Here is a 288358-nt window from a genome sequence, read left to right as displayed (position 1 = left end):
ACCTGTTGACTTTACGGACTTAGTGGAGGAAAGATCCGTAATAATAAGATCATGTCAACGTCGCTTCCAACTTCATTCCGATCACGCTGTCTTGCACCGCATACTTATATCCTTTTTGACACAACATCCTGTACCAAATTCGTTAGTTATGGTCAGACGAACGACATATTAAGATTGCAAACAATTCTTTAAAATCAATTTCCTCTGGCAAATTCACATTTAACTAATAATGTTTCGCACCGAATTTTAAAGTGCCATAATTGATTCGCTGGAATTTTTATAGCCACTTCCACTAGTAATTCTCTTTATTTCTTTTACGGAGCATTAAGTTTCACATATAAATTTTGGTGAGCACAGCGTTTTCGAAGGTAAGTGATGATGAAAGTGTCCAAAAAGCTGGTTAAAACTCTATGATGACAACAATTAAAGTGGAAAATTAAACTTCTGGTTTTGTAAATTTATCACAAAAGAAAGAAGTATATTTGTTTAAAGAAGTATGTTTTATTTACGTTTTCACTGAAATAAAATTATTAATAAACTTTTATTCCAAAATTCTTTGTAGGAATTTCTAAAGCAACAGAATTTCCAATATTCAGTAGGGAGACTCCAACATCCGGGCGATAGATGTTTGGAAATGGAAGGCATATAAATTTTACAGTCGAATAAATTTTTCAAAACAATAAAATATAGTTTTAAACAGAGAAGAAAGAGAAATAAATTGGGAATTTTAATATAAAAGTAATATTTTTTATTATTTATTTATTTATTGTATTATTTTTTATTTCTTCTTACTTCAGATGTTACATCTCTAACAATTACACAGGTGACGATATAATACACATAATATAAAAGATATTTAGAATAAACTTTTTAATTAAATTTTACAAATATTTTTTTAATAATGATTACTTCATAGTAATACTACTTCATCTAATTTTGCACATTTTTTTCAATCCAAAACAATTAATCCAAAATCGAGACTGCTGATTTAATTCAGGACGCTGTCGCTTAAATATTGGAGAAATGTTCTTGATTCTAAAAGATTTATCAACGAAATATTTGTCACTTTAGTTTTATATATTTAGCATGATGTTTTTTAATTTTATTTATTTAGCATGATGTACTCTTAGTTAAAATCGCACTTCATATTTAATTACCTGTAACTTTAACTAATTATTTAATGGCAGAACTATATCAAATACGCACTTTTTGAGATGTTTTTGCCATTTGAAAAATATTATAAAGAAAAATGCCACACAGTTCAACATTTTTGTACTTTGTTATGTACTGCACTGAAATTCAATTTTTCATAGCCAATTACATACGCCTGTAGTACAATTTGCTACAGCGGAAATGAAATTCGCAACTTGATATTTAAATCCCTTATGCATAAACTCCACCCAATTTTAACCTTGTTTATACCTTGGAGTATTTTATGTGCAATAAATAAATCAGTTCTGCAACAATTGTCTGCCTTACTGTTGTTCTGAAGCACCCTAATTTATTTCTTTGTCAGTTTTGAAAATGCAATATTTCGTTGTCATCCTTTAGCTGCGATGAGGCAGTTAAAATGTGTCTACGGAGGTTAATTGAACCATACAATGTAACGAATGAATTATTATAAAGGTTGTCTTATTTCTATTTTTCATTTTAGACCGAACTGTGTATTTGTATTGAATACTAGTATTTTTCAAAAAAGTAATGCAATTTGATAGGGACGCCAGTATTAAAGAATTGTTTTCGAATGATTGTTAGATAAAGCTGTGTTCGAAAAACAAAGCTTTAAAAAACGGACAATTTTTATGAACTCCTCGTTTGACCTCTTACTTGTTTTTCAAATTTTGACCCGTAATCAGACTAAGAGTAAAACGGATTAAAGCAATACATAAACGACACTTATCGCGCTATCAACTTAAAGAATCAATAAAATCTCTGGTTTTAACGTTATCTAAGACTTCGCAATCTTATTTTTCAACGAAAGCATTACAGATGTTGCTAAGTCATTTCACCCAGCCAGTCAGCGCAGTTGAAAAAATAATAAATTTAAAAAAAACTTTCGAGTTGTGGCCAATAAAAATTTAGGGAAAAAGTGAGGGAAATTTTTCGTTCTCGTTTTTCTTTTTAACATTTCTTCATTCGCACTGACGCTCGCTTGAGAAAACAAGGGTCAAGGAAATTTCTTTGTCGTGATACTCTTTTTATATGTTTGACGATAATGCATAATCTTTTTGAAAAAAACTTGAAACATAATTATCAGTTCACAGCAGCGTGAGATACGCTTTTAACACCTAACGGTTTTAAAATTAAAAGAGGCCTTAACAAAATTCGGATTATCATAGAAAACTAGAATTTTGTTGTCCCCTAAATTTTTGCTGTGAAACTTGAAGGCCCAGTCGTAAGTATTCATCGGATAATTCTAAAAGAAATCTAGAAAATAATATAATTGTCATTTTTCTGTTGAAGTTAACACGTATCAGTCAGTTTCACAATACTAATTTTGTTGCTAGGTTACATTAGAATATAAATTAAGACGACCAGTTAACGCAGATAGATTCCTGATAAGTGGAAGTAACAAGAGCTGGACAGGTAGGACGAAGTCCTTGGGCATCATAGTTAGGGAACGCAAAAATGAGAAGTAATTTGGTTGTATTTAAGGGAAAAGTAAGATTTTCTTTAAATCTATTAATCCTGCCATTCTTAAAAATAACATTATTCCCATCATATATCGTCGGGGGGGGGGATATGCTGTTTAGGTATTTATCCTGATTGTAACTTTAAGTAGATATCCCTCAAAATTCTTGGGCATCCTAGTTAGATAACGCAAAATTGATAAGTCAGTCAGTTGCATTTAAGGGAAATATAAGATTTTCTTTAAATCGTAACATTCTTAATCGCAATTTTTTTTTCTTTAATCGTAATTTTTTTATTACCTTTAGCAAAGTACTGCTTATTGGCTGTAAACTATATTTGATGCGGCATAATAATGTAAAAACACTGCACAAGGCAGAACGTTGTTACCTGGAGTCAAGAAATTTGAAGCTTATTTATATTTTGGGTAGTAGAGCGAAAAAAAAAATGATTTCCCATTTTTTAAATTTGATTTTAATTAATTAAAAATTCGAAGTATTGACATTTTCCTCGATCATTTCAAAGCATATAATCGCATAGAACCAATTTTTACACCAGTTTGAGAGTAAAGAAATGAGTTTTTGAGTGTTACTAATTTTATTCAAGTGCTATCATTTTCACTAATTTTAATTAATTTTTCTAACATATTTTACAACAAATGTTTCACAATTTTAGTAACTGCATGTATAAATCGGCCATTTGCGATATTAAATGCGGGTATTTTGAGTGTGTGCATGTTATCATTGATATAAAGCTAAGTAAATTTTTAATAATTATATAAAGATAAATGAAGCAAACATAAAACTGTTTACGCTGGGCAATAAAAGTTCGATTCTCCTTTAAATTATTTTTTCATATTTTATTTGAATACGTTCACACACATTACTTCTACTATTAAATTAATAATATTTTGATTATTATTAAATATTATTAATACTGTTACTAATACTATCAAAAAGAGTAAATTAGATAAATAATAAATAAAAGTGGATCACCAGTTATCCAATTCGTTCACAAAACGGAACAGTATTTTTTTAGCCGTCTAAACATCATTTGGAATACTCTGCTCCAGATCGATCTTCAAAAACCAAATATTATTTTAATTTTTAATGGTTGAAATATTAATTCCTGTTAGACAAAGTGAAAAAAAGCATTATAATTAGCAAAAAAAAAAAAATCGATTTCTAGATTTTTATGAGCTTTTACGTTTTAAATGATTCAGTAAGAAAAAATATTTGCGGAATTTTGTCCTCCTGCTCCAACTGGTGAGTGTACAGAAACACACCAAGCACAATGGAGAAATTCAGCGTATGGCTTTATCACTAGAATTGTAAGGATGTTAAAAATTTTGGATCAAATCCATCTGTCTATTGGTATATTCACGTGCGTCTGTAAACGTGAATGTTGAAGACCCACAAAAATTTAAATGAATAAAATTTGATAAATGGTCTTGCCATGAAAATCTTCGAACTACACCAAATTTTAGGCACAATATATCTAAAATAACTCGTCTAAAAATGCATACTTGGTTTTCGTCTGTAAAGCAGAAGAAAAATAACTAAACCGTGCTATACATGCATAGTACCCGAGTGTTGTTTAGTTACATTAACATCCCTCTTTTAAAGCAACACTAGGGCTATTTTGGGATAGACTTCGTAATTTTGAACCACGGTCAGCTGACGAGGAGACACGTGAGCTGGCACTCCCTTCTCCAAACTTCCACACCACGCCAGCAGGTAGATGTTTGATCCCGACGGATTTGGCGTACACCAAGCCCACTTACATGACGGTTCTTAGTTGTAATCAGGTTTGGAAACCCTCCTGTTCTAAAGCCGTGACCTTACCACCAGGGCACCGCGGCCCTGCATCGTGCCCAATAGAGTTGAAGAGACGTTAGTTATAGTGTTTGATTACTATATTCAAACAGCCAGACAAACACACAAGTACATCTTCAGAACGAATTTTACTGAAAAATTGTATAGATATCTACAAATTTCGTTCAAAAACTGTATAAGAGTTCTATTTTTTTTTATTTTTTTTTTATGATTATAATACCTTCTAGGATTCGACAAATAAAAATTGACAGCAAGGATTATAACAGATGGTATGTATTAAAAATATTAAAAGAAGATTCTGCTTTATATGCTTCTAACCAAGCGACTGTCCTAAAATATCCTTCACATAGCTTTAACGCTGCTTATGCCTCATTGATACTAATTCAACTCCATGTGCGATCAACTTACAAAATGTACGTCAATCAGTCCAATCTGTTGGCTCGGTCATCTTACAGACCCATTCACGACATTCGATATTTGGAATGTGGGGGCGGATACAGTGCTTTCATTTTTTTTTTTTTTTTTTTTTTTTTTTCTTCGCCGCAATTGCATTATCAACCTCTAGCTGAAGAGATAAGTATCGCCTTCTTTCTCGGCGGGATGAAAGCTCCGAGTGAAGTTTCTGTATTTAAAGTGCCCTTGAGCGCGGTTTGGCACGACGCCAAAAGCATGCCGCTTCTTTTTGTTTTTGTTGGCGAGGTGGCGGTAAAAAAAAATATTCGATAGTTTGAAGTCATCTTTTATAATAGGAGTCGTTACCCCACGCAAGTGGTAAATACTTAGGTCACGTGTCTTTTTTTTTTTGTCCATACCGTTGATTGCAGATCTTTTATATTTCATACGCTTACGGCAAAAAAAAAAAAAGAAAGAAAGAAATGTTGATGAAAATTAACGTAATGCGCTAAAAAAGGAATTGCAGCAAATAAGGTGGGTAGTAAAACTGTCTGCGCCTGACAGAGAAATAAATGAAATTTTTTTAAAAAAAAACTGAGTTTTACACAGTTGTTTGTTGAACTAAATCTTTTAAAAATTAAAAACTGAAACTCGGAAATAGTTTATTCGCTATAGAAATACAAACAATTGAATAAATGTCCTGCAAATTTCACCCATAAACATTATGAAACATAAAGAAAGTTTTAATGAAGGTTTTGTGACAGTTGATTTAATATTTCTTTAATTAAAAATTATATTTCTCTACATGGAAAATAGTGATTTGAGTGTTCGAATTCCTACTGAATTAGAATACTTATAGATCGTTTTTGAAAAAAAAAAAAAAAAAAAAATCATTTTATTTCTTTGTCTCCGAACTGCCACTCCTAAATTGGAATTAAATTTTCAACGTTATTTAACAATCCTTAATTACGTATGTAAAAATTAGTTTTCAGTCATTTTTTAATAAAGTCTATTCGTTTGGTACGATCTCTATGTTTTTAAGCGATTATGGGTTTTAAAAATTATTTGGTGCAAACGATATTATTAGCTTAAATAAAAATAAAAAAAATTGCAAATAATAAGAATTTCTAAAATAAATTTAATTTATACAAAAATTATTATTCTATTATTATTGTATTGTAACTTCCATAATTTTCACTCATATTTATTTATGTGTTAGCATTTCATCCAGAGCTGTTATTATATTTTTACTATCTCGCATATTAATTTATTTCCCACAACGCACAGCAACTAATTTGAACAGATAACAGTAACTTGTTATGTTATAAATAATTCAAATTTTATTCTGAAGCAGAAGAAAATCTTTAACCCTTTTGCGACTGGCTTGTCCTATATGCATCACCAGTGAACGTCTCTCACAGCCGTCGTACCACCCATGCATTTCTGGAAATCAAACTCATGGAACGGTGGTGCGCATGTACATTTTATATAGCAGTCCAAACAATTGAATAAATGTCCTGCAAATTTATGTGCATATGTACATTTTAAACTGGAATAATTTTTAATCGCCACTAGATGGCTCCCTGTGTCCATTACTTTTCAAATAAATATAGTTTTCTATTTATAATGCCTATTTATAATTTTTAAACTTTAATCTAGTAAGATATGGGGAAAGGGGGAATTGGGACTTCTGTCTTCTGTTCCATTCAGATTAAGGGGATGTATATTGAATTTAATATAATACAAATGAAATGGAATATAGATCTTCGCTAAAGCAAGCTAAGATTCCATCCATGCATATAGAAAACTGAAAAGCAGCATTCATCAGATATTAACTTTTAGAAATGAAATAAATGCAACCTCTTTTTAAAAAAAAATTCTTTATAATTATAAAGAGAGAGAAAAAAAAACAGAAAATATATCTATTAAAAATTGATGAAAAGAATCTATGCTTTTTGAAATCCGGGGCAAAGTCTAAAATCGGGATATTCCCGGCAAACCTAAAACGTCTTTTTGAATATCAAATGTGTTTCTCTCTTTCCTTGGCATTCAACATATACTAAAAAATAAGCGTAGGAAGAAAACGGTTCCTTTACCAGAAGTATTTACAATAACTGAGTTAATAACCCAAAATTAAGTACATAACTGCTTCTTTGCTCTGCCCATTACTTCCTATTCGGCGAATCTTATTTGTTTATATTCTTCTCTTCGTGATTCATCTATGGGGAGATGACCCGTTGTACTGGGTAAATAAAATTTTCTCATCAAATCTTATTTGCTGTTTCTCTCTATATCATCACTTCCAGTAATCGGCTTTTAGAGACGAATTCTCTCTTTTGGGGACTACGTCTTTTGGAGACTTGTTCTTCTTGAGGAAGAACTTATTTATCTTCCGAACATCATGATTATTAAATTAAGAAGACAGTCTTCCGAACATCAAAGCCAGAAAGAATCTAATTGAAATTAATTTGTAATCTACGAAAAAAAGTGCGCTAAAGTTAAGGAATGGATTTGGTCATTCATTTCGTTGTCTTATATTACTGAAAGACTATTAAGAGGGCTTCCATTCCAATTAACATTGTGAGGTTCGCGGTGGTCTAGTGGTAAGATCTCGGCTTTGGGGCCCGAAGGTTCCAGAATAAAGACCCGATTCTACGGAAGATCTGTCGTGTATGCAAGTCTAGCGTAAGTTAAATCGCCATTGTTGTACGAAAACACGAAGAGGGTGCACTAGCTCAGGCGTCACCCCCGTTATCTTGCAGATGTTCGAAATTGTGAGAGCTGCACCCAAATAGTCTTCATATTCATTCCAAACGGGACGATAATATAACTAAACTAAATCCATTAATATAGCTTTTTTTTTTTCAGGCAAAATTTCCCAATAGATTTACCGAACCTTCTTTAACATTTTGCCGAACCTATCATTCTCTCTCACTTGCCTTCCCATCCAGCCATTCGTAGAGCTATAAATTTTCAAGAGATGCACTGCTTAACATAAAGTCATTAGACCTCTGAGTGATAGAAGTTTCCAAATCTCAGTGAGCTATCCATTGCTTGCTTGAAACATCATTACATATTCTGATTATGTAACATTATCAGAATATATTACAAATGGTAATCATCTGCTTTTGACAAGCTTCTGACGTAAAAAATTTTTCCGTAGAGGGATCTGAAATAGCTCCAATGTAACGCTCTTGTAATTTCTCAAGTGAAATGGGGCGGAGTAAGCTTTCCCTTTTGTTTGATATTTGTGAAGGTAGTGGGTCTGCAAATTCTATTCTACGTGCTTCAAACTGCTTTTTACTTTCTCGTATACACAGTATAAAGAAAGTATTGTTATCGTCAAAAGATTCAAACTCTTGTTTGAAAAACACATTTTTGGAAAATATCCGTCAGTCTGTCTGTGACAGATAATTTAAAAACGCTTCGAGCTAGACGGGTGCAATTTGATGTATGGTCTTTTACACTAAATGTGCAGATTTCTACTAAATTTTGAACAAAATCCGTCCAGAGGAAGTCTGTCTGTCCGGATATTCGAATATAAGTTAATACGGTAACTATCAAAGGAAGAGACTAAATGGATAAAATTTAATATACATATTTAACTTCTATAGTACAGACACCAGTCAAATTTTGAGCCAAATCCTCTGAGTCGGTCTGTACTTTCAAAAATATGTAAACATGATAGTTCGAAAACGCAATGACTAAAATATATTAAATTTGATGTAGGATTTTGTGACCACAAGTGTAGTTTTATGTCAAGTTTTTATTTTAATCGGTTGGAGAAAACGCGTCTTAAACACAGGTTCGGATTTTGTATATCACATGCCAGGGATTCATCGCCAAAAAACTTGCCAAGTATAAGACGCTATTCTGTAAAAATGCTAAATTCACATCAAAGGTTAATATTTCATAATTATTGTACACTAATTCCGCTCAAGAATACGCAAGAAGATTTTGGAGTAACGACTCCCACTGGTTTCTTTCGCGTACAAATTTTGCTATGCACGCATTCATTTATAACTTTCCTGATTACTTGACTTTTCGTGCAATCCAAAATTTCATTTGGAGATCTACAAGTATGATGCGTACTCCTAATGATGTCAGTTCATGAAGTGCATAAAATTCTTCATAAATTTTACATATTTATCCAATAGCAAAGAAGACTTCTCATGTAACAACCAGTTGTGAAAATCGCGACTTTCTACCAAAGTATAAAATCACTTTTGATTTGGTTTAGTTTTATTAACGTCCCGATTTAAATCAACTATAGAGCTATTTTGGGACGGACCTTGTCATTTTGAACTAGGGTCAGACGACGAGGACAACATCCGAGCTGGCACCTCCCTCTCCACATCACACCAGCGGGAGGATGTTTGGCCTAACGGATTTAACGTGCAACAGACCCCCGTACACGACGGTTCTTCGGTGGAATCGAGTCTCGAACCCAAAACCCTACGGCTCACGAGCCGAGACCTTACCACCAGGTCACTGCGTCCCTTTTCATTTTTTTTCACCAAATCATGAAGAAAGGGATTGAATCGAATTCATTTTGATTTCGCTGGAAAGGGTAAGTATTTTCTAAAGCTTGAATCTGAAAAAATTATTTATGAAATTTTTTTATCAAGTATGTTCTGGTATTTACTAATTCTAAAGAAGTAAACTTTTGATTATTCCTTATGCGCGATTGTATGTTTGCAATGAAGCGAAAAAATCAAGAATTAACTCGTAACAGTTTCCTATAGGAGCCAAATCGCAAGAAGACGATAACGTTTATGAGTTTAGAAGTATGGATAATCTCTGTTTCTTGTCTTCGTATATCTGACAGTACTTTCTTTGCATTAGCCAAGCACGTCGATATGGTTTTATCACAGAATCTCCAACGACGTGCTACACACGTCATCCGGCAATTGTTACAGAAATAAAACTAAGGTTCGCAAACTATTCGACTGAAATTGAGCAGGAGCACAGCCTTAGGTCGAAAGCAAGATATAAATCTAGATATATAGAAGATATAAATCTTTTTCCCTTTTCAATAAGGTACGAGATATTTTGTGTCAGTTCCATGCCAAATACAGTGAACTGTTTTGGCACGTACAATTGTATTCTTACCACCGCAGATGGTTCAGATCGTCTATAATCCAATTTCTGAGAATTTAAGCAAAAACGCCTGCTTTTTCTACAACATTCTTCGAGAAAGAACAAGATTGAGTTTCCTGAACAACGCTTCCGTTCTGTAGTATTCGTATACTTTTGAATTTTGGTAACTCGATCTCAAATCAATGCTTTCTATTCATTCGGATACTTCTATTCCGCACAGGAGAAACAATGCATACGTTTATAGTATCGCAGTCGATGTGTCTATAGAGATCTCCTTTCCAAAGTAATAAAGAGTCTGAGTAATAATAATCCCCCAGTGATATAAGTCTTAGAACTCTTCTCAAAGGAGCAACTCTATTGCGGCAATAGATTAAACGTACAGGCTCCTTTCGATTACTTTTCATTTATAATTCACATAAAATTCTACTCCATAAGCTCAGTTGGATGCATTACAGAAAAAGTAAATGATGTAACTCCTTTCAGATATTCCAACACACCAAAGGATATTCAACTTTGCCGACTGTGGTAATTCTTGCAGACGGCTTTAAAACTGTAGGTTATAACTATGTTTTGGTGGTAAAATTTCTTCCCAATATATTCCAGGAGATAAAGTTTTTTGGAAAAGTAATTTTCTCGCAATAATTGCTGGTGATAAGATTTCAATGGATGATAGAAAGTTAAGATAATTTGCAACAACAATCTTTTCAATAATCATTCAACATTAATGTTGCGAGTTCACGCTGTCAAATTTAAAACACACATCCTTAACATCAAATTGCAATATACCTTCATCCATTTTTGAAGTAACCTCTAAGACTTGATTATATTTTTTATTCACGTGACATTTGCTTAATCCTACCTTTTTTGAAAAACAGAAGAATTAGTTAACCATTTTGGTAATGGCATGGAAATTACAGAAGTTACATCTTTAATTTTATGTTAAAGAATAGGGGCTCTTTCTTCAGTTTTTTCGCTCATCTTCAAATCACTCATATAAGTACTTTCTATGAAATGTTTGGTTGCAATGGGATATTATTTGGTATGACTACGAGCTAATTGCTTCGTTGTGCACAAAGCAAAATAGAAGATGAAGAAGCTCAAAGTGTTGTTTTGTAAAACGATTCTTGAGAATTTTACCTGTTAAATTTACATTTCCTTGGAGATTTAATGTGATTTGAAGCCATAAGAGCTTGTCTTTCCTCTCTTTTTCACAAATACCAAATGATGAAATGCGTAAGCTTTCTAGAATTTAAAGCGTAGGCTTTTAATATAATATGGCGAGAATCTTTAAAAATAAATTAGGTCCCATTTCAAGGACACCATTTGAGGATAGAAAGTAAACGCTGTCTGAAAATGCGTCAAAAACTTTATGCCATTTCACTTTATCATTTCTTATCTTTATTTTTTTACAATGTGATGTAGTAAACAGTAATTTTCAAACATTTTATGCTATTTCACATTATAACTTGTAGTCTTTTTTTCCCAATGTGATACGGTAATCAGTAATGCAGAGTTTTCCTTTTATTATTGCTGGTAATAATCCCTTTTCCAAAGTAAATTGACTACAAATCTTTTATTTCATCTTACATGAGTCTAAAAATCTCTCAAAAATTTCAGTATCATTCAATGACACTTTTGAGCTCCCCTTTCTGATTTATCTTAATTACCTTTTGATACAAATTCCCAAAGTTGCTTGTTTGATTATTCAGTTTAGCATTCGAAATTTTGATATTAACATGACATTAAATGTACACAATCCCGACGATCTTCTCATTTTAACATTAGCATCGGAACAGTTAACATTAATACTGGAAGAACCCCTGATCTATTCATTTTAACATTAATATTGGAGCGATTGACATAAGCACTGGAGGAGCCCTTGATGTACTTATTTTAACGTAAAAATTGGAGCGGTTGATATTAATATTGGAGATCTGCTGAATTTAACATTAATATTCAATTAACAGCAGTTAGCGTTAATATTCAGTTAACGTTATTATAACCCTGATCAACTCCTCTTAACATTGGCATTGCTGCGGTTGTCGCTAATGATCGAATCTGTTCAGTCGGTTGATAGCAATCATCCTCATGATCTGCTAACTTGGCATTTTTATGTCTCACAAAAGTGTTGATGTCATAGGTTAAAATTGGTATTTTAGACATTCAAATTAATTTGAAAATAAAACTCAATTTATCTGCGGAATTTTAGAAGAAAAATAGAATTGTAACAGAAGAAAAATGAAAGTATAAATTTTGAAAAAGAGAGTGAAAGAATGAACGCTGAAATAAGAAGTTGCAACCGTTTCCTACATTTCATTAATATCAAAATTGTGACAAAGATAAAATGTAAATGTAAATCATGTATTTATGAATCGAAAATTTCATAAAATAAAATTTATGAAATTTTAAGACATTTTAATTCATTTTCCCTAAAATATATATAAAATATGAAATCGTTCGAAAAAAAATCTTTACAGAACCTTTGAAATATAATATAACCAGTTAATGAAGTTTTTTTTTCAGGGTTGAGGAAGATTTTTTTTTTTTTTTTTTTGTAACAGCATTGAAAATTATCTAAAAATCAGTTATATATATATATATATATATATATATATAATAACACCTCATAATAAACAAATAAAAGTATTTAATTATTATGATATTTTATTAAGAAATGATAAACTTAAGACAAATATAATTTAAATATAATTATTTTACAGGACTTGCCAATTGACATATAATATAACTAATTAAATGAATTACTAATATTCCAAAATATTAGAAAATAATTAATTATGTTTTCATTTATTCAATAATGATTTTAACAATTCATATTAACATACATAAGTGATGCTATAATTTTACAATTCATAGGATTGGTACTTTTTAAAAAATTTATTTATTGAGCAATTGGGCTAATAATATTTCTAAATCTTCCTCTTATATCGATCATGCGCCTTTGGATAATACGAAACTAATCATTGAAATAAGTAAGTTTCTAAAATGAATTATGTTCATGTAGCAAAAGTCTCTATTGACAGCAAATAGATGGCGCTACTGGCTGAGAATAGCATCAGGAATAGGGATGCATTTTTAAAACGTGAATCTTGGAAAAATAGGCAGCCGAGAGGCGGATTTAGATATTTTGCAACCCTAGGGACTGCAAATAATGAGGCCTTCTCTTTTAGTTAAATAATCATATAGTTAATGATTTATTTTTTATTTGATTTTTTTTTATTTCAATAACTTTGTGAATAGGTATGAGTTTTTATTAATTTATTATGATTCCGGATTGACTGGCATTTCTATTTGTACATAACACTATTGAAGCAGATATTCATGTTTATCACTATTCTAATAACTAAGGGATAAAACAAGCAGGAATTTGATTAATTATACTTGATAAAGTTTTAAAATTTTATCATTCACAGAATTTGTATACTAGCATACAAGGGGTGTTCAAATGAAAAGGTACGAAATGTTGTAACGACTTAACCGTTAACATATTTGCCTATGCCGCTATGGGAGAATGTCGCGAGACATCTAAGGATGCGATTGTTGTCTCCGGCGTAGATCGGAGCATGCGCGGGTGCCCGCATGAGCAGGAGAGAGCAGAGGCTAATGTAAAGAGCGCCGTTCAATTGACATGGAAGTCCATGTCGAGACAGGATGGCGTTCACGTTGTAAAATTCGACGATTGAGGAGCAGCGCGGAGTTATCCGATTTCTGATAGCGGAAGGTGTTACACTGGATGGTCACCGTATACGGAGAAGACTGTGTGCCAGACAAGTCAGTGAGAAAATGGAGTGCCCGTTTTCGTGCAGGCTGTGAGAGTTTGGTTAATGATCCGAGATCAGGCCAAACACAGCCATCACGGCCGATCTCATCGACAAGGTGGCCGACCTAGTGAGAAGTGATCGGCGTGTCACATTGCGAATGTTGGCGGTGAAGGTGGATGTCAGCGTTGGAAAACTGTGGACAAATGTTCACGACAGGTTACGTTAGCGGAATGTGTGCGTGCAGTGAGTTCCGAAGCAAATGACCGACCAGCACAGGGAACTGCGTATGGGGCTAGCACTTCAACAACTGTTTCGGTATCATAAAGACCCGGTTTCCTTGAGAGGATATCACAGGTGATGAGAACTGGTGACATCACTACGAGCCAGAGACAAAGCAGGACAGCATGCAGTGGAAGCAAACGTCATCACCTCCGCCTAAAAAGTTCAAAACCGTGGCGTCAGCAGGCAAGGTGTTGCTCACCGTCTTTTTCAACGTCCAAGGTCAGCTACTTGTTGAATTCCTCGAGCACAGAACAACCATTAACTCCGATGTGTACTCCGACACTCCGAAGACTACGCAGATCCATCAAGAACAAAAGACTGGGCTACTCACGGAGGGTGAGGTTCTGTTCCATGATAACGCGCGTCCACTCGTCTCCAGGGTTACACATACGGAACTGGCCAAGTTCAAGTGGGAGCAGCTCGTCCATCCGCCCTACAGCCCGGACATGTCGCCCTGCAATTTTCATGTGTTTGGTCCCCTGAAAAAACATCTGAAAGGGAAGCGATTCAACTCGGACGGCGAACTCAAGGACGCTGTGAAGGACTGGGTCTCGTTGCGGTCATACGAATTCTGGGAACAAGGAATCCTTCGGCTCGTTAATTAATGGAATTGTTGTATTCAGGCCTATGGTGTATACTTTGAATAAAATCTTTATTTATTCTCACAAAGTCGTTTCGTACCTTTCCATTCGAACACCCTTTGTACAAGAATTAAATAAGTCTGGCAACCAATTAGTTCGCTAAAATTAATCATTGCTAAAATTTTAATTAAATATCTTCTTTAGAAAAGTATTTTTAAACTTCACATTTTGATAGACTTATTACTCATACTATTTTAAGAGCCTTATACTGTTCTTTTGAATGTGCTGTATATTTTCTTTAATTTCTTGTATCTGTCTTTATACATTCAATTATATCACAGGAAAGTCCAACAGCATTTAAAATTGAACACAATTTAAAATCTTTTCATTATTGATTGACTCTGAAGTTCAACCTTCATTGTAAATACAATAAATTTCAAAAAGTATTAAATTTAATTTTAATTGTGAGTACAACAAAAATTCAAAAGCTTTAACAAAATCTTACTCAACGTGGAAAATTAAGCAGTATCTTCACTACTTCATCAATAAAATGGATGAAAATGACGAGATGAAATATTTGTAGAAACAATGTGAACGATTTGAGTTTCACTACAAGGAATATAACAAAAACACATTCTGCTAAAATAAACTTAAAATATTTTTAAAAATTAATCAAAATATATAAAACAATTGTAAGACAACTAAATTTGTATCAATGAAAATATATACAGGGTGTGCCTAATTCGACCGACAAATTCAGAGAGGAGATAGAAGGCATCAGGAGGATAAAGAATCACCATACAACATGAGGTCCCAAACGACGTTTAGGGGGTAAAAATCGCAAAAATATAGAGTCGGAGAACTGTTGGAAACTGTAAAAAATTAATTAAAAAAATAACAAATGATGTTTAAATTATGATTTTTTTTAGTAAAAGTACATTTTTAAAAGTTTTTTTTTCCCATGCTGGTAACATGCGAATTGGATGATCTAGGGGGCGTAAATTAATGAAAACGAAAAAGTAGTTTAGAACTCATATTTACAAAAATATTAAAACTTGAAGAAAGATAAAAACTTGAAAATGTAAGGAATTTTATTGTCTATAATTTTATATGAACTGAGGAGTTTTAAAAATATTTAAAAAAAAAAAAAAAAAAAAAAAAACCTAAAATGGGAACCAAAAAACATCGCTGCAACATCAGTACCGATGTTCGCAGACAGCGTTGTCAAATTCGAGACAAATTCAGAGCAAGGATAGTGGGCATTAAGCAGATGAAAAATTACTATAAAACATAGGGTCGCAGGTAACGTTTATTCAGTGAAAATTGCAGGAACAGACGTCGAAAGGGCAATGAGTCTGGCCTAGAGAATGACCCTATGAATGCGAGTATTAGGAACAAGATAAACGCGAAGCCTTCTCCTATGTAAATTTTTCAAGCGTTCGAGAAAAATAAAAGCAGCGAGCAAGTATTCATTAAGGAGCATTATACAATTGATGGTCTTTATACTTCATTCGCAAACATGTCAGATATCACGAATGTAACTAAAATGTGCTGGGGCTCCATCATGCATCAACCAAATGTTCTGGCGTGCAGTTGTCGGTGTTCCCTGCAGTAAATCCGGAGGAAATGCGTTCGGGCAGAATATACGGTCCCCATAAATGACTCTGCCCAGATGTTAATATCAAATTGTGCTGTACGTTCGACGAGATAGTGATGTGGGGATTTTCGAATGACCAAGTATTCGCATTGTGCGCGTTGAAGATACCTTATTTCGTAAAGCAGGCTTCATCTGAGAATAAAACTCTAGTAGAAAAGTGTGCATCTTCCCGTGTGGCATCAAGCATCCAGCATGCGAACTCCACCCGATTTTTGACCCCTTATCTGCGATCCTATGTTTTCTGGTGATTTTTTCATCTGCTCAATGCCTACTATCCTTGCTCTGAATTTGTCTTTCGAATTTCGAAACTCTCTCTGCGAACATCGATACTGATGTTGCAGCGATATTTCTTGGTTCCCATTTTAGTTTTTCTTGAATATCTTTAAAACTTCTTAGTTCTCACAATACATACTTATATCAAATTATAGAACATAAAATTCCTTACATTTACAAGATTTTATTTTTATTCAAGTTTCAATATTTTTGTATATATAGGTTCTAAATTACTTTTTTGTTTTCAGTAATTTACGACCCCCTAGATCGTCCAATCCGCATGTTACCAGCATGAAAAAAAAAAAAAAAAACTTATAAGAATGTGCTTTCACTGAAAAAAATTCACAGTTGAACACCATTTGTTATTTTTTTATTAATTTTTTAGTTTCCAACAGTTCGACTCTCAATATTTTTGCGATTTTCACCAATTAAACGTCGTTTGGGACCCCATGTTGTATGGCGATTCTTTATCCTCATGATGCCTACTATCACCACTCTGAATCTGTCGATCAAATTCGGCAACACCCTGTATATTTTTTTAAATTTTCAGGTGATATAAAAATCTTTTTTTGTTGTTGTTTTGACAACTTTGGAAGTTATGGTGAACACATACGAAAGGAATTTATTTAATTTTTAGTTAATTAAAATTCTATTCGAAATTCCGAGAAACGTTTCCTCCTTCCAAGAAATATCTGCGCCAAATTTTGCTTTAGGCTGGTGCGTTTTTTGGAGCACAAACCCAAGCACAAGTTCTTTTTTTTATTTATAGTAACGGTAGAAACACATAATGCAAATTTTAATATCAATTTTTGTCGCTAATATCTCACAAAAAAATAAGCTTGATCAGTTCCGTGGCGGAAAAGGGAGAAGACACTTTGAAATTTTAAAATTTCCGACTTATTCCATCCCAAGAAGTATAATTTATGTACAAGTAAGTAGTGATGAGATAAGTCAGTCCTAGAAAAAAGCAAAAAAGTGAAAAAGAGCGTGAAATATTTTCCCCAATAATTTTATATTATGGGATTCTGATAAAAGAAAAAAGCAAAAAAGTGAAAAAGAGCGCGAAATATTTTCCCCAATAATTTTATATTGTGAGATTCTGATAAGGATTCTGCAACACGTGTAGACTTAGGAAAGGGAAATCACCGTCTTGCGTTTAAAGAGGGAGTATCGTCCTCGTCATCTGCCGCCGATTCAAAATTACGAGATCTGTCTCAAATTAGCCAGAGTGTTTCTCTAAAACGGGACGTTAATATAATAAACTAGGAAAGGGAAATATAGGTATCTTGTAAAAGAATTTGCTTGGATTTATTAATTTTTATCCCTTCACTTGGAACGTGTGAAAGTGCTGATTAAAGCAGTTTTACAGAGCTTGTGTAGCATATTAATTAAATAAAAGAGGTGGAATTGGATTAGGAAATAAGAGAACATTTTAGTAAAAATTAGGAAATTAATTAATATATATTTATATATATATATATATATATATATATATATATATATATATATATATATATATATATATATATATATATATATATATATATATATATATATATATATATATATATATATATATATATATATATATATATATATATATATATATATATATATATATATATATATATATATATATATATATATATATATATATATATATATATATATATATATATATATATATATATATATATATATATATATATATATATATATATATATATATATATATATATATATATATATATATATATATATATATATATATATATATAATCAATTACGCTATTTACAGTTGAAGCGGGTTACATTATAATAAGAAGTAACAATGAATAAAGTATGGAAACACCCCAAAGACGTGCAGTGATTTGTTAGTAGACTTCAAGGATGGTTTGATAAACGTTTCTAGAAATCAAAGGCTGTGATTTAGAAATAAATTCGATCAGAATTAATTTTGTAGAAATAGATATCAAACAATAATAGCCATAAAAGGAACACACGGAGGAGGAGCCGATATTGAGCGACAACATTCAACACAAATTAAATATCCAAAATTGCTACACAGAATTCTTTAAAATTTTCAAGAATGTTAGGAGAATTTCTGACCTTTTTGTGTCCCTTCATTCTCATCTTTGTGTTATAATATTTAACTACCAGAAGTGGAGCAATTATTAACGAGATTTTCTAAAAGTGTTGGCCTACTCCTCGTATAGAATGATAGATGCACGTGGAGACTAGGAGGAAGGTCACAGATTACGTGACCACTTTATGGCCGAGAACAAATCGCCTCGAAGAGGATGCCAGTTCGATGAGTCGGCCGGTTTTATGGATGGGTTTTGATAAAGACAGCTGACAGTCCCATTTTACCGATACTACTTCGTTCAGTGGCGGCAACTGGTCGGCTGTACACAAGAAGAAGAAATGGAGCAACTATACAACCACAAATACAATAGATGCTAATCACAATTTTCAATCATTTCCATCTGGGGATTGAATTCAGTGTCTTAAATATACTGGAAATCCTTTTTAGCAATGATTTTATGCAATGAAGAGATCGAAAAACAGAAGCATGAGCTGAAATTTGAATGAAGACAAAGACTAGGAATATAATTTCTCTTCTTGTGCTGCACATTAATACTCCATAAAATTCGGAGCATAACACTGATGATCAACATAAAATAATAAACATACTTAGGATATTTCCAATACCAATTATAAATATTTCGTTTTCTGTAAGAATGAGGGCATAGTAGTATTTCTATTCCTATGAGGTGAAAAAGAATTAAAAATGGCCAAAACGTCTTCTTCAGGAGAGTGATAGGCATTCTTAAAATATATTGAGACTTCCAATTTTAAACTTCAAAGCAGCGTAGGAAAATGAAATATATATATATCTTTCCGACTAAGTATTTTTTTTTTCGCAACTTCTTCGGCTTCTTAATAAAAATAAATTGATAGCAGCAGTCTTTCTCTGCATAAACATAAAAATGATTGAAATTTTCTTCTATAATTTAGGAAATGTCAACAACACATCAATGAATTGCTTGCAGTGAAACGTTTGAATTGATTTGTTGGATACACATCCGATTTTGAAGCTAAATCATGACTACTAGGGAGCATCTTAAATTAGAACTGCAGTTAGGTGATGAAAACGATGAATAAATGGCATTGGATTATATTATTAAAAAAAGTTAGTTTCAACTTGTGCTTTTGAAAGATTATGGACATCATTCGACATTTAATTATGTCACGCTACTTGTTTTGAAAAATATGTTGCAAAATTTCTTCTATGTCTAGAAACTGAGAATTTCTTTTTTTATTTTAAAAAATGTGTGTTACTCGGATTTCATTTTAGGTTTTTAAATTATCTTCGTTGATGATTAAAAAAATGCGTATGATTTAATTTCATCATACCGTTGCAAACAGTTTATTTGTTCCTATTTTGTAAGTTAATCACGTCATTCTTAAAACAGTGCATGGTTGTTTCTTAAAGCAGTGTATATTTAAACGCAGAGTAAATTTGCGAATTCTTGTAAACGATTAAAATAAGCATGCTTGTTTATTTTATTAAACTATGAATATTAACTATTAAACTATGAGCTTATCAAACTACGAATAACATCACCATTATAACTTATTGGTATTTTGCTGTTGGAATATTATGTAGACTTTTCTGCTTGGGCCATTTTGACCTCTCCACTTATTCCTGTTATGTCTGCTTTTTTTTTTTTTTTTTTTTTTTTTTTTTTTTTTTGGCTGTTTTTAGTTTCTAGTACACAAGATTATGAAAAAAAGAATTTGAATAGCTAGTCCTTTGAAAGTTATTTAAATTCTATTTTTTTTTTAAATTTTATTTATGAGCTTTTACCGGTGTAACGCCACTTTTGGCACACACCTGATCATCATCAGAATGTTGTAAATTTGTATTCCATCAAATGACATGAGAAAATATCCGCCATTTTGAACAATATTATCTGGTAATTTTTTTTTTTTTTTACAACTTAATTCATGCCTAACAGTCTCCTATGGCCGTAGACTTTTGTATTTGTTATCCAATGCTTTATTGTAAAAATTATTTGTTTCTCTATGTCCGATTTGCACGACTTTTTGGGATGCCCTATATGTTTATATTAACAAGGTTATGTTTCCATTGTGTTGGATTAATTACAATGTATTTAAAAGGGAAATAGTTTCCACTTTTTACTTGTTACAAAGAAAATATTGTAATCATCAAAAAATTCCAATTCGGATATTTTAACAAATCTCCACGTTTTAGACCATTCTGAGCACGAAAAATACATTTTTGGAAAATGTCTATTTGTGGCAAGATAACTTTAAAACGCTTTGAGTTAGATCCATGAAATTGGGTATACCAGCTTAAAACCAAATTTGTAGATTTCTGTCAAATTTTGGGCAAACTCCGTTCAGAAGAGCCTGTCTTTCCGGCTTTTCAAGTATAAGTTAGCACGATAACTACTTTGCAAAGAGATCTAGATGAATAAAATTTGGTACACAGATTTAATATTTATATTATAGACACCTATCAAATGTTGAGCAAAATCCATCAAAAAGTTGAACATCTGTCTGTCCGTATTTTCAGAAGCATGTAAACGCGACAATTCAAAAACGCAGTGACTTAAATATATAAAATTTGGTGCGTGTTTTTGTGACTACAGTTGTAACTTTGTGTCAAATTTCGGTTTCAATCCATTTCCCCATCTAAAATATAAATTCACCTTTATTAGAGAGTATGCGGGAAAGTCTTGCGAAGACCAATCTTGCCGGGTCTTTTACAAAAAGGCGTTATAGACCAATCTTGCCGGGTCTTTTACAAAAAGGCGTTATAGACCAATCTTACCGGGTTTTTTTTAACAAAAAGGCGTTATAGACCAATCTTGCCGGGTTTTTTTTTTACAAAAAGGCGTTATAGACCAATCTTGCCGGGTCTTTTATAAAAAGCCGTGATATAGAAGTTGGTAGTTCTCGTTAGTACCATCAGACATTTTTTTTCAGGGCCTCTAGATTCTGTCGCATGACCTCCAAAGGTTGTGGGTCATGGTCGCATGGTCCAAAGGTTTGATTTCTTCATGATCGAAAGAAAATGCTGTTTTTCCCTGGGGCATACTTGCCCTCTTCTCTAGCTACTTCCAAATAAATAAAAAATAAAACTAGTTGGGGGAACACCGGGAAGTAGGAACCAGAATATTTTATTTTCAAAATTGCTTCTGAAAGCCTTACGTTAGTCGTGTTTTTTAGTCTTTCCGTACTGGAGCATTTCTTAACCGGTATATATGCTGGGAATTTGTTTTAATTGACATACATAGATATATTTGAAGATTCCTCGACAGTAACAAGTAAATTTCAAATAATTATTCTATTTATTGTAAATAATTTATTTTTACTATAAAATTTTAATGAGCACTTAACTTTATACCACGAAATAAAACAATTCTAAAATTGAAATCATGGAGTTTTTATCTAGATTCATTTACTGATAGACGAGCATCAATCGTTGCAATATTCTTCAAGTTTCAGTACAAATTAAAATACGACGAAAACTCATTTTCTTATTTCCAGTATTTAATTAAATGAATAAATCTAAAGATTCTAATCATAACAATTGCTTGTTTTATGATAACTTCTCAATTTTAAAAAAGATGTGCTCCTCTTCTACAATAATAAATTCCTTGTTCTCAGAGGTTTTATTTTGGAGTTCTTAGAAAATAGAAATCCCGGGCCCCTTCTTCCAAAGCTAAATGTATTTGTATTGATTTTAATTTAATCTCTATATAAGCAGTTTTAAGTAGGAAATTTTGACAAACTGAAAGAGCAAAACATTAAATTGCTGATCACTTTCGAGAGATTTGGGTCCAGCATATCGCGAAAAATATCAGCGGGAGTAATCTTTCCAAAACTTTCTCGCGTACTCTCTAACAAATGTGTTATCCTAGAGAGCGCCTTGCATGCTATTGATGTACAAAAGTTACCAAATATGGGAATTCATTATTATTGAACTTAGCGTGTGATCTTTGGCGAGGGTTTTTTTTTTTAATTAATTCCTGGCACGCGGCTAGTAGTGTCTAAAAATCGAATTTGTGTTTTTCGCAACCTGTTGAAATAAAAATTGGCATGCAACTAAACTTGTACACACAAATCCAGATGTGAAATTTCATATATTTAAGCCATTGCATTTTTATTATCGCGTTTACATGTTTCTGAAAGTACAGACTGATGGACGGATTTGGCTCAAAATTTCATTGGTGTCTACACTAATGTGTAAATCTGTGCACCGAATTTTATGCATTTAGCTTTCTTTGTTTTGAAATTACCGCGTTCACTTATATTCGAACATCCGGACAGACAGATTTTCTCTGAACGGATTTCGAGCAAAATTCTAATAGAAATCTGTAAATTTGATGTAAAGATCGTATACCAAATTTCACCTGTCTGGTTCAATACATTTTTGAGTTACTTTAGTCAGACATATAGATAAACAGACATAATCCCAGAAATGTGTTACAAAAGGTTAAAATGTATACTGTTAACATGCATACTATAACTGATGTAACTACTATAATTAAGCATCCATTTAATTATAGGTTCGGACATTTTTTTTAGAATTATAAAGCAACGTAATAAAAAATTTACAAAAGATATTATAAGGATAATGCTCCAAAATGTAAATGATGAAATACTTTTGAAATCTTCTGACAATGCTGCAGGAATGTTTTGAGGCCCTTTGGCAGTTGCCAACTTTGCCTATTTAATAACTCGGCTATGTTTACTTTACTTTTAGTGCTTCATTTTCTAAAAGCATTTTATGCTAACAGACGTCCTAAGAAAAGTTGCCATTTAATGATACTTTTTAATGGTTCTTTGTATTTAATTGTTATAGTATTAAAAAAGTTTGGATTCCAAATTATTTTTATAAAGTTAAACTCGCTTCCTTTTCATCATTTGGGTACATGGTAATTATGCTCGATTGAACTATGAAACGGGCTTGAAAAAATAATAACAAAATTAACAGATCGAGAAATGCTTAAAATGGGATCAGGTGAGCATGCCACACCGTGTTTGTGCAAAGCTGTGCGGCGGACGATGGTGGCGAATCAAAAGAATCCCGAAGTCTACCCGTCTAATAAACTGCAAATGGAAGAAAATTATTTCTTTTCAAAAAAATCCAAATTTAATTTTTTATTATATTTATGAGGATGGAGAAAAAATGAATGTTTATTAAAAGAACCAGTTCAGAGAGGCGGATTTCATTACCTTTCTAAACAGAAAATTTTTTGTCTTGTCCAAAAATTTTTAATTTTGAAAGTACGTGATGCCGATATGTACATGAGAGTAGACACGATCGACAAATTGCTTGTCTTTGGCGCGATTTCTTAGAACGATTATGAAAGGATAAAACTGTTGGTTCGGAATTTCAAAATTTATTAAAAAGAAAAACTAGGCATTGGCGCGATGCTATTGGAAGAATTATTTTAGCCATTCGGGGTTTCAGCTGAACAAAATTTAGCCTTTCGTGGTTCCAAGAGCAAATTATTTCGAAGAAATAATGATTGTTTTTAAAAGTGTACAGAAATTATTGAAAATTTGGCCTTCTCATATTCGCATATGATAGGATCAAATCTTACAATTGAAAAAGTATTAATGACATAAATGGGATAATTAATCAGATCAAAGCAATAATGCAAAAAAAAAAAAAAAACAATCAGAGCAACAATCAAATCAACTCAAAAATTCATCTCAAGTCTGCAACTCTTGGTCTTCCTATCATCTTTTTATTTATTTGAGTGCCACAAGATCTCTCTCTCTCTCTATCTATCTATTTATCTATCGATATATATATATATATATATATATATATATAGAGAGAGAGAGAGTGAGTGAGAGAGAGAAGAAACATCAAGATAATACGAATATTTATTAAAAAATTTATAAAGAATAAGCACCTGAAAATTTTTCAGATTTAGCAAATATATTCCGAAATCATCTTATGCCTCTCCAAGTTTTACCCGGAATAGAAAAGCGAAAACAGCTTTGCATTTCAGGACAATCAAACGGGTCATTTAAAATTTTGCAGAAAATTAGTATACAATGAATATCTCTTGCACTCGATAAATATTTTATATAGAACAACTTTATAAAGTGATTTTTGTTATTTTATGCCACAACAAATCATATTAACATTCTATCATAAATTAATAATTAATTTTTTAAAAAATCTGACTTTTAAGTACGACAGGTTACAGCGGATTCATATAGAGGCAAATGGGATCTCGAAATGAATTACTCGGCGGGTGTCACGCAGCAACAAAAATTGATTCCATTTAGAAAAAGTAATCGGTGGCTTCTGCAAATAACATGCAGCGACAAATTATATCTTCACTTTTAAAGTGATACTATGCTACTCGCACGTTTACTATGTTATACGAAAATATGAAAAAAAAAAAAAATGTTTGCAACTGACTAATCTCATATAACAGGTAATTCCAATTAGTCGGTATTCTGTTAGAGACAGATAAGCACTGAATATAAATTACAAAACACTTCAGTATCAAAATACACCAAATGAATAACTATGGAAGATATTGAACAGGATTCATGCTGAGTTCAACTCTTCATGCTCATCATGAACAGCATAACATTCGCACGTCTATCACGTTATTCGAAAATACGAAAAAAAAAATGTAACTGACTAATCTCAAATAACAAGTGAGTTGTAGTGAGTGAGTCCCATTAGCTGGTAGTCTAGTAGAGACAGAAAAAACACTGAATATAACAAAACACTTCAGCAGCAAAACACATCAAATGAATAGTCACGGAGAATACTGAACAGCATTCATGTTGAATTCTACACTTCATGTTCATCATGCATAGTATTCACCAAACCATTCACGCAAGAGGAGTAGTTTGAAGTAGATGTGTTGAATACATCATTGTAACGTTTCCATCTGTAGTGAAATTTCCAGAATCAGGACTGAAGCCACCAGAAGATTCCATATAGATCAAGAAGACTGTCGTGGTAAATCCCAGAACGAAAAGCATGAAGTTGATGCAGCACGGGAAGCCGGAAGCTCCTACACTTTGGCACATGGCGAAACAACTTCCCCTCTCAACGTCGCCAATACTGCTGTGTGAAAACGAAGCAGCAGAATGTTTCCTGACGCCGCAGCATGTGAAGCCGATGCAGCACAAGATGCACTTGGGCAGTATGATGGCTGCAATTCCACCAAGCACGCCGTATCCAATCAGCACTGAAGAACAAGAAAAGCGGTTTTTAGAATAACAGTTTGAAAGAAATTTTTTGAATGAAGTAGAAGTAATAATAGTTTTCAATTATAGCTATTCCCTGAATATGACCGAAAGAATGGGTGTTTTGACTTTAAGAAGATGATTTCTATTACAAACCACAGAACTGTAGAAATTATTAAGCGTTAGAATTTCCTACTTAAGCTAGTAAGAATTTTAAACTAAATGATTTTAAAAATAATCATTTTGAAGAAAGTGTAATGATAGTGGCGAACTCAATGAAACAAGAAAAGTTTAGTAAAGAATGTTATTACTTCTACGTTAAAAGAAGCAATAATTTTCTTTAATTTTTTTCCGAACAGAAGCCATGGAATGGCTATTCTGACTATAAAGAATAATAATTCTAGATTTAAGAACAATTCTAAAATTCGCAATTTCAGAAAATGCAGAACGTTAGAATTTGCAATCTTGACGATTATTTTTCCTGAATGTAAACTTAAATGGAAATACTATATATATATATATATATGATATATATATATATGTGTGTGTGTGTGTGTGTGTGTGTGTGTGTGTGTGTGTGTGTGTGTGTGTGTGTGTGTGTGTGTGTGTGTGTGTGTGTGTGTGTGTGTGTGTGTGTGTGTGTGTGTGTGTAAGCAATTTTTATGTGAAGCAGGTTTGAAGACATTGAAGATATATTTTATCTTTTAAAATTAATTTTAATATCCAACGGGAAAGCATAATTATTTACAAAAAGGCACGGACAAGGCAATGTCCGCCACAGCGCAGCACAAAGCAGAAGTTGGGAAGAAGAGAGAGAGATAAATTATCCCTCGTCTTATATAACCTGAGATTTTGATAGGGAAAATATTTCTTCATAGTGCTAATATATTATTAAAATTCTGATAGGGATTTCTGACGCATGTCAATCACATGTAAGAGAAACACAGGGATCTTTTAAAAAAGAATGTGCTTACTGGACATTTAATTTTTTTCCGGACAGAAGCCATGGAATGGCATTTTTTACCCCTTCACACCGAGCGTGTGAAAGTGTCGGCGTTTAGCCGATTCAGCAATTTTATAAAGCTTCTGAATTAATTAAGTAGAGAAAGTGGAATTGGATCACGAAATAAGGGAATGAACTTACTATGGGCTAAATTAAGATAAAAGCTTGGAAATGAATTAAATTGAAATTAAGAGTTTAAAATATCATTACACACACACACACACATACATACATACGTATGTATGTATGTACATACGTACGTACGTAATGAATTTCGAATCCTGTCGGCTAAATAATATGTAACATTTTTTGATTGAAGTAGAATGCAGGTTCGAAACAGTGAAGAGACTTGGTATTTTTAATTATCTTTTTATTCTATTCCGAGTGGCAGGCACGATTATATACAAGAAAACGCAGCGTGGAAGAAAGCAGCAGTAAGAAGAACGAAAAAGGAACGAACAGATGATGACGCCTTATATAACAGGATTTCCGGCCACGCGCGGTTGGAATACATACGATGAAATTTGGCAAGGGCAAAAGTATCAAATGAAGTATCACTTTCTCTTGATACGTAGTACTGATGGCGCATTATTTTTACAAAGGGGTTAATTAAACCGAAAGTGGAATTGGATCACGAAATAAGAGAATATTTTAGAATGAAGTTAGGAAAGGCTAAATTAAGGTAAAGTTTTGGAAATTAATTTGGATTAAATTAAGAGTTTAAAAGATCATTATATATATATATATATATATATATATATATATAAATTACGTGTCACGTTGTTTGTCCGCGATGGACTCCTAAACTACTTAACCGATTTTAATCAAATTTGCACACCGTGTGCAGTTTGATCTAACTTAAAAGATGGGATAGCCCTTTTTTTCAATTTTTAATTAGAATTTTAATTATTAATTAAAAACTAACTTTACCGCCAAAAAATCTTCATTTTCCCACCGCCAAATGAGTACGGCTACAGTTTTTTCTCCCAACAGTCATGAGGCTAGGCTTAAGATTTTTCGGCTGATTATTTGAAACGATTCTATTTATTTTCTTAATGTTTGATGCATTTAAAATTAAATATTGTTAATTAATCGATCTTTCAGATTCATTCTTAAGTACTCTTGAATTAAAATAAAACAGAATAAAGCAAATTAAAAATTTCTAATCTGCATACCGTTACCCCAACTGGCGTAGAAAAACTCACGCATTTGCGTTACCGTAAAGCGTTGAAAATTCAAGCATGCGCATTGTGTTCTGATTGTTGACATGACAACCATTATAACTGATGATTTAAATTATTTTTGGTTAGTTGCATGTTTTTGTAATTAAATTGTATTTATGTTAGTTATATATTTTTTGTATACGCTTATAGTTTTAAGTACATCGTTTTTTTAGTTTTTTTTAACCTGTTTTCAACCGATTATTTTAAACGATTCGTTTTATTTTCTTAGTGTTTGATGCATTTAAAATTAAACATTGTTAATGAATCGTTCTGGTCATAATGAATCTGAGAATATTTTGTTGACAAATTCTTGAAATATTACATAAATTTGGAAAGATATTCTTTACTGCCCATAAAGTTTAAACGCTCAGTGACTGTTTTCAGTAATCATATTACAAAAAAATACATTGTTTCAGTAAAAAATATTATTATATTAATTGCATATTAATCCTTTCCACTTTAATTTATAATATAAATTCTACGGGGACTAACAGAAAATTAGAGAGATACATATTACGTTATGACTGAAGGCGTTTATAATATTATGAGAGAATTATATGACAATCAAAATTTGAAGTTTTAAAATATTTTGATAAAGAAGCTATTAAAGTAGGAATTGCATAAAATATTTAATTATTAAAATTTTAACGAACATTAAGATTGGCGAACCGGCTGGTCGCCAAAGGCGGCTAGTATATATATATATATATATATATATATATATATATATATATATATATATATATATATATATATATATATATATATATATATATATATATATATATATATATATAAATTGTCAATTTATAATTCAAATAATTTTAAGTTTGGGAAAACACCTGTCAAAGTCAATACAAAAAGAGTAGAATGATAATTAAAAAATGTTTATTCATTTCTCCAACAAGACTCCAAACAGAGCTTTAGGCCGGGATATCCTGGTTGGTAGAGCGTTGAATTCGCGTCCCTTAGGTCGCGAGTTCGAACCCCGCCGCCGAAGATTCCCCGCGTGCATGGTGGCTGATGCGTGTATAAATCTGTCGTGGTCACAAAGTCCTCCATGTCGAGAGTAATACCACTGGAGGTACTGGAGCAGGGGTGATCGTTTTCTGATTCAGGTCTAAATTACGATCTGTGGATGAGTGAATGAAGTCCGCCCCGTAAAAAGGGTTGTGACGTGTGTGTAGCTAAGTCGTTCTCTTGGCCCTAGATATCGCTACTATAGAAACAAGAGGCGCTACCCCTCAGGCTTAAATCGGCTGTCTTCGAACAGCGGGCTTGTCCATGGCAAGTGCCATAAGAAATAACAACAAACAGAATTTTTTGGAAATGCATTTTGTTGATGATGATGCCAGAAAATCAACACATATGACAAGGATAAAGAATGAGTCATATAAGAAAGCCTAGGGTTAATTAACATCTTCCGCTTTATCTGATACTTAATATTTTAAAAAATAAGTTTCCATTTATATACATTAAGACCAGAATCAGGTTAACAGAAATATATATGGTATACATTTTGTATTTAAGTTAACGCAAATGCTTTTTAAAAGTGCATTTATTACTCGCAAAGTTTTTATCCACAGTTTTATCGGTTCCTTCTCACCATTACATAATGATATGCAAGATTAAAGCAAACTATTTAAAGCATTTTCTTTGCAAAGAATAATCTTTAATAAAATATTGACATCCAATTAAATATTTAAAAGATACTTACACCAATCAATCATCATGTTGCCCAAATATTAATTCTTGTTATATATCTGTTAAACAAGGAAAAAAAATGTATGATTTTAGTACATGCTATTCATTTGATATTTTGGTATCATGTATTTTTACATTTACATCTTTATCATGTATTTTTATTATATCTATTATAGTATCATATTATATCATGTATTTTTACATTATGCACTTATTTTCATCTTATATTAAAAATGGAGAGTCTAAATGATTTAAATGTAGTATAATTAATGAATTTAAAAATTGCAAAAAGTAATACCATTTAAAAAAATATGATGAATGTATAGGTTATTAACATATTTCCTTAAAGAAAAAAGAGCAAATCTTCCTGATTGCTTAGCTAATAAAATCAGATTCATTTCGTTTTGAAATTATTTTAAAACAGACAAGAAGTTTTTTTTCTTTCTTTCTTTCTTTCTTTCTTTTTTTTTTTTTTTTGGACGAAATTATGCTTAACTATAATAAAGTTTCTGGAAATTAATGTATAACATATTTTTTACATCAAATAAATATAAAAATTAATTGAAATGCAGATTAATTTATTCTTTAATTGTATTGGAAATTTTATTTCCAATTACTAATTTATTGTAAGACATATTTTTAAAAATTGCGTTTGGCGCTTAAAATGGCAAAATTTGATTTCTAACATTTTAAGTGAAAGAAATAAAATAATTTCTTTTATACAAAACCTTGGTATGTACGCTTTTCTTAAATTAGGGAATAGAAATTTTAACAATCATGTATTCTAAATATATAAGCGACTGGACATTACACAAACATCGAAAAAGTTCAAACTTGTTGCACATTGAAAGGAAAATTATAATAATTATAGAAATAAAAGCAAATTTAGAATTCATACTATAAGCTTTTCTGTTAAATACACTTTTGAAATAATGCTGTGAAAAAAAAAAAATGCAAAAAAAAAAAAAAAAGTAAGCAACTGCAACAGAATACATACATTCCTAAAAAGAAATATCATAGCAGGTAGTTTTTATTCAAATAATAATGAGAAGATTTTCAACTAGAATTCGTAATAATGTCGGGGTTACACTCGGCCATACGACGGCAGCGCATGCGCAGAAAGGACTTTTCCACAATCTCATAAGATAGATTCAGGCATTCCATTCTTGACTGTAAATTGCTGTTTTGGCGTCCCTGAAATTTTTCTTTTTCACTGCATATCGTGTTAAAATAATGGATATTTACACAAAAAAACATGATAAAATAAAATAAAAAAAGGTCAGCATACCTAAATTGGGAAAACTACAGAAAAAAAAATGGCAAATAAAATTTTTTTTAAAAAATTCGCATCAGAAAGAACAAAGTGCAAAAAATGTCGAAATTAATCTATAGTAAGTGATCAACTTATTCGCGCCAAACTCTGCGCCAGCACATGCGCAGAAAGGGACTGATTTATGTTTGCCACAATTTCATAAGATAGATTCAAGTATTCTATGCTTGGCTATAAATAACCGTTTTGGTGTTCCTGGATTTTTCTTATTCACTGTGGGTCGTATTAAAATAATGGACATTTACACAAAAAAAACATGGTAAAATAAAATGTCAACCTACCTAAATTTGGAAAATTATAGAAAAGAAATGGAAAATAAAATGAAAAAAAAATCACAACCTCGCATCAGAAAAAACAAAAAGCAAAAAATCTCGGGATTAATCCATGATAAGTGATACAATACAGCGGCATTATGTTGTCCTGTCGAGACAATAATTTGTCATGGACCGAACAGCATTTTTCAGCCTTTCTACGCATGCGCTGCCTAATGGCCGTCTTATAACTGGTCTAGTGTAAAACTGGCATAATGAGCAATAAAACAAGAAAAATTAAATGTGTCTTATTTTCCGAAAAAGATGCATCTTAAAATTATCCCCGGAATATACCAAAATTACGAAACCGAAATGGAAAATCGTAGCTCATCTTGTATATTCATAGATTTAATTTGTTTCGAATTTAATTTTCAGTAAAACGCAATTATTTCAAGGAGTGACAGTAACATTTTGGATTCTTTTTTATATTATACAATTAAAAATTAATTTTTTTTGAAATTATAGATATCTTGATTTATGTAACATTCTTTTAACTTTAGTTCTCAATTTATAAAGAGTGAGAAAAGGAAATTTAATTAAAAATAATTATTATTACAAATAAAGTGATTCATGATACAAATGGCCCTGTATCTTAGATCACACCTTCTGGCGCTTTTTAAAATACTGTTGTTTGTGCGGCCCCGTTCTGTTCTGATTCCACACGCGATGAGGAAGGAAAGCATCTTATCTCAACTCTGAGTCTAAAATGTTGAAAGATAAATTCCACATTTTTAAAATGAAATTTGTTATCTTTGATAAATTCTTTAAGGTTAATTTTGAAAATGTCTTGCCATAAATAGTTTTAATCATTCTTCGTTTTTTTATCATAAATCGGGCAGGTCGATTTCCGTTTTTTCTGATATCTGACATTCTTTTTTTCCTTCTATTAATTCATGCGATCATCTTTACTACCTTATTGTTTTTACTATGCAGGACTGTCTTTCAGAAAATACTTTTGCTTATATAGTATTGGACATCATAGTAGAATTTCATCATAGTACTTCTAAAAAACCACCAAATATCGAATGAATGGTGCAAATTTAACAATAAACATTTTACATGACTATTAAATTTTTCTTACCTTCAGTCAGTCTTATAATCTCAGCTTTTATTCTTATAGCGTCAAAATCAATATTTTCAGGCTTTTTTTTCGATTACTCCATGGCTTGATATTATAATCTGAAACAAAAAACGATAAATAGCAATTAGATGCCTCGTATCAGTCATCTACTTTACAAGATGTGATTGTGATTCAGGATTTGCACAGTTCTAAAAAGCCATAATTTCTTCAGATTGCGTTTGATCTTACAAACAACCTTTACGTTTACTTATCAAATTAGAGATTATCGTGAATCGTAGATCTATCGTGAATATCAATCACGATAGAGTAGAAATTATCTATTCTATCCATTTTTAAAGTTTATAAAGAAATACAATTTTTCAAAAATTTTACTTTTTACATAAGCAAGAATAATTTCACATTCATCAACAAACCTAAAAGAGAGAGAGAGAGAAAAAAATATTTTCTAATGAATATTTCTTAAATTAGTTCAACTATTTTTTACAGGATAGAAGTGTATACTTGTAAGAGCAATGCATGAAAACGGGCTCTAACAATTTTAAAGAATTTAATAGACAACCAATTATACAATACATTACACTTACAATTATACAACAACAATAATTCTAGATTTAGCCAGTGTTTAAATTTACAGCTTAACATAATTAATTCTCGAGGTCGGTAGGTTTACATGCTCAGTCTTGCAGCTAGCATTGTACTGCCGTACTTTGGATTGACGAGGAGGTTGGCGCACTGGCATTATTAGAAAGTATTACACTTTGAAGGGTTTGGCGCTTGGTTGGTGCGTTGGCATTATTAGAGAGCGTTACATACTGAAATGTGGGTGAGTGATCCAAGAGAGTGGCGCAACTAGGACAGGCAGGTATGGCAGGTGCCATGGGCGCTATTACCAGGGGGCACAAAATTGTGAAATAAATTTGTTGCATTTAAGAAGAAAAAAAAAATAGTTTCTTAATCAATTGAATTACAATAAAACTTCTTGGTAATAAAAATGAAGATTCTTTTCTTTCAGTTTAATATCTTGATATATTCAATTATGTCGAAAGTTCCAATATATATCTCCATATTTTAACTATATTTTTGTAAATAATTACTATATTACATAATTTTTATAAAAGATTTCATTAATTTATTTGAATGATTAAGATGTATTGCTAGGCCATATTAGTTCAAAGATATTTCAAAAATAATTATTTAGATTTCACTTCAACTCTTCCTCCCCTGAAGTAACTTTTGTTAGAGGGAAAATATTAAAAAAAAAAAAAAAAAAAAAAAGCGGAGGGGGCACTGTTTTGGTATTTGACCTGGGCACCAATTACCACAAATACGCCTCTAAATCCAATTGCTAGGGATCCAGATTCTTTTCATATGTTTTTTTTTAATTTTATTTTGTCTCACTAACTTTCTCCAACAAACACAAGTCTGCTTTGAATACTATAACGTTTTCCCTTCTTCCTCACATGGTAATAGGCATTACGAACTGTAGTAACGCCACCCTTTTTCCCACACCTTGTTAAGAGCATACGGACCCCCAGAAGTCATTTGTTGCAATTCATGTATGGGAATACAGATGTGTGCCCCTTCGTTTCAAATAGATCCATCGCGTCTTCAAAGGAGAAGAACATCAAAACAACCAGGCGCTAAACTGTTTCCCCTTATGAAGAGGTTCCGCATTTCATCAAGAAACGAGAAATCACCAGCAACCCTTGTCATTAAGTGTCAAAACCAGATGCACTTCAGCCGGTGTTAGCTGTGAATTGATTATAATTAACATGTGTTCGAGAGGGGTCAGCTACAAAGATAGATCCTTAACAGACATTCCCACGATGGAGTGGAGACCATTGCTGAGCAGTTATTGGGTGATAGGGAACTCAAGTTCACCAATGAAAAACCAGATGCATATATCTGATGGAAATAAAATGTGTTTTTTTCCAAGAGGAGAGGAGAGGAAAGAAAGGCATCGGATTGGAATTCGGAGGGATATCGGTATCCGGAGAAGTCGTTCCCGGTTTTTTGAGAAGCTGCGCGTGATTCGAGCTTCTGTGTCAGCTTCGAGATTTTTGTCAGCGTTTTTTTTTTTTTTTTGTTGTTGTTGTTGTTGTTATGACTTATTCTCCGATTTAATCGAGGAACTATTTTCTGATTGAACTAATATTCGATTTTTGTAAATGATATTAACCTAGATGAGAACAAGTTGTTTTTTGCCCATATATAAGGCTGTAAATAAAAGAATTGTTTGTTTACGCTACTCTCTTATCAAGACCTGATCAAGAAATTACAATATCCAGGGCTTGAAATATGATGACCCGGTATTTTATCTGGAGCACCGAAATTCGAGGGCGGCATTTTGGCTGTAAGTGTAGAAACAATATTCATAAAATGGCCAATTAATCAAAATTCATATATATATATATATATATATATATATATATATATATATATATATATATATATATATATATATATATTGTTATGAAATTTCCGGGTTCGTTTGGATAGTGGGAGTTATATGGTGTGGAGAACACTCAATCAGCAGGCGGCAGTAGAAAATAAAACAACGATGTTTATTTACACGAAGACACACAGGACAGCACAAAGACCACAACTATATATACAGCACAGAAGACGATTATCTTCAGCCGAGACGTGCAGCATACAAAACAGTAGCATACAACAGACTCTACTGCAGACAGTAGCACACAGCTTAATTCAGCACTAGTTTCACTCCGTCGCTGCTCCGCTTATCTCTGGAAGGCCAGTTCTTAACCGTCGGTTCCGACTACGACGACCCTGGCAGCCGCGGTCGCCACCTTTTATAGGTCTCAGGGGGCGGGGCTAGAAGCCTCTCAACCAATCAGGAACGTTCGAGGCGTATCTCGGTTCCTACAGGTCGGTTCGAGAAAATTCTCGATGTTTCGGGTATAATCTATTTTGGCACCAAAGTCCGGGACCCCCGACGCGACACACGGACTCCGTCCAATACAGATGACTGTAAAACATTCTTTCCGATGGTGGAACCAACTATGATGGGAAGCAGCATTACAGATTCGTAACAATATATATATATATATATATATATATATATATATATATATATATATATATATATATATATATATATATATATATATATATATATAGAAGCATTATTTTATGTGAAGCAGAATTCAATTTCGAAGACAGTGATGAGACTTTCTATTTCATGATGTTTTATTTCATCTTGGAAAAGCACGCATTATTTACAAGCAGGGGCGATGAGCAACACACACAACACAGAAAGATATGAGGAAAAAGCTCTTGAACATTTTATCCCTTGTCTTATATTACCTGCGATTTTGATAGGGAAAATATTTCTTTACAGTGCTAATATATTATTAAGATTTCGATAGGGATTTTTGCTACACGCGTCGACGAGGAAGGGGAAACACGTTGATCTTTTAAAAAAGAATGTGCTTATTGGACATTCTTCTAGCCCTACACGCGGAGTGTGGGAAAGTTAGGCTTTTAGCCGATTCAGCAATTTTACAAAGCTCTCTTGAATTAATTAAGTAGAGAAAGTAGAATTGGATCACGAAATAAGATAATATTTTAGAATGAAGTTACTATGGGCTAAATTAAGATAAAACTTTGGAAATTAATTAAATTGAAATTAGAGTTTAAAATATCATTATATATTTATCGATTTTTTTTTCTTTCACTAAAAATTTACAATTCGTATTTATACTGCTGTTGTCTCAGAACTAAAAACGTCTACTTCCTTCATTCTAACGAAAACAACCGTAAAAGAGTGGTATGTTTAATAAATAAATAAAAAATATAGTACCTAAAGTTTTACGGGAGAACAGAAAATCTGAGCAACATTTTGTGTGAATACAATTTTTTGTCGGTCCGCGACTATCTGGCTTCCGTATTATCCGGCCTAATTTTCTTTTATCGTAAATTAAATGTGTAAAGCAAGGCGTTGCAGAGGCAGTCATCTATTAAGGACTTTTTCAAAAACTAAAAACTAAGTTCTGACTTATGTAAATATTTGTAAATTGTTCGTATTTTGACGTATGTTTCATCTTATGTAAAAATTTGTAAATAATGTAAATCTGTACCTGTGTCCAAATAAAAATGATGACAAAAAAAGGGAATGTTTGGATTAATGATTTCGATGTTTATGTGAATTAATTCATATTGGAATACTTCGGTTCTTCTGATTTAAAAGTTCCCGGAAAGGCAGGTAAGAGTGAATTTTCTTTTACATTACGATATTTTTGATTTTGGGGCCTAGAAACCTCAGAAAATGATTTCACCATATTAGCGATTGGGCCTAAAATTGCTGATCAAATGAACTTTTTAAAAAAAATGTAAATGTTTGCCGAACTAAACGTAAGAAAAGAAGTTATAGAAGTGAGGGATTTTACTGTAGTTGCTGGTATTCTTGTCTGATTGTGCAATCATACACTTCTATTTAACAGCATTAAAAATTAAAAAAAATGCTGTAGTTAACAGTTTATGGTTAGGTACAGGCATTTCTTAATTTTTACAACTTTGCCTTTCTTGATTATCTACTTTATGTTACGTTACACGCCCCTTACTACATATATTTATTTATTTAGATCTATCTTACTTTTATTTAAAATAGAAAAATATTAATATTTATTTAAAATAGAAAATTATATATTAAGAAATATATGTTTAAGGGACAGCAGTTTGTGTTTTTATCGTGGGAGATGGAAATGTGAAAGCGGGTGCTGGAATATTTTATTGTTGAATTCAGGTTTCCAGGGAATTATGGAAATAGAAGCCGTTTTCTTCCTCGTTATTCAATAAAAGCTAGGTGATGCTCTAGACCATTTTTTCTGCACTGAAGATTAAACAAATATTAAGCATCGGTTCTTTATCCATAATACTTTCAGATTTTTAAGCACAATTAAAAGTGTTCATGCTCCACTGCATAATATTAAAAAAAAAAGATTTTCTCTATTGCTCTTCGATTGCCATCTTTCCCATTTAGTATTCACCTCAAGTTGCCGTTCTCGTCCTTCTGCAGTTTATCGCCGTTTTACTACTAAGCTCCTCTTAGCATTAATTTGCAGTTTGACTTGTCTCTTTTGGTCAGTTTCTTGAAGCCTTTGGTCTGCCTTATTAAAAAAACAAATATCCAATAGCATTGATACAATATCTTTATAATACTGTTCGGTATTCAAAATATCGAACGACATCATGCAGATATCATACAATATTTCGCGCTAATACGGTGCCTTTTTTTTTCAGTATCTTTACAATTTATTCTATTTTCTTCATCCATTTAAGATATTTTAGTTCTTTCTTTGCAATCTATTCAGGTCTAAAAATAACCACTTGAAGATATAATTCTAATTCTAAATTCCATTTTACCTAATATTAGGAGGTATGGGAAAAGATGGTAAGAGATCAATAAATACAGTGATTATTTGTTTTGATTAAAAATATTGGCCTAAAAATATTCAGAAATAAACAGAAAATGTTGCCAGAAATATAGTCTTCAACACAAAATATAAAAAAATTCCAATTTATGCAAAAACTAATGCATTAAAATACTGAATACAAACATATCATATTGTGCTTCAATAATATCTATGAAAATTAAATTATGACTTTCGGGATATGAATAACAAATGAGATTAAAATCTTGCAGATGTTTGGTGAAAAAAATATATTTTTCCCAGTTTTAAAAATTAGTAAAAATTAAGTAATTATACGAGGACACTTAATAGAAAGAGAAATTCCAGGTCATAAGAGTAAGTTTATTTTCATTTTAGAGTTTGCGTTGCATCTTATTCCAGCTTGGAATCCGGCAATCCAGTTTTCTGATTTAAGTAGAATATATTGTGTTTGCTTTAAGGAAAGAATTTTTACGTTACGTTATTTCATCTCTTTGATGTACGGATCATTTTATTATTTTCAGACTACTTCATCTGTAAACACTCTGATAAGTTTCTATCATCATCATGTAAATAACCTCATGAAATTCTCTGTCTTGTGTTGTGCAAAAATAAACTTATTCCAAAACAAAAGTAGAGTTCCAAATCATAACAGCTATCGTTCTGCAATGAAAGCATATGTGAAAAATGTGTAAAAAATAATTAAAAAATGCTTTATTTATTTATTTAACATTGAATAATGAAAAAATAATTCGATTTTTAAAATAATTTTTTATAATGTCATCGGCCACTTGTTCTCATACATCACTATTTCATATTTGACCACGATATTTTAAATTGTCTGGGCGTTCGACGATAAAAAAGGGAGGAGGGACATACCTCAAATCAGCTTTTTTATGTAGAAAAATAAGTCTTGAAATCAGAGGCGGCGGTAGCAGGGAGGCAATTGCCCCCCTGTCGGCAGCCTCTTGCCCCCCCCCCTCCCCCGTCGGCGAGAGATTGAGAGTTTCGTCGGCAAAAGTGTTCATCATTTCAGGATGGTTGTAGGGAGTTGCACATTATCGAATATGATTATTTAAAATTCACTTTAGTTAATATACTGTAAACCAGAGGTTCCCAAACTTTTTTTTTCGTGGACCACTTTCAAAGTTTTACTATTTTTGGTAGACTCCCTGCTGCTACATTTCTACTGTATTCCCAAAACTCCTAAAAAATATCACCCTAAATTGGGGGTGTTAAGAAGGAAAAAAAAAGTAGCACATTTTCTTGTGTCCTATTCATTAAAATAATACTTGTGGTTATACAAAATTATAAACATTTATTATTACAAACAATCAACAATTGAAAAAATTCAACAATGAACTCTGGAATGTAAATCAACAATAAAAAATAGTCATACTTTTAATGAGACGGATGTACTTGATGAATTTACAGCAAATTATCAATATTTGGCTTCAGTTTTGTAAGAAGTAATCTCAAATCTCCCCGTTCTGTGATGTTCTTGGCATTCGTATTTATACTAATGTAGATTGCAAGCACAGCGCAAGTCGCATTTCATCCCTTTCCAGGTCTAAACAAACATCCCGGACGAGCGGGCGCACGGGCGACACTTTGCAAGTCTCGACATGTGGTGTACAGTTGTACTATTATCTATTGTTCTATTCAATTTTGTGCTTGAACTGAGTCTCGAATATTTTTGAGTACCTACCTAGTGAATGATGCTACCTGCCTACGTTGATAGGTAAATCCAAGCCAGCATTTTTTTTTTTTTTTATTATTATTAAAACCAGAAAATTTTTCGTGGACCCCCACTTACAACTTGTGAACCCTTGTTTTCTTTTCAGGTCTACATGGACCCCCGTGTGGTCACTTATGGACCCCTGGGGGTCCACCTGGACCACTTTGGGAACCTATGCTGTAAACAGTCGAAGTATCCCAAGTAACGGTTAAAGTATTTTGACTCTATTCTGTAAAATAATCAATAGGGCGGTAGGCCAATAATATACCGTATTTTGCAGATAATTTTTGATAGACCGAATTAAGAACTGAATGCAATGGATGTCGAAGATGTTAAATTCGCAGATTTTCAGACATCTGATTCAAATGTCGTTCATTCAGCTTATAATTTGTACTACTTTTGGCAATATAACCGACAAGGTAACAAGTGAATAAGATATCAACAAGGTGATATTCTCATTTTGCTGGCAATTTTTGGTCGGCCGACTATGAACTCAATGCGGTGAATGCCGAAGCCGTTAAATCTGCAGATTTTCAGACATTTGATTAAAATGTCGTTTATTTAGCTTATATTTTACATTAGATTTGGAATATATCTGACAAGTGAATAAGATATCGCATTGTGCCGACAATTTTTGGGCGATCGACTATGAACTGCATGTGATGAATGTCGAAAATTCTATCCACTGATTTTCAGACATTTGATTCAAATGTCGTTCATGAAGCTTTTAATTTGCACTACTTTTGGCAATATAACCGACAAGACGACATGTGAATAAGACATATGATATATCCCATTTTGTCAAAAAAATTTGATTGGTCGACTAAGAATTTAATGCGAATTTTTGTCGACGAGTCCAAATTCGCAGTCATTTTATTTAAATGTCATAATGTTCAGTCAGCATTTAATTTATACTAAATTTAGTAGAATAATCATTGAGCTGGCAAATGAAGACGTCCCATTTTTTCTGACTAATATTTGTCCTACGAATAAGATTTTATCATAGATTATTGAAAAAAAAAAATTTCATCACTTCGATTACCTTTAGTGGAATTATTTAGAGAAATTGATGCCTTTATATTATTCATGAATAAGACGATAGTTTTCTATAATTCATCATTCAAATTCAAGTTCTAAAATTAATCGTCATCTTATTTATATCATTGTTACTTCCGCAGTAACGAACTGGTAAATTTATTTTATTCATTTCACTATGAGAATGGTCTGACTAAAAGCTGCTTGGTTAAACTAAATTGAATAAAACGCTCTTTTCTTTTGACACTCTTGTGAAAATGCATGCTAAAAAGAATTATTTTGCTGAATCCATATTATGTGAATTCATTATAAATCACCGAATAAAGTAAGTAAATTGTATAATTGTAAATTAAATTTATTTAACAGCAAAACATCTGTTTTCTTTTGCAATCTAATTTATCAGCCTACAATTATTACACTAAAGAAATATTACCTACTACAGTTGACGACAAAAATAAATAAATATTTGTGGTATGACAGCTTTTTAGCTACACTAAAAGAGTTTACCCAAGTATGCATTCAATTTGTTAAATAAATAAATTACTACCTATCTTCAAACTCTCCATTCAATATTATGACTATGTAATCGGGGAACGTATCGTTTATATATATATATATATATATATATATATATATATATATATATATATATATATATATATATATATATATATTTCTTTCAATTACTATTCGCGACAAAAACTATATAATTTCAGATGCTTCTAAATTTTTAATAGACTTTGAATAAAGATGCCTTGGTGAAAAGATGATTAAAATAGTTTGTAATTCTCCTCAGATAATTACTCATTTCTTTCTGGTGAACACCATTTTATTTTCGGACACATTTTTTGTGCCACTTCATGTAGACTATTACAGATTAGGACACCTTTCACCATTGGTGCCACGTCTAGTTCACAGAATCCTTCTAACACACACTCTACGTTCTCATACAAAAAAAGAATTAACAGGAACTTTGTACTCGACAGATACGCCATCTATCGGCGTGAGCTGTAACATAGTTATTTTTAGAATATTCATAAATAACACATTAACCGCTTGACATACGGATTTACTTAACTTCCTAATTAGACGACAGATCTTATTTGGGACAATTATTGTTATTTTAATCCTTAGAATAATATAAGGGCATTTGAGGTAATGGCGCATTTTCAAGTGATTTTTGCATTTCAAATTGCTTAATGCTTTCACTTAATTTCAGATTTAAAATTTAAAATTCAATAATTCCATAAGCGAGTCAGATTCGCCATTGTATACAAAGGGGTTAATAAAAACCAATGCATGCAACTGAGGGGATAAAACTCACGTTTTTGGGTGGAATGTTAGTTTGCAATAACTTCGAATTGAAAAAGTACTTAATCAAAAGAACGCGTGCCTAAAAATGAAGATAGAGGAGTTAATATTCAAGATCTAATTGTTTTTTAATAAAATGCGTTTGTTTTTTAAGCCTAAATATATATTGAAAAATAAATACACGTTTAAACGTTTAACGTCTAAACAGTCATAAAAATTTCATAAGAATGTTTTTCATATCTTACATGAAATAGTAAGTTTATACATAAATTTAGAAAATATTTTCTTCAGGCTTCTTAAGAAACAACATCACTATATCTTTTCCGCATTCTATATTGTTCGTGTCCGAACTATAGTCAATTTTTGTTGAGTACGCACACTTATTCTCCTCAGATTCGAAACGCCTCTGCTTGTTGTCGCAATCCTTATTTAACAAACATTTTAAGTAGGGAACTGCGCTGAAAAATCCATGTTTTGGGTAAAACAGCGAACATTTATTAATTATTATTTTGGATTTCTGAAAAAGTTTCTTTTACAAAACAACATGCATTTTATATAGATTCCAAGATAAGAACATACATTTGTTTATTTAGAATGAAAAAATGCATGTTCTTATGTATGTGTTTGCAGGAACATAGAATGCTATTCTTTCGCAATCTTTGTTCCTATCTATATACTACAACCTAGAATAAAATATAACCATATTTTTTTTCTAAAATTAGATCTTAATGCAATTAAATCTCAAGAGTCTCATAAAAAATATGCTCAAATATTAGCGATATTTTGACAGTCAGTAAAAGAAACTGAGAACAACATTTTTTTTTACAAATATCTTTGCAAATTTTTAACAATGAAAGAATGGGTCAGTATCTGGATAAAAAAAGAAGCTAAATAATTCTTTATTTTCTTTAATTAAATATAAAATTAATTATTATGAGTTATTTTGAAGCCAAATTAGAGATATTGTGCTTGACCCCCTGCCGGATTTGTCCTGCCTCTCCGTCAGCAAATCTCTGCCGCCGCCTTTGCTTGAAATCGTCGTTTTCAATTGGATATATTCTCCAAAAAAACAAAAACAAATTTTCCCCTGTTGTTACTGCCATGTATATTCATTTGTTTTATTTATTTACTTGTTATCATGATTATTGTAATTATAACTCTGCTAACTGGGATTCAGATTTATCTGATTTGCAATATCTACTAAAAATAAAATTGAAGCTTTTAAAAGTTTCACAAGTTTTTAAAAGTGACATTTAAAATATTTGTCTGTTGAAAGAAAAAAAAAAGAAAAAAGAAAAAAAAAAAAGAATACAAGCGCCCATTAAAGCATAGAAACATATACATAGATGATTAAAAATTAAAATAAGTAAAACATCAATTGAAAGAGACCTAGTCAAAGAATAACATTGAGAATAACAATAACAAAAATAATCCTTCAGACGGATTTTCTATCACATCTGTGTGGTGAAAGTAATAAATAAAATAGCGAAGAGCTGAATGAGCACAAAATAGCCAGCCGAATTATAAACAAACCATTAATTTAAAAAAAAATTTAAAAAAAAATATTTTAAAGATTCGGTTAAGGCAACAGCATTAAAAATTTTCTGTTCGAAAAATAATATTAATAATATTTGTTACGGCTAAAACAAAATGATTAAAAAATATTAAAGCTGCATGTAATTACATGCGAAATATTTTGCAAATGAATTGTAACAAATAAAATGAATGAATAATGGAATGAAATGAAGCATGAAATATTTCAAATAAACACAATCTAAAATAAATAAACAGTATACTGTGAATGTTTATAAGAGATAAAAAACAAAAATTACAATTTCTTCACAATTTATGAACTGATACATCCTTAAGATCTTTTTAATTATATTTGAAAAAGGATCGATTAGTTTTGTTGTTTTTTTAGGATGTTTCTTTAATATTTTAAAAAAACAAAATATTAACATAAAAAATTTTTCTCTTCAAAGTAATGTGAATCAAGCCAATCTTTCCGATGAAATCTCATTTGCCGAGAATTTGTCTGTATAATTATAAAGACAGTAAACAAAACAGTTTTGACACATATATGTTTGCCATGGATTAGAATTTTTGAAATTTTAGGAAAAGTAAGCTTTTACTAAATATTTTTTTATTAATTTTTTCTTTATTTATCACATTCTAACTTTACAAACATCGTATACAATGTTATTAAACCAAAAAAGTAAGCAACCATAACAATCAGGAACACACTTGTCATAACAGTCATGGACACAAAAAGTAAGTCACAATAACAATCATGAACTCGCCACTTTTTAATTAAAATCCGTACAATTTTTAATATGAAACATCCAGAAGTTGAGTAAAACTCAATAAAATTTCCAAATCACATACATATGGCTCCTTTCTTTTCATTTTGTTGTTATTAATATGGAGGAAAAAATATAAATAGTTACAAATTACAAACATGCCTTTAAATATTTCGTTGTTATTGCATCATAACATAAGTAATCTCATGATAAATTTGTGCAAAATTATATTCCTTATTCTTAATACAAACTACAAGAAAACATTATGAGAAAACTAAAAAGACACTACAAACCTCGAGCATAAGATGATATGCCAGCGTGAAACAAAACAACAATATCAACAGCAGAAAAACCACGAAGCTTTTGGAACACGGCGTCTCATGCCGACTGAAACATCAGAAGCGCCACCTATCATTGCAAAACTTCACTTTCGAGATAGTTGAAATGTTCAGTCAGCGCAAAAACAGGTTCCTGAATTGGCGCGATGCTTACTAAGCAGTTTTTACGGAGGTGTTGGAAGGGGAGAGATAATGAATCAGAACAGAATTTGGACATTGATATCCGTATTGAATTTGGACAAAACTGCATGGTGTTGCAATACTGTTTTTATCAAGGAATACGTGTAATTTTTAGAGAAAAACTAATCTGTCACTGTTTAGACAACAGAAATGGGAAAAGGTGATAGAAAATATGTGTTTTGCTGTTGTTTATATATTTAATAGTTCTTTCAAAAATTTCTCACCGACTTTGATTTTTACGATTTCAAAAAGTAATTCTATTTCGATTATTCACTTCAATCGTCTAGTTTAATTTACATTTGATCTTGCTTCCATTCACATATTTTATTACTAATCTTTTTATTAAATTATTTCAAAATACAAGCGATTTTTCTTCTCCCATTTTTTGGTATAAAATCGTGAAGAGAATCCATATTAACTCAATGCTATCATATTATTATCCGAAATTGTATGGAAAAACAAATGAAATCCAATTTCGAAGTAGCCTTGAGTAATCAAGAAATAGTCTAAATTAACATTTGATACATTTATATGCATTTTAGGCTTAAAATACATATAATTTAAATAATACAAATAATATATTTTCAAAAAGTTTATAACAAATTTCCAAAACTCCTTTTATGATTTTTAAAATTTGGTTTCAAATATCATTTTTAAAAGAAATTTCCTTTCTTGGGAATGTTGCTTGTGTTATTTTCAATTAAATCTCTTACGCATAACTAAATGTTCATGGATTCCTCAAGAAATTATTATTAAACATCACATTGTGACTGATGTCAATTCATACTATTTTAATAGCCTTACATCTATTTTGTTTATTGTATACTAACACCTTTGTTAACTACCTGGTTTGCCATTATGAATGGTTGTTGAAATTTTCTATTAAATTATTTTTCTTAATCACTTACTCGGAAAAATATTTTTAAACTTTAAATTTTGATAGACATGTGATATACATTATTTTAGAAGCATTGCACTATTTTATTCGCTGTGCAATGTATCTCCCTAATCATCTCACTTAACTTTCATTTACAAATCAGAATTGATTAAACATGAAGTAATAAAAAAACTTTCCCTTTTTCGTAGTATGACAGGAAGTAGAATCGTTCATCATTGAATTTTATACGTATGAAAAATATATTTCATAATTTGTGTAATATCCTAGAGGATTGTTCAATGTAAAATTTCAAAAAAAAAAAAATCAAGTTATACAGGGGGAAAAAAAAATTCATGTATAACCTGATACAATTTTTAAGCGATAGCAACAATACTATATTTTTATACATCTATTTTTTTTATATTTAACAGCAGTAATGTTTAAAAATAAATGCACTTTATAAAACTTTCAGCATTAATTATTTGTGAAATTAAATCTTATTTACAAATTCAACAAATTTCGAGAAGTACATAAAAAATATACCTTAAATAGATATTTAATTATTATGAAAAAATAAACCTTATCTTTATATCTTTATCAGCAACAATTTAAAAAAAAAATCCAGGATGACATATTAGTGGCAATAATGAAAACGATTTAAATCTCATTTCAACAGAAAAATATATTAATCTATATCTATACTTATAATAAAGCTCAATGTGTGTGTGTGTGTGTGTGTGTGTGTGTGTTTGCGCTCTACAGGTTAGGTCATTTGACATACAGCTATCAAATTTGGTACATGTATACCTTAGAGGTCGGGAATGTGCACCTGGGGTCCCTTTTTTTGAAATTTTAATTATTAGTTAAAAACTAACTTTCCCGCCAAAAAAATCTTCCATTTTCCCCACCGCCAACTTTTCCGCCAAAAAAATCTTTCAGTTTCCCCACCGCCGACTTTCAGTTATTTTTTTCTCCCAACGGATTATTTCAAACGATTCTGTTTATTTTCTTAATGTTTTATGCATTTAAAATTAAACATTGTTAATTAATCCATGTTTCACATTCATTCTGAAGTACTTTTGAATTAAAATAACACAGAATAAAGGAAATTAAAAATGTATAATCTGCATAGCGTTACCCCAACTGGCGTAGAAAAATTCACGCACTTGCGTTAACGTAACTGGCGAAGAAAATTCACGCATGCGCATTGTTTTCTGACTGTTGACATGGCAACCAATGGATGATTTAAATTATTTTTAGGTTAGTTGCAGGCTTTTTTAAGTAAATTGTATTTATGTTAGTTATATATTTTTTGTATATGCTTATAGTTTTAAGTACATCGTTTTTTAAGTAGTTTTTTTTAACCTATTTTCAATGATTTAAATTATTTTTAGGTTAATTGGATGCTTTTGTAATTAAATTGTATTTATGTTAGTTATATACTTTTTTGTATATGCTTATAGTTTTAAGTACATCGTTTTTTAAGTATTTTTTTTAAACCTGTTTTCGACCGATTATTTTAAACGATTCATTTTATTTTTTTAGTGTTTGATGCATTTAAAATTAAACATTGTTAATGAATCGATCTGTTCATGATGAATCTGAGAAATTTTTGTTGACAAATTCTTGAGATATTACATAAATTAAGAAAGATATTCTTTAGTGCCCATAAAGTGTAAATGCTCAGTGACTCTATTATCAGTAATCATAGTATTAAAAAAATGCTTTGTTTCAGTAAAAAATATTATTATATTAATTGCAGATTAATCATTTACACTTTAATTTAAAGCATAATTTCTACGAGGGGTAACAGAAAATTAGAGAGATACATATCAGGCTATGACTGAAGGCCCTTATAATATTATGAGTGAATTATATGACTATCAAAATTTGAAGTTTTAAAATATTTTGCAGAAGAATCTATTAAAGTTGGAATTGCGTAAAATATTTAATGGTACGACCGGAGTTTAACCTCCTGCTTGGAGCAATTTTTAAAAATCGCCAACGACGACCTTGCGAAATGTTCAAAAGCAAAGGAGCAGATGTTCAATTATAGTGCATAATAAAGATTGCCAGCTTTGGAGCGTTATCGCAACTTGGCGAAGAAGGGGGTTAAACTCCGGTCCAACCTATTTAATTATTAAAATTTAAACGAACATTAAGATTGGCGAACCGGCTGGTCGCCAAAGGCGGCTAGTGTAAAATAAGCTTAACATTTTTTAAAAAATTAAATAGAAATAAGTGAAAATTGTGCCACAACAAAATTTGATGCCGTTGAAAAAATTATTTTTTTTAATTTCAAGACAGTATAAAAGTTCTTTTTATTTTGCAGTAATTTAGAAATTTATGGTGAAAAAAAATCAAACTTTCATTTAAATTTTAATTAATAAAAACTATGTTAAGAACACAGTAATAAAAAAGATACCGTTATAATTACAACCCAAGTGTGAGTAAATTTTGTTAACCGCATAATAACGATGAATCGCCAAAAACAATAACCAAATATAATATGTTAGTCTATTGACTATGTTGGCCATGACATGCAGTTGACAAGTGCCACATTTAAAAAAAAACAACTAATGATAAATTTCCTTTCACTTTAATTATTTGTTACTAGCCGCCTTTGGCGACCAGCCGGTTCGCCAATCTTAATGTTAGTTTAAATTTTAATAATTAAATAGCTTGAACCGGAGTTTAACCCCCTTCTTCGCCAAGTTGCGATAACGCGCCAAAGCTGGCAATCTTTATTATGCACTATGATTGAACATCTGCTCCTTTGCTTTTGAACATTTCGCAAGACCGTTGTTGGCGATTTTTAAAAATTGCGCCAAGCAGGGGGTTAAACTCCGGTCGTACCATTAAATATTTTATGCAATTCCAACTTTAATAGATTCTTCAGCAAAATATTTTAAAACTTCAAATTTGATAGTCATATAATTCACTCATAATATTATAAAGGCCTTCAATCATAACGTGATATGTATCTCTCTCATTTTCTGTTACCCCTCGTAGAATTTATGCTTTAAATTAAAGTGAAAATGATTAATCTGCAATTAATATAATAATATTTTTTACTGAAACAAAGCATTTTTTTTAATAATATGATTACTGATTATAGAGTCACTGAGCGTTTAAACTTTATGGGCACTAAAGAATATCTTTCTTAATTTATGTAATATCACAAGAATTTGTCAACAAAATTTTCTCAGATTCATCATGAACAGATCTATTAATTAACAATGTTTAATTTTAAATGCATCAAACACTAAGAAAATAAAATGAATCGTTTAAAATAATCGGTCGAAAACAGGTTTAAAAAACTATTTAAGAAACGATGTACTTAAAACTATAAGCATATACAAAAAAATATATAACTAACATAAATAGCATTTACATACAAAAGCATGCAACTAACCTAAAAATAATTTGAATCATTGAAAACAGGTTAAAAAAAAACTACTTAAGAAACGATGTACTTAAAACTATAAGCATATACAAAAAATATATAACTAACATAAATACAATTTACTTACAAAAGCCAACAACTAACCTAAAAATAATTTAAATCGTCCGTTGATAATAGTTGTCATGGCAACAATCAGAATGCGCATGCGTGAATTTTCTTCGCCACTTACGGTAACGCAAATGCGTGAATTTTTCTACGCCAGTTGGGGTAACGCTATGTAGATTAGACATTTTTAATTTCCTTTATTCTGTGTTATTTTAATTCAAAAGTACTTCAGAATGAATCTTAAACATGGATTAATTAACAATGTTTAATTTTAAATGCATAAAACATTAAGAAAATAAACAGAATCGTTTGAAATAATCCGCCGAAAAATGTTAACCCAAGCCTCATTACTGTTGGGAGAAAAAAACAACTAAAGCCTTACTCATTTGGCGGTGGGGAAAATGGAAGATTTTTTTGGCGGGAAAGTTAGTTTTTAGTTAATAATTAAAATTCTAATTAAAATTTCAAAAAAAGGGACCCCAGGTGCACATTTCCGACCTCTAAGGTATACATGTACCAAATTTGATAGTTGTATGTCAAATGACCTGGCCTGTAGAGCGCCAACACACACACACACACACACACACACATTGAGCTTTATTATAAGTATAGATAATTGAAATATTTAAATGCACAACAGTTAAGATCTTAATTCCAAAATTAATTTAAAAAAGCAAACGATTTTTTTCCTCCAATATAAATGAAAAATCAAACGATAGATTCTTACTTTCTATCATAAAATGTTATTGTTTGCATTTAATAGAAAATATCAAACGGTAGTTAATTTTGTCAAATATGTTTAAAATGCAGAGAAGAGCTTTAATTCTTGCCAACCGATACAAACTTTTGGCACTTGCTTAAAAATTTCAAAGCTTTTCAATGATATAAACTTTCAATAATTTAAATTTATATATTATTTTTTTAATATTTGTACCTTGATATTATTTATTTTACAATAAATAGTGAATTTGAGATAGCAATAATACATTACTTATTGTTGTATTATTGCTATCTCAATATGTAATATATGTAATATGTAATATTTCACTTTTACTTAATCGAATACGAAGTATAGAAAAACTAATGAAATCGTCAAAAAAAAATTCAAACTCAAGATTTTGAAGAATGCCTTGGTTTCAGACTTCTCTGAATCCAAAAGATATATGCTTTCCTGTAAATTAATTTGTTTATCTGTCTGTGAACACGGTAACTTAAAACCTCTTTGAGATAGACGAAGGAAAATTGATAAACGGATTGACGATTGAATTTGTAGATTGCTATCAATTTTTTTCTATCAAACTTTAAACAAAATCCATTCGCAGGAAGTCTGTCCATCTAGCTGTTTGAGTACAAATGAACTCTATAATTGCAAAACGCATACAGCTTTCTAAATAAAATTTTCACGCTGGTTTAGCAACTAAAATATAGATTTTTATCATATTTTGAACCAAATCTGTAAAGCGGTTGACCATCTGTCTTTCCATACTTTCTAATGCTTATAAATGCGATAATTCATAAACGCGATGACTTAAATCAATGAAATTCAGTATGTCACCTTATGACTATAATTGTAATTCCGTGTCCAATTCTGGTGAGTATCGGTCAGTAAAAAGACCTCCAAAACACATATTCTCAAGATAAATTCAGTGAAAATGCTAGATTCATCCAAAGATCTATATCTCGTAACTGTCGTTACCAATACCATGCAAAGTATTCGTAGACTTGTTCAAGATCTACAATTTTATGCCGGGGTTGGGAGGAGTTAGTTGGAGAGTATGCAAGAATATTTCGGAGAAACCATTTCTGCTGGCTTTTATATAAGGATTGGAAGAAATTTAAAAACATTAATTTAGATAATAAATAATTTTGGAAGGAAAGGCAAAGCTTGTGGTGCTTCTGAAATCGACGCGGCTGTCCATCGGATAGCTATTCTGACAATGAAAAAAAATTTTATTGCCTTTGCAAATCAATCAAATGTAGTTTTTGGTATTCTGAAATCTATGTCTATCCAGGAAGAAGTTAGCTTATTCATCAGATGGCTTTTCACTCCACCCTATTCATCTCATTTCGAGAGAATCTGTGAGGCAGCAATGAAGCAGACAAAAAATTATTTGCTGTCCCTAATTCCAAGGAGTTGCCAACTTTGCTTTAGCAATTGGAGGCATATAGGAACTTGAGACCTTTAGTTCCATTATCGGTTGATCCTAGTAATGCTAGAACCCTGAGGCTGGGATACTTCTTAATAGGTCCTCTCTTGCTGGAAATTCCAGATTCAATTAATGATTTTGTGTTGACAGTGAAGTGGCAATTGACCCAAAACGTTAAAACAAAATTCTGGAAAAGATAGCAGAGAGAATATATTCATCACTTCCAGATGAAACCTAGAAGGACTCGACTAAATTCAAAACTGCAGGAAGATAGTCTAGCCCTTAAGGAATCGAATATCATCCATGAAAGCACAAACCCATTTTTGGCATGGTAGTTGGGACGCATTAAAGAGACTTAACCGAGACAAAATGAAAGCATTCTAGTGGTTCGCATTCACACCCAGGATTCTCTTAATATCTCGAGACCAAGTGTCAAGTTTTCGAAACTGAACAATGAGTGTTAACTTATGCAGCAGCATTTCTTGTGAAAGGAGTTCGAAATTCAGTTCAACAATGAAATATATTATTAAAAACTATGCAAAAAATATTTCTACAAAATTGTAAAAATACAGAAAAAAAATGTACAATGATTAAATTGATTTAATTAAAAAAACAATTCTTTAAATTTTAAGTGGTGGAAAAATCGGTTTTGTTCAATTATATATTCAAAAGCTATTTCGGATAAATTTAAAATCACCCACTTGATTTTCAATTAATTAAAATTCTTATAAATATTTTTAAAAAATACCTCAGAAAAATTAATATCCTTCAAAGTATATCTATGCCAAATTTGGTAGTTCTAGGATCAAAAACGGTCCGAGTAGGACCGTGTACGAGATAGAGGGGTATAAACACAAATTCTCCTTTTTTTATTAGTAGAGATAAAATATTCAGAATTTATTTCTGATATTTAATTTTTTTAATTAATGGATGATTTTGAACTGTTTTTTGAAAGTATCAATGCCACTTCGTTTCATTCATGATAATGCTTTCATTTTTTTAAAAGTGTAATGCGATTAAATTTAAAAAAAATGTTTATCTGAAAGATATTAAGAAAATAAGGAATCTCATATTATATAAAACAATTTGTGTGAATTAAAAATGCGAAATTAGTTTACTTATCTTTAAAAGGCACAAGTTAAAGAAAAAAAAAGTAAATCGGAAAATTGTACAACATTAACGCTGAGAGTAATAACACAAAAATTCATGATTAAGTAACACGTCTTAGTTCACGATTTCCAACACTACTATGTGACGATACATGTCAAAAAAATCACTTTTATTATACTATTATACTTTTATTTTCATTTGCAATGTACATTAATAATAGGTTTACGGAAACGCGTCATTTTGACACATTTCAAATATTATAAGGAAAATTACAAACAAAGTTCGCATTTTTATTTTATCTCTTGCACTGACTTTTATCCATTGAATGAAGTAAATATATATTGATGTCTACTTTCTTCAAACGTGTTGAAGTATTGGATTTCTGTATGTAGTATACCGATCTTTAGGAATGTGTGTCAATTTGACGCGATCGTAAATCTAGTGTTAAAAGACAATAGCAAATATACCCCGGAAGCAATAGCATATTACAATGAGACAAAGTTTGGAGTCTACATAGTACACCAAATGGAGCTCAAATATACCATCAAGGCAGCATCTTTTCGATGGAGATTTAGTGGAAATAAACGCATAGATCTTTTACAGGAATATACTATATGAAAACTATCCTAAAGGATTTTCTATTTCAGTTGTCCAATAAACTTGCAGAAGGAAATAAGAAAAAATACAAAAGCATAGATTATAATCTCCCTTCACCTAGGACTTCACAAGAACGCAAGGGTTACCAAATTGGCTTTTGTAAAAGAAATAGAAGCAATAAAACTGAAGAAATGTGAAACAGAAACAGAAACAGTGTGAAAAAGAAGAAATGTGAAAAGATTGTTTGTGGAAAGTGTACAAACACAATTGAGTGTTTGTGTAAAAGATGCTCGAAATGGATGGGAAATATTGAAACAATGCATACTAAAATTTTTGAATAATAAAAACTATCTATAAATAGATATCTCATATTTTTACTTTTTATTTATAGAGTAAAATTATATTGCCTTCTAACTGGTTGTTTTTTCTTTAAATATATGTAGTCGTTCACGCTTCCATTTGACGCGTGTCATAGAGATAGGTATATAAGAAATGTCCGTAAACCTAGTGTTAAAGGACAAATGTAAAGAATTTTAGTAGGCACTTTGTACAATATTTCAATATACAGGTTTGCTAAACAATTTGGGATTTTACTTATTTTTAATAAAGATTGCGACCATTTGCTTTGCAATATTTTATTAAGATTCTAAACAAAAGGAATGAAAAAGAATTGCAAAAGACTTTATTAAAGTTTGCATATTTATCATAAAAAGACTACAATTGTATAATTTTTCGTAGGAAAGGGGAGAAATTGTATCCTCAGAGTAAGCAATCTATTGACATATTTGTCTTCAAGATATCTTAGAATAATGGATCAACTGAGCCATCTTGTACATTTAATTTATATTGCCAGAATGCAATTCCAAAGGTTAAAATGTATAGTCCAGCAGCTAGTAGACAATTGTAGGCCATTTCTGTGTATCGAGCATTCATTTCAGAGACAAAGTTACTATGAGCCTCTTCAAATCCAAGATCTTCAACAAATGCAAAGCTTCTGCAGCGAAGAAGTGCGCCCAGTACGCTCAACATAATTGTACCAAAAAAACTCAGTACAAGGGTACATACTGAACATTTTGCACCACATACTTTTGACGAAACCATTATAAAAAGTTCAAGTTAGTACAACAATATGTATATGTCGAGAGATCATTTTTTTTTCAAAGTACAAACAAGTCCTATTGTTTCCAAAATAAGTCAACATAAAAACTATTGATTCAGCTAATAATAAAATTTGAGCATGCTTTCACCAAGTTTGATTAATTTATGTGCTCATGTTTATTTACACCTTGCTTACCAATTCGTGTACGCGATTTATGCCAGGTTTACACTCGGCCAGTTATAAGACGGTCAGTAGGCTAGAAAGGCTAAAAAATGCTGTTCGATCGATAGTAGTAATTGTCCCGATGGAACAACAGCATACCACTGTATTGTATTATTTTTTTTATTACTCATGCGTTTGTAGAATTTAGCTTTTTTTTTTTTTTTTTGCTTGAAAAAATTGATTACTTGTAGATTTATTCCGACATTTTTTTATCTTTGTTCTTCCTGATGCGAGGTTGTGTGTGTGTGTTTTTTTTTTAATTTTATTTGCCATTTCTTTTCTATAGTTTTCCGAATTTAGGTATGCTGTCTTTTTCTTATTTTATCATGTTTCTTTATGTAAATATCCGTCATTTTAATACGATGCGCAATGAAAAAAAAAGGCAAGGACGCCAAAACGGTAATTTCTAGCCTAGCATGGAGCGCCTGAATATGTTTTATGAAATTGTTGCAAACATAAATCAGTCTCTTTCTGCGTTTGCGCTGCCTATTTGCCGTCTTATAACTGGTCGAGTGTAAACCCGCCATTAATTTAAATCACTTAATAATTTCTGTAATTATCTAACGGTAATTTTAAAAAAATGAATACTAATTCTTAAAAATATTAAATTAATTAAGATTTCCGTCTAGGTTTGACTGAAAATTCGCATTTTTATTTCTTTTGCAGTTTCAAAAAATAGGTACGTTTCTGTTTCCGGTGATATCTTTATTTTATCTTATGTATGAGTTCAGCTCAGCGCAGCTCGTATTATCACTGGGCTCCGCAGAAGCACGCCATCCAACATCGTACTCTACGAGGCTGACTTACAGCCATTGAGAGATAGATGTATTCCTAATCTTATAAAGTACTTTAGCAAACTTTATAGCTACCGTTCTCAACATCTAACCGCTAATTTCCTGTGTGGTTGGAAGAACACTCAGAGGTTGAAGAGGTATAGTCCTCTTGGACATGCTGAAAAGTTAGATGTTTTGCAACCCACTGTTTCTTCTAACTCTCTAAAGCCTATTGCTTCCCCTCTTGACAAATTATCTGGTGTGTACTTCCATACAGAACTATTGACTTACACTAATAAATCTTCTCAACATCCTGAATTTCTAAGACAAGCTGCTCTTGAAGTAATCAATAATATCCCATCTGAAGCTGTACTGATTTATACTGACGGTAGTAAAGATGAAAATGGTCACACTGGTAGCTGGGTTGTAATTAAATCCGGCAATGAAGAGACTTTCCTTAGTCAGCGCAACCCTGACTTTAGTTCCGTCTTTGGCTCAGAATTGATAGCCATTGACATGGCTCTGGGCTTTTCTTTAGATCACCAATTAATCGGTGAGATTTGGCTTCTAGTTGATAGTCGTAGCGTCATACAGTACTTAGAAAACTGGAGGAATATTGTAGACCAGAGAGGCATTCGTGTTTTTGAAAAATTAAAATTCATGTCCAAGTCCTCCGCTATACATTTTCAATGGATACCATCTCATGTAAACCTTAAATATAATGACATTGCCGATAGTCTGGCTAAGAAGGGTTCATCCCTGACTCTGAATTCTGCTGAGCCCTTAACTTTCCAGGAAATGCATTCCAGAAGTAAGGCCCTTGTCAACTCATCTTGGAAACTACCACCTTCCCATCCTTGGTACCTTGGCTCTGGCCCTGGTGGTGCTCTGAGCTTTGGCGGTGCTAGACAAGACCAGACGGCTCTGTCTAGATTTAAATCTGGCCACCTCAAGACTATTCGGTTCTCCGGTGGGAACAAGATCTTCCCCATCTGCACAAAGTGCAATTCAAGCGGGGCCACTGCTGAACATTTGCTTCGCTGTATTGGCTTTTCCCGGGAGAACCTGCTTCATAGCCCCAATAATGTCCTTGATGGTTTGAAGGCGAATGGTCTCATGGACCTGATCTGATTCCGATCAGGGGATTAGAAAGAAGAAGAAGAAGATCTTATGTCAATTAGAAGCCAAGTTATAGAAAATTATTGACATGTAAGTGAGGCTTATTTATAAGCATTTAAAAACTTGAAATGCGTTTTCTGAAGAACGATTTTTTATATATATAATTTTACTGTACAAGTATCTTTATATCTCAAAAATATAATCAAGATAACTCAATGAAATTTAAAATTAGTGCACCTTATGTTATATGGAATATAATGTACTATGGATTTGATATTGAAGGCTCTAAAAGTAGATTTATGACTGTTTAATGCAAATATTATTAAAAAGAATTCCAAAATCTCATAGGAAATTTTATATATTGCACACAAAATGTTTATTTTTGAATATAATTCGTAGATAATAGTTAGTTACACTCTAAGATATGTTATAAAGAAAAATAAGAAACTGTAATAATATTTTCCTCTTGAACAATCCTATTTTTTGCAAACAAATGTTAGAATTTACATCAAAATATGCTTTTTTTTTCAAAAGTTACATGTATATTTAAATAATTTCACTTTTAATTCACCATTTTGTCCTTATATAATAAAGAAACTTCATATAATTATTAAAATATTTGTTTGTTTGTTTTTTAAAAATCTCCTCCTAACCTAGTTGGGTACCTAAAAATTCTTTCAAAGGACACATAAATATTAGGGTAATCTAGAAAGTAAGTTCCATTTAGAAACACACACACACAAACACAAAAGAAACAATAATTTAGAACTAATATTTATTAAATAACGAAATACAAAGGTCAGGCTATTTTTTGACAGCTGTACCACCATTGCTTAGGCGTTTGTCGTACAGAAGAAAGAGTGTTAAGAAAGTAAATAAATACTGTTCAACCATCTATATAACATTCACAGCTTTTCCATATACTATCTTTACCACATCTAATGAGGTATAATATCTTTACCACATCTACTAGAAAAGTAAAAAGAAAAATTAACTGAAAAAATGCACAGTAACCATTTCAGGTAAAGTGGTTTTATCAGTTGACCTCGCTCTTTCCAAGTGTTATCTTGCTGAAAATTTTAACACTTAAATGACGAAACAAATCTTTTCACACTGTTTATTAAAGATTTTCCAGTAGCTATGCTTTGCATATACTACGTAGACAGTATTATTATAATACTGCTATATTTATTGTTAAACATTAACTGTATGGAGTCAAATGTATGTGTACAAATGATGCAAGTTTTCACACATATTGCAGATCACTCACTTTCAACAAAATTGAAGCAATATGTTGGTTTTGACGCTGAGAAGACGAGTTTGTCACCAACGTTGTGTTTTGAAGTAGGGATGATGAATATTTTAAGAGCGGTTATTACGTAACCAATATCATAAAATCACAAATATCAGTGATCAATATTTTTCAAAGAGGAGTGTGATTCAAATCCTTGATACGATCTTACTGGTGATATTTCGATTACAAATTTTGGATCACGATAGAAAGTAACAATCGATACCATATCACTGAAATTTACCGAAGCCGTGACTTCACTGGAAAGTAACAATCGATACGATCTGTCCAATGGAAGTTCTAGAACAAACCAGAAAAGGAGAAATCTGTGAATGGATTGAAAAGTGAACGGAGCGGTTATTGGAATTATCGTATTATTGAATTGCATATCACTGAAATTTATCGGAGCGGTGACTTTACTGGAAAGTGTGAAGTCGCCGCTCCACTTCATGAGAGTAACCTTGACTTCCCGATAGTCGCATTTGATGATGCACTATTCCATACAAATCCTTTTTAATTCCTTGTGACTTTGCATATATTCCGTTTATTGCTGGCGCCATCTATTGGTAGAATATAGAACTAAAGTAAACTATTTAAAGAAATAACATATATAATTCAAATTTTTCAGAAAAGGGTTTACTCCAATAAAGAAATTAAATAAATACTTTTGAAAAAATCAAATTTAAAATCGATTAATCAAATTAATCAATCACACGTTACTTAAATTAGTGCATTTAGTATTAAGTACAATTAATAAATTTTATATTTAATATTAAGTAATAATTTTTAATTAATAATGTGATTGAAATAACAGATATTTGGAACAAATATTTAAAAATAACAATAGCAAAATTATTTGTTATTCAAAAAATCGTGGATTATGCATATCTATTCTGAAGTCTGCATTTTATATTTTCAACATTTTCTCAGAAATGTGATACTATATTCTATAATATTATTTTTTTAAAAAAAAGTCTTTCCTGTTACTTATTTACTAGATTCATTGTGCCTGAATGATTAAACTTATTTCATTTCGTTGAAACTGAAAAATGTTCACATTTTTAAATTGTTTATTTTTATTTTCAGAACAGCCAAATAAACTGAGGTGAAGTGAAATCTCTTTCTTGTTTCGTTTTCGGCTGGTGTTTTTAAAATTCGCGGGGTTTGCTTGTGTAGTTGTAAGTTAGTTAAAAGCTTTTTGTTATTATACCCATCTAAAATGTTATTTAACTTTCGATTGTTTGTCGAAATCTTTTTTTAACATTATAGCTGAAATAAAATGTTTACATTTATAGTCTTTACTTAAATTTTTACTTTGTAATTATATCATTTATGTATATTAGTCTTAACTTAATTCACTACAAATTTTCAGAGCCAATACGCAATATAAGAAACGTAGGCCGTCATTTATTTAATTTTAATACTACTTGGTCTACTGTTAATACACTTCAGCTGCATTAGTTTTTACAGCGCAATAATGATATTTTGACCTGATATATCTAGTATTTTGTCAAATATTCCATCTTCGAAAATTTTTGTAAATGTGTTGGAAAAAGCTTTTTTTATATAAAAAAAAATTAATATTTCAAATATGCTTTTTTCTAGGTTGAACTTTCCTTGCTGAATATTACAACTGTGTTTAGGCTTTCAATATCATTTGGAATTTTTCAAAGTTGTTTTTTGAATAGAGGGCTACCATGAGTGAAGTGAGTATGATGCATTCAGAAAATTGATTATGATGCTATAATGATTGCAAGAAAACTTTCATATTATTAGCATTAATGAGTACGAATTTTTAAATGTGTAAAATAATGATGACTATGTGTGAAATAATAAATTTTATTGGTTTATTTACTTTGAATTAAATATTATTATTAATTATTCTCAATTTTCTTTTTCACTCTGAAATGCCTATTATTTCACCTTGGTATGAGAAGTTATAAGTCAATAGTAAATAGTGTTGTGGTGAAAACACTAAGGATTCAAAATGTGCAATTGAATTCTTTGTTTAAATATTTTCTAAAAAATTTACTTTATTGTACATGTTATCCAAGACTGAAAGTATACAATTATATTATTCATAATTTTTACATGTCCTTTTAATACCAAGTCAGTTATGTAAGGCTAAGTATATTTTTTGTTTCAATTTGACACATTTTAGAATTATCACTAAAAAGAGAAGGGATTGTCATATTTAAAATCTACAAAGATTAATATAGGAGTTACGCTTTATTCTAAGATTATTTGGTCATTTTAACCTAACTTTCTCATAAACTATTACATAATATTCTTTTAACATCAAAGCAGGGTTTGAAATGAAAATTGCTTGATTCCTAAGCTGTGAAGACACGGGAAAGAAGAAAATCCAATTTATACTTGATTTGCTGATTGAAAAGTTTTTATGAATTTGGGGAGCTATTTATGTCTATTCAGTGATGTAATGATATTAATGCAAGTCTGAATGAATTTGGATATCAGGCCTTCATCACAGGTGGGGGAAAAATTAATGAAGAAAACTGTATTAAGGTATGCCAATTGAGCACTATTTATTCAAATACTATTTCACTGGGCTTAAACTTAGCAACATCCTTTTTTATGAATACAATCTCTACTGAAATATATTTTGCATGTACTTTACTTTTTCAAGATTAAAACCCCCCATGAAATTTCATATTTAAGTACAGAGAAGGATTCAGCTTTGAATCGTTTTCCTTGTACCTAAATATACACACTTGGTTTTGTTGGATAGATAGACTTTGTAAATCAAATGTTTTTACAAAAGTATGGTCTGTTTCAAGGTGTTAAAATTTTTAAGTGCCCTTACACAAAATTTTTTTCTGTAAATTTGAGTAAATTTACTGTATATGAATTTGAATATGTTTTTCATATATTTTTCTCTTTTTTCGTTTTGTAGGGGGATTTTATGCATGTAATTAAAGTTACAACACATGATATGCATACCGGAGGTGAACCTTTGCGCATTATAACTTCAGGCCTTCCAGATTTAAAAGGATCTACTATTTTGGAAAAGAGAGTGTATGCAAAACAACACTTAGATCATTATCGAAGACTTCTTATGAATGAGCCAAGAGGTCACAAAGATATGTATGGTGCAATATTGTTCCAGGAGAAGCCAAATGAATTTGGTGTTCTATTCTTGAATAACGAAGGCTATAGTCCTATGTGTGGACATGGTGTCATTGCACTTGGTCGTTATGTAGTTGATTATGGCTTAGTAAAACCTGTATCTCCAGAAACAGAAATAACTTTTAACTGCCCTTGTGGTCCTGTCCAGACATATGTAGAATATAACAATAATTCAAGTGGTTCAGTTCATTTTGAAAGTGTTCCAGCTTTTGTCTATAAACTTGGTAATTTAAAGTTTTCAAGACTGAAATATTTTTTAAATTCATGTTTATTAATAAAATGTCTATATTGATCAGTTGGAAAATTGCTACAATATAAAAAAATAATGAGAATTTTATATTAGGTATAATTAAGCTGTCTCTTCTATCTTGCATTAGATAACAAGACATTGGATACACTGCAAGATTACCATGATTGTTTTCTAGTCAGTGATTATTGAAATTGTGACATTCTGTCTTGATTATATATATAATATAATATTAGCACTATGAAGAAATATTTTCATATCAAAATCTCAGGTTATATAAGACGAGATATAATTTATTTTGCGCTTCTTCCAGACTTCTGCTTTTGCAACATGCTGTGGTGGACGTGCCTTGTCCGCACCTTTTTGTAAATAATCATGTCTCCTGAGAGAGAATAAAACGAACTTAAAAATACAAAGTCACTTTACTGCTTATCACACCTGCATTCTGCTTCACATAAAATAATGCTTACATATTAAAGTCATAGTGCTAAGATATTATTAAGATTTCGATGGGGATTTTTGCTACATGCGTTGACAAGGCAGGGGAAACACAGGCAGCTTTTAAAAAAAGAATGGGCTTATTGGACATTTTTCTAGCCCTTCACACAGAGTGTGGGAAAGTTAGGCTTTTAGCCGATTCAGCAATTTTACAAAGCTTCTCTTGAATTAATTAAGTAGAGAAAGTGGAATTGGATCACAAAATATACTATGGGCTAAATTGAGATAAAACCTTGGATATTAATTAAATTGAAATTAGAATTTAAAATATCATTACACACACACACACACATATATATATATAATATATACTACTGCAAAAAAAGGAAGGAAAATTTTGTATTGTGGCCTATTATTTCCAAGTGAATGATATGCATACATAATGTGTCAAAATGTAACATCCAGTAAAATGATCTAGTGAAATCTTGTCTTTTATTAATGTTTTTTTTTGTATGTTTGTCTTTTGATTTTAAATCTTTTAGAATCAATAGTTGGGCATTTTGAAATGTTTTATTTTTTATTAAATAATCAATTAAAAGTATAGCAAGTAATTTTCAAATTGTTTACCATTGCTAACAAATTTTTATTGTAGCTAATCTATTAATTATGTCATATGATTAATAGATATTATATGTCATTAATTAATTTTATCTATTTTGTATGTAATATGATTGATGCAAATATAAACTATTGAATGTATGAAATTCATTCATATAAATATGTAATAAATTTTCTAGAGCAAGAGAGAAGTTAATTTGAATACATATTCCTATTTATCTTTGGTGTTAGGTAGAATATTAAATTTTTAACAACTAAAATCCTTTGTTAAATAAAAGGCCAGGATTAAAGCAACATGCATACATATCTAAGTAAAAAAAAAAAAAAAAAGAATTTTTTACTTATTTTTGAATTTATTATTTATGTATATATATTTCTACACAAATAATTTCTATAGATACATTAATACTTGAGTTTGTGAAAGGAATTCAGATTCAAGTTATCACCATCTTATCGATCAATTTGGAAGAAACTCCAGTGGACGGAATTGAAAAATGTGATTCTTCACATTCAATTATTTGCATTTTTAACAACATTATTTAATAAATTATAATATGGATGTTGCTTTGCTGTGATTGGGAAGTATGAAAGTAATTATTTGTGCTTTCCTTCCTTTTATTTCTCTACCTAAAAACTGGATCCTTTTATTTGTACAAAGATTTCTGTATTAAGAAGAATGCTAAATTATTTTAATTGATTTCTGTTTTTTCTATACTACTTTAATGATTTCCTTCCTTTTCCTCAATATAATTAAGTTATTGCATATTATTTGTTCGTTTAAATGTAAATTTTTGTAATTTTACTGAAGTTTTAAATATTCCCTTAAATAGTGTGATATTTTGACTTTGCTTCCAAAGATTTGCATTTAACATTTTCTAATTATGTATTTTAGTATGCATTTGGCAGTAAGCTAAAGTAATAGCTTCCTAAATAGTTTATATAAAAACATTATTATCAAAAATGTTTTGTATTTAAGAAATAAAAATTTGTTCATTTTTAATGTAATAATTAAGGTATTAATTGAATATATTCCAAAAGGTTTTTTTTAGTTCATTAACAAATTTTCTGACTATACAACTTTTTTTCTTTTTTTAAGATTAAAATTGATCTTTTTTCTAGGAGCTGAAATTGTTGTGCCAAAAATTGGAAAAGTGTTGATTGATGTGGCGTATGGTGGTGCCTTTTATGCCATTATAAGTGATAAGGATGTATCACTGGATTTAAAGTCTACGCCTCTAACTGAAATCATTGATGTAGCTGGAAGAATTACTGGTCAGTATATGAAAATTTTTTATTTCATGAAACATGCAATCAAATCAAAACCGAGTGTTAATTGAAGAAAGCTTCTTAAAATAATCATTGAATAATCTGGTACAGTGACCCATTAGTATGACCAAATGTGGTCAAATTATTATTTTTCAATTAGATTTTTCTGATTTGGACATGTTTTTTCTGGCACTTTTATTCAGGTTTCTCTCCCTTGGACAGTTATTATAAGCATGCTTTCTTTTATTGGGCACTGTCAAACTAAAGTGAAAAATGAAATTTTATTACAATGATAATCATTTAAGTACAGGCCAGTAGTGGTACACATCATCTGATGGTACTTTTAAGTGGTGAATACCACTGGTGGTATTCACCAATATGAATGTGTAGTGTAATGTAAAAAAGAGGCTATGCAAATGTAAATACTATTGTAGATTTTAGCATAAAATGAAGGTGAACTATTCTAGATAGCAAATAAATATAAAACAATATCAAATCAAAGTTTCTTTCTTTTCAATCACCATTAATTGTCAGTTTAAAATAAGCTTTAAATGGCGGTTTTTTCAATTTTTGTTTTGGCCTTTTTTTTTTTTTTTTTTGTAAAGTATTGCTTTGGAGTTGTTAATTTCATTGTTAGAATTAAATTAAACATTATAAACTGTACTTATTAAGTGAAGCACATATATTTAAATTGAAAATTTTTCTGTCTTTTTACAGAACACTATAAAATATTTGAATTGTATTATTACAATTCAGACGAGTAGTTGTTGGAATTTTAAATATGTAATGAAATTATTAAAATATATTTTAAATGTTTTCATATAAAGATATTAAAAAAAATTTTCTAAGATATTAATCATATTACTTATTGTCTATTATGTTTCTTAACTTTCAAATTATAATATTATAGAAGCTGTGAAGAAGCAATTACTTATACTGCATCCAGAAAGAGAAGAATTATCATTTTTATATGGAACAATTATCACTGATGGAAAAGATAAATTTACTGATGGTACTACAACTAATATTTGTATTTTTGCTGATAAGGAAGTAAGTTAACTTTTTCCTTTATACAATGCATATGTACAAAATAATGTTTAGAAAAGCATATTTAGTATCATAAAATTACAATTCAATCTTTCATGTAATTTTTATCACTCTGTATACTTGTTATACAGAGTTGTTCACATATATTGAGTTACAATCACATATAGAACAAAAGATTTGAAAAAAAAATTATCTTATAAGCTATCATGCTTGATATAAGAAAAGTTGCAAAGATATTAATAATGTTTTAATATCCTCAAAGAACAAGGATTTCATACTTTTGAGTTTGAAGAGAACACCAGATACTGATTAAAAAAAAATAAATTAAAGTTTGCCTTTCAAACCAGAATAAGTTAGAAAAATGTTTTTATCACTGAAATAAGCATGACTATGAAAGAGGTTGCTCTGCTATATTAACTCTATTTGCAATTTAAAAAAATATACTGATAACGTAAATTAAATTCAATAGAAAAACATAAATGAGTACATTATACTAATAGAAAAAATATATTCTTATTTGTATCCATGCACATATTATAAACAACTTTTGAATGAAATATTACATTCACATTAAATTCGGAATTCATGTTGCTTTATTCTGAAAGCAGTTCTAATGTAGATTTTTTAACCATTCATTCAGTTGTATCTATTGTAATAGTTGGCTACATAAATTGTGACACTTCAGTGTAAAATTCTATATGTATCTGCTATTTTTCAAATATTTGGAACTGTAGGTAAGTGTTAAAATTTATTTTCTATTTTTTTTAATAAATCATGAATTTTATGTATCTTTCCTGTATAATTCATATTTTGCTTCTCTTAATTTTATTTTCATATCATTGTATATGAAATTAATTGTATGACTTTTGTATTCTTATATTGTGTGAAACTATTAGTCATCACTTATTTGTTCCATTAAATTCAGTTCTTTTACTCACAGAACTAATATATTAGAAGCTTGCCGGTGTGTTGCTTTTCCTATTTCTCAGCAAATTAAATTTATCTGTGTTGTAAAATGTTTAATCAAATGGAAAACAGTTTGTAAGAATAGTAACTATTGATAATTCAGTAAAATCTTTTATTAAAATCTGATTCTTATAATTTTCTATTTCTTTCTATTTTACACTTTTTAAATATCATTGTGGGTTATCAAATATACTTTATAGCATATGCTTAATTACTTTAGAAATACAATCAAATTAAATTTAATCGTCTATCTGTAATAAACTCTTTATTAGTGATTTTTGATAGATAAGAAAATTTTGCATCTATTTTGATAGAAATTTCAAATACTATATTTTTCAATGAATTTATTATGCAATCAATTTATTTGATCAAAAACTCAATTCTATTTTGAAATCCGACTTTTTTCTGAACTTAGAATATTGGAATATTTCTTATGAAAACAAACAATTTGCTGGTTGTTATCAAATTTTAGATATTTTTTAGTGTTAAATAGCTTGCTACTTTTACTGTAAATATGCTACTTATGATTTATCTGTTTCTGTTTGTTGCTTTTGTCTTATTGCTTGTTGCTTTTGTTTGACTCATCTCTACTGTTTTGATACTTATGTTGGCTAGTGCAATATTTTTGAGAAATTTCTTGAAGTCTAAAAACCAATTTAAAATTATTTTTTAATAAGAATTGCAAATAAGTCACTTTAACATTCTCTTGTATTAAGTATACAAGGAGAAAACTGAATCCTCATTTTGGATACACCCGATTCTGAAAAAATAAAGCAATTTTTTTTTTTTTTTATCAGTGAGCAAAGGGGGAATGCTTTTTTTATCTGTCTTTTTGAGAACAAAATAATTCAAAATCTCAATAAGTTGTATTAAAGAAATTTAATATTTGATCTTGATATTAAAATCTCAAATTTTTGTCAAATTTTGAACAAAATCTAATACAGGAGTTTATCTGTGTATCTGCCCCCTATGTATGTGAATATGTGATAACTCAAAAGCACAGAATATTGGTTTGTGAAATTTGGCTTAGAATTTTATCACCAGAATTGTACATGTGGATCAAATGCAGAATCATATTTCTGTAAAAGTAAGTCTTTTGAACTATCCGCCAATGGGAATGAGAGTATGAAGACTGAAAATCTTCTTAGCTCAGGCTTGGTGAATCACTGATTTAAGGTGATGAAAAATATATTTTCTTGAAGATTATTTTTATGTATAACGAATGGGACCTAGCATGAGTTAAACTTATTTTTACATTTTTTTATTTTGAATATAAATTTTGCATGTTCTCAGTAATAATTCAAATTTAATTGGATTGATTTTTTTTTTTTTTTTGCTGCAATGTGTAATATGACAGGGCCATTGTAAAAACCATCTACTAGTAACATTCATGGAGGTTCAGGGGTGTGTGCATAATAATATATCTATATAGAGAGAATGTAACTGAATTCTTGGCAGAACTGTCTGATGGCCTGTCTATTCTAGTGCTGTTCTGTAGTAACACAACAGTACAGTGAGTTAAATAATTGAAGTTTGGTATATAGTAGATTTTTATTCAGTTTTGGATCCAATTGGTGAAGAAATACTTGTCTGAAATACATGCTAGTTCTTTTTCACTATATTTAAAAGCAGGAAACATGCTACATTCTTTAAATTTCTACAGTAAAAATGAATGTGCTAGTGTTTCTGTGTATGTTTTGTACTCTACAAGGCAGATTGTTTGACCTGAAGTTACCAAACTTCGTATATATATATATATATATATATATATATATATATATATATATATCTTGAAGAGTGAGAATGTCCAACTCAATGATTTTTTTTAAAATTTAATTAAAACCTAAATGAGATTTTGAATTTTTTCTGCGATAACTGCTGAAAATATTACAGTGGAAAATTGATTTTTGCATCATTTTAAAATTTACCAAATTACTTTGTTATTTTTTTAATAACCGTATAATTTATTTTTATTTTTACATTTTTTTTAAAATTTAATTTATTTTTTAACATTAATTATTATTATTATTTATTTATTTTTTGAAGAAAAGGAACTTAAATTGTTTTCATTGTTGCTACAAATATTTCGTCCTGCTTTTTTTTATATTGTTGATGAGCAAAACTAAAAATTCTTCCTATCTTTCTATGTTGAATAGGATTTAATACTTATAATAAAAAAATATGAAATTTTGTTGTATTAAAAATAATAACTTGACTTCAGAACAGAGTAATGATGAAATTTTTTAAAAAAGATATCCATTTTTAAATACTGCTGTTCTTTCCTGTTATATAACTTGTCATAGGAAGATATATTTTCCTATTTTTTTATTATTATTTATATGTCACAATGAAGAAAATGATATAAAGCTTCTAAAATAGTACGAGTTTTAGGTCTATCAAAATATGAATATTTACTGATTATTTAAATATTTTATTGAGGAAGCTGTTAAGACCAATTTACACAAAATATTTTGTTGAAATTTTTAACAGCCATTAATCCGATAAATTTGCTGGTCATCAAAAGCAGTTAATATAAAATATACATCATATTATGCAAGTGTTATAGCTGTATGTTAATTGAAATGCTAAACAATTGAATTTTGTTTTGCCTGACACAGCAGTAAAATTTATTAATTATTAAAATATTTTATAATTAAGAAAGATAGTGAGAAATGTGATCATATCATGGCATCTTGATTGCTTTTATACATTTTCTGTGATAGATTATATATATTTTAAAACAGTCTGTTTGAAGGAAATACTTTTGATTCTTTCAAAGATTTACTATTTTGTTTTATGCAAATAAAATTTTGATAAAGATTTTTAGATTCTTGATTATCAATTTAAATTTTCTAAATGTTCAGCAGTACTAAATATAAATATTTATTTTACGCATTTCAATTTTCAGAAATTTTTATGAGGGGAGAAATTGTTTTGTACGTTTTTCTCACCATCTGACTGTGAATCATGATTATGGAATACTTCCCCAAATAAATCTTTGACCTTTAAATGGAGCCGCAATCAAAATTGGGAAAAATACCCATAAATATTGAAATGTTTCTTGCATTTTCTTTTAAAAAAACCCTGCTAATTGTTACTGTAAAAATTAATTATACTTAAAATTTTATTTTTTAAAGTTTTACTGAATAATTTGATTATTGATCTTATATATATATTAAAATATACAAAATTTTCTTTATTAAAATTATTTCTTAGAGTCAGTTTTATTAAAATTTTATTACAATAATTTATTTTAGAAATTCTCAAGAAATTTCTCTGTTGCTTTATGTGTTCTATTGAGTTTTGCAGTTTCATTTCATTTCCTTAAGTATTTATGTACTCTTCTAAAAAGGTAAGAAATCGTGTGCTTATTCTATTTTTTTATTAACTATTTCATCTATATATAAATTTGATAGATTGTTTGGTAAGTTTTTTTTTATTTTTATTGCTAAAGTATTTTATTGATTTTTGTAACATATGCTGTATTTCGCTGTGTATTTCATGAGTGATACAACAAGCTTTTTGGATGTTGGAACTTAAATGCATTTTGCCATGCTTCAAATTAAGTACATGGCTATATTCATATTTCATTCCTCAATTTGGATGTTTGAAGCTTTTACTTTGTTTCATTTATAAAGATAGTTTTTATTTTATATTTTAAAAAAAATTCTACAACTTTGATTATCTATTCATAGAGTTTTTAGTTTAATCATATCATAAAGTTTTTCAGTTACTTTGTTGAATAAAAAAACAGGTAGAAAAAACTATTGAAATATATAGCATTTAAGTGTCTTCATATTCTATTTAATTTTCTATAAAAAGGTTTAAAGTAGGCTGCATTTATCAGAATACTTTACAGAATAACTTTTATAATACTTTATAAACTGGCTATTGCTCAACCTTTAGTTTGCAGGATAAATGAAGATTTAACATCTCTCCAAAGTTTTTGATAAATGCAGTACACTCCTGAATATCTGGCCTAATGCAGCAGAAAGACAAGAACAGATAATAAAAAAGCTGGTTAAACCGGAGTTCTATGAACTCATTTCTTTGCTCACCAATACCAGTAGACTAAATTTTTATACCAAAATTCACCGTTATAATATGTATTTTCTCATTTCTTATTGAGTACTAAACCTTCCATTAATCTCAAAACACTTAGAGTGTGAACTCGGCAGCGGCCCGGTGAAACATCGAAGCAGTTTCTGGTACTGTATTAAGTTAAAATAGAAGGATCTGTACTGATAGTTAATATATATTTATATACTGCACTGTAAGAATTTATTAGAGAAAAAGTAAATTAATGGATATAGATTATTCATATTTTAACATGAATTCTGTAAACTTCAAATTAATACACTTTAAAAAAACATTAAGTACATCCCAAGAACAATTTACGAATCTTGGATGTACTGTGCAGTTATAATCAGAAACAGCAACAACAATTGAGGTCTGTTGCATATTGCCGAAACAATTGACAAGCAGAACGCTGCTCTTTTCCTGTTACCATTTGCATTGTGCGAATGACACATAGGAGGATAGTAGCAGACGCCCTCTTCCAACACCTTGGCAATGTTGCCAATGCAATGCCTTGCCTTCCTCATTTAATTATGATAAAAGTAAAGTAGCCCTGATAGTACATAAGCTGGGTATTCGTGAACTGGATATTTGGGAGTGTATATATAGTTTCTTTCCTCATTTCAGAGGCTTAGGAGAAAAAAAAATATGGTTTCCTCATTTGCTTATGGAGTTCCTTTCCTCCTTTTTCTTATTTCCCAATAATTTTGTTATGAATGAGAACTGAATAGGAATGGATAGTAAAATGATCCATTAAATGATTAGAACAGAGACAAGTTTAACTTGGGACAGTGAAAGCCCGGTTGTATGTTGATATAGTAGGTATACCAGCAACCAAAGAAGCAGCTTGACATATTTCTGTGGACATAAAGATTTCAATGTTTTAGGAACAGAATTTTATCTTTCTGGAAATCAATTTTCCTTTTATCTAATAATTTAATAATATTTTTTTTTAATCTCAAGCAGTTTTTGCATAAATATAGTCATTGTATTATTCAATTAATCATACTTATTTTACTTCTAATATTTATTTGGCATTCATTATTTTAAGAATTTCAGTTTTTTCTGTTCCAAACCTGTGTCATATCTGAAAGGATGATGATTAGATTTTTTTCTAAAATGTATTCTTTTTTGCCTCATTATTATATCTTTTCCATTTAGGTTGACCGCAGTCCTACAGGATCTGGTGTAACTGCTCGCATGGCACTTCAGTGGAAAAAAGGTTTCATTTCAAAAAACGAAATAAAAGAATTCAAAAGTGTAATTGGCACTACATTTACTGGGAGGATCATTGATGAAACTACTGTTGGAGATTTTCCTGCAGTAATAGTTGAAGTTTCAGGTATGGCTTACCATACTGGTGATCATACTTTTTATTTGGAATATCGTGATGAATTGAAAGAAGGTTTTCAACTGCCACGATGAAAAAAATATTGCATTGATAAAAAAAAGATTATATCTAAATTCCCCAATGAAACAAATCAGAATAAAATTGTTACACTAACATACAATTTTTATATTTACCCCTTTTTTAATCATTTTGAAAATCAGCTTCATTTTATTTCTTTTAATATTCCAAGTAGATACTTAAAATCTCAAAATTTTTTCTATGCCAAATGCAATACTTGACTACTTAGAGGTTTCCTCCTCTACAAAAAAATCCTGGACATTGAAAATAAAATCTTTTCTAAATTTATGATAGCTCGAAAGAACCATTAATATTATTTAGTTGTATTGAAATATACAGTAATAATATAAATATTTTCGTTAGCATGTTATTTAAAATCAAATTATAAAGAAAGTAATTTCATTTAATTTTCTCTCAATTCTATGATTATTTAGAAGAAAAATGTATCAATAATTTCTGTTGGATCAGGAAAATATATTAATTTAATTACAAGATTTTTTTTTTTTTTTTTTTTTTTTTTTTTGCAGAATTATATTTTATTAATTTTATTATTTTTTGCAGAATTTATTTATCTGATTCATTATTTACTAGTCTTTGGTGAATACTAGAACATCTTTTTTTAAAAAATTTTTTGATTAATACATTTTTTTAATGTTTTCTGTAATATATATAATATAAAAGGGAAACTATCGGTTTCTTTTACTGGAGGCATTCTTGAGTCAACATGAAAAACTGATTTATTTTTCTTTCCTTAGATATTTCTTAAAGCCAAGAAGATTTTTTTTTCACTGAGTATAGTAAAATCATAATCTAGAATTGTATAGGGAAAAAATTTAATTCATTCATAATATATGGGAATTAATTTGTTACAGACAAATAAAATTCTTTTCAACAATTTTGTTGAAAAACTAAGTACCATTTCAGCAACTTAAAAATGCTTTTCAAGGTTCTACTCTTATTATTATACTACATGGCATCTTCTGTATAAGGATAGAGAAATAAATTATTTCAATTAGGAATTGTACATAATTTTATAAAACAAAGATTTATAAAAATATAAAGCAAAGATTTTATTATTTTTCAAATTTTAATGTTTTAATCCTATTATGAATATGTATAAAAGCATTGTTTCCAATGCTTTTAATCAATATTTTAAGTACAGTACACTTCCGAATATCCGGTTCGTAGTTATCCGGCCTAGTTTTCTTTTATCATAATTAAATGAGGAAGGCTCCATTGACAATATTGCCAAGGCATTGGAAACATGCATCTGTTACAATCCTCCTACATGCCTTGTGCAAAATACAAACTGTGACAAAAAAAGTGTAGCATTCTGCTCGTTGTTTCGTCAGTGCATAACTGATCTCAATTGTTTATGCTGTCTCTGATTATAACTGCACAGTATGTACAGGAATTCGTAAATTGTCCTTAGGGTGTGTTTAATGCTTTTTTTTTTTTTTAAGTGTACCACAGTGAAGATTTTGAAATGTGTAATAAACGAAAAGAAGGTGTAATGACTGTGCAAGAGAAATTATGCTCTATATAGTGTCTAATCTGGTGTAACAGCCAAAAATATAACTTCGGAGTTTGGAAAAGTACAGAGGGGAACTGGTAAAAAATCGTGCAGAAATAAAGTGGCATGTTGCACAACATGGCTCGAGATAATTAGATGGCTTAGCACTCAATAAGAAGTGATAAAATATGTATCATAATAGCGTGTTTTGGTATAAAAACTTCTGGTATCAGTGAATAAAGAAATGAGTTCATAGAAATCCGGCCCATCCAGCTTTTTTGCTATCTGACCTACCCTTCCGCCACATTAAGCTGGATACTCGGAAGTGTACTGTAATAGCATTTTTAAAAATCAAATTTGTGAAGCTATGTATGTAAAGTGATATACATTGTATCTTCCTTAGCATAACTGTGCCAAATATTTTGAACCAGGTGTTCTTTTCCAACCTAGTATATATAAATAATATATTAGTTATATATAAGTATTTTCGTACAGTATTTGATAAATCAATATTAAAAGTGCAGACAAAATGTGAAACTTGGCAAATAATACATTAATCATGCCTCGTTTCATATGTTTTAAGCACTTTTCAACTTTATTCTGGTTTACCTTTGGTTTCTATTTGATTATTTCTGTTCCTATATCATTTGTTTTATATCTTTTGATTGCATACTATTTTTCCTCTTTCTTTCTTATATATATAAACTGTTTAGAGTTTTGATGTTTTTATCAATTTCAAATTTTGTCATGCAGTATATATGTATAAAGTAATTGATTTTTTTTTTTTTTTTTTTTTTTTTTTTTGTAAATATAAAGTGCGAGACATGTGAATTTAACAATCTAAATACACTTATCTGCTTTTTTATTCATAAATAACATGAAGCATTTTAAAAATATTTTTTTATAAAGTAAGGCTGAATGTCTTAAATGTTTTATATGGTTTGTACTAGTTAAAATTAAGAGTAGTTCAGTAGAGTAAGAAAGTATATTTTAAAAAATAAACATTAATTATCAAACAATCATCTGAATTGAACCATTAATAAAGTAAATTTTGCAAATTATATGCAAAATAATTGGTGCTTATGTGCATATCCAAAGAATTGACTATGATATTTTTTTTAAGTATATAAAGTTATAAGATTAAAATAGATAGCAGTCCTAAGTGTTATTCTTATGTAACAAACAATATGTACTATTATTATTATAATCTTTAATATCTTTGCTTTTCTCCTTCATATAATTATCAATCCTAGTAGCACGCAAATATTGTACAACATTGATCAATATTTGCAATATTATTTAATGTTTTGGAATATTGTTTAACCTGTTAACTGGGGAATAAATTTCTGTACAACTCGTTTCACTATGTGAACAATGGAGCATTCAAAATATTAGGGCGAATTTCATGGCGAAAAATGTCGTCAAGCCCATTGCAGTAATTGTTTGTGTATGAGGAAATATTTCGTCATATCCAGTTAACAGGTTAATATCATATAATATCACACAATATTTTGCAACAGGCTGTGTTACCGGAGAATACTGTAATATTATTAAAAAAAATCAGTTCATGCTTTTATGTTATTAAATATGGTGGTATCTTTTTATGTGTAAAAAATATCATTTTTATGTTTTCACATTATGCCTGTTTGCCAAATAAATTAAATTCTTTTATTTATGCAGTTTCTTTGGGAATGATACATAAATTAAATGAAACATTTTCAATTTGGGATATTTTTGAATATATAGTATCTGAAGAACATTGTGCACATTTTCTTTTGTGCTGTTATGTAATGGCAGTGAATATTTTATAACCAAACTGTTAAAAATTAAATTTATTCTCTAAATGAAAGAAACATGTAAAGATTTACAAACATTTAAAGACACAAAAAGTATGTAATAAGATGGACAAAAAAAATCACATTTAAAATAAACATACAACATTATAGATTACAAATTCTTGCAAGACAGTGGCAAAGTTAATATTGTACAATTTCTGTAGGTATTACATTGTTTTTAAGTAGAAATAGAAAACATGCTCTCCATGCATTTTGGCAGTAACGAGAGGATAAAATAGCTCTGCAAAACAGAAATCTTGGCAAGGCACTATCATAATTACATATATCTTATCCATTAATAGGTATATATATATTCTAAAAAATAATAGTACAGTCTTATTCTTGGAAAAAATATTACTGAATTTGCTAATTTTATATTTTTTCTGTGTAATCTTCCTATTTACTAATAATGAAAAAAAATTTTGTATATTAAAATATTTTTTTTTATTTCAAAATTTTATTTATCAGTAAGGCATCATTTGGGTTAAGAATCACTTAATAGAGCTTTTAAACTGGACTAATTTTAAATATAAGCACTAATGATTGTATTCAGTAGGTAATATTATTTTAAAACTGCATTTAATTTTCTGTTAAAAAATTATTCTATATTTATCTTAAAGAAATTTTAACAAATCTGTATAATTAAAAATAATTTAAGCATAGATATACATTTGAAATCACAGAAAGCATGCATTTTCGGGATGGAAATATTGGGAAATTGAATGAACAACATGTAATAAATCCAAAGATTCTATTGTAAAATGAGTTGACATTTCATATACTTTCAAATGACTGCACACTATTGAAGAAAAGACGTACTTTGGTGGATTTCTAATACTGCATCGTTGAGGGAAGCACCAGTAATTAGGTCAAACTAAGGAGTGTCAGAATTTCTTTTTCAGATCTTAAGTTTGTTCAGCTGTACATAGTCTTTTCAACCCACTAGAATGGAAGAAATGCAGTTTTGAGCACTGAATTGATGCACATAAAAAAGAAATTCCTTACTTTCAACAAAAGAAAAAAAAGGGGGGGGAGATTAAATTTTTTTAAAATTGTTTTTTTAATTTGAAATTAATTGTAGTTTTTAATAAAATTTCTGTTTATACTATTTCATTTAATATATAAAAATGAATTTTTGTTTGTTCGTATGTTAAGCGTTGCCATACCGTTCATATGATTGTGATCAAACTTTGCTAACTTATTGTTTGCATTTATTTGCTTGAAGGTTATAGGCATAATACAATTACTATCATTTATTTTGAAAACAATAAAATTTACAAAAAAAAATCATTTCGTACGTTTCTATGATTCCATTTTATTTTAAAATCGGCAAAAGACAAACAGTAAACGGTACATGTCATTCGGAGTTAATCGCAATATATCAAACTGTAGCAGTTGCATTACTCTATCTTCTCTTTTTGATAATAGATGACGAATCTAATTAGGTACACATCCCATGGTGCACTGCAATTGTAATTATAATTAGATGAGATGCTGTCCTGTAAAGGGTGCGCGCGCGTTAATGTCTTGGTTTCGTGTTTGTGTTTGGTTTGTGTGAAATGTGATCATTAAAGTAATGTTCAAGAAAACATACGTCTTCTTTCTTCCACTGCATGGATAATAATGATCTTCATTTCAACACAAAACAAAATAAAATTATCATCATCGATGGCGATCAATGTATGTGAAATAAAATTGAAACTATTTAGTGCAAGCGCTATTTTTTTTCTCTTTTCGTTAATGAACAGTCATACAATATATTGTCATTCAACGGTCGCAATATTTTAGCTTCGGTAAACCGCACATATTATTCAGAGTTTATCTCACACATAGAAAATAGAATTATTATCGTCAATGCCGATCAAGGTAAGTTATATGGAAATTTTCCCGTGAAAACAGTAATTTTTTATTTATTCAGTGAATCGACAGAGGATATTTCGGTTATACAAGCGTATATCGTGTTGATTGCTTCGTTTGCAAAAAATATGCCACCCAAACGTTTGCGACTTTGTAGATCTACTAGCGCAGCACGTAGAAGTAAGCGATTTTCTCGAGCAAAGGAGGAACGACAAACGAGCAATGAAGCAGATCGTTTACAAATTGCAAATTCACGTGCTTCAGAATCTCAAGATCAACATGAAGCAAGAATCGAAAGACAACGTGTATGTGCTAACCAATCACGCGTATCAGAATCAGAAGATCAACATGCGGGAAGAATCGAGGTAGTTGTTCTTAACGGAAGGTCAGATGGAGAAGATTTGCTCATTTCAAGCATTCCCATTATTCCCACAGACATGCCTTTTGATTTCAAACGACTGCAGTTTCCCATTCGACTTGCATTCTCGATGACCATCAACAAGGCACACGGTCAATCATTTCAAGTGTGCAGATTAAATCTAGAAAATCCATGTTTTTCACATGGCCAGTTGTTTGTTGGATGCTCATGAGGCGGGCAGCCAAGAAATTTATTTATTTTCGCTGAATACGGAAGAACAGTACACTTGAATAATAAAGTTTAAAAAAAAAAGAATTTTATTTATATTTCACCTTTATGTATTATTCAATTTTAATGAATGTATTCATTGTCGACAAGAAAATAAATATCATTCTTTCTATTCCTAATAAAACAAGATAGCCGTTTCAAATTTCAATGAATATTTCCAAAAATATATGGCAGCAACGTGCCGGGTACCAGCTGGTTTACTATAAATGTTGCTTATTAAATTTGTGGATTGAGTGATGGTAGAAAAAAAACATTTTTGAAATGATTTAACTATAGGAGTTATACTATATTTCATGAACAATTACTTTTTTTCAGTTCTTTTAAAATTGATCCCAATTCTCTGCTAATTTTCTAATATTTCTTTCATGAGTAAACATAATTACTTGCGTATGATTTTAAGTCTTTTGGAAATCTTCAATATTTAATTGTTTGTCAGAAATTCTAACAAAAAAAATCTAATGTAACTGATTGAAACAAATTTGCATTCCTACATATTATATAAGATGTCCCTAAAGGTAATTTACAAACTTTAAGGACAGGACAGACAGATAGAAGAAAGTCATTTTTAAAACATAACTTGGAAGGGTGACTGCAAAGAGTAACCACTACTGGGAACTCTTTGTCAGTGAATTGCATAAAAGAAAAGAACGCATGAAATAAAGTGTGCTCACTGTTTAATGGAACACAAATTCCGATACTTTAAAAGCGTAAAGGAATATTTCGAGATGTATATCCTGATAAGTACATAAGAAAAGGTGACACAAAATCATTAATGTTTTTAAAACTTACAGATAACTTGTTGGAAACTAGACTCACTTTGCATATCGTTATTCATACAGTTGTGTTTTTGTAAATTTTTATTCTATTAAGCCTGTGTTGCATATATTATTTAGTGTCTTTTTATATAAAGTTCTGACTCGTGTCTTAGTCAAAACTTAACTCTGTAATTGTCACCCTTTGCTTTTTGATCCTAAGTTGAATAATAACAGTGACAGATTTCTGACTATGCAATTGCCTTGGGCTTCTAGGTTGAGAGAGGATTGCGAGCAGGTCAAACTACAAAATTTTATTTTCCAAGTTGCCAAATAAATAATTTTGTAAAAAAGTACAAATTCTATGAATAATGAAATATTAAGATAATATTTAATAAAATCATTTAGAATTGTTAACCTTCATCCGATGACAACCTTGCCGAATACATGTCCTATATAGTGAGGGAAACTTCTTGCCCCATGTCAGTAGATTTTTCAAGTACTGGACAGTGGCCAGGATTATATCCAATAGAATAATAGAATTGACATCGTGTTATCATTTCAAGATGACGTCCCCTAAATCCACTTTCAAGACCGGAGCATGAGGACGAGTCCCCGTAGGAAGATCTTTCACACGATTCATGACAAGCTGCGAATGAATCGCACCAGTATCCTATTTAGAAATTACAAAATTCAAGGAAAAGCTCTACAGTGTGTTGCGTTTTCCAAAGTGTCTTTACATTTCATTTCAGCTGGGGCCTAAACGAGGTTCGCCGAATGGCATTTTATTCATCGTGCTAGGCTGAATCTCATCCCTCTAAACGTCTGTGAACTGGGGGGAACAACAACAAGGTGCTGCAGTGCTAACCTGGCCTCATGTGCTCAACTACTGCTGGCGTAATCCTGGTCCCATGAACAAACGTTGCATTGCCCTTGTTGAACGTGTCAAATAGGCCATCTTTCCACGGTGCCAAATTCTCTGTAATTGCAAAATCTATGGGACTATCCATCGTCCAGACTCGGTGATAGAGAGAGAAAATGATATATACATCTTTGACGCCCACGGTCTTATCAGAAAATGGAAACGAGGTATTTGAAAAAAAAGCAAGAAGCATCAAACAAGGAAAATTTGCTAAATGAGTTGACCATACTCAATGCTGTCTATCAACATGCAAATTCTTCCATTTGCTTTTGGATCGCTCGGGTCGTAGGATCACTGAACTGCCAGTTTATAATGAAGTTTGTATCCAGATCCTACTTTGATCTTTTCCGCAAATTTTGTCTCAGACGCCATTAGAGATGGTAAGGAGAGATTTACAAAGAACATCTCACTGTGCGAAATGAGACAATGTGACCAACTTTATAGAATGTACCCAACAATCGGTTAACGGAACCTGTCGAAGACACTGAATTCTGTGACTTCTGAATTTCTTCGTTGCGCTTCTCCTCTTTCTAATCCACACTGAACCGTTTCCTGAATCGATTCTCTCGTTCTTAGTGATGCCATTTCCTCTGAGCTGCTCTCCTGTTAAATCTTGTAGAGTTTATCAATGTTATCTTTATTTAGTTAATTATTGTTATTGTTATTTGTTAAAATTTTATCATTGTTTCACTCATCATAATTTACTATTGTTGTACTTTTGATAGTTTATTCTTGTTTTGCCCTACTTTCTTTGTTTCAGAGATAAGAAGAGAGGCCTTAGTCACAATCCTAAGCAGTCACATGCTACATGTGATGAAATTTCAAAAAGAAAATTGAACGCTTACTTGAAGTACATAAGTGAAACAGGAATCAGATTTTTATGGATCCGAGTTGTAATTTATAGTCCAATTTTATACAGGCCATGAGACAGGCCATATATATGTTTTAGCGCTTTTTGTTAATTACAGCCTGTCACCCCATTACTACAGAGCTAAGCCGTATAAACAGAGATTGTGATTGGCTGTTATGCTCCTTAACTATCTAAATTTTTGCATAAGAAAACAACGGCCAGCAGAAATTCAAAGAATCTTCAATACAGCTTAATTTTATAACCTAACTATTTCTATAATGTTCAGGTTTTGGGAATTAAGATGTTACAGCAGAAAAAGAACTAGGGAAATTTTTCTGATGTTAAAATGTAATACATTTTCAGAAAATGTAATATATTTTCAAAGACAGTTTTAAGATTTGCAACTAAGACTCTAGCTGTTCATTATTCTTTTAATATTCAAAAGTGCTCGTTTAAAGAGAGAGATATATCAAATTTTAATAAAATACTGTTTTGGCGTTGAAAATTTTAAAAAGAAATCGGATTAAATTGTCACTGTCAGTACCGTTTGAGCAAGTTTACTTGCCAGCAACAGTCCGAAGTAAATTTAAGATTGTTGTTAATATGAGAAATTTCAGGTGGGTTGCATGATTAGACCGGCGAAAAGTTTCGCATTTTATTATTCACTTGTATCTCATTACTCCTTAGAATATTACCAAGGAATATGCTAATTACCTCGTCAAGTGTGAAAGTTGCCATCATCGTCTTGCGGGGATCTCTTTCTTGGAAAGTTTCTAAAGAGAAAAAAGAAATGAAATAACCAGTATTATAGATATATAAAAGCATCTGCAATAATCAAAATATTAAATATTTTTTGTTAACTTTTTTATTGAAAATTGATATCGCAAATTTATACCAGGAACTTCAAAACATTGGTAAACAGAGAAACGGTTTCTATGAGGGAAACTATGTATACAGAAAATGCATGAATTCATTTCCTTGTTATAAGGTAATAAAATATCATGACTTGGGTAAGAAAGAATACTTATTTTCACCGAAGATAAGAAAAAGTAAAATAAATGAAAAGGAATCGTTATTGCTCAATATCAAGATTTGGATACTTATCACTTTATTTCTTACCGATCATTGTTTTTAGCTTAACAGCGCACATGATGAAGTCATCAAAATTGATTTTCCCTTTCTTTCCGTAACGAAGAACTAAAGCTCGGAGAACATGGAAATTCAGACGGTAACCTGAAAAACAAAACATGATTTGCCCTTTTATTGCTTACATCGATGGGACAATAATCAAAATAACAATAATTATTCTTTCTAGGCATAACATAAAACAAATCTAAGCATTTTACTTGTGGGAAAAAATGGTTTCGAGAGAAAAATATTTTTTTAACCCTTTCCACTCGAAAAAAAGTTAACTTTCTTAAATTTTTTTGATAAAAAAATAAACATGATTAAATGTATTTGGCATAAATGTAAATGTAATTAAGTTAATAATGTGGCATTTTAAATAAGTTAATAAATGATTATTATACAAGCACTATCTACCTTGTATTAAAATATTTTCATCAGAATATTCGAATTTTAATTTCTTATACTTTTTGCTTTGTTTCTTCCTAATATTCTTCAGATGCATTTTAATGCATTCACGGTCAAAATCTTCTGTACGAGCGTTCGCATTCCCTAGCATGTTATTGGAAAAATTTCAGGAGCCATTAAAGACGAACTACTTCCGAAAAAATGTCGGTGGAATATTTTTATGCTTCGAAAATATTTTTATTCTGTCGCCTTTTTCAGCGTAACAGCACAGCTTCTGCGTCGTTAATTAAAAAAAAATGATTCGAATAATTTAAGTCAATACTCGTTTTAATATATATAATTATCTGTCATAATTCAGGGCATTTTTTTTAAAAAAATATCTACACATCTTTTCTTAACAAACATTAATTTTTCACTTATAGACTCTGAACTCTTTCCTAGAAAATGTGTAGGGAAAATGATAATTTTTTTTAATCGTTCGAGTAATTCTAAACTTTAATAATAGTTTCTAAAATATTAGATTAAATTAGGCATGATTTCAAACTTTTGTAAATAACACTCATATGGGCAGTTGTGGCGAAGGAAAATTTTTAGAATCATTCCGTGCTAATTCTCAAGATTTATTTATAGAGAGTGAAAAATAGACAGCAAAGAAACATCAAAATTTGGACTTCTTACCAGCCGAATGTAGAGCAGCTCTCAATTCTATGGTATTCAGAGATCCGGAATGGTCGATATCATATCGCTTGAATACGTTCTACAAGACACAAAAATCGTCAGAATCTATAATTCACACTTAAAAAGAACTTAAAGAAATAGTCTCAGCAATGCAGTGGATATCTGACCAGTGGACAGTTCGGTCTTAGTGGAGGCTCATTCAAAGAAACGTTTTTATTATCGAATTAACTTTTATTGAACAAAATTGCACACACAAAAAAAAAACCATTCTACATATTTCTCCTTTTAATAAAGAAGATTGTTGGCGCTCTGCAGAGCATATTATGCGATCTAGAGTATCAAATTTTTACAAATATACATTTGAGGCAGTGAATGCGCAAAGTGATTTTTCCAGCCTTCAAATTTTAATTACGGAGATTTTCCGCTATAACGTTCGAAATTATCGTGCAAAAGTGATTTCTACACTTTTTTATAATTCAAATATTTTTTTCATTGATACCAAATGATGTAATTTTTCCTGAATTAAAAAAAAATGTTACTTTCATTCTTTTTTAAAATATTTAATCGAGTGATTTTTTTTCTTCAATTTTTGAAAGTTAACAAAGATTCTATTTATTATCTGTACAATTTATATGAGGAATTAAAAAAAACAACCTGAAGTTAAAATATTGCGAAAGACAATATACAATTAGAAAGATTTTCCGAAAAATTACATTTTTGATGGCTTCTAAGTTTTCATGGGGCTTGATTCTATTTGGAAAGTTTATATATATAAGGATAAGAAGAGAAAAACTATTAAAATAACGTGGCTTTACACTCTATTACAATTTGATACTTGAACATACTTTGTTAAGAAATCAAGTCATGCATAACACTCATAATTGAAATGAAACACAGCCAATATTCCCGGCGGACTTGTTAGTCTCTAAAGGCGACTAGTAATAAATATTTCAAAACATAAACAACAACCTATCTTTCACGTCTTCCAAAATTCACCTAATGTGACTTGATTTTTCCGTCAATGCTTCCAACTCGTTCTTCCAGAGGCCTCTGCGATCTTCCGTGACGTCACAACGAGACTTGACATTTCATTTCTTTAACGTTAAGTCTGTGCGCGCTAGAAAGTCAGGTGAAATTACTTTTCACTTGTTAATATCATTCCATACACATCCATATCATGCAATTCAACACACATATATTATAGAACTCATTAATAAAATGCAGCCGCTTTCCACATCACCCTGGAGGTACGGCGCTTGGTATGCATTACCTTTTTTGCATTATTTGCAAGGCAGGTTTCCCGGAAGATGTATATCCCTTCGATTTAAAACAATTTATTGAGGAAAAAAATTATTTCATAAAATGCTGTAACGTAGGCAGTATTATTGTCAATAATAATTACAATATTTATCATAATTATGTTTACATGTTTCGTTTACTATTATATAGCCATTCTGTAATTACATTTATATAGTTAAATTTCATTATATAACATAACGATAAATACCTCAGAGTAAACAAAATAAAAACTTTCCATACTTATTATTATATATTGTTTCATGCTGTATATTTGTTACTGTATTTAATTAAACATGAAGGAAGTCAATATTTACGAATAATTCCCTTTACATTAAATTTAGGTCTGTGAATGACATTTTAGAACAAATGATATTAAAAGAGAAACGAGTCTATTTGATTCGAAGTCAGGAAAATTATTAAGTGCCCCTCTTAAATATGCCGTACTAGTCAATGGAGCAATTCCATCTCAGATGCCAAATTGTGCCTCTTACATGTTTTCTTCAACATTTCAGAGGAAAAATCCAGAAATAAAAAAGATGAAATTAGAGCAACAATATGTAAAAAAAGCTCTCCAGAAATGCATAGAAAAAAAAAAAATCCAATAAGACAAAATAATTTAAAAATCTTGAAACCGCGCATTTCGTTAGTAAATTTGAAAAATTTCTGGAATATCATTCATAAAGAAAACAAAATTTTATTCGTGAATATTAAGTTCTGGTCCTGAAATGCATTATGCTATCATAATAAATGATTTATTAGAGATGTCAGCTTTTTTTTTGGAAAAACTAGCCTGTCAAATATTTCTTCTTTACCAATTCAAGTCAATAACATCAACAATTTAAATGGAGTATTAGAGCATCTTCAAGAAATGAAAACAAATAATTCATTGCTGAATTCAGATATTATTTCCCATATTCATGGTTTCATGCCTTGATTATTCAAAATGAACACAGTAAAAGGTACTCCACTGAAATGATGATATTCTGCTCATTATTTTATTCAATGGTTTTGCATGCATATAAATTTGTCAGAAAGTTTGTCTATATTTTATTACCTTAAATTTAGTAGTCATTTCTAACAAAAAAAAAATGATGATAAAATATATACTTAAATGGTAGCCAAAGAAAGCTCTTCTAATGATTCAAAGATTTATTTCATATTTTTTGAAATGTCAATAGAATTGAATATTGTTTTAATTGCTTACTTGGAGTTGACGTCACAGTAAATATTCATAAAACCATTTTTATATGGAATTGTTTTAAAATTCATCAACAATTTTTTTCATTCATTTTTTTTTCCTAAATAAATTGTTTTAAATCGAAGTGATATACATCTTCCGGGAAACCTGCCTTGCAAATAATGCAGAAAAGGTAATGCATACCAAGCGCCGTACCTCCAGGGTGATGTGGAAAGAGGCTGCATTTTATTAATGAATTCTATAATAGATGTGTGTTGAATTGCATGATATGGATGTGTATGGAATGATATTAACAAGTGAAAAATAATTACACCTGACTCTCTTGAGCGCACAGACTTAACGTTAAAGGAATGAAGTGTCACGTCACGGAAGACCGCAGAGACCTTGTCTATCGGTGGTTGTGGCAGAGACCGCGGTGGCCTGGAGGTAAGATCTCGGCTTCGGAATCGAATGGTTTCGGGTTCGAGACCCGACTCCACGAAAAATCGTCGTGTAAGCGGGTCTGGTGCACTATAAATCTGTATTTCTTTCTTCTCCTTTTTCTTTTTTTTTTAAATCTAAATTCGAAAGGCAGCCACCCATTTGTGCAGTTAGAAAAGTTTTGTTGCCGGAGAAGGAAGAAGTTTGAGATATAACTTTACACCGAAAGATCAAATTTGGTGCAAAGTTACATATCAAAGATGTGTCAAATTTGGACCATTTAATAGAGATAAGTATAAATTTGGACCAACTATTCAACAAAAAAAGATACTTTTCTGAAATTCAATCTACTTTATAATAATATATTGCAGAAGAGCTATATTTAGAATCATATTTTTAACATAAGTATTGGATATCACATCCAGAAATAAAAATGCGTATAATTTTAATATTTAAGGCACACATCATCAATCCATCTAGTGACTCTGTCTTCGGATTTATTTGTATACAAATTATCTTAGCTGTAAATAAAAGTGTTATAAAAATTGCCGAATGAATTAGAAATATCACGATAATCAAACTAATGTTATAATTTAAAAAAATTATATATATATAAATATACACATACACACACACATTTTTTCCGAATAAATGTTTTCTGAAATGAATACCGGAAAACACCAAAATTGAAAAATGGGTTGATTCAAAACCGACGTTCTTTAAGATTACGTTTATCAGCGACACATGAAGGCATTTTGTGACTCTAGGTGATGCGTATTATGAGTAAGTTGAATGCACTGTTATGAATTGATTTTTTATGAATTCACTTTTAGTAAGTTGAACTATTTATTTTCATATCTCAAAACATTTTTAATTTAAGATCTTGTTAATAATTTGTTTTAGAATCAATTTTTCATTTTAAGGACTGCGAATGAAAAAGTTTCCTTTCATTTATTATGATTCGAGAATGTGCAGTATGTACGTTTCTACACACCATTATTTAAGCAAACGCTTAGTTTGTATGCGTACATAAAAAAACTAAGTGAAAGTAAATGTCATACATGGGAAACCTTACTAATTATATTTGCGATAATTATATATCATCCTAATATTTTATAATTCATTGAAAATTTACTTATTTTTACACATTTTTTTCTTGGCAGCTGGGTTTATAACCTCTTTTTTAATCAACTTGCCTACGGCCTCTATCAGCGGCCCTAGTCGGAAACCTGTCTTTTCGTAACATAACAAAGGCACAATCAGTTTTGATCACATGTTATAAAGTAACTTTCTTGCGAGAAAATATATGAGAAAGTAGAATGGAGAATTTTCTTTATAAATTTGTGACTTATAGGTCTAGTAATTATTAAAAATAAAAAGTATTTTGAATGAAATTCTTGCTTTATATCTTTCAGTCGAATTGCCAATAAAATTTTTTTTCCAATATCTGATTTTTAAACTGTATTTTAACTATCAATTGTAAATCCAAAATATCACAATGTGTTTATTTTATTTTATTTTTGAACTTCAGACAAAAGTACTATTAAAACATATTTAATCTTCTGTGTGATTTCTATCACACTTTCATTGTTTGAGCACGATTAATCTTGAAAAATTCGAATGATATTTATCATTTAGAGGATAATCTTGAATATCATTTACTGCTTGCAAAAGCCGTTAAGCATATTAGAATCAGAGAATTAATTTTTCTTCCTTGTTTTTAAATTTTTAACCTCTATTCAAAGCTTCAAAAAGAGTTGGGTAAATAGGCATTGAAATCTACTGAAGATACAGTTGAGTGAATACCAAAACATCGAAACTTATTTCCGCTTGCGATTAAAGAAATCAAAACAATGGAGTAATGTTGAAACCTAAAGGCATTAAAATAAATTTAAGCAATGAGAATGAAAGACGAAATTCTTACCTTCCAAGTTCTGATGTCTGCCCACAAATTTTTAAATTCTTCTAAACCTAATTTTCCAGATCTATCGACCTTAGCAGGTATTAAGGAACAAAAAAGCGATTACAAAATGTAATAAAATATACGAAACAATTTTTTTAATGAGAACATCTCATTATTCCGTGATATGTTTAATTTTGCAATATACTTATGTTAAACGTATATTTATCATCTTAAGCAACAACATTTCAAATAAATCATTTTTAAGAGGAAAAAAAATATGAAATCGATTACACATAGTATAAGTTTCTGCTCATTCATTTTCTTTTTCTCCGATACCTTAAGCAGTGCTAAAAATAAACATTCCTAACAAATGCTGAACCGTTAACTAATTATCGAATTTCATACTTTTGTTTTTTATTTCTATTTAATTCAGTTTTTTTTTATTACAGTCATTTTGCGTTGTATTGAACATTATTATTACAATTCATAAATTGAAATTTAAAACTTTATAACTGTCGGTTTTGATTGAGGAATTATTTATAAAAGGTGTATTCTTGATACACATTATTTGTATAATATGTATCAAGAATATTTTATGATGCATGATGATTAGAACTGGCTGATTGCATGGCAATTTAAATTTCATAAATTTTTCATTAATGCATTCATTGACTCAAACGCAAATATATATATATATATATTATTTACTTTTAGAACATTTTTCTAACTAGAAGTATTTGCTTATTTGTAAGGTTTTAGAAATCGGCTATTGGGTAACGATTCGATGGGTCATCTAGTGTTTAGATAAAACAATGGGATAAGTGAACAAACCTTGAAATAATGTCGCTGAATGTTATTGTATTATGCTTCTGTGAATGATGGCATCTAGCTTCTAAGAAGAGAGTCACGAATTTACAGATTGCTTTACTATGAAAATACGTGATAGATGTATCTTCTTCCCAAACACACAAAGATATTATTTAAAAAATAAATGGATAATGAATGTTGGATTATATAATTTGGACACTTTATGTTGGATTAAAATTTCAATGCAAATCTGGATGAGGAATACAAATCTTACTATTATGTTAGCTTGAAAAAATAATCACATATATACATGGGTTCAAGAAAAAAAAAGTCATGTTTTCTGAGGTGACCATGAAAAGATTTTTTTGCATCCATTAAAAAGTTACAAGAGGGTAAAATGTTTAAGAAAATTTGATTTATATAGAACATATTTTTCTTAAGATTCATTCATATTTCTTAAGATTAAGATTAAACATTTCTTATCCGATTCTTTCTGTCATATCCGAGATTATCATGGACTACGGTGAGGTTCTTTTCAATTTATGCAAAGTGAACTTTTGGAAAGCCTAAAGTAAGACTCCTACTAAAAACTTACTTTCATTATTCTTAATTATTCTCGTAACATATAAATTGTGTGTTATACACATATGAATAATACGTGAATGAATGAATTATATGTTGAATACAAATTTTTCTTAGCATTCAATTGATTTGAGTAAATTATGTGACTTTGAAAGAAAACATTCATTAGACTAAATTTTTTTCCATAACATTAAAGGGAAATGATAACATTCAGCTAATCTATACTTATAATAAAGCTCAATGTGTGTGTGTGTGTGTTGGCGCTCTACAGGCCAGGTCATTTGACATAAAGCTACCAAATTTGGTACATGTATACCTTAGAGGTCGGGAATGTGCACCTGGGGTCCCTTTTTTTGAAATTTTAACTAGAATTTTAATTATTAATTAAAAACTAACTTTACCGCCAAAAAAATCTTTCATTTTCCACACCGCCAACTTTTCCGCCAAAATAATCTTCCATTTTCCCCAACGCCAAATGATTTAGGCTTTAGTTCTTTTTTTCTCCCAACAGTAATGAGGCTAGGGTTAAGATTTTTCGGCGGATTATTTCAAACGATTCTGTTTATTTTCTTAATGTTTTATGCATTTAAAATTAAACATTGTTAATTAATCCATGTTTCAGATTCATTCTGAAGTACTTTTGAATTAAAATAACACAGAATAAAGGAAATTAAAAATGTATAATCTGCATAGCGTTACCCCAACTGGCGTAGAAAAATTCACGCATTTTCGTTACCGTAACTGGCGTTGAAAATTCACGCATGCGCACTGTGTTCTGATTGTTGGCATGGCAACCATTATCAACGGACGATTTAAATTACTTTTAGGTTAGTTGTATGCTTTTGTAAGTAAATTGTATTTATGTTCGTTATATATTTTTTGTGTATGCTTATAGTTTTAAGTACATCGTTTTTTAAGTAGTTTTTTTTAACCTGTTTACAATGATTTAAATTATTTTTAGGTTAGTTGCATGCTCTTGTAATTAAATTGTATTTATGTTAGTTATATATATTTTTTATATATGCTTATATTTTTAAGTACGTCGTTTTTTAAGTAGTTTTTTTTAACCTGTTTTCAATGATTTAAATTATTTTTAGGTTAGTTGCATGCTTTTGTAATTAAATTGTATTTATGTTAGTTATATATATATTTTATATATGCTTATAGTTTTAAGTACATCGTTTTTTAAGTAGTTTTTTTAAACCTGTTTTCGACCGATTATTTTAAACGATTCATTTTATTTTCTTAGTGTTTGATGCATTTAAAATGAAACATTGTTAATGAATCGATGCGTTCATGATGAATCTGAGAAAATTTTGTTGACAAATTCTTGAGATATTACATAAATTAAGAAAGATATTCTTTAGTGCCCATAAAGTTTAAACGCTCAGTGACTCTATTATCAGTAATCATATTATTAAAAAAAATGCTTTGTTTCAGTAAAAAAATATTATTATATTAATTGCAGATTAATCCTTTACACTTTAATTTAAAGCATAAATTCTACGAGGGGTAACAGAAAATGAGAGAGATACATATCACGTTATGACTGAAAGCCTTTATAATATTATGAGTGTATTATATGACTATCAAAATTTGAAGTTTTAAAATATTTTGCTGAAGAATCTATTAAAGTTGGAATTGCATAAAATATTTAATTATTAGAATTTTAACGAACATTAAGATTGGCGAACCGGCTGGTCGCCAAAGGCGGCTAGTAAATAATAAAGGATACATCCATCATCGCCACCATACTTCTACAAACATCCAAAGAAAATCCATCGAATGTGAATTCTTTAAAAAAAGAAAATAAGAATCATTAGATATATTATAGGGATGAAGTGAAAAATTTTATAGCTAATTAACAAAATATTCTAGAACTGATTGATATCACCATGTTAGCTCTAAATGCATAACAATATTGAAAATATAATTATCCTCTAAAACAAGGCTTATGAAGTTAATTAAATAATATAAAAGCTAGATGTGTTAGTAAAGGCTAAGAAAGATAATAGAAGATTTCTTCTGTAGATTATATTATCAGTATTTAATAAATCATTAAATATTTACAAAAATAATAGCAAGCTGTCTATATGAAATAAGCTGTAAATGAATGTAAAAATATATATGCAAGTTAAGTATTGATAGCTGTATAGCGAGAATAAATGTTGCATTCATATAGCCTTCTCATATTTTGCTTTAAAAATAACACAGCGTACTCAGTTTTTATCTCCGTGGTGTAAGCATCTACAGCCTTTGTCCACCGGCCGCTATACCATTGAGTATTAACTTGAAAAATATTATAAAGAAGTAGAGATTTCGTATTGAGTTTCGATATTATTTCTCCAAATAAATAAACATAAAAAAAAAATTAAATCAGTAAGAAGAATAAATATTTTTCAAACTGGAAACTTTCTCGGGTTCAACAAACTACTACTTTTTATAAAAATTGCAAAGGACAAATAATATTAAGGTTTATTTTAATAGCAAAAATATGAATCGCGATTGTCCTAGACATAGATATCTTTGTTTATCCATACCAACAGTAATTCAAGATGCAAAGAAGTTCGGGAAGATACCAGAATATTTGGATGTCACCGCAGAGAGAGAGAAAAATATATATTGGTGCGTTTATTTAAACTTTTAAGGCCAAATATGATGAAGGGGTATCCAAAAGTTATAAAAGGCAATGATTTATCATTTGCTTTTTAGTACCAAAAAGATAAAATTGGTCTTTGTCAAAAACTTGTTCTTTACTATAAATGAAACAAATTTTAGCAATTTTTTGTAATAAGTTTTGTTGAATTAAAAATTCCTTTACATTTTTACAAAATTTGCGCGCAACGATTAATAAAAAAATGTAATTTTTACTTTGAAATACATAAGATAAGCTTGCATATTGAGAAAAATGTGAATTTTACGCTTCACAATTCGTTTATTTTCAATAAACAATTTAATAAATCATTATAAATATACAAATTTTGAAAACTACATTAAGGAGGTATCTAAATTTTAATTTGATTTTTCATTTAATTCGAAAGTTTAGCTAAGATTTTTTTACAGAAATATTTTTAGTCAAAATTCTGTTAAGTAAATAACCTATTTTCTTTAGCTAAAATATTCAAAAACAGTTTCAAACATGAATCTCTGCACAATGCAGAATTACTCGGAAATTTACCAAAATCGTATTTTTAGCAAACATTTTTTTAGAAGTATATAATTAATAGTAATAAAGAGGTGGAAAAAAAATAGGACCAGCTATATTTCCGATAACTACTGTATTTTATAATATTAGATGTTAAATCTTTAAGGAGTTAAATATTTAGCAGAAAGAAGTGATAGTAATTTAAAAGAAAAAGTTTAGTAATTTTTCTAATGTTTTATATATTAATTTTTTAAAAAATATTTGTACAGAGTGAAAATTGGAATATATATATATATATACAGAGCCACTTAGTTTTTTTTTTTTTTACATTATTGTGAATTTATTTTGGCTCTGAATCAGTTATTAGATGGTACAAATAGCTTTTCCAAATGATTTAATATGATATAATTCCAAATGATTAGAGTTCAATTTTAAAAGCAAACTATTTTATTAAAAATTTTTAAACTGCACATATTAATTTTATTAACGCAAACGATGTTTATTTTCACTATATGTATTGACAGCAAAATTTGTATTATTCTTTTGATAAGAATGTTCTTGTTCTTCATTATTATATTGCGTTGTTTTACTTCACTTATTTTTACAACAAATATTTATATTTAGTTATATTATTTCGGTTTAAAGCGTTTCTCACGAAATCTTAATATTTCCTCGGTTATGGGAAGACTGAAAAAGTGATGCGAAAAAGAACGAGGTAAGATTGTCTTCATTTCAGAGAGTGTGCTCTGTCTTCCGGAGAAACTGCACAGCGATTCAAGAAATGTTGCGATTCAATTCTTGAAAAATCCCAACCGCTACGCGACATACAAATGATCTGGTAGAAAAACTGTTTCTGTGTAATGAATAATTAATCGAGTCCTTTAATCTTCCACTCAAATTAAAAAAGGAATTGCAACTGTCTTGTTCGTAGTTGAATTGGGCTTAATGCACTTTTAAAATCTCCACATGCGTCCATTAACAAAACTACAAATGATTAATCGCGTAGAATGGGCAAAACAGCATATTGTCCTTGGAAATAAATGGAGTGACGGCATTTTCTCAGATGGAAAGAAATTTAATTTAGACGGCTCTCAGTATTTTTTTGGTATGATTTACGTCTTGAACGAATAGTATTTTTTAAACGCCAATTCGACTGTCCGAGTGTTATAGTTTGAGGAGGATTTGCCCTTAATCGAACAAATCCGTTAGCCTTTTTGAAACCAAAAACGAACTCTGAAGGATATCAAGAAATGCTTGCTGAAAAAAATATAACCAGAAGTTTCTCTCATTACAAGTGGGTATTATATTTTTCAACAACAGAACACCTCTATCTATGTATCATTATCTACAAACAAATGAAGTAGAATTATTGGATTGACCATCAAAAATCCCCGATATCAAAATTTTTGAGGCTTAATGATTTGCGATATTTATACAGATGGGAGCTGTTACGATAGTAAATATGAGTTAACTGGATCGAAAATTCGTGGAAAAAAATATCGAAGCAACTTTGAGAAAGATTTATAGACTATGACGTCTCGATGGGTGGATATCATACAAAAAAAGGGCAAATTTCTAAATAATAAACTGTTTTGTGAGCCAAATTTTTAATTGCCTCTATTTTATTTTCCAATTTTCCTTCTGTGTAAAAGTTAAATATTAATAAGACTGTAATAAATTAAAATGAAATATCATCCAAAATAACTTTCAATATTGCATTTATTTATGTTCTTATTGTTCTTAAAAATTATGATACACTCCAAAAGACAGTTAAAAATTTACAAATGTTTTTTTCCTGGCCCTTCTTTTCTTCCACCTCTGTATCATTTACCTTTTTACACATTTTCAAGATAAAATTTAACACATCAATTTTTCAAAATATGTATAAGATGAATTAGAATTTTCTACAGTTCGGTTGATGCTCTACAGTACCATTCATTAAAAAACAGACAAACAACTACAGCACTGAGGTGTTAAAAATAGGTGCATAAATGCGAATATCATGCATAATAAGAAATGGGCATGCAGGTAGCTCGAGTGTGTTAGTGAAGCGATATTTAAGGTGTGATTATTCTTACCGTCATCTTTTGTAACACCAGCATTCAAAAGGGTTGAAGGAAGGAACAAAACAAAATCAGTGTGTTATTTTTATGAAATATTTTTTTTTAAATATTGCATTAAAAGACACAAAATGAAACAAATCAGAATAAACAACTTAAATAAAAAAAGGCATTCAATAAAGCATAAAACAATTGCAGATTTGTGAAATACTGTGTAAGCATAATTTAAAGAGGTTTTTAGAACTCGGTTACAAAGAAAGTACTGTGCCAAATGCAACAGATATTGAATATGTGGAAAAAACATAAATCAAAGGCAAAATGAATAATCCGTTGCATTTCAGTAAAATGTATAGTCAAAATGCGCCATTGTATTCATAATATTTAGGCCATAGGGAATCGATTTAAAACGCAGAAAAATCGGAGAATTTTGAAACCAAAAGCGAAGGTGGCACATTAGGCTGCACTTAGGTATTGAAAGAGACAATAAATAAAGAAATCAAAACAAAAGAAACATTTTTATGCCATTAAATATTTTAATACAAAATTGCTACTCAATAGCTACGTCCATTATTTTAAAATTTTACTAATTACATTTTACAGTAAAAAATTTTTGATTGTGAAGTATACTAATTTTTGTTGGCCTGTTCGTAACCCCTTGCGATTTTCGGTTGTGAGGTGATTTGCAATTGCTTCTGGATAATTGAGTGGAATGGTAATTGAGCAGTTTGTCATGTGGATAATTTAGTCCAATGAAAGGCCCACACACTTCTACCCATATAATAGATCTAAAGAGACATGTTATATTCTGCAATAGATAATGTCATTTTCCTAATAACCATGGTGCAACATGTTTACAGGAAAAATGCAGTGAATTTAGTTAGACGCTATCAAATTCGGTTCTACTTTAGATATCGGGAATGTGCCTCGGAGCGATTTTTTTTAAAAAAAAGTATATTTTAAAAATTATTATTTAAAAGTATATTTTAAAAATTATTTTACAGTTATGCCAGATTTTGGCATTTTCCAATATTAGTTTCAAAAATATTACAGCATAAAAATTTGACACCATTTTAAAATTTAAACCAGTCAGAATATGATCTGCACATTTCCTAATAAAGGAAAAAAAGCATCGAAAAAAATTGCGGACTTGGGAAAATCGCGAAAGCCAAGAGTGCTCAGATTTTTATTGTCAGAATCCTACGCAAAATCGTTGTATGCTTTGTAGTATAGTGAAGAAAATCGAGTATACATTTTTAGGTGCATTTTTTGATCAAATTAAATTAAAATTTCTCATACAACTATCATTTTTGTAATAAGATCACATACCAAATTCCCTTTTATCTAAGTTACCACATTTTTTTAGCCATCGCATTTACGAGTATGCTAAGTACAGACATACAGACGGTCAATCTCTTTACGGATTTGATTCAAAATTTGATACAGATCTAAACTGAAGATTGGTAGAAATCTACAAATTCAGTGTCAAGACGACTTACCGAATTTCATTCATCTAGCTCAACGCGTTTTTGAATTATCATGTGCGCAAACATATTAAAAAAAAATAATAAAAAAATATTTTTTCTGTCTCAGGGAGGTCTGAATCCGCGTCTCGATTTCGAATTTTTTCACAATTATTACAATGCTTTTTCTTTGAATATATCCCATTGGAAAAAATAAAATTAATTTTTTGATTATATCCATTTAAAGGGCATGCAATTTTTTTTTTTGTTTAGTTTTGTCATTTTTTTAAATATTTTTTTTGTTTAATTTTCAACAATACATCTTATTGTTAAATTCAAATCTTTTCATTATTCCGTCAAAGACGTAAGCACCTGATTAGCTTTCATTGTTGAAAGAAAGAGAAAAAAATTCTGCTTAATATCTGTATTGCTTACATGAGGAATAAGAAGTGAATAGAATGCACCGTGAAAGTTAGACCCGAGCAATTATGTTTTTAATAGCACTGTGATGTCATGGAACTGGTTTCCATTAGAAAGGTTCATGTACACAAGGGAAAATATAGGTTTAAAGTTATTATGAAAGTAACATGACTTTACTACTTGTTAAAATTTGATACTTAAAAACATGTTCTTGAGGGATTCGTGAACATTAAGTTATGCACAAGAAATTTAAATGAAAGTAAACAATCGATCATTTGGGTGAACCCAAATTCACAACAGATGGCTAATTATGAAATAAAAGAAATGAAGGTGTTAAAAGCAAGATCTTATAAAGTCAACAAGTTAATTTCAAGTGTGTAGAAATCCCGATAAATCTTAAAAACGAAATGTAACTGCTCAAAATTTTCACGTTAAAAGTGCCCATTAAATTTTAATCACATAAAACAATGTTTAGTTACTTTTTATGTCTATTTGATTTGCAGCAATACATTTGTCTTTGGTATTGGAAATGAGTGTATTTTTTCTTTATAAATCGATTCCCATTGGTCTCTGCTTGAAATGATGATGTGTTTGGCTCAGTGCTTTCTCTGTAATTGAGTTCTAAGAACTTATAGCATTGCATTTGTGATGTCTATTTTTTAAAATCTAAAATCATTTCTATGTGAGGTGTCGATAATAATAAATTAAAACCTACCTAGCGCCAAGGGAGCTAAGAATAAAAACAACATGTCACATTTTTGAATGCAAAATTTTATAAAATATATAGATTTATACAGCAGTAATATAGATGCTTCCAGTTTTTTTGCTTAGTGAGCAGAAAAAGGAGCCAAATTAAAATGATAAAAAAAGGTTAACAGTTGAGCTGAGAAAAGGGGTGATGCTACATACACAGCAACGGCAATTTACTCTTGAAGAATTTGAAAACATTTTTGAATTAAATATCGAGAATTAGATAGAGGCTTTATCAGGAAATAATCAAATAATAATTTGCTAAGTCTAAAGCTTATGTGCCTTTGACATGCAGGCAGACACGCCTTGTAATGTTAAACCAGAATATATTTATTAAAGGATTTTTTTCTACTTTGAGTGTATTTTGTGTCATATACGTCCATTGATTCAAATAAATATGGATTCAATTCAATTCGTAATAAAACTTGTTAACGGTGAAATATTCACGATGAAGAATACCATTTATATTCAATTTATTTAGTACAAAGGCATAACAAAGATACATTTTTGGTAAATAAGAAATAATTTGGGCTAAAATTTACAGTGGGATAAGAACCATGTGAAAAAGTTTTGATAACTGAACTTCTCGTTTTAATTCAAAATTTCATAACATCTCAAAAAAAGAATTCCTTTTTTTTTTTTTTTTTTTTTGCATTTAAGAAATTGCATTAACTATTTCGTACGAAGGAAAAAATTTGCATACATGTTTTCTTAAAAAAATTGCGAGAAAGTTAGCAATTAAAAAAATACTAAGCATTTTGAAAAATATAGATTAATGAACGTCATTTGAATTTTAAGGATAGATACATATAAAATGCTAACTACATAAATAATACAGTTTAAAAAAAATAAAAACCAAAATAATGATGCTGGCAATGAAATCATAGGCCATCTTTTCCTAGAAATATGATGTTTGAATGCTAATGAAATCCCGCCATTGTCCAAAAACTAAAGATAAACTGGCAATGAAATATGATCAACCTTGAAAATGCCACGGCAAATAGACTTTCGAGAGTGCATGGTTTCTTATCTTTTTGTTTCTTTTTATCATTTGTTATGTTGAAATCTAGTGGAAAGGATCATATTTCATTCGCGAATGAAACGCTAAATCCAAAATCTAACACATTATAAGAAAAGGAGCATTGAAATAAGTAATTTCTTTAAAATCATCTATTCTGATTCAAAATTTTTCAAATCTTACATAATCCATCTCACTGGATAATGCGTCATTAAATAAGTGAACTATTGTAACATTACATATTTTTTTGTTATAAATTAATTGGAAATCATACATAAATCCAGAATTAACGGACAAATTCCCCCTTTTATCGTTTATTCAGTCTTCATTGCAAAGTTATTTCACGTCATTCTCTTTTATTTTTATTAAGTCATGATTTAAGAATGAAGGCAATGGAAAGTGAAAAGACAGACGGAGGAGGATGTAGAACAACATTATAAAATCTCTTATTATTCCTTCTTCTTGAGAAAATAACACTAAACCAATAAAGTCCATGGTTATGAAGTATGAACTAAATTCTTGCATCGAATAACCTTTTTTCATCTACCAACAAAATTAAGTCATTAAAATGTGCTATAAACCGATAACTAAGTAACAAAGATATCCGTAAACATTTTAAGAGTTCCAAGGACTCTTAGTTGAAATAATACCACAGCATGCGTCCAAAAGAAATGCCATCTAATTAGATCACAAAGGAACATACAAGTCAAGAAATTAAATACTGCTGAAGGAAAAGAAAAAGGGGCAGCTTCTTCTATAATTTTAAGTTTTTTAAGTGACCAGACGGAAGACAAAATTTGACGAAAAAACGATACATTAACTAAAGTATGTTTATATCAACTATAATAAAATATGCCAGGATATTTCAAGACTTATACTTAACGCAAATAATCATCAACGCTTATGAGTATTTTTCAAAGCTTTATATGCCTACAAATATTAAAATAATTTCAGAAAAACTTAACTAAGAGAAAAAAATTTCATTATTAATGAAAATAAATAGAAAATGACATTACGATAGTTTGACATTGACGGTAACATCTCTTTGAAATTTCATTTAAAAAGTTTCGAATTTTGTCGCTACTTTTGTCATGATTAGAGCGAATTATATTGATCCTTGACGAAATTTGCAAATCGAAAGACAAAAATTGTTAGAGCGGTTTGACACCTTCGAATGATTGTTTGGCCCTCTCATATCTTTAATAAATATCAACTATTAAACAATATTTAGGTTTCACCAGATGTATTAGTAACTTTCTACATGCCGCAAAAATACCAAAAACATGCGACGGCATGATCAAGAAGAGTAGGGGAAAAAAGATTCTACCTTTTTTAAGGGCGAAATTTAGAATTTCCTGAAGTTCGTAGCAGTCTACTTCGAGATCTTCACCCGCGATAGAGGCGAAGAAGTCTTTCACCTCTTGGTCCTTGCTCTTCTCCTCTTCTGTCTCTTGGACTTGGACCTTCAAATGATAGCGACATATTAGAAAAAAAAAACCAAGTTGAAGATAGATTTATATAAACTCATACCGTAGCAGCAGAGCCGTATTTACTGAACACCAGAATTACGTACAAATTAGAATTTCGATGTTATTGCGTCAAATTATTTCTACTGACAGTGAGAAAATTTGACGTAATTTTAAACTACAATGAAGTAGTGGACCGACACTGTCCGAGATAATTAGTTTATCATTGATACTAATGAAAAGTAATACTAACGAATTAATACCTCATATAATATAGAGTACACTCCCGAGTTCCGGCCTAATGTGGCGGAAGGGCAGGCCGGATAGGCCGGTGTTCTTTGAACTCGTTTCTTTGCCTACCAATACCAGAAAACAAAGTTTTTATACCGAAACTCACTGTTATAATATGCATTATCTCACTTCTTATTGAGTACCAAATCCTCTGTTTATTTCAAGCCACGTAGAATGTGAACGTGGCAGCGGCCTGATGAATCGTAAAAATCATTGCCATAATGTATCTAGTTAAAATAGAAGGCTCTGTACTTGTAGTTTATATATATATTTGTACACTACGCTGCATTTTTCAAGAATTTATTAGAGAAAAAGTTAGTTACAGGATATAAACTGTTCTCATTTTAATATAATGCCTAACTTAAAAGCAGAAAATATAAACAAAACATTAACATAAATCGTAGTCTAATTCGTAAGAAAACTGATTTTATTTTTCTCTGATAAATGATACACAGATATGAAAAGGTAACACTAAGATAAGAGTCAAAATTTACAGTTTTTAGTTTTTGAAAGACTAGGCCGGATACTCGGGAGTTTACTGTATTTACGTATAAATAAAAAAAATGGACATACTCGAGATATCTGGTCATTTTAAATCAAGAAAACTGCATTAAAAATAACTAGCAGTAGTGCTATTTTTGTTTTAGAACTGATTTTATTAAAATATTTCCACTTTTTCCAGATTTGCAATGCATAGTCCTTTACCTATTTAAAAAAAAATTTTTTTTAATGCCTGAATGAACTTTGTATATTTCGTTTTCATGGGAAATAGAAAATCAAATTAGTTTATGTTTTCTACGAATGCATGGTTTCCAATGCTTTAGGAAGTTTAGTAAGGTTTACAACGCTCATGTGATATTTGCTGCTTCCTCGAGTCAACCTGGATTCTGATTCTAAAAAGAAGTTATAAATCGTCCTAGATAAACTACAAAACAAATGCATAAAATCAAGTATTGCTTATACATATTTAAATATAATAATCCCATCATTTTTTATTACCATTTATTCACTTTCGTGTAAAACATTTTTTTAAATTTATATATTTTTATTTATATATGTTTGCGTATAAATCCGGCATGTATTACAATTTCAGAAAAAAGTAAATTTTCATCTCAAACATGCATTGATCTTTCAAACAACACACAGCAAAGTGCATGCGATTGATTTTCTTTTTTTCTCTCTATTACAGACATAAGGATACAAAATAAATTTAAAACGATCATAAATGATTAAACTCATAATAGTAGGGATAATGATAAGTAAAAATTGAATTATGATTCGTTTATAATTAAATTGTTTCATTGAAATTATTATATATTCTTAATTCATGTTCTTTTCTTAGTTTAATGTAATTTTTCATTATAAAAATTATATAAAATAAACAAAGAGTTTTGTTTCTAATTTTTAAATTGAAGCATCCTCAAAATAAGAATTAATTATCATAAATGTAACAAATTTATTAATCAAAAATAGAGTGAAAGTATTAAATTCTAATGCAAATAAGTTAAATATTTATATTTCATTTCTGGTATATCTAAAATAGGAAATTCCTAATATTTCATGACATTTGTACTTTTTAATCATTTGAATAAATTTTATCCAAGATGATCATCAAGCTAAAATAAGAAATGGTTGTGGAAAAAAAGCAAGGCTCAATGATTCAGGATCAGAAAAATGTCATTGACATTACATCTTTTTTAAAGTAAGAATGAGATTTGTGTATGCGAATCAGATGAATGATAAAGAAATCAGTTGTAAATAATTCAAAAGGGAAAATCTATTCTCGCATTCTAGGCTTGACTGTGTAATTACATTTCTCTGATACTAAATCAATGATATGCAAATTAAAAATGAAATTATGAATTCCGTACAGTTAATCTACTACAATAGATTGCCAACGATAGTGGTGTGCAAAAATTAAGAATGAAATGGAATAATTACCACAATTAGTGTCAAATAGCTGACAAACAAAATCAATTAATACTACACTTAGTATTTACATATAAAACACGGTCAAAGAATGCTAAAAATATTATAACAGAATAGCAAAATAAATGATAACGCTGAATGGGTCATTTTAGAGTTGCAACGGAATTAAAAAAAGATGTGCCATCTATCACAAATTTAAACATAGTTTAGATATTCAAAATAAAATTATCTGAAGTCTCAAAATACCCCCTCTTTTAATGCATGTGTGATTAAACAATACAATCTCACACAATGGGGTTAACCAATTAGCGAATGCATAAAAGAATATTGAAATCATACGTCCAGCAGATGAAAAATCACTATAAATAAGCATAAAATGTTCTTGAATAATGTAATGAGATGGACCTCAATAGTTTTAGATTATAGGAGCTAAGAATTATACTAGTTGTAATATTTTTTGATAATTAATACTTGGTGTAATTCATGCCAGTTCATTACAACGGAACATACTGTTCACTACAGTCTACATTCTGTGTTAACTAAAATGGCTAGATTTTTTTTTGTAAGTTGGATCAAGCTGGGGCTGAGTTAAAAACCTGAACTGTCCTAGCTCACTGAACAGTTTGATCTCTTTATCAATGGCCAAACTTGCAATGGATCATCAAGTTTTAAGTCGAGACTCATATTTTGAGTTTCAAAGATGGTAATTTTGTTATATTTCACCATATTAAATCTTGCAGAAGATTTTATAATATCATTGGCAAGATGTTCGACATATCGATCATTACTAGACCATATTACGCGCAATAAGAGTTTGTCTCATCCTCCATTTCTGCACACCAGCGTATATATAAATATAAGTTTAAAAGGAGACGCGATCTGGAAATGGTTTGGATTCCAAACAAAAACCAAACAGGATTCGGACCCATTTCCAAGGAAAGGTTGGAACACATCAACCATGCATTTGATACTTAACGCCAGCTTACGGTGAGTGGTACTGGATACAAAGTGATATCATCTATTGGTTTTTTGGCTTGCTGAAAAAGCATTAACAGTCAGATTTATACAATAGTTTTGAAACAACACAAAACTGCTCTCTGACACGTTTTTAACACAAAACAACAGGTTGCAGATTGCAACAGAACATTTCGATATCTTTCTCTCAACTTGCATGAATAAATTTATTTGCTAAATCACTGAATTTCCTTATCTCGTAGCAATAAAAACAGCTTATAAAAATTAGTTGGATTAAAAAAGTTGAATTGGTTAGCATACTAGCGGTAATTAGAAAACCAAGGGATTGTGTGACTATCAATCCCATTTTCTTGTTTGTTGATACCTGATCGCGAAGTCTTCTAAATGAATGATAATTATTAAGCTAACATTTAGATTTTTATTTTCAGGTTAAAAATTTAAATTTAAATTAAGAACCCAGTTCCTATTTTAAATTTAATGTGACAGATGATTCAAAAGGTCCATAGGCATTTAAAAAGAATCATAAAATTTTATAGGATCCATAAATGATATCAGAATACGTATTCTATAAAATATCTCTGCAAATAGAATTTGGCCGGATTCAGATTGGGTGAGGAGAGAGGATCTTCTGAAATTGACAATGTCTGCTAATGGCCTCACTTTTCATGACAGTTTCAATCAGAAAATTTAATACATTTTAAAATGACTTGTTATTCTATTTTTTTTATGAATGTTGTTGTAGAGGGCGCTCCGTTTTCCCTCAAAGGGGTCTAAGTATTTTTCATACTCCTTATGGGATATTATTCCCAAAGAGAAATCATACGACTGAATTATTAAAAGAATCTAGCTTATAGATTTCCAATATAGTCCATTTTTTTAGCGCCACCAAACGCTGCTTTTTTTTTAAAAAAATGTATATGGGTGTTTATTCTGTAAACCGTTTTATAATTCGATCATTTTTCGATTTTTTTTTCTATGATTCTTTAAAAATATCTAAGAACCTTCTGCTCATCAGATATTTTAAATTTTAAACATTTGAAATACTTGCTATATAACATGCAATCTTTCTTAATATCTTTTAAAACACATTGGCTTTTTAAATATTAGCTAAATTTTTGACCATTAATTTATAAATAAATAAAGAGACTATCTAATTGAAACTCTAAGTAAATAAATCACCAACAAAATAATTGAATTTTCCCAATCCTGTGTAAAAATGACAAAATAATTCTAATAAAAATGACAAATAAATTAGGATTAATATATAAAATTTTGAATTAAATTAACGCGAATATCTTTCCTTATTACATAAGATCAATATCTCTTTACACTAGATGAAACTTTTGATGATTTAACGAAATTATAGCAATATCATTTTAAAAATGTATCTTAGAAACTTCTCACCTCTTCATCAGGTTTAGTGAGCCCAATATCTTGATCATACTCTCTGAAAAAGAAATAAAATATTTAGTTATCTAAGCCACACTTTTTTAAAAATTTAGATACATTTGTTCAAATAATACTTAAAAAATGATATTCGTTATTCAAGTAAAATAGAGAATTTTATTCATATTTTATCGTAAAAAGAAACGAATATTTTATTCTTTCAAACATTTGGTTTCTTTTATTTATGTCTCTGAAAATAACTTGCTCGACATATCCTATCATTGAATATTCTACCTTACTAAAAAGGCGTTGGAATTTAAATGGGAACAGTCATTAAAAATTTATAAGGGATTCGATTTTCTAGCCTGGAATATCGTAGCATGATAATGTCTTAATCTTAATTCGTCTATCTTTATTTTATTTTTAAAATTTTCTCTTAGAGTAGCGATAACGTACATAAACAAAATGTATTTCATATCGTTGAATATCGTTCGAGTGAATATAATAGCAGTAAATGAATCAATGGAAAGTATTGTAAAATATGCTTAAAATATTTTTAAATTTATTAAAATATAAAGAAAAAAAGTGAAGGGAAATAAAATTGGTACCAGTGAAAAGTCATTTTTTAATTTGAAATAGCTTTAAACGTTTTTTTTATTTAATAACAAAAAATAGTGAGATAAAATGGTGACTTTTTTTAAAAACTAATAATTTAATACAAAATAATACTAGCTAATATGCACTAAATAATGCTAATAAAAAATTTTGAAAATCCTTTCTTAGTAAGAACCTAATATCTATGTATTAATTACTACCAAATTTAGTAACTTCAGTTCAAAAGGTCTTCTTTGAGAAAACATTCACAATGATTTTTTCCTCGTATTCTTCAATTTATAGGCAGTATGCCTTCTTATAAACATGATCATGTTAAATACTGGAACATGTCATTATTCAAAGATATTGAGAGCATTTTTCAGCCATCGGGACTAGTCCCAACAATGCTCTCACTAAAAAGTTTAGGTTAAAAAATTTTAAAATTTCAAAAAAATTAATATTTTTACTAAATATTAAAATAAGAATCAAATTGCGCTGGGTGTAGAGACTTTTGATTTGGTTGATAAAATTTAAACATTCTGGGACGTCTTCATGTTTTTTAAAGATCGTTACATATGACACTTACATTAGATAATAAATGTAGTCTTATTTTCCTTAATAAGACTTCATTTTATCCATACATCTAATAAACTATATAAGAATTATAATGATTCATAAATAAAATGCAAATTTTCAGCAATAAGAAGGAATATAATTTATTATAAATTTCCAGATTTATAATAAAAAGGAATAATCCAAAGATAGATTGAGAATCCAATCCAAGGATAGATAAATTGATTGAAGTTCTTTTTAGACTCTTTTAGCTACAAAGTCTGTCATCCCAACGTTTATAAAAGTTTTATGTAATTCCAGTAATAGAATGAGAAATTACTGAAGAATCAAGGAATCCATTCTTATTGGATTATAAAATAATTACGTAACAGTGACGTTTCCTTTCTACAAGCGATTGATGATAACATTTAAAATATAAAGTTGCCATTTTATCTCATAAAATTAAACCAGCCCACAGTTCTCTCTCTTTAATTCACTACCAGAAAAAAGCACTTTAAAATTCAAAAAGAAAGATAAAAAAATACCTACTAATTTAATGATAATAATATCTGAAGATAAGTAAAAACACTTAAGAAAATTTTACACATAATGAAAAAATAATTAATTTCCAGAATCGTGTGTAAATAAAAAAAAGCAAAAAAAAAAAATCATTATCTTACCTCATTACCTCGTAAAGGGGTTTAAGGAACGGAAATTTAAACGACGGAAACATGTTTTTTTTTTTTAATTTTAAATTCAACTATTAAAAACCTAAGAACATTTCATCTAGCAGAACGGCTGCAAAATGTCCACTAGAGAGAACAAGAACAGCTGCCGGCTACATCTTCTCATATGGGCAAGTTTCAGTTTCCTCCTTGCATGTGTGAACTTCGCAGCAGAAAAAAAAGTGGGCGGGGTGAACTTGCTTTGCGCATGTGCGCCCGGAAGAAAATAAATAAAATCGCGGAAGACTCGAAATTCTTTTTTCAAACACAAACTGGTGAGCCATCTGTTTGTTTTCGCGCCATTTTGTTTGCGTAAGAATATATTTTTTTTTTTTTTTGGGTAGTAAGTATAAATTGTGCGCATATGGAATGATGAGTTTTAATAGTGTTTTTCTGTTAACTCACTTTGCAGAACGTTACTCACGTTGTAGAAGTTGCACATTAAGATTGAGATATTGCAAAATTTAGAGGCATTGTTTCACATCAACCGGTTTTATGAGATGATTCATTGTTATCTCATCCATAGAAAAATAAATATAAGTGTCGACAGGGTTTGCAAGAAGGCCAATAAAATGTCAAAAGGATTTAGAAAATTTTAGAGTACAACAAATATGAATAAAATGCTTATAACCTATTGTGCAATATTTTTAACATGAAATACTACTTAAATTATACTAAGTATTATAAATTGAATTTCTGTTAGATTTTCTCTAATAAAATTTCTAAAAACCTTTGTAGCTAAACTGCTCAGATATTGCATATAATTATGTAGAATGTGTAGATATAACAAATATACATATAATATTGGAGTAGATAGCTATCTGGCGTGAGGTCTGGTTAGAATCAATTAGCCCAATCAGATTTTGCCAGTGCAGTAAAGTATTCATGTACACGACAGTATAAACGAGTGTCAGTTTATACAAATTCAGAATTTGTCGAAATGCGCAAACATTTAAATCATTATAAATTTTAAAAGAGTTCTGTTAATAAAATGAAATTGAAATTGTATATACAGCTAAAAAAATACTGAAACTTTTTGAAATATTTCTTTTTATTATTCTCATGAAGAAATTTCTTTTTCAGAAAGTAATAATGTTATAGATTCCACGGGAGTGTTCTTCCTTCAACTTTTTCTTATTCTTATACAATACGCTTTATGCCCAGTTTGATAGAATACAAAAACGAATCGAAGTACACATTTAGGGGTTCAAGCTGCTGACCGATTGAGTCTAAAATTTTATACAGCTGTATTATTTTTCAGAAAAGGCTACAAACCAAATTACATTCATTTATTCTTTAACTGTTTTGAGTCATTGCATTCGAAGACATAAGGACAAAACACAGATGGAAAATCCACCCTCTGTCGGAATTTCCCCATTATTAGATGCAGATCTGTCATTTTTGAGAAAAGATCACATTACAAAAATTCATTAGACTAACTTGAAATTTTGAATCAATGAATCATGAACTGGCAGACGACATACACTCAACCTCTTGATGAATTTATTTCATAGTCTGATCTTCAAACTATGCAAACTCGGTCAATTTACCGCATTTCGCTTATGAATGATCGTGTTTACGTGCACACGAATAGACAAATGTCCTTTCAGCGTATTTGAGACTTGGTCCCTGATTTCGGTGTTAAGAAAATGAAATAACTTAATTTTGTCTAGCTTTACTATTTTTATGTTCTTGTACACAAAGTACAGAGAAAGTACAGTAATCGCCAAAACATTCGAACTCGATGTTTTGACGAATCTCCATGTTTCAGGCCTTCCGGAATTCGAAAAATACATGTTCGGAAAATGCCCGTCTGCAACAAATATAACTCAAAATCGCTTTGAGATAGACAGATAAAATTTGGAATAGGGTTTTTACATCAAATCGTAGATATCTATCGAATTTTAAACAAAATCTATTCAAAGGAAGTCTGTCTGTCCGGCTGTTCAGTTATAAGGTGGCATGATAACTACAAAACAAGGAGAGCTAGATGGATAAAATTCGTTATGCAGATTTAATATCTACACAGTATAGACACCTGTCAAATTTTGAGTCAAATCCAACAAGAGATTGACCGTCTGTCGGTCTATACTTTCAGAAGCGAGTAAATCGAAGACGATCGAGTAATGCGATAATAATCATTGCGATTATTATCGCAGTGACTTCAAAATATCCAATTTGATATGTGATTTTGTGATTGCAAATGCAGTCCCGTGCCAAATTTTGATTTCAATCAGGTGGGGAAAAAATGTGAATTCGTCTTTATGCGAATTCACCAAGACGAAAATTCACCTTTATTAGAGAGAATGCGAGAAAGTTTTGGGGAGACTTCCCTCTGGTTCAGTCAATATGTTTAGAGAAAGAAGACAATCCTAAAAGTCTGTTTCATCTTCGGATCGAGAAAAATTTAGAAGGCACAGATTTATTCAAACCTGAGAAGTCGAATTCTTCGTTTACTTCATATGCCAGGAGTAAAACTAAGACCTCGACGTATTTAAAGCAAACAGACCACTTTTCTTACCACAGATGGAAGATATAAAAACGCAACCCTTTCAAACTCTGCTAGCAACTTACTTCCTCAGTAGGAGAGGGAGATTCAAAAATAGAACTGGATATCAAGCGGACTATCGTCTTTCTTTTTCATCAACAAAAAATCTTCGACTTAGAAATATAAAGTGAATATACGAAGGTCCATTTAGTTAAGTTTTCAAAACGTTATAACAGGAAAAATTGCGATGCTTCTCCATTTATGAGAAATATAGGTGCAACACAATACTTTTGAAAAGGGACATTTTATTAGGAATGATATCAACTCATTTAGAAATGTTTTTAAGATCTTTTCAATGCCAATAAATAAAAAATAATTTCTTTCTTTCTTGTATACGAAATACACACACACACACAAAAAAAAAAAAAGAAAAAAAAGAACTGACTTCAAAATTTGACAAACCTCCTCTTTTCAGTTCTCTTTGGATCCGAAATACACGTCTTTAGAATTATGTCTGTCTGTCTGCGAATACCATAATTCAAAAACGATTTGACAGAGAATGATGAAATTTGGTGTATGGTTTTTACACCTTTTATAGATTCCTGTCAAATTTTGAACAAAATCCATTCTCAGAAAGTCTGTATGTCCGGCCATCTGCTTACAAGTGAACGCGATAATAACAAAACGTACGGAGCCAAATAGGTAAATTTGGTACGCAGTTTAAGCATTTATAATGTAGATCCATACGAAATCTGTCAAGAGATTGACCGTCTGTTGGTTTGTACTTTTGTATGCAAGTCAATGCGATCATTCAAAATGATAACAATTTAGATAAATGAAATTTAGCTCACAGTTTAAGCATCTAAAATATAGATACTTATTAAATGCTGAACCAAGTCGGTCGAAGAGTTCTCAATCTGTCGATATATACTTTCACATGAATGTAAACACGATCATTCAACCAGTGTGATCGGTCTTCTCAAAACTTTCTCGCATACTTCGTAATAAAGGAGTTCCGCTCCTTTGCTGTACTTAAAATTTTACTCTTTGCGTAAGGCCGATAATGCCTTGCATGAATGGCATTGGCAAACGATTCCAAAAGAGTTATTAGTGACAGAATATAGCTTTTTGGCGTGAATATGAATTTTTGCTGAATGTATCATGCGAATATGTATTTTGGAAGCTTTTTCCTCCTACCGATTGAAATCAAAATTTGAGAAAGAACTGCAGTGGTAGTCACCGGATCACACACCAGATTTCATTTATTTAAATCATTGCGTTTTTGAGTCATTGCATTTACATGAATCAAATTTTTGATAGATTTCGTTCGAAATTTTATCAGAATATATAATTTAGATGCTACACTTGTATACCAAATTTTATCTATCAAACTTTTTGCTTTGTAATGACCGAATTCAATTATATTCGAGCAGCGAAAGACTTCTTCTTAATGGATTTCTTTCAGAATTTGGAAGAAATCTAAAAAAAAATCCAAATACCTAATTTCACCCTCAAAGTTTCTATGTGTTATCGTGTTCACAAATAGACAGGCGGACATAATGCCAAAAATATGTTTTTCGTTAGACAGAAGATTCACCAAAATCTTGAGTTTGAATGTTTTGTCTATTATTACAAAACTTTTTCTTCGTATACTTAAGAAGTATTTTTAAAAAAATAAATCGGAAAGTCTTTGAATACGCAATGCTTCTGAAAAATATTCAGATTATTCAAATATTATAATTGAAAATGCGTATGTACTTTCTTGGCAAAGCAGCAAACGAAAGTTTGAAGAATACTGACAACACAGATTTTTCAGTCAAATTTAATCCATCCTATGAAAATTCGGAAGTGAAAGGCATGAATATGGAACGAAGTATCAGAGCTGCTGATCTATATTAAAGCATAAAAGAAGCAAAAAAAAAAAAAAAAAAAAAAACGTGTTGTGTTATTTAACCGGGATTCTGGAGAATCCATAAATTTGAGGAACATGAATCAACCTTTCAATCCTGAAGTAGCAGTGATGTAATGGTAAAGCCTCGGATATCGGGAGATTAGAAGTTCAAGATCATTTCCAAGGAAGACCTGTTAAATAGGCATGGGCTGTATGAAAGTTGTATTTGTCTTGTGTTAAATGTCTTTACGTTGCTAATAGCTGTTGGAATAGCTAAACGTAGCTTCAAAATGGGACTCTGTTCTATATACACTAACTTTTACATTCTCAAGTCAAATTGACATAAAATGATGGACAACAAGAGGATAGAAAATGACAAAGACTTTTCTATTGCCACAGATGTTTGAGGACTTTTTATAAAAGATTACTAAAAGAAAACATCAAGGAAATACTCTATCTTATATAGAATCATTATAAAAAAATGAAGCAGCCAAAATAAAGATAAATCAGCTCTAATATTACCAGTTGCATAAAACGAAACATGGAAAGCAATATCAGATGCCATTTCCAGATTGATATTTTATCCGCAATAGCCTTTAAAATATGACCAATTTTATTAATTTCAAACTTTGGAAGTACGGAACGAAAAGTATAAACTCAGAGAAAATATCTTCACTCTGTTTATCGAGTATATGATCTTCAAAAGCTGAAGATCAAATAAAGAGCATACACTATATGAAGTCTCAGTACATAGTATCTCTATTCTTTATGAGATCAATACATTAATGAACATATGAATCCGGTTATTCGGAAGTGGAAAAAAACAATAATGTAATTATTAGTTTTTTTAAAGCTCTTAAATCTTTTGATTATTAACAGCCATATATTTCCTAATAACTTTTTAAAATTAGCTTAAATAATTAGTAATAAGTGTAGTTTTAGAGGGTTATTTCTTCTTTATATTCCAATACTGGCTTAAAAACCATTTGAGGAAAAAAAAAATGATATCATTTGTTTTATTTAGAACCCATTCTTTTAAGCTGCTAGGAAAACAAAGAGAAAAAGATTTTTTAAAAGTGGAAAATGCCAAATGGAAACTGGATGTGCATTTAATTAGAATGCTAAATGATTGCAGGCAATTTTATGGAAGTATTTTTTGTTTCAAAATAATTTTTTTTTATTAAAATGTCAAGTTCTATAATGGAAGAATGAGTTTAAAAAACACACTGGAATTATTTAAATCAGTTTCTCCCCAAATAATTTATTGTATACATATATTTTTTCTTTCTTTCTAAAGTCATGTAGCTTTTTCCCATCTCTCTCTTAAAATCTTATCTTTCTAATGCAATAATTGTGTTCGATGTTTTGTTGATTTTGATAGAGTTTAAAACCAAATCATTTTCCGTGCGAGACAGCAGATAGCCTAAACCGATTTTTGCATTTCTTTGTAATACAAAATGTTTAAAAGATTTTTTTATCTTAATCGTTTCCTGATACGAGAATGCAGCAGAACCATCTACGTACTTCAAATTATCCATTGTAAGCAATTCTTCGTACATATAATCACGATAAAAACATAACAACAATTTCAGAAGAATTCTTCTTCCTTTCTGCCTTTTCGCATAAATAGTTTTTATTCACTTCCTATTTTTTACTCAATTATTTAAATAATAATGATTGAAGAAAAGTCCCTAAAAAACGATATGTGTTCAAACAATTAAAAATCACAGAAAAACTCTACAAAATTTAGTTTGGTAACTTCCAAAGAGGAAATTCGGTTTATTCAATATGCCAAAAAATATGTTCAGTAACAAGTTCGAAAGGAATTTTGATGTAATGGTGATTTCTGCTGTAACCACTTGCGGTGGCAAGAAATTCACAGGTGAGCGTCACACCTGAGACTCACAGTGGTGCGAAAATAGTCCATTGTAATTCGCAGCGAAGTTATACAAAGCTTCTGATAGCTTATAGAAATCGGAAAAAAAATTTAAATCTTCTAGATGAATTAATTTTCGACCTAAGTCTGTGCTTTCCTAAACTGTTTCGGTAAACAATTTCAGTAGACAGGCGGTAAACATCATTTTTACTCCTATGACAACTACCTGCTGGCGAGTATAGCACGTCGTTGACGATTTTGTGACAAAATTTTCCCGATGTGCGTGTAACGACTTTCCACCACCAGCGGTTAAAAACTGCCTTAATATTTGTATTACCGTAGAAAACAATGATTTAATATAAAAGACGATTCAAAATTTAATGTAGAAATTAATATGGGATGCATAAACAGACAAAAATAGATACACTGAAAATCATGGTCGGTGAATGCCAACAAGATGATCTAGAGATCGCTGTAGTTGGATTTTAATGTTAGTCGTTTGAAGTTACGGACTGCATATCGAGAACAAGCAACAGAAATGACGGATATGCCCAACAGATTAGCATATTCGTTAAATGCCAGAATATGAAGGAATCAGATTTTCGAAAGGTTTTGACAATTCATATTCTGTCGCCATAAAATGCACAAATCGTTTCAGTATCCTGAGACGACAGCTTTTCGGCGATTCTATCTCACTAAGGGGTGAAACGCGGAAGAATGTGCGCATTTCCATAATTTACTTTATTGTTAAACTAGCCGCCTTTGGCGACCAGCCGGTTCGCCAATCTTAATGTTCGTTAAAATTTTAATAATTAAATATTTTATGCAATTCCAACTTTAATAGATTCTTCAGCAATATATTTTAAAACTTCAAATTTTGATAGTCATATAATTCACTCATAATATTATAAAGGCCTTCAGTCATAACGTGATATGTATCTCTCTAATTTTCTGTTACCCCTCGTAGAATTTATGCTTTAAATTAAAGTGTAAAGGATTAATCTGCAATTAATATAATAATATTTTTTACTGAAACAAAGCATTTTTTTTTAATAATATGATTACTGATAATAGAGTCACTGAGCGTTTAAACTTTATGGGCACTAAAGAATATCTTTCTTAATTTATATAATATCTCAAGAATTTGTCAACAAAATTTTCTCAGATTCATCATGAACGGATCGATTCATTAACAATGTTTCATTTTAAATGCATCAAACACTAAGAAAATAAAATGAATCGTTTCAAATAATCGGTCGAAAACAGGTTTAAAAAAACTACTTAAAAACGATGTACTTAAAACCATAAGCATATATCAAAAAATATATAACTAACATAAATACACTTTAATTACAAAAGCATGCAACTAATCTAAAAGTAATTTAAATCATTGAAAACAGGTTAAAAAAAACTACTTAAAAAACGATGTACTTAAAACTATATTCATATACAAAAAATATATAACTAACATAAATACAATTTACTTACAAAAGCATACAACTAACCTAAAAGTAATTTAAATCGTCCGTTGATAATGGTTGCCATGCCAACAATCAGAACACAGTGCGCATGCGTGAATTTCGTCGCCTTTTACGGTAACGCAAATGCGTGAATTTTTCTACGCCAGTTGGGGTAACGCTATGCAGATTATACATTTTTAATTTCCTTTATTCTGTGTTATTTTAATTCAAAAATACTTCAGAATGAATCTGAAACATGGATTAATTAACAATGTTTAATTTTAAATGCATAAAACATTAAGAAAATAAACAGAATCGTTTGAAATAATCCGCCGAAAAATCTTAACCCTAGCCTCATTACTGTTGGGAGAAAAAAAGAACTAAAGCCTAAATCATTTGGCGTTGGGGAAAATGGAAGATTATTTTGGCGGAAAAGTTGGCGGTTGGGAAAATGGAAGATTTTTTTGGCGGGAAAGTTAGTTTTTGATTTATAATAAAAATTCTAATTAAAATTTCGAAAAAAGGGACCCCAGGTGCACATTCCCGACCTCTCAGGTATACATGTACCAAATTTGGTAGCTGTATGTCAAATGACCTGGCCTGTAGAGCGCCAACACACACACACGCACACATTGAGCTTTATTATAAGTATAGATGTAAACATCTCCTCCTTTCGCCTTTCTTCCTCATTCCTATTTTATCGAATTAAGCCCATCCTAACGCAAGCGCAAAAGCGCAGAGGTTTTAGAATCCGTTGGCAAACCATAGCATTAGCTTTCAGCAATTTTTGTGAAAATCGACATTTAAAGAATAGACGAATAATCATGTGGATTACATCCGATCTGGATAATCTAATATCAGAAAAATAGATAACTGATGCAAAAAATATTTCTTAGGGGACGGTAACCGAAAGTTGCTTATAACGTATTTACTTACTAACGTATTTACTACAAAAGCAATGTCTTTTTTAAAAAAATAGTTTGTTGTCAATAAAAATCGGTTATTCAGGAAGAATTTGTTTCGTGGATCTCTTTCTTCTTTTTCCCCCCTGCCTTTTCTTCTTCTTAAAGCGATTTAAATAAATGGAATGTCTAAGTAGACATCGGATAATTGGAGTCCTTTATTCTCCAAAAGTAAAGTATCTCCACATAAAACATTTTTACTTGTCATTGGTCGATGATGTTTCATCTTCGTGTATTTGCTGTCTCATCTGGTTCGACATTCTGGAATGATTCTGCCCCTCCCCCTTTTGGGGTAGCTGCCTACCCTAGCAATTTGTATACTCCGTCTTGTTATTTCGATAATTAACGTACTTATCAGATGACTCAACTTAAAGAAGAAATCCTTGATACCAAGTCTATAAACAAGCAAGGAAGGGTGGAGGAAGGGAAACCTGCAAGTCAAAAGGAGAGTACTCACGTCATATTGTTCCTCTTTTCCGTGAAGACCCTGAGCACGAAGTCTCCTTCCTCTCCCGGATCGAAGGTGGACGGGACGATGCAGTAGGTGCCCGGGGGCAGCTTGAAGCGGCAGCTCACTTCCCGCAGGTTGATGAAGGTGTTGGACCGCGCCACGGACGCGTTGTGTTGGAAGAACACTTTTGGAAGGGGTTTCGGAAGACGGTCGGGGTTCTTCAGCTGTTCGGGACAAAGCAAGCAATGAAATGAATCAAATAAAATAACTGCAATCAGATGCAACATCATTTGGGGTTCAGTTTCCCGTTAATATTAATGTAAATGGGAAAACGCTTGTTTTTTAGCTATTAAAATTACATTATTCTTAATGATTCAGTCTAGCGATGTTTTAACAGAGATGTGGCATCTTCTTTTTGTTCATTTTCGAGAGAACATCTTTTTTTCGAATTTAGAATTGGCATCTAGGACTCATCTGGGGAAAATTGCTTTTATGTCACAGAAAACAATTCAAATCGACAACTTTATTTTATTTAAAATCGCTAAAATGCTCGAACAAAGAATTTCAGATCCTTTACTTTTTCAAACTTTTATAGGCCATAAAAAAGACAAGTGTTGTGAACAATAACCAATATTATCATAGGTACAAACATGTTCCATTTTCGACATCGGTCGATCAAATTTCCAGTCTCCTCTTCTAAAATAGTTGCCGCGAATAAAATAAGATGGGCCTTAACACTTCTTTGAAGCTGCTCATTAGTCTAAAATTTCTTTGAGATTTCTTTGAAGAAAAGATTATGGAATAGGGATGTCTAAACATTCACCTTCCACAGTCCCAATTGGCATGGTCATCAGATTTTAAGCCGCATCCCTCAAAAGGCTGACTGTCAGCGGGTCGACGTATTCGAACGTATGTAAACGAGATAATCCAAAAATGCGATGACTTGGATACATGACATCTCGCATGAAATCATATAATTGAAATTGCAGATTTGTATCAGATTTCGATTTCAATTGATCGATTATTTTTTTTTAAATGCATACTTGGTTTTCCTTAATCAAGCACAAACGCTCAATCTGTCTTTCTGTGATATGGTCATAAGGGGGAAGGGAAATCGTGTGGAGATCTTTCCTTTTGCTTCGATTTCTGATCCAAAGGACAGTAAAATTCTCAATACTCTAACAGCTCATGGCCCGGCCGAAGCTCAGAAATTTTCATACAAGGGGATTGAGGATAACACTCATTAGAGAATGGTAGAGAAAGTTTCGTGGAGAACATTTCCTCTGATTCTTTAACCTGTTAAGCCGTGAATTAGCTTTTGTTACATCAATGAATTGTGAAACAAATTTGCAAAAAAATAAGAAAAAAAATCAAATAATTTCTTTTGCAATGAGAAATTATTTAGATCAGAGAAATAACAAAATATCGCTTTTCAGTTGTTGATTATTTACTTTGACAAAATAGTTCATGACATATTTAGAAAATAATATAAATCAGATACTTTCAATTACAAAGAGTTAATTATACAAATTGAAATAAATATTTCATAATATTTCTTGAATCAATGAGGCTTGAACCAAGCAACACAATCGGAACACCACAATCTCGATTCTTTCCTTTTAAATAACAGAATTCCTACTTCCTGATGACGTTCTATCTTGAAGAATGAGGCGATATATAATCGCCAGAATGTCTTTCGGTTCATCTGGGTGTCTAAGAAAGAGCTAATACATGAAAACGGCGCTCCCATTCTACATTTTTTGATAATTTTGCGTAAATATTTCCTTTTTCAAAATAACTATTAGCCATGTTTTAAAAACACACAACCATTCAATTATGGTATTATTAAAATATAAAATGCTTAAATGCACACGAAAGAATGTATAATGCTTATTTTATTAAAAAAAAAGCGTTATATTAACATTTGAAACCAAACCTTGCAAAAATGAAGTATCTCCATTTTGTTATGCTAGTTTTAATGGATAAGAACGATATAGAAGATAATGCAACCCACGTATTACTTTTAAAAAATTTCCATGACGAAAAAACTCGTCATATCTGTTCGAGTTGCCTTCCTAGTATGATGAAATATTTAATCATACCGTTTAACGTATTAATAAAACGATGCATCTAATTTTTAAACCAATAGGTAGAATTATAACAATATTATAATGGCACTGGCGATGTGCCACATGGAAATAACAATATGGACCGGTTATTTTTTTCAAACTACCAATTTTGTTTAGAAGAGTTAGGAAAAACAAATCCTCCTTATTTCAATGCATTATTGAATCAGCGAAGGTAATCTTCCCTAAACCTTCTCTCATACTCTCTAATAAAGGTAAATTTGTATTTTAAACGCATTTTTTACCTACCGATTGAAATCGAAATGTGACACAAAACTACAGTAGCATTCATAAAATCATGTACCAAAGTTGATATATTAAGTTTACAGGCTCAAAATTTGACAGATATCTACTCCATAGATATTAAATCTGTGTAGCTATCCGTCAAGCATTTTTTTATTATTTTGTAATCTTGTTAATTTACATTGGAACAACCGGGCAAACAAATTTCCTCTACACAGGAGTTAACTCAAAATGTTATAGAAATCAGCAAATTTTGTGTAAATTTGCTGTATATCAAATTTCATTCGTCTAGCTCATAGTGTTTTTGAATTATCTTTGTCACAGACGTAACCAAAATATATTCCAAGAATATTTTTTTCTTAGAAATATCTAAAACGCTGGGATTCGTCAAAATCTCGAGTTCGTAATTTTTAAAGATTACAATACTTTTTTTATACTTCGTATACGAGAAAGTAGAAAAACAACTCACAGTTTTAGTGATATTGAGAAAGAAAGCCTTTTCCTTGCATCTATGTAATAAATGGTTATTGAAGCTGAGTATCAGTTGGCACTCCACGCTCTAATGAAACCTCAAGCAACTATCAAATGCGGAAGAACTCAAACAAATATTTTAATGAACGACCGAGTACAATAAAGTTTAAAGGATCCTTTGTTCTCGAAGGTCTCACATCAATGCTCTGTAAATTGTGCAGTGAATCATTAAAGCAGATTCATAAATTTTATTAGAAGACAACTAAAATCTGTTCACATAAATCATAATTAGGTTCTTTTCATTTCGATCACGTGCCTGTTTATGGCAGATTGCAAGCAATTAGAAAAATCAACCAACATAATTTTTTCTCCGTCTTCTCTTTAGTTGGTTTAGTTATACGCCTTGCTTTGAAACTGCATGAAAGATACTTGACCGTCAGTTAGCAAAAAGGTATTCAGATGACTAGTATTCTGTTTTGGCTCTCAATAAAATCAATAAAATTTTTCCCAATATTAGAAATTATTCAAATTATTCAAGATTTGTTATTTTAATTTCGCTCATGAATACATTTGGTCTAATTCTCATTTCATTACATCCAAACCAAATAAAACAGAAGTATTTTTGACATTACGAGAAATAAATTCCTGGATGACATTTTTTTTAAATAGACAAAATATTCATTTTGGTTAAATTTTACGTGATTATTTTCTATCGGGTACTACAATAATTCTCCTCTAATGTTGTTTAAGTAGCCTAAGAAATGAGCTTCAGTTTTTTTTTTTTTTTTTTTTTTTGAATTGATAAAAATATTTTGTAAATAAACTAAAAGAAAATTGTTATTATTTCATGTTATAATTCATTATTAATGTAAATCGTTTAATATTTTAATTAATTAATGTTTTATTAATGTAAATTGTAATTATTTCAAAAGTAAGAAGAATTCTGCAGAGAAATTGTTTTGTTTCAGAAAATGTTCGCCTACTGAATGGCCATATTTATATAGCAGAAAATTTCCAAACATAAAATGCTGATTTGACAAGAAATAAACCTTTTGACATCAAATCTCTTCTTAACCAGCTTTCATTTATAAAAAATCTTCATCTTTCAAGAAAAGATAAGATAAGCCGGTTTTACAAATATAAATATGATGAGATTTCCAGCAAAAAAGTAAGGTTAAAATTAGATTACGTTTCATTTTATAAACTTCAAGTACTTTTTTTTATATTTGTTTATCAAATGATCAAAAATGAAATCATTTTTAAATACTTCTAAATAACGATAATAGCAGTAAATTTCTAAGTAGGGCCAATTAGAATTTGTAAAATTTTGCAGTGCAAATATTATCAAAACTGACCGATACATTCCGATCGACCCAAGAAATAGCCATAAATATTTATGAAAATATGAACTTATATCAAAGAAAATTTTTTGAAGTACAAAAGATAAGAGCAGAATTGTCTCTCCGACATTTTCTAACGTAGTCTATATCTTTTTCCTTCTACACAAAATGTCGGATCTTGAACAGTGTCGTGAACGTCACAAGTGCTCAGATGCTTATTTCTACACATGGGAGTTATGTGTTTTGAAGTATAATATAGAAATCCGGTATCGGTGTACGAACTGCAAGGCAATTGTATAATAACAACAGATCCGTAGCAATAGTTACGGAAGATCCATCCTTGTTGTGAATCTAGTGTGATCTTTGACAAAATGTTTTGGTTTATAACCGCTCTTATGCGGTCAATACATAAATACTAGAAAATTAAATATATACTGTGGACGACACTTTCCCAGCCGTTTGAAACCAACATTTGACATTGAGCAGCAGCTGTAACCGCTAGATGACATATCACATTTCATTTATTTAAGTCATAGGATTTTTGAGTTAAACGCGTTTACGTGCTTGAAAAAGTGTAGACAAACAGACAATCACATCTCTGGAAACTCTGATCCAAAATTTGATAAGAATTTACAGTTTAGATGCAAAAACTGTCAACTTATTTTCACTTATTCAGCTCTTTATGTTTATTCTTTACCAATGCAGCTTTTCGTGTTTTGAAGTAAGTGAACTCGTGGAGATGTGTTGCGCACGGAGACAGACGAATTTCTTGTAAATTAATTTAATTCAAAATGTGATAAAAATATACAAATTTGTTGATTACATAACAAATATCCTCCATTTGACTCAATGAGTTTCGAAGTTATCTTTTTTTGCTTGTGCTCGGGCAAACAGATAAACGTACTGGGATGGATTTTGCTTATCATAATATTTTAGACAAAAGTATTTTTTCGCTAAAGATATTACACAAGAAATAATTTTAATCTCCCAAAACAACGGCTCAATATCAGATTTAATAATTACAGTAAAGGGTCGTTTGCCTTATATCAAACAAACAAAAAGTATGTATTTTTTGATAGATAATTATTCCTAACAGAAAATGACTATGTTTCGCTTCGTTAACAAACTTAACAGAGTATTTGAAAAAGTATGAAATATTCATCAGTCTAAGTCAATTACATTTGCATAAATTTGCAAATTAGAGTCTATAAATTAACTCCATCAAATATGTTCAACATAATTATTTCTGCCTAGTAAACGAGTTGTAGAATTTTTTCTTATGCCTTCTTCCAAGCCAAAGTTCAGTTCATTAACACTCATTATCTTTCTCTTTTTTAACCTGCCGTCCGTAATTAAAGAACCCTTTATCTCATTTTTATGACCACTTCGGGCCTTAATGACAAGATGGGCATTAGCATTGTGTTCACCTTGAAAGAACGAACGTCTGAGGAATTTTTTTTTTTTAATTCTACAGCTATATCGGGATCTAATAAATAAACGAACAAACGATGCACCAGAGGCGCAACAAAGAAACAAAAGAGGGAGGTTACTGAAATCAGCAATGGACAGCTGAACAAAACCCCAAGGACACCCAGTTCGCGATTCTTGCAACGAGAGAGAAGCAATAGAGATGCTCGCAGCAAAAGAAACGAGTCGGTTTTCCATGACGATTTTGAACCGAAAAATACCAGTTACAATTTTAACAAATGGCTCAAAAACATAGACGTCACGATTAAAATGCCTTTGATGAGATATTAAAAAAAAAAAAAGTCTGAAGCAGAAAGGAATGAAAAAAAATGTTATTCCGGCTATTTAGTGAAATTTTAGGATTGGTTTGATTTGCATGAGCGCCAGTTTAAAGCAACGAAATAAGTTAACGGCGCTGATGGGGCGACAATCATGTTACAAAAGTCTCAAGGATACTAAGTTTATGGAACGAAACGATTCGAAAAAAGAAACAAAAAAAAAAAAAAAAAAGACAAAAAAAAAATATCCTTGTCAGGAAGGCGAAGATAATTTGTGTTTGTTCAAATATATTAGGAAATTTCATTCCCACTCCACCCCCTCTCTCTGTGTTTTTCTTCTCTCATTTCACAAGGATTAGAGCAATAATGTTGAAACAGGTTACAAGAATTGAGTGCAACTAATGAGAGATTTAGAACGAAATGTCATATGCATAGATTAAAGCCTGAAAATCATTTTTTTGGAAAAAAGAAAAGTGATTTTCGAAAATTTTTGAGTATAGTAGTTGTTCGTATGAAAGGCGTATAACTTGAATTGTCTCTCTATCTTCAATCGTGATCCCGCGAAATACCTTATTAACTAGAAGATGCGTTACAATCAGAATTAGAACTTATTAATTATTAACTATACCTCGGATATAACTGTTATAAATGAACTAACGAAAGTAGCAGAAAATGTCAAGCAAATTTGCAAAATTCTTAAGAAGTAGAAGAAAATATTATTTGCATTACACTTTAAATGTAAATATATATTAACATTAAATATTTCGTTTCCTTGTCATGGGATCTTCTCTATCCGTAGCGCTCACGGACACTTCACTCAAAACTAAGCACAGAAATCGATTTGAAATAAATCGATTTCTGTGCTTAATAATCGCAATAGGGATCCATTAAAAGGAAAAATGCAACGCAGAATACAGAATGAAAAAATAATGCTGAAAGAAATATTAGCAACGACCTCCAACTGAAGTGAGAATATTATGAATTGGCTTCAATATAAAATTACAAAAACTACAGACCTTAGCATTTTAACCTTTGCTACAAAGCAGTATAAAAATATATCAAGCTCAGGATTATGTATCTAATTTTTATTTATGATTAGTTTTATTCATACAATGATAAATCAGTCCATTTAAACATTAAAAAAGCCTATCTCACCAAAACACAATTTGAAATTTCGCATCCAATAATGACGCAGATCAAAACAGCCGGGATCTTTTTTAACTCCGCCATTGTCCATTACAGACAGCGGTGGACAATGATATAAAATGACTATAGATTTGCAAAAGATTTGATTTCAATACTGAGATTCAAATGTTCCTCTTTACCTTCTATTTTGTTTTTATATTTATGATATATTCGATATCTATTTTATATCTGACGGCACCGACAATAGCGTCACGGGACATATCCAAAAAATGTTTAAAAGATTAAAAAATCAAAATAATCTGTATCTCTAGTTATGAAATGCTTTTGAGATCGTTCTTGATTTTATAAGATCTTATTATTGAGAAAGAGTGAAGAGATCATTCAGTATTTATTTACATTTCTATTTGAAGCGACAGTGAAGTGAAGTTTGATGTCACTAAACAATACTTTACATTTAATCTAAAACTTTTTTGAGCTTTCATTTCAACGAAAATCTTTATTATTTCTTCAAAATCTAACATCCGGGCCGAGGGATTTAAATATTTTTCACTCCTTGAGGGATATAAGAGTTTATGTGGTTCAACTTGGAAGAGGTCTTCTAAGACTTTGGACCAATGTCACTACTGCCAACCTTTAGCAAGGCCACTGGATGCAGAAGCACTTTCTACAATTATGCCAAAGTCATGAGGGTTATTTTCAGCGATGCGGCACCCTTCATTCCCCAAAGATGCAGATGAACGGGACGAAGACAAAATCTTTTCCAGATTATAAAAGCTTATTGCCCCAAACTATTATTATATCAAGAGGGTGACAGCGTCGAGGCAGTCTCCTTTCCTGCAACATATCGTTGCTTAAGAAGTAACACCATCTATCTAAATTCATCAAATTTTACAAAAAGGGGGGGGGGTGTTGTTTTTGTTTCAGCCAGTAAAGAGTATAGATCACTATTTTCTTTTTTAGCATGAGCGTAAGATCGTACATCTGCTTAAAAAACATCCACCTAATGCGCTATCATTAATTAAAAAAATAAGATTTTTTCTCCTTCCTCTCATAAAAATTGGAAATTGAAAATAGATTAAATGACGATACAGATTCTCCAATATCTAGATGCCAGTTTCTTGTTATTTACGTTCTCGATCTGAAAGAGCAGAGAATATAAATACGTGGATGAGAAGTTGTCAGAGAAGTAAGCGAGTTCTCACTTCTCCCGGGTTAATGGTTCAGGATCGAGTTGCACCATTTCTGATGACGGGACGCATCTCCGTCGAGAGGGGTCCAAGCCGTAGTAAATGTTAACCCCTAGACTTTTAAAGAAGCTTATTAATGTCATAACGACTCTCATTCAGATGTTTGAGCATGGGAAGATTTTTCCCAGAGGCATCAAAAGTTGATTTATCTCAGAAACAATACAATTTATGTAATAATTTTCATCATTTATTCTATTGAGAATCTCAATCACAAATTTATCTCATTCATTTACTTCTAGGGCCTGAATGGATGTCCACTTATGCATTACTCTTCCTATACTTACCACATTTTAGAAAGCTATTAAAGCTAACAATTTCTTTAAAATTCCCGAACTGTTATTTTATGATCCTGATATCGAGAAGATTGCATCCAAAACAACGTCAGAAGTCTAGCTGAATAGAAATGGATGATTTGGTTTCTTGGAGCACACAAAAAAAGAGACTCATTTTTCCTTTCATCGTCGACATTTTGTTAATAGTTAAATTTTTGATTTACTGGTTTCTTTTAGAGACTCATTGTGCGATATATTCGGAAAAAAAAAGCTTTTAAGAGTGGAGGAATACAATGTTTAATCATTTACATTACTAGCCTCAATGATTATTTAGTGGAAGCATTTTATAACTAGTGTAAAATTGTGTTCACTCTATGTTTCAAGAAAAGACATTAAAACTACTTCGTTCTTTGTATTTATGACATAGTTTCGGGACTCATCGATTGAATTGGGAACGGAACTCACCAGGTAGACGGCAAAACCGATGGTGAGGCACTCCTGCCCCATCTTCCTGTTACAGCGTCGGTTTTTCTGCATCAGCGCCACAATCACGGTGCAGAGGTCGTCGTCGTCGTCCTCATCCACGTCCTCCAGGATGATGCGGAACTGAGGATTCATCCAAAATGTATCTGCCACGAAGGATGACAGTTTCAGAGTGGGTGGCAAACAGTTTGTCAAATTTTAGCAGATTTAGGTTAGAATAATTTTATCTTTTTCTATTTGATTTTTCTTTAAAGACAATAGACATATAGTTCCACAAATTACGAAAAAAAAGTACTTTAAGTTCCCTTCCAACTTCAAGCAGAGAGTGAGAGAGAAAGAGAAAGAGTAGCATAAAACTGTGCAAAAGAACTGAAAACATGTGACCACTGATTTTCAGTGAGAATAATTTTTTTATTTCAAATGTATTTAAACGAGTATTATATTTCATATAGGATCGAATAAAACTATTTGAAAGCACATTTATCAGAAGCACATAAAGTTTTGATTTTATCTTTTTTATTAATAACTAACTAGGCAGTTTAAAAAGTAATGATTCTGGAGAACGACCCGTTGCATGAAAATATCCTGTTTTTATTAGAAAATTTTATTCTATTCTAAGATTCAGACAGAAATTTAACATCCTTGTTTACATTTACTAATTTGCGCTTAAATCAAATTGTACAGTTGATACAATGTATAGCGCGTTGCTAATATATGAATGTGGTACCAGGTACCTCACTTCCAGCCATTGAGCAGCGCCCCTGACGGAGGAAATGAGAGTTGCTGGCAGTTGACGCCAAGACAGGACGACGTGAAGACAAACTCTTACGACTTTTTGTTTGTTTAAAAAACGAACTTTTATGTTAGCTCTGAACCTGACTATCGTAGTTTCATCCCGCAAATTCGTCATCTTCAATTTGTTCATCATAATTTGTGCATCATCATTAACGTAACTATAGTGTCACTCATTAAATTCTCAAATATCAATGAACTCGAACTTCTTATTGCTTGGCCATCACCGCCACATGAATGATATAAGAGCGTATAGTTACAAATAGGGTTCTTTTAGAAAATTTGATTTTTATTTAATAAAACGAGAGCTTTGCTAGATATTTATTTTTTGGGTGGATTTACATCGATTATTTTGGGATTGTCGATAAATGCCGTGATTTGAAAGAGGAAACGGATTGTTATTTTGAGATTATTTTTTATTAATCAATTTTTAAAAACATTCATTTCAATTTTTATTAGAATTAAATAAATTTTGCTTTTCAAGCAGTGAAATTTCGTATTTGACGCAACTCACCAATGAAATTCCTGCATCCGCCGGCTGTGCAGTTCTTGACCCACGATCCTTCAAACATGCTCATCTCCCACTTTTTCTTGGAAGACTTGGTCAACGGTTCATCATCTAATGAATCGGGGTTTAAATTACAAATTTCAACTCGGTGGAAGTTTTCCATAAAGTCTTTGTATGATATCCTGCAAGGAATAAAAATAAGCATCCTTATATCTCACGATTAAAGCATTCTTTTTAAAGAATTCATGTAAAATCGTTCTATCTCTGGTTATCTGACCGATTTATGATTACTTGGCCGCATGTAGACGTCTTTTTCAGTATTCCGAGCGAAGTTATTTCGGTTACTTACCAGAATTCCCCATCGGCATCGAATCTCAAGCCCAGGGCCTCTTTCTCTTCTGGTGTAATAAGTGACCATTCGGGGGATCTAAATACAAAGAAATCCGTAAATGAACGCACAGAATGCTTGCAAGATTCAAACTACTCACTATGAAAGAAAATATTATATTTTTACCTAAATCTAATAAAAATAAAATTTAATGGTAGCATAATTTCTAATAATAATAAAAGTAAATATCGGTGAATTTGTTGGCAGTCTAAAAGTCAAACCGTTTGACTCAGAGGTCAAACGGTATTTAGTACCTGTCTACTTTGGAGCTCAAGAATGCGCATCAATTCTTTGAATCTTCAATTCATTGAAAATGAAACAAAATTTTCATGTATAGTCAATGACTTCTAGAAATATTGTCACAAAAATAATTTTCACATCACCTTAAAATTTATAAAAGTTATGACATCCATTCAGTAAAAGTTAAACTTTTTTCTCAATTTCGAAAATCTTTAAAACTATTTTAATTCTCAATTTGCAATATTTTTCATTTTAGCAATGAAATTTCAGTCGTTTTTCATTGCTGCAATATATATTTAATCGTGCAATTTTCTTCCGTTCTTAAAAGCTAAAATGTGAAGATTCTGTTCATTTTTTTCATATTCTTTAAAAATGCCATAGTAAATTTGTATTTTCAGGACTATATAAATGAGTCAATTTTTGTGAAATCTATGAATAAAGGCAGTCAAGATATTGCTTTGTTAGGAAATAAATCCGATATGTTGAATGATTCTAGTTGATATTCGTTCATTTTTTTATCAATATGTTTCAATCCAGGTGATATAATTTCCATCCACACCAATTTCATTTTGAAAATAGCAGCGTGTCTCTCAAGAGGAATAAGAAAATGAAATATTACAGCAGTGTATAAGGCACCGTGTATTTAGATAATGCGGAGACTTGCGTTTATCATACCATTTTGACATGTAAATGGACTCCGTTAGAAGGAATATTAAAATTTCTATCCCGAAACCTAAAATTATCTTGCCGAATGAACCATGAACGTCATCATCAGATACCACCTTCGTTTCTAGGTCATAAAATAAGAATTCTTGATTGTATCCTGCAGTTTATCCAATTGCGAGTAAAAAAAACGGTATTATTTTTCTCATTAATCTTGTTTGATCTTTAGATAAAAGAAAAACGGTTTGTGACTAATCAAAACAAACAGTCTAAATCGACATTATCAGTACTCAGAGCTCTATTCAGTACGTTTATAGAGTTTCTTTTTCGTTACATTTTACATTTCTTACTCGGCAGTTTTAATAACTAAATCATAAATATTATATCATTATTGAAATAAATTTTACAAATAATCGAAGAAGAAACGTCAAATATTGTTCCAAGAATTCCTATTCCTTTGAAAAACAAAAGCCGCATTCCTAAGCCCCGTCTATCACTGGGACCAGGAACAATCAAAAGTTGCTATGACAGATGATGTTACGTAGGCGCCACGATGAAAACTAGCTAGTTTGTGTAATACTTTCAATTAAAAAAAATGTTATTAACACAGAAATGATAAATTTCTAAGGATCTAAGTTAAAAAATATCTTTTTTTCCCGACAGTCCCTTCTTTCTTTCATAAACTGTAAAACGGAACGAATATGTTATGTTACTGCGCATGCATTAGAATTCCCTACTTTTGGGACGCTCTCTCTTTACAGATAGAAGTATATTGCTTTTTTGCCATGTTTCCCTTAAACACTGTAATTGAAATGCTTATTAGAATGTTGGTGAATTTAGATATCGCCTGCAATATTAAATAAAATAGTGATTATTTTTATATACTGAAAGAAAATTTGGTGGTGCCATTTCGCACTGTCTACGAACTACCCGATCTTGCCCACCTTCAACTCAACATCTAAATGTTGAAGGTCATTTGCAAGATCAGAGCTCCACTTCCGTTATCGAAATGGACAATGTCCAGTCAATTGAACCTGCAAAGAAGAGGAGGGTCCAAGGTTTTACGAACCGATCACTCCAGGCTCCTCGCCACTCACACTCGTTCCCCCACGGATTGCGAACCCTCAGTAGCGGGATCTTGCCCCTCAAACGAGGAGTCTGCACCTCCATCTGCAAACAGAGAGATGGCTCATTTAGCTCACATCAAAAAGAATCTCATTTAAAACTTTAAATTTTAACAAGTCACTAAACATTTCAAAAAGCTTGAACAAAAATTGTTTCAATTTTGCTCATGGAACGGAGAGAAAACTGCAATAGTTACCAATTTAACTTTAGTGATGCTGTAAGCATGCCCCTTGATCAAACCATTTGGCATTTCCATCTCAAGTACATTTGGATCTGGCTGAAAGAAATTGGATTATTAGAAATAGTTTTCAAAATTGGCTTTCAGATTAAAGTAAGAAAGACGTTGATGAAACGATAAACCATACTATTTTGAAACATTATAAAATGATTACAAACTAGATATAATGCACATAGAATTATTTGAGCGATTTCCTGAAACGTTAACAATGCAATTCAGCTTATTGTTTTTTATAAATGAATATTAATCGGGAAGCTTTTTTTCTTTAGAGCACTGACGCTCGTCTCATGTTTTTATATAATTTAAACTTATGTCTGACAAGAGTAAATGGTTGTCGAGACATCTCTACTTCCTTTATTACTGATCGCTATGTCATTGGCATCAAGGACAATTTTATCGATTTAAATAAATTTAAAGTCTTAAATATTTCAAAGTAAAAAATTTAGCAGAGCATTTACACTTTTGATTTTGAGCTTGCATAAATTCAATATATTAAAAGAATATTAAAGTACTAAAAATATTACGTTTTGAAACATTAAATCAACTATTACAAGTTCATGCCTTACTTAATTCGTGCAATTGGAGTTGTTAAATTTTTATAGTAAAGTCCTCATGGGTAAAATTGGATCTTCTTATTTCGTTCTCCTTTATGTATCCAATAGTTGATAATATCCAGTACCGAAGAGTAATGTGACAGTTTTGCTCTATTAGTAAAAATGCTTTTAACTCTAAGTTTTTTTAATCTTTTGAACTTGATGAAAACAATTTTTCTCTGTATCATTTTTTGTTGCTTTTTATAGTTCTCTGTCATGTCATCTAACCCCCTTGGCCAGCAGCTAAACACCTCACTTCTTTTTGTCTCCGTACTTTGAACCACTTGAATCGAGACTAACATCTCTTGGGGTTCCATTTTTTCTTAGCATCATTTCCAGTCACGAAAATAAGTCCTTTCGTATCATGGTTTTTATTACCATAACAGAAGCGCCATTTTTCTTTTCAGACCGAAAAAAATATCACATAGTATTCTTTTTTTTCTCCTCCTCTTTTGGTAAGAAAAAATATCGCTAGCCTTACATATTGATGAGGATCATTTAAAAAAATTGTATAAGAGATATTGCATATTAATTATTGAATTATTATTGTTATAGAATTATTGGAGGATGTTTTGATAATAGTTTGTTTTAGTTAATTGATGATATTCAAATATTAATGTCTGAGAAGGAACAAACACTGCCTACATGAATTGTAACGTTTCCCCTTTTTCCTCACATGGTAATTGGCATTCCAACAAGATTGTAATGTCATCCGTTTCCCCACACATAGTTAAGTGCATACGGACAGCTAGATGTGGATCCTTTTTACTAGTAGAGTCATTTAGTTTGGTCATTTGTTGTATCCAGGTGAAGCACCACAGATGTTGTAGAAATAATCAATCACCCGTGACCGTTGTCATTAAGTGTCGAAGTCAGGTGGCTATAGCCGTTGTTAGCTATGAATTAATTATAATTAACATGTGTTCGGGAAGGGTCTACTACAAAGATGGACTATGAACGGATATTCCCAGGATTGACTGGTGACCATCGAGGAAGCATTGCTAAGCAGCTATTGGGTGATAGGGAACTCAAGTTCACCAATGAGAAAATCAAAGGCAGAGATCTGATGAAAATAAAATGTGATATTTTTGTGGAGAGAAGAAAGGAGAGCAATGAGAGGCATCGCAGGAGAATTCTGAGACACATCGGTGTCCGAAGAAGTTGTTCCGGATTTTGTGAGAAGCTCCGTGTGATTCGGATTTGGGTGTTAGAATCCATTCGATAAAGATCGGTGGATTTCTGGAGCGACCCCTGGAGTAGCCGTTTGAGTTAACAGCCTGTCAGCTTTTTGGGGTTTTATTTCAGATTTCAACGAGGAACTATTTCATGATTAAACTTTCAACTGTTGTGTGAATTTTGTAAATAATATTAACTTAGATGAGAACAAGTTGGGTTTTTTTTGTACATATATTAGGTTGTAAATAAAAGTATACTCTCTCCATTTGATTAGTAAAAAATACTACTCTCTTATTTATTGGTCTGGATATAATGATCAAATTTCAACTTCATTGAGCATTAATACTAAATAAAAAAACAAAGGTGGCAAATTACTGGAGTACCTCTATGGAGCAACTCATCAGCGACCACCTCTCAAAAGCCTTGTGGAGTATACGATAGAAGTTAGAAGGAGCCTTGTCCAGTTCGTAGACTTCAGTTACGCCACCAGTGAAATCCTCCATGGCTTCACATGCCGTCCCTCCTTTCAAAGCTTCGTAGCTCCCGTGCAGTCTGAAAGGAAGTCACCGTCTTACAACGCAACATACAATCAATTAAAAGAAGCATGTCATCACATATAAAAGCACCATCATAACGTATTTAAGATATGGGTAAATAACGTGGTTCATTTTGAAAACCTGACTTCGTCTGATTTATGGACAGCATACTAAATTGAAATTATATATATACTAGCCGCCTTTGGCGACCAGCCGGTTCGCCCATCTTAATGTTCGTTAAAATTTTAATAATTAAATATTTTATGCAATTCCTACTTTAATAACTTCTTCATCAAAATATTTTAAAACTTCAAATTTTGATATATAATTCACTCATAATATTATAAACGCATTCAGTCACAACGTAATATGTATCTCTCTAATTTTCTGTTAGTTCCCGTAGAATTTATGCTATATATTAAAGTGGAAAGGATTAATCTGCAATTAATATAATAATATTTTTTACTGAAACAAAGTATTTTTTTGTAATATGATTACTGAAAAGAGTCACTGAGCGTTTAAACTTTATGGGCACTAAAGAATATCTTTCCTAATTTATGTAATATTTCAAGAATTTGTCAACAAAATATTCTCAGATTCATCATGACCAGAACGATTCATTAACAATGTTTAATTTTAAATGCATGAAACATTAAGAAAATAAAACGAATCGTTTAAAATAATCGGTTGAAAACAGGTTAAAAAAAACTACTTAAAAAACGATGTACTTAAAACTATAAGCGTATACAAAAAATATATAACCAACTTAAATACAATTTAATTACAAAAACATGCAACGAACCTAAAAATAATTTAAATCGAGTCCGCTTCCGTTGAAATGTAAACAATCATAATACAATGCGCATGCGTGAATTTTCAACGCCAGTTGCGGAACGCAAATGCGTGATTTTTTCTACGCCAGTTCGGGTAACGCTATGCAGATTAGAAATTTTTAATTTCCTTTATTCTGTTTTATTTTAATTCAAAAGTACTTAAGAATGAATCTGAAAGATCGATTCATTAACAATGTTTAATTTTAAATGCATCAAACATTAAGAAAATAAATAGAATCGTTTCAAATAATCAGCCGAAAAATCTTAAGCCTAGCCTCATGACTGTTGGGAAAAAAAATTGATGCCGTACTCATTTGGCCATTTGAAGATTTTTTTGGCGGGAAAGTTAGTTTTTAATTAATAATTAAAATTCTAATTAAAAATTCAAAAAAAGGGCTGTCCTATCTTTTAAGTTAGATCAAACTGCACACGGTGTGCAAATTTGATTAAAATCGGTCAAGTAGTTTAGGAGTCCATCGCGGACAAACAACGTGACACGTAATTTATATATATTAAGATATTGCATATTCAAGTAGTGATCTCCATAAATTATGTTGCTTTATTTTAAGTAGGCACTATCCAAATAATAAAAGATCTTTATACGACATAGAAAAAATATTATTGGTTATTCTTATGTCATTTCAAACGTCGCTTAACGTTCTTCAGTATTAACAATTTAATAAATATCTCATTGAATAGATTTACCATTGATACTGTAAACTGTAACAATAATACTGTATAACGGCTCTAGGACTGAAGCTGGTGAATGAAATTTTGTGCAAAATTGCAAAGCCATTTTGAGTTAACAGCCTGTTAGTGTCTGCCCATTTTTATTGTCTAAAGTTTATTTACGAAAGTGTTGAGCGGGACACATATATTCACATCGGATATTTATATCATTTATAGCTATAATTTTTCAAACATTTTATAATTACAATTGGTATACATCTGACAGAACTATTCATACTTTTCTAAACTCACATATAGTCTCGAAAGATGGTCAGTTGCTCTTATGTGATCTACTAAACTAACTTCAAAAAATTATCATTTCATCTCGAATCGATGACCACATTTTTTTTTATGCCAGGCATGCAGATTATTGGAATTACTTACTTTGCGTATGCCTTCTCAAGCAGGGCGCTCCAGAATTCGTTATGATGCTTAGAGTGCATGAAGACAAGCCTTCCATCGCAGGTGGGAAGCCTATCGTCCACCACAATGTCTACCCACCGTCCGTACTGCCAGAAGCGAAAATGGAACACTCCGGCGTAATCACTGATAAATGACTGATCATTGGGTACAACACGATAGAAGAGGGAGTCATTGAGGGTCAAGTTGGCCACAGCCGCCAGCAGCCAGCAATCACCTGTGAATGAAAAAAGAATGTAAACGTGCAGTCCAAATCTTGTTTAAGCCCTGTTACGACGATCTGTGCCAGCCTTGAATCTGGCCTATTTTGCCCTGTTACCTTCTCTTGTGGTTTTCTGGGGTCCTTTGATGTCTGTTCCTTTTACCGACAATTTGCGGGAAGCTCCCGGTCGCCGTATGACAAAATCCGTAAGGCAACAGGTCGGAAACAGAACTTTATAGGGACTCTTTCTACATATTATTTTAAAATATTAAACTCTTACTTTTGAAGCATATGATACAGCTTTATATTTAAGCATACAAGAGTGTCAATGGAAAATATATATCTAAATAAAATGTTCAGACACAATCTAAAGTGATTTAATTATTGATGATTATATATTAAATCATCTATTATGAGGCTGCCTACGACGTTCCTACATGGAAATGAAGGAATGGAACAACATGAACTGATAAAAATTCGAATAAATATTAATTGATATTAATATTCAGTAAATGTGAATATAGCAACACACAAAATTTGGCTCATTTTATGTAGTAAGATGGAATTTTCATTTTTTTTTTTTTTTTTTTTTTTGCTCCTTATACGCCTGAGTAATAAAATTTTGTATATTTATGAAGATAATTTATAATTTCAGTATTCTTAGAACATTAGTAAACAATTACTCGACTCATGCAATTAAATTTTGTTTCATGCAATGACTCAACCTGCAAGTGCATTTAAGGGGAAAAATGACTTCAAGATTTCATATTGTTTATAATATTGAATTGTAAATTATTTACAAGTAGAAAATAATTAAAATAGTTTTTCAAGTTTCAGTACACTAAAGAAATAATGCTTATAAGGACTGTTTTAATTTATTTCATTTACTTAATCGAATCAGTAACGACAAGTTGAATGATTTCATGTGATTCATGGCTGCTTGACAAATTGCTCATTAAACTGTGTGGATGTTCTACAAAATTCTAAATACACTTATTTAAAAAATATCTCCTAATACAATAAATTGAATTACATTATTTAAAAACTATGTTACTGAATTGTATTGTTTGAGTTCCTTTTTTATTTTTGTTTGATATCCAATGGTATTTAAGGAAAATCCACCATGAGTATGAGCGAGATATTTCTCTCTCTCTCTCTGTTTGCGAAGTTACTGTCAATGAGTCAGCGATTTGTCACCGAAAGAAGAATCTTTACTGCTTGTATTTTATTTTATTTACTATGGACTATTTAATTCATTTACTTAACTAAATAATATTAGTTAAACGACTTAGCACATACGATTACTGGAAAATAAATAAAGTTTTTGTTTACATCAATCTACTACATATGGTTCTATGGGACATTGTTTAAAACTCAAAGTTCATATAAAAAATGTATACATGAACTCACCGAGTTCGCCTTGGACGACATCAAACCTGGTTGCACCTTCCACAAAGAGGCGAGGATTACTGCAGATTTCCTAAATAAATAAATAAAAAAAGTAAAACGACACTTTATAATTTAGTTATGTTGGCATAAATGAATGACTAAACGAGGTCTTCTTGCATATGCATAGTTTAAATTTAACAAAAGAATATATCCAAAGAAAATGGAAATTATATACAGAATATTAATTACCCGCATTGTTTTTCAAATTATTAAAATATGATGTTAATATTAAAAGATAATTAAAAGCATTAAAATCTTTGTAAAAAGTTTGTTTAGGCTTAGAACTTAAAAATAAAGAGAGAAATATTTTTGAATAACATAATATACATTTCATTTTATAATATTTAACTTCGTAATCAAAATTGCAACAGAAACTCATCAGAATTTTGACCAAAGTTTTCGTGAAGGGGACTCTATTAGCACTATTGTGAGTTATTCATTTAGGATTATGAAAGTTTTTACACATATGTATTGAAGTATAAATACGTCAAATATCTTTAGAAAACTCTTTAAAATGTAGTATTTTATTTTTTAAAAATAAAATTATTTATAATTTGAAAAATTTTAAAATATTGCAAGCGACGTTATTTTTTATATTTTCTGTTGTCTCTTTCCTTAGTATCCTATACAAATGTGTTTGGAACAAAACTGAGTGTGATTTTGTAATTCCAATTAAAGGTTAATTTTTTAGAAATTATTCAATGCTCATGCATTGATTTTTCGTCAGAATTTTATATGTTTCTGAACTAAAATTGACTTTTAACTATCTGAAAAACTAACTTTTTAAACTTTTTTAAATATTTAGCTGAAATGTTTATTATCAGTTTTGTTTAATTTTTTCAAAAATTATGACGCTTGGAATATTTAAAGACGTTTAAATCAAATTAGAATATCGATTTGAGAAATATTAAAAAAAATTTTTTTTTACTCTAGGCTCTACAAATATTCATTTTATTAAAGCATACATTTTATAATGCTATTTTAGTTGAATATAAATTTATATTTTAGGGATGAAACAATAAAAAGAAAATTTCATATTTTTATCTATTGTTTCTTATTTCAAATCCCACTGTGCCCTAAGAATAAAAGTAGCGCTGGATTTAAAAACTTTGGATAAGTGTTGAGCTTTAACTTTAAGTGCTGAACAAGAATTTTAATTCTCAAACGACAAAGTGTCAAGTAATACTACTCCTTATCGTATTAATGCAAATATATTTGAATTCCCCGTTTAAAATCTATTTTGCTTATCAATAATATTTTTGATTAATATTAATTGACTTTTTGCCTGATCGATATTCAGTCTCAAGTCTTTATAGAATTCATTGGATCTAAAACAAAACTTCGATTGAGGTTAACAACTTTTTAAATACATATTTTTTCATCTTGAAAGTTTGGTTATCAGTGAATTCAACTAAAATTCCGTCACAATTCGGGGGGGGGGATGAATATTTCGTTTGAAAAAAAAAGTTTATTATATTTAAAATACCAAGTGATGTGTTCCATTTTATGAAAGTGAAAAATTATAGTTAAAGTAAAATAATTAAATGGTGATGCCTATCCATGTTTGCTTTTGCAACAGAGAACAAGATTTTTACATTTTCGTTTACGATTTAAAAAATCATCTTATTAGTCAGATTACTGTAGAGAAGAATATCTGCAATTTCTTCTATGTTCAGTGAGCATTTTAATTTTTAATTTTTTTCTTATTCAAGAATTATGTATAAAAATAAAGAAATATCTGTTGATCAACGGAATTTTCCAAAATCGTATTGTGACAAACAATTTTTTTCATCCTCAGTTTTAGATCCAAATGGAGGTCCGAGTGGAAACTCCCATCCCATTTAGCCACACCTTATTTTTATTGATCGTTAAAAAGAATGGGAATATAAACTGTCGATCTCAGCCCTTACTCATGATCTACGATGCTTTCATTTAGAAAATAGAAATCTTTTGCTGATTGCTAACAGTGCAGCTTTTTGTAGTTTTTCTTTAACATTTAATTGTCAACATTATAGAGGTAAATGATCGAATTTCAAACAGCGGGTAGTTTCGATTCTATTAAATATTTGGCCCGTTAGTTAGGCAAATTATGTTGTAATGGTGCAAATCATTTTTAAGAATACACGAGTGTGGTAGCAGCTAATTTATATTTTGTCATCAATTCAATATTTTAACAAAAGACTGATTGTTTTAATATCGTTTTAAAGCAAATAATAGAATAGTGGAAAATTTATATCCCCAGAAGAAAGAATAAGAAACAGGAGTAATATAGAAACATGAGTGACAATAATTTACAATAATAATTATATTAAAATATTTAAAAGATAAAGTATGCAATTTTTTTGCTTTGTTTTTGGGTAATAGCGGACGAAATCGTACTGTTTAAAGCGATAGGAAGATTCAGAAGCAGTAATCACTATAAGTTTTCATAAATTGGAAGTGAACCAAAATAAAGCAACATAACAATAAAAGGATATTAAAGACATCAAATATTGCTTCAAAAAGAATAAAAACTAAGGTTATGAGGTTTTATAACATATGTGAAGTCACAAAGAAAGAATGTGAAGCGATACAGAATATAAAATGCCATACTTAATTTCATACAACTTGCACTGATGTGAATTTGAGGATCAATTCACATCAGTGCAAGTTGAATAATTTAACTTTCATTGCTTGTAAATAAATGAAGGATAACTATGTTTACTTTATGAAACTGATGGTCTAGTCTCAATAATGTATTATTTTTTTTACTTTAAAGGGTATTTTAAATAGTTATACTATTCTGAAGATAGAATAAGCAAGAGTAGTCTCCTCGAAATTTTCCCGTATGCTCTCAAATAGAAGTTGTTTCTCCTCCCCACTTCCGCAAAACATTGTAGACTTAGTGCAAGGCTGTGAACACTAAGAGTTACTCAGATTTTTATTTTCAAAGTACCATTCCCAAGAATAGTATGTTTCTTAGCAGAGTAAAGAAATATTAGTTACACGGCACAAGCAAGCCATTTTTACAAATACTGATCATTGGTGTGAATGTCATGTGCTGTCTTTCGCATTTCTTTGGTCATTCATCACTGGCATAAAGCATTCATATTTTTCATCACGGGGGCTACGCCTCCCAAGATGATACATCAAATTTCATTTGTGTGTGCCTTTGTGCTATTTTGAATTATCGCATTCACTCTTCCACGAATGAACATATCAACAGGCAGTCAATACACCGATCATTTTGATCCAAAATTTGACAATTTCGGTGTAAAAATTATAAATCAAATTTCTTTCAGCTTATTGTATTTTTGAGAGCTAACAAATTGCTTAACAAACAATTAGCGCAATAAGCTTTATCACTGCTTATTGTGTTTTTGAATGCAAACACATTTTTAAAATTTTCTCTGAGTTTTGTTCAAAGTTTGTCTTTCTATCCTTATTTACAAGGAAGGTATAACTATCATAAATGATACAATTGTTTGGAATAACCCTGAATTAGTTAATTACAATGAACCTTTACTTTAAGATTATGAGTGGAATGAAAGTTCCCTGGAATAGATCTTATTCTTTAAAAAATAAAATGCACTCACGGAGGGTCGCAACCATTCAATGGCACCGTGGCAGCTCCTGCTATAGTAGATGGACGAGTCCGTGGCCGGAAATTCCGGATCTTCGAAAAGGGTACCATTCTGGAGACATCGATCCCGGATCTTTTGGAAGTCCTGAATTTCTCCTTTCGGACGGAAACCGGAGCCCCGTTCACCATACTGCAAAAGAAGAAACACCATTAATGATATTGAATTGCGAACATGAAATCATTTCATCCATTCATCTTCAAGAGTCACTTCTCTCTAAAAATAACTAAGAAAGGAAATCTGGTTTTCTTGGTACGTGTTTATTTGTGGCAATATGCATTTTGTTTTCGTCAAAAAATAATATTTTGTTAAAAAATTCAAAAATTTTTAAGGATGATTATTGTGTTATCGCGATTTTACCTTCCTGTCTTTCCAGTATTTTCATTGTTCACAACATTTTTTTTTTACTAATCCTCTGTTTAATTGGCCATAAACATAATACCATCAACATCATCCGTTTCATTCTATTTTTAAATTTTGTTTCAAGATTACGCAAAAAAATATAAGAGAAGAAAAAAAAATTGCTCTAACGTTTTTTGTTTAAATACGGTTATTAAATATAATATATAAAAACTTTTTATTCTACTAAAATTCATCTTATTTAATTTTATTTATGTAACAAAAGAAGACGACCGTTTTTTAGGTCTTATTCAGGTGCGAATAACTAAAATCCGTTTGGTTACCTAAAAGTATGCATCTCTCCCTAAAATAGATAATCTGTTACGCCATTCTTCTAAATAAGCTCTTAATATCCTAAAAACATCAAGGCCTGTACTACTAAAGGAATATTTAAAAGCCATAAATTGGAATCTTTGAGAGTTTATCTATAAGAATACGCAATTAAAAAAAATAAATGAGATTTAAATAATATATCCCAACATTAGGAATAATAATTTAACTATTCCTAATGTCGTTCCTAACGATTCCTAACGACGTATTTTCGTTACGTCAAGTAACATAATTTGATATTATTAAGAAAAAAATGAAATTTAAACATTACTTATGTTAAGTAACATAACATCAAGTAACATAATTTGATATTATAAAGAAAAAAATGATGTTTAAGCATTATTTTTTCAGAGGTCACCAAGTTTATTAGTTTCAAGATTTTATGCTATTAAAACAAACATTCAGTTCTTTTACAAGTTTCCTCCAAAAGTACATTGTCATTTTTGCCGAATGTTGTGAGCATGCACGCTTATATACAACATTTCATAATATTTCTGATCAAATTTGGCTTTTTTATAAGTACTGATAAGGATGTATTGCATAAATATGCGTGGTATGAGAACATAAAAAAAAATTCAATTTTAATTCCATCCAAATTGGATATAAGAAACCAAATCGAATCAAATAGCCCCGTTCTGCGCAAGAAGTATAGTCACGCTTGTTCAATACTGAAGACCGATAGCAGATTCGCTCATGCCGTTAGCATATTCCTCTTATATAATAATTTCAAGAAAAGTTTGGCAATTTTAAAATCAATAGGAGGAGAAAATCTCATATTTTGAGTCACAAAAACATTTATAAATCCCATTTAGTTTTAAAGAGTTTTTAAATGTTTTCTTTGTTGTTCATTTTGTTTTCTTTGAGTTATTTCTTCTTTTGATGAATCTATTTAGCATTAGATCTTAAAAGTCTTCCAGTCAGCCACCCATTTTAATATTGCCTCACTCCAAGCTTTATAATTTTGTAGTGCATAAGTTTGGAGTAGGCGAATGTGTCGGCTGAGGTATTGTCTTCGTCATCTGACCACAGTAAAAATGACAAGCATCGTCAAGAAATATCTCCAATTGTATTTCATAAAGAGATTCTAATTTAACTAAACGTCAAAAGCAATAAAAATATTGAAACTAAGTAGTATATTAAAAAGTAGCACAATCCATTATAAATCCTAGAAAATATTTTTTTAAGTTCTAAAAATTCTACAAAGATCAAAGTTGAGATAAATGAAATGACACATATGTTCAATTCAATAAAAGAGAAAAGAGAAGAAAAAAAGAAAAGAAACATATCCTTTACCTTGCATATACCCATATCAAAAATTCTTTAGGACGCGTGTCATTCAATCCATCAATTTTTTATCCCAATTTTTAGCAAGTCTAAATGTTTGCATGCGAATAAAGCCGCCGTAAATAAGCCCTTGTTGCTCTTAAAGAAATGGAGGCCACCTAGCGAATGTGTGTAAATATATTTCAGGCAGGATATGCCGAACGGAAAGTGATAAAAAAGCAACGCTGTTCAATATCCGGACAGCATTTCACAGATGTTTTACAACGATATTTCCGAAGTGTGACCTAAGAGAATAAATAAAGCAAAAAGGTATGCATACATAAACTGGTAAGAATTGTTTCCTGATTCGGATTGATAATTCTTACCAGTATCTCGTGGCTTAACTTCACCGGTTGAATGAGCATTATCTGTCTCAACAGCACGAAGGACACACATTGCGACACTCTTTACGAAAAAGTGTCATTAAAACAATAATAATTATACAATTTCTTCCATGCAGAATGATTATCAAGTGAAATATCTATTTCTAGTGAAAATTTTTTTTCTTTTGCATGTCATTGTTTATGTATTCAGTTGAGTATTCCTAAGAAATATTTGGAAATGCTTTTATGTATTTTATGATTATAATGATACAATATTAATCCGATGCGTCACAGTTAATCCGTGAAATATGTTGTAAATAATGGATACATCTTAATGACTTCTTCGTATGGATTTGCAGGTTTACGGAGTTCTTTTCCTTGGATGTGATTCTCTTTCATATACACAAAATAATATCTTCTTTATTTTAGTTACCTATTTTTACAGCGATTTTTTTAATATTTAACATAATGTATAGATATGAGCTTAGTTGGAATGATAATAATATATATATAACATGTTCAGTGCAAGAAAGCTGTCTTTCATGTACTACGCGGGGATACTGTACAAAGAGGAATTTAGAAAATAACTCGGTGATTAAGAGTTCATTCCGAAACTTTAGCTCAGTGATGATATCAACGACTTATTTTGGAGTGATACGGGAGTTATTTGGGACGAATTTCGTCATTTTAAATCAGGGTTGAATGACGAGGATGACACTTGAGGCCCGGCTCTCTTCCTTCCTCAATATTACACACTATACGCTACATCCGATTTAACGTACACCATGCCCACATACAGTACTTTGGTGGAATTGGGATTCATACTTGAAAACCTTTGATGCCGAAGCCATGGCATCGCCACCAGGACATTCCTCTCCATTGGATATTATATAATAATTGTTTATGTGATAAAAATTGTTTATGTGATGCGTCTTAAATTTAAAACAATTAAACTAATAACATTGTGCAAGTCTGAATTTATTTCATAGAAATAAAATACTATTCATAAAATGGATGTTTTTGGTTTTAAACAAACAGGTATTCTCTTTATATTCAAATATTTTTTTTATATATCGACTGATTCCTTTTTGCAATAAAACAATCGAAAACTGTGCAAGATTTAAAAATCGTAAATAATCCTTCTGCATGCAAAGTGGCTTTTGGTTCGTACATCAAATGGCGGAATATTTGATATTTAAATCTGCAATAAAATCAGAATGGAAATTAATTTATGAAGAAAAAAAGGCAGACATATTTCAGTCTCTCGTTCAGTCTCTTTATGTCCTTATATGGAATTAAAATAATTAATATCCTCAATTCGATTTTTGTTTACTTTATTTGATCCCTTAGATCAAATAAATTTATAGGGCAAGAAATCAAGAGAGAAGCTGTTTTTTTAAATATATATATATATATATATATATATATATATATATATATATATTATCTTACTTTATTTATTAGTTTCGATAAATGGCGGATTTAGGCAATTTGCAGCCCTAGGCGATCTACATTCCGAAGCAGCTTCCACATTATATTCAGTTTAGTTTCAAATTTAGACATATTTTTAGCATAACCAACACGCTCATTATTCATTTGAATTAATATATATATTTTTATTTTTGCAATTATGTGGCTTTATTTTTTTATTTCAATATTATTTATCGTAAAATAACTAAAGCAAACCGACTCTTTAAAAATTGACTGTCATTATTAGTTAAGGATTTCTTTATTTAGAGATATAGACATTTAATTATTATGAAGGATTATTGGAAAATATTATATTTCAAACAAATGTAACATTAAGAATTAAATTACAGGGCATGGCAACCGGTTAATGAATCATTTATATACCAATATCTTATAAAAAGTATTTATTTTAATTAATATTTTATATCAATATCTACAACTCCTTATACTTTAATTACATTGCAATTTCAATTTTTCAATTAATTAAAAAATTTTAATATTTTAACGTATATTCTAATTATGTAGTCTTAAGATTTTAATAATAAAAAAATGTATACTCTTTACAAATGAATCATTTACAAAGAAGACTAATAATATTTTTAAATCAATCTTCTTTTGATTCAGCGGTCCAAAGCAGCTGCCTAACTGGAAATTCGTTTCTGGTTTCGATTGCAATTCGTAAATATTTGCAAAGCAATATATTATCTGTAACATAAACGACGTGAAAAGAGATGTAATGCTGGCTCGACTCTATCTGAAACGGAAGAAATTATTTATCAAGATAGAGATAAACTTCCTTTTAAACTTTTCAGATACAAAAGAATGACATAAAAGCGCTCTCATAATGCCGATAAAATTATCATTTTCCAAATGGTATTATTCCCTTTCAATACTTAAAGACGCAGTTATATGGCGATGGTAAGTGGCATCCGAAACACAATATGATATTTGTTTTTCGCTCCCAATGGTCCAAACTTATCAAGTTTGAATGGCAATTTTCTCCTTACCCTTTCATCATACTTTCAACTATTATATTTACTCACTAATACTTTATCTGTATAGTGCCCTCTTAAGTTCAGGAGACATCTACCTGGAATTATGATGCATCTATCTTCCCTTGACCCATGCCACTGTCACAAGGCAATGTAAACATTAGGAAAACAGGTGTTTATAAACTACACCATTTTGAAAGCAAATTAATAACGGTTATGGTATTGCAACAAGAATATAAAAAGATAATATTAATTAAAGATATTTTGAATTATCTATCTTCAGAGTAAATTTATCGGAGAAGACTCAACAGTCCTGATGTTTAGAATCGGGAGCATTTGCCCGCGTGTTTACGTTAGTAAAGGCCGGATAGTTCCGTTTCTCAACTTCAAAGAATCAATTTTCATAAAAGTCACTGTATATGATGCGTGATAACATTTAACTTATTGTCATGCACTGTGTTTTGACAGCAATCCTTTTTATTTCCCAGCAACATGTTCAATGAATACTAAAATGAATTTGGTTCTGTTAGCTTTACTTTTTCCTACAATAAAATGAATGAAATTGACTCCATTCTTTTGTGAAATGTAACAAACGGAAGATATACATTAAAATTTTTAATAACACGTTGGTCAGTTTAGCTATGCTTGAACGATATACTTTTCTAATATTCTTCCATATTTATGTAACATTTCAAATATATGTTGATATGACAAGAAACCCACAATTAAACATAATAACGATATATATATATATATATATATATATATATATATATATATATATATATATATATATATATATATATATATATATATAATGTCTACTTAAAAGATTACAGCATTAAACTATCTTTATGAGTAAAAGTACACTTCATTTGCATTTATAGAAAGAATTTGATCCCAAAAACGAAATGTTAAGATCGAAAAAATAGAATGAATCGTCTATTAAATTCTTTGTTTCTCCAAATCTTTCCTTTTTTTTTTATCTCTCATACGAAGCATAGAGAGTGCTACAATCGCTACAAACATCGACCTCTAGATTTTGATGAATAGCCGCGTTTTTTGACTTCCCTGTGTCCGGGAAAGGGAGAAAAACCTGTGAAAATATGCTTGGTTTTTCTGTTTGTCTGTCCATTTGAGAATACAACTCGAAAATGCCACGAAAGAGGCGAATAAAATTCGGTAGTCGAATTTACAGCAAAATTGAGGATTCCTAACCGTGTGTCTGTGGTCAATCTAACTGCGCATCCATCCGTGAATATATTTTGAAAGTACGTAGAATTTGATGAAGTAAATTACCATAATGTTTTATCATCAATATTAGGCAGATATGTGTCAAATTTTGGTCCCAAGCCGTAAAAGAGTGAACCTTCTACCGGCATGTCTATGAATAAGATCATTCAAAACCATGACAGCCAAGACAAATAAAGTTTAATACAAGATCTTAGCATTGCAATTTAAGTTCGTACCGAATTTCCGAATTTTGATCCCAATCACCGAAAGGAAGAAAAGACCGCACTTCATTTTTTTCTTTTCATTTTTTTTTTATTTGTGGGATTTTTTTTTTTTTTTGCTTATTAATTATTTGCATGTAATGCATTTTTTCCCAGCCAAGTATGAAGCACGTCACTCCTCTATGAACAGTGCTATCATGTTAAAATAAATATATTATGCAACTATGAAGCAATAGTTACGGAAAGGAGATTATAGGCATTTATGCTAGAGTTTCCCTTATTAATATTCCAACGGCTAACACCCAAAACACACCAGTTTGTTCAATATAAGATGAGGGGCGAATACTCCCGCTGGTTTTAAATTAGCAGGTTACGAAATAAAATAAAAAAAAAATTTCCTGCTATTCCAACTATTAATATACCAGACTAATAGAAAGTTCAAGACACATTTTTCATCTCTCTTTATTTATTTTATTTTTTTTTTTCGCTATTCAAAAGTATTCCTCAAATTTTTGAGAAATTTTTCCAACTATATATTTCTCCGTTTTTCACTGTTTAAAGATTATTTCTCTATTTGAGTCGTCTGCTGGAACTTCGCACAAAAATTGTAGAAATCAATGGATCGATCATCGCAATCGAGCGAATGTTAAAAAGAAAAAATTGCAATGATGCTCAAACCATTTTGTAGCCAAAAGTTTTGAAGATGTCACGGTGAATTTTAAAATTAAAAGAAAGAAAAAAAAACATTCCTGAAATTGTTCAAGCAATTCCTATTTCAATTAATAATAGATTTTATCACTTTAATAATGAAAGCACATTAAAGGGAAATTCAAAATCTTTTCCATAAAGCAAGGAAAAATGTGCATAACAGTATTTAGACTCGGCACTTGCAAACATCGGATGTTAATCCAAGAAATGAGTCATTCATGTTTAGAGATTTTTAATATGCAGAGAACCGCATTAAGTTCGATAGGGAAGCTACAAATTTTTATCATTGTAAGTAATATTTAACTCTCTTAGACAATGTAATTTGCTGGGGCTGCCCTTTACCCTTACAAGCTTCTAAAACCAGATATTTATTAGTTTTAATTTAATATATGTGTCTATAAGTTTGGAAGTAACAAGCAGGACGACAAACTGAAATAATAAAACATTAAATTACTAGCTTCAAGAGAACTTGTTCCAATAAATCACATATAAAACATTTTTAAGTAAATTTAAGTATAATGATAAAAACATTGCAATTTTTTTTTTATCACAATCTAAGTACACAACTATAAAATTTGCCTGGGCAGTTGATTAGTGTAACAGTGACCAAAGTGATTTGTAAGTGCATTTGAAAATATGAAAAAAACCTTAATATAATTTTCTGAAACTTAAATGCTTATTAATTTTAATTTGTATATCTTTGAATAAATTTTTCTTGTAGATCAAATGAAAGCACAAAATTAAATTACTCTGATAATGATACCAAAGAATCTAGAGGTTCCAAAGCAGAATCGGTTTCAGAGTATTCGGCGCCCTTAGCAAAATTACTGTGGTGTCTTCCCCTTATATATCATATATTGATAAATATGAAACAAGTATTTTTCGATGTAATACATATTTAAAATTGAGTAAAAAAATCTAAAAAAATCGTATGGGGTTAAAAAGGGTAGATGGTACACTATTTCTTCATGTCACTTAAGCTTGTCAAGCCCAGGCAATGAAGTGTACAAATTAAAAATTCAAAATAAGAGATTACGAAATTAAAATTGTCCATCTAAAGTGATGGTGAATCAAATTTCATTTTGGACTATGATTTGCCGCCTTTATATACTTGGCGTCCCTTGCCACGATACAGATTGCCCATCCCTGTGTCAAAGTCCCTCAAAAAATAGGGTGTGTAAAGCAAGCTATTGCTTACTTTACTTATCTGATAAACCAGTCTTGAAAATTCTCTATAAATACCCTTCACAATTAAGCTGATACTAATTTATATTTTAAAAGTTAATAACTTTTAATAAAGCCTTTTGTTATATTTGATTAAGTTATAATCTTTTTTGTTTTATCCATGCAATTCCTTTTGGAAATTTAACTTACAACTTATAATTCTTCTTTTAAATAAATTAATTTTTAAATCTAGATGCAGAATCGTCGACAGATATTTAAATTCTGAGGTAAGAATAAACAAAGAAATTTGAGAGCCATTAAATTGGAGAGCAGTTTCAGCGCGATTTGGATAGACAGATGCTCTTAATGACTGATGAGCGGATGTTTAATGAGGAATTTATCCATCCTGTTGCTAGAGAAATGAATGAAACGTAGCTTTTGGCATCTCGTGAAAAATGATCCACAGAATGGATTTATGTTATAATAATAACTTATAAAAATAATAATACTTAACAGATTAATAACTATTTAAATATATAAAATGCTTAGATACTACATATTTAAAGATTTTTTTTTTATTTATTTAGGATATTATTCCCTGATACTATCACTAATTTTGAAGAATATATTCTTGTTGTAATGCTTTGATATTATTTTAACTAGATTGAAGCAGTAGTTTATTGTCAATATTAAATATCTCTAAAGAACTACTTTAACAAAATATCTCAATACATCCGACCGAAACATTTCCACTATAAACCGAAATTCTTAATTTATCTTGAAAAAAATGAATTTACATTTCTTAGAATTTTTTTCTTTCTTTTGAAAATGTTTACTTTTTTTAATCTTCTTTTTTTGAAAAATATAGTTTTTTTTTCTGTAGTTTTACTAAAATACTTAAATATGAAAATGCCTATTTTTTTCTACGATTATTAAATTGATTATCATTTTAAACAATTTTTTTCTTTTGAGTATTTTGAACAAATTTTTAGAATCTAGCACATTTTTTTTTCAAATCTAGAATCATAGATTTTTTTAAAATAAAAAAATAATTAATAAATTTTAAGGCTTTAGATTTTTTTTAACATGTGAATAGAAATTTCGGACTTCATATCATTTCAATTTTCTAATTTCAACAACACACAGAACTTGTGTGTGGTATTGTTTTTGATTATCTAGCATATAGATATTTTGGGGGGATTATTTTTTTCTGCATAAAATCTGAGCTACATAAAAAACAATAGTGTTAGAATAGATTCACATATGGATGACATTTGAAAATCAGTTATTAAAAATAATTTTGCCAAGTTATTGTTCAATTGGAGCTTTTCCAACTTGCTTCCTTAAAAAATTAAAAAGAAAAAAAATAACTATACTTTTTTCACCGCCTTTTTTTATGTTCTAAATTTTGATATTTTACTACTATAGTCTAAAAAGTTGTAATTGGGTGCAAATATGCATACAACCTTTCTGTTCATTTATATCAATTTTCATATCATGCTATTCTTTACTCATTTAACAAATGTTTTTAAAATTTATTCTTAATTGTAAATACGATAGGTAATACATACACGAAAAAATAAACGATATAGGTGAAACAAAAAAAAAGAAGAATTGTGAGTTAATGCGAGAAAATATATGCACTATTAAATATTGTAAATAATAATTTCATATCACAGGAAAATAATAAGCGCGTGTTAAGGGGTCATTCTACTTATGAATAGTTTTTTTTTTCAATTTCACAGCACATTGAAGAAAATCGAGTGTACGTTCAAAAAAGTACATGTTTTCGCTGGCAAATTTTGCCAAGAATTAGATGTCGGCCAGTTATTAACCGTAAGGATCGTATGCTTGTAAAAGTTCTCAGACAATGTAGTTCAAGTTACACATACGCATAACTCAAAGAACTTATATTTCGAACCAAGAAAAGTTTAAAATGAGAATATTCATCTGAATACCGATCTCATTTCAAGAGCGGGTAAGTAAAAATTCATAGAAATATTTCATTATTGCTAACTTGGATCCAGTCGATGGTACGGTTACGATAGTCCTTTGAATTCATTGGTTCGAGAACCATTATTGTTGTGCAAAACATAGCTCCAGCCGAAAAGAAAAATTTAAATAAGATTAATAAGCAACGTTTGTGTTCTTAATAATCCATCTGTAGGACAAATGCATGTTTAAAATTTTTGGTAGAAGAAAACTGGATTGAAGCATACCTTTCCACAGCTCTCGCCTAAGAAAATAGCTCTTCTGCAAGGAGCACTTCATATTACCATCCACATAAAAGGCTGTAAATAGTTCGGTTTCCTTATTTTTATAGTCGCTTTTGCCAAATTTTATTTAACTTGATTTGTTACATTTTATAAAAAATGAATCTTTCACACGATTTCTGATGCTCATGACAGACTTTAGAAATTGTTTACACTTGTGTATTCTTGATGACAAAACACTAATTTAATATTTTAAGAAATGTTTTTATATTAATATCATTATCTGATGAAAATTCTTTACAGTTTTAACCGATCATAATGATCAGTCTAATTTTAATATAACTAATTTTTGATGGACAAATAAAGTGAAAGAAAAAAAAATTAAGCAACAATTTTCATTCACCATTTACCGAATCATATATTTGTTTTATCCTTTATTTATACCTCACTCATATATAGCAGAACAATATCAATCTATGTAATATCTCTATGAATATATATTAAAATATATATTGATAGAGCAATTGATAGTTATTTTTTGTAGGAAGAACGAATGATGATATTTATTTTTCTTTTTTCGTGAATGTCATCGTATTCTATTGCAACTGTCGTTTACATTTACATTTTTCTAAACAGTTTAGAACAGGGTGTCTTTAGCAATGTCATATTCTGAAATGATATGCTGTATTTCTATAATCATAAAAGAACTTCTTCGGCATTTTTTTCTTTAGATGTTGGTATTACTATTTTACTACGATCCGAAAATAAAAATCAGTTTTATAAAAAGATATTTCGAGTTTTTAGATCCATCTTTCGAATTAGAAATATTTTTTTCTCTTTTTAAAAAATAAATTGTCTTGTAGGTTTTGTTATCGAATCTACATATAACACTCAACATTTAAAAACGTTTTATCGAAAAAATAAACATTGTTTCGCAGCAGAAATTTCGAAAGAACCAGAAAAAATGAAGGTTTGAAATGAAAACGGTTTTCAGTAATCTGCTTTTATTAAAGGACAAAAATACTGAAAGAGGTTATAATTTTTTTTGAAAGCCTTTATCTTGGAGAGAAAAAAATATTTCAAAAAATGATACTATCTTTATTGCTTTCAACTGAAAAAAGTAAACACGTGGCTTAAACAGCTTGCAGGCATTTTCATTTGAAGTCTAATATATAAATATGAATTACGAAAGAAATTTCGCTATAACACTAAAACATAAAAAATAAACAATATAGAGAAAAATCTTGTTATTATTTTTTAACAACTCGATAATAATACCTTCAAAACATTTTACCTTTTTTTTTTCAAATTCTTATTAGCAGTGAAAATATTTATTAAAAATTCGAGAAATCATTCATTGATTTTTAATGCTTGCATACATAAAAATAGATTTATCAACCAATTTCTTTATAATTGATTAAAATTCATTCCTCACATAAGAATGAATTTTATTTAAGAATGAATTATCAATCTTTTCACTTAATTAATTAAATATATTTAGAAGAATTTCTTTTGAAAACTGAAAATAGCACGGATGGCTTAACAATGGACCTCAGAATGAGAGTTAAAATTTCATGTCGCTACAGTTCACTCGCTCGAAGCTCTAGTAATAGATAAAGCAAAATGACATGCATGTTTCCGTGTCTAGAAATCTTGATTTAAAAGGATCAGGATAATTTCTATGGAAGCAGAAACATGCCTTTTAGTTTTGTCTGTTACAAGAGCTTCAAACAAGAGAATAGTAGAGGCATGAAATTTGCGAGAATTTAATATTATGATAAGCAAACGCATATTTTTTTGTTGTATATTACTACTATCTGCATAATAAACTCCTGGCTTCTTCAAAATTTTATGTAAGCAGATACAATCTCAATATTTTTTTTAATTCATATTCATAATTTCATATCTAACAACAGAAACTACGAAAAAGAACCAGTATAATATTTAAATGATTCGGGAATATCACCAGAAACGTTCTTTTTACGTTTTTCATAGGAAATTTTGTTGTTCTCAGAAAAAAATACATTGTAACTGACACAGCCATTCAAATGAGAGAATGGATTTAAAAAAAAAAAGAAGCACGTTTTTTTTTCTTGGTAAAATAATAACGAAAAACTCCTGTCTTTCTTATTTATTGTTTCTTCGGGACTAAATTCTCACTCGATATTCTCGTCTTATATCAATGGCATACTAAGTGATTTTCGAGCTTTTTTGTGTATGCTATTCTCTTTTGATTTGTTGATGCTTGTTCGTTCTTTAATCTGTTTATTCCACTAATAAACAACGAATATTAATTTTATAAAAAAGGGTTACTCATCCACTGTGTTATACAACTCATCATACTAAAACAGAAAAAATTCACTACGCCTTTTAAAATTATTCTCTTAGCACTGTCCAAAATATTTGGTGTTAAATACTTCCCAAACGTTTTCTGTCATCTATGGTGGGTATCGCAATAAGAGAGACTCATCTTTGGGATTGCCATCAAATCTCTTGGCACTCGTGTAACCCTACCGTCCCCAAAACAGAAACAAAAACACCCACGGCGTAGAGAAAAGGAGCTTACCCGTCTGATGGTCGTGACACTCTTCCTCGTGCTGGAAAATGTCGTCACATATTGAACCGGCATCTTTTCACAATCGCTATCCACACATACAATCTTCCATTTGCAACACAAAGTGACGACCAAGAAGCGGTAGGGCCGGCTTTAGTTGTTTCAAAAGTATAAATCAAAGCAAACGATTTTTAAATGAAGAAAACAGATACAATCGTGACGTAACTCAACACAACTTCCTCTTTCACTTCTCGGCTTGCGGACCCCGCAATGGATAGACCGCTCCGAGTTTGTGGAACACACAGCACGGCCTTCGCGCGTTCTTGCTTTTTTTAAATCATTTTTCCTCCTCACAGAGCAGATGAGTAAGTCGCCGTGTGTGTGTGTGAAACTGGTTCGTGGCGACTACACCTGCTGTTCTTATCTCGAACACCCTTCAACACGCGAGTTATACTCCTCCTTCGAAAAAGATACGGGCGATTTTTAATTTTTCCGACAACTATTAATGTTCCGTTGTTAATGTCAATCAGATTGTCATCTAGCAACCGGTAAATGGACAGAGCATTTGTTCTCGGAAATGAGACCTGTTACTAATTTAAAAGGGTGATTCTACTTTTCCACTTCCCCTTCCCATTTTTTTACTTATAAATATGCCCCTTTCCTTATCCCTTCACTTAAAATATAAGAAAATGCTAAGTCGTCAGTTTTCTACAGAGCGTGTTAAAAATAATGAAATAAAAAGTTGATCTGGATCAAGAAATAAGAGACTATTTTAGAATAAAGTTAATATATATATATATATATATATATATATACACACCGAACCGTGTTAAAGTATATGTTACCGTGAAAGATCAAAATTTGGCAAATGTCAACTTTCACATATTTGTACTTCAACATTCACCGAACGACAGTAGCGAAATTTACCATAGAATACTGACATTCTCTAATTTCGTTCTTTCACGGTAATATATATATATTCAGCAAATAATGCAGCAAATCAATGTTTCACTTCCCTTTTTGTATATCGCTCTACTGTATTAATATTTCTAAATGCTTATTTTTTCTTCTTAAGAGACAGCGATCACATTATTCTATGCCATCAATCGTGCCAACTTAAGTTTTATGTGATTATTAGCGTGGAACGATAATTGTTCCACTAAACAAACGAAAGGAATGCAACAAAACTAATCTATTAGCTATTCATGCAATAAATAGCAACAAATTGGCCTTTCATTAAATATTAATTAGAGCGTTTCGCCTGAATTCGGCATTTTTATGAAATTTTCATGTTAATTGAACATCGAAATGATGCTTTCGCTGTTACTGGATTACTTAACTTATATGCAAAAATATTTAAAATAGCAATTTATTTGCAAATTTTTATTTCTATTGCTTATTTACGAATAATAAAACCTGCAGTAGTTGTCCACCCAAAACTTTCTTGCATATTGTCTAATAAAGGGGAATTTGTGTTTTAGATGAGTTTTTTACCAACCGAATTCAATCAAAATTTGACGCACCAAATTCACACATTTCATATATGAATCACATACCAAATTTCATATATTTAATTCACTATGTTTTTTATTTATCTTAATCACACGTTTCAGAAAGTAAAGGCTGAAAGAAGTCTACTCTTGGTTGGATTGGTCAAAATTTGAAAGTCTGTACGCTGTAAATAGTATTAAATCTGTGTATCGAATTTTATCCATCTAGATCTCTTCGTTTTGTAGTTATCGCTTTATCTTTATTTCGAATAGCAGCAGGACAGACTTCCTCTGAATAGGATTTTACTCAAAATTTACCAGAAGTGAATAAATTTGATTTAAAGACCGTGTACCAAATTACATCCGTTTAGTTCAAAGCATTTTTGAGTTATCTTTATCACAAATAAACAGATATTTTCTAAAAACGTGTTTTATGCACTGAAGGAAGTCTAAACCCTGGAGATTCGTTAAAAATTAGAATTCGAATTTTTTTGACAGGTGCAATACTTTTTTTATACTTCGTATATGAGTAAATAAATATATAAAAAATATATAAAAATAATTAACACAACTAAAAATTATAAAACATAGCTTATGAATATGAAGATATTTAAATCTTTTTACTTACATGGTTGACAAGATGCACCAAACAATATAAAATGTTTTTTTGAAAAACATGTCTTACTCGTTTTCTTATCAAATGAGGCTATCCAAAACACCAGACGAAAAACGTTTTGCGAAGCAAAGATTAATGAGTGTTGTAAAAGCTCGATTCATTGTTGTCTAAAGTCATATTGAGTGGTCTGTTCTTATTGAAAATCTTATTTTTCGGTAAGTCACAATGAATTTATTTATAACGTAGTTTAACTGAAATTCGAACAACATTACAGCCTCTTTAATTTACCACTCAGTTAATGAGGCAATAAATAACCTTCAGTAAGAGAATACAACAGAATACAATACAGATAACAGACATATATAACACGATTCTATCGTTTTACGCAAAGAGCAAAGCGCAATAGAATTGTAATCTGAACTATTTTTGCTAGTTTATAATAATTCAACCATTCATGCAAGGTAATCTCTCTAATTGTGGTCTCGAAAGTAGTTTATAAAATAATGGGAAGAATATTTGAAAAAAACTAAAGAATTTTGTTTGAGCTGAAGTTTGAATCACTAAAGGAACTGATGGAAATGTTAAGAAGTATAAATTTTTATACAAAATCCCGGTGTGATGAATGATATTTAGTAAAATATTCTTAATATACTATCGCTTTGCACAAAGAAACAAATAAAAAAAGATAAAGATATCACTCTTCTGCAACAAAATTTGATAGTATGATGAAGCCTTAAATATCAGTACTTGAAACGATTTAAGACAATTAGAATGCCTCGAAGTAGATTCATTAGTCAATGCAGGGTGTTTCTTCAAAGTGAACGTTTATTATCCTAAAATAAAGAAATTCGAAATTTCATTACTCAGTCAGTTTAGGCCACAAAAAAGTGTCATTTTTTATTTAAAATGTCAATATACTAAAATTACGAACTTTCTTCAGAGGTACACGTATTGACTCAAATAGCATAAAATAAAGGTGTTTTTTTTAATATCATTTAAACACTTTTTGAAATAGAAAATATATGCCTGCCCTTAAAAGTTTAGAAAATAGTTATGAATCCCAATTAGATTCGAAATTGTTACCTATATGTAAGACAAGAAAAAAGATTAGAGACTATTTATGCTATAATATTTAACTTTCAGTATAAGTTTTCTATAACATTTTGACTTTTAGAATACTTTATTTAACTTTGTAAAATGCTGAGTCAATTTTTTTTGAATAAAATAATTAAGTAAAAAAATTGATTTGAAATGATATATTTTTAATTTTTAAAGAAACCATTGCATGTTTAATGCAGCTAATCTCAATGTAAATAAAAAGTGAATTTTTTGGTGGGAATGACTGTTTGGAAATAAAGAGTTTATATTATCCTAATGAAATCTCACTGCTTCCTGAAGAACTGAATCGGAACAAATCTTAATAAGAACGGAAATAAGATCGTCGAATCTAGCCCCACTTCATTAGCATATCAAAAGACAAGAACGAAAAAAGGAAGTAATATCTATCAGATTGTGATCACTTTCACGGGCTGCGTGTCTGAGTGTGGCCTTTCGCAGTACGCCGGTTGCTCTTATTTTCATTCATAGTTTTGGTATTTCCTTAACAGCTGACATTTAGCTGGGAATGGCAACGTATTTGTTGGACTATCAGCCATTTCTTGAAGTTTTACGGGGCCTCGTCATTTTGAACTGTGGTTATTGCATCTGTGTTGCTTAATGAAATCCGAAATCGCTGCCTTTTTAGACACTTATTAACGATAACAAGGGTATATAGACAGTAACTAAATTATTTACAAAGCTTAACACTCATGGCACTCCTTCCAAATTCCATTACCGATGGGGTCCATGTCTGCGACGAAAGTCCCGTTCTTGGGGGTGGCTGTTGACAAACAGGAAGTAAACATGAGGCGGCACAATCCGCAACAGTGGTTAAATAACAAAGATTTACTTGAGTCAGAACTCTTCTGTCCTCACTTTAGTGACACTCCAAAGTATAGAAGTTTGTACATCAGCATATTTAAAGCACGAGATTCACATGTAGTGCAGAATAGTGCCAAAAATACTTTTGTATGTACTGATTGTCCTCCGATCTCAAAGATTATCATCAATAAAATAGCCCCGGAAATGATGATCTAATTCATTCCAAACTAGCCTTTAACGCTTAGTATAAAGAATAAGAAATGACTCTAATTATAATTTGTCATTATGATTTGCAATAATTTGCAATTTAAATTTTTAATTTAAGTGCAGTAGTTTGCCGAAATTATAAACATCTATGTATACGCAAGCCTTTGAATGAAACAGAAAATTTTAAGGTACATCACAACCATATTTGGCTAAAAGACATGAAAAACAAACTCACTTTGACAGTCATATTTGCATCACCAGTACGAAGTTTCATTATTATCCAGCAAGCAATCCCAATCAAGGTATCGTTCTTCAATTCAGTCAAGATCCTCAAGATATGTTACTAAGAATTGAAAAAGTTCTCATCCGTTATGAAAAGCAGTTGTGAACGTGCTTCTTGACTTCCGAATTGCCCAAATCTATGAAGTATCCTCTACTTCTTTGACAATCCTAACAAATCGTTGCTGAACAGCAAGATCGTGGACAGCGCCAAATGAGCGTTTCATGTGAATAAAAACTTCAAGCGCATTTTAAATAGATTCGAAGAAATATAAAAAAATCCCTCTAAATCTTTGACAGGTTAATTTGGCATGCATCCCCATTAGTGAAAAAAATAAAAAGAAAAATACTCCCCAAATTATTAGAAGGAAGCTGGTATTTAAATTGTTAAAGATTAACAGTAGAGGCTTTGCTAGAATGTCAGAAACTGATAGATTGTTATTCAAGGAAATACTAATCTAAAATTATTTTTGGCCTTCGAAAATTTTTGGATTGGTACGGTACTATTATGTGTTGGCAGAAGAGGCAAAGTTCAGCATCGTTACATCTGTTGTATCAGAAATCATTTCCGTGATGGAATCATTATTATCTAATTTTCCATGCGAATTTACTTCCGTATACAATGCTTTTGAAGAAGGGAAAATTTTTTACATTTTATACTTCAGTTGTTACTAGGCAATAATTATAAAATGTATCCATTCGTAGTGAAAAATAGCCCCCTCGTCATTTTAAGAAACTCTTTTTAAAAGTAAACAATCGGATAAAATTTCGAAGCTACTTAATGCACATGAAAACGGGATTTCAAAGCCTATTTCATTAAAAAAATTTGATAAGCCTCCTTAATATGAATTTGAAATTAATCGACCATGAGAAAATCCAAAAAGAAATGATAACTTCCCTCTTCAAGAAAATTAGAAAATTCAAGACCTTTTCAAGAATCGGGGGAAAATTTTAAAGTTTAAAGGAAAAAAAGAGAAAGAAAGAAAAGAACCAAAAGGATTCATCTACTATATTCATTGAGGTCCTTGGTTACCTTGACATATGATCTCAGATCTGAATCTGATAGACGCAGATTCGATGTGCGATTTCAATAAAAGTTCAAAATATAAATCTGGCTGCTTAATGTTTAATCAGTCATCAATGTCAAAGTTTCTCTTGCTGTTGTGAACAGCAAGTTTGGAGAGGAATTGCTTTCTAAGATATTGTCTTTGCAATCTGACCAAGGTTAGGAAGTCCCACACTAATTTCAAAGTAAGGCATTTATCTCATTGACTAATCTAACTCTTTTAGACAATTAGTATAGTAGTGAAAACAACGATCAATGGAATCCCCTGTCAGTAACATATGGTCATTCTAAAAACTTGGAACAAACTTTCAACAGGCAGAACTAAAGAAACAAGCCGTCTTCACAATAGAACATAGGGTCGCAAACGCAAAATGTCACTCAAACCATGGATTAATGCATAATAACACAGATAAATTTACAGCAGCATCTTTGCATCAATAGTCACAAAGTAAGAGTTTAGCTCTTCGTTTGTTGTCCTTTCACTACTGACTTTAAGCACTCCAAAGGTTTGTTGTTGTTACTAAATTCTTGCATCTGACGTATTTCAAAAAATTTGTAATGACGTTACTTCTGCAACAATACTATTATGTTACTGTAAATATCTATTCCATTAAATACGTCTGGTGCACTTTATCTCGTATATACGGTTTTTCCAGATTTAAATTAATGGCAAATAGCCTTTGTAGAGATTGCAATTCCACGTTTCGTCGAAAAAAAAAATGATTTTCTTTTTCTATTATTGGCAGTTTGTAAGTTTAGCTTTGGTTTTAGAATCGTCCTGCTCGCCATATTATTTATCTGCTCGGGGAATTCCACAGGCATGGGGATGAGAAGTTTTTAATATGTTGGTTGGTTTTCATTACCGTAATAGGTATAGAAATAGTGTGGGATCGGATAGCAGTATCAATGACTGACCTTGTCTCCTACAAGAAGGGATGTGCCCGGGTACCGCGATAGACTTAGGACTCTACCATAGTTTCTGCCTATGCTGTTGTTCATTCAACATTTCCGTGTGCCTATGGGCGGGTCGATGAAGCTGTTTATGGTTACCCTATTATCCGTTGTCTAGCAGTTTAAACGGACGTTAAAAAGCATTGAATTTAAATATTAAACTTAGAAAGAATTTGATTATAAGGATGTATTTGGCACAAAAGAGAAGGGTTATTCCTCTACGACGCAACTATTTAAAAGGTTTATTTTTAAATTATAGATAAGATAATCAAACTATTCTTTTAATTTCAAAATAACAAACAAGCTCTTGAGATTCCTAAGCCATTTATTTAGTTGACATATTTAATGCTTAAGTCAGCAATTCTTATTGAGTCCGTAAATATTATTACACAATAATATTAATAAGCTACTGATTATGCGTGTGAATTTTGGATTCATTAGATATTGATTGGTATCTCACAATTTGTGATTCTTATTTAATAATGCAACCTGTCATCAAGATGTATTTGTCTTCAAAAGACTTGCCCACATGATGAAGTAAAGTTCTCTGGAACTAAAACCGCATGTGGTTTCTTCTGAAAATTGATTATCTTCAAACGTGTTCTCCAAACCTTTTGTGTAACGGGAATTCTATTTATAATATCTACGCACCTTTACGATAAACAAATGTCACTTAGGCACTCTCTGAATTAAAGGGGGGAAAAGTTACGGCTGCAAATGGCTATCATATTGTTTCTCACGTATCCAGCAGACTTGATCACAAAAATCCTAGAATCATTGGTTTTAGAAAAATATTTGGACAAAGAAACTCATCCAAGTTTCAACTTTGTATGAAAATCCATTATTTCGATTTTAATGCCTATTATTTCATAATTGCCTCGACATTTCGAGGATGCTTTATACCATCGAAGATACATTAATTCCTTCAAATATGTGAATATTTGCGTCATTTATTTTGTAATTTATAATTGTATCCCTTTTCACTTCGTGCTTCAAATATATATATGCAGTTAAATGTTCTGCACTTGAAAGAGTTAAACAAATTAAAGACACTGTCACAACTTTATTTTATTTTAATATAATGCTCTTATTTAAGATTAGAAGCTCTCCTTTAATTCACACAGTAGTGTTGCCAGATTGGGCAAGCAGAGCAAAAGTCTTGGACGTCATTGTCAGGAAGCACGGAACAGAGGAATTAATGAATTGCATTTAAAAGAAATGTATGTATTTATTTTCAAATCATTCTTCAAATTCTTAAAAATTAAAACAAAAAAAATGGAAATATTTAAATTTTTTTCTCTGTCATTTCAACATCTCGAGATATATAATTTATCTAGAAGAAATTTCTAGAATTTAAATAACTAAATTCCTTACGCAAACTTTGTTTTTAGCATAAGCAATTGAATCATGAATGTTTGAGAATACTGTGTGTATTTGATAAAATTAGTTTTACTATGCCCTGCAATTAGAGCATGAAGGAAAAAAAACAAACCAAGACATTGAACTGAACATAAATTAAACATTTTTATTCTCCGAACTTCCCATTAATCAGTAAAAAGAGTGATTGGTATTTTGAAACAGCTAATAGATTGATTAGAAGTTCTGTAAACTAAACTGAATAAGAAGAAATAATACTAAATTTCGCAAAAAGTTCTAAGCGCAGAAATTATTCCTGTTAATAGTAAAAATGTAAATGTGTGTGTGTGTGTGTGTGTGTGTGTACTGCCGCTCTATAGACCAGATAGTTTGACTTAGAGATGCCAAATTTGACACATATATAAAGGACGTCCGTAATTAAACGTTAAAAATATTTAACTTTTAATTATGGAAGACCTGTATATATGTGTCAAATTTGGTAACTCTGGGTCAAACGATCTATAAAAACATGCCTTCCATAATTAAACGTTTAAAATAATTTAACGTTATTATTTTAAAGTTGCCCACAGTCGAAGCTATTGTTCAGAAAGCTATGGAATTTTATACAAGGCATAATAAAGGAATGGGAATTTGTATGAGTGAATAAAAAAATTAGTTCAAAATTTCGTCACCAATAAGCGTTTTTTAAAATGAATTACACATTTTCAACTGGTTTTTTTTTTTTTATCTAGGTTTCACCACCTTTTTATCCATAGATCATTCTAACTCAATAAGTCATATTCATTAAATTAAGCAATCTTTAAAATGAGCTGTAAACTTTAATTAAAACACTTAAAAATCCTCTTGGTCACTCTTAGCATATATGTGCATCTCGGAGCGATTTTTTTCGAAATTTTAATGACGATTTAAATTAATTAAAAATTACGCTGAATTTTAGGGTTTCTCCTCGATAACTTCCCCCAAATATAATTGAACAAAAATGAATCTTAAATATTTCAAAATGTAAAAAAATTGTCTTTTTAATGATACAAATTTAATAGTCATGAAAATTTTTGCTGAATTTTGGAATTTTTTTAAAAAATATTTTTGTTTGCCTAATTTACGACATTAAATGACATTGCTGCCCTGAAATTCAAATCCTGTGCATTATTTTATAAATCATATTCATCGATATCATTTAATCACGTGATTTTCTTTCATTATTTAAAACTAAAGAAAAAGGATTCTCTTTCATGCATATGCAGTTTACGAGACAAATAAAAAAGTGAAGTTACAGTATCCGCAAATTTGAAAGAAGAAAAAAGAAAGAAAGAACCGGATATTTAATTTTTTCCATAGCACTCTGATATAATGGGACTTTCTCCATTAGAAAGGTGCATGTACGCGACAAAAAAACTCAGATAATTAAAATAAATGGCTTTTAATGTCTCTCAGTTTAGTGGAATCATGGATTTGAGATATCTAAGCGATTTTTCAATTAAATATAACAAATATATGAATGATTCTGAAATTAAATATAATCCTACACGGGACGAAACAGCCGGTCGCGTGAGGCGACTAGCATCAAATAATACAATTTATAAAATGCAGTTCGCTCACCCTTTTCGGCGGCCAAGAGGATCGAGTACCTCTGTAACTCGTGTAAGAGTATCTGACGGTGAACATCATTCAATGCTTATGATATCACGGCTTCAAAGGGGCATACAGAATTTTAAAAACTTTCTGTCTGCCGTGTCTCGCCAACGGTGTGACGTGTCAATGGCATAATGTCTTGATCACCCTCAGAGAGAAGAACTCCGACGGTGGAGCTCGCGAAAAAAATAAAAAGTCCCGTTAGCTTTCTGGGACTTTCTTCTTTCCAATGTTTTCTTTCCACATTAAAAGCGTTCACTGTTTTTGCTGGAGCAACGGTTTGATAGGGATCTTGGCACATGTCGAATTTGATGGAATCGCGGGCACTCGTTTTCGACAGCGGGATAATTTTAGAAATCTTAATGGAAATACCACTCGTTTTACTGTGAATTACAAAAATTTCAAATTTAATTGTTGAATTGCTAACTTCAGAGTACTTTTTCCATTTTCTTTCCGATCTTAAATTTGAATTAAAATTTAAAATTTTTTCTTTAACCCATTCACGCAGAATAGCGAGCTACACTCGCGATGCATTATTGAAGCAGAAATGCGTCGTTACGAGTCAGACTCGTGCTGCGCACCGATACTTTGTGTGCAAGCGTCATTCACGTTGTGTGTGTGTTTTATATGCTATTATCCTTCTATATAATTGCAAACTAATTTATTTTGCATTAAGTGTCGTCAAGCGTAATAATAATTTAGAAGATAATAATAGTGATAGTTTTTTACAAAGACGTAAAAAACGTTTTAAACGTTTTTTTACAGTGATTCTGATGATGATTTAAGATGTGTAACTGATACATCAACAGGTGGAGGGAATTCTAGTGCTTTGGACTGGGCTCCTGCCTATATGTACCGAAAGGAAGTAACCTATTCTTTTACTTTTTTCATTTTTCTTATATATCTCTCTACTTATAGATATTTTTCTAATTTTTTTAAAAATCCTTCGTCACTAGACCGTCATAAAATGAGTTAACACATCTTGTCAATAATATATAAAAAATGAATGCAGCGCGAATGTGTTAATATCTTTATCAGTTAAAAAGGAATGAGTTCTAAATATCTCGTGTTCCTATCAAATGATAAAAGAGCTTATGAACGGGCCTCAGATCTTTGTTTTTACGTTCTCGTACACATAGTGCAGAAAAAGTATAAAAATCGTCAAAAAAATCGAATTCTAGATTTTGACGAGCCTTTACATTTTAGACCTCCCGAGTCCGAAAAACACATTTTTGGAAAATGTCTATCTATCTGTGTTAAAGATAACACAAAAGCGTTTCGAGCTAGACGGATGAAACTTGGTATACGATCTTTATACCAAATTTGTAGACTTCTGACAAATTTTATATAAAATACTAATCAGAGGAAATCTATATGTCCGTATCTATGTATCCTATTCGGTACATAGGTTTAATATTTATAATGTACAGAACATTCACATTTTGACCCATTCAACTAAGAGTCTTTCAGCCTTTACTTTCAGAAGCGTGTAAATGCAATAACTCAAAAATGCAGTCAATTAAATACACTGACTCAAAAAATTGAGAAAGCGCATAGAAATGAAATGTCACTATTAAATTGCATGTCTTTTAGCTCTTATAATGGTCCCTAAACGTCATGGCACCGGTTCGACCCATTTTTGGTGGCATCTGAAGATATTTTACCCCATTCTTCTTGCACCACTTGTTTTAAATGGGTTTTGTTTCTAATTTTGTGTTTTTGAACCCCTTTTTCGGGTATGGCCCACGAATATTCAATGGCATTGATGTCGGGGTACTGTGGTGGTGTGTGTAACTGCTATTTACAATGAAAAAGACACCATATTTTGAAGTTACGTGTATTCTGTTTGGGGTCGTTGTCTTACTGGAAAATGAAATTTCAATCTAAACCCAAATTTTTAGCACTTTCTTTTAGATTGCTGCGAAGTATATCCAAGTAAACCATATCATTTATAATGCCATCTATAAAAATTAAATTTCCTACCCCGGATGAAGCCATGTAACCTCAAATCATCACGGAGTCACCATCATGTTTAACTGTAGGATGTAAATTTTTTGGATACAAAGCAGTATTAGGCTTTCTCCATACAGTAAGATGGTTGTCACTGCCAAAAATGTTAAGGTTTCTTTCATTACTAAATATAGATTTCTTCCAAAGGTTATTGGTCTTCAATTGATGAGTTTTTGCAAACTTCAAATGCTTTTTCTGAATTTGCAAGCTGGTGAACGGTTTCTCTCTAACAATTCTACTTTTATATCCAGCTTGTTTAATGGCATTTAGCAGAGTTTCAGCACTTACACTTCTGCCTATGATTTGAAAAGTTTCTGCAACAAGTTGGATGAATCATATGGTAGCAGCAATCTAAAGGAAAGTGTTAAAAATTTGGGTTTAGATGGAAATTCCATTTCCCAGCAGGACAACGACCCCAAACAGAATGCACGTAACTTCAAAATATGGTGTCTTTTTCATTGTAAACAACAGTTACACACACCACCACAGTACCCTGACACCAATGCCATTGAATATTCGTGGGGGATACTCGAAAAAGGGGTTCAAAAATACAAAATTAGAAACAAAACCCATTTAAAACAAGTGGTGCAAGAAGAATGGGGTAAAATATCTTCAGATACCACCAAAAATGGGTCGAACCGGTGCCATGACGTTTAGGGACCATTATAAGAGCCAAAAGACATACAATTTAATAGTGATACTTTGTTTCTATGCATGATATTGCAAAAATTTCATTGGTGTATTCTCAATTTTTTGAGGCAAAATTCTGCGTATGTTTATTTAAAATGCTTCTGAAAATTTTCAATTTAGAAATTTTTCGTTGATTTTTCTTTATTTTTACTCTAAATTAAACCATTTGTTATGTGTAAAAATAAAAACAAGTTTGCACTTACCGTTAATGTGTTATTTATATTGAAAGTCGCATTGATCAAGTAAACGTAAGGTGTACACTCAATTTTTTGTGCCACTGTATATAAAATTTGGGATGTGATTTTTTTTCGAGCTGCAATCGTAATTCTGCGTCAAATTTGGTATACGGTCTTTATACCAAATTTGTAGATTTCTGTCAAATTTTGAGTAAACTCTGTTCAGAGGGAGTTCGTCTGTCCGGCTGTTCGAATACATGTTAACACGATAACAACATAACGAAGAGAGCAAGACAGATAAAATTCGATAGACAGAATTAACATCTTTAAAGTAAACACTTATCATTGATCCATATCCAACAAGGGATTGAGCGTCTGTCGGTCTGTACTTTCAAAAATAAATAAACTTGATCAATGAAAGATGCAATGACTTAAATCCATTAAATTTGGTACCGGATTTTGTCACTACAACTGTAGTTCTGTGTCAAATTTTTGATTCAATCGATTGGGAAAAACGCCTCTAAAACACACATTCGGTTTTCGGATACTATTAACCGCATGCCAGGGATGAATCGCCAAATATCTCGCCCAGGATGACACAATGTATTCAGTAAAAATGGTATATTCACATCAAAGGTTAATATTTCGTAATTATAGTACTATGCTCTCTAATGATAACATCTTCATTAGAGAGCATACGAGAAAGTTTGGAGGAGACTACACCCTATGATTATATCATAAAATCTCCTTGTTAAGTCGTCCAAGAGACCACTTTGACAAGGACAAATCGAATCCTGGTTCAAAATATAAAAAATGACTTATTTTAGGCATAAATAGAATGATACAGTTCTATGTTTTAATGAAATGCCAAGGTTATTTTAGCATATTATTCTATTTATAATTTCAAATAATAATAATAAAAATGACGCTATTTTAAAACTTCCAGCAAAGGAAATATTTCATCTAATAGGATAATAATAATTCAATTTAAACTAACCCGTTCTACCATTTACCTTATAAGTTCAGCAGGGAAAGATAGCCTAACATCTGTTTTCTCCGAATTCCACAGGTTTTTTTTTTTTTTTTTTTTTAATTTCAATTTTAAAACATGTGCTCCAATTTTGAAATAAAATACAAATGCAATTGTTACGTCCGGCATTTTAAAATTTTAGATACAATATGCTTCAAAAGTGACGTGAATCTTGTGATAGTTGAAAGGAGGTATAATGGTAATAATAGAACAGATGTAAACTGATTTTTCAACCCTTGTTGAATCAACTTTGAAATTCTATAAAGCCTAATAAGACACAAAAAAAGGAAAATGCATTTTATTGGGATATTTTAGTTTTTACAAATATAAGGAAACAAATGCTTTAATTTTTATTAAAACAATGTTTTCGCATATGAAGCCGAAAGTATTATATTTGTAAAATAAAAAGTCCCGATAATTTTGACGAATCATTTACATTTAGACATTTTAGACATTTCCAAGTTAGGAAAAAATATGGACTACAGTCTGTCTGCTGCTTGTGAACGACATAACTCAAAAACGGAACATTTGGGACAACAAGTTCCGGATAACTATTAAATATTACGGAGTTTCAATTCCACTAAATACGTAAATTCACCGGGTTCGCTTGTAGTGGGTGTGTGGTGTGAAAAAAATCAGCAGGACTCAATAACGAACGACGACTTTTATTAAACACGAAGACAAGAATACGCAGACAACAAATATATAGCCGAGACGAACACAGGCAATACGCAGCAAATACTACAACAAAAAGTAGCCCATAAATAGTAATAGGTAGTAATAACAATCACAGCACACAAAACAGCCAGACAGAATTCAGCAGGAGGAGGGAATCTTCGAGGCTTCACTTTACGGTCTCTCCAAACGCCTGTAATTCTCCACTGTCTCCTTGCTTTAGCTGCATCCAACTGCCGACTCACTACTACACGACTTGCTACTCCTCACACGACTCGATGCTGCTTCTACACTAAACACCAGAACTCAGCACACAGGTTAATTCAGCAATCGCTTGAGCTCCACACAACACTTGCTCTTCGCTGGACTGATTCAACTATTCGCCGTTGACTCTCTCCACGATTACGACTCAATACACGACTCTGACTTCGGCTTGAGATTGCCAGTCTTTCAAAGTACCCGGAGGCGGGCAAAGAAAGTTCTGGAACAATCAGGCAATCCCTATTGGCTCAATCACTAAAATTCTAGAAGATTCCAGTATTATCTATTTTATCACCAAAGTCTCCAAATTTGTCGCCAAGTTGCCAAATTTTCGCCAAGTTTTCGGATTACTGACTCGGCACCCGATCAGCATCCAATAGAGTTGATCGTAAAACTGTTTTTCCAGTGGTTGAACTAACTGTGCTGAGAAGCAACATTACATATTTGTAACAATATTTATCCAGATCCATTGGGATTGACTGTCTTAACTGTTTATTTGTGTATACATAAAAACGCACATTCAGCTAGATGGTTGCAAACGGTCTTTTTCGTCGAAATTATAGATGCGCATTACATTTTTGACCGAATGCAACGAGAGGTTCATTGTCTGTCTATTTGTGATCAAACACACAGTAAGCGAGATCAATGAAATTTTATTTAAGAATTTGGCACCAAAAGTGTACATTTGTATCAAATTTTGGATTCAATCGTCCGATCACAAAAGAACATCCCTTCACACTACCACGAAGCTAAACTGTAAACGAATTATATAGTGCAGGTTTATGAGAAAGGCTAGTTTCTCTTCTTTTACTAGCTAAGAATTACAAATTTTTGCACTACACATTTGTTTCTAAAAGAACCTGTCCTGTCTTTGATAGAAATGTCAACATCAACATCAGTTAACGTTTAAATATTAAATTATCAAAACGTTTAAAGCACGCAACGTTTCAAGCACCCTTACTGAAAAGGAAGTAATAATCAAGCCATACATCAATATTAGCAATGTAACTAGAGGTGAAGCTTATAATGATATGTTTATGACAGCTTAACATTGAACAAAAATCTTTTAATGATATATCCATTTTAAAACTATGTTTTTTACATTTCAAATCGGAAATCAGAGATATGAAAAACCAGTTAGAAAAATGATTTGTTTTCCCCATTGCATGTGGCATTCCTATTTAGTAAGTCACGAATTTCTAAAAAGTACTTTGCATTTCTACATTGAAACCAGAATTAAAAAAAAAAAAAAAGGAATGAGAATTTAAACAAGGTCAGATTCTCCATCTCATTTCTTTTCCAAGGACAAAGGAATAAATCGAATGGAAATAGGATGTGGTATGAACTCTTTTTCTATAATTTTAAAGATTATGAAAGTGCATTTTCTATCGATATATATATAGCGTATCATTATTGAAAACTGTCCCCTAATTAAAAGAAAGTTACGATTAACATTTCATTACCAAAATAATAATAATAATAATAATAATCCTGTAAGTTATGCGATTGCGATTGAAGTGTCAGTTCCGGCTCGATATTTTGCACTTGGAAGTTCTTGTTTATAAATTTCAAATAACTTTCCAGATTCAAATACAATGCGAAATGAATACAAGCAATAGAAACAAACATAATTTATTCGTAAATGAATATATCTTTTAAAACAAAGGAACCTTTTTAGAATTCGACGGTTATCTTTTAGTCTTAGCAATGTTATGTGAATGAAGAAGCGAATAAAATTGCATTTATCTTGAAATCGAGTCAAAGCGTTCAATCAACCTTTTCTCCACATGATTTGAGGTAAACTTCGAATTACACACGAGACAACACGAAAAACTCTAAATTAAGAGAGAGAGAAAGTTAAAATTAGAAGTATATTTACAAAACATTAAGAGTTTAATTATATTTTTTTCCTGATTTTTACATTAAGGTTCAAAATAGTTTGTTGTAAAACTAATGTCTCCTTTTTCAACACGAGCCGCCGTAGCCTGGTGGTAAGGTTTCGGAACCTGAATGGTTCGAGACCCGATTCCATCGAAGAACTCTCGTGTAAGCGTATCTGGTGCATTCTAACTCCTTCGGGGCGAAACTCCTTCCCACTGGTGTGGTGTGGAAGTTAGGAGAGGGTGATGCGCCAGCTCAGGTGTCGTCCTCGTCATATGACCGCGGTTCAAAATGATGAGGTCCCTCTCAAAATAACCCTTGAGTTGCTTTACAAAAACGGTACATTAATATAACTAAACTAAGCTGAAACCTATTTCAACATGCTCATGCTCGACAATCTGAGTGTAAAAAGACAGACAAACATTATTTACCCGCATGATATAAGCGCATTATATTAAAACGCCACGCATATACGCTTCCACAAAAAATAATTATGTATTATTGCAAAATGCGGGTAAATTAGGGGCGGGTCCCGCATAGTTAATGTGGAGCTGTACTACTTTTAACTTCTTTTTAATGCATAAACATAATCATTAACACATTTTGTTTTGTACATAATGCCTAAATTTTTCATCTCATGTAATTCCATTTCGAGCTTTTACACTTTAGGGGAAAATTGATTACTTCAAAGAAAAATGACCGCTACCTTTTAACTAAGAACCGATTTCTGCTGTCGCATATGTTAAGCAACAGATTGCACTTGTTTCTCAGCACAGTTTCAGAAGGGGAAAAAAGAAGTTGCTGAAAATATATTTCTGGTATTAGAAGTAACATTTTAAAAACCTTTCGCACATTGAAATTTTCACACAAAAAAGTGATTTAAATTAGCTAATTAATGGTAAATAAAATTAATTAAAAATATTATACTATGATTTTTTTTCGTAAATTAATACGAAAGTACCATTCTAAATACATATATATGTTTTAATCTTATACTTTACGTAAAGTTTTACAAACTACAGGTAAGAACTGCAGGAAATAGGATAAAAAAATGTAATAAAGTTCGCCTTTTAATTAAAATGAATTAAAAATTGCTTATTGCTTAGCTAATTTTTTTCTAAAACATATTCACGAAGTTCAACTTTTGATTGAGTTGTAATTAAATTAATAAAATTAAATCGAAAAAGCAAGATTTGTTACATGAAAACCGTCACTGCGCACTGTAGTATTGCAGCATCTCCGTCCCTGCCATTCTGAATAATATTTATGGGACGAACTTGTATAATTACGAAAAAATAAAATTTAAAAATTAGTATACAATAAATCCTTTTCGACAGCGGACTTTCAGAATACAATTCGGGACATGCACTCTATCTTAATTGCTTTCATTTATATCCGTAATGTTTCAAAACCCGTTATTTTTTACGGCCGTTTTCTCACAGTATGAAGAATATCCTGATATACAAAAAATTTGGATTTGTAAAAGTGAATATTTTAATTCACTTTCAGTACTTAAGAAAAATGTTTTTTCTCGAGACATAAAATAAAAATTATTTGATTTCATATAAAAAAGAATAAAAACTAAAACCTAAAAGCTGTTACAATTTGAAATTCATCATCAAATAAAATGTCAAAATAAATGTAAAATCAAATAAATGAACTTTCTAAAATGGAATAATTCAGTGACTTAAGTGAATAAGCGACAAAATATTTATTTCTCATAATATATAAAAATACGAAAATGGTCTAAATAAATGCATTCATTATAAATTTTGTTATCATTTTTTTTCAATGAATTTTTTCAAAGATATTTGATTTCGTTATATTCCAATTTGAGGAAATAAGCGAAACTCTGTTACTTACACGAATGCATGTTTTATTTTCGCAACGTCTATTTAAATAATGTTGTGCCCAAATATGGATTCCTCACAGCCATAAGTAAATAACGTGAAATAAATAAAGTCATTACATTTTCGCAAAATTAAAATAAAAAATAATTAACAAGTTGATAAATTTAAAAATATTTGGAAATGTTAAACGAATTTAAATAGTTTATAAAAAGTGAAGGTCTCTTAACGTGCACTGCCCAGGAATGCTAGGTGCCTAAACCCACGACTGTCCACAGTGATATCATGTGTGACTCGTCAATTCTCTGTGCGCTTGATTTTTTTTTCTTTACTCCATTAACCTTGGGTTTGGTTTAGTTTGTTATGATAAACATTTTGACGCTTGTATTGCATGGCGCCATCTATGACTTTGATTAAAGACAAGAATTTGATTCATATGCGCTTCACAACTCTTCTCAAGATATTCTAACAAATAATGTGCATTTTACTTTCTCATAAACGATGTATAAAGAAAGTATTGTAATTGTCAAAAAAAAAATCGAATTTGAGATTTTGACGAATCTCCACGTTTTATACCTCTCTGAGTTTTCGAAAAACATATTTTTCGAAAATGTCTGTCTATCTGTGACAAAGACAACCCAAAAAGCTCTCTGAGCTAAATGGATGAAATTTGGTATACAATCTTTACACTAAGCTTGCAGATTTCTCTCAAATTTTGAGCAAAAACCGTTCAGATGAAGTCTGGTCAAATATAAGTGAACACGGCTGTTCGAATATAATTTAGCATGTTAACACAAAACGAAGAAAGTTAAATGGATAAAATTGGGTTCGTGGATTTAATGTGTACAGTGTAGAAGATAAACCCAACAAGGAGTCGACCGTCTGTCTGACTGTGCTTTCAGAAATATGTCAACGCTATAAATCAAAAATGCATTTACTTAGGTATATTAAATTTGGTATGTGGTTTTGAGATTACAAGTGTTGTTTTGTGTAGAATTTTGGTTTTCAGTCGGTTGGGGAAAATGTATCTGAAGCACAATTCGATTTTCGGATACTATTAACTGCACGCCAGGCACGAATCGCGAAAAAACACGTAAAGGATCATACGCTAAATTTAGTAAAAATACCAAATTCACGTCAAATTCTAATATTTTATAACTCTTGCTTGCTATTGCCATGGGAATAACACCTCATTAGGAAATGTGCGAGAAAATATGGGAGAGACCACTTTTGCTGGCCTCTTTTGAAATTTTCATAAATTTTCAGCTTACAAATTGTAATCGATTTTTCGAAGCATCTTTTACTACATTACTGCAATGATTATGATAGCAACGAGAAAATCATTTACTCCGTTGACTTTAATATAGGCACTAAAACATTTGTGTAGTTAGTGCTGTTATCTTTCCGGGAATTGTAGTTTTTTATAGTTCCCTACTTCTCAGACTTATTTTATTAAAAAGAAAAAAAGAAAGAAAGAAAATGCACAAGATTCAAATCTTCGGCGCCTGTGATATTTATTCTTCCTTCGAAACCCAAATTTTGTAAATTGAAATTTTATCTTCCTAATCGGTATAGTATGTTGTGATTCATGAGGCTAAAGAAAATCAAAATTTCTGAGCTCGAAAATATACGAATCGAAATAACATGATTTTCCCATGATTTCATTTCTTTTTAAAAATTTCTCACTATCATGTGTTTTGTCTTATGATGAGACTATTTGATAGAATTCAAAGTCAGAAGTTCATTAACATCTTAGCACATTTCTTTGAAAATGAATAAAATGGAAAAGGGAAAGCGAATTTTCATCGTAGATCAACTTTCTGGCACGCAGCCAACGTCTCGTGTGATCTCGTAGATCAGAAAAAGTATCGCGAATGAGTTATCACCATTCTTAAACAGAAATACCGACTCCAGACGCTCCTCTTTTCGTCCAGAAGAAAGCTTTCACAGCCTTTAAATCTCTCCGAAGCCTTCAGAGAAGTAAAGGAATGCGTGAAACTGAATTGTTTGGATGAAACTGCGAATTTTCGGATTGACTGTCCAGCCACTTCAAATGGAGCCTGAGCTGTTTTTGAAAAAAAAAAAAAAAACTACCAGTTTCACTCTTTAAAAGAAACTCACTCAGACAAAAACACTTAAGTCACTTATGCAACTGACCATGAATGGCTCAAGCCTTTCTTCGCTATGAATAAATTATATGTCTGATTATTTTAGAATCCGATAAATATTATAAAAATATCCCTATTAAAACAAAATGCAAACAAAACAACATTGTTAATATATTGTCACGACATTGTCTAGTATTTTGATTGCCGAGGAAATCGCAGAGATACCGGGAAATGTGCTAATAGTGATTTTTCCAATGAGAGTCATTCGGATCTAGAGATCTGCTGATAGCTACTGAATACTATAATTCCGCTGTAAAGTCTGTCTTGTCTGGCTGTCCGAATAGGATATCTACAAAACAAGAGAGCTAGATGGATAAATTTGGTATTCAGAGTTAACATCTAACGTGAAGAAATCCACCAACTTTGAAATCGTATAAGTCAAGGGAACCTCTGCAGTCAGCCTGAAGTTTCACAAACATGTAAACGTGATCTCAAAAGTGAAATGAATTAAATACCTCAAATCTGGTATGTAATTTTGTGACTACAATTGCGGCTTTGTGTCAAATTTTGGTTCTAGCTGACAGGAAAAAAAGCGTCCAAAATACATAATTCAATAAAATTGATAGATTCACACCAAAGATCACTATATCGTAACTGTTGTTCGGCAATGACATGCAAAGCATTCGCGGCCTTATCCACGATTCACAATTTTATGCGGGGAGGGGAGAATAATGTTTTTATTAGCGCATATTCGAGAGAGTTCGGCAGAAGAACACTCCGTCTAGTTTTAATCAGTCTCGTGTTTGATGAGATGGAGAGCTCATTTAAATGATTAAAAAAACAGGGTTTTTTTAAAAAAAATGAGAGGATACAAATGCCTTTAATTTGTTGAATTCAAAATTCTAGTGGCAACTGCAGGAATAGTCAGTGTTTTTGGTTTTTCCAAAATGAAGCCCTTAAATAGATTAAATGCCTTACATCATGATAGATTTTATCAGATGCAACCTATTAGGTTAAGTTCATTTGATTGTCTTAGATTTTAGAGCTTGTCAAACGTTTCAAAGAGAAAAAAATACAGTCATTCTTGCTTAAAAGTTAAAAAAGAACTATATGGAATAACCAGTCACCTTTGGCGACCAACCCACCGAGAATTTGTGATTACTTTCAATTAAATTCCGTATGCTTAACTTAATATACACGATTTCTTGAAGAAAATATTTTAAAATTTCGAATTGTGACTGAAATTAAAGCTTTGTTAGTTTAATAAACTTGCACATCTTTTGTTCATTGTGTATATGAACCATCTTTATAGAGTCAAGTCTTTATAAAGTGCTGGTGATTGACTACGTTCGGAACAAAGGTTTTAAAAAATCGAAGTTATTAATAATTTTTATTGTTTTTATAAACATGGTCAATAACAAATACTAAAATGACAATAAAGATTTTTTTTTTGTAATTATAGTATTTTTTGAAAAATGAGGAATTTAATGTAAATTGTAATGAAATTTGATCAAAACGTAATCGCTTTGATCAAATTTCATTACAATTACTCTACGCCAAACCGTAATTTCGCAGTCCTTGCTTAAAAATTATAAAAGATGATGCTTTATGAAATGACCCAAAATTATTATAAAATGAAGAAAAATTCTGGAATGCAAATAAAGTAAAAGGGAAAATATGTGTAAATAAGCATTTTATTCATTAATTTTCAACTGAATTTTGATATAAACGACTTCAACTGAAAAAAATATTTCATTAACTGCAAAACTTTTGGCTAATTTCATTGACCAAATTATTTGAAATCTATACTATACTTTTGACGCAAATAACTATATTATGTTTTTTTTATTTATCGTATTAAAGATGAGAGATTTTTATGAAAAATAATTTTTAGAAAATTGTTAAAGATTTACTTTAATTGAAAACTTCGGATCCTTTGATGACAAAAGTTTAAAATTTCCTATTATGATAGACTTGATTTTCCCTTTCCGTATTTTGCAAGCATTTCTTATTTTATAGTTTTTTTTCGTCGAATTTTTGTTTTTGGCAGAGAATGTCTTTAACTCATTTTCAATTACAGTCAATTCACTCAGTATACAACTTCTAATTAACAGTTAATGAAATTTTATAATCTTAATCAAACTAAAGCACAGATATAAATGATCCTAACTGCATTGGCTTTAAATCTACAAAATGCTGTTTTGATATTCCATATAAATATTCATTTGAATTTTGCGTTTTTCGGTGCAAACACTTACAAAATAATTGTTGATAACATTTTTTAAAATCAAGCTTTATTATATCATTTATATCCTGCCATATACCCTTGAATTATTTGCCGAAAGCCTTTGCTCGTTGTCCCAACCACTAATACTTTTTGGGCATCGACAATGCAACAGTGGAGAGACATTGCGATAATAGCATTTTGTATATTTGATAAGTTGTTGGTACGAATTATAATTCCGTAATAGTTTTGTAATTTTTCGATGAAGCAGTAGGTTATTTTTTATTTCCTATTTAGGCCTTTTGTACATTTTTAGTTATTTCAAGGAGGATTTTAATTCTTTCCTATACATGTTTAATAAATTTTAATTTTTTTTTTCACAAAATTCACATCATTAATATTTTTTATTATTTGCAAAAAAGCAGAAAAATAGCAATATATTACAATTTTAAGACTCATTTCTGTTTCGGAATGCTACTTATAGTTTAGTCTTGCTTCGAAGTATATTAATAGTTATAAATGTTTTTCTAATAAACATAGGAGAAATAAAATAGTAAAAAGTTTTGGAATGAAAATAAAATGCTTTCTGTATTTTAAAAAAAAAGAAAAGAAAGAAAGAAAGATCAAGTTTTTTTTCCCCCGTCAAAATAATCGGAAATCTTTATTTCCACCGTAGTCTGACACCTTAAAACCGTCATTCTGCGTTTAATCTATTTTTAACTTTCGCGGTATTGTAACTTCATTTTTTTAATTTGTCCTGTAAACTGCATAGAGATTAAACAGGCTCCTTCTTCTAAAGCTTTCAACAATGGAAGAAAATCACACGATAAAATATTTAATGAAACAATGAAAACGGTTTACATTTAAGATAAATATTACAATCTATCATTCATCATTAGATTTAAAAATATTTCTTTTAAAAAATTGCTAAAATTCAGAAATAAATTGGCACATTTATAAAATGGCTATTATAAAAAGTCCTTTTATGCAATTGTTTGAAATGTATGAGGATATAAAAATGATATGTGTGCTGCACTCATTCGGAAATGTTTCTTTTATTATATTATGCGGATAGATGTGAATGATTTTAATAAGTGAAACCTAATTTCTGTTGGCCCGACAGGTTTCATGCTGAAGAAATAAAGTGCCACTTCTCATTGTATCATTTTTTTGACTTACCTAAACGAAAATAAAAACATATTTAGTTTGATTGCTCCCCCTGGGTATGCCGATATTCTTGTCCATCTTTCAAGTCCAGTCACTACAGTGTCAAATAAATGAGAAGCAATAAAACTTTTCTATTCAAATTCTTCTTTCTTTATTCTTCTTCAAAACTTTCTAAAGCAGCACTTTGAAACGTGGAGCCATATATGAATCAGTAAAACTCTAAGCATTTTAATCAATTCAATTGTTCAACCTTGAAATGATTCTAAAATTCCAGAGTGTTTAATAAAATTTTGTTATTAAAATAATCTACAGCATATAATATTCCATGCGGATCAAATTTCAGACAAATGCAGATGAATTTATTTTGTTTTATTGATTGAACGCTTTTCAAGAAGATGCGGATATTTTGACTTTCTTTAAACCTTTATTATCTGTGAGGAAAATGATAATTCTCTAAAAATAATAGTTTTTTTTTTTAAGGAAATCAAACTCTGCATTCATACTAATGCATATCTTCATTTCTATTCTATTAAAATATAATTTTAGAATGATAATAATGCATTTGTATGAATACAGATGCATTCTAAAAATAATTTTGGTATGAAGGAGAATAAAATAGCAAATAGCTAATGTCCATTTCAATAGAAGTTGAAACACGATTAGTTCCGTCCCTACAAAATATTGTACTCTTTTTAACGCCCGATCCAATTATGAATAAAATAAAAAAGGAATTTAGAATAAAATATTTAAATATAACACTAGGAAGAGTTTCATTTCATGAGTGGATGGCTTTTTAAGCTTATTGTTAATCAGGAAAGGGCTCTCTTAAAATATTTTAGCCTTTCAAAGAGAAATGAATTGACTCTTTGCCTCTTAAAATATAGCCGTAAAAAGTTTCGTGTGCTGTAAAATTAAAAATTTCTTTAAATCATGACGCTTCGAACACATGCTTTATTATTTGGTATTTATATCCCTGCATGCCACTTTGTGTCAGTGCTCATCATGCAACAGCGCAATGCTGTTCATTTATCAATAAGGAAGTGAAGGATACAAATAAAAATTTAATTACCACCTACTCATGTTCATTGATAGGAATGCGCGCTTTGCATCAAGCGCTTTTTTTTTTTTTTTCTCCCATGGCTGAAAGTGTGATTGAAGAAAAAGTAATTCTGGATAAGCACTGACATTTGAATTTGTTGTAGACAGTAAATAAATTAAAAAAAAAATATGAACGAACGCTTGCTCCATGCTTTTAACGAAAGCTTTTTGGATCGAATCCAGACAGGGAGAAGCATTAATCTATCTAATCACTGACGACGATGGATCCTGACATTCGAAATAGAAATGACACAAAGCGGCCGCACAAACCGTCTCGGTCTTTAAAATGTTAGAATAAGCATTCACTTCCGTTTGCTGGAACATCTCTAGGGAAGACTTCTGCTTTTCATTTACACCAAATAGAATTTTAAAAATATGAACAGCGAACGAAAGAAGATAAATTAGAGAATCCATCTGTGAAATTGGCAGAAGAGGCATCTTTGCTAACTCTTGATGTAGATGGGCAATTTTTATTTTAGTTTCTAATTAGTTTTATTTTTTCTCGAAGAAGTTATAAGATAGATAGCATTAACAAGATTAGTCATGGATTTTCATCTTTGATTTGACAGGTAAGAAATGTCCCCCGTTATCCCACTTAAAAATATACAATGCATATTTAAAAAAACTGAAAGGAAAAAAAATTGCTAACGTTTTTTTTTTTGTTTTTTTTTTGTTTTTTTCCCAACTTTTACTGTGCATAGAACATGACTGTCTAATTTTAATGATTAACGAACCGTTTTTGGAGAACAGTTCGTTCGAACGGATTAAAGGGTGCCAACATTTGCATTTAAATATTTTGCGTAAGTTGATATTAAGCAAACTTTTAAACTTCAAGTTTTGATAGACATATAATTTATTCTATTTTGGAAGCCTTACACTGTTCTTTTCATTGTGCCATTTGTTTCTCTCATTTTCTGTCTACATCTTTCAAACAGTTGAGGCAGTTCGTAGTGATTATTTTGGATCCAAGTCAAAGTCCTCACTCATCCGAATGATTAGTACAACCGAAATGGCACAAAAATATTTCAATTTTATAGAAATAGACAAGAACAAGGATACTGAACTCAACTCAACACGAAAAAATAAGTCGCATCATTCTATTTTGATCCTCAACAATAGAAAAAAAAAAGCTAGGATCAAATATGAGTAGTAATAATGAAAACTATTTAAGTTTCCTTTCAATAATGAAATATATTAGTGTAAAATACGCTTAAAATACATTTTTAAAATGAATTAGAAATAGATAAAAAAAAATTATACGGCAAGAAATTTATATCATGGAAAGGAAAATATTTAGAACTTTAAAATAACATAAAAATCATTTTTGTGCTGTAACATTATATTGAGACAAGCTTCACATTCTCTCTTAATTTTCAAAGAAATAAAAAATAGTAATAAAAATTTTAAATCTCGCTCCAAAATATCCACGTAACAAGTGAAGCGCGGCAGGTCAAACTGTCTGCACTGTAGCGCGTTAAGACACACAGAGAAGCATACGTTCATTTTTACCTTTTCGTAAACAAAGAACAGAGAAAGTATTAGAAAATTCAAATTCGAAATTTTCTCAAATCTTCTCGTTCAGACTTGCATGAATTCAAAAAACGCAATTTTGGCATTATGTCTGCGAACACGATGCTCATACATGATTCCAGCTAGATGGATGAAACTTTGATATATGGACTTAAGACCCATTTTTTAAAATCAAATTTTGAACGAAATCCATTCAGTGGAAGTAGGTCTAGCTGGCTGTTCTTGTACAAACGAACTCGATAACTCCGAAACGTAAAGAGCTAAACAGATAAAATTTGATTCACAGGTTTAACATCTTATATGTGGGTTTCAGTCAAAATTTCAGCCAAATCTGTCGAAGGGTTTCCTACCTATTTTTCCGTTCTTTCGCATGCATGTAAAAGCAATAGCTCAAAAACTTAAATGAATGAAATTTGGGATGTGACCTTGTGACTACCATTGTCATTCCGCTTCAAATGTTGGCTGCAATCGGCCGGAAAATACATATTCCCTTGATGGATTCAATAAAATGACTAGATGCATGCCAAATATCTGTATTTCATTACTATTTTCGCGTTTTCTGCCCAAATTGTGTAATTTTATTCGGACGAGAAGAAAAACACCTTTATTAGAAAGTATGCGAGAAAGTTTAGGGGAGATAATTCCCGACTGTTAATAAAGAGATGGCTGCATGCATAAAGTGCATATGTGGTATTACTACTTCTAGTGAGCATGTTTATCTTTAGATTTAGTGGTCAGATGGATGCATGATTTGAAACATTACCACTCAATGATGTCATAAATAGTGGCCTTCGACCTATCCCAGTCGACCACGATCCAGCATGTGTATGGACAATCTTTCTATTTTCTATTTTACACTTTATAATTCACTTAAGAAGCTTGACTATTATCTCTTGCTCAAATGCCCTCAATGACAAGCAAAACAAGCTCTGTTTGGAACTGTTTTTAAAACTTCTTTCTCCCCGATAACTCTTCTCACGTTCCTTTTATATGGCTTAGTTCTGTGGTAATGGTATGTGTGACTGGTTGTAATTAAAAAAAAAAAAATTAACCCCTCTCACGCAGAAATGTGGCCTGGTTATTCTCCCTTTGCTGCCTTCATTAGAATTCCTTCAAATACAAAAAATCTGATCATTTTAATGAAAGATTACTGATTATGAAAAGAATTACGAAAATGGGCGTGGTGTGGATTAGAAAGCTAGGCGTCCAACTCTTCCTAACACTTTCTCAGTTCATTTCTGTTGCGGCATTTGGAGTGGACGTTCACTGAATGCTGGGGAGTGAACGTGTGTGAAATATTCTTGCAAAACAAACCTAAATAAATGATTAAAAAAAAGATATGGGAGGGGAAATGTAGATTGAGTGATAATGAATAATCAGCTCGTCAAAATTCTCGAATTATTTCTAAAAATAATTAATAATAATTTTCTATTATTAATAATAATTATTATTTTTAATTATTTCTAAAAATAATTAATAATAATTTTCTATTATTAATAATAATTATTATTTTTAATTATTTCTAAAAATAATTACAAATAATTTTCTATTAATAATGAGACAAGCTCATACACATGATATATAATATGTTTTTTTCTTAAAAGCCATAAAAAAGAAACCGTTTCTATGACAAATGAAATAAATAAAAAAAAATCGATTAAACCATAATAATTAAACGATACTCTTTAACATAACTATGCATTGCAAAGGCTGGTACCTGATGTTTGTCAATAAAAACTGAATTCAAATACTGCCGAATTTGGTTTCTTATTGTAACTTTTAACTAGGCGTCAGTTGATAAGAGATAGGGAGCTGTTTCTTTAAAGAAAAATTTAGACATACTAATCTAGCTACACCGATTATATTTTTAGATATAGGAAAGATTTTTGGTGATGTTTAGATGCCAGAAATTAAATTTGAGCTCCTCACTCCTTGCCTATTTAAACAAATGAATCCTATCTCCAAAACAGACGCTCCACTGCGCATGTCAAATCTATGGATTCTAAATAAAGTAAATCAGAAAGCACAGTACATGAAAGCGGAATCCTTGCTCCAAAAAATTTTCATATTATTTTTGAATATTTTCCAAAATCACTGATCATAAAACTATGCCGATATGTTAAAGACATTGCAATTAGGGATTGCAATACCGGACAAAATTTCAATACCGGTATTGGGTATTTTTTAAATCTTAATACCGGGATACCGGTTTTAATACCGGTATTAGAAATTTCAGAAAAAGAAAGAAAACACAGGTGTTTCTTTGTTTTATTTGCCAGTTTTGTTAGAGAGTGTAAATATCACAAAAATAATTTGTAACTTATAAATTATAACAGTATATAAAGAATCACAAAAAAGTAAAGGAACATCTTATTTATTTAAATCACAAAAAAAGTGTAAATATGACTATTCAGTCTGTGGTACTATTATAAATTTTTGAAATGTGATCTTAAAAAACATAATGCATCCATTGTACTGTCATTAAGCCTGAAAAGTAATTTTGTGTAAAAATGACCTGCTGTCGAAAACGCTCTTTCGGCATCTACGGTAGTTGGTGGTACTGTTAGCAATGCACGATAAACTTTTTCCAAGTATTTATCTCTAAATACCTCATCTTCAAATAAATCGATTTCCCGTCGGATGGTTTTGGATACAACTGATTTCTGTATTATATTTTTGGTTCGTTGAAATTTTATGTATCGCTAATTCTAATTTTTGTTCAAGAGACAATTCCTTTTCACTATCGACAGTAGTGACATCATAATCTTCGATAATTGAACCGAATTCTTCCGAATGTGGATAGATTTGTGGGTAAACAATTTTAAGAAAATTTACTCTAAACTTAATCAGATTTGAATTGGTTATTTTTTTTCTTCTTTTTCATTTTAATTTTTAAAATCATTATAATTATGTAAATACCATAAGACATTTTCTATTTCGGTATGCCTTTCTTCTGTGAGATTTTTCAATATAATATATAATTCTACAGATAGTGATGTGTGCTGTTCTTTCAGTGACTGCAACATGAAGTTTATTGTTGCATTAGCTGTTAATAAATTAAAATCTCTCCGACATAATGTCTTAATAGTCAGTTTTATTGGAAGTAGAGCTGATATAGTTCTGTATATTAAGCCGAATTCACTATCTGAAAAATTAATTTACAGGTTTAAGTCGATTATTGCTTTTTGGATTGGATTTCTAAATTTCAAATATCGTTCCATCATTAGGAGTAAACTGTTCCAACGTGTTTTAGAATCTAATATTAACATACATTCTGTTTTATTTTCAGTTAGTATATATTTTAGTAATATATCCTTTTTATAGGGGAACGTTTAAATATTTTAACAATTTTTCGAACTTTATAAATTATAGGAAGCAATTCTTGATAGGTTAATATTTCATCCTCATTAGCAATATCTTCTTCAACAATTACATTCTCATTATCTTCATTGTCAATATCACTCTCACTCTTACTCTTTTCAAAGTTGGAATCCGAAATTTCTATATCCACAGTATTTGGATTCTTCTATTCTTTATTTTTTCGGTATAACACATCTATTACTCCTAATTGAATTCCATGTGCATAGCACAACTGCTGATTTGCACCAATCAACTTTTCAACTTTTTTCATAATTGTTGCTCCATCAGACGTTATGGATACAATATTTTCTTTCAGGGATAATCCACGTTTCGCTAATTTAGATTTAAGCAATTAATTAAGCCATTAATTAGCTAATTAATTTCGAACGTTTTGGAGACATAAAAACAAAAACGTATACTATTTTGCTATGTTCGCGATACCTGAACATATAGTGGAGACAATTTTAAAAATTTCTAGTAAATATCGAAAACCGGTATTTAAACTTGTGAATACCGGTATTACGAAATTGTACAAATGGCTCAAAATACCGCTATTCGGTATCCCGGTATACCGGTATTGCAATCCCTAATTGCAATGCTTTTCCAATGAATTCTTAGAAGATTTCATACTTATCTTGTTATATACTTATCTGGTTTTTCAAATGGAGAATCAAAATAAATGTAGAAAAAACGAAATTCCTTATCTTTTAAAAAACAATAACTAAAAAAGTTTCCCTAATCACTTAATAAACCAAATTTGCAGAAATCAAATTCTATGGAGAAACTGAAGTATAATTGGAAGTAAGTAAAATATCTCGACAAAACTCTATTTTTTTTCTATTCTGTGAAAACTAACTCATTTAAAGATAAATTCAAAACGCTTTTCATGCACAATATTTCTTCATTTGCCGAAAACTGAAAACAAAACACACACACACACACACACACACACACACACACACACACACACACACACACACACAAATAATAATAAAAAAAAACAGTTATCAACAGAAAAAAAAAGATGATATTGCCCATTTATAAATCCTATCTTATACGAGTCCTTTGTAGAAATGTACTGATAAATAAAATTTAGAAACATTAGTTATATCCCAAAATAAGTCTATCAGAATGGCAGAAAAATTTCCTTGGTATGTGAGAAAACGACAGCTTTAGATGTGCTTTAAATGTTCTATCTTTTAAGAAGTTTGTCGTTAAACTAGCAATTGAATACTATAAGGATTTAAGGTTAATTAATAATTTTTCAATTCTTCACATCCAGAAATCAAAATAATTTAGTTGTAACCAGACAATGTAGATGGCACCACTATAGTTTTAATTAAATTATATGAACCACTTGTCAAGTGATACCTGTTGCATTAAGGAGATAGGAGATATGTCATATTTAGGCTAATTTTAAGACAGCTCACCGATAACTTAAAAAAAATATTCTCACGATAGCACAAAATTTTTATTGTTTACTATACAATGTGTATTTTTTTGTTAAAACAGTTAATTTAATTTCATATTCTCAGTGAAATAAAAAAAACTTTTAGTGAAATTTTGTGAAAAAATTAAGCATTTGGATAGTAATGAGGGTGTAACTAAGTTGTAGAAAGTTCGCTTTGCTTCTGCAGGCCCTCCCCCCCTCCAGGGAATAGAATTTTTTAAAAATTGAGTACCTGTCATCTTCATTTTCGTTAATTACATCTCATCTCCATTTCCCAAATTATTAATTCGTTTTTTAATTTTTATTTATATGGGAAATTAAAAAGAATTTATATATATTTTATTCATAAATTTAATAAAGTTTGAAGTGATAAAAAAGTTTAATAACCAAGATAGCGAATGCGAATTATATTTTTATTTTCAGTTTTTTTTTTTTTTTTTTTTTTTTTTTTTTTTTTAATTTGTGAGTTCTACTTTTGAAAATGCAACATTTTATTCCAAATGAATTTTATTTTTAAATTAAGAAAATATAACAGTTGCTTATTGTAAGAACACATATGAGTTACTTTCACTTTAATTAAAGTTGCAAATGTCTGTAACATTGAATTGAAAATGTTATTACTGTCAAGAATCTTTTCTGAAATTTTAGAGGAATTCTTAGAATGAAAGATTCATTTTCACATAATATTAATTAGAATAGACGATTGCATGAAAATTATAACTTGGACGATTTTTTTCCTCAGAAAATATCTAGAATTCATTGGATTAATTATTATTCATAAATATATCTTTTCTTATTAGAAAATTTCACAACCTAACAGCATAATGCATTTTAGTACGAATTTATTTTAATAATTAAATTTCTTCACGAAGATAAAGATAGAACGGTAAATTTTTTTCATTTCGATGCGCAAGTTAGAATTAAAATTATCTCAATAACCTGACTGTAGAAACATGTAAATAAACTTTGCTTCCTAAACTATACTTTCAAAAATTCCTTTTAATTTAAAAAAATTCCTTTTTAATTTTTAATAAGGAAAACTTGCACCCAAGTTAGTTCATATTTCTTTGAATGAAGCGGCGTACAATTAAAAAAAACGCAATATTAAGAAAAGAATACCACGTCATCTTTGCAAAATCTCAAATTGGAAAAGCACGAATAAAGTAAGGCAGTAATTCATAGTGTGTACAGATTTTTCATTCAATTTAAACAATAATATGCTTATTAAGATAAATTTTGTAAAATTCGAATTTTCGTTTAGTTTTATTATACAGAGAAGAAACAGAGTTTACATTTGGGTATGCATATTTTCATGTAACGTATTTAAATAAAGGCGAAAGAAAAATTAATACTTTTCTCTTTATAACCACAAAAAAATATTTTTAACCAGACTTTGTCTTAGTTATTTTTGCCCGTTAATATTTAAGAGTTTGACATTTGAAAATTAGACTATGTAACTACAATTATTGTTTTTGATTCTTTTCAAATTGAATCTTAAGAAGAAATAGTCCTCAAAAAGTACAAAATCTCAGATGCCGCTACGTTCATTAATTTGAAGTATATATATATATATATACAAATCTTCTTATTTTGTAAAACAGCCTTAACATATGCTGATCATTAAAAGAAATAATTTATGTAATTACTTTACATTGCTAATAATACATAGATTATATAAACACTTTTTTAACATTTTTTTTTAATAATCAGAGCAATTTCTTTGTTTCTTGTACTCGTTCGTTAAATCTTATGCAGTGAACTTTGAGCATTTTTAATTCGAATCCTTCAATAATTCGAATTTTTTCTGTTTCTTTGAATTTTTTATTAATATAATCGTAAAATGCAATCTATAATGAAAATTTGTTTTGATTAATATCAAAGTAAAATCTAAAAACTGTAAAAACATTATTTATGACTCTGATTTGTGTGTGTGTGTCTGAGTGTGTTAGTTGCATACGTGTATTCTTTGAGTCTTCAGTGATTGTAACTGAATAATTTTTTTAAATCCATAATTCTCTCGAGGCTTTTATTGCTGAACAGATGTATTCAAACGTAATTATATATATACTAGCAGTACCCGCAACAGCGTTGTTCGTGGTATAACATCTTTTTTCAACTTTTAACAACTTTTTTCAACTTCCACCCGATATGACATAGGAATGTCATGCGGGATCAAAAAGATATTTAGAAATCATCAAAAATAACTACAAAACAATTTTTTTATAAAACATGAAAAACTGATTGGGAAACTGATTGAATATGAATTTCACTATTTATTTTGAAACTTTATAGCAGAATTGTTGAATTCAAAATGCTTAAATTTATTTAGAATATTTATTCATTTTTTGAAATCCTTATGTTTTAAATAATTAAAAACGATCTAAATATAATTAATATTTAAATTAGAAACACTTGTCACTCATTTTCTAATTATGGATCATTTATTAGAACATTTAAATTTTAAAAATAATTATTTGGATCTTCCCTGTGTTTAAACTTGTCTTTTGTCTTATAATTCCTCAATTTAAAACACAATTCGCCTTTTTCGGAAATTTTAGATATTTAAAATTAGAATTTTTACTGTTTCCATCAGTTTCAAGTAATTCAGAATTTCTAATCGTTTTCTTCATAAATACAAGTTTTTAATTTTCAGTAAATTGTGTTCACGTAATAAATCGTTAAATTATTAACAATCCTCATTTAAAAAATATTTTTTTATCTTTGATAATGATTAAATAGATAATAAATATTATCATCGTGGCTCAGAAATCTATTATAATGAAATTCTAATTGAATTTGAAAAACACGGGCATTTCCATCTCTTACCCTTCCTTATTTTTAAATGTTACACACCTAAAAAGGCAATAATAATAATATTAATACTGCGTTCCGATCAAATAAAAATTGTTATTAGTAAGTTGGTATTTGTAGGAAAGAATAAAATAATAATAATAAAAAAAAAACATGGAAGACTGAAAATTTGAAAATAGATAAGTGAAATCAAAATAAGAAATGACACATTATGCTAGAATAAAAATATAATACCTCGTTAAATATACGTAATTGTATATAAATAACGGATAATTATTTAGACGTTATTTATGTAGAATTTTATAAATCATCTGAAACGTCATTCCACTGACGGTTTTGGTCTTCAGTTCTATACGCTGCTTTATTCCCCCGTCCATTTTGAAAACAAAAATATAATTCCCAAATCCCTGCTTTTAAAACTGTTACAATAGAATAGTTTCAAAATACTTTTAATAAATTTTTTTATGACATAGAGTTTTCTAATATTCCGTTTCAAATCCAACTTCACTCTTCCCGGCAGCGAACGGTCCTACATCTTATCATCGGCTGATGACGTAAAAAATGAGAATAAGGTCAAGAGACTTGTTTACAGCTGTTTTGTACGTACATCATTTTTCTACGAAGGGGGTGTAGCTCAGTGGTAGAGCGTTCGCTTTGCATGTGAAAGGCCCGGGGTTCGATCCCCCGCACCTCCAGACCGATTATTTAATTTTGTTTTTACCCCCTCTTCCCTCTTTTAATAGGCCATGCAATTTTGGTTAACAAAAGGTATGAAAGTACAACTTAATCATCTGAATGGAAACTTTTTTTCAAATAAGATAAATGGGTGCCTTCTAAAATAATTTTAACTATTATTGCTGTAAAATAGCCAATTAAAAAAATCACTCACATTTGTTCTATATAATTTTTTAAAATTTTTTTTCACAGATTCGTAGAGTTTTCGTAGCCTTTAAGGGAGAAAACAACAACAACAAAAAATCATGATTTTTTTTTTTTTTGTAAGAAAAATTTTGAGCAGTCTCAATATTAGAAAGTAAATAAAGAAATGAAAAATAATTGTTTATGCCAAGAACATTTAAAAAAAAAATATTTTTACTTATGATGAAAAGTCTCGAAGGAAAAGTCCCTCATGAGAAATTCCGCTACTTTATACCGCATTGTTCAGTTGTAGATCCAATTGAAATTGAGTAATAATATTTGTTTACTTTGCTTATAGTATTTTCTTTTTATCATTATTTATAATAATAATAATTCCTTCAACTTAGTAACATAATTTTGATGATTCGTAAATTTGCTCTCAATATTTATTTATTTATTAATTTTTAAATACTTTTGAAAGAATGGATGGGTGGATGATCAAAACTGAAAGACGGAGAAACGAATTTTATGCAAATAAACGCCATTGCATTAATTTTAGAGAGGTGATTCTTAAACTGCAATTCAAGATCTCAAGCAAGTTACAAGAAACATTCGGAACGCGAAAGCTATCCAAGGATTCCCCCCCCCCTTTCTTTTAGATTTTTCAATATTTAAAAGCATAAGTAGTTGCTAAAATCATCTTGAATTTCACTCAAACTGGCTAAATAATACCTTTGAATTAAATATTTGATCAATTATAAATAATTTTCTTTTTTCTTGAATGACTCTTAACAGTATTTTTTACCCTCACCCGAAACGAAAATACTGCGCGACGAATATTTAAAACCTGTTTACTAACTGCAACTTTTCCTATCGCGGACAACTTTGTCGACTGTGAATGGATGTGCGTGGCTCGGTGGTCTAGGGGTATGATTCTCGCTTTGGGTGCGAGAGGTCCCGGGTTCAAATCCCGGCCGAGCCCAAAGTAATTTTTGTTTCTCCCGCTTACATTATATATTGTTGTTGGTTTACAATATTCACGTAATATATATTTAAAATAAATACGCTAAAATTAAAATAATTTTTTTCAGAATTTGTAAAGAAGTTTTCTGATCAAAATTCGTTCATAAATTTCCTATACGACAGGTTAAACAGTATTCAGGCATCTTTTTCTTTTATTGATTTCTAAAAGGAAAGAATGATCGTTCAAATTGTTTTTTTCCCCATTGAAATGAGTATTTTAACTCTGTTTCACCAATACTAATAAACAATTAAACTAAACCAAATTTAGAATACGTTTAGTTATAGAGAAGCTTAGTACGTGGTTCGGTGGTCTAGGGGTATGATTCTCGCTTAGGGTGCGAGAGGTCCCGGGTTCAAATCCCGGCCGAACCCGAGGGCATTGTTTTTGTAAGTGTGGAGAAAAATTAAACATTTTCAAACTTACCCTTTTACTCTTGATTGAATATTAATTTACTACGGTGGGCATGATTTTAAACTAAACAGATTTAACATATTTAGAAGTAAAGCAGTGTTACAAAGTTTTAAAAATATATAAAGGCATATTGTACGTAATGGAATCATGCTTGTTTCGAGGGTTTTATTATTAAAAAAAAATATCCCCTTAAAAAAATATTGATTTCCTTCCCATACTCCCAATAAATAAATAAATAATAATAAAAAAACGCATTTGAGGTTTCTGCTAGTGTTTTCGTCTTTTATATCAGGAATTATATCAGTGACAGTTTTATTGTACGACAATTTACTTTTCAGATATAAAATTCGCAGATAGATTCCAAATATGTTTTCAATTTTAAAATTACCTAATGATAAATTTTTTCATCTTTTTTTCTGAAGAAAGAAGAATTGTTCAAAATAATAAATAAATAAATAATAATCATAATAATAAACTACTAGAATTTTACTTAAAAATTCCCAACCACCTAAAGGAAGCATTTTTTTTCCCCCTAAAGATAATACAGGTTTTTCAGATTCTACATCTTCAGCAACATTATGCCTATTTCGTGGCTTACATTTCAATGAAGACTCTATCGCTGTTGGTGATGTATCGTTTTATCGGTCGGCGATCTATTGTTGAATTAATTCCAAATGTTGTCGTTGTACGAAAGATGGAATAAAAACGATATTCTCCATATTATAAATCATCATTTTCCTTGAGAAATATTTTGGTATTCACTGCCGCAATTATTTAAATTAAAAAAAATTTCCAGCTTTTTTTTTCTTTTTCCTTTTTTTTCTTTTTCGAGTTAATATTTAAAGCTTAGTTACGAAGATGACTTTTCAAAGTTGCTCCTTTTTTATTTTAAAATGTAGACTAAAGCTTAGCAAATAATTCACAAATTCTCTAACTTTTACTTACTCCTTGAAAGTAAATAAATAAACCACCCCATAGCATTATTGTTATTTTTACTTTCTAGCGCTCCCTAAATACAAAATGTTTTACGAAATAAATACATTTTTCGATATTCAGAATGCCCGCCACACGATATTGTAAATTTATAATGCAACCGTAAAAATGTGTATCGTGAATGAATAGTAAAAATATGCATATTTAAGATACCTACAAAACAAATTTTTGAGATCCTCTAACTGTTATAAACTGAATCAAGCATTATAAAAATACACATTGTATATCTATAAATAGCATCCTTTTGAATAGGTAAAAGCATTAAATTTGTACAAAACTGAAAACTACAAGAAAATAAAATGAATGCTTGTTATTTGTCGGAAAATGATGCATTGCATTTGATTAAAATGTCATAGAATAAAACTGTCTCTATATGTCTGAAAGGCGTGTTACACTTTCTTCGTAAATCATGAGTTATGCCCAAAACTAAATATTAAAAAATAATTTCATTTACGAATAAAACTTACTAAATTGCAATTAAAACGTAATTCGTTTACTTTATTATATGCAAAATCTTTTCCTCCTCTTTTCTTACCATTTTAATGTGGATTAACAAATAGAAACCAACAAAATTTATAAAAATTAATTCACTCATAATATAAGCAATAATTTGCAAATTTTAGACTGATATTGGTTTTCATAACCTCACACTATTCCAATAGAAAATTTCAGTTCTTGTGCGCCAGAATCACAATCAATCACACTTTCACACTCAATTCAATAAAAAGTAAAAGTCTGCCAATTAGATTTTGTGCATGTAAATTATACTAAGGAGAAAAAAAAATCTCCACCAAAAATAGTGGGGTGGTTAAAAAAAGGCAATTGCTGCGCGTTTACAGCAAAATATTAATTTAATTTCCTGTTTCGTACAAACTCTACAAATCCGATTCATATTTAAAAGGTAAGAAAAAAATGAACCGAAAATTTAAAACCAATTTACATTTTCAAATCATATTGAAATAGCAATTGGAAAGAAGCGCCGATATTTGATGAAGCATGTAGCGGCAGTGTGCCGAGCAGTTATTCTTGTCTCACTTGCATCTGAGTGCGAGTTAAGTAGGTCAAAAAGACCTGTTAGCTGCTGTACCTACCGTATCACCTGTTGCTCGAAGGGGGTGTAGCTCAGTGGTAGAGCGTTCGCTTTGCATGTGAAAGGCCCGGGGTTCGATCCCCCGCACCTCCAAGACGAAATTTTTCTTATATGTTTTGCTATAAGCCTGAATATATAATCACTTTCTTTTCATGTCTTTAATTTAAATGGGAAGTAAAATAATTTTAGAATATTCCTTCATTCTAGAATAATTTTAAATATGCTTTTAATACGTAGACCCACTTAAGTATTTTCAACTGCTTCAAATTTCTTAAAGTAATAACCGTTTTACAACAGCTATTTAGCGATCTCAGCACTTTAAACCCGATAAACAAGGCAATAAATACAATTTTATAACTAGAAATCCAGCATGGAATATGCCACTGCAAACAAAAATACTCGAATAGTTATAAAAAAAAACTATTTCTAGTATTGGTTAGTGTCTACATAAATCTCTCAACGTGGCTCGGTGGTCTAGGGGTATGATTCTCGCTTTGGGTGCGAGAGGTCCCGGGTTCAAATCCCGGCCGAGCCCGTTGGTTGATGTTTTTGTTATTAACAATTATGTATTATATTAAAAAAATGTATTGTTTTAAAATTGGATTCGTACAATTATATATGTATTTAAAATTAAATAAACGCAATAAATTTAATTAAAAACAAAAAAAGAAAAGGCGTAGTTATCCTTTTTTTTAAAATCTAATAATCAATAAAAAAATTAGTTACACAAAATATTTCTCTTTTAAATCTAATTTTAAAATCTAAATAAATATTGTAAAATAAATTGCACCCATTCCCCCACAAAAAAAGATAACAAACGCCCTCAACAATATCTTAAATGTACTCTTGATTTTCACTTTATTATTGTTATTTACAATACGTGGTTCGGTGGTCTAGGGGTATGATTCTCGCTTAGGGTGCGAGAGGTCCCGGATTCAAATCCCGGCCGAACCCAGTGCGCATTTTTTTTTTTTTTTTTTTTTGCTATAACTTCTATTGACATTTTTTTTTTTGAATATAATTCATTCGGAACGTTTGCAATTAAAAGATTATTTCAAGTATGCATAAATAAGCTGCTTTAAACTATCTTCTTCAAATAAAATGTTAAATAATTATTATGAAAATTTTTCTTCCCTCCTTTTTATCAATGTTAATTGTTTTGACGAGTACACTCTTCATAAGATAAAGTACAATATTTTGCGTTATGATGAGATCGAAACAGTTAAGCATGGCTCTGTGCTGAAGGGGGGAAATGTTTATTTTTAATTCAAGTGTCAGACCATTCAGTTTTCATTAGGAAGAATGTGCCCCGCTCAGTTTTATACGAAGTCAAAAACTCGATTTGATTTTTTAGTTAAATAAGTTAATATAAAAATTAAACTTTCGTTTAAATTTTATACTATTTATTAGTTAGTTATTCAATCCTTTAATAATATTTTTAACATTTATAACTTTTTATAAGAAATAGGGACTGGAAAAACTTTTTTACGATCTGTTTTAAACTAATGCTTGTGATCAACGAAAACAAACGAATAACATTTCTCTACGTCTAATTAAAATGAACGTGTGTCGGCGTTTTTGTACTGACGCTCAACAGAGAAGGAAAAGCTCAAATATCATTTTTTTTATCAATCTTCAGTTCGTTTTTATCAGCCTTATCTCAATTGAGCCAACGTATGTCGGAGAGAGAATGGACCGCACCATTTTAACATACTCGAGGATAATAGCATGTATGTGTATGTCTAATTTTCATTTGAATTAAAATTATTAAATGAGAAAACAAAATTAAAATCTGTTAAGGAATTATTAAATCTGTTCAAATCTGCCCAGGAACAACAATTTAATGAAACTAATAAACAAAACATTCCTGTAAATACTTTTGCGTTAAAGATTGCTTTGCAATCGAAATGCGCAAATCTGCATAAAATCTTGCGGGTTAGAAGAAATCACGGTCTTGTTTGTAAGAGAATAGAAATAATGATGAGCAGATTAACACTCAAGACACGTTGATAAGGAATATGTTAACAAAACAAGAATAAAGCTTCTTAAATAGTTCACTGCCTTTCAAAATTTGAAGTTTAATTCATAAGGGGAATTTCTGAGTTCAAGTTTCGCGAAAAAGATTGAATTGAAATTAACAACAAACATTAATCCCTGAGAACAAATGAATGCCACAAGCTCCCCTTATAAACACACAATATAATGCATTAAATTTAAATTTGAATAATAGAAAAAAAATCAAATCGTGATTAATGATGTACAACTAATGAATCAAATCAATTCAACTAATGAATCAAATGAAGGAAATCAAATCGTGATTAATGATGTGCAACTAATGAATGAAAGCTCAGGTTCAACAATTTTTATATTAATATGATTGCCAAATAGAAATTACGGAAGAAAAGTGTGAGAAAGCGCAGCGCAACTTTGATCAAACAAGCATCTGGTTTCCTTAGCAACGCTATCTTTGCTTCTCTGCTCCTGTCTTTTAAAAGCCTCCAAGGAAGCAGATATAATTTTTGCTGCCGCTTCTTAAACTAAACCATTTTAATAAATAGTTGGAGTGTTAGCTATTACATCTTCTCAATGAGTACACTTCCGAGTATCCGGTTCGTGACTATCCGGCCTAGTTTTCTTTTATCGCAATTATAGGAGGAAGGCAAAGCGTTGCATTGGCAACATGGTCAAAGCATTGGAAGGCGGGCGTCTGCTACGATAAATACAAGTGATATTATACTACAGGAAAAAAAGCAGTATTCTGCTCGTTGTTCATTGTTTCATCAGTGTGTAATGGACCTCTATTGTTGCCGCTGTTCCTGATTACAACTGCACAATACTTACAGTATTCGTAAATTGTTCTTGGGGTATACTTAATACTGTTTTAAGTGCACCACAGTGAAGATTTCAAAATGGGTGATAACCGGAAAAAGAATTGTAGTGACTATACAGGAGAAATTACGCACTATACAGAAACCAGACTAGCATAACAGCAAAAACCAGCTACTGCTTCTAGGGTTCACCGGGCCATGTTCACATTCTACTTGGCTTGAAATAAATGGAGGGTTTAGTATTCTATAAGAAGAACAGTGAGTTTTGGTATAAAACTTTGTCTTTGGGTATAGGCGGCCAAAGAAATGAGCTCATAGAACTCCGGCCTATCCGGCTTTTTTTTTATCCGACCTACACGTCCGCCACATTAGGCCGACTCTCGGGAGTGTACTGTATTTATTATACTGTATTATATATATATATATATATATATATATATATATATATATATATATATATATATATATATATATATATATATATATATATATATATATATATATATATATATATTGAAGCTATTTCTTATTTTTTTAATATAAAATCGGCATATTTTAATGGATTGCCACAGCTTTGAAATAATGGTTGCAAGATATTTGAAAAGGTTCCTTCATAAATTAATAAATGAATGCGATTGCAATTTGTCACTGTACATTTGCATTTATTCTCCTTTCATCCTTCATCCTTATCGACATCAGCACTATTCCTAGTCTCCATAGAAACGCGGGAGCAACATGTGAGTGGGGAGGAAAGATATGAATGAAAAAAAAAAATAGGACATGAAATTTATAATATATCTTATCTTAGCATACATATAAATATAACATAAAATATATTTTAAAATTATTTATTCAAAAGTCTTAATTTCAGACTCCTTTGAAAGTAATTTCATTGTTCGTAAGGAAATTTAGCTCTTGTCAGCACTTTTAACTTTTTCAATCCAAATTCTTATTTATAAGTACAAAAAATGAAACATTGAAAAAAAATTAGAAATATTTTATTTTAAAATTATTTATATCCAAATGAGCTAAGTAAAATCATTATTTCATTATTCATTTCTACCCAAATTATGTTGCCATCTAAGAGCATATAAAAGTAATATAAATGCAAGTGATAATTCCCGTTGATTATAAAACGCATATTGTTCCAGTAATGTCAAATTGCATTTAGCGAGCTGGAAAAGTATAGAAAAACAGTGAACAAACTCTAAAGAAATGGGAAACGGTATCGAAAATTTTGAAATACCACAATCAGGCTTGCTGGGGAAAAAAAAAAAAAAAATGGTAAACTCCCTGGGTCCTCGGTGGAGGCAAGGACCAGTTGGCCTGGGATCAGGAGAGGGGTGGGTGGAAAAGTTAGAGAAATGTGGAGGGATAAGAATTGGAGTATGAGGTACGGAAGAAGATGCACAACAGTTCTTTGCACTAGACTTGCCGTTCGATGGCTCAGATCACCTTGATCTGAAATGAATTCATGACTCATACTTAAGACAGGTTCTATTATTATTGTGTTTGTCTATCCGAAGAAAATACTTCATTCTTTCGGGTGATCTAATTTCATTCGAATAGTTTAATGTTTCTTCATATATTGCACACTTTTACTTTACTTAAAGAAAAAAGAAGAAAAAAACTTTTTTTGTACAATTTAAATACTATTTTGTTAAATAAAAAAAATCAATACTTTTGATATCAGATTTCTTTATGTGTGGCTATGCATGAGAATATATGAGTACGTATTATTAAGATATGCTTTAATTTTTTCTTTAATGAAGGGTCGCATATACTCTTATGCCGGGTTTACACTTAACCAGTCATAAGACTGTTAGTAGCAGCGCATGTATAGAAAGTTACTCATTTATGCTTGCCACAATTTCATAAGATATATTCAGGCATTCCATGCTTGGCTATAAATTGTCGTTTTGGCGTTTGAATTTTTCTTTTCCAATGCTATGGTATTAAAATGATGGATATTTACGCAAAGAAACATGGGTAAAAAAAAAAAAAAAAAGGTCAAGAAATCTAAGTTTGGAAAACTATAGAAAAAAGAAATGGCAAATAATAATTAAAAAAAAACTCGTGTTTGAAAGAACAAGGAGCAAAAAAATGTCGGAATTGATTTATGATAAGTAATCAATTTTTTCACGTCAAAAAAGCCGCCAAATTCTACAATGAGCAGTAAGAAAAAAAAAAAAAAAAAAAAGATACAATATAGCGGCGCTGTTGTGTCGTCGGACAATTACTTACAATCGACTGAACAGAATTTTTCTGAACTTCCTACGCATGCACTGTCTACTTACCGTCCTATAGCTGGCCGAGTATCCAACCCAACATTACACCGCTTGCTTTTAAGCAAACAATAAATAAAATCAACAAATGAACCATCTTTCCCATTGATTTAAGAGAGCGCACTTCGCACAAAAGCAAAAGTCACGAATGAAAACGAACTGGCAGATTCTTCAAACCGAAAGTAAATTCTTACGCCACGCAAGAAGAGAGGAAGACAAATTGAAACGGAGAATCTCTCCCCAGAGTCTGGCAGCCTGCCTAGCACCCCGGCCAACACAAACGTTTTCGGCGCACCTGTAATCGCCTGCTCCGACAAAAGAAGTACCAAAGCGTAATCTGGAAGCCGGCGTTGACGCACTGTTATTTCTGTGGCTTGGCCGAGCCCCAGGCTGTGTTGAACAACAACTGGAAGAGAAAGCGTTGCACCAGCGATGGTAAGTATTGATAGATACTCAGTTAGAGAGAGGAATTGAGCTTTTCCAAAATTTTGTTTAACAATAGGATCAACTATGCCTATTCTGAGATCAAGGACACGGAAGCAATTAGATTCTGGAAGTGACAGGAACAGGAAGTCAGATTTTGCGAAGGAGTTAAAAGACAGGGCAATGCAAGGTAGAGTTTGAAACAAAACATAACTTTGGTGAGAAGACTGTGTGTCATCCTCTTTTTATTTTGACCTGAAATATATATATATATTTTAAATTTGGCAATGCAGTCATTTTATGAGACTAATAATCCATCCCAATATATTTTTGTTTTGAAACTTTTCAATTTTTCTAAATTCTATGTGCTGCTGAATGTTGGCGTAACACCTGCTCAAACGATTTGGGCATTATAAATGACATTTCTAGAAATGCTGGCCGATCATCTCACCAGATAAAAAGAAGGATAACATGAAAATGATTTATTTAAATATTCTAATTAGAATGTAAAAATAGCTCTTCAGCTATTCATTTTCTTCTTAAATTGATAAAGAAATGCCAAAAGTTAATTATGCATTTTAAGGTGATCTAAGATTTCTACTTTGAATTTATTTTATGAATAAATTACTTCTTTATCACTTAAAGTGATCAAGTCAAAAGAAAGGAATGGTGAGGATGTCGTGTCCGCGTTACCCGGAAAGGGGGAGGCAGTAGTTTCTGAGGGTAAAGACACCTGAATACCCATGGGCAGAAGTCTAGCTCATATGAAGATGACACCCACACACTCGCTTGCACAATCCCTTTTTAAAGGGGACATTTTCACATACCTCACAGATAGAACACACGGTGAAGAACAACCATTCCCGAACCAGGACTCGACCCTGGGATGCCCAGATCACGGGGAAAATTCGTAAAAGAAAGGGAAATGGATTGAATGTGTTCTTGTTATTTTAAAATGTATCTATTCTATTACAATTTCTATTATTATAAATTTTATTACAATAAAAATATCTTCAATATGAAATCATTATATATCGACAGTAAGCAATATATATGGCAAACACATCAATGTCGACAATTCTTTCAGTTTCACAAATGACATTTTAAATTAAAAGGAAAATATATGATTCCTGTCATTAAAAGCGATCCTGTTACTTTTAGCTGCATATGGATGAATAATCTTTTCAAATAAAGAAAAAGAATTCTTCAGAATTCTTAATTCACTGCAATGGCTTCTTAATACACTGCAATCAGGATTCTGCGATAAAGTTTCTAGTTAAAGCGATCATTTCAAAAAACTGTTTCTTTATTACTTTTTCATGTTGTTCTGAGAATTTAGATTCGCTTCAAAGATTTCGAAAATTTAGATGTGACAAACCTTTTTGCATTGTTTGGTTTGGATTAGATAGAATTAGATTAGAATGTATTTTGGTTTGATAATATCGAAGTTACCGATACATTCATTTTTGACAATTGTTTTCTCTTTTGAATTTGAACTTTTGTATTTCATTGTGATACTTTTTTGTATACTTTGTAATGTTGAGTACAAAAAAACCTCACAAATAGTGTCATGCTTGTATTTTAAATATATGAATTAAAATTCTCCTCCTCCGTAGTAGTTACAGTTTTGCACCTTCATAGTAAGTAAATCTGTATCAGTAAATAGATACATAAACCAGTGCTCGCCTGCACTGGTGCTTCAATTGCTGTTTGAATATATTAAAATGCTGACTTAAAAACAGTGACAGTCACACTTCTTAATAAACTATGAACAACATTTATATATGTTACGGTAAATGCGACTAATCCGGTGGTTATGTATAATTGCCGGTGTTTACTCATAATCATGAATAAGTTTAAAAGTGATTAATCGCCGGATTAGTCCATTTACCATAACATATAAAATGCCTGTAAAGTCTCTCTTGGTGAGAGAAAAGGTCATCGCTGCCTGTAAGGAAACAGACTATGTGAATTTAAACGAAAAGGATTTTTTTTTAAACGACTTCAAGCTTTTATTGCTATTGCATCCGAACGCATACAGGATCCCACTCATACAAATTAGAAATGAAAATTCTTCCGTACAAAATCAAAAAGTATGAAATTTCTTATTCAGAGGCATGCATGTGAACGCCGCCTGAATAACCAAAAAAGCTGAAATGCGTGCAAGAATAAGGAACTTAGGGAGGAAGGGAAAATAGTTCCAAGTGTCAGTGTCACGCAAGGGCAAGGGAACAGAGTATTTCGGGCAGCATTCGACACCTGCCACTTAAGCCTGCTTTGCAATCAATAAGAAAGGAATAACCGCACAAAAAGAATAACAGAAGATGAATTATTGAAAATAACGCCCCATTTGCGCTTAAATAAGTTACATACCCAACTCGTCTATATTTGTACCAGTATGCAAACAATCAGAGACGCGAATATCAACTAGCAGACTGGTTAATGGGAGGTTCCTTTTTTATTTTCACGTATACGAAATATTAAAAAAATGTATTAGACGTCAAAAAATTCGAATTCGAGATTTTGACGAATCTCTGTGTTTTAGTTTAGTTTAGTCACAGTTTTGGTATTATGGCTCTGACGCTCTACATATCCGTATGAGAACACAATAACTCAAGCTAGACAGATGAAATTTTGCATATGGTCTTCACGCCAAATTTATGGATTTCTGTCATATTTTGAGCAAAATCTATTCATAGGAAGTTCTGTCAGTCCTATTATTCAAATATAAGTTAACATGATAACTACAAAATGAAGAGATCTAAATGGGTAAAATTTGGTACACAGATTTAAAATTTGTATCGTAGACGCATATTAAACTTTGAGCTAAATCCTACAAGGCATTTACCGTCTGTCTGAACTTTCAGAGCATGTAAATACATAACTCAGAAATGACTTATATATGTCAAATTTGGTATCTGATTTTGTGACAACAATTGTAATTCTATGTCAAATTTTGGTTTCAATCGGTTGGAAAAAAATTAATCTAAAATAGAAATTCACCTTTATTAGAGAGCAAGCGAGATAATTTTGGGGTGATTACTCCCAGTACTTTTTAAGTGCCTTTTTATTGTTGTTTTCAATATTTTGAAAAGAAATCTCACCAAAAAATAAGAAAAATATTTTTAAAAACGAAATCGTGATTAATAAGGAATCCTTCTCTCCATTATGCTGTAACTAATCAATCAAATTTTAATTCTTTATATTTACTTAAATAAAAATGAATGTGTGTAGGTTGGCCCTCTACAGGCTAAACCGTTTTACATAGAGCTGCCAAACTTGGTACATAATTTAAAGAGTGGAAATATTGGCGTGATTTTTAATGTTTTTTGATTAGAATTTCCAATAATTAAAAATGAAACAGAATTTCGTCATCTTTCCAAGATAACTTCCGAAAATATTACAACACAAAAATGGATTTAGCATCTTCTTAAATTTCAAAAATTATAATTCCATTGTTGATATTGTCTTAAATTATAAATTAAGTTTCAATTTTTTAATGTATAAAAAATATTTTAACCCTATTTACCAACAATTTATTTCGCACAAAATAAAAATAAAATTTAATCTACATGAGTACATTAGTTATGCATGGGAAAAGATTAGCTTTTATCAGCATTTTATCACATTGAAAAATGCTCAATTTAAGAAATAAGTTAAATATTACTGCAAATTAAATTCAGAAAAGTGTCATTTTTATTTTTTAAATGTATTTTTTTTCACATTTAAGTGTGTATGATATAAAATAAATATAAAATATGATATTTTCTAAAGATTAAAGGAAGAAAAATTTTTTCTATGATCTTTTATAATATCTATATTATTAATTCAATTATTCAGTTTTATTTAAAACAAACGTGGTTTAATATATATAGAATATGCATTTTAATCAGAGACCAACAGGTAATTTGTAAACCTTTAGTAATAGACATACATATGTTTACAAAACGATCTAAATTAAGTAATTAATTATATTTTATGTCCCTTCTCGGAAAATGACGATTTTTAAATTTTTATATAGATCCTCAGCCCTGTAAATCATATTTAATAAAATAGTCTTGAGACACTAATATTTGAAACAAAAAGAGTTGCACTCCAATAAGCTAAAATCAGTCACTAAAAACTGATTGATTAATGAAAATTAGAATATCACTATACTATAAAAACGGGTATTTTAGACCATCTCATGGATCGTTTCAAAGAAGATACTTAAATCAACACTCAGGGTTTCTCAGGATTGAATGGCCTAAGATTATGAAAATGTTGATTGTTCTAAAATTGTAATATTTAAAACTTTTTAAAGCGATCAGACTGGATCGTAGAAGATAGAAATATTCATTTATTTATTTATTTAAAAGGTTGGATGTCAAAAATATTTCGAAGCATATGTTCATTAGGATCAAAGATTTGTATAAAATTTAGACCAAAATTTTTTGAAATATATTGATAGATCGAAACAAAATAAAATATTTCTATTAACATCATTTAAACGCTTTGAAAGAAAAACTAAAATCTAAATTTTACGGTAAATCTGAGAAGTTTTTTGTTGCATAATTCTTCGAGATATGACATAAATTATGAAACTTTTTCCGTAATGTGCGTAGGACTTCAATGCCGAAGGATTGTTTTCAGTATTCAGATTTTTAAAAAATGTTTTGTTTCAGTAAAAAGTTTTTGTATTGATTGCAACATTGCAACCACTTTCATTTAACCTTCCATTGGGCGCAACTAATCTGTGAGATGAAGTCACATTAATTGAGTACTCATATATACTCAAATACTCATACTAAATATACTCAAATGTAAGTGAAAAGTTCTGTTTAATATGTTTTTTTTAACATACATTCAAAAATTGCATTAATTGAGTACATTAATCTCTTAAATGAATTGCGCCCGACGGAAGGTTAAAGTTGAAAATTTTCCAGCTGCTGATAAAAAATTAGGGAGAGATACATACTGTAGCACAATGAACAGAATGGCTTAAGACCTTCATAATAGCATAATTGAATTGAGTATAAAATGTGAAGCTTAAAAATATTTCTCTAAAGAAACTGTTAAGAGACAAAGTTATATAAAATATTTAATTAAAAATTTTAGCGAACATCAATACTAGCGAACCGGCTGGTTGCCAAAGGCGGCTAATCCCAAATATATTGTAATGCATGTCTCATGAAAGTGACTCACGAAAACCCTTCGGATGACTATGGAGCAATTTAAAAACTGCATATTGACAAAATGAATTAAGATAGTTAAAAAAAAAAAAATTGCAGTTTACAATGAATTTGAGCGAGGAACAAAATATCAGCCACTACTCGTATTTCATATAAAATGAATATACGGTAACTGCACATAGAATTTTTTCAATACTACTTCTTTCTAAACAGTGCATGAATAAACGGTGCCTCGTCTATTAACTCGATTAAAAAAAAAACATATGAAAACATTATGGACCTCATTAATGTATGAGGCTCATAAATAATGATCAAATGTCATTCTGGAAAAATGCCCTGCGTCTCCATTATTAAATCCGTTTTCAAAAATAAATACAGACTAATATCAATGACTCACTTGTTAGTCTTATATCTATATCAACACCCATTTCATTAAGTAGATTGTACGACAGAGACATTCTAATTGCGAAAAAGGACGGAAAAAGGGCAGCCCGTCTGTTCCAATTTCCTTTCCATTTTCATTAGAGTATTCCATGAAGTCTGTTGCTTCTGTCTCCTTTACAAGATGAACATCTTTTTGCTTGCAATGAACCCTTATTCATATCCCCAAAGTGCTGTGTAAGACCCGGCGGGAATAGAGTGACAGTCCCAAGCGAGCTCTTTTCGTGATAAATCCCTCGCTATCACTTTCCATCTTATTAATCCGCCATGTTTTTTAACAGTTGTTCTCATTGCAAGAATGGGTAGATTTTCCGATCTCCGGCGTTGGAAAAGATGCTTATCGTAATGGATTAAAGAATGCCGCCGTTTAAAAGACGGTCACTATTCACTGTCAGATTTTCAATCGCGTCCAACCATTTAAAGCACCTTTTTTTTAATATTAGGAATGAAGAATCTAATAATTGTGAAGGGTGTTACTTCAAATAACGGAAAAGAAATTTACCTCGCAATGCGATGAATGATAAAGTTGAAAATAGTGGATGTTGTGATATATAGTGACAAAAATGGGAAATGTACAGCTACCCTAGGAATCTCGCTTTTTAAAAAGAGTCCTGAAATAAAATATGAGTGTGAAGGGGTCTCGCTTTGAAACCAAACATGAAGAGAGGGAAAAAAATGTAATGTAACAGCCAGGATACATTTTATTCCTGTAATGCCACTGGTGATTAGCAGGAGTGGCTGGTAGAGGGAAACAAAAAATCCGCAACATACTTTGCACACGACAAGTCGGAGGATCATAACAGAGGCTCGCTTCCAATGTCTTGGCAGTGTTGCCAATGCAATACCTTCCCTTCCTCATTTAATTACGATTAAAGAAAACTAGACAGGATAGTACGGGAGCAGGGTAGTTTCAAACCGGATACTCGGGAGTGTACTGTAATAGAATTATTTCCGGATATCTTTAGAAACTGTTACCAATGATTAAAATATGCTTTTGAGTGCTAAGAACTTCTTAAACAGTGCTTCGAATTTTTACTTGAATTGTGGAAAGAATAAAAAAATACACTCTGAGACTTCTCAGATGGCATTTTTTTTCATACTTTTCAATAATTGCAAGAAAAAAAATCTATTAATTACAATAATTTAAAAAAAAGATTTTATTAAAATCTTCTAAATACTGAGCTTTTTCTGTATTTTTTTTGAATGGGTATTCTACTTGATTCCGCTATTTTTATTGCGTAATTAAATTTCATCTATTGACAATCAACAATATAATTTATTCCATTTTCTCTTGGATTAAAAAAAGACGCAAAGAGTTGAAAAGGTGTTCGTCATCTTTTGTTTTGATGTGAAGAAATGAGATAAGCAACGATAGCCAATAAAATTTCAATGAAAATTAATACAATAATTTGTAAATAAAGAAATTCATATATATATTTTTTAAATTGGTGAAATACTCTAAAATGCATATACTGAGCTGTAGGTATTTCCTGTAAACATTACAAAAACATTTTAGTGCTACATTTTTTCAAATTTAGTTGTTGTTTTGTAAGATATTCAGATTTGCATTTCTCTCTTAAAAAAAATTTAAAAGGCATAAAAAACAGAAATGCAGTCATTTCTCTTGGAAAGACATTCGCATACATCAGCACAGTAAACTGAACAAAAAGTCGATTTGCTGATCACTAAAATTGAACCGTAGGAAAACGTTCTGTTTTGATATTCAGTATCTCTGATGAACGCAAACAGTTAAAGTAAATAGTTCGTAACGATGTAAAATATTTCGCAACGATGAGATTTAATTTTATTTTCTTTAAATAAAATAAATTATTATTTTATTTTATTAATTATATGAAGCAGTTTATTTCATTTTATGAATTATTATTATATTCATTTTTAAATAATATAAACATTTAATTTTGATACTAACTAGTATACCATATAAATTCACAAAAATTGATGTAATAATAGGTAAGCTATTTCATTTAACTCTTGTATAAGGCAAATATTTCTGTTGGATGGCTTTAAAGATTCATCGTCTTTTTTGCTCCAAAATATTAATGATTAGCCTTCGAAATCTTTTATTTTTAACATGTTCTACTAATGAACAGGCTGCAGAGAATATTGACGCCCCGTGTCAAGGTTTTCCTTTGTCACGTTTGCCTACATTTCAAAGCTGTGAGTAAAATGCTTTCCACTGCTCGCGAGAATTGCGAAAAGAAATACCACAGTGTCTTTCTCTAATGCGCTTGTAACGTAGGGAACATTTTTCTGGCAGATATTTTAAAAATTGTCTAAAAATTCTTGTTACATCAAAATTTGACTCTATTGCATGACTTTTAATAGATGATCTTTTCTTTTCTTTTTTTTTTTTTGTCTGTAGGCCCACACCACCACTATAAAAGAAAGCAAAGATCACGTACCAAATTTTATCTGTCTAATGCGTTTTTGAATTCACGTGTTCGTAGAGAAATAGGTTGTTGAGCAGACATACGATGTTCTAGTATTCAAGATGAGGGGAGGATCTAAAGTGTAGAGATCCACCAAAATCTCAAGAGAGAATTTTTTGACACAATCCATTTTTTCTGTACTTCGTGAGCGGTAAAGGGAAAGGCTAGGAGGCAAGTACACTGAGCGAGGTGAGTCCTCGGTATGCAAGATAATGAGAATCATTGCTAAACTCGAAAGTATATTCTTTTCGATTCGCAAAATTCACAACATGGTGATTCAATATTTCATTTTTAAAGAATATCCTCCAAACTATGATCAAATCATACGTCACAGTCAAGATATATTTCTTTTGTTGTTGCTTATGGCATTTATCATAGACAAATTCGACAAATTTTTTTTAAAGTCGAAATTTCGTGCCTCTTGTTTCAGCAGCGCCATCTGGGGCCAAGAGTGCGTCTTAGCTACTCATGCATCACAGCCTTTTTCACGGGGCGAACTTCGTTCTTGCATTTCATTCACATATTGTAATTGTAGCATTGTAGAGCTGAATCAGAGAACGATCCACTCTTATCCAGAACCTCCAGAGGTATTACCTCGACTTAGAGGATTTTGTGACTATGACTGATATGTACGTGCACCAGCCACCTATACACGGAGAATCTTCGGCTGCTGTATTCGAACTCACAACCGAAGGGATGCGCATCCAGCGCCCTACTAAACAGGTTATCCCGCCCCTAGACATATTCCTACTCTTCTCCGCCTTCCGTTTCTTTTTCTGTTCCTGAAATTTTGACTAACTTGACATTAAAACGTTTTGGATTACATCTCTCTTTTCAGAGTTTTTTGATGACCAATGTATATAAGCTACGTAATATTTCAAATACTTATTTCGTGTCCTTTTTTTATTTTTATATATTCTTCAATGCAAACTAATAAAAGTACATATAAAAGCAAGTTAACTTATCGAACAGGTTATATTCTCCCCTTAAGAGACCAGAAACTTATGTAACGAAGTGAATGATTGCTGTGATATCTGAATTGGGAGTAATTATCTCTACGAAAGATTTACAGGAAATAAATAATGACTCAGAATCTTTTTTATCGTAGTCGAAAGAGTTTATCGCGGCCTTTTAAATAACCTTTTATGGTAACTACTGTAAAACTGTGGTCACTCTTTCTTATTGAGTCGTGGACACCCACCTTTGTTTATGTCAAGGTTTCGCAGTTATTCTGTCACTTTGACTTTTCATGCGTACCTGATTTTAAGCCAGACATTCTTAATTCCGAAGACCTACATTGAAAGCAGGAAGTATAATTTTACGCTTGAAAGATTCGAACATTTCGAGTTCGTTTCAGGCAAGTGTTTCACAAACAAGAAAATTATATTAAAAGTATGATTAGCATTTTCATTCATAAACGCATCGAACTTCTTTATTTGCATTGACTTAAGATATATCTCGCAAGGCTCGTTGGCTTAAGATATATCGTGCATCACTGAAGTTTAGGTTTGAATGGAATAAATTAATTCTACAAATGTTTCAGTGGGATAATATAAAATAGTGATAAAACTATACAAAAAGTAACTATCTCAAGCAAATCAAATTTTTATTTTTTTTAACAAGAGGAATAAGAATAATCTATCCTTTAGCTGACAGATAGGTGAAATTTCAAAATATTCTTTAAAAAGGAAATGAGCTTAAAAATTAGAAGAAAAAAAACGGAAAATTCTCGGGTGAATTTGTAGTTAGAAGATAAAGTTTGTGGTGTTTTAGACCTTCTAAGTGCTACCTTTCTTGTTTTCCCTTGGCACAAAATCGATCATCGCAGTAGGATAATAAAAAGGACAGGTTACAGAGCGAAGCTATTTACAAGGAAAGAGTTAGAGGAAAAAAAGATTATCATTTAAAAAGTTTAGTGATATAGTGCCAATGCTAGCTCATATATACACTCATGTCCAAAATTAAGGTCAAAAACATAAAATCTGCGAAAAATCAAAAACTATCACAGTGTTGCCACGAAATTTGGCACAGAGGTACTCTACAATGGAAGAAAGAACATAGACACATAACAACACAGAAAAGATTTTAATTGGGAATTAAGAAACAGAGTATATCAAAAAGTGTTACATTATGAATCAGAGATAAAGCTTTTATCTCGGGGAAAGCCTGTCTAATATGGAGTGTGACCATCGTGCGCTGCTATACAGGTTTCATAATGAGCTTTCATACTCTTTATGAGGGTGTCAATAAATGATTTGGGCAACAAAGCTCATTCTTACAAAAGAGCGGCTTTTAACTCTTGGAGGGTATTAGGAGGAGGATTATGCTGTGCAATGGCTCTTCCGAGACCATCCCAAACATGTTCAATAGGATTAAGATCCAGAGATCTCGAGGGCCAGTCCATACGTCGAATATCCTCTTCCTCATCAACGATCTGGGCTCTGTGTGGACGCGCGTTATCGTCCATAAACATGAAGTATGGGCAAAAACACCCCGGAACAACCTCACATAGGCTTCAAGGATCTCATCCCTATAGCGATATGCATTGACACTACCCGCATCGAAGACGTGCAGTGGTGTACGACTCCCAACATTATGCCACACCAGACAAGGATTTCTCTGCCACCAAATCTGTCGATTTCTTTTACGTAGGAGGGATAATAGCGAGCTCCACGCTCTCTCCAGATGAAGATTCGACGAGTGTCACTCTGTGTGTTAAATCTCGACTCATCACTGAAAAGAACATGCCCCCATTCTTGCTGTGCCCAAGACTGATGTATTCGGTACCACAACAACCGGTTTTTTCTGTTGGATGCAGTTAAAGGGACGCACTCAACTGGTCGCTGGGCATACAGGGCCCTCTCTGCTAGACATCTGTATACTGTTTGTCTGGAAATTCTTATTCCAGATGCAGAAGCAAGGTCACGAGCAAGTTGAGGAGCCGTTGTCAGCCTATGCCGTCGTGCGCTTTATGCCAAATAGCGATCCTGTGCAGCTGTCGTTGCTCTGTGACGACATTGGCCGGCCTTCCTGGTTACAGTACTACTTGTTTGGAATTGATTCCACAACCTGGATACCACTTTCGGTACCACTTGTAACCATCGAGCCATCTCCGCTTGAGACTGCCCAGCTTCAAGCCTGCCAACGGATCTCCATCTCAAGGAATCGTCTAAATGATTATGAGAACTCATTCTCACTGGAAACAGGTTAAATTTTTTGTTTTAATGGAATATTCACAAAATGGCAGGTAAAAATCCCAGGTGCTTAAATGGTCTAATTTTAGTAGTTCCTGAAAAACTAATGCTAAACAACATTTTTTCCCACAACAAAGGTTAATATTGTGTTACCGGTCCTTCACAATATATAATATATAATTTGTTTTAATTTTACTGGTAGCCATTTAAAATTACTTTGAAAAACATTTTTGTGACCTTAATTTTGGACATGAGTGTACATACATACATACATACACATAAAAAGGTGCTCATAAACCTATGAAATCCTAGAGTTCTATCTGCTCAGCCAATCGAGACGAAATTTCAGATATTGTTATTTGAAGATAAGCATTATGATTGTAAGAATATAAAACAGGATGTAAACAATAGAGCTCTCACGGTAAAGGTTACACTGAAAAGATTTCTAAGATTTTTGAATGCTAACATCCACTTTTTTTTTCTCAAAATGATTAGCGCATTAGAAAAAAATACAATAAAGAGTGTTAAAACGATACACGTATGATAAAAATTAGCGATGTAAACTTTTGAAAAAAGAGCATTGTGTAGAACAAATGACAAGAAAAGGGCGGACACACACACACAGATTTTTGGAATTCAAATTTTCGTCGTGCCCTCCTTTGCAGATAATAATGCATTGCATTTGGAAGATTTTTGGCTGCAATAATGGATGCAACCTCTCAGTCCGAATCTGTATAACTTCACGACTTATGGCATCTTCCAATTCTGACATATCCCATGGATTTCAGATAATTTCAGAATCAGAAATCTATAGAAGTGAAGTTGGGAGAGCGCTAAGACCGCGAATCTACAAAATTACGGGAGATGACTCTGATCACCGAAGTTCTGCTGTAGCACTTGTTTGTTTTGCACTTGTTGGCGACATGTGGAGAAGTAACATCTTGTATCCATACAATGTCACTAACGATATCCCACTGTTGCATTTCTGCGATTGTGTAATTCTGCAACATAATTGCATACCGAGCATTTTTAATGGAGCACAATTTCATAATTGTTGAAGCGACCATTTCGAAGAAGCACGAATTCAGACTGAACGCGATTACGATGCCACATCACAAAATTACTTTAGCTCTTTGTAAAAGTGATGGCGCCATATCATGAAGATTTTGTTAGCACAAACACAGTTATTGGAGTGAAGGAGAAGAAATGTTCGACATCGGCCCATGATATCCGCAGTAACCACCTATAATTTGTATCATATCTGATGAGAAAAGAATTACCTAAATCGACAGGTTTTGTTCGTTTGGACATGCTGAAATCAATGAGGAAACAACCGCAGAACAGAGCGCAGGGTCTTGAAACTATTTTTTTTCGGTACATCGAAATTACACGGGTGCTATTTCTTGCACTAAGCAATGGAGCTACAGTTATCATATTATGCATTTCCACAACAATTTCTAAAGGAACAGACGGTCGTCCAGATTGTGGTCCATCACATGTGCATGAATTTTCAGTGTGGTCTGTTACAGTACAAATTATTTTGCTAAATGAAGTACAGTTTTAAGGAACATGGCCCTCTTTTGAGCTTATGATATAGCCGATAAATTCATAATGTTTAGATAGCACTTACCACGTTCAAAGAAAATAACTTTATCAATTATCATCATCGTGTCTCCCTTGTGTTACCTTGTTGGATGGTTTGAATACCTGATTGAAGAAGCAATCTTTCCAACCTGCTCATTAAAGGTTTTTCACAAGCTATGCTTTGCACATGGCATTCTGTGATTGATAGTTTTACTGTCTGTTCCCAAGAATTATGCAGAGTGCATCAATGCACCACCTCTCTGTGCTATAATTGGTCCTTTATAGTGATGTTCTTGGCAGAGGTTTTAAGCCGCCAGTTTACTTCTTGCGCGTGTCGTTCCATTGCAAATATGGTTTTCAATGTGTTGGTCATATAATGCAGGAAGAAATGCATACGACACAGGTGTTGCCATACGAAAATTTCGAAATTTTTTCATTGTACACGTAACCCAGAGAGATATATTATTTTAAATCATCACAATCTGAAGTGCATCTTTTCAATTAATAATATCTGAAATCTGATTCCTTCTGATTGGTTGAGCAGGTAAGCCGCTAGGATTCATAAGCTGGAAAAGTTTTTTTTTATAGCCACCTTGAAACCTGATATTACATCCACAGTGTCTGTAAGAAATAGCGAGAGTATTTTTCCCTAAATTTTCTCGTAAACTTATACAAAACAGCACATTCTTCCCTTTGCTTCTCTCTCATTAGAATCCACAATCTCGGAAGGCGATAAAACTTGAAAGTGCGATTGTCTCTCGACTGTCTTTTCGATTATAGGTATCCAATGTGCCCCCTTTATTGCGTTATAATAAAAAGAGAAAATGAACTTGCATCTTAGACACCTTGTTTTTCGCAGATTAAATCCAAAATTTGGTTAATCATAGGACCGCATATCAAGTTTCATTTTCTATGTCATTATATATTTTTTTATTAATGCATTCATATACAGGCCAATAGTCAAATAATCTCTTTGCCGAATTTGGTTCAAAATTTTATTCATTTTTTCATTTCTAATGATAAAATTATGTACCAAATTTTAAACCTATAACTCTTTATCTTATTTAATTATTATATGTACATAAATGCGGACAGACAAACTTTTCGCTGGCGGATCTTTTCGAAAATTTCACCTGCCAATTTGGTGACTAGTAAATATATAAAATATTATGCGTTACTCCTATGTTTTTAGGATTATCGTGTTCACTGTTCTATAAATATAATTTTAATTATGTGTTTTCCTATCGATTGTAAAGCCTTCAAACTCACAAAAATCAATATATTGAATTATTAAACGATTAAAATGTTTTTTTCCCTTTTACGTTTAATATACGCCATGGTAAAAAGATTAAAATTGTTTTGATGATTTTTATATACAAATTGGTCTGTTTCGGAAATCAAAATGAAGGAAATGCATCATTTATAGCTAGTTAGCAAAAGATCTGAAATTTTCGAAGGATTTCTAGCCTACTTGCTGGTATAAATAGCTATTATTATTAGTATTATTAGAATTCACAGCACTCTAGAAATCCGTAAAAAAACATTTTAAAATAAGAACTGAGATGGTAATTTCCATATACAAAATACAGTACTTCGCATGTTATAAACTAAAAGAATATCGATCTCTTCAATTATCTAACATTTAACGTTGTAACATTTCCGTAGCTTTCATTAAAATTTATCTTAAATTTTATTTCATTTTTTTGGAAAAAAAAATTATAAATTTATATTTTAATTAAGCTTGCCTGTTTTTCATTTGCGTTTTGTTCTTAAGAGAATATAGGAAGTTTCAGCTTTTAAACTTAAGGAACCCCGTGAATTTAATAATATAAGAGAAAATCGATTGGAAGTCTTTAAGTGAATTACTTTTTCTTGTATAAGCTATCTTATTTTTATCAGTGCCCTTCTAAAAGCACATTTTTATTTTATTATATAAAATAATAGTAGCAGAAGTATAAAAAATTCATTCATTGTGGTTTAAATAGTATGTACGGTTCTACATAAACATACGTTGTGCTTAAAGCTTCAATTAAGATAAAAAATAAACCACAAATATTCCGTGACCTTATCGGAAAAACAAGGAGAAAATTTATTCAAGATCGTAAACGAATCATCATCAACCAAAACATATTGTCTTTTTTATAAAACCTGCAGCTTGAAACAACTTGAGTTCATCTTTCTTTTTAATTTAGCTACTTTTATTTGCATTTCTCCCACTCGAATACTTGGAAAGTTTGTCATTCATTTATTATCTATTATATGTTTTGCTTTAACATGTATAATAAACTCGTACTTCTATTTTCTTATTCTCATGAAAATTGTAATTAAATATGGAAATTCTAAATGTTAAATTTTTAATAGAAGAAATTACTTGAAGAAAATCAGGTTATGAAGATATTAAGTTACTTTCGTAAAACGATTTTCAAAAAATTATTCAGAACTTATGTTACAGAAATTAAAACTGTATGAAAGCTGACAAATCGTTTGACTATTTCGTTTAACGTTTTCAGTGATTTTTTAAATTTTTTTAGCCCTTTTAATGTTTATAAATTTCTCGAAAGTGTTCCTTGACGTTACAGAAAAATTAATCATGATTTATGGGGAATTTGATTTACAGAACTATTCATAAATAATATATCTTTCCTTCTGTGGATTACTGATAAGCAATATAACTAAAAAATTCTTAGATGAAAGCTAAATAATGATAATTTAAAACTTAAACCAGGTCTCTAAGACTTGACATAGCAAGTGATTTTCACAAATTTAACTATTAATCGCCTTTTTCTGAGGATTTTTATTTTGAAAAATTAATTAATTTGATCCATTAGAACAATCAGTTTATTTATTCATATTTATTTTTATCCTAGATTAATCAATGTTAGCGCTCAATTGTAGCCCGCTATAATACATTAAAAAAAAACCTTAAAAAATATCTCATTCTGCTGAAATTAAGTAAGAAAATTTTGTTTGGTTATATTATTTTTTCGCCGAATTCTTTGTATCCGTGGACATTTTTTTAATACCACTTGTTTAGAATTTCATTTATTTTTTGTACTTGCTTTCATTCTCCAAAAATAATATAATTTCCCTCTGTTTTAATTGTTATTGGAGAAATTATGTTCTATTTTAATTACCGATATCCAGAAAAAAAAATTCTAAGCTTCAGTCCAATTTTAAGCATCACCAATTCAATAATAATTAGAAAAAAGATTATCTTCCAAAATAACTTTACAAAAAAATTACTAGTTAAATATCCCAATATAGCCAGAAAATGTTCCACGCCCGATGAATAAGTTTTGTTTATAATGTGAAACGATGATAACCCTATTAAAGAGCAAAGAGCCACAAATTGCCTATAAATTAAAATTCATTTTTCATTTTTACATTCCAGTTTTACATTTGCAGTTATCAACCACAAATTATGAAAATTATTACAAATCAATTACAATTCAAAAATATGAAAATAAATTGATTACGTGCACGAAAAAAAAAATTTCAATTCATTTCCTGAAATTTTAGATTTAAGAAATGAATTGAAGTAGAATTTTGAAACATAATAAGAAAATGTATGATTTGAACTGTTTCAAAGCTGATAAAATGTGAAAAGCAGCACGTTATTACAAATCAGACATGATAAGACATTATCAAATAGGATAAAGACCTTCAGCTTATATTTATCGTAAAAGGAAAAACTACAATTCAAACGTGTGTTTGATAGACGACAGCGCTGTTGGCTTCATTTCGTGACAGAATTTCACTTATTGAGATGACAAATTTACCCTCAATTTAAAGTAGTTATTTTTATTTTTCACAATCCAACAAGAAGCAAGTCTTGTCTTATGATTCATTGGAATTTGGATTTTTAGCGAAAAGAAAGACTGAATATTTATTGGTCAGCTATTTCCGTAGGAATTTTTTGTGAAAATATTATTCTGAATATTATGTAAAGCAATGAAATGATATTGTTTCCATTTAAAAGCATTTATAGCTTGTGAAATCATGAGTTTTCTGGTATATTTTAAGGAGAAGGAAAAAGTTTTTAACTTCCTGAAATTAGTAAGTATTTTATTTTATTTTTATGCAAGTCTAAAAAAATGCTAAAGAACAATTATTCGAATTACCAAAAACATTTCTATCAATTTGATTTTATACTATAAAAAATGCAATTGTATTCAACAAAATGTTTTACACAAAAAATAATTTGTAAGCACTGTATATATTTTATATTTTTTAATATGACATTTTAAAATTATTTCTTTTAGACATTAATTATTTTTCTATTGTATATTATTTCTTTTTTTAATAAAGATTGTAATGTAATATTATTTTTCATTCACTGAAATTAAATAAAAAGTTAAACCAGATTGCGATAAAAAGTATAAAGTTCCATCATTATAAATGAAACAAAAACAATGAAATTTAATATAATTTTATATACAAAAGAAACCTGAGGAAACGTGTATTTTTTCATATAGAACATATTTTTTTCTCTTCCTCTGGAAAACTATCATTGACAGAGTTAACATATGGAAAGTCTTTTCTGTCTAAAATTTTTTTTAAACCGTTTCCAAATAAAGTTGTCTTCCCGTACAAAATGAAAACTGTTCAAAATGTCAAATCTTTTTCTTTCTGAAAACAGTTTCGGTATCACAAATAGATTATTACGCTCATGAAAAGTTTTTACTTTACTTACCAGGTACACTTGGATCGGATGACTGAACTCTGTTCTCTGAAAGATGTACGGCATGTTGCCGTTTCGTGCTTACAAACTTTAAGGAAAATAAAAACACGTGCACTTAATTCTGGACAGACGGGACGACTTGCCCCTAACCATACCACCGGCCGCCAAAGTACTGCAAGCTGAGAAGGCCATGCGCTGAGATACCATGCACAACAGAAACGATCAATAGAGCTGGGGATGACGTCATACCAGTCACGGTTCTAGTAACACAGATACTACAAAAAAGAAAAATTGCGCGAAAAAAATTCCATTTCAACGAGTTTTTGTTTTCTTTCGAGCCACCCTCACTTAATGACCTGCTGAAGAATTAGGTAAGATCTCAAAAAGAAAGAATGACATAATAGACACTTGATGTTTTGGTTTTCAAGGTCACCTCAGTAGCTTTATGATGGAATAAAATCATTACTGAGTAATTTTTGCAGACGATTCCCCTCGGATATTTGATACTTATTTCCAAACAAAAGATTTCCGGCTTCATAGAAGAATGAAAAGCAAATGCGTGATTAGGTTCTACTTAAAATTGCCCGAGGAAAACAATGCGCGGACTTTTGCTATCAGTTTCGTGCTCTTAATTATCTTTTCAAAAGAAACGCGTTTAATGTTGTAGAGTTTATGAATGAATAACGCACAGAAATAATTTTAAGAACGTTTCGTAGGCGGTTTCTCCGAAGATAAGTAATAATTAAGTTATGATTCATCAAAAAGAAGTTGCAGAGACTCATGTTTTCGTTAGTGAAAACAGATATGTCAAGAAATATGAATACTTTACCCTCATTAGAAATCTAAAATGCTATTCAATGGAAATTGAAAAAATCTCGCTCGTTCTATCGTCGCCTTTCTTATATATATCCACATGAGGAAGTCACTTATATTTTATCTACACCAGCAATGGACAACATATGGCCCACAAAGAAATTCTATCTAAAACTAGCGGCCGATTTAAAATAATAATATAGGAATTTTATATATGTTAGGAAATGTCACTCTTATAGCACGAGGTTATATTTATGGTGAAATATAGACTTCAGAAATACAGTCACAATGTCATTCAACGCAGTAGTAAATGAATTTTTTAAAAGCGAGTTTTATAATAAATTAGGGGTTTCGCCCCTGCTAGCTATTCTCTAAGAGGATTGCAACTCAAATAATGCTTGTTTCCTAGCTATATTGAGGACTCTAACCTATCTAGTGCAGTTATTTACACATGAAAAATCATGGTTGAAATTAAATGATTTACAGATGATTATTATTAAAGATGATTATTATTAATGATTTACAGATGATTATTATTATTGATTTACAGATGATTATTACAAGTTAAAGTAATTTACACACGTAAATTGCATTAACTGGAATCCGTAAAGAGTACAATTTGTTGATTTGATTTTACAATCATTTAGAAGGCAAGTTTAATATTGGCATTTAACTAAAAAAGAAAATTACGAAAACGGAAAAAAAAGGTAAATAGAAGATTCAAGATAGAAAAAGAGAATCCAAATAATAATTTATTTATATAGCGTTGATAAAAAATTTGAGAGTAATTTCTTAACGTAATTACTATAAATAAAAAAAGATCATACATTAAGAAAAATTCTACATTTATTTTCTTTTGATGCTGTTACTTTAATCAAAACAAAATAAAATTGATTGGCCGTGAAAAAGTTTATTTAGTATAATGAAGAAATTATAAAAGCAAACTCTATAGATAAGTGGAACTGACTAAGCAAATTAGAAAAGTAGAAGGCTTTCAAAACCTTCTTCAATCGATTCATTTGCATATTGAAATAATCCATTTTCACGATTTCGATAACATTTAACAATATGGCAGAAATCCTATTTAACCCTTTAACCGGTTGGAAAGTAGAAAATCGCCCTAACAAATCTCTTCTATAACGGTTCGAACGTAGAAATCTTTGGTTATTATACTAAAATCGGCTAAAGCGTAAAAAAAAAAAAAAAAAAAAAAAAATGTTTGTTGAAAATTTTTCTAAGATCAACTCAACTGTAGAAAACCGTCAATGCTTTTCCTTTTTTCAGTAAGGGTCATTTTATGACGATTCAGAAGCTTGATAGCTGATGGTTCATCGGTTAACTCATCGGAAAGAAAATTTAGACAAATTCTATTCGTGGCGTTTGTTTTAGGTTTTAAACTAAAACCATATGGTCTATTAATACATTAATTGAGGTATTCTTGCAAAGTATAGTTAAATAAGCCATTTATGAGGAACCATTTATTTATTTAAATTACATTCCTCTGGACTCAACAATTTTTTTTTTTTTTTCGGCGTGCTCCAAAAAAGTTTGAAAAATCCAGTCTAAATGATATGCAGTCAGATGTGCCATTGTAGCGTCAATAAATTAAAAAATTGAAAAGCACCTAACATGATCTTTTGCCACTGATTACTTGGCATTATTGTTCTTTTATTTTGTAACCGATGGTTTGCGTCGATAATTTCGGAAACTTTTATCTAAAGAAAAGGAACTTCCCTCCATGGCTCAATTCAAAACATCAAATGCCTAGTGGCACCAATTTTATTACAAAGCGATTTTCTTTTCTGGTAATTATAATGTTTTTACAAAACGAATTTTTAATTACAAATAGTATAACTAATGCAGAAATAAACGTATTTAATATTTTTCATAGGAAGAGCAGCAACGCGCGAATAAATAAGTACAATAGCTACAAATATTCTTAAACTTAGACGGCCGCGGTGGCCTGGTAATAAGGCCTCAGGTTCGAGACCCGATTCCACTGAAGAACCGTTGTATAAGCGGGTCTGGTGCACGTTGATTCCTTCGAGGCGAAACGCCCTCCCACTGGTGTGACGTGGAAGTTTAGAGAGGGGGTCCATCTCAGGTGTCGTCCTCGCTATTTGACCGCGGTTCAAAATTGCGAGATTCGTCCCAAAATGACCCTAGTGTTGCTTTAAAACGGCACGTTAATATAACTAAATTCATAAATTTTCACCTAGATGTGGGTAGTAAGGTACAGGTAAAGTAAATTCAATATCTGAAAATACTTGTAACAAAAAATTTTGTGCAATTGGCAAAGCGCACGCTTTTTGTAAAATTTTTGTTAAAATTAAATTTTTCCCCCGTGAAATCGAATATTCAAAAAGCATTTTTTTTTCCTTATCTTCACCCACTTTTAAGAAAGGAATTGACCCGCGTAGTTGAAAAAAAAAATTATTTTAATTTGCATGGATATATTAAATTTCAGTAAACATCTACTTATTTGTTTCAATATCTTTTTAGTATTTAACTTATGACATCCAAAATATATTGCGTAGAAATGAAAAAAAAAATAATAATAAATAAAGTAATATTAAAAATGTATAGTGAATATCTGGAAAGAACCTATAAAATTCGATTTAGAGTCCTTTTCCTCATGCGTTGCTTAGATTTTTTTTTATTACACTTAAGCGCATAGCTTCTATAGAAAAGTTAGAAATATGTGAATTCCAATTGTAAATTAAATTACAATATTTCGTATTTTTTGAATAATTTATAACCTCTGCAACCCTTAAAAAAACATCACACATTCAACCTCCACCGAAACAAATGAGTTAATCTTTTGTTAGGGTTGTTAGAATTAAGTATCCAGTAAAAAGTAAGCACAAAATAAGATAATTTATTAGTTTTTTAATGTATTTGTAGTTTAAATATCTTTAGATATCAAAATGCAACCATCTTGTAACTTTGAATTACCATTTTCAATAATTGTAAAAAAATATGTCTTTAATTTCATAACTAGACATGGCATCTGGCAAACAGGATGAACCTTCTTTTATTCTTCCGCAGATTAAAAGATTTTTGTTATTAATTGTAATTATATATCTAAAGTATTCATCTTGTATTGATTGACAAATTTAATTATTTTTTATAAAGATTTAGAAGTAACAACATCGTCTGTTTCATGGCCGTTATCTTTGATTCCCAGGGGGCATTTATATATACAAATTGTTGTCCAGAAGTTTTTTTCAAAATCCGGAATGAATAATCCAACTTAACCCTTCATAGGGCATAATTAAGGGGCATTGACAAATGAAACTATTTAGGGTTATATCATGATAAACTAATGATTAAATACTAAAACATCAAAAGTTCGTTGATTTGTCATTTAATTTATGAAATAAGGGGTGGTAAATATACTTACCAGAGATCGTTCAGGGGAAACTGAAAGTGGTAAGCATATTTACATTGAGCGTTAAGGGTAAAAAATATCATCGAATGTTCATTGATAAGTCTACTTACTACTTAATTTTAGATAATTTAAAACAACTTTATTCAGTTTCTTAGTTATAAATCATGGAATTGTTTAGAATTCAAATTCAGTAATGTCTTACATTAAAATTGAAAGCTCATTTTGCATTTGTTAGGCTGGCTGGGCGGATTGCTACATTGCATAAAAATAATACTGTTCCAATCTGATGCAATTTTATTAATAACATCTTAGCCATGGTTTGCCTTAAGAAATAAACTAAAATGCCGTAAATTATATTATTCAAATAATAAGTATATCAAAAATGAAGTCAAAATATGCATAAAATCATTAACAGGAAGATTCCGAATTTTAAGAAATTCAAACTGCATCAATAGTTTTTGTTCATTTTTTAAAACGATAGTTGAATTTAAATTAAATATATTCAATAACAAATAATAATAATAAAATAAATATTAGAATATCTTAGATATAAGGAACACAACACAGTGATGCTGCATTTCTGAAAGTTTTTACAGGAAATAAAATTTAATGACAAACCCTGAAACTTAATTTACTCTACGAAAGCCCTTGAACGGGCAGTTTTAAGCATAGTTACCACTTTTGAATATAAATGATATTTAACTATAGACTTAATGTATTTCAGAGCTATTAAGGTAGCTCAATCGAATTTTAAGAATTTTATTACCCTATTTATCATTTTATAATTAGGTTATCATTCACCTAATAAAAATATATACTATAGAACTATAAAGGGTTAACACGAGTCATGATCTACAGCATTCATCGATCATGTGATACGTTTTTCCTTAAGTTTTAAAACAAATTCTTACACTCTCTGGAATAGGTTAAAGTCATAGCTAAACTACCATTAAGTTTTAAAACAAATTCTTACACTCTCTCGAATAGGTACTGGAATAGGTTAAAGTCACAGCTAAACTACCATTAAAATGATGAATGTTTTCTAAATGGTTTCTAACTCTATTGTCTTTATGTTTAAATGAAATTTTAAGCTCACCACAAACAGCAATTTCTGATAAAATAATCCATCTGACTAAAAAGAGACGGCCATCTTTCCAAGAATTCTATGAAAAAAAAGAGAGAGAGAGATTTTGCACCCAATTTGTAAAGATATTTCGATGAGACCAACTGAGTGTTTCAACATAAGAGAAAAATAAACATAGAAGCATTCTTTTGGGAAAACTGATGCATCGCAGTTAAGTCATTGGCAGCTTGTCTGCAATCGCTTTCTTTCAGTATCTATTTTCAACCATTGCAGTTGTGAAGATGTGTGAACTGTAGTTCTAGGCTGCCGCTGTTTCATCATGTCTTGGTTATTGTTTGTATTCGCAGTTGATTGATTATTCAGAGACAGAATGCTCTTTTAGAATATCTCAGATTCGCTAACAGCTGTTTTTCTTGGCCAGGTATGAAGTGTAGTTTGTCGCCAGACTTTTGAAGTGAAATGGTGCATTCCTTCCTTCCTCCTCCTCCCGATTTCAGGTATCAAGCAAATAAAAATAATATATATTGCCATAAATAACCGAAGAAAAATTTTCTATGAAATGTAGCTTTAAATTTGCGTTTTAATAAAAAAAATTAAAATAAGGAGATGCGTGTATTGAACTGAGTTCTTTCAAACGAGTTGCTTCTAGGGCTGGGCGATAACCGAACTTCTTCATCCCGATATATTGTCCGCCACAAATTGATATTTTTCGATATATCGTGATTATTTATTTATAGCTGTTATGTTATAAATAGTATCTCTTAACGTATTGATTGATCTGAAAGACTCCAAATAAAAGGAAATTTCAATTTATATAATAAACATATTTGCTTTCTTTTGAATAAAAGTGGTTAGAAAAAAACTGCGTTAAAAACTCCTTTAATAAGGTGTGTCAGGATAATATATAAAACCCTTTCATAAAGTTCGAATTATGAATAAAATTTTGGATTTAATCCAAATGAATCCTTTTTACTTTTATTTCTGAAGATGAATATTTAACGATTAAACAAAGGACAGCCTACAACCTTCTGATAACCGCACTTATTTTTTCCATAATGGTATCATTCAGTTAGGGTTTGGTTTGGTTTCGTTATATTAACGTCCCGTTTGAAGCAACACTAGGGCTATTTTGGGACGGACCTCGTAATTTTGAACCGCGGTCAGATGACGAGGACGACACCTGAGCTGGCACCCCCCTCTCCACACCACACCAGCGGGAGGACGTTTGGTCATAACGGATTTAACGTGCAACTGACCCCCTTACACGACGGTTCTTCGGTGGAATCGGGTCACGAACCTGAAACCCTCCGGTTCCGAAGCCTAGACCTTACCACCAGGCCACCGTGGCCACTCATTCAGTTAGGGAACTGAAAACAGTTCATTACAAAATGACATGCTTAAAATAAATACTTTTATGCATTAGAATAAGACAGTATTTATAGAAATATTACCAAAATTTCTGTATGAAGCTCAATAACAATGAAGAGCAACAAAAATAAACACTAACCGATAGCTAAAACGAAATCGAAAACACATCGTTCGAAACTAAATCGAAATCGAAATCGTTCACAAACTAATTGTGAACATCGATTTATTGTATCGCGATTCACCGTGAACAATTATTCCCGATCATGATTTCAATAGATCGGTATTTTTCGAAAACTGGCATCGAAAAATCGATTTTTTTTTCTCTCGATAAATCGCACAGCCCTAGTTGCTTTATAACATTCAAATAACTTCCGTTCAATATTCAAATAAATAAATAAATAAAAATATCACCTAATTTTCATTGGGGAAAAATGTATAAAAGCAAAGTAAACATTGTATAGAAATATCTGAACACGGACATGACACAAATAAAAGTTCTAATAAAAATTCATTATATTATATTTATTGAATGATTACAACAAAATGAAATAATCATCACGATGAATGAGTTTTTTAAGGAAAGACATGGAATTTGCTAATATCGCTAGTTGAAGCATTTATATATGGAATTGCATAACTGTTTTTAAAATAATAAATAACTGTTTTTAGTTATAAAAGATTATCTTCTGATAATGATCTTTTATAAGTGGTTGTAACGTGTAAATCGACCGCACCCTTTTTACCAAATGTGTAGGCTTCATTCAAAAATATGCAAAACGCATTTCGATTTTCAAGTAACTGAAGTATAATTTGCTATAGGTTCCGATAATAGAGATGCTCTTAGATTTAATTAATAAACATTTGTACATTTTAATAATTAAAGCAAAAGAAATGACAATTAAAAAATAACAAATAATAACTTTAATTTTTTCAATAGAACATTTACACACACACACACACACACACACACACACACACACACACACACACACACACACACACACACACACACACACACACACACACACACACACACACACACACACACAATCTTTAATGATAGTTTCCTGCTTGATAACTATTAACTATTGTGCACACGCAAATATACACATATGCATACGCACACATATGTACACGCACACATATGTACACGCACACATACAGAGAGAGGGAGAAAGAAAGAGAGTGAGAGGGAGAAAGAGAGAGAGAGAGAGAGAGATGTATAGAATATGAAAGGTCTTCCATACATGCATACATGCACGGACAAGCCAAAAAAAATCAGGTCATTAAACGAATCGGCAGACTTATATTGCGAAACATTTCCTCATTTTATGAATGTGCACAAACAAATTTACGTTTCAGAAACAATAAGCGACTAAGAGTTGTTTGGATTGAGACATTTTACAACAATACGGTCAAGGTTATACAGCATGGAATAATTGGCAACAACTGAGTATGAAGAAAGGAGTTTGGATAAAAGAAGGGTTGTAATGTTTCTCCATAATTTCAATAATAAATGAAGTTCATTCGTTTCAAAATGCATTTTTTGTTTATTTCAGAGAAAACGACAGGCATCTTAATGTACTCTGCATGGTTTCTAAAATTCGATAAATAAAACTCGTTTTTTTTTAAATAGTTTTTTCTTTACTTGCACAAATCAATCTTTCTATAAAATTTGCTATTATTGTGAAAATAGTTCATACTGTGCAGCTAAATATTAAAAACGTACACCGAATGACATTTCTGACTTGAATCACACACGATTAATAGAAGCGCGCTAAAAGTAAAGCTCTTTAGATATGAGAATAGCAATCTTAGTACAACCATATGTTTGAAAAATAAATAGCAAACAGAACAAAATATTTTAGATTGATTTGATTTATCCTAATTCTTTTTCTTTAATGAGGATTATGAAAGATCACTTACCACATCATTGATGTTTCTTATATTTATACATAATCGTAAAATATAATCTACACATTTAAAATTTCTGATAAATATTTACTATTAAAGTATATGCTTTCCCAAAGTCATTGCCACAAGTCGCTTTCATTCCTAAGTAGACAATATTAAAAACAAAATTTGAAACAAAAATTAAATATTTTAAATATAAATATTTTTATTATTCAAAAATATTCACCTTTGGAGAATTAATTTTACCAGTCTAATTTTTTTCGTTTCTTCGTATTTGTCAATACTAACGCGCAAAACAAGTTAGAAACATTGAGTAACCACTTGCCTATTATTAGAATAAAATATGCCGATCATGGATTTTGTAAAATCATGCTTTTTAATTTGAATCTGCACCAAACTTTAGATGAAGAGATGTTTCATGATTTTTACTATTTTCCAGGTCTAAATTATGTTTACCAGTTCCGTGCCTCTCCTTGCGGTACACTGAAATGATCTCCAAAATCAGAATCATAATCTGCTATGTTTTTAAAAATAAGTATAATAATTTCCTCTTTATCCCATTACAACTTCACGTTTCACAATACTACATAACATTAACGTCGATATCAACGAATTCTATTCAACCAAACCAACGGGCGAAACTTACCCCAAAGCTCTGACTAAAAAGTTTGCATTCACCAGTCCCTGTCTCACCACCGCACACCGGCCTGCTGGCTGGCCTGTAGAGACTTTTCTCCCAAATGCCCGAAGGTCTGAGAGGTCTCTGAATTCCCGGCAATCCATAAATGTTTTCATCGAATTCAAAAAAGTGAATTCTTCCCGGAAAGATCTTATGCGGAGCGACGTACGTCTTCTTGCACTTGAAAGGAACAATCTCTGGTCCTGTCGGCTCGTACATCCCGGAGCTCCCCCCGCTGTCAGACGATTTCTGGAGAACTGGGTTACTCGATGGAATGTGCTGTATCGGATAAAGGTGAGGGGAGGGAAAAAGGGCCATTGCCAACAAGCAAAACACGACAATCGCATCCCTGGCTTTGATAGGGTGGACCAAAATTAGCAACAGAACACGGAAGAGATATTCAAATGTTTGCAAAGTGTCACTAAACACAGAGGCTTTGAATGGAGAAGAAAGGGGTGAGTCACTTAGAAAAACTTTTAGAAATTTTTCACCAAATGGAAAATGATTCGCCTGCTTGGTAACTGTGACAAACAGGGACATAAGACAGTGGTTGTTATAATGACAAAGGGGAACCACAACTAGGAATCATTTCTCAGAGTTAAGTGAGCATAGCCAGAGAGTTTCATCTGGCTAAATCATGTAAGAACCAAAAGAAATGTTACTTATGACTTCTAAATAAAGCGACAACTAAATTATTTATTACTTAAAAGGAATTATTCAGCCTTACAATCACAGTTCAAATTTAATTATTTGACAAACTTTCAAAAAAAGATGTTTTTCATTTCTATATTTTATAACTTGACGATTTATATTTATAAAGATGAAATTTTGTATTCGATTTTTCTCTCACTTCTTGATGTTTTACAATTTCGAAATTTTGCACACTTATATATCACCAATGACAGTACAATAATTTTACATTTTCTGAATTCAGATAATATATTAATTTAAAAATATTTTGATTCCATCTGAGGAGTGTCAGGCGATAGCGAATCTGACAGAAAAATTATTTCGGTATTCCATAATATTTACTATAATTAATTAGAAATAAAAAATGCTTATTAATACGCAAATAAAAATGTGTTTTTAAAAACGAATTTTATTAAATTCATAATTTCTAAAATCACTTGGAAATCGAAAAAGAGCTTTGATGTAAAGAATTTTGGTGCCAGCTTTTGCAAAGAGAAGAAAAATATATCTTTAAAATATCTGAAAAAATGTAATTTTTTAAAGCAGGTAATATTTAATATTCTCTTAAATGTTGAATTTCACATGTATTTTGCTTTTTTTCCTTAAAAAGTGTGTGACTTCTTTTAATATCCGCAATTTTATTATTTAATACATATATAAAACATTTATTTTTAGTACAATTTTCTTGTATAAATGAATGAATTTAAAAAAGAAGCAATATTCTTTCAACTTTTTGATTAAATTACTTAAGACTAACGAATAAGTTTCTAATATAGAATATTTACAAAATAATAATCGGTTTTAAAAATGATACAGCTTTAGAAATTTTGATTATACTATACTGGGCTCCAAGAGGACGGAGACAAAGTATAAGTTAAACCTATAATTTCCATTCTTTGACTCTTCAGTACAGAAGAACCGAGAATAACCTAATTTCCAATTTAATTAAGGAAAAAAATGAAGCTTATTTGCTGTTTTAATGTTTGCTTTAACGCATGTTTTAAAATGGCGACTAAAGAGCAGAGACCTCTTTGCTGTAGAATATGCAAACTCCTCACCGCTTGTTTCAGTGCAGAGTGAATTTCGAAAAAAGAAAAGTCTTTAAAGTATTTCGTATTTGTATTGTTCAATCAATTGTTTTGCACCATGTAGTGGATAACATTAGAAACTGCTTTATGCTGAATCCAGAAATCAACTCATCAAACTAACCATGGACTGAATGAAACAATTGTTTGGAAGATTTTACTTTTCTTATTGCGTCAGAAACCATATCTCATGCAGTTACATCAAGAAATAACTTAACAGAAAGCTCTATGTATCCGGAGAAAATTGGACTATCATAAAGATTAGTGCCATGTTAAAAAAGAAAATATCTAAAACATTTGCAAGAAATTGAAAGTTTTTTTTCAATTTTTCCATTTTTTTATCATGCATTGTTTATTTTTATAGCTGTATTACTTTTTGAGACGTTGTGAATTTAAACCAGACCATTATTTTGTAACTATTTTCACGTAAATTAAATACATTTTTAAAATATCCTAATTTTTTTTTAATTTTCAAGGACTTTTTGAAACATTGTTTTTATACAATAAAAATCAATTTATTCAAATGGTTGTCTCCACTCAATTTTTTTTACAAAATTATGATTCTTTTTTCTAGACAAAGAAAGATATCTAAGAATTAAATTTTCCTGGCAATCCCTTTTATGCTCTTATTTTCGTTTATATATGACAAGAATCTACTGCAGGACACTTTAATAATCATGCAAAAAAAGGAAGATTTGAAATAATTTTCCTTGAAGAACAATTCTGTATTTAAAGTCAAATGAATAAATTTGTTCTGAAAGTAAAAGAATGGCAGTTGCAGTGCAAAATATTTAGACTAGTGATTTCAGACATTCTTCGGTTCCAGTACCCGTCTTTTCCTGAAATTTATAATTTTTGTCTCTTTCCAACATGTTTTGTTGAGTTTCAGCGATATTTCAATGAATTTAAAAATCTTAATAATTACATTATTAAGTTGCTTACTTTGATGCATGTGCGGTAATATGTAAAAAGCACAAAAATGGTTACTTGGCGTGACAGTTATTTAAACCAGAGAGTGTTTTTCTTTCTTCTCTTTCATATATTTACATGATATGGCACCTTCTGTCTTAAGCTTCGAAACATATTGAAAAAAATCGGGTATGCATTTTCGACCTTTTACCCACTGACCAATGAGAGCCTAAATTTTGAAACAGCTCTACACATTTGGCACCAAGATCACTTATTCAATGTCAGATATCGAGTTTGTTATGTTTGCAGTTTACACACACACGTCTACATGAATAGAAAAATTGACATGCAGTCCATTCAAAATTTGACACGAATTCTCCATTCTGACGTAACGGTCGTACACTAATATAATCTAGTTCGGTGTTTTTTCTTTAAATTTTTAACCACATTTAAACTATGGACTAAAGACTGCTTACTAAATTTTATGGTTCGCATTCGCTGCATTTTTCATTTATGGCCCTCATACAGACTTAATTTCAAAAATTGCTTTTTACTTTTTTCAAATTCATAGAGAACAATTTATTAAAATTTAGTTTTATATTAAGTTTTCTTTACTACTGTAGTGCCTTCCCCTTGGCACATGTGATATAATAACCATTTCATCAATTCTGAAATGTTCGTTAATACTGCTCGCTGCTTTTATTTTCACCGAATACAAGGAAAATCTACATACGAAGGCTTCATGAGGCTTCTTCTCAACTACCTTGTTTCTAATCCTCGCATTCATAAGATCATTTCTTTGCCAAGCTCATTGTCTTCTGGACGTCTGTTTTTCCAATTTTCACTGAATAAATGTCGTCTCCGACCCTATGTTTTATAGCAATTTTTCATCTCCTTAATGCCTATTATCAACCTCTCTGAATTTATCTTTCAAATTTGGCAACGCATTCTGCAAACATCGGTAGTGATGTTACTACCGATCAGCAGACGCCAGTTCGTGTTTTTCTGGCACCCATTTTAATTTTCCTTGAATATCTTAAAAATTCTTCAGTTTTCACTCTATATGCTTATATTAAATTAAAAAGTGCAAAATTTACTACATTTTCGTGCTTTTTATTTTTTTAAGTTTTAATATTTTTGTAGATAATGATTTCAAATTACTTGTCCGTCTTCAGTAATTTACAACCCCCTGGATCATCAAATCAGTTTATTATCTACATGAAAAAAACTTTTAAGAATGTGCTTTCACTTAAAAAAAAAATTCGAAGGTGAAACCTCATTCGTTATTTTTTTATTTTTTTATTTTTTAAAGTTTTTAGAAACTTTCGAAAACCCTATATATATATATATTTCGATTTTCACCTACTAAACGCCATTTGGGACCCTCTCTTGCATGGTGACTTTTTATCTTCTTTATGCCTACTGTCATCTCTCTGAATTGGTTGGTTGAATTCGGCAACACTTTACACACACACACACACACACACACACACACACACACACACACACACACACACACACACACACACACGCACACACACGCACACACACACACACACACACACACACACACACACACACACACACACGCACACACACACACACACACACACACACACACACACACACACACACACACACACACACACACACACACACACACACACACACACACACACACACACACACAGGGTGTCTTGAAATAGACTGACGATTTTGAAAAATGCGTAATAAGAAACGGATAAAGTTAAAAAAAAAAAAAAATTCTTACAGCAAATTCATGCGTCGGGGAATAAATTTTTCCTCCCACAGTTTTTGAGTTCCCTCCCGCAGCTTTTCGTTTCAGTTCAAAAAGTTGTCGATAGATGGTGATGCAATTCCCTTTCATCGTTCTTCCGGTGTGCAAGTCATCAAAATACGCAACTTCGGAAGAGGTTATTGTTTCGACTTTAAAGTGAGTTTCTGTGATCAGGGCCGGCCATTGGAGGTACTGTCCACCCGGGCCCCGCGACTGAGGTAGGCCCCACCGTGATTAAGAATTAAAATAATGTTCTGAAGAATAACAGCGTTTACACGTACTGAAAGTATACAAGTTTGTTTCCACGTGGCTGGCTGAACGCCGACTGACGTCGTTATTAGGCAATGATCGCTGTAATACCTATATATATATTCCCCCTTCCCTTTATATGATATATAAAGGGGGGGGTTGATTTATGAATAAAGAAATCCCCTTCAGAGCGACGCGACTTCTAGGTGGTAGCGGCGACCAGAAGTCGAGGCTGAGTTCAAATGGACTTGTAAATCATCAGCCATATACTTTTCTGCATCTAGTGTAACATTTTTTATGCGTGCATCTATTATGTTTGTTTATATTAAGTTGCTCAAACAAAAAATAAAACGAAGATAAATTAAACGATCAACTCCTAGCAATGCACATTGCATTACTGCTTCACCAGCCTTGACCGGAATGAAAATAATTAAGGAAGAAGTTTAAATGGAGCAGTCAGCGGATTTGGATATATATGAAATTCATTGTATATATTATAGTCTTGTGCAAAATATTGTTAATATAAGGTAAATAGATTTACAATCACTTACTTCACCTACTAGGTAATAGCTTATAGTATAGTATATAATAATTTGACAATTCATTCTATAAACTGCTTAATGCTGTTAGATATAACCATGTCCACGCCAAGGAAATATCCCTCTGGATGTCAAAAAAGAAAATTACCAGAAAAGAAAAAAGAAGAAAAGCTAAACTTCAAGAAGTCACAAGCAGATCTGTTTTCTTGGCTACGAAGTAATTCTGGCAAAGAAATTGCTTCACTTCAGAAATTATAATTCAAACTTCAACTGGGGAAGAAGGTTCAGCGCAAAGTACACAGTCTAGCAATAAAAATGTTGAAACGGTTAAATTTGTTAAAGAATCGTGTGTTTATAGAAATGTAACCGAATCGGAAAATAATGACAAAAATGACAATAACAAATATGATAAATAGAGTATAAATGATCCTGGTTTATGGCCAAGTATTATAACTGATAAATTTAGAATATTTTGTGTTAAAATCGGACTTGTGCAACACAAAGGAGTTTTTGCAAAAAAGGCTGATGTAGATCATTTTTCACTACATACTACTTTAAAAAAATCCAAATGGTGAAACTCAACTTCGCAGCTGGTTAATTTATTCAAAGACGCAAGACTCCTTATTTTGTTTTTATTGTATACTGTTTTCCAAAAGAAGAGGAAATGACCAAACTACAAGATTTATAGATGGCTATAATAACTGAAGAAAGCTGTCAAGTGTAATCCAAGATCATGAACTCTCTAGTTGTAATTCGTTTATTGCTTGGAAAAATTTATTAAAACGACTAAATTTTTGTTAGACTATTGATAAAACAAATTAAGTTAATATAAGTAAGGAAACAGCACGATTCAAATTAGTATTTGAAAGAATTGTAGACGTGATCCTATTTTTAGCGTGTAATAATCTTCAATTCAAGGAACTCACGAAATAATAGGTAAGTCAAATAACGGAATTTTTTAAAGTTTAATCTAATTATTAAGTAAATACGATCCTGTACTAATGCATCATATAAAAAAAATAATAAATTCTAAAAAATAGAAGTGTGTATCATTTAGCACAAAAGTCACAAGAACAAATTCTTTCTGCGTTAGGAAATGAAGTCCTTAACAAAATTAAACACGATATCAAAGCAGCCATGTACTGTAGTATCCAAATGGATTGTACTTCTGATATTTCCGTAAGGAATAAACTTCAATCATTATTATATATGTAAAGTTTGAAGAGAAAAAGTCAACTATAAATGAGTCATTTATAGGGTTTATTGAAGTAACTGATCTGACTGGTGAAGGACTAGCAAAAACTCTATTGGAAAGATTAAGCGAACTTGATTTAGATATTATGAATTGTAGAGGGCAAGCCTACGACAACGGTAACAACATGAAAGGGAAATATAAAGCTGTACAGTCTAGAATACTTTCTCTAAACCTGCATGCAATTTATGTGCCTTGGCTATCACATTCCTTTAATTTATTAATTTGTAATGCCGCTTCCAGCAGTATATATTGTAAAAAAATTTTGGGATATTGCAACGCTTATATTGCTTATTTTGCATCTACAAAATTACTACTACATTATTATTATTGCATCTACAAAAAGATGGGAAATTCTACAAAAGCATTTATTATTCTTAAACCATTATGTGACAAATAGATAGAAGCCAAAATAAATTCGGTTAAAGCTGTGTATACACAGTTTGAACAAACTTGTAATGCCCTAGAAGAATTTATTGATGTAAGTAACGATAATACAGCGGTATCCGAAGCTAAAAGTTTATTAGATGCAATACAAGAAATGTCATTCATTTTATATTTAATAGTATGGTTTGCAATATTGTCCGAAATTAACGCTATCAATAAACTATTTCAAACAAAAACAATTGTTCTTGACCCAGCTTTCAATTTAGTCAATGAAATTTAAAAACCAAAATTTAAGAATAAAATTTAACACATATTTATACGAAGCAAAAGTGCTAGCACATAATTTGAATATTTCAGAACATTTTCCTGTAAAACGAATTCGAAAAAGAAAATATTATATTCCGAATTAGCAGAAGACGAAGTTATAAAAAACCCGGTAAAGGAATTTAGGTGTTATTTTTTTAACTCTATAATTGATACTGTTATTGTACACATAGAAGATAAATTTAAAAGTATACCAAATATTATTTCTGATTTCAAATTAGTCACTGATATAAAATTTTTAGAAAAACATAAATTAGAGAAATGTTTCAAAAACTTTGTAAAGTTTTATAACAATGTAGATTAAAACCTAATCCAAGAAATTTGTTTGATACAGGATTTAATTTTGAATGAAAGAGATGTAAATAAAGCACAAGACATATTGCAATACATACTAAATAATAATTATAATGAGTTATTTCTAAATGTATAAATTGTGTCAAAACTTTTCTTTACGTTGCCATTTAGTACAGCAAGTGCTGAGCGCTCTTTCAGCAAATTAAAATTAATAAAGAATTATCTTCGGTCAAACATGTGTTCAGAACGCTTAAATGCACTTTCTATTTTAAGCATCGAAAAAGAAATGAAAAGAAAATTGTAATTTTTCTGATGTAATTGATGTATTAGCAAAAACAAAATTACAGATTAAATAAATATGCATTTATAATATGTGTTCGTGTTTGTATTTTTTTTTCACTTCACAAAAAATCAGGGCCCCAAATGGCTTCTTGCACCCGGGCCCCTTCATAGAGAAGGCCGGCTCTGTCTGTGATTCGACAAGCAACAGAGAGCTGAACTGTTGATTCTGTAGGAAAGTTTCAAAAATGTCGTTGTCGTTGGAGGAAAAGATTTGGAAATAAAGATTTTTCCTGTTTTAGAATTTTACCAATTGGGGGAGAGTATTACTGCAACAAGAAGAAGCTTTTGGTGCTAATTCCAAGTCGCTGAGGGTCCACAGCCGAATACAAAAATGTACTAGAAATTCAAACGAACAGTTATTGTGGATGAGAAAGTCGAAACTATTGGTTAACACCGTTCGGCTATTACAGAAGCAAATGTACAAACCGTTGAGGAAACAATTGAACATTCCCCCAGAAAAATCAGTTCGAAAAAGTGCAGCCGCATGTCAAGTGAGCAAAATGGCGACGCATAAATAATGCGCGAGTGCTTAGCTTTGTTCCCGTACAAAATTCAAACACAGCAACAGCTCCATATCGTATCCATAGAGAAAAGGAACATGTTTACAAATGAATTGCTGGCCATGATTGACGGTGGTACTATTAATGTGTACTCTAAATGGTTTTCAGATGAGGAACATTATCGTCTCAATGGATTCATCAATAAGCAAAATTGCTTAATTTGGGGAACTGAGAGCCTCCATTTGTGTTTCAAAATCATTCTCTTCTCAAAAAGTCACTGCATGGGCAGCTGTTTCCATTAGAAGTGTAATTGGACCCTTTTTTCTAAATGATATAATAACTTCAAAATGATGTATTTACATTTTGAATGATTTTGTGGGCATTGAAAATGTTTTAGTCGAACCATCCGCGACATCCTGGTTTGTGCAAGATGGCACAAGACTCACCGTGCTGCTGATGTTTTCTGCTATGACTTTTATTATAAAAGCGTCCTTATTGGAACTATATATACGAAGGCTTAGAAGAAAAATTTTAGTTATGCACATTTGTATGCATATATGTTCAATAATCATGATAACGTACAGCCAGTTCAAAAACAAAAACTGGCTGTAAAACTACAGGAGGTTTATAGTATCACTTTCTGGCCCTAGTTTTTGTCCCTCAAAATATGGATGGGGAACAAGATCCCACAGAAATTTATGATTAAATAATAAAGTATAGTGAATATTTATTTTCTTGTAAACGAAACATAGAGAAAGTTTTATATATATAAACATAGAAAAAAATGTGAATATGAGATGTTGATGAAATTCTACGTTTCAGACTCCCTTGATTCCGAAAAACACATTTTTGGCATTATTTTTGACTTTTGTGAACACGATCATTAAAAAATGTTTTTAGCCAGACGGATGAATTTTGTTATATGACTTTAGTCCAAATGTGTAGATTTCTCTCTAATTTTGAGCAAAATTCATTCGGAGGAAGTCACTATCCGGCAATTTGAGTAGAAGTGAACATGATACCTACAAAATATAAAGAGCTACAAAGACAAAATCTGGTACAGAAGTTTCGTATTTAAAATGTAGATACTCATCCAATTTTGAATCAAATTTGTCAAAAGGTCGATCGCCTGTTGGTTTGTACTATCGCATGCATGTCAACGCAATAACTCCTGAATAAAATGTTTTTAATCAATGAAATTATTATTAACTTGTGGTAAACATTTATCTCCGAGAAAGTTTTGAGAATACCACTCTCGCAAGGTAAAGAAAATAAATGTACGCCAAAATACTTCTTTTTAACTATCGGAAACTTGAATGGATAAATCTTACCTCTAAGGGACAGCCAATCTGCAGACAATCTCCACCTTCTAAGCTTGATGCTGTTCCCATCAATTTTTTAAAAAAATTATTGCTTATTTACATAATTTTGTGAGAGACATTATTTTGTTTGGTAAGTAATCAGATGTTCATCAGGTCATTTTATTTCTTGATTACTAAGAAAAATTTGCGGCGATATTAATTTAATAAAATAAAAAAAATTGCTTTTACCAGTATTAACCGATTCAAATAGATATTTTTCCTTTTAAACTTAGTTATCCAGTAAATTCTGATTGTACGTATCTTCCGCTTAAAATTCCAACGCAATGCAAAGGAAAGACCGCTGTAAGTTTGATACGCCGGATCTTGGATCACTCATCTTTTTCTCGGCATTGACTTCGATCTTGCAGGGAACTGTTGAACGACCTGTTTCAAAAATCGGCAGGAAAATGTGGTTTGGGTCAGACTAATCAGTAAAACAATTAGAACACCAGGACTTTTGAATCGTTTTAACCTCCAAAATGATCCTCTTTGTCATGAGTGTAATAGCATGAATAATATTGAACCCACAATTCTTCCGTGCAAAAAATATACTTATTATAGGGACAAGCTGTGGATTTTTTTACAGTTAGATAAACAAGATATCTCTTTCAAAAATATTCTGGGAAACATAACTGCAATCAAAACCAATCTTAAAGTTTCTCTTCAAGCAATGAAGTACTTCAATATCAACTAACTTCATGGATCACATTCTGCCGTGGCCTCTACAGGGGTGTTTGTGGGACCCCAAAAAATCCCCGGAAACTTTTACGGACTTACTACCGGCATTTTGGAGTTTCGAGAAGGGGAGGGGGGGAGAAATGAAAAATTACAATTATGAAGTATTGAATGACCTAATTATAAAAGTTCAATGAATTACTTTTTTTGCAAAATTAATAACCATAAATTTTCAAACATATAAACTACTACATTTTATGCAAATCTTTTAAATTACCTGAATTAATTCTTTTAAAAAAAATTATCTAATTTCTGCTGCTTTTTTTTTTATTTTCTGATGTTTGTGGGCTTGTCTTTCTTTTGTGGTGAACTTCATAATTGCAGGAAGGTTTACTTTTATTTTCCTCATTTACAGTTGAAGAAATTTCCTCGAGAACTGCACATGCAGAGGTAGAAGCAGTTTGCTTTTCTGCTAATGTAGAAGGTTTTTCAGAGACTTTTATAGGTGACTCATCTGAAATACATGTTTTTAAGTCCTCTTGATATGTTTTCCAACTTCTGTTCATATTCAGTAAGAGATCTTTGTGAATTGGATCAGTCATTGGATTTTTTGAGCCATATTTTTCACATGAGGTTTCTTTAGAAGCCATTAAATCATATTTAATAGTCTGCACTGCATCTAGGGAATCAATCTTAAGAGAGGTTCTATAGTCAGTGACAAGTGCATCCATTAAGTTGAATGCACTTTCCACTAATGGGCCATGGAAGCAGCTAAGGCAGGCTTTGACCAATTTAGCCAATGTAGGATACTTATAATCATTTGTGAAATCATCTTTTAAATTAAAAACTTTAGACCAATATTTATCAATTGTACACTTGACTTGATTTCCACTTTCATCAGATGTGTAGAGCATTTCTTTGGTGATATCAATATCACTCTGGTATAACCTTATTTCAGCTTCTACTTTTGACTTTTCATTATCACTAAAAATATGGGACATAAAAGATGATAATTTTTCAAAAGCCAATATTGTACTGGTTTTACCTCTTAGCTCTGAATCTAATGCTGTAAAACTAATTAGATATGAATTTTTAAGGGGTAATTTCTGTTTCATATGCTGAAATTTCTAAATGAAATTCTCTTGCGTACATAAATAAAAAAATATTTCAATAAGCGAAACGAAAAATTTACACGTGCATCAATAAATGAAACGAAAATTTTACACAGCGGAGAAAAAAAAGTTGCGAAGCGATCAATGACAAATAGCTGATACGGCGAAAAATCCCCCTTCTCTACTTATTGGCGCCACGCCAGTAGAGATAAGACCTTTGAACCCAGAGTCACGTTATCGCACATCTGGTCGAACGAAGTCTCCCCCTTTTTTTTCTGCCGCGCCTACTTGCCGAAAAGAATCCAGAAGAGAATGTCCGAGAACCGGGGGAATGAGTCATAACTCGCAATAAGGAAAGAACAAAAAAGAAGTTTTTTCCCCCTTTTCACACATTATCACTGCCTTTGGAGAAAGAAAGGAAAAGTTTTCACCACACACACTGACCTTGCGTTTTCTGCTTTAAAAGCAAACAAAATTACCCAGATCAAAATAAATAATTCATTATTATTCCTACTTCCTTTTGAACGACGATCCCCGGAAATTCCGGGGATCAAAGTTCAAAATCCCCGGAATTCCGGGGTTTCCCCGGAGCACAAACACCCCTGCCTCTATGGACCCTTTAACCTAATCATCACTCTGTGTTGTGTGAACTCTCCGCTTTGTCGTAACTCTTTCATTGAACTTTAGAAACCTGAACTTGGACTGAATCGCATCAACGAAACTGCTAACTGACTGGAACTTCTATTTGTTTTTGTGCACACTCTTGAGGTTGTAGATGAAATTTCCTGCTCTTTACATCTAGGATAACAACCGTTGTTGCTATAAATCTTTATCCCTTACTTCTTTCAAATGTTGAACTATCTCCAGCAATAATCAATATCACTTTCTTGTTTATCATTCAAGTATTTTTTCTATGAAAAGTAAAATTTTTAGAGAATTTTATTTCCTTATTTATGTTGTACCAGCATTCAGTAATGCACAAACCGAAACTAACTTCAAATTACTAAAAAATGCAGGATCATCAGATTCTTTTGACTCGTAAAATACGATAGGATCTTTTATCACAAGTGAACACGTTTAAATTAGGGGTAAATAATATCTTAATTACTTCAAAGATACTTTTACTCTTTCAAATGAAAAACTCGCATTTTGTATAACGAACACTCTTTATTCACATTATTTACAAGAAGTAGAAGTTGTTCTTTTTGGACAAGAAACTCCGCAGTTGAGTTGTATACAATTTCGCTCGCGTACGCGACAATTTATAACCTTAAAAATTGTTTAATGATTTACACTCTACTTCAGTTCGTGCAATATAATTTGATAAATAACCTTACATGCCATTTTTAAGTTCAAACATAAGATGTATAGATTACCATAATATATAAAATAGATGTATAGATTAGAATTGTAAATTGTCAGCTTTCGTATCAGGGGATACAAACTCAGTTTATTTAATGGATCTCTGATTCGAGATAAATGATAAAAATAATTGTAGTCTTTTTCAGTTCATAATACCATGCCATAGGATACGATAACGGAAAAAAAAAAATAGTAAATTGAAAATATTGATCCTAATGCTATGAAAAAAGCAAATAAATTTGTGTTGCAGAAAGAGAAAAGATAATTTCAATCAGAGAGTGGTATATATTGTTTAACGTTAAATTTAAAACATTAACTCTCCATTAGATGGATTTCTAATCTGGGAAAGAATTTCCAAGATTTTCGGCAAAGAACAAAAAAGCCTTTTCTGGGAAAGAGTTTTATTTAATAACATAAAAGCTCTATTTAAACAAAAAAAATGATGATGAATTACAGATTGACGCAGATCTGTCTTATAATCTAGCAGTAGTCATTAAATTTACATAAAGAAAAAAAAAAAGCTTTAGAAGAATAGTTGATACTATTTAAGACAAGGCCCATTGCAAAATTATTCTTTATGAAATCAGAAGAAGCAAGTTCATCAAGGGCAAAGGTTATTAACTTTAACAGCATTGAAACCTTCTCTATGACCCTCGTAGGCTTATAGTTGAGATTAATCCTTTTTTTCTCCCCATCATTTCTGGAATCAAGATGAAACAGGACGACCAATGTTCGAAGGAGTGAGGCAATTGACACGGGAGGACTGTGATGCTTTTCGATATATCGGAAGAAAAATCGATATTTTGAAAACATCGACAGCGATTTTTGAAAAAAAATATCGATATCATGAAGATGAACCATTTCCTGCAATAATCTCGATCCAATGAGTTCATGCACACAGTTCATTTCCGTTTTTGATCCTCACTAGTATTTACTCGCATCTTTGACAAAGGTACATTTGCAGAGTTTTTACAATTGTATGCTTTACTGTTGTATTGCTTTTCTAAAATCCTTTTTGATTTAACTATTCTATCAGAAGTGAACTCGAGAATATATGTTTTGAAATAAAACAATGTAATATCGTCAAAAATTAATTTTTTTTATTCAAGAATAATTATTGTATTTTATGCACACTTTGTTGTGCATCAAACAGTTTTGTACGACAAACTGCACCGATGCATCTTTCTCACTAAAAATCAAAATTCACTCAGTTGGTGGTTGGTTCCTTATAAAATTCCGTTTAATTTCTATCAAGCCTTTAAATTGACATTTATACGAATTTCATGCTTAACTTTGAATTTGTAAAATTACTTCGGGTATTAAATTTTCTTTTCTGGTTACAGTAGTATCTTTGTTATCCAAAAAATTAATTTAAAATTTTATGTCTATAGTTACATTTATTATCGCATACATTTAAAATCTGTCAGCAAATTTCATTATCCGTTTTTTGTGCTATATGCATTTATACTAAATTTAGCTGTTCTCATTTTCAAAACTATTATATCTTTCAAATATTAATTTTCAAGGTATAAAATGTAAATTATTTTTTATTGTTTTAGATTATTTACAAAAATTTTCCGATAGATAATTTATTAACAGTGACAAAAGTATAGCGGTAACAAAAATAGAAAAACGTTATTTAGGAAAATAACGCAATAATATCCGCAAAAATTAACGTTGCAATTGATGAATAAATTTTATTTCTGATTAAAATTTCGATGCAAATTGAAATTTCATTTTCGATAAGCACTAAATTATACTTAAAGACTTTTTCCCCTTTTAATTCATTTTTTTCTACAATATAAGTTTTTAAATTTTCAAAAATATAATATTTTTTAAACCTCTTAAAGTATTGTTCATTCAATTGTGCTACTTTTGTTTGTGATAAATATTAATTTTAGCTGCAATTCTGTTTATCTTTCATTTGATTGCTATCTAAATTTTAATGCTCATTAATTTTGATCAAGCGTTTGAAATTGGATCGAACATCCATGCTACCGAGAATAAGCCTGGATTCTTGGACATTGCTTTGGGAGCAACTCGGTAAAGAGCATATATGTTAAGATTCATAGATTTTATTATTCGAATTTATTTTACATTGTATGAGTAGAACATGTATTAGGAGCGTTAAATTTTGCCAAAGTTTGACGATACTTGTGAGTGTTACATAAAACTGAATATTTATGGAAAAGACTATACTTGCAGAACAAGCGTTTATGAATTGTTCGACCACTTCCAAACTGGCCACGAAAACAATGACTTTCAAAACATGGACAAATGTCCAAATATCCAAGATTTCAGTGAAAGTAGTCTAATTACTATTAGTGAATTATTTCAAGAATGCAACAACAGTTATAGTGCAGTTTAATCAATTTTGGTAAAATATTTGAATTAGAAACAACTGTGTGGCGCAGGGATTGTCTCAAAGCTACTTTCTGCAGGGCAGAAAGTTGTTTTCAGCAACTCTTCTTACAGTTCCGAAAATGACCTTAACATGGAAAGAATGTGGGCATGATTAAGATAGTCCATCAACTTCCAGCTGAGCATACTTTGCCACAACTATTGCAACAGCAATTGAGTAAATGCATTTTCAAAGCTAATAGAAATGTTACCGATAGTAGAAGAGTGTGATCTTGCTACTATCGGCGCATGCGTGAGAAGACATTTGTCAAGTGTTCTTCACTCTGCCTGTTTAACCACAGAAAGCGGTAGCCTAATGATAAGATCTTGGGGCCGGAATGTTCAGAACTCGTAACCCAATTTCGCTAACGATCCGTCGTGTATACGGATTTAGGGCACGTTTAATCTGACTTCTGTTGGTAGGATTTGGAAGGAGTTATCTTCATCATTTGATTGGGGCTCAAAATTACTAGAATAGTCCCAAAATACTCCTTGTATTACGTTACTTCCAAACGAGATGTGAATATAATTAAACTAAATTGCCTGTTCAGCCCTGATACTTTTTGATCACACACCTCGTGTTCAAAATGATTTGTTCTGTGGTGAATAGCATATAATCCAGTTAACAACTACGATACACGAACGTACGCTTTTGTATCCTAGTTTAGTTACTAGAATGCTAACCACAAGGTCCCAGCATCCGTACGCATCACATATCGCTAAAGTTCATTGGAGTTAATTTATAAGCTGAATCAAATGAATTCATAGTTAAAAGAAAAACAAAATCTCCACCATCCAATACGCAGTAATATTCTTCACGAAGATAACCAACTTTGAGGTCTTGCAAACTTTCTTCACTAAATAATGGGAAAATTATTGTCATCATTTCTGAAAATGCCGATTAAGATGCAGAAGCCCAGCATGACCACACATTTTGTATTTGATTTTTATATAAGATCCAATATGGCTGGAATGGAAAGAGTAAATTTCTCCCTGTACGGACACACTCTATTAAATATTTTTATTTGCAATCTTATAAAGCTGAGAACTAAAGCATTCCTATGATCATCATCAATTTAGACATATGAATAATAAAAAAAAAAGTTGATGGAAAAAGAAGTAACAAGTGATCTGTTTGGTTTAAGAAAGTGTTTTCTTATCTATAATACTATGCAGAAAGTATGTATGTTCATAGCTGTTACAAAATTCCCTCTGAAATGGGGAACAGCAGTACCCTTAAATTAGAATTCATTTCTGAATTAAATATACTATTTTCAATTTCATAATTTTTTTAAATATATAATTAATAAAAATTAATCAATATTCCACCATATTAACTACTATTTCTCAAATAATAATCAGATGAATATGATTTATTTACCATCTCAAAGAGTGAACAGTCAACTTTCTAACAACATCAGTTTGCCATAGTTTTTAAAAAAAAAATTTCATAAAACAATTTTCAACAATGCCTCTATCTCGTAATTAAATTCAAACCGATTTTATTGTTTAACAAATCCTTAACTCATATTTTTTTGCCACTGTTAAAACTATGATACAAAAACAGCTGTCTTTAGATGTTAACTCCAAGTAGAACTTTTATTTTGTAGTATGCACACTTTTAATATGCATGAATTGCAATCTAATGATATTGTTTTATTTATTAGGCCATGTTTTGTTTAATTTTTAGACATTTTAAAAAGGATCTGAATCAGCATATAATATCATTCAAGATGACAAAGACTCATTCCTACCGATGGAAGAAAAAAAAGCAATGCTATATGATATTGCTATTTTTGGTAAAATGCACAAATTAAGATGATAACAATAAATGAAAGGAAGGAGCTTCTGTTGCTATAGCAACAGTGGGAATAGGAAAACGGATTCCCAAAATTTACTAAGTGCCAGATAGTTCTAAGCACAGATAAAATAAGAGGATTTAATTGTTGATCAAGGCATAGTTGTTGACGTAAGAGAGGAGAAAGGAAACAAATGAAAGACACTGCAGTGAAAAACTTTTATTAAAATGTTACAATCCTTAAAGATTAACTTTTTTTAATCCAAAGTATTACCAGGTATATAGCTCGTAATATGGAAATGGTAGAGCTGCTTATTAACTCAAGTGCTAGTGTAAATTTTCTCAAATTGCGATGAATTCTATTTTAATTAGATTAAACCATCAGTAAATTAATATTTTGCCTTCATACAATAATACCATAAATTAACACTACACAGTTTCTCACAATAAAAATACTTTTAAAGAATTTACCAACTATATGTTATGCTTATGAAATCTAAAAATCAATTTACTTGTTACTCTAAACATCTATTAGTAAAAAAATAATGCTTTGAATATTTTTTTCTTCTTAAGTTAAAAGACACTGTGTCAGCATATTACTCTTTCTGTTTATTTTGTAAAAGAAATTATGTGTGGGGGGGGGGGGGAGGAAAAGGAACATTTTGAAATGAAATAAAAGAACAACGAATGAAATGAATCCACATATGAAAAAATATTTTATTCAGTGCTGATATTTTTTAACTGCAAATGAATTTAGATACAAATATCTTTTTTTTCCAGTTTCAAATTTCCAAACAAGAATTAATATCAGAATTATATTTATGAAATATTTTTCATAATGTAGCACAACTAACTCTTGCAATCATGACATTGATATTACATTAAATTTTTTAAACTGAGATTTTATTTGCATTTTATGACTTTTTTAAAATGCATTAAATGCAAGGAATGACAATTTTTTTTTTTCTCCAGGAAATAAAAGGTTAAATATTGCACATAGTTGACGTTTGAACATTTAAAGTTATTCACCAAACTCGAATTCAAACATTATATAAACAGAAAAAATTAAAATTCGGAAAAAAAGTTTCAATTTTTGTAGTTGATGAATAATCATATAAAGTCAACTAATAATCAAATATTTAACTTGAATTCTGATTACAAAAACATAACACTATTAAAACCAGCAAGAAACATATACACTAATTCATAGCAACAAGATGGTTTAGTAGTAAATTACACCAAAACATAAAGATGAGTTCATATTGCTATTTCCATTGTAATTAGGGGGAGAGGGATAATTTTGTTCAGAAAGAGGATAATTTTGTTCAGATAAATTATTTACAAAATATATTTGATAGATTAAATATCTGCTTTGAAATAATAACATACATGATTCTATATAAAATTTTTAGCAAGAGCACTTATGGCTCGCTGCTCATCATGAATATGATGCAAAACTTCAGGAATGAAATTTGGTATCACTCAATTTATATTGTCAAATAATGATTTACCAAATAATCTTAATTAATTATTTGAAATATTTATTTATTTTTATAATATAATAAATATTTATTCTCTGTGTGAATTTCCTATGTAGTGTACAAAGTTACAGCTGACAATTTCAAAAAAAGGTTTTACTAATAATAGTTTTGAAAATTTTAATTTAATTTACAAATTTTTCAAGGAAGCTTCTGTAGATTGTAAAGAAATTCATCATGTGTGGAGGCAATGTGATATGATGATAAAGAAAATATTCACCGGTCTTATCATTCAACACACATTAACGGCACAAACACCTCAAGTTTAAAGCATAAGGTGCCACATTGAACAATAATTACAGCAGAAGAGATACACGTAAGGAATTACAGATAAGATTGCTTTCTAAGCCTTAATATTAAGAATAAAACTTCGTTTCATTCTTAGCTTTAAGGTTGACAATTATCTAAAATTAAGTATGTCTGAAATATTGAACTAATCTAATGAGAACAAAAACAAACACAGAACAAGTCGCTGAAGGCACATAAATTTCCCATTCCTACAGCTTGAAAAACAAACTGCACTATCAGTTTTGGGAATTAATGCTGCCATTGTAGATCACCGGAAATTTCATCCATTAAAGAACATGCGTCAGCAGTTCAAAACGACAGTATGAAAGAAATGAAAAATGGAAAAACCACACATTTCAGGAACTTTTAAATTAGAACTGTTTTTGCCTTTTGTTAGTCAAGAACTGTAAAAAACAATTATAAAATAATCTAAATATATGAACTCTTAAAAAAATCTGCATATTCATTAATAATATTTGTTTGATTAATTTATTGACTCAGTATAATCGATTACATGTCTCATAAAATCAAATTACTTTCTATTTTAAGTTTGCTAGATAAAATGGAAGTTTTCAATAATTAATAAATTATGGCAGAGTATTTAAAGAACCGATTCATGTACTGAATTTGAAAAGATTTATAAAAAGATTATAATACTAATGCTTATTATAATTAAAGTGGACATTAGTTAAAACCTAAATAACATCTATTGCATAAAATTTGGATTAAAATAAACAATTAAATATGAAAAAAACCAAAGAGTAATATAAAAATATTGATAACAATCAAATTAAAGAGGGAATAGATCTGCTTTTTAGGAAGTAAATTATAGATTTTTTTTTCTTTTTGATGATTTCTTAAAATACAAATACTTCCATGAAGAATTGCAAGCAATATGCAGGTAAGCAAGACAATTACTTGGTCACAGTTATGCAATTAGGAATCACTGTCAGTTTTATAAATTTTAAATTACAAGCCAGAATTATACCTGTTTGCATATATTCTGTTATTTATAATCCAGTAACAATCGTTATACATTTTAAATAGATTTTTTAGAATGCTAGATATCAAGAGGTAATTACAGTTCTAATATTATTTCTTGTATCGTTTAGAAAAAACAACTATATTGCAAAATATTTTTTTCAATTGGTCCTTATTGCATAATAAAGCTAACTTTTTGGATTACAAAGATATGATACAATGTTTTGAAAATTGCCAACATTTTATTAAAACTAATTTTATTTCAATTCTAGTCTGAAAATCAAAACATATACAGTGTTAAATATGTAATGATTATGATAATAATACAATAATTAATATAACTGAAGGAACAAAATTTTAAACTATCTGGGATGTGGATTTGAAAAGAAATTCACAGTAAAGAATAATTATAAACTGCAGATAAGAAAACTAGGGGGGGGGGAATTCAAGATCATTATGTAAAATTTAAAATGTTCCTAAAACCTCTGTCTTCTTTCTGAACAAAATTAAATACTATTAATCTTATACTTTTATTTTTATAAAGGAGAAAAAAGTATTAAGATAAAATTTTTTTTCAATAAGTGAGAATGGAATAACAAATAGCATATTAATTAAATGACAAATGACTTACTCAAAAAAACTCATCTTAAAGGACCAAAATTTCGAGAAAAGAATGCAATATAATTTAGATACGAATAAACAGTACAAATAGAAATAAAATTTTTGTTGATAATTAAAAATAAAACTAACACTAGATCTTTCAAATTGAAATAGTTCTTAAATTAATAATAGACACACTTGCGTTCCTTTATACCTATAGTGACTGTAAAATGCACATCTGCAAACTTATTAATGTTGATTCCAAAAAATTACTTATCTGCCATTTAATAATAAATATCAGCCAAAAAATGCTAAAATATTATTTATAATTTGGAACTGCCTCCATGTGGTGGAATAATTCTTCCAAACAACTCAATTAAAGAAAAACCAACTTCTAAATTTAAGATAAAACCCATCAAAATAAAAAATATATAATAGTTCATCAATTTTGTAAGCACTGCAAAGTGTTAATGAGACTTTAAATAGGATGCTTCAATTGTATTCAAAGATAATGTATACCAATGATATTTTGATGCAAGTGGCACCAAGCACCTCCAGAGACATCTTGAATTGATCTAAAAGGTTATCTTCCATTCTTCACCCATATTCACTCCAGGTTTCCTAATTACTAACTTTTGTTTAGCTTCATCAAATGTAAATAAAAGTTCATTATTTTTAATACCTGCAACAAATTAAAGAATAAATGATTATATTTTGTGCTACAATATGAAACAAAATAAGAAATATCGAAAATATGCTCATATTTTAGTCAGCTACTTAATGCCAAATTTTATCTATTAAGTTCAACAATAAAATATTTTTAAATAGTATAAAAAATTGAAGATTTCAAACTAATCAAAACTTTTTTTAAATGACTGAATATGAGCTACCTAAAATCTAAGACATGATCAACATTACATGGTTACATAAAACTTTATTGAAATATGGCACTGGTTAGTGAAATGTAAGCAATACTTACTTTTACTAGAAAGTGTTAAAGATTTTGGTGGCTTTTGTAAGCCTATCACAATAATTTTTTCTAACCAGGCATTTGTTTTGAATTTGCCAGGACCACCTATAATCCTAATTAAGAAATCGAAAAAAAGTTCAATTTACATGAACACAATCTATCAAGTCTAAAAAATAATATAAGCATATAGAAAAAAAGGTCAAAAACGTATTTACTATTACTAATCCTACTTTAGTATTCTTTTGCTTTGAAATTAACAACTGCATTGAGGACTTTAATTATTTTGAAGTTATTTAATTATCAATACAATAAACTCAATAATCTGCTAATGTTAATTTTTGAAAAAACTTCAATCACAATTTTTTTTTAAATACATATACATACAAAACAAAATTGAATTTTTGCAAAATAAATAAACAAATAAAATAAAAATTAACCACCATAGTTTATTAAATAATCGTAGGTGTGAGTCCTCTACTAAAACAAATGTTTTTAAATATTTTTGAGTAAAAACATTTCGAGTAAACTGTAATTTTGGCCATTTGAGGAATATCTGCATTTGTTGTATCATCCAATTCTGTGAATAATTGGGAATCTACTTTAGTTCAATTTTCTCCTTTGTGTGGGGTTGTTTATAATTTTATAGCATATAATAAATATAATGCTACAGAAAAGAAAAGAAAAGAAAAAAAAAAAAAAACAATTATTTTAAAAATCACAGGAACTATAAACTCCAGCAGATTTGAACTGTGGATGTATGTGTTAGTTGCAGACTATGAATCTCACTGACACAATGAACAAGCTGTCCCAATGCAATCGACTCATTATTTTGAGGGGAATATCTTGAGATTGAATTGCCATATATACAAAATTATTTTCTGACTTATAGTTCCCACTTTACTCATTACATTTACTAGTCTCTTTCAGTACTTCCAGAGTATGCGAGTTCACTATTTGTTTTCTGCCTTTTGTTTTCAAAGTTAAATTTAGTGTTATTCAAATTTCTTTTCATTTTACATAATGTATATTAAGTCGGTTGTATGCCTTAATTACGATTAGTTACATAAATTATATGAATTGTAATACTAAAAATAAAATAATGCTTAAATCATATAGAAATTGCCATAATTCTTTTAATGAGCCAACACATTTACTTAAACAGAACTAAAACAAAACAGGTTTCTGATAATTACTTGAGAAAGTTTAATCGGAAAGATGCTGTTTTGTATCATAGAATGTGATCAATACTATCTTAATACATTTATACAAATTTTACATTTATTAGCCAAGGAATTTATGAGATCAGGGACAAGAGATTAATTAAAATAGCAGAGAGAAAATAGAAGAGTAAAAATTATTATTTGAAATAATTGCAATTTAATTCTTACAAAAAAAAAAAGTTTCTTTTACTTTGGGATTAGAGACATGTTATTCATTGACAAGTATTCTTATAAAAGCTAACATAACACATTTAGCAAAACAATACATTGCAGAAAAACTTAATTCCCATGAGAAAATTAACCATTGCTCACAGTAAAAAATATACACACTACTTCTGTTAATTATCATTTACTAATATTTTTCATTCTTATAAACAGTCATTTACAAATGTTGCTTATTTTTTCATCAATTTTACATAATTTTTTTTCAGTAAGTAACAAAGAAATAAAGAGAATGCCTCATTTTTAAAATAAAAATTTTATTTTGTTCAAATCTAAAAACATGCAGCTGCAGTCTTATTTAATAAAAAAATAATTTTTAATATATACTGAAATATGAAAAAAATGAATTCAGATAAAATATATTGATAAGACTTACTTTGATGTTATAGAATTTTTATCATAAGTAAATTTAAGTAGCAAATAGTTTCCTTTACGATATTCGAATGAGTTAAAGTCATCAATGAATAATGTTCCATTAGCATGAGAGCCCTAAAGAAAGGAATTAAACATTAATTACTGCTATATTCTACATACATGCTAAATGAAATTTTAAATTATACCATTAATAGTCTTAGTAACTTACAGTTTTGTCTAAAGCAATTTCAAGTGTGTATGGATCATTATATGTGAGAGATGTGCTGCGACGAATTCTTCCTTTTTTTGGTATTATGGTGCCACCTCTCTGGAACACTGGTATCTGTATAATGACATGCATTTAATAATAAACCATAGACTAATTTACAATATTGAAAATTTCCGATATCTTTATGAAGACATTTAATGAAAATGAACATAGCTATTTTTGTCTCTCTTAATATTCAAAATATTAAAAACTTCAAATCTCTTCCCTATTTTTATAAATACATTATCCAAGTAATTTATTATATTGCTGCATCTATTTGTTAATACTTAATTTAAAGCTCAAATTTCAACAAAAATTCTTTTAAATTATCTTAGAAATCAAGATAACTGTAAAATAAAAAGAATTCACATTGTTTTTGGCTCAAACCATTCAATTCTGACATCCTTCTTTATAGATATACAATAAGAGATTTTCAAAACTTAATAAATTAATTAGAATGAATATTCTTTAATTTCTTGCATTACTCTGAAAATAAATGCAACCACCTTTCAAAATAGGGGAGGGGACATGTGCTTTTAAAGTCTATCTAACATATTGTTACGAAATTTTTCTTCTACCACAAATACCGCTAATCAATTGTAATGACGCAGCGCATTTAATCTCTAATAGTTCAGCAGCTTGCTTGCTGTCTGATCCTCTCAAATCTGTTTACTCGTCGGCGACTCCGACCACTCGCACACACCATTTCTGACGATCCACACGACTTCTTCACGACTTCAGATTGCCCATCTTTTATAGTTCCGGGAGGCGGGGCTAGAATCTTCAGACCAATCAGGGCGTACCTGGCTGTATCTCGGGTCTTAGTGGATGGATCGAGAAAGTTCTCGAACTTTCCAGCAATATCCATTAAGTCGCCAAACTCGCCAAATGATCGCCAAGTTAATCGCCAACCTCTGAGTTCAATGACACGGCACCCGTTCAGCACACACAGGACAGATCGTACAACGGTCTTTCTTAGGATGACACTATTCGTCTTGCTGGGAAGCAAAATTACAGGTTTGTAACAATATGGTATATACTTTTTAAAACCTGGGATATTGAGGATATTTTTTTGATTTGTCATATAAAGCAAAATAAAAATAATGCAATATGATGGCTTAACCATAGCAGTGAAATGCAACCATTCTATAAACAGTATACTAGGTTAAGCATCTATTTATGTATTGGGTTGGCAACGAAGTAATTGCGGATTTCACTCATAGGGGCTTCAGTTGAATTTTTAGGTTTGCAGACGTAGTACAAATGTAAAACACATTTTGTTATTTGATAGTTGGCAATTCAGCTGTCAATCAGTAAAAAAAGTTTTTTGATCGGTTCCGTAGTTTTCGTTTGGCGTTCGTTGAAAAATCAAAAGGAACATTTTCATCATATTTTGCTTTTTTATTTCCGCAAAGGGAAAAACGCATCGCAAACTCATAAAAAGTTATGTGCTGTTTATGGTGACGAAGTCTTAAAAGAACGGCAGTGTCAAAATTGGTTTACCAAATTTCGTTCTGTTGATTTTTCACTCAAAGATGAAAAACGCTCTGGTCGTCCAGTTGAAGTGGATGACGACCTAATCAAAGCAATAATCGATTCGGATCGTCACAGTACAACACGTGAGATTGCAGAGAAGCTTCATGTATCACATACATGCATTGGAAATCACTTAAAACAACTTGGCTATGTTCAAAAACTTGATACATGGGTTCCTCACGAACTGAAAGAAACGCATTTAACGCAGCGCATTAACAGCTGCGATTTGCTAAAAAAACGTAATGAAAATGATTCATTTTTAAAACGACTGATAACTGGCGATGAAAAATGGGTTGTTTACAGCAACATCAAGCGGAAAAGATCGTGGAGCAGGCCAGGTGAACCAACTCAAACAACATCAAAAGCTGATATTCATCAAAAGAAGGTTTTGTTATCAGTTTGGTCGGGTTACAAAGGAATTGTCTACTTTGAACTCTTACCACCCAACCGAACGATCAATTCTGATGTCTACATTGAACAACTAACGAAATTAAACAATGCAGTTGAAGAAAAGCGGCCCGAATTGACAAATCGAAAAGGTGTTGTATTCCATCATGACAATGCAAGGCCACACACATCTTTGGTCACTCGGCAAAAATTATTGGAGCCTGGTTAGGATGTTTTGCCACATCCATCATATAGTCCTGACCTTGCACCATCTGATTACTTTTTGTTTCGATCTTTACAAAGCTCCTTGAATGGTAAAAATTTCAATAATGATGATGATGATGTCAAATAGTACCCGATTCAGTTTTTTGCTAATAAAAACCAGAAGTTTTATGAACGTGGGATTATGATGCTGCCTGAAAGATGGCAAAAGGCCATTAATCAAAATGGACAATACATTACAGAATAAAGTTATTTAGTTCCATGAAAAAATTGTCTTTGATTTTCTAAAAAAAATCTGCAATTACTTAGTTGCCAACCCAATATTATAAACAATTTTATATATAGGATTTAAGAGTTTTTAGGCTGAGTCCTGAAAAAGACTAATTTGCCAGTCATATTAATAATAGTAATTTAATCATATCAATCAATTTAAATCTAGTATATCTAGTCACAAAATAATTATTTAAAACCTTTTTTTTTTTTTTTGCTCAAAAAATTAGAGTATTCTGATTGATTAATTCTGCCAGTAAAGAGATGAAATTAATTATTTTTTTTAATAATTTACAACGTTTTTGAGATTTTCAAAAATGGGGAGGGGGTAGTTGAAAACATGCAATAGTTGATGACATAATTAAGAGCTTTCAGTTGAGATAAAAACTTGAGAAATCCAATTAGTAATTGGTTTACGGAACCTATTCTTTTTCTTATTTCAAACATATAGATACTAGGAAAAGATATACTAACATCCTTTAATATAAAGTAAAATTGAATTATCAGTATAAATATAGGTGATAGCCATTGCAAATTAGATGGAATATAAAAAAATGAATTCATCATTTTAGATAAGTAAAAGTGAATTAAACATAATAGAGGTAAAATTTACATCATTTAAATCAATAAATAAAACTATGACAAATCAATATAGATTTCAACCTGCTGTGATTGCACTGAAACAACAGACAAATTATAGTAATAAATATATAAATTCAACAATGAAAAAAGTGAATATTTAATTTTAAAAATTAAATACTAGAATTAAAAATAGCATACATTAAATTTTCAAATCAAACAATATAGCAATTAATGATTCAACATGCAGAGTGAATTTATTCATTAAAAAATAACAAAAGATAATTTACAGCCTGCAAAAAAGTACCTAAAAGAAGAATCTTTTCCTATACTAAATGCAAACTACTTATTAATTAAGGTTCCCTTTAATTGAAAATAATTTTTATTTCTTAATTAAATTTTGAAAATTTTTAGTTTTATTTACTTTTTTAAATCTGTAATCTTGAAAATATATTACTAATATATAAATATATTAAAATAATAATAAATAAAGGTATAAATATATTATTAAAATATATTTATAAAATATATAAATATATTAAATTATACATTTCATCAAGATAGTGCTCTTATAATAAATTACTAAGTTAAATTTATAAATAACAAGAATAACAGTATTTGAAACAAATTTGTCTATACATTTTAATTTACTTTTAAAGATATATACATTTTTTTTATCCTTTCCAATCATAATTGCAACATTGTGACAACTGTCTTAGCAATTTTGTCACTTAGTCAAGTACTTCAAAGAAAATGAAATTAGCTGCAATTTTAGAACTTTTAGTTAATATATATTTTTTTTAGAAATTTTGGTTAATATTTTTTTACCAATTTATTATCTTTTCATATTAACAAAGAAATATATATATATATATATATATATATATATATATATATATATATATATATATATATATATATATATATATATATATATATATTTGAGCAATTTTATGGCCGAAGAGAGCGAAGAATTCACTTGAATTTTTAAACTTCACTTTTATTCCATCCTGGGAGCCATAATTTATGTACAAGAAGTGAGGAAGAACTGACATCCAGAGAAAAAAAGAGAGAATTATTTATCCCCAATGATTTTATACTATGAGTTTTGGATAGAGAATCTTTTACACATGTCATTTTAGGTAAAGGAGATCTAGATATCTTTTTAAAAAATTCGTTTAGAATGGCAGATTTTTATCCCTTTACTCGATATGTAAGAATCACTGATTTAAGTATTTTTACAGAGCTTGTGTAGTATTAATTAAGAAAAAAAGGTGGAATTGGATGAGTAAGTAAGAGAACATTTTAGAATGAAATTAATATGAGTTAAATTAAGATAAAAATTAGGAAATTAATTCAGATTTAATTTATATTATATATAAATTTACATACTAAAAAAATTTGAATTTAAAAATAAATATCCTCAAAATAAAATGCACGATTTAACATATTTGACTATTCAATGTTAAAATGAACAAACCTTGTCTAGTGTAACGGGAATTGTTAACATTTGTCCACCCTCATGCTGTTGATGTGTCATGAAATCATACCAAACCTAAAAATAAAGTTACGGAAAAAAGTATTACTTATTCAAAAAACTATTATCACCAGAAATAAATAAATAAACAGACAGCAGTATATACACTAACCTCGCCTGTTCCAGGGAAATACATATTTATGCTGATAACATCAGCTTGCATCACTGGCCTAACAAGTAAAGCATTTCCTAAATAAGAAAAAAGAAATAATAAATTCAACCATTTGAAGAGAATGACACTATAGTCTGTGTATTTTCTGTAGGTGGTACAAGGTCACATTTTTCTACCTCATTATTGGTTGTCCGGTACCAGTAGAAAATGTGGTAGAAAAATGTGACCTTGAACTGCCTACAGAAAATACACAGACTATAAACATATTTTAGAGTTTATCTCCACAATGTATGCTTAAGTTTATCAATAAAAGGTAAAACTAAAGGTAAAAATTAAAGGGTGTGTCAATTAAAAATTACAAAATAAAGGTGGTTATCAAACTATAAAAAAAATCTATGAACAAATGTGATATGAAAGAATGTATTTTGAAGCATTAAAATGTAATCCAAGCTATTAATTAAAATAAAATATTAAGTTTAGTTTAATTATATTAACGTCCCATTTTAAAGCAACACTAGGGCTTTTTTGGGATGACCTTGTAATTTTGAATCGAAGTCAGATGGCGAGGGCGACACCAGAGCTGGCACCCCTGTATCCAAACTTGTACACCACACCATCGAAAGCAGGTGTGGCTCCAACGGATTTAATGCGCATGAGACCCGCTTGTGCGACGGTTCTTCGGTGGAATCGGATCTCGAACCTGTAACATTCTCGTTTCAAAGCCGAAATCTTACCACCAGGCTACCACACTTTTTAAATATTAAAAATAGATATCATGGTGTTATGAGCATTAAAATATATCATATAGCTAGCTGTAGTGAAGTTGTACATGATTTGGATTTTTGTCAAAAGTTTGTCTCACAAATATTTAAAAAGGCCAAATTATAGGAGCCCGACTATCCACAGCAACTGTGACTGAAACATCCAAGATTTTAGGTATCAGATATGGGGTCTAGAGATATGATGCCAAAACTCATGACAGCGTACACATTAACAAAATAGTGGATAGAAGGAGAAGCTGAGTGAAAGAGGCTGAAGCCGATTGTAATGTCTAAAATGAAAACAGTGGCAGCCAAAATGACCGCAGAGCTCAATCAAAATTTGGATTTCCCAGAGCCAATAATTAGTTAGGAGGCACCTTCACTATAAATGGAACCTTTGCAGTAGAGTAAGAAATTCCCAAACCACCTCTCACAGATGTTAATGTCAAATGTTGTCTACAGTACTGCCATAAGCATAAAACCTGATTCATTGAATAGATGGCAGACAATTATATGGTCAGACAAATTATCTTTCAAAATTTTTTCCACAATAGCATAAGCACATGTTTGAAGCACACATATACAAGTACATGCTAACATGTTACAAATATCAATAAAAGCATAACTTGATGTATTTTATTGAAATCCAGATGGAAGAATTTTCAAACCTTCCTAATATGAATACTGTATTTACAGTTAAACTTTGCATTACAGTTTAACGAACAAAATTCTGTAACTTTTACAGTTATATATACCTTTTCTTCCAACAAATATAAATAATGCATAGTAAAATCATTATTTCTTGAATTTTAAGAATTTCAAGATCACTATTGCTTATTTATTTAAATACATGCAATTTACATTGTAAAATAATTCCAAATCCTTACACCACAAACATTAATAAAGGAATAATTTTTGAAGAAAGCTAAGTAACAATATCACTCTATAGCCATAACATTGAAACAATGTTGCATTACAACCGAGAAAAATTTCATCAAATGATATAATAAAGGATGAAGGAGAGAGGAAAGAAACATCTCTGGCTGGGAAAATGAAAGTATAACATAGCTCAGGATACATACAAGAATGCAACAATTTAAATATGCTATACAAAATTTTGTAAAATTATGTATCATAAAATTGCAATCACAATCAAAGCAGTACAATGATAATTTCTACAACTTTTCTAGCAATGTTTTGCAAAAATGCCTGCATAATAAAACAAATTTATCATCTGGAATCATCCATGATAAAATCAATCTCATTCTTCATATATTATAATTTAATTAATCTTATTTACAAATTTATATCAAGGTTTGGTTATATATACTTTTCCTTTAAATTCTGGTTATCACTATGGTCTGAAATACCTCCCCTTTTTGCATGTTTCTTAAACAAGTCAAAATACTATTTTTAAGTTCATTTAAACAATGATTTTAATTCAAGAATTTATCACTACACACAATATTTTTTTAGTTATATTTACATTGAAATGTTGAAAATAGATATTTGATCAAGAAATTGAGCACCAGAATGCCATGTTCAAGTTTTATGCAGCAAATATTTTGAAAAATTCTAGCATTCAATGCAAGTATTTCCTGTTTTATAATTCTATATGTACAGCAATGATAGGGTTGTTTGGCTACTGTATAGTTTGATTTTTCTCAAATGATTCTCAAACAGGATACTGAAAACTATGAATGTGCATTAAAACTAAGCACCTCACAATAGCAAATGATTTTAAATATTATGAAAATCCTAATATCTTTCAAGTATCTGAACAGATTAAAATACAAATTTTCTTTAAATAAATAAATTAATTAATTAAAAAAAAACAAAAGGCAAGTTAAAACTGAATGGAAGTATTCCATACTTCTGACTTCGTAAAAAATAAAATTTCCATCCATGGAAGGTGGCTCAGAGTATTAGAGGGCCAATGTGAAAGACTATTCATGAAAAAAAATGGAAAAATTGAAAATAAATACCAAAGATGTCAGGGACTTCTTTAATAAGTTAATTATTAGCAGAAAAATTATAAAATAGATATATGAATTTGATACAATTCAATGCATTTATAACATATAGCTACAATTTTAGAGTTGAACATAGAAACAAGAGAATAGAATTTGCAATTTAAAATCTAACTATTTGATAACAAATGATCACTTAACATGGTTGAAAGATTTGGATCAATCCATAAACATTGGTCCAAATGATTGTTAATATTACTTATGGATTAAAAAGCGAAAAAATTGTGTAACCAGAGTTTGATTCCAAAGAATTAACGCATGAGATTCAAAAATGGCCAAGAATATCCTTTCTGTCACAGAATCACTTGGAAGTGTATAATGGATGATATTTCAAAATGGAAGCCAAATATTATACAACCAATCGCTATTACCATTTAATTGTCTTCCTCATAAAGGATTATGTTCATTTGCAAAGATATGGGGGGGGGGATTTCTCTCTTTTATATAACAAAGATAAATCAAAAGTTTTAGAATACAGATTAGGTATAAGATGTTTGGAGAGGCTCCTAAAAACTGTTTTAGTCTGATGGTGATCATAATTCAGACATTTTCAAAAGGAAAGTTCAGAAAGTTTCAAAGGTAAATTCAGAGACAAACACAAGACTTCTTATTTGTATCAAATTATAGACAAATGATACTTCAAGAAATATGATAACATAACTAGTCAGCATTCCAAAGTATTGAAGAGATTATTTCAAATATTCAATGATTAAAGATACTTTATATTATTTTGAAAATAAATTGAGACATCACTCAAAAACAATTTGGAATCAAGAAACAGTCATTCATACAAATGTACATATTTTTTTAGAAATACCAAACCCATTTCAATCTGACCATTCAAAATTATTATTAATAGTTATCTGAAGTTTTATTTCTATGAATTCTAAATTGGTAGGATAGCATAAAAATTGTAAATCCTCAATGTAAATATCTTTATTAATAATCTGTGGAATAATAATGAAATGGGATCAATGACTAAAACAAAAGTTATACTTAAACACAATCTAAGCAATGCTTTCTTTCCGGAAAAAAAAATGTTAGAATAAATGTTATTTAGACGGGGGAAAAAAAGCAAAAGCAAAAAAAAAAAAAAAAAAAAACATGAATATGAACCATGTTTATATAAAGCTTTATATGAACATGGTTAAATTTTTTTTCTAAAACCAATATCAAAAATTTGTCATGATGTTAGACTTCCAGGCTCAATCATGTGTACAGTCAAGGCCAAAGAATATTGATAACACACAGTTTTGCTTCAGAAAAGAATCTTAAATATTTGTTTCTAAAGAAATTATGTTATGGATAGTGACCTTTGAAATCTAGTTTTGAAAGGAGATACATAAAATTAACATTTCTCAAAGATAAATAACAAGCATGCTTTCCCTATTATTTTAGAAAGTTTGCATACTCAACTATTAATCATTTAATAATCAAGCAGACCCTGCAAAACTTTTCCAGACTTTTATATTGGAATTACAAATGCATATATCTGTTTCGGCCAAAGCCCGAAGTTTGGCCAGTTCAATTTGGGTTTTGGCAAGAGGTTTGGCGAAAGTCTGAAGTACTTGCAATTAATATTGTATATTCTATTTAGCCATTTCACAAAATGGCTGGGAATCCTTGGCCAAAGCCTGATGTGATAATGGTAGATTGACTGGTAGGTGCTGCATTAAACAGAATACTTAAAAATAAGTAAAATGTAATCATTCTTGTGTACTTCATGTTGTTATAATAGCTCTGAGTACAATAGACTTAAATTTGAGAAATGCTTGTACTCACTTTTTGAATACACACAGGGATTTGTATACGAGTATGTGTTTTTCGAAATCTGCAGAAATTATGCAATCCTAAATTTGCAAAAAGAAATCTCAATTGACATGGTTGGACCCAGAGGGATTTGAACAAAGACCATTCGACCTGCAGTCCAATGGGCTGCCAACTAGGCTAACTTGCACAAGAGCAGTGTATTCCAAGAAATGTTTTAAAGGTGTTGTCAGTCTTTTTCTGCCCCATAGACCTAATGCTAAATTTTCCAGATTACATTCTCTTCTGAAATATTGATTAATAAAATACAAGCTTTTTGCAAGGGAAAAAAACAATATCCAGAGTAAATTATAATAAATATGACATTTATGTATAAAATATAAATAAGGACATGTTGTTGGTGAAATTCGACAGATGGCGCCAACAAAGAAATGTCTTTAAATAACATTAACAACAAAACTATTTTTCCTTCATATTTATTTTAATTAGCCCTTATATTTGCTATTTACAAAAACTTTCATATTTTTTAAGCGATATTTCGGGAGAAAATGGATTAGGGATCTTTAACATTAGGTCTATGGAGCAGAAAAAGACTAGGGATCACTCTTAAAGGTGGTTAACAAAGTGAGTACTCAGTTTACATTTGTATTCATACACAATATGCAACGCATTTGCTCAAGATATAATTCGTCATTTTGAAGGGCACAAATCTAATCTTGTTCACGTTATCACGTTGTTATAGCATATACGTTCACTGAATAATTTCTATTATGGATTTAATATGTGAACAGAATAATGCGAGATCATATTTTTATATATTATAAGCTTATTTTTAACTCAGAGGTGTCACTTATATTTGAACTCGTTTCTGAAACAATTGTACTTAAAAAAAAAAAAAAAAACAGTACACAGAAGTACTCATTGTTAAATACTTCATTTTTAACACTGTGTAAAACAATCTGCTCTTGATTTCTTTCTTCCTACTTTGGCTGATTGTCCCAAGCTACTTCGCGAATTGGCCGGCCGAAGCCCGAAATCAAGGAAAGATCAGACATTGGCCAGAAAGTTTACAGCATTGTTGGCCAATTTGCGAACTGGCCGATTTCGGGCTTTGGCCGTAACCTATCCAACTATCAGGATCAGCCTTCCACTTATGGCTAAATGCATAAAGTATATAAAAAAGTTTTTGAAAGATGATGAAACTTGGCATAGGCAATTCTATTAACAACTTGTGAAGTTTGCTTGAAAATAGATAAAACTTTTATGGTTTTAAGATACTGAGGTTAGGTTTATGCGATAGATGTTTTATCATTTGAAATCAACTGCATTTGTTCAGCTTCGCTCTTTTGTGTGGAAAAAGTATTGTGTAATTATTTAATAAGCAGAGAGAAGCAAAATCTTCAGCAAAACTATTAACTATTTCTAGAATATTAAAATTCTCCTAACTATTCTTCTTTAAACAAGAAATCAGTGCCTCAGAAGAACCAAGTTCAAGATCTGATATTAAAAAAAAAAAAAAAAAAAAAAAAAAAAAAAAAATGCTTTTAAAAATTTGTTATAAGAACACTGCTAATTTCTATTAAGGTTATTATTAAAAGGTTTAAAAAATCATGAAAATCTGACAATCTTATATAAGTTCCTATTAAATATATATATATATTACTGCCTTCACATGCAATTATTTAAAAAAAATGTTTTTGAAGAAAATAAACCTCACCTATCATGTATTCATCACTCAAATCAAATGTTGCTCGTTCTGTGGGGAATTCCATCCAAATTGGTCGCATGGGAGGTACACCATTTAATTCATTTTCATAAAATAAAGTATACCAATATGGTATGTATGAATATCGGATACGAATAGCTTCTCGAATCAGATTCTTGAAATTGTCATCAAAGAGCCATGGTTCTCGACGTCTTGTTTCATGGTGAGAGTGAGCTCTGAAAAAGGGTTGAAATGCTCCAGCCTGTAACAATGGGGAAAGAAAAGCAATAAATACAAGAAAATGCTCAACATATTACAATTTAATGCCATGGAAAGGAAGAGAAAGTAGCATATTCAGAGAGAGAGAGAGAGAGAGAAAAGAAGCAAACACATTTGCTTACAAAAAATATTATTTTTTTAATACTATTATTACAGAAATTTCAAAATAACTTTATTTCCATATTTAATTCCAGCACAATTATTCATGCAAAAAATTACACGTACATCATGATATACTGAAATTTCCCCCCCCCCCCCAAAAAAAAAAATTTATTCATAAAAAATAATAATAAATAAAATGAATAAAAGTGTGAAATCTGATGGACAGAACAGAAAGCATATTTTAAGCAGCTGTAAAAACTATGTACTTATTCTCATCTAAAACAAAAAAAATATTAAAAAATCCATATTAAAAAAAAAGTGAAATGGAGAATTTTACCTGATACCATCGCATATTAAGTTCAGGTGAAGGATTTCTGAAAAAGCCACCAACATCAGCTCCAGAATGAGACATACCACATAAGCTTAAACTAAGGATCATAGGTATACTCATTTGTAAGTGTTCCCATTCAGCAATATTATCACCAGTCCATATGGCTCCTAAAAAACAAAACTACATATATTACAATCTACAAAATATTAGCACATTTGAACTTTATAGGAATATATATATATATATATAGATGTACTGCAAAATACATAATTAAGCAATAACAATGTAAAGCTTGAGGAAATGAGAAGGGAAGTAAAAGCAATTACACAATAAAACATGTTTTTCAATAAAAAAATGGAGATAAATCTTCATTTGTCAACTAAACCATTAATAGTTATACTTTACACACTTATTATTTTTAAGTACTTACAAAGTAATATCAAAATAAGTCTCTCTCACACATACATAAAAAGCATTAAATTAAGTCTCCTTTTAATTATTTCAACATATCATTAATATGATATCTAATTAAACAAAAATTTAACTTAGTTCAAGACAACTTTATTAATAAAGGAATAGAAAATTTGTTTTCAACTATATTTTAAATCCACAAAGTTATTATCAAAAAAAAAAAAAAAAAAAAAAAACACCACAGTTCTTTTTAGACCAATCAGGAATAATAATTCCTTTGCAATTAATTAATCAACGATAAAGAAATACCAAAAACATTATCACAGTAAAAACATTTTTAAAGGAAATATTTTTTTCTTCTTTCAAATTCATCAAAAATGTTACCAAATCTTTGAGAACCAGCAAAAGCAGATCTGGTGAGAATAAATGGCCTTTGAGCTCCATTACTTCTCATTAAATGCCCTTTGTATGTAGACATAACCTAGCAAAGAAAAGAGAGAAATTAATTTAATGCATACATCTGAAAAATTGAAAATCTCAAAGTAGAAACATTATTACGCAATAAATAAGTAATAAATTTTAAATTTTGCTATCCTCAATCTAAAATATAAAATATTAGTACAAATTCATCAAGTAAGAAAAAATAAAAAATCACATCACACACAAATAAAAATGTTTATTACTTACAAGATGCTGTCACTTTTAAAGTATATTTACATGAATGTATTTTTTTGTAACACACACACTAGGATTAAAAGGAAAATAATATATATATATATATATATATATATATATATATATGCTGCTTTGTCATAATGTTAATGAAAAATCAGGACTTCGATGTAGGAATTATTGTAATTATCAAAGAACACTTGCACAAAACGAAAAACAAACAAACAAAGAACTCTAGTAATATTGATTTTCTATTTTGAAATCTATTTTTATAACAACGTTATTTAATTTTAATATAGGCTAATATAATATGTTATTATTTCATCTGTGTTCAAAGTTTTTTTGTGTGGAGATGGAAGGGGTTTGTAACTGCAGAAAATATATTTTTTTCTATTATATTTTTAGATTTCATAACAGTAACATTATTTCCTATATATATTGTTATATTTCATAAAGGTTAGTCAGGGATGTTTTTAACAACCTCAATGATAGATAAACTATATTCCAGGGTAAAAACAGAATTCTAACTTAAATTTAATTACAAATAGATGAAATAACTTGCAAAAAATGCAAATTCTATGAATGATTAAATATTAGGATATTATTAATCTATTATCAAACATAATTGCTCAGGTTAGTACCTGCTTCATTATGTTTAACTAGCTATTAGAATATTTATTAAACTGAACACCTGTTTTAATAATATTATGCACATATGTGGATACCAAAAAATCTGTAGTCATAATAGATTTTTTTTTAAAAAAAGCACATATTCACAAGGTTAGCAACATAAAAAATTAACCTAAAATAAATAATTAAAATATTAAAAATGTGCTGAAATGTGAAACTAAGAGAAGTATCTTATTAAGATAGATCTTATAATGTGCATTGATTTAGACCACAAAATTCTGACACTTGGAACTATTTCAGCTTATTGAACAGCTACTGTTAACCTAATGGAGAAATATTTAAAATTTAAAACAACAATTTACCATAAGCATGCCATAAATATTGTGCACATCTCTATGTTCCCAACCACCAACATGCTTGCAATCTCGTTCCATTGTAACTTCAGGTCCATTGAACACAGATGGCTCATTCATGTCATTCCAAGTGTATAGTGCAAGTGTGGATCCGTGATATTGGTCCAAACCAAATTTTGAAGCCCACCAATCACGAACTTCTGGGCTCAAAAAGTCCAAATAACCTGATGATCCAGGCCAACACCACCCATCATAATCATTGTTATCTCTATTCTTGACATAGTAACCTTTGTCTGTTGCTTCTTTGTGAATATAGTAACCACCATCTCTTTTGATGTGAGGATCCACAAGAGTAACCATTTTTCTTCCTTTTGTGGTTAAATTGTTTATCATGCCAATAGGATCAGAAAATTTGAAAGGTTCCCATGTGAAGTACCTAAACAAACAAACAAAGCTTGTAATAAAAATAATAGTAATATTTTTTTTTCTTCCAAAACTGAAGTATAAAATAATTGAAAAACAAATACTTCAAGAAATGTTGTATTCAAAGCAACCTGTTAATTAATGTACCTGAAATGAACATCTTACTATGATTCAGGCCCTATTGTGCTTACAGAAATGAAATTATTAAGATTACAATAACATCTTATAGGAAAAAACAATAATACTGTTTGTAAGTTTAACAAAGCGTGTATTACAGGAAGAAACCTCATTAGTGTTGATAATTTTTATTATTATATGTTGCTGGATTTTTCATATAATAATATTTCAAAATACATAAAATCTATCATAGGAATTGTTATTTCATATGTAAAGGAAAAAAAATCTATTATAGGAATTGTTATTTCATATGTAAAGGAAGATATTAAAAGTCTTTATTTGTATTCATTTATTCTAACTTTCTTCTTGAAGTTTTGTTCATATGAACAAAGACCAAGTATAGCAAAAATAACTTTAGAAACTAAATGTATAAAAAAACTGACTAAATACAAACAGAATATTTTATGAATGTAGTTCATTCATTGTTTTTTTTATTATTTTAATAAACAGAAAAACAATTTTTAAATTTACACAATACCACAACCCTTTATATCAATTAATGCTTCTAATTCAAAGAATTTTGCAATGTTTATTACTGTGCTGATGTAAATAAAAAAATGGGTATGCTAAGAGTAACATATTTAAAATTCTGAGAATTATTAACCATAGATGTGATTCAAAGGAAGTAAGAATTAGATGTTATTAATGGTTAAAAAATCACAAACATTAAAAAACTTTATATCATGTCACATTATATATAATATACACCAGACAAGGATTTCATACAAGTATACACATAATTGTACACATTTTAAGAAAGCAAATAAATTGAATCACTGTTAATCAAATGAGAAAGAGCATTACTTTCTATCATGAGTATGATCCAAGTCAAGCCAAAGTACATCATATGGAATGTCATGTTCATCAAATGCAGCATCGACTTGTCTAACATCATCTTGATCTCGATAGTTCCAACGAGATTGATGGTATCCCAAAGAAAACAACTTAAAGAATAACAAACATTATAAGTTTCACTAGTTTTGCAAAAATGAAGTTCATTCTTATCATATTTAATTGTAAGTTTTAGAATATTTATAAAAAATGTAAAAATTACTTTTCAAGTTATTTATTTATAATAAAAATAATTATAATTAGTACCCAAAAATAGAATACTACAAAACAGTAATGTAACCAATATCAAAGCAGGAACAAGTTGAAAGGAAGAAAACACACTTGATAACTTGTTGATTTATAATTTTATAAAAGGAGTAATGATGATTACTTATCACTAGATTTACAAATTTTTCTGGTATTCCCATTTTATTGCATTGAATGATAAATTGTTTTCAAACTCTTCAAGGCAAAATAAATATTTAGGACAAAACACATTTCTTTCTGAATTATAATCACTGCAAAATCTGAGCTTTTATACAAAATTATAAATTTATGATCAGGGTTTATATCTTTTCACTGTTTGATTTTCCATGACTTTTTAGGATTAAGAGAAATTTCGGCATGATCTTGCTTCATTTTCTTTGTATTTATTGCACAGAATGTTCTTAACTGTATGCAATATTTATAGAAAATTTCACTTGTCAATCACATAGTAAAAATTCACATGAAAAATGGAAAATTGGTCCTTATCAGAAAACATTTTCTTTTACGGCATAAAAAAATGTTTGAAAAGTATGAATTAAAAAAAAAAGCATGAAAGAATTTTGTAAATTTTTGTGGCAATACAATAATATATATCAAAATATATGAAAAAAATAGGCTACTTATTTTTTCAAGAAATTATGAGAAATATGTAATTATAATTTATCAAATAAAAAAATTAATTTAGTGAGTTTAATATTATTTAAACATTTAGAAGGCTTTCACTCAAAATAAAAGGAATTATAAAGACACATAGAATAACAAAACCGCTGAAAGAAAACATTAGCAATAAAGTCCATCTACTACTTTAAAAAGACTTCCTAATTTAGTAAACGATCCATATTAATAATGCATTAGTACACAGAAAATAAACAAAAAGAAAGAAAGCTTAAAGGAAATATAAGCAAAAATGCATGATCTTAATGTAAATGAAATTCGCATATGTTCCATATCTTTTAAACAATACAGCTAATTTCAATTAAATTTTGCACACTTATTGTTTAAGCTAAAAAAATTAATATAGACAACTTTTCAGAGTACACAAGTTGATAAAATATAAATTAATGATTTTACCTTTTCAACTATATCTTATAATTTTTGTGCAATTTTCCTTTCAGTTGCTATTAATTCTTTAACAAATTTATGCAGATGATTTTGAAATAAAGAAATTTGTAGGCACTCCTTGACTTTGATAAACTCTATTAGTTTTTTTTTCATTTCAAAACGTCTTTAAAAGGTTTTTATATACATCCTCATATTTTATACAAAACTAATTTCAACGTTAAAATATTATACATGAAATTTTTTAAATTTTGATCAATGTTGGGTACAAAAAATTAGTTTTGGTTTACAATACTAGACAATGCTTCACATCTAGTTTAAAATAAATGCATATTAATTAAAAAAAAATTCATATTTGCAATTATGTAACATGGGACATTAGATTGCTTTTCCAATATAACAGGAAAGCAAGATTATTTCTGCAAATTCTTCCAATCAACTTAACATTGTGTGTGTGTGTGTGGGGGGGGGGGGGAATCATGATTTTTTGGATAGTAAATATATAAATTAGTGATTAACCTTTTTCTACTGTACCTTTGAATGTTAATAAAACAAACTTTGCTGCTGTTAACTGTCATTGATACATGATATATTGAACTTCTATAGCACTTTGATCTAAAAATGATGAATTAATAAATTATAAGAGCATTAATTTTCCAGGAAATTGCTGTGAAGGAGTGAATTTTTTAAAAAAAGTAATATACTTATAAACATATAGAATATAAATGTATGACAAGTAATGAACTACCTAGTTGATCCATCATATGCTAAATGTATAATAACTAAGCTTCAGAATTGAGGGAACTTCAGAAATATGAAGCTAATGATATAGAGCTGAAGATATGAAAACAAAGCCAAAATTTGGGTCTCTCAAGTATTTGAATATAGATATCCTGTTTACAGGTACAAGCTTTTTCTGACTTTCAGTAAATAACTGATTTTCTATTTGTTAATGTTTTATTCAAATTGCAAAGAAGGTCAGTCTATTATCATGCCCAATAAAAAAAAAAAATCTTTTTGCAATAAATTGTGTTGACATTTTTCTGATTTTCTACATTATATTTTGGGATTCCTGGTTCCTGATGTCGCACATATTAAACTACCATTACTAATTATATGAGAAAATTTTTCATATGAAGAGCAGTAATGCATAAATTATTCAAGAAAACTCAATTTAATATAATAAAACAAATTTCATTTACACAAAAATTAATTTATTCTAAATCATAATTATAGTTTTCACAAAGCTATTGTAAAATTCTTCCATAAGTATTTCTTAAAATTTCTATAGACAAATCATTAAAATTTAGTTGAATATCATAAAAATTCAAAAAATAATTAAAATGTATTTAAAAAATACATGTCCTGAAAAATATGATATGTGCCATGTTCAAATGCTTTAAATTTAAATATCCTGTATATCAAATAACCCTTTTTAAAATCATATTATTAAAATTTAAATGCAAAAATGGTTGACAAGGTATGCATATTTAGCAATGATGATTGCACATTTATGTAACAGGTGAGGAGCATCCAAGTATTGATTTAGAATATTCAACACCGGTAAAACCATCAGCAGCAGAATGATTTTACATGACTATCATTCTTTCCATCAGCGATTTAGAAGAGTCCAATTTACTCAGCTATGAAAGGTATAAAATAGATCTAAAATAATAGTTTTCAAAAACTAAACATACTGGAGGCAGTGGTGTTGTGCCAGTCAGTTTAGAATATTGGAACATAACATCTTTAGGAGTAGGACCAAGTAAGACAAAGACATTAATAAGGCCACTTTCAGAAAACCAATGAGTATCTCTTTGTGGAATCTGCGAGCTGCCTTTGACAAATTCAACAATGGAAGAAACAACTCCCTGGAAAGTAAAAAATTATTATTATCATATAAAATAATACTTCAAAATCAACTTTAAATTGAATAGAATTTTGAAATATTTAAATTAAATTTTAATCCAATTTTAACATTTATTTCAAAGAATAGCTAAAAATTTATTTAAAGAGAGCAAATTTTAATGTATATCAGAAATTATAATATATTCTTGAATTAGGAATAGTTAATTAAGCATGATGGAATACAAACATTGCCAAAATTTTCCAGATAAAAAATAATCAATTAATTTTGCAAGTAAAATTTAAATCTAATAAACATTTATCACACTTTTTCTTTTAGAGATACAGATTCCTGTGAAACGTCCATCTTCTTGGAGCGTGACAAAAACTTCTTATGTACTGTCTTTCAAATCAGTATTGATCTCTTACTGTTGCACACAGACAATATCAGTCTATTTACTACATTCACTGCACAAAAAAGATGCCACTAAAAGCATACTTTTTGAGGCATTAAAAATAACATATCTTTTTCCAGTAACTTTTTTTTTACAAGAATAAAATTTTAAAAAAAATGGAGAAAAATAAATGATAAACAAAAGTTTATTAAATATTATAATGCAAAATTTTTTCTTGCAAATAAATATATAAAATCATATCCTAATAAGCATGCATTTTTAACCTTCCTATTTTCATGATTTCTTTTTATTGCTAAACCAAAATTGCATAATTTTTCAATGGCAATAGGTAATTCAAAAAACAAAAACTATAAATTTGCTAAATAACCCTCAACAAAATACCGAAGAGAATATCTTTTTTAAAATGGTAATTTCAACAAAAATTATAAAAAAATTGAAAATATTGACCTATATTAGCAATACACAGCCAAGATAAATTTTTAAAATAATCAATCAATTTTTATGCAATATGAATCAAGATTTCATATTTTGCAACAAAACTTGAAACGACACTTCATTTTGTTTTAAATTTGGAAAAAATTTCAAAATACATTTTTTCCAAAGTTGTTTTTTTTTTTTTTTTTTTTTTTTTTTTTTTTTAAATGCAGTCAAATTAAATGTTAACTTCACTTCATATGCATCTTATTTTTTTTTTTTGAAAATTCTTGTTCATTAATAAATTTAATAAACCTTTTGTCCTTTTTTTAGATATATAACGTGCTATAAACAATAAAAAAAAAATAATCAAGATATACAGGATGTAAAATTTGCTAAAAATAAAGCATGAAATAAAAACTATACATTTGCAGAAATGAAAAGACACAAAAGCTTATAATTTTATTTCAAGTATTCAGTTTAGAATAAAATATAGAAACTTGGATGAAAATATGAGAAGACATCAGGATAGTAGATCTTATATAATGTTGCTTTAAAGGATGATGAAGAAATAGGAATCTACTAGCACTAAATCCCAAATGCCCATTATGGTGGGAGTATGAGAGCCCCCCTTTTTTTAACATTGAAGTGCATGCTTAGTTAATTAGATGCTCAAATAAAAAGGTGAAAGTGTTATACTGTATTAAGAATATCTTCTAAACAAGTAGATGCAATTTTTTACTTTTTTTTTTTTTGGACAAAGGTAAAAACAAGGCTTACATTTTATACTTCACACCCAATCTTAAAAGATCTCCAACACTGTTATTTTTAAAACTAATTTGGGAAGCTTAAAATTATATACCATCAGGGGTGTTTGTGGGACCCCAAAAAATCCCCTGAAACTTTTACGGACTTACTACTGACATTTTGGAGTTTCGAGAAGGGGGGGAGGGGAATGAAAAATTACAATTATGAAGTATTGAATGACCTAATTATAAAAGTTCAATGAATTACTTTTTTTGCAAAATTAAGACCTTTGAACCCAGGTCACGTGATCGCACATCTGGTCGAACGAAGTCTCTCCCTTTTTTTTCTGCCGCGCCTACTTGCCGAAAAGAATCCAGAAGAGAATGTCCGAGAACCGGGGGAATGAGTCATAACTCAGAATAAGGAAAGAACAAAAAAGAAGTTTTTTCCCCCTTTTCACGCATTATCACTGCCTTTGGAGAAAGAAAGGAAAAGTTTTCACCACACACACTGACCTTGCGTTTTCTGCTTTCAAAGCAAACAAAATTATCCAGATCAAAATAAATAATTCATTATTATTCCTATTTCCTTTTGAACGACGATACCCGGGGTTTCCCCGGAGCACAAACACCCCTGTACCATTCTCAAAAGAGCTCTCATAACATTTCAACTAACAATATACATTTAATAACAGGAAATAGAAGAAAAGAGCTTGCACCACAAGGTGCTATATTATGAAAATTAAAAATAAAAATAAATAATATAAGATATATTAATTTACAAATAAATTATTGTATAATTTATTGCTAGGCTGTACAATTTTTTAAAATGGCATTCATTTTTGTAGTGTACCTGTATGTGCAACACATATTTATAAATAAAGTCTCTAAAAATGTTAAAAATTACAAAACAATCTTTGACAAAATAATATACTTATTTAGGGGGGGAAAAAATCCAAAGTAATCATTTCACATGTTAACAGAGCTAAATATATACACTTGGCATACAGTGCACTAATTTTATAAAAGACTATGATAATCTAAAAATAATGTCTCGGCTTTGAGACCATAAAGTTCCAAGCTCAAAATAGAATTCCAAAACAAGCAAGTAGACACAGTGAATACCAAATTCTTAATAAGGGGCTTTAACAAGCCAGTCAAACAAATTTCATGAAAATAAACACCCTTTAATAGTTTTCAACAAAATGAATTCCTCGTTTTTATATCATCCCTTTGAAAATACAGGTTGTCAACACAATTTTTGAGGCATTGAAGCTGGGAGGGCAGGAATCTTATTTTAAAAAGAGAAATTCTGGCATTTCAAAATTCTAAGGTATTGAACTCAAATGACTAGGATTTAACAATTAGAGGATTACGTTTTTTTTCTTTCTTTTCTTTTTTCTAATTATGTTGAAAATTAATCCATCTACAAATAACATATGCATTTTTGTTAAAATTACAGAAATATTTAGATCAATAGGGAAAGAATAACTTTCAAACTGTTAAATAACATTTAAAATAGTAAATACATAAGACATATCAGTATTAATAAAATAAAATATATATTTCAAAAATAAATAAAATAACCAAATCTTACTTGATTTGAAGGTGCTTCAATATCAACCCAAGTTTCAGCAGCATTAAGCCAAAATAGCCCCATAGTGTTTGTTTCACTAAAATATAAACAATTTTGGGTCAAAGAATTAGAAATTAAAAGTAACCTTAACCATATGAAAATTTGAAAAACAAAACCTCTTTAAAAAATTCTGCCTTTCTCCTTCAAATCTGGGCTCATTTCAAAGTAGGCGAAGATATCTATATTCTATGATAACTGGTTTACAAAAATTCATTAGTAAAATTAAGTATTTCTAACCAAATATAGCTGTTGTAAAAATTATACAAACTCTAATAAATATGGGCTAATTTTTATTTTTCACATTTATTTTATTAATATTACAGAGCAAAAAAGCATGATTACATCACTGCTTTTTCATAATACAAATATTTAACCTTCAATAATAAAGCTATTTATATATGATTTTCTTCCATCTAAATGTTTAATGAACAAAATGTAACATATTTTCCAAAAGCAGAGTAAATAAAAATTATATAATACAATTCAAATTTTAGTTTTAATAACATGAAAAAAAAGACACTAAAAATTAATCTCTAACAATCCTTTCATGTTTAGAGTAGAAATATTTAAAAATATTTTTTTAATGAACAACATTAAAATATCATACCTTCTAAATCTGAAATTCAATGCCATGTACTGCATTAAAAATCAATAAAGATGCAAGCATGAAATTAATTATTTTGCATATTAGATATAAAATATCCTACCTTCGATTCCTGGAATAAGTAAATGATAGAAAGTCATCAGAAAAATCAAATTTTAATCTTGTATTATATGCTATAATCAACCATAAAATAACCTTAACCTCCACAAAATTTTAATATCCTACCTGCTTAATCTGTAATTAATGCTTTATGGTCATTAAGTTGTGAAATTTAAATTATTTAAGGAAATATCATTTTAGTCATTTAATTGCAAATGAAATACCATTAAAAATCATACCTCATAGACCTGCAATTTTATTTAATTCATCAGCATAATGAATTAAGGCATTTTTATAAAAGAAATGTATGATTATAAAGGGGTGGGGGTAGAAAGGCAACCAATAACATCTTATGATTTTTAATTACTTACCGAATTACTTCGAAATCACTTACCTATGAGCAACCATAAAAGGTATTGATGCATATAAAGCCATTGGATTATTTAATTCATATTCAAAGACATCCAAGTTGAATAAACGGTATGGGTCAGATGCTCCCCTAGAAAAATCAATAGCTAATTTGTTGACTGCAGCTTCAGTTACACACAATTTTTTAAAGAAAAAAATAACATCAGAGGGAGGTGCGTGTGGGGAATTAGTGGCTGCTTAACAAATTTTTTTCTCCCCAAGTACTTATTTCAGTAATTGAAAGAAACAATGCTTATATGCTGCCTGAAACTTTCACCATTATAAAACCAAATTCAAAATAATAATTCAATACTAAAAAATTTTCTTAACTAACGCAAAACACAACGATTCATGATTAAAAATGACATTATAAAACTGCATGTTATTGAAAAAAAATTTATCAGTAATATACAATGTTGCTTTCTCAAAAGGCAGTTGCTACCAGACAAATAAATGTTATTAATTATTAGCTTCTACAAAAATAAACATCTTTTGGATATTAATAAATGTTTACAAGTATACAATTCAAAAAACTGTTTTCATATTTATAAAAAAGCTACAAATAATTTTAAAATAATAAAGTATTTAAATGACAATCAATTATTACACATCAAGGAAATGCTTACTTTGTAGTTTTTAAAGGAAATACATCTGCATGCTCTGGAATACCATAGACATGTTCAAAACCAACAAATGAAAAGTCCATTCCAACAGATGCAGGGCCTAAATAAATTTAAAATAAATATAGACCAAGAGCAGTTTTTCATCTTATTTTTTTCAGCATCAGAGAAGTTTTTCATCAATTTCTTAAATTTTCTTAACATAATTTTATTCTTTTTTAAGGCAAAATTTTTAGGGCCTTGATTAATTGGTGGACTATACATTCTTTTAAGTCTATTAGTAAAATGCTTCTGAAATGAAATTATCCAATTATCACGTTATTTAAACAGGCAAATATGAATAAAAACAATCACCAAAGTGAAATGAGGTTTTATACTAACTTCAACAGAAATAGTACCAGCATAGGTGTCAACAAACATATAAAGAGATATTTTAACAATAAAAGCATATGCAATAAACTTTTTTGTGCATGTTAGTGACATAAGAATTGCCAAAGTTTAATTTTCATTTCAAATTTGAAGATGGGAAAGACAATGAAAGACTAAACGTTTCTCACATGGTTAAGTATCAAATTCAAAGATTAATTAAATAGAACATAGTTCTTAAAATCAATAATTTAGGACATAGAGTTAGTACAAAAATATAGAATTTACATAATAATCATTTAGGACAAACTAAAAATTCTCTTACTTCTGAAAGTTTTAACACATTCAAAGCAAAGCTTTCTTTTTTCTTTTTTTTTTTTTTTTTTTTTTGTAACCATCCCCAGAAACCAAAATTTTATTCTGATTGATATTTGCAGTTCAATATTATTATACACAGGATGTGCAACTCATCTTTTTAGCTCAGAAATTTTTTATACACATGCTGAGCAATCAGTCTTGAATAGGGTATCTCTTTAAACTTTTTTTATACAATTATATTTCTGACATTTGCTGTAACCATAATTTCAAATCTCAAAATATTTGTAGTATTCTCACTTTAGCAAAGTGGCTAGTATTTCTAATTTAATGGGTTTTTCTTAAAACATTCTTCATATACACCCATTTAAAAGAAATGAATGAAAGTTACAAAACAAATTTGCCACAATTAAACACAGAAAAATCCATTGTTTTCATTAGAATAAAAGTAACATACCATTTGGTTTAGTATCTGTGTGTCCTTTAAAAGTCTCTTCCCATAGTGTTTCTTTGAATTGTTCTTCATCTTGAGAAAGAAGTGGCTGTTGCTGAATATGGAAAAATATTGTTTTAAAGTACAATGAAAACGTAAACAGTTTTCAGATATGAGATTTAAGACTAAAAGAATGAAACAGAAATGAACAGAACAAAACAAAACAGAATGAACAGAAAACTCATTCTTAGCATTAACACTTTCAAGTCTGAGCATTTTCACAAATTGTTTCTTTGTAGATGGAGGTCTTTGTAATTTCTCATGATTAAAAAAAATTATTAAAAACATGAAAAATATAATTGTATAAATATATCTCATCTATAATTTAAAAAAAAAAAATGTTCAGTGGGTTACTAATTAATGAGAAAGTATAGAGTATGTTTTAGTGTTAAGCAAGTTCTACATAAAAGATTTTTTATGAATAAATTTAAATAAATGAATAACATTTTATGATATCAAATCATCTGCATTTAATAAATTTAAAGACTGTTTTCATAACCATGTGGCATAGTTTTATTTATTTATTTTTACTTTGATATTTTATCTTTTTTTATATATAGATATACCTGAATAATTTTGAAAGATTAAAAATATAGCAAACCTTAAAAATCTAGAACTGTACATAATTTTCCTTCAATGAATCAATTTTTGCCTTTCTTGAAAGTGATATGAATCATTTTAGAAATATACTAACACTATTCTCAGACCCCCTTCTACCTTCCACATAGTTGGTATTAAAAAAAAAAAAAATGCACGATTAACTCTGATGATGAACAGTTTAATAAATTTAATATCAAATAACACTATCAAAAATACTTTCACAAATAAAACAGTTCGATTTTAAACATAATGATATTTGTACTAGTTGTGCAAACTTCATTTGACCCACATTATAATTTAAATAAATATTTGTATATAAAACATCATTCTGATTATATCAATACATGCATATAGTTAGCTCTAATTAATGAAGGAAAGAAAGATGAATCAATTAAAATCATTAACAAATTCAATATAATAATAACTATGGAGATAAAGAAAAAAAAAAGACAGTATGTATGATTAAATTATTTTATAAATGTTTAATAATACTGATAACTAAACACTTAAAAAGATTACAAGATTAATCTACAGTAACAAGAAACACTTAAAACTAATACCTGCATTTCATTTTGATCTTCTTCACCTTCTGGTTTCCTAGAAGCAAAATCAAATTTAAGTGAAAGTAGACAATCCATCTGTTAGCCAGTTTAATTAGGCTGTTTAATTAATTAAAACAAACAAACAAACAAACAAACAAACAAACAAACAAACAAACACACACACACACACACACACACACACACACACACACACACACACACACACACACACACACACACACACACACACACACACACACACACACACACACACAGTTGGAATACTTCAAATCAGAAATATATAATTTTGAAATAAACACAACTACAAGTTTAAAAAAATGAATTAAAATTTCCCCCATTTATTTGAGATCAGAAGTAAAAGCAAATTCATATTCAGACTACCCTAATTTCATTTATATTCTACTAATAAAATAAAACATCATGTCAAAACTAATTAGTACATCTGAAACTCAAAATGAATGTTACAAGATTAAAATATGGCTTAAGGTAAAATTTGATTCAAAATGCTAGAATTAAGACAGACAAAAACATTTAAGTCACAAAAATGAATACCGAGTAAACGAATTTATAATTGTAACTTAGTTTTAGAAATGAAAAAATCATTATGTTCGATACCTTAAAATGTTAACTGATTAATACTAATAAACAGCTCTCTAAAGCAGATGGAAAGGTCTTCTTCAAAATTACTCGCAAAATCACTAATAAAGGTGTGATCCTTCCCCCTATAAATCTAATGCCATCAACAAACAATAGCTATGAAATAGTTTATCAGCATGCAATCTGTGGCAATTATTTCTAGCGATTAATACACTAGTACTACAAATTTGAATATATGTTTTGGAGCTTTATTTCTAAAAGCCAAATTCAAAATATGACACAGAACTAAGAGTAGAGTCGCAAGTTAATAAACCAAATTTCAATTATTTAAATCATTATATTTCTGAATTATCACATTTACATGGATGCGAAAGTACAGAGCAATAGAACATCAAACATTGGTCAGATTTAGTTAAATTTGAAAAAATTTACCTTTCAGATGTTAAAAAGTATGAAGAAAATTTGACTAAGCTGATATATTTTTGAATTACCAGGTTTACATGCATGCAAAAGGACAGACAACAAAACATATTTGATTCCAAATTTGATGTAGAGTTCTATTTTAGATGCTAAAACAGTGTACCAAGTTTGAGATATCTAGCTCTTTACATTTTATAATTACCATATTTATTTGTATTCAGCGAACTGGAGAGATAGATTTCCTGTGAATGGATTTCTTTCAAAATTTAATAGAAATCTACAAACTAGATGTAAAGGCCATATGCTAAAATTCCATCCAACTCAGTGTGTGTTTGAACTATAGTGCTAGTGTTATTATAGTGTTATATAAGTGTAATTCCAAAAATACATTCTTCGGACTCAGAGAGGTCCAAACAGAATTTGAATAGCTTGACAATATTTTTTTGTATTCTTACAAGAAATGGTGAATCATTTCTTCACAAAGAATCTAATTTTAAAAAACAGAAAAATGTTATTGATACTAAACTACTGTAAAAAATAATTAGAAACAAATAAGACTACAAAATAGAAGAAAATTTTAATTCATTAATATTAAATAACTATTCTTTCATGTAAGTAGAATGTGAAAATATTGATTTATATTTATGTTGGAATTATAAATCACATCCCTTCAAGTTTTAATATTAATATTTACTTTCCAATTTCTTTCGATAAACATACATAGAATCAAATATGCAAGTACATTTTTGCAGACACAGTTTTTTTTCTTTCATTTTAAATTAATCAATAGGAACAGTATTTGGTTGAGAATCAAAATTTATTACTTAATTTACAACTGAAGTTTGATGCCTTATTAATATGCAGGTTTTTATTAAATTTGGAAATAATTTCTAATACTGCACTATATTAGAAATAAATATTGAAAAGAAAAAAAAAGTTAAAATTGGTCAAATAATTGATTAAAAATAAAAGTAAATAATTAAAGTATGTTGTATGAAAAAAATATATAAATTCCAAAGTCTATTTAAATTTTTATGATGGAATTGCATAAAGACTGTAATCCCTTTTTAATCATTATTTACTTTTCTTTTTTGTATATTAAATTCATCTATATCTTCTATTGCATATATATTAATTTGAACTCATCTTCAAGATCTTTACATATGTTAAATTACCAATAACTTCAGTTCATACTATAAAATCAATAAAAGAAGTTCTTACAGAAATGTGCATCTAACAATTCTGCATAAACCCAGGATAGTTTATATAATATAGTACAGTAAATATATAATAAAATATTAAAGTACAATAATATATGCTGATAATTTATATAATAAAATGCAGAACATTATTTTATATATAGAACAAATTTTTTCCCCCCTAAACATCTTAATATTAATTTAAAAGTTAAACATTATAATAGATGAAACACATGAAAAATATACATAGATGTGAAATAAAACAATCAAATGCAATAAATAAGCTAAAAATAACAATTTTAAGAACATGGGAAATAGGACTTAAGTAAATGAAAGTACAGTTAGTTCGCTTACCCTTTATTTTTTGGTCTGTAATGTTCAAATTTCATGAGACCTCTTGCATTGGCACTCAGAAGCAAGATATCACCAGAATATATATCAATTCTAAATGGGCTTCCATTTAAAACAGCTTTATTGGGGCCAAATCCAACCACAATTTTTTCTGAATCTTGAGATAAAACTTCAAGACTGAAAAAGAAAATTCAGATCAATGCCTTTTTTTTTTTCACCTAACTTTTTGATTTTAATCTTTATAACAGTACAATTGTGTCTATTTATTTTTCAGATTTAGTTTAAAAATACATAATTTGTATTTATATGTATATTATTTTAAACATTCACAGATAAACCACTTTTAGATATAGGACATATGATTAAATAGAAAAAGGACGAATTCATACATAATAAATGCTAATTTTTCCAAACAGAAAGTTGTAAAATAAAAAAATTGCTAACTTGTATTTTTATGAATACTATTTAGTTAAAAAAATTAACTACTTTGAATTCATTTGCTTCAATGATTATAGAAAATATAAAACAATGGGAACTCATTTAGCATCATATCCATATGACTAATTAATTGCATTATCATTTAAACATATAATTAAATGGAGCATATCATTACAAATCATATGCACTTTTCATTTAATATTGCATACATTGTTATGGTACTGTATACATTGTTAGTATTGTATGTAGGTTGGGTTTTCATTGTGTATAAATTTTTAAAGGAGCAAAACATTATTACCTTTTATTTAGCTGCTATAAAACAAAGATAGATAACTGACATGCAAGAACATTTTTTTTTATTTTGTAGTTTTCACTTAATATTGTTGTAACAATAGATTTCTTTCTTTCATTTATTGGTTACTAAAATCATGAACCATATAGATTTGAAGGAAACTTTCTAAACCTATATTGGATAACATAATGCAATCAGGTGCAATACCTTAAAATGCAATGCTGTACAAATTTATTAAAAAAGTAAACATGAAAAGCAATTCAATAATAAATTTAAGTAAAACAAATAACTATATTATAAATTAAAAGAAAAAAAATCAATATTATAGAAAATATAAAACAACTAAATTAATTCATATGTCAAAAAAATGTTAATACATTATGAGCAACAATCACATAACATGCAATGAAATCTGAATTTGAACAAGTATGGGTAAATGTATGTATGAACTAAATGTATGTATGTAAATTTATTTATGTATACTGAAAATTAAAGCAAAAGAGCAGAAGGAAAAAGGCAAATGATTAAAGGAAGGGGAAAAAAAAAAAAAAACTTTCTTCCTAACAAGAGAGAAGAAAATACAAAAAATTCTCCTTTAAAGATACTCATTGTAATAATTCATAAATGATATATAAAAATAATTAGTACAGAAACATTTATACCAACAAGAAGTTATATAAAATAATTTAAACCATAATTTATAAATATTTTCTAATAACTTTTTTCTTATTAATTATTATTATTCAGTTACTAACTAAAAAAAACAATTTAAAATGCAAACTAATTCATTTACTTTGATTCTTCTGGTTCGCTCACTAAGGATTCACGAGCTTCATATCTAGGTCTTATAGGATTCGATTCTGAAATTTTGAAGTTTAGCATATTATTTTTCAAAGCTATTAAATCTAATTTCAGCATCACACCATTCTGGGAATTTATAATGACCCCTTCTATACGAGTAGGATAAATTTTGAAGCTGCTCATTTCCAGATAATAAGGAGACTGTCGAGGTTCAGTAGAGCGATGCCGCCTAAAACAAAACAAAACAAATTTTACAATGAACATAAAATCCACCAGCTTACATTTAATTAACTTTAAGTCTTTAATAAAGTAATGGAAAGAAATATAAAACAAATTTTCTGAAATACATAAATTTTACATAAAAAAGCATTAAGAAATTCATAAGAATTCATTAAGAATTTTACAGATAAATGTTTTTGATAATGAAAAATGAATAGCATAACACCAATAGAAAATTTGTAATATTTTTTTTAAAAAAAATTAAAGCTTAGATTTTTCAAATTAAAGAATCTTTTCAAAAAAAGTGAATCAATTAATATTTTGGAATCAAGCAATTCACACTGAAATTCATGCTATAAAACTTTGACATAAAAAAGTTTAATGAATAAATATAGAAGTTAAATATTAAGTACTGTAATGTGCACATTTATATGCACTCACTAAAAATATATCGGTTCAATTTTACAAATTTCAAATAATTTTATTCATGAAAAATTGATCAACAATTGATTAACAAGTTGTAAGTTTGCAGTTTTAAATGAAAAGTATGCATTTGATTAAAGACCAATACATTAACGTTGGTTTTATTATTACACAATGATCAATGATTTATTAAGATTAGATTAAAATGATGCTCATTAAGATCAGATTAAAATTCATCCTTAATATTTGTATAAAAGAAGAATAGGAATACAAAGCCTTGTCAAAATCAACTTCAATAAAATCTAGTAATTGGTAAATCCAGATATGTTATCTGAAAATCAGATTTTAAATTTTATTTAGATATTTTTTTTAACAAAAAAAAAATGCCTATGGGTGTTTATCACACTACAGAGAAGACAATTATGGCAGATCTGTGATGAAATGAGAACATATTAATACAACATTATTTACATGCTTATACTACATCAATATTACTATATTTTCAAGTTTCTAAAGATTTATTATGCACCTGAATCACATAACTAGCAAATTTTTATCATTAGTTTCTTTCACAATCTTTAAATAAATCATTAAATACTAATTCTCTTACGAAAAAATTTTTTGAAAAAGAAAAATCAAAATTTGCATTTGTAATTTTTTTTTTTTTAGTTCAATTATGTAACACATTTATGATTCATTTTAAAGATACATATGTGCTGTTTTCAGATGGATATTGCAATTTTGGGCTATGGTTTGATGACATGCAGGCTGAAGCACCTCCTCACTGAATACTAAAAATCAGTAGACCATGCTTTCGTTGAAAGCATTTGAATTTATGAATTAATATATTTCATTACAATTATTTTTAACATATTCTTAAACTGCTATTCTCCAATGCGCACCAGGCTCACACAGAGGAGTCGGGTATTGAAACCTGTGCTCCTCCTAAGTCATTAAGCCAAGACTTGGTTAGAATATTCTTGTTTTCCACCATTCATGTATATCAAATGATATTTCATGAACTTTCCAAAAATTAAGGAAAGAACTATATTATATTAATAACATAACAGTCTTCTTGTTACAGAATGCTACAAGCAGGTTTCAATGCCGCTTTTCAATTTACTTAACAATAATTTGCGAAATGTGGTTTTGGCATAAACTAATACTTACTAATTAAACATGCCCATAAATGTAATGCCTACAATAAATATTCATTAAATGAATAGACATAGCTTGAAATTATTTAAGTCTAATAAATTACAATAATTTACTTTTCATTAATTATAACTAAAACTGTTTAATGCTAGAATGCAAAAAGACAACTTGTGAAATAATATCTGAAAAAAGACAAGAAAACTGGAAAAGTAATCACAACTTTTGTGCCTTAAAAATAAGAAAACTCCCAGGTTTTTACTAATCCAGAGCTTTTGGAGTATGCAATGTTATACAAGTTCAAAAATTTTATCTCGGACAATTTTTAAGAAAACTATATTTTCACATTATGTATTGATTAAAATTAAACTTCTTTTATATTTGAAATTAAAAAGCAGGTACATTAATTTTTTTTCAAAAAATAATTAAAAAAATTAACATGTGCATGCATTTATATATTTAGATCTTATCACTTAATAACTTAGGAGGACTTGGAAATAAATTAGCCACAAATTTTAAATATAAGTTCTAACACATTTAAAAAAATAAATATTTAAGTTCAATTAAATAAGTTAATGAAAACTTTATATACTGATTAAAGATACATTTTCTTTTGGATAAATATTTCAATACAGATTTATAAATAAAACTATTATGTTTATTTTACTCACTTGCAAAATCCACTTTGTTCACATGTCTTGAATAAGCTTCTATCAACACATTCAGTGAAGGGTTGAATAGCAAAAAGTATTAATATGTAAAATATATGAAAATGCCTACAAGAAGAGATAGTAAATCAATGTTAATTAAATAGGAAAAATTCTTAAACAAAATTGTCTGAAAATTTTCATGAAAAAAGGTGAATGAAATACACATTTTGGAAACTTATTAATAAATCAGTTTAAAGCCAAGATGATTTTAAAATATTTTCTTCAAACACTAATTACCACCTTGATATTTTTTTTAAAAAGATATACCAATTTATAATATTTCGAAATCATAAACAGAAAATTCATAACATAGCTTTTAGTTAAGTTTAAAAATGAACATTTACACAATATTTTAAACAAAAACATGAAATATTAGCTTTTATTTCATTTATAAATTAAGAAATCCTAACCCACTATAAATGAAAATTTAAAATCACAATTAATGTTCTGCAATTCCCAAAATTCATAAATGAAAAAAAATATATCCTATATCAAAAACGGATATTTAAAAAATTTAAAATACAGTTGTATAAGTAAATCTGCAACAACGATAAAAGCCAATTATCTATCATTTAGAGGATAATTTATAAATAAACAATGTAAGAAAATCATAGAACTCCATCAGAAACTTAATATATACTGCATCCAAAAAGGTATAAAATATTGGATTTACATTTATAAAATTAACGAAATAAAAAATTCTATTTTTAAGATGCTATGCAAGTTTAAGCAGATAAAAAAAAACATATAAATGTCAAAGCAATTTTTTTCATAATAATGTGAAAAAGTGCAGAAAATAATATATAATTATTCGAATTATTCACCTTTTAGACGTGGCCATGATTAATTTAATTTTACTAAAACATGAAGTGCCAAAGTCTGCCGCCGACAAATTACACCGTATCTATAAACAAAAGAGCTGAGTAGAGAGGAAGTTAGAAAGCTGTTAAACTAACAGAAAATTTCCAACTCCACAAAAGAAGAAGATTCTGTTTTTTTTAATATTATTTTTATTATTATATTTTGGAGAGAGAAAAAGGGGGTAAAAATATTCTAAAATATAAATGCATGCAAGCATAAAATTTTTGAAAGAAAATACATTTTTAAAGGCATTTGAAATTATTTTAAGGAAATAAAAACTAATTGCAGATATTTAAAATATAGTCTTTTGAAACATCAATACTCGATTTAAAAGTACGACATCCTTCGTTATGAAAAAATTTCGTTCAGTTTATTTAAGTGGAAAAAGAAAATTAAGTTGTTTTAAAAAATATGTACGTTAATCCTTAATTTTTGTGTAGATATATTGCTGTCATACTAGAACAAAACAATTAGCTGAAATGGTTTTAGTTTATTTTCTTCTCTGTTATTATAAATTGTCTAAAAGTAAAATTTATAAGATTTTAATATTATTAAATCTTGTAGTTCGAATTCAAAATACAACAGAACACAGACTAAAAGCTTGTGAAAGTGCAAGGAGACTTAATCCAAAGAGATTTCGATATAAAACAAAAAATATGTATTCGGCATGAATTAGGCTAACCTAAGCATTGGATTTTCTGCAGAAATGTGCAACCTTCAGACGCATCTATGAACTGTAACTTGTCTGCTTCAGGGGGATAACAATCTATTATTTCATCCCCTTCTATTTTATTTCAAGTTTTGGTGTTGCAACTAAAACTATGCCACTATACTCTCAAGAATCACATTTTAAAATCATATGAGAAAAGGCATTTAAAAATTCTTCTGTTAATGGTCGATGTATGGTCGGGCCAATTGTCGAGAATACAGAAAGATGATTGAAATTACAGTAGGGACTTAAAAGGAATTATCATTATTTCTTATCTTACAAATATCACGCACGCACGCACGCACGCACACACACACACACACACACACACACACACACACACACACACACACACACACACACGCACGCACACACACACACACACATCAATCTTTTTATTTCGCAGAATACGTAGGTAAGATTATTTTGGACGACAATAATTTTAAAATTTAATAATTAAATATTATAATTTAAAAATTAATAAAAAGCCCTCCCAAAAGGGCCATAAAAATCAACCAGAAAAAGAAAAGAGATCAAGTTCCGGCTATCGGCAAGCATAGAGCATCTATAAATGCTTTTTTTAAAATTTTAAAATATTCTGTATCTATTCCGTCATTTATTAATTTTGAAAATTAAAAATATGAAGGAAAAATTTCAAAGAAAAATTGGTATAGCTAAATAGATAAATCCAGCGTTTCTCAACCTTTCAGTATTTGCGGCCCAGTTTTAAATTATAATTTTCATCGCCCCCCACCCCCCGCTTGCAATAAAATGTATACAGAACTGTATATTGAGTATTTTGGAATCTGCTTTTAAATCATTTTTAACTAACTGCCAAAACAAGAGTAAAAGTGAGCTAACGTTGGCGAGAAACCACATCTTGCATTTTGGACAAGCCGGTGGTAAACAGATGAAGCGAATGAAAGCGGGGAAAATTTAAATATTATATTTGAAATGAAAGCCAAACAGGGAGATAACGTTAAAAGAATATGAAAGTAAAAAAATTCGTTAATGAAAGTTAACCTAGGTGGAGTGAGCTAAATTTAGAAACTGGGAATATATTTTTTTCGAATAATAAAAAAAATAAAACAGAAGCATGACTAAATAAAAGTGAAAAAAATAAGCAATATTTGTGGAAGGGAATCCACACGACCTACGCCGTCTCGACCATGCGCGGAGCAAATGTTTTCTCATAGGAAGAAGGAAAATGTTCGATAACGCAAGTTTCAATTCCAGCCAGTCTCATTCGAATCGATTCTTTTATCACTATCGAATCTGTAGTGAATTTTTATGTTATGTTTTCGTGTTAATTGCAATTCACCGTATTAAAAATTCACGGCAGTAGATTTATGCAGACTCATGGATAAATTTTTAAGCGGAAGTAAGCAAGCATTAGACGATAGTCAAGTATCAACAACTACACAGACGAGCGTGGTTCCGAAAAAAAAATCAAGAAAATATTCTCAAGAATACTTAAATTTTGGGTTTACCAGTGCTGAAGTAGATGAAGTAGAAAGGCCACTGTGTATGATTTGCTCAAAAATGTTGGTCGCAGACAGCATGAAACCTAATAAACTTAAACGACATTTGGAAACGCTTCATAGTGAGTGCGTCAACAAACCCAGATAATTCTTCGAATTAAAATTAAAATCATATAAAAAGCAAAAATCATTTTTAAAGAAACTTTGTTTGTGAATAAAAAAGCTTTAATTGCATCTTACAAAGTTCATATAAAATAGCCAGATGTATAAAAACTTCACACCATTGGTGAAGATATTATTTTGCCAGAAGCAAATGAGATTGTGAAACTATGTTTGGAGATAATTTTTCAAAACAATTGCAGTCCATACCTCTTTCAAATGATACTGTTGTTCGTCGAATTGGTGATATAGCCGAAAATGTACAGTGTCAGCTTTTCTCGAAGTTGCGTGACACAAAGAAGCTTTGGCTTCGAAAGCAATGAGTCCTGGTCTGAATATTGTGTTAACTACGGTTATAACCGTAGTAAATTATATAAAAGTGAGACCCCTGAAATCGAGAATCTTTTCTGCACTTTGTAAAGACATGGGTTTCAGTACATTCAGCGTTACTATTTTATTGCGAGGCAAGATGGTCATCACGTGGGAAATTTTTGCAACGTGTTTATGAATAAAGAGAAGAAATCGCTAATTTTCTAGCAGAAGAAAACAGACCGGAGGCCGAGAATTTTCGTGATGTTTTATTTGTGATGCAATTGAGGTACTTGGTCGACATATTCGAGAAATTAAATAACTTGAATCTTCAACTCCAAGGAGCAAGTACACATACTATGTTGGATACGAGTGATAAATTTAATGCTTTTTGTAGAAAATTGGAATTGTGGAGCAGAAATTTAAAGCATAAAAACCTAACAATGTTTGCAAATGTGGATGATTGTACTAAAACTTACAAGGCTGAAGAAGAACATGTAAAAGTTGTTTTGTAACCATTGTATCTTTTAGCCATGGTGGTAAAGAATTTTAAAAAGTATTTTCTTGCCGACGACAAACTGATAGCAAGTTACGAGTGGGTTAGGGATCCATTTCATAAGACTCCCGAAGGACTCTCAATTGACGAGGAAGAAAAATTCATAGACTTCACGATAAGTGGCGAAACTAAAAGACAATTTAGTAATAAATCGCTTAATTTGGGCTAGAGTAAGGATGATTTTTCTGCACTAAAAGCAAGGGCATTTCACATTCTATTACCATTTTCGACATCCAACTTTTGTGAAACTGGATTTTCTGCTGTGGCATCTTTGAAGACAAAATATAGAAACAGAACTGAGAGTGGCTATTTCTAATACTAAGCCTTCTTTCGAAAAACTTAGCTTTGCAAGACAGGCCCAAGAAAGTCACTAATAATTATTAAATTTGTTTTCAATTTAGTATGTTTTGATTAAGTAAGTATTGATTTAGTAAGTTGTTTTACTTTAATAAGTTATTAAATATGTCGAAATGTATTTTTTTTCTATGTGTATGTGTGCTTTCCTTTCAGTCAGTTAATCAATTTTTTTAAAATAATATTTTCTCTTGGATATTCTTGCGCCTCCCCCTCTGGTGTGCTCGCGCCTCCCTAGAGGGGCGCGCCCCACAGGTTGAGAATCGCTGGATAAATCCTAAATTTTAAATTGGCATGAAAGTATTTCTTGTGGAATAATTACTTCCAAAGTTACTGTGGAAAAATTTCGTTTATTTTCTGACTAATATTTAATTTTTCGTTTTAAATGTCAAGAGCATTCGTTTTCTTGTTTTAAATAATGTGGCGGGGGGGATTTTAGATTTTCCCCACTCAATTGTTTAGGAGGAAATGAGAAGCACAAATGTATAGCCATAAATAATTTTAATACAATTTTTAAATTTAATTTTAATACAATTTTAAAACAGGTATTTCACCTTGAATAAAATTTATTACAAAAAAATTATTTGTGTGATTTCTTTTTGGAGGCGTAGTTAATATTAAACTAAATGGTTTTACTTGTATGGTATCATACAAATTTCAAAATGCGTTATTTAAAGAATAATTCTATTTTGTTTGGATTTATAATTTAAAAATAGGATCAATACTACTTTATTCTGCATTATTTTTATCATCTCACAGTTTACACATTTTGTTTACACGGCTCTATATTTATTTTAATTCTTATTCTGTTTCTAATTTCGTATATGTCAAGTATTATATCTTTCGTACAAAATAAGCTCACGTTTATTTAAATAATGAATTACGTTTCACTTTTTTTATATACGAAAAGAAAGCCTTGTAACTTTCAGAAAAATCGAACTCGGGTTTTTGACGAATCTTCATGCTTCATATTTCCCCGAAACCAAAAATTTTGGAATCTGAATTTTATTCTATTTTATGGAATTGCATCTATCTGCGAACACAATAATTCAAAAACGCTTAGATAGATGATATTTGATATATACACCAAATTTGTAAATTTCTGTCAAATTTTGAACTAAATCTTCAAATGGAAGTCTGTCCGGCTGTTCGACGATAACACGATAACTATAAAAGAGTAAGCAGGCAGATAAACATAGATTTCGGATTTATTAGTAGACAGATTTAGGTACCAGATTGGTGCACAGATAGAAGATTAAAATGTATATCTGTATCAAATCTGGAACTAATTCTATTTATCTGTCTTTATCGATTTATACTTTTACAAAAGCGGTAATTCAAATGTATCTAAGAACCCTTTTCAAATACTGAATCATTTCATCCTATGAGTTAATCAGATGTCAACTTGTTCTTTCACATGAACGTAAACATATTAATTAAAAAAGTTCTGTTCAAATAAACTCACGTATACGAAAAAATGAGCACCGTCAGGGCATGAAAAGGCTAATAATGGTTTTCCATATCATAAACTACCTATATATAAAAAAGAACCTTACTCGATTAAAGCGAAACCACAACTAACTTTCCAAGGCGATGGCACTTTTATACATTCTTGGCAAAAGTCCGGAATTCTCAAGAAGTTTGTTGAAGATTCCATTCGCGAACTGGGTTATCAAATAGTCAAATTTGGTGGTGAAAAGCCAGCCAAGAAACCTTTTTACTTAAAGCTTGCAAAGTTTATAATACTACTGAGTCCTTCATCTCAAGGACCGTTTGTCCCCTTCAGTACAATCTATGTGTAAAAAGTCAAGCACATCACTTTAAGATAATAACAGCAAATGTTACAAAAGAGCATTATCATTAGGATAGAAAAATTATCATTTCAAATGAATAATAAAATTAAAAAACTGTTTGCAATTTAAATAAATGCAGAGGATGGTTATAATTTATATTATATTTAAAGTCTTCTAAAATTCGTTCTGCTTTTTGGATTTTGATGAAACATGTTATATGCGTTTAATGGAACACGAGAAAAAGACTTGCAACAAAAAATAGTTCAAAATTTGACCACCAGGGGGAATTTTGATGCCTAAAGAAAGACAGAGAATCTGAGAGAATCATTAAAATTCATTCAGTTACAGAATGTGCTCAACGTGTGCTCCATTGACATCAATTATGTGTTGAAAGCTCATTATAGTGTTTTCAATGATAATATGAATAAACGCTCCAGGGATTGCAGCAACATGGCTTTTAATAATGGCTTTCAACTCAGGTAAAGTCCTAATTCCTCATACACAAACATGGTCTTTTAGTAATTCCTACAACCAGAAATCACAGGGATTTAAGTCGGATGAACTAAGAGACCAGGCAGCCGGAAAAACTCCGAATATTACACGATTTCCGCCAAACTTAGAACGAATCAGCTCTTTGACTTGGTACCCAATGTAGGGAGTTATTCTATCTTGCATGAAGACATCAGTCTGCAAATATTGCCATTCCTGTAAAATAGGATTGGCTTGCTATTGAAGGGAGTTAATTAAAGATATTGGAAATTGCACACATGCCAAGAAGACGTATCTCGAGGACAGCCGAACAGGAAATCACAGGGCTGACAGGATTCGAAACCGAGAAACATCTGAGATGGATTGAAGCATGTTTTTTTAAAGAGCAGAAACAAGGATAATTTCCTATTCTTGTCTTGATGGATTTTTGAAGCGAAGTGAGAAAGATAATTTAGGACCGCCTAATTAAACCTCTCTACCATGCCATTTTCTAGATACTTAGAAAAAAATATAAACACAGTATGACAAGAATGTCAATGTAAATGATGAAATCAGTTTTATTCAACAGAAATATTCTAAATACTAAACAACAGTTTTTTTTTTATCCCGAATAAAAACATTATGTTGAATAATATACTTTTAAAGCAGAACATTTATGAAATTTTTTTTTAATGTTAAAGTTACATTGATAAAAATTACATTGAATGAATATCATAAAATAAAACATACAACACAGTAAATTTAATACACAAGAATAAGGTGAGAGAGAGAGAGAGAGAGTGAAGTTAAATAGGATATAAAGATGAGTTAGAAGAAACACTTTTATGCTTTTACAGAATTTTATAATTCAAAATTGATATGTTAAAAAAAAAGAAAAAAGAGTGAAACATGCATGTAGCAATGAAGTTGGGAATAAAAATTATATAATAAATGCTGATATGGAAATTGATTTTCAATGAAAAGACCTTTATTTATTAAAACAGAAATCACTGAGGTGCACAATGGCATAACATGATATTATGATAACAGTCAATTTCAGTTTAAATATAATAAACTATTGATATTTCATTTTTAACAATAGAAAAGTTGTTTGATATAAATTCACTTTAAATCCATCACAAATCTGCAAATGTAATTAGAAAACTAGTAATAATGCTTTCTGGAGCCATCCATTTTGCTCTTTTGTTATTAGACATGATTACCCAGCAATAACTGAATAACATGAATTACTAAAAGATAAAGAAAACTTTAAGGTTCATAATAAAAAAGTGAAACCTCATTATACATTTTATTATAATGCCAAAAACTAAAAATCAAATTCAAAAATTATTTGATGTGAATTAATCATTTTTATACTTAACTAATTTATATACTTAATTAAATAACATGTGTTTTCAAAACTTTAATATATATATATATATATATATATGTGGGAAGCGCTGACAGATCCCGTATCCTGTATGGCGCCATGCTGGCCATGTTGCGTCACGTCATTAATCACGTGATGCTTTCCCGCCATTATTGGCAGACGAGAGTTAGGCAGTGAGACTGCAAGACGTGTAGCTCACGCTCATGTATCTTTTATGTTCTATGTAGTAATGTTTTGTCCTTTGTACTTTAATCTTAATAAATATATTTCAAATATTAATGCTGGTCGTTGCCTTTTCCCACATTTTTGGGGGCTCGGCCTTTCTCGTGAATACCCCTAGCAAATCCCGCCAAATTGTTGAAAAGCTGTGGACGTTAGTACAATTTAAGACGTTAAATTGATGCTAAGAATTTTGATAAGAGTGGATTTTTGCCGTGGATATTTTAATGGACGTTAGTGCACGTTTTGGATGGATATGATTCAAGTGGAAACGTTAAAGTTTCAATTACTTCGTGTTCTTGTGCAACTGTGCTGACATATACTGGCTGCTTTAAAAAAAGGAACTTTTAAGAGTGAATAATTCGACTGCTCCCAACCAGGTAGGCGCAATTTTTTCCCAAGTTTGTAATTTATAGTATAGTACGTTACTTTATTCCATTCTCCCTTTAAATTTTAATCCCGAGTGAATGTGCATTAGTTCTGTTTTAATTCATTACAATGTCTTTAAAACTAGGCGATATTGAATTAATCGCTAACTCCCTTAAATATGCAAAAACTAATTCCGTAAAATTGCTTAACTCTGTGTTAGGTTACAGTAATTTTGACCATTCTTCTCGAAAAAGAATGAGAAATTTTGAAAGATTTGAAAATTTAGATGTAGAAAAACATAAACAAGAATTGCTGAAGATTTTTTCTTTATCTGATTTTATCTCCGTTTCTAATTTATTACACTTAGAAGTAACTGAGACCGACAAAGATGCTATGTGTGAAAATATTTTTAAAGCCCTAACAAATTTAAATGAATTTCAGAACTCGCTAGATATTAGTTTTTTATCGGAAACAGAAGAAAAACCTTTGTCTCCTCAAAAGGTTTCTCAAACCGAAACTTCATCTATTAATAACAGCTCTATGAGTAATACGGGTAATAATTCTTCCTTCCCCATCCCCGTGACTTCAGACGAAACATTAATAAATAACAGTCAGGCATTAATTACTGGCGCCAAAAGGGAATCACTCGAAAATGATCCCTCGAATAAACAAACGATGAATGAAATAAACCTTCAGTTTTGTTTTTTATTACGCGATCTCTGTGGTAGTAGCAGAAACTTCACAGGAAATGATTCCTATTCGATTAAAAGTTTTTTTTATGATGTTGAAGAGAATTTTTCTCTTTTTCCTTCTTTAAGCGAACAACAAAAATTAATCTTTGTAAAGAGATTAGTTTCCGGCGCAGCTAAATCTTTTTTATTCTCTCAAAGAAATCTAAATTCCTATCATGCTTTTAAAAGTGCATTCATTAATGAATTTTCCGATAAAGTAACTTCGATTGAAATACATAAACAACTAGAAAGACGTAAAATGCGCTCGAATGAAACTTTTATGCAATATTTTATTGCCATGCGCGAAATTGCGAATCAGTCTGAAACCCTTATTGATGAATGTTCTGTTATTCAATACACAATAAATGGGATACAGGGTTCTCCTTCTGATAAAATTATTCTTTATGGTGCAAAATGTTATTCTGAGTTTAAAGAAAAATTACGAATTTTCGAAACTATCGTAAGTGCAATGAACGCAAATAATTCAAAGATGTCGTATTCTAGATATGCTAATGACGGCCAAAGACGTGATACAATACATAAAATCCCTGTCCAACAAAGAGAATCAAAATTGAATCTTAGTAATCCGACTAACAGTAAGACGCGTTGTTTTAACTGTAACGATTTTGGACATATCGCAAAGTCTTGCCCTAATCGTAATCGTGGTCCTAAATGTCTTTCTTGTAATTTTTTCGGACATAAATCTTCCGATTGTCATCGTACTACTCGGAATGACAGTTCTACCCCACGGGATAGTGTCAACACTTTACATTTATTGCATTCTCCGTCGAATATGCATAAAGAGGTTGTTATTTTTAATAATACACTTTCCGGATTAGTCGATACTGGTAGTTTTTCGACACTTCTCAAACATTCTGCATGGATTAAACTAGGATCGCCGCCGTTGACGAATAACAAGATGACACTAACTGGATTCGGTTTTTCCCAAACTAAAATATTAGGTTCCTTTGAATCTGAAATTATTATTGACAAACAAAGTTTTCCTGTTTTTATTTCTGTGGTACCTAATAATTGTACTACTTATGACCTAATAATAGGTTGCGACGTAATAAATCAGGCAAATTTGACAATTAAACCTGACGGTGTTGTATTTTCCAAAATTTCTAAATCTGATGATCCTGTTGAAACTGACAGTTTTATAATGGCTATTTCTGCCGAAACTCCCACGTTTGATATAGGTCCGAATATTTCTAAACAAACTCGCAATGAGGTTGAACAGATTTTGTTAGCCTATAAACCTAACAAAACTAAAACCACGAACATCGCACTTGATATAACGCTTACTGACGATGAGCCAATTTTCCACTCTCCTCGACGTTTACCCTTTGCTGAACGTGATATAGTAAATGCGCAGATAGACGAGTGGTTAAAAAATGGAATTATAGAACCATGTTCTTCACCCTATGCTAGTCAAGTTGTCATAGTTCTTAAGAAAGATGGAAAACATAAAGTCAGTATAGATTATAGAAAATTAAATCGTAAATTAGTTAAAGACCATTATCCACTACCATTAATTGATGACATTTTAGATTGTCTTCAAAATGCTAAAATTTTCAGTACTCTCGATTTGCGTAACGGATTTTTTCATGTGCCGGTAAAAGAAAAAAGTCGTTGTTACACCAGTTTCGTCACAAATACAGGTCAATTTCAATTCCGTTATATGCCATTCGGTTTAAGTTCATGTCCTCCTGTCTTTATGCGATACATAAATGCCGTTTTTCGTGATCTTATTGCAAAAGGCACTGTCCTCCCGTATATGGATGACATCGTCATTCCCGCAAATAATGAATCTGAGGTTCTCGAACGCCTTAACACTGTTTTAAAAGTAGCTCGCGATTATGGACTAGATATAAACTTTAAAAAATGTCAATTTTTGCATAGTCAGATTGAATTTTTGGGTCACGTAGTAGAACACGGCAAATTGCTCCCTTCACCCTCCAAAACTAAAGCCGTTCTTAATTATCCTGAGTTAAAAAATGCAAAAGACGTACAACGTTTTCTAGGTCTTACGGGATACTTTAGAAAATTTATTCCCTCATACTCTACTATAGCTAAACCACTTAGTGATCTTCTTCGTAAGGACAGCCCCTTTCTATTTCAAGCTCAGCAAAAAACTGCGTTTTTACGCTTAAAACAGTTACTTTCTGATAAACCCGTTTTAACTATTTTTAATCAAGGCAGTCCCATTGAAATTCATACAGACGCGTCAATTGATGGCTTGGGGGCAGTCCTACTACAAAAATCCAAAGATGATAACAAATTCCATCCAGTGTATTATATGTCCAAGAAAACGTCTGACAGCGAAAGAAAATACACCAGCTATGAACTGGAGGTACTCGCCATTGTAGAAGCTCTTAAAAAATTCCGAATTTACATCCTCGGATCACACTTTAAAATTATCACTGACTGTAATGCATTCGTCAAAACGTTAAATAAAAAAGAAATGAATTCCCGCATTTCGCGATGGGCATTATACCTTCAGGATTTTGACTACGAAATAGAGCATCGAACCGGTTCAAAGATGACTCATGTCGACGCTCTTAGCCGAAGCCCATGCTGCATGATCATTCAAGACTGTGTCAATCTTCAAATTTTCAAAGCTCAACAGACAGATGAGCATATTACAGCTATAAAAGCATTACTTCAAAATGCACCTTACGAGAACTACATAGTCAAAAACAACATTTTATATAAGAACTTAGACGGAATCGATTTATTTGTCGTACCTGATGATATGCAGGCCAACATTATTAAATCCTGTCATGAACGAGGCCATTTTGCATTAAAACGCACGCAGGAAATGTTAAACAAAGAATTCTTTATTCCGAACTTGAAAGAGAAAATTGAACGATGCATACGCAACTGTGTAACATGCATTCTAAATAACAGAAAACGTGGCAAATTAGATGGCACTTTGCATCCACTTGACAAAGACGATACTCCCTTTCATACATATCATATTGATCATTTGGGTCCTCTTCCCAGCACTTCTAAGAAATATAAGCATATTCTGGCGATCATCGATTCCTTTACGAAGTTTGTGTGGCTTTACCCGACCAAGTCCACCGACACCGCTGAAGTTCTCAATAAGCTCGAATGCCAAAGATCAGTTTTCGGTAATCCTTCAAGGATTATTACGGACAGAGGTACCGCTTTCACATCTACGTCATTCAAAGAATATTGTGAACATCAGCATATTACCCACATTGCTATTACAGCTGGACTTCCTAGATCAAACGGTCAGGTAGAAAGACTTAATTCTACTATCATATCTGTACTCTCCAAGCTATCCATAGAAAACCCTGAGAAATGGTATAGCCATGTTGCTTCCGTTCAGCAAATTATTAATTCTACATTTCAACGAAGTATCAATTCTACTCCATTCGAAATTCTGTTTGGAACTAAAATGAAATCTGAGCATGATATAAAAATCCTCGAAATCGTCAACGAAGAGATCCAGTCTGCATTTCTCCAACAGCGTGATGAGCTCCGTAAAGATGCAAAACAACAAATCCTCAAAATCCAAGAAGAAAATCGCCGTACCTACAATTTGCGTAGGAAGCATGCTCAAAAATTTCAATTGAATGATCTCGTCGCAATCAAGCGCACTCAATTTGGCCCTGGTCTGAAATTGAAACAAAAATTTCTCGGACCCTATAAAGTGATCAAAATTAAAGCAAACGACACATACGATGTTGAAAAGCATGATTTCTTCGATGGACCATCAAAAACTTCAACTTGTGCAGAATATATGAAACCATGGTCCAGCAATATATATATATATATAA

The 288358-nt window shown here is 30.3% G+C and overlaps 4 protein-coding genes and 6 non-coding genes across 18 annotated transcripts; 7 read left to right on the top strand and 3 right to left on the bottom strand.

The window, feature by feature from the left end:
- Positions 1–24493: 24493 nt before the first annotated feature.
- LOC129981601 (uncharacterized) lies at positions 24494–44621 on the bottom strand. The gene is made up of 4 exons (XM_056092509.1): positions 44533–44621; positions 32445–32542; positions 29736–29781; positions 24494–25794 (listed from the first exon to the last, which is right to left on the bottom strand). The coding sequence occupies exons 3-4, from the start codon at positions 29749–29751 to the stop codon at positions 25433–25435; spliced, it is 378 nt and encodes a 125-aa protein (XP_055948484.1). The 5' UTR covers positions 29752–29781; positions 32445–32542; positions 44533–44621; the 3' UTR covers positions 24494–25432.
- Positions 44622–58603: 13982 nt separating this feature from the next.
- On the top strand, positions 58604–79168 carry LOC129981003 (trans-L-3-hydroxyproline dehydratase-like). Of its 4 annotated transcripts, none has more exons than XM_056091586.1 (7): positions 58604–58681; positions 59109–59209; positions 60418–60874; positions 63073–63225; positions 64130–64269; positions 70471–70651; positions 79003–79168. In XM_056091586.1, exons 2-7 carry the CDS (start codon positions 59201–59203, stop codon positions 79077–79079), a joined length of 1017 nt encoding a protein of 338 aa, XP_055947561.1. In that variant the 5' UTR covers positions 58604–58681; positions 59109–59200; the 3' UTR covers positions 79080–79168. The 4 variants fall into 4 exon arrangements, with proteins under 4 accessions (XP_055947561.1, XP_055947562.1, XP_055947559.1 ...); XM_056091587.1 differs by lacking the exon at positions 79003–79168 and adding an exon at positions 71473–72975; XM_056091584.1 differs by lacking the exon at positions 79003–79168 and having other exon boundaries at positions 70471–71139.
- On the bottom strand, positions 74048–219797 carry LOC129981001 (calpain-A-like). 6 transcript variants are annotated; one of them, XM_056091577.1, is made up of 20 exons: positions 219432–219797; positions 135952–136128; positions 132338–132407; positions 130690–130942; positions 128591–128759; positions 126397–126477; positions 126145–126245; positions 124134–124211; positions 123791–123966; positions 122467–122630; positions 113418–113635; positions 102431–102473; positions 101038–101088; positions 97693–97828; positions 89248–89306; positions 86145–86213; positions 81304–81382; positions 80212–80325; positions 79807–79865; positions 74048–75007 (listed from the first exon to the last, which is right to left on the bottom strand). In XM_056091577.1, exons 1-20 carry the CDS (start codon positions 219780–219782, stop codon positions 74981–74983), a joined length of 2475 nt encoding a protein of 824 aa, XP_055947552.1. In that variant the 5' UTR covers positions 219783–219797; the 3' UTR covers positions 74048–74980. The 6 variants fall into 6 exon arrangements, with proteins under 6 accessions (XP_055947552.1, XP_055947556.1, XP_055947554.1 ...); XM_056091581.1 differs by lacking the exon at positions 219432–219797 and adding an exon at positions 210228–210368; XM_056091579.1 differs by lacking the exon at positions 219432–219797 and adding an exon at positions 158432–158541.
- On the top strand, positions 183406–183477 carry Trnaa-ugc (transfer RNA alanine (anticodon UGC)). The gene has a single exon. It is a non-coding gene; the product is annotated as a tRNA-Ala (tRNA).
- On the top strand, positions 184551–184622 carry Trnap-ugg (transfer RNA proline (anticodon UGG)). Its single transcript has one exon. It is a non-coding gene; the product is annotated as a tRNA-Pro (tRNA).
- Trnap-agg (transfer RNA proline (anticodon AGG)) lies at positions 184964–185035 on the top strand. Its single transcript has one exon. It is a non-coding gene; the product is annotated as a tRNA-Pro (tRNA).
- On the top strand, positions 187180–187251 carry Trnaa-ugc (transfer RNA alanine (anticodon UGC)). The gene has a single exon. It is a non-coding gene; the product is annotated as a tRNA-Ala (tRNA).
- Positions 187622–187693, top strand: Trnap-ugg (transfer RNA proline (anticodon UGG)). The gene has a single exon. It is a non-coding gene; the product is annotated as a tRNA-Pro (tRNA).
- On the top strand, positions 188041–188112 carry Trnap-agg (transfer RNA proline (anticodon AGG)). Its single transcript has one exon. It is a non-coding gene; the product is annotated as a tRNA-Pro (tRNA).
- A 17432-nt stretch (positions 219798–237229) lies between the features above and the next one.
- LOC129980919 (neutral alpha-glucosidase AB-like) lies at positions 237230–276107 on the bottom strand. The gene is made up of 21 exons (XM_056091407.1): positions 275975–276107; positions 275112–275216; positions 272639–272875; positions 271119–271292; positions 268546–268582; positions 267350–267440; positions 266218–266314; positions 265578–265682; positions 264442–264517; positions 261121–261294; positions 258071–258210; positions 256676–257102; positions 255396–255492; positions 254607–254767; positions 253901–254150; positions 247626–247702; positions 247457–247531; positions 242944–243057; positions 242737–242849; positions 240928–241031; positions 237230–240630 (listed from the first exon to the last, which is right to left on the bottom strand). The coding sequence occupies exons 1-21, from the start codon at positions 275989–275991 to the stop codon at positions 240524–240526; spliced, it is 2778 nt and encodes a 925-aa protein (XP_055947382.1). The 5' UTR covers positions 275992–276107; the 3' UTR covers positions 237230–240523.
- Between the last annotated feature and the right edge of the window lie 12251 nt (positions 276108–288358).

The sequence above is a fragment of the Argiope bruennichi genome, chromosome 8 (genome assembly GCF_947563725.1).
Source record: "Argiope bruennichi chromosome 8, qqArgBrue1.1, whole genome shotgun sequence".
Taxonomy (NCBI): Eukaryota; Metazoa; Arthropoda; class Arachnida; order Araneae; family Araneidae; genus Argiope; species Argiope bruennichi.
Note: the sequence above shows the minus strand (reverse complement) of the source record. Positions and strands in the feature narration are given on the sequence as shown.

Coding starts and splice junctions, on each gene's coding strand:
- LOC129980919 (XM_056091407.1), bottom strand. Junction 267,441..268,545: donor AAGATCAAAATGAAATGCAG/GTATTAGTTTTA, acceptor TTCCATATTCAG/CAACAGCCACTTCTTTCTCA. Junction 254,151..254,606: donor TTAATATGCGATGGTATCAG/GTAAAATTCTCC, acceptor CCATTGTTACAG/GCTGGAGCATTTCAACCCTT.
- LOC129981003 (XM_056091584.1), top strand. Junction 60,875..63,072: donor AGCTTTTGTCTATAAACTTG/GTAATTTAAAGT, acceptor TCTTTTTTCTAG/GAGCTGAAATTGTTGTGCCA. Junction 63,226..64,129: donor TGTAGCTGGAAGAATTACTG/GTCAGTATATGA, acceptor ATAATATTATAG/AAGCTGTGAAGAAGCAATTA.
- LOC129981001 (XM_056091577.1), bottom strand. CDS start 219,782: ATGGCCCTTTTTCCCTCCCCTCACCTTTATCCGATACAGCACATTCCA. Junction 124,212..126,144: donor CGAGGAGCCTGGAGTGATCG/GTTCGTAAAACC, acceptor CTTTGTATTTAG/ATCCCCCGAATGGTCACTTA. Junction 122,631..123,790: donor CGGATGCAGGAATTTCATTG/GTGAGTTGCGTC, acceptor CCTTCGTGGCAG/ATACATTTTGGATGAATCCT.